General features: G+C 33.3%; 7 protein-coding genes across 8 annotated transcripts; 3 read left to right on the plus strand and 4 right to left on the minus strand.

Annotated features, from left to right (window-relative positions):
• Positions 1 to 39,381: 39,381 nt before the first annotated feature.
• Positions 39,382 to 41,125, minus strand: LOC149374885 (uncharacterized). Its single transcript, XM_089590690.1, has 3 exons — positions 40,968 to 41,125; positions 40,767 to 40,903; positions 39,382 to 40,667 (listed from the first exon to the last, which is right to left on the minus strand). The coding sequence occupies exons 1-3, from the start codon at positions 41,123 to 41,125 to the stop codon at positions 39,382 to 39,384; spliced, it is 1,581 nt and encodes a 526-aa protein (XP_089446816.1).
• Positions 41,126 to 59,269: 18,144 nt separating this feature from the next.
• On the plus strand, positions 59,270 to 91,909 carry LOC106637985 (proton-coupled amino acid transporter-like protein acs). The gene is made up of 8 exons (XM_014350983.2): positions 59,270 to 59,642; positions 77,984 to 78,030; positions 78,271 to 78,396; positions 81,631 to 81,903; positions 84,582 to 84,666; positions 86,317 to 86,595; positions 89,233 to 89,593; positions 89,681 to 91,909. The coding sequence occupies exons 1-8, from the start codon at positions 59,607 to 59,609 to the stop codon at positions 89,926 to 89,928; spliced, it is 1,455 nt and encodes a 484-aa protein (XP_014206469.2). The 5' UTR covers positions 59,270 to 59,606; the 3' UTR covers positions 89,929 to 91,909.
• A 2,888-nt stretch (positions 91,910 to 94,797) lies between these two features.
• LOC106637958 (sensory neuron membrane protein 2) lies at positions 94,798 to 175,975 on the minus strand. Its single transcript, XM_089590951.1, has 9 exons — positions 175,913 to 175,975; positions 99,375 to 99,532; positions 99,122 to 99,263; positions 97,740 to 98,006; positions 95,882 to 96,096; positions 95,617 to 95,810; positions 95,416 to 95,534; positions 95,177 to 95,302; positions 94,798 to 95,056 (listed from the first exon to the last, which is right to left on the minus strand). The coding sequence occupies exons 1-9, from the start codon at positions 175,925 to 175,927 to the stop codon at positions 94,880 to 94,882; spliced, it is 1,413 nt and encodes a 470-aa protein (XP_089447077.1). The 5' UTR covers positions 175,928 to 175,975; the 3' UTR covers positions 94,798 to 94,879.
• Positions 109,169 to 115,684, plus strand: fbp (fructose-1,6-bisphosphatase). Its single transcript, XM_014350971.3, has 5 exons — positions 109,169 to 109,391; positions 109,993 to 110,195; positions 112,902 to 113,366; positions 114,879 to 115,068; positions 115,157 to 115,684. Exons 2-5 carry the CDS (start codon positions 110,020 to 110,022, stop codon positions 115,340 to 115,342), a joined length of 1,017 nt encoding a protein of 338 aa, XP_014206457.2. The 5' UTR covers positions 109,169 to 109,391; positions 109,993 to 110,019; the 3' UTR covers positions 115,343 to 115,684.
• Positions 175,976 to 206,709: 30,734 nt separating the features above from the next.
• Positions 206,710 to 219,069, plus strand: LOC106637981 (cytochrome P450 4C1-like). The gene is made up of 13 exons (XM_089591644.1): positions 206,710 to 206,924; positions 210,881 to 211,093; positions 212,847 to 212,956; positions 213,025 to 213,115; positions 213,731 to 213,913; positions 213,976 to 214,069; positions 215,636 to 215,738; positions 216,361 to 216,469; positions 216,979 to 217,085; positions 217,174 to 217,242; positions 217,981 to 218,149; positions 218,226 to 218,405; positions 218,481 to 219,069. The coding sequence occupies exons 1-13, from the start codon at positions 206,909 to 206,911 to the stop codon at positions 218,639 to 218,641; spliced, it is 1,605 nt and encodes a 534-aa protein (XP_089447770.1). The 5' UTR covers positions 206,710 to 206,908; the 3' UTR covers positions 218,642 to 219,069.
• A 1,070-nt stretch (positions 219,070 to 220,139) lies between these two features.
• On the minus strand, positions 220,140 to 246,099 carry UGP (UDP-glucose pyrophosphorylase). Of its 2 annotated transcripts, none has more exons than XM_023390714.2 (10): positions 245,567 to 246,099; positions 225,751 to 225,978; positions 225,327 to 225,509; positions 223,313 to 223,518; positions 223,099 to 223,174; positions 222,881 to 223,027; positions 222,628 to 222,766; positions 222,353 to 222,490; positions 221,239 to 221,405; positions 220,140 to 221,163 (listed from the first exon to the last, which is right to left on the minus strand). In XM_023390714.2, exons 1-10 carry the CDS (start codon positions 245,588 to 245,590, stop codon positions 220,951 to 220,953), a joined length of 1,521 nt encoding a protein of 506 aa, XP_023246482.1. In that variant the 5' UTR covers positions 245,591 to 246,099; the 3' UTR covers positions 220,140 to 220,950. The 2 variants fall into 2 exon arrangements, with proteins under 2 accessions (XP_023246482.1, XP_089447771.1); XM_089591645.1 differs by lacking the exon at positions 245,567 to 246,099 and adding an exon at positions 236,350 to 236,546.
• Positions 246,100 to 252,491: 6,392 nt separating this feature from the next.
• On the minus strand, positions 252,492 to 266,964 carry LOC106646096 (regulator of chromosome condensation-like). The gene is made up of 7 exons (XM_089591646.1): positions 266,862 to 266,964; positions 266,646 to 266,741; positions 254,217 to 254,336; positions 253,618 to 253,994; positions 253,150 to 253,513; positions 252,798 to 253,070; positions 252,492 to 252,716 (listed from the first exon to the last, which is right to left on the minus strand). Coding segments are annotated over exons 1-7 (1,413 nt in total). The 5' UTR covers positions 266,863 to 266,964; the 3' UTR covers positions 252,492 to 252,534.
• Positions 266,965 to 271,013: the final 4,049 nt, after the last annotated feature.

Genomic DNA, 271,013 nt, shown 5'->3' on the forward strand with positions numbered 1-271,013 from the left:
CAGGATTACCGTTAAAACGTACACAGCTCATCTTTGTATCCCCACCAACACTATCTCATCATTTTTTCGTCGACAAAAAAGTTAATAATAATCTTATTAAATAAATAAATAGACAAAATCTTCAAAAAAATTCAAAATTTTGTGAAATATCGTCTATAACTTTAATTCAAGAAATAGGATTACTGTAAAACGTACACAGCTCATCTCTGTCTATCTACCAACAATATCTCATAATTTTTCCGTTGGCAGAAAAGTTGATGATAATCTTATTAAATAAATAAGTAGACAAAATCTTCGAAAAAATTTAAAATTTTGTAAAATATCGTCTATAACTTTAATTCAAGTAATAGAATTACTGTAAAAACGTACACAGATTATCTCTGTGTTCCTACCGACACTGTATAATTTTTTTCCCGTCGGCAGAAAAGTTAATAATAATCTTATTAAATAAATAAATAGCAGAAATCATCAGAAAAGTTCCAACTTTAGTAAAATTTCGCCTATAACTTTGTTTCAAGAAATAGGAATAATCTAAAAACGTACAAAGTTTACCTCTGTGTACCAACAAACAATATTTTATCAGTTTTACGTTGGCAGAAAAAATACTAATAATCCTAATAAATAAATAAATAGACGAAATCTTCGAAAAAATCTTAATTTTCGTGAAGTTTCGTCTATTACTTTGTTTCAAGAAATAGGATTAATCTAAAAACGTGCTCAGCTCACCTCTGTATACCTACAAACTATATTACATAAGTTTTCTGTTGGCAGGAAAATTAATAATCATATTATTAATTAAATAAATAGCCGAAACCTTCAATGAAATTCAAATATTTGTAAAATTTCGTCCATTATTGTGTTTTAAAAAATAGAATTACGGCTAAAACTTACATAGCTTATTGCTTTGTATGTACCGATACTTGCATAAAAAATATAAATAACATCATTTGATAAATAAACACTCCGTAAACAACAAAAAATACCAAATTTCGACGGTATATCCGCTGTCCTTTTCTCGCAGAAATAGAATTGCTTAAAAGTTTTGTAGAAACTATCTCTCAGTAGCGTACAACAATAGCACAGTAATTTTACGATGGCAGATAATGAGTATTTTACGTCATATTGATAATCAACCCACTCAGAGCAGCGATCAATTGGCAAATTTGATAAGAAATTCACTGTATCTCACTAAGCAGATTCGAATTACATTGAAGTTTAATATTTTTTATCTTTCTTGAGTGTACAAAAACACCTGATAACTTTTACATTGATAAAAAGATTATTAATAACATTTAGTAAATCAACATTCGTCAAAAATAAAAATAACTAAATTTTGATGAATAAAGGCAGACTCCTAGACTCCGTATAAACTCACCCTAAGCTGATTTTAATTATTTTTTTTTAAATTGTTGTTTAGTCAACTACACAAAGTATCTTTTTTTGATCATACAAAATTCAATCGTTCAATAGTGGAAAATCATTAGCACGCAAAGTGCGCTCCTCGAATTCCAGTGATTATAGTCAAACATTGTCACTACTTTTTGTGGGAAATAAATTTCAAATTAATAACGCAGGAAATTTATTTTTTATCTATAAAAGTGTTTTATGCACTTTATTTGAAATTCAATATTAAATGTATACGATAAAAGTAACAGGTGTTATGAAGATCAACACTAAATTTTTAGTAACAATCCTTAGAAGAATGGCTACTGTAAATAGTTTAGCAAAAATTTACTGTATCTAAAGGCCATTTCTGAGCAAATATTTCTTGATTGACCCGATACGCAAAGCACAAAATCTGCAAGCTAAAATACTTAAGTTTGTGAGAAAATGTTTTTGAAACGTATGATGATGTACATCTTTCAAGGTCTTCAACTCTTTAGAATTGCATAAGCTTTCGTTAGTCATATTTTAATTATTTATATTTATATTTTTCATAAACTTTTTTATTAAAATTAAGTCGCACAACTATTCTTCTCCAATTGAGTATTGACAGGCATCCAAACTTTCCATAGTTTCCTACCTGTTCACTTCTACATGGGATATTAAAAGGGCGGGAGATTATTCTCCAATGTATTTCACTGTGGTAAGCAGAATGTTATGGTCTAGGTAAGTATTGTGATCTCGCGATTTCATCATAGTCAACAACGTAACTCTCTTCTCGGTAATAAACCGCAGATAGCAAACGAGAACGTCACAGTGTGCATATCGCGTTAAACCTAAAAAAACATGTATTCTGCTCAATGCTTCTGATTTACGTGATATCCAATAAAAATCACCTAAATCACCTTAAAAATCTCCCATAGTAATAAAAAAATTATAGGTTTAGATCTTTAAAAATGTGGTAAAAGTTTAGAAACAGCAGATCATATCTTTTTCCAATGTGACTTTTTCTCGCTCTAGTGGGATGACCTCTGGGTGCATGAATGTGGAAGGAAGAGCTGGCACCACTAGTCACTTTAAGTAGGTTTGCCAGTGGGTTTGTTCACAGTAGTAGCAACTCGATACATGTACATACAATCCATACATCGAGGTCTTGCGCTCGCGTTGTGCGCATGCGCAAGAAACGTAAAGTATAAAGTGCTATATAACTATATAATTAAAGGTAAAAAGACCGCAAAATCAACAAATAATCTACTTCTTCGTTAAATTTCTCCGTAAAATCCTCGCGAAGCCCAAACTTTTTAAGTACGTGGAAAAAGCTCGTGATCTTAGCTATAAATCTGTCACTTTTATTGAACTCTCATGAACGTTTTTGTAGTTACATTTATCTGGTTTGATAAAAATCGATTACCATTCGCATGTCAACCCACTAATAAGTATAATTTTCGTAGAGCTTTTACGCCAAATTTTCTATGCTTAGCGGGTTTGAAATTTTGAGTGTAGGTCCATTGGGACTTCTTTAACAACCTCTCCAAATTTCATCCAGTTCGTGAGACATTCAGGTTTGCTGGCAAACCACCTTAACATTGTGTCTTATTGGCTGTGGGTGTAAATTGGCCAATGATGTCCACTTAAACTATTTTCTTCCATTAGATTTAATGTGGGCTTTGGGGACAAAATGAAGGCAGCACCGATCGTGTATCTGACCTATTCAAAGGATTACGTACACTGAAACTGTTTGGTCCTTACATCATCTTCTCAATAACTAATGATTGTTCCCTCTCAGTTATGCATGAGTAGGTCAGCGTGTGCGTATAAGCAAAAATTTTTTGTATAATACGACTAGCAGCCCCCCGTGTCGGCTTCATCTGAGACTTACTAAATGGAACACTGTAGTATGTTGACATGTAATGTGAAACGTTTTGAGTTAAAAATTTTATATTTATTCCTGACACTTCTCAGAACAAAAATTTTTTAACTAAAAACATTCTTTGTTTGAAATCCATACAGTTTATTTGGTCAAAAAATATGCTGTAAAATTAAAAAAAATATTATTATGCTGAAAAGTACCGTGCGTTCCTTATGCCATAAAATAATCGTTGGCCATAAGGAGCGGTTGATTTGCAGTTTCTCCCGTGTAATTTACAAAAAAAGCTATTTTTAAAGATGTTAGGATTTCAAACTCCCAAAAATATATATTAAAAAAATTTTTTTTCTCTTATCTCACAACTTTATTACCAGAGCAACAAAGTTCTGGAGCTTACTCTCTACATTTTTTATTGCCACAAAAATACAAATATATTTTCTTTTTATTTAAAAATCTGAATTTAGATCTTTAAAGATTTAAGAGATTACTGTGAGGGTAAAATGAAAAGCTGATCTCTCACGTAAAGGATTCTTAACTTGTCGGTTTTGAGGCTGCTGTTCCAATCTCAATAAATTTTTTGCATCAGTTTCTTGATGCCTGAAATTGTATTCATTAGACACATTTAAAGTTTTCCTTCCAATTAATCCTCTTGCGACTTTTGTGACCCCTAATGGCTATTTTCTGTCAACTTTGTTATGTTCTAATATATTTGTTGGCAAGGTAGTTTAACGTCCGATTGCCGTAAAAGAGACCGGTGAGCTTCTTAAGTAAACTCTTCCTTGACTAAAGTTTACAGCTATTGTGACTGCTTGGATACCTCGGGGTGATCTTCTCTGGCCTGTTGTTGAAGTCCGAGGTTGATCGGGAGAAAAATTACAAAGTCCGAAGCTTTGAAGCTAATTGTAGTGCTCTTTCCCAACGTCTCCTGGTATAACGTCGAAGACGTTGGTGTCTAAGGGACCTTTTTTTTGCAGACTCAGTTTTTTTGATGATCTAAGGTGGAGTGATTAGTAGAGTAGAGATTGGTTCGTGATGCTTGCCCGTTGGATACTCCCGTTGGCTCAAGTTTTTTTTCCTTCATAGCTGTTAGGTTCACCTAGCGCAGACCTTGAAGAGGATCGATGATTAGGATCGAGAGGGTAGTATAGGGTCCTCGGTGACTGGAGTTTCCAGCGTTACGACGAACAACTCCGCTCGTGACGTCTTCCAGTGAATAACTGATTTGGTTTAATATTGGCCAGCTTTACATAGTCTTTTAGTCCACGAATCGTTTCCGGAAATCGTAGTAAAAATTTATAATTTGGCAAGGTACTTTAAACTTAGGTGGCCCTTAAAAGAACCAATGAAATTGATGGTTAAGTAGAGAACATAAATATTTATAATGGTCCTAAGAAGGGCCAGTGGTAAAACTTACAGCTGTTTTTTATTATTAGTCTCGATGATGAAGAGTTGGCTGCGGGTAGCTTCACTTTCATCCTTTGAGTCTTTGTGTATGGAGACCGTACAAGAGGGAGGTACGCCGCTGACCAAAGAATATCTCGTCTGCAGGTCGTTCCCCAGATAACCAACCGCTCATCATTAGTCGGCAAAGTGAGCCGGAAGAATACCTTCTCTGTAGATATGCCCCTGAAACGACCACTAAGAAGTAGGTAGTTGTGGCTGCCCATACTCTTCAGGGCTGTCTTCTTTGGCTTACATTTGTAGTAAAAAAATTATCTGACGGCACTAGGCCAGATTGTGGTACGGCCACACAACTCTGAAGTGTTGGAGCAGGATGTGCTCTGGCTAGACACGTTTTCTGGTATTCCGCCAGAGACGTCATCGGTTAGAATAAATTTTTTATTGGTGGCCCTCGTCAATCCTGGAGGATCCTTGTTATAGTAGACCTAGATCACTTGCCCATTGGAGAAGAGCGTCATTGGTAACTGGGATACCTAGCTGCACGACTATCATTTACATTCTCGATGCAGCTTGATGAACTGCCAGTAGACGGTTGCAGAAACTTCTGCGACGCTCCGGGCTATCACAACCACACTTATTTTATTCTGTTGCAGGTAGCTTCGATTTCATGTCGACGCCACCTAGCGGATCCTACTGAACTAAAGTGAAAAGTTGGCATATTTTTGCATAACTTTGAGCTTGTTTATTGCTATTGTTATTAAATTTTTTAAGATAAAAACCATACTAAAACCATCTAGGAAGTGTCAAGAATCGGTATTCAAAATTTCACTAAAATCGGTTAAGTAGTTTTCGCAGTTAGCGATTACAACGGTTTTAGCGACTTTGCTATATAAATTAGTAAGATTAGTAAGATAAACGACTATTTTTTATGCAAAAGTAAAAATAAAGAAATAATATTCAAATGTAATATGATAATAATTTAGAAGTAGAAAATATTGTTTACAAAAAATGTATGTGTATGTAAAACACAATTAGTAAGATATTAGGTTACATTATTTACTGTAAAAAAAAACAAAGTTAAATAATTATTATTTATTTTTATTTTTTTTAAATGTGTAAGAATCATTCGCAATATTATGAAACCAACTTATTTTGCACGTGCAAATATTACGCATGCAAATTGTACAATTAAAAGCTTATGTCAGCGCCATATTTTTATTATAGTCTGGTAATAAATTATAAGCAGCTTTAGTATTAAAATTAAAAATAAGGTGACATAAAATAGCTTGAGCACTAGTTAAGTCAGTCAGTTATGGGTAAAATTGTAAAAAGTTTCAGTAGAATAATGAATACAAAAACATTAAATGATTTTTACGAAACTAAATATTTTAAATTTCGTAAGAGTCTCGCAACATTTATCGGTATATCGTTTGATAGACCCAAATTCGAAAGAATAATTTTAATATCCATAGTATTAACAATACTGATATCTGGGCTAGCTTTCACGGTAAGATAATTTTCTCTAATTGAATGTTCTGACTATCTTTCGAAAAAGTTTTTAATTTACAAAAAGTGCCATACGTGTAAAAACATTAGTAATTAATTTTAAAAGTTAGTAACATCATTGTGAAAAGTTAAAATCACTGTAAATTTGTTTAAGAAAATTCTATAAAATTCGTCTTGACCAATGATTCGTATACATACAACGTTAAATAACTGTTCACAATACTTTACGAAAAAAAAAAATTTCAAAAATAGCCAGAGATCTTCAAATCAGTCTCCTGATTCTTTAAGCTTAAAAGAGTTGATAACCGTACAAATTGGTATCTGAATTCGTTGAGATTTAGTGTAACTACTTATCTTGGCATTACCTATGTTTTTAAGGTGACATAGTGGAAAAAAAAATTTTTGTACACCTGTAGCATAGGAACAATCGTAAAAAATCTTGTGTTTCAACTTGTTAGAAGAAATTTTATTTTACAAATGTACAATAAACTGATACTATTTTTTATGCATTAGCTTATAGCATATGAAAAAATGTCATTAGTCTTATATCACACGTAAGGGGGCAGGGGGCTTTATTAAGTACTAGCAGCCCCCCGTCTCGGCTTCACCCAAGACTTACTAAATAAAACCCCGTAGTGTGTTGACATGTAATGTGAAATATTTTCAGTTGAAAATTTTACACATATTCCTGATAAATCTCAGAACAAAAATCTTCTTATTAAAAACATGTTTTTTCAAAATCCATATAGTTTATTTGGTTAAATAATGAGATGTAAAAATTCAAAAAAATTATTATGCTGAAAAGTACCGTGCGTTCTTTATGCCATAAAATAATCGGTGGCCGCAAGAAGCCGTTGATTTACAGTTTCTCCCGTGTAATTCACGAAAACGGCTATTTTTTGAAGCTGTTAAGATTTTAAACCCCAAAAAATTTATATTAAAAAAAAATTTTTTTCCTCATATCTCACAACTTTATTACCAGAGCAACAAAGTCCTGGACCTTAAACCCTACATTTTTATTGCCACAAAAACACAAATACATTTTCTACTCATTAAAAAATCTGAAGTAGGATCTTCAAAGATTTCAGAGATTGCTGTGAGGGTACAATGAAAAGCTGATCTCTCACGTTATGGACTCTTTAGTTGTCAATTTTGACGTCCGATGGCCCTAAAAAAGACCGGTGAGCTTCTCTAGTTAACTCTTTCTTGACTGCAGTTAACAGCGATTGTGACTGCCTGGATACCTCAGGGTGATCTTCTCTGGCTTGCTGTTGAAGATCCAGACTGATTGGGAGAAAAATTACAAAGTCCGAAGCTTTGGGGCTAGTTGTAGTGCTCTTTCCCAACGTCTCCCGGTATAACGTCGAAGACGTTGGTGTCTAAAGCACCTTTTTTAGTTGCAGATTCAGTTGTTTTGGTGATCTTAGATGGGGAGATTGGTTAGTGATACTTGTCCAGTGGAGGCTGTCCCGTTGGCTCAAGTTTTTTTTCCTTCATAGCTGTTATAGGTTTGCCCAACGCAGACATTGGAGAGGATCAGTGATTCCTGGTTGAATGCTTAGAGTCGAGAGGGTAATATAAGGTCGTTGGTCACCGGGTTTTTCAGCCTTGCGAAGAACAACTCCACAGGTGACATCTGCTAGTGAATGGCTGACTTAGTTTAATAGTGCCCGTCTTTAGTTAATGTAGTTTTTAAGTCGACGAATCGCTTCCGGAAATGGTAACAATAATGTATTTGTTGGCAAGGTAGTTTACACTTCGGTGGATCCTAAAAAGAACCGATGAAATTGATGGTTAAATAGGGAACGTAAATACTTATAATGGCCCTAAAAAGCGCCAGTGGTGAAACTTCCAGGCTATTCTTTATTATTATTCCTGATGATGAAGAGCTGGCTACGGTTGCTCGATTCTTACCCTGGAAGTCTCGATGTACGGAGACTGTGATAACAACACTTACACTAATCACAAGTACGCTTCCAAATACACAATACCCAGCGGACTCACACATTTACACACACACACACATACAATAACACAAAATTCAAGCTTCTCTAACTCTATTCCGGCGCAAGCCAAGACTCGAGCTTCGCCCAGATGCGTAAGTGCCCCCTCCTCTCATCTCTTCGAGAGCGAGTCGGCCTCCGAAATTCTCCGTTATTTTCCTTTTTCTTTCTCCTCTTATGCCTTTTTGTCTTCTAGGGGAGTGGTCCTCACGGACCTGTCCCATGCGGGGAGGTTAGTTTTTAGTCGGTAGGCACACCGGGTGAATCCGACACTACCACCGGATTAGCTGGGGTGTCTATGAAGATTTTCCCCTCCCCGCTCCATCAAACAAACAGGAGACTGTGATGGAGGAAGGTACGCTGCTGACCAAAGAATATCTCGTCTCGGGTCGTTCCCTGGATAACCAACCACTTATCGTTAGACAGGAACATGTGGGTAAGCGCATTGGGGACGCGACGACCAAGAAGGTAGCCGTTGTGGCTGCCCATACCCCTCAGAGCTCAGAGCTGTTTTCCCTTGCTTACATTTGTAGCCACAAATTCTCTAACTGCACCAGGTGGGATAGTGGGATTACTCCCTCACAACTCTGATGAGTTGAACCAGATTGTGCTCTGGCTAGATATGTCTCCTGGTATTGTTGCAGAGATGGCATTGGTTTGAATTATTATTTTTTTTTTTTTTATCACACTCGTACAGATTCAGGGTGAATGGACACCTAGGTCCCTTCCCCCTTAGAGAAGAGTGTCGTCCGTAACCGGGATACCCAGCTGCAAGACTATTATCAGCATTCTTTATACAGCTCGTTGAGTTGCCGAAACTCGACTACGACACTATGGAGACGCTCCAGCCTATTATAACCACACTTATTTAATTATGTTGCAGGTAGCTTCGATTTTATGTCGACGCCATCTAGCGGATTTTACTGAACTAAAGTTAAAAGCTGGCATATTTTTGCAAAACTTTGAGCTTATTTATTGCTATTGTTATTAAATTTTTTAAGATAAAAACTATACTAAAACCATCTAGGAAGTATCATGAATCAGTGCAAAATTTCAACAAAATCGGTTCAGTAGTTTTCGCGGTTAGCGATTACAACGGTTTTAGCGCATCTGCTTTATATTTTAGTAAGATTTGCTAAAAATAATGTTGCACTAACTGAGCCCAAAACGTTCATTCTCTACATTACGAAAATACATTGGTATTCAACTCACCAATTTTTAAATGAACACGCATAACATAATTCAAAAGGATTACAGTAAATATATAAAAAAATAGCTGCTTTCCTATGATTATAGTCAAACATTTTCACTACTTGTTTTTTGCGGGAAATAAATTTCAAATTAATAATACAGGCAATTTATTTTTTATTTATAAAAATGTTTTATGCAACTTTATTTGAAATGCAATCTTACTAATATATAAAGCAAAAGCGCTAAAACCGTTGTAATTGCTAACCGCGAAAGCTACTAAACCGATTTTGTTGAAATTTTGCACACTGATTCATGATACTTCCTAGATGGTCTTAGTGTAGTTTTTATCTTAAAAAATTTAATAACAATAGCAATAATGAGCTCAAAGTTTTGCAAGAATACGCCAGCTTTTCACTTTAGTTTAGTAAAATCCGCTAGGTGGCGTCGACACAAAATCGAAGCTACCTGCAACATAATTAAATAAGTGTGGTTATAATAGAATGGAGCGTCTCCATAGTGTTGTATTCGAGCTTCGGCAGTTCAACGAGCTGTATAGAGAATGTTGATGATAGTCTTGCAGCTGGGTATCCCGGTTACAGACGACACTCTTCTCTAAGTGGGAAGGCACCTAGGTGTCCATTCACCCTGAATCCCGACAAGTGCAATGAAAAAAAAAAATAAATAAATTCTAACCGATGCCATCTCTGCCACAATACCAGGATACATATCTAGCCAGAGCACAATCTGTACCAACTCTTCAGAGTTGTGTGGCAGTCCCACCATCTCACCTGGTGCAGTTAAAGAATTTGTGGCTACAAATGTAAGCAAGGGAAAACAGCTCTGAGGGGCACGGACAGCCACAACGGCTACCTTATTCGTCGTCACGTCCCCAACGCGCTTACCGCCAGCTCTTCATCATCAAGAATAATAATAAAGAATAGCCTGTAAGTTTCACCACTGGCGCTTTTTAAGGCTCTTATAAGTATTAACGTTTCCTATTTAACCATGAATTTCATCGGTTCTTTTTAGGATCCACCGAAGTGTAAACTACCTTGCCAACAAATACATTATTGTTACCATTTCCGGAAGCGATTCGTCGACTAAAAAACTACATTAACTAAAGACGGGCACTATTAAACTAAGTCAGCCATTCACTAGCAGACGTCACCTGCGCAGTTGTTCTTCGCAAGGCTGAAAAACTCGATGACCAACGACCCTACACTACCCTCTCGACTTTAAGCATTCAACCAGGAATCACTGATCCTCTTCAAGGTCTGCGTTGGGCAAACCTATAACAGCTTTGAAGGAAAAAAAACTTGAGCCAACGGGACAGCCTCCACTGGACAAGTATCACTAACCAATCTCCCCATCTAAGATCACCAAAACAACTGAATCTGCAAATAAAAAAAGTGTTTTAGACACTAACGTCATCGACGTTATACCAGGAGACGTTGGGAATGAGCATTACAACTAGCCCCAAAGCTTCACTTTGTAATTTTTCTCCCAATCAGTCTGGGTCTTTAACAGCAATCCAGAAAAGATCACCCTGAGGTATCCAGGTCACAATTGCTGTTAACTGCAGTCAAGAAAGAGTTAACTTAAAAAGCTCACCGATCTTTTTTAGGGCCATCGGACGTCGAACTACCTAGCCATTAAATATATTAGAACTTAACAAAGTTGACAGAAAACACACTTTAGGGGTCACACAAATTTTAAGCATGCCAAAAGTCGCAAGAGGGTAAATTGGAAGAAAACCTGTAAGTGTTTCTAATAAATACAATTTTACTTAAACGTCAAGAAACTGACGCAGAAAATTTATCGAGATTGAAACAGCAGCGTCAAAATCGACAACTAAAGAATCCATTACGTGAGAGATCAGCTTTTCATTGTACCCTCACAGTAATCTCTGAAATCTTTAAAGATCCTACTTCAGATTTTTTAATGAGTAGAAAATGTATTTGTGTTTTTGTAGCCATAAAAATGTAGGTTTTAAGGTCCAGAACTTTGTTGCTCTGGTAATAAAGTTGTGAGATATGAGGAAAAAAATTTTTTTTTAATATACAGTTTTTGGGGGTATAAAATTTTAACAGCTTTAAAAAATAGCCGTTTTCATGAATTACACGGGAGAAACTGTAAATCATGGCTTCTCATGGCCACCGATTATTTTATGGCACAAAGAACGCACGGTACTTTTTAGCATAATTATTTTTTTGAATTTTTACACAATATTTTTTCAAATAAACTATATGGATTCCAAAAAAATATGTTTCTAATAAGTAGATTTTTGTTCTAAGATGTGTCAGGAATATGTGCAAAATTTCTAACTTAAAATGTTTCACATTACATGTCAACACATTACGGTGTTTTATTTAGTAAATCTCGGGCGAAGCCGAGACGGGGGGCTGCTAGTATTAAATATATACCATAAAAGTAACGGGTGCTATGAAGATCAACACTAAATTTTTAGTAACAATTCTTAGAAGAATGTATACTGTAAATAGTTTAGTAAAAATCCACTGTGTCTAAAGGACATTTCTGAGCAAATATTGCTCGATTGCCCCGATACACGAAGCACAAAATCTGCAAGCTAACATACTTAAGTTTGTGATAAAATGTTTTCGAAATGTATGATAACGTATATCTTTCAAGGTCATCAACTCTTTACAACTGCAGAAGCTTTCGTTAGTCATATTTAAATGATTTATATGTATATTTTTCATAAACTTTTTCATTAAAATTAAGCCTTACAACTATTATTCTTCATAAGAGACTACAGTAACACTTAAAGCATTGTTGTTCCACATTTTCAAAATTATTGAAAATATTTAAAATCTGCAGTTTTCTAAACTCTACATGGTTACTTTTTACAGTTTTCCTGTTTTCTTAGTATTGAAACACAATTATTGAACCTATTCAAAATTAATGATTGGTTTCCAGTACCATGTAGTAATGAAGTTTTGCTGAAATTTTCAGGTCTGTGTGAAAGTATCAAAATATTTTTTGGAATTTATGTAGAGTAATTTGTAGAAATTAAAGTTGCTTTGATTGAATTGTTACTAATTATAATTATAGAAGTAGTTTTATTCTTACTCTTTTCAATAATCAAAGTAATTCAACATAACCCATGATAGATGGTTCCTCTACTCAAGTTTCTAAACGTGATTTTCTTACTTTTTTAAATTCTTTGGAGACCATTTCTAACTCATAGTATGAGTGCCAGAGTGAGAGGATTAGGCAGCAGGACACAAGGTTTAACAAACATCCCATTTAAGAATTGATTTAGAACTCCTTGAAATTATGACACCCGACTACTACATAGAACTTTCTTTTAACGTTAAACATTTATATATTTATATCTTCCTATATTAATCTGTAACAAATTCTCTGGAATTTTCCATGGTCGAAACCTTACAAGATTATCTAATACCCTCCCTCCTATATCCTCTATGAATTTAAGATGGTCTCCACCCTCACAGTTAATTAATCGGAAAGGAACGATTATACTGTAAAAAACGACGTCTTATTTTCATGATAAAGAGACGTGTTTGTTGAGAACATTAAGTTATTTCAACATTCTTTACATAAGAATACCAGTGTGACATATTAATAAATCCACAATTTTTTTTTTTTTATGATCAATATGTAGGAGATGAAGCCACACTACTGTATGTAAATATATCTTTCTGTGTTATATGGTTGATTTGGCAGTTCACAGTTCCTCCTACTACCCCTTATTTTCCCTCTACAAAGTAAGAAAGAATTCGTGTTATTCACCATGATTTTAACCCATTTACAATCTGGATTAAAATCTCTAAGCTTCCTCACAGCCTTTCTACCAATATTTTAATGCCTCATCCCCCAGACTCCTTGCTAAAAAATGAGATAGAATTAATTAATTGTTTCCGCTGTTTTGTTCAATCCCCCACACCACCTCTGCAATTTCTCAGATGTTGCTTGATTTATAATCGGAACATCAGTAAGAACAATAAATTTTTTATTGTACGCAAATTAACATCTACAGCTAATCGAACCAGTAAATAATATCATTTTCCTGCGTCAGCGTTTTTGAGAGGCTGGTGAGCCCTCGGTAGGAAAAATAGGATTCACCACATAAGCGCCATCGCTCCACGGCTACCTTACGTCCCTCGGGCTCTGCTTCGCAAGTCCCTCGTGCCGCAAAATAGCCTCAAAGATGATGGCACTTATCCAACGAAAATTACTATTTTCATTCGATCTTACTTTTTTAAGATAATCCTACAATATACTAGTTATTAGGAACTGATAAAAAAATTAGACATCACCATTAAGAAGTTATTCGATCATTGTTTCATTTTTCAATTTAATTAAAAAAAAAGATGGACGTGACTAGTTCCGGAAATGAAATTCATTATATTTCAGGATTAGGATTTATTTACAATGTGTTACTTTTGTTAAGATTTAATATAATCGTAGACTTATGGTTGTAACATATAACTTTTTTTACAAAAAAAAAAAAAAAAAAAAACAGCTGTCTTGCGACCAAAAATTAGTACAAAAAGTAAATCATTCCCCCCATTTATTAATTCATTAAATTTATGCTGACAGATTTTTCACTGTTGATACAATTCAGCAGAGTTTGAAACAAATATTGACATGAATCAAATAGTATAATATTTTGCCACAAGAGCCAAAAGTACGGTATTCCTTTAATTATCTCCCAAGCCAAAGACGAGGAAGGCAAGCAGCCGGGAACCGATATCGTACTGTTGTACTGTATTTGCTTCGTGCAAGTAGGTGGTCGGATATCAGAAAGCGATCGAAGAGCCCATGGTGAGAGAAAAGAGCTTAATTTCAGGACTTTAGTTGACACATTGAACGGTTGATAACATAATTTTTAGAGTTTCATCATGTTTGGGTTGTCAAACGTAGATGTAATTTGATGTATCATAAGGGTATTATTCGTAATTACTTTAATCAAAACAAGTCAACGTTTGTAGTACATTAGTTTACTAACAGTGAATAAAGTAATGTGAGCCACATAAATCGACGGAACCGTCAGTAATAGTCACTCACGTCATACTCACGTCACTCTATGAATTAATTTAGTTGTTTCTGCTTTGAAACAAGGTTATGTTACTAGCATTGAAGTTGTATCGATTTAAACTAGTATTATTTGCGCCTGAAGTGCATTGAGTTCTCAAAAGTCCTTAAATTACACACTTTTCTGGCATTAGATAACGCCCATGCTCTTGCACATGTGGGGTAAAATAGTGGACCGCCACTCAGGTCCAACGTGTTTCGTCTCGGAGCTGTTACTGGACTCGTCAGTAAGGCGTATCCAACAGCTCCTGTCTTAGACACCTACTTGGGGTGCTCACAATAAACTAGAACTTCCTTGTATATTAACTGATGGATAACCCTGCCACTTGCGGATAAGCAAAAGGGAGAGGTGACACGCCTAGTGGACAGTTAGCAAAGTATCATCTAGTGATACCAGAGTTTTCGACATACGTAGCGAATAGCGTGTACAATTTTTTACCGTCTTCCATCAAAATATGACATTTTTTCTATGATTTCACGGAGAAGAGCGCAACATACCCTCGGTATAATGCCCTTTTGCCCGCAAAATCAGGAAAGAAACATTGTCTTTTATTGGAGGTATGGTAAAAATAAATAAAATGAATTTTTTTATAGTATAAGGCTTTTCTTAAGTAAAAGATAATCTTAATTATTGTTTCAGCTATTAGGTATGATAACCAACTGGGGAGGCGATTTTTTAACATGGAGTGAACATATCATTGTTTCTTTGTTTTTGTTAGTGGCTCTGTTGGAATACTGTTTTGTACTACTTAATAAAAATAAGGTTATTATGTTAAATTTATATGAAGAATAAAGCCTTACATGTAAATAAAACTATTATAAATATTTATATTTTTTTAAGATGCGCATATTTTTGAAGAAGCTCGCACTTAACTGGAGATTGATGGACAACTATACTGAAAAAGCAATCATGATAAAAAACTCCGATTTTGGATTACATCTAATTCAACTTATGTCATGTAATTATTTGAATGCAAACTATAATGCAAAAAAACAGATCTTCAAAATCTGGTGCAAATATATTGTAAATTGAGTTTATTACAGTATATTATGTGTCGATATAAGAAGATACAGCATTTTCTTCCAGGTGTTAAGTACTTAAGTATCGCCCAAGGTAAAGACAAGGGTAGTAAGCACCTGGCTGGAAATGAAGTACATTCTTCCTAAGTAACGTATGCAACTTTTGCCTTTCTCTGAAAACACTACCTATTTTCTTGATTTGAAAGTAGTAAGTGAGGATAAACTTCCAAATAAAAATTATTATTAATACTTACTACAATATTGCATTTAATATCTTGCACAACTGCCACACCTTTAAGCCTTGGAAACTGCCTTCCAAGCTAAAAGGTAAAGGGCACAACCACGTGGAGAACACCAAATCAATTTTTACTGAGTAATAATTCTGAATTCCTACCCAGAAGGGAATATGAATCTTTTGCCACTGAAATCTGATAAAAAAAATGTAGTTTTAACAAGTATATAGTAGAATGATATAGAACATATATTCCATCGTAAAAAAAATCATCGTTTACGTTGCTCATTTTTTGCCAAGCCAAAGATAGTGCAAAGAAAGATGATTCGGCTGTTGTGTTTTATTTTCTGGCAAAGATGCGTATACTTTCATTTTGGATACTCACGCTAAAAATTTTGTATTTCGCTAAAGTTCACAGTTTTAATGTTGAGTCATGTAAAAATATAAATCACAAACTTTTATCAGGGTCTTAAAACAAAATATTTTTTACAGGCATTTACCTTGCCGCTTTCATTATGGTCGTTCTGGCACCATTGATGCCAATATTTTTAGACTTATACGTACCATTAAATAATCCACGAGAGAAAATTCCCATAACAAAAGTCAATTTTGTTGCTGACTCAAAGAAACATGTTTTCATACACTATTTTGCATCTTTTATATATCTAATGATAACCTCTTACACTATAGCCATAATTTTATTTGAATATCTAACATCAATTTTCCAAATAATCGGGATATTGAACGTTATCAAGTAAGATATATGCATTAGTTACAATATTAATTAAGTAAATAACTATATTTTTTAAAAAATTTTATTCATAAAAATTATAACTTATTTTTTTAGATATCGATTGTTTTTGGCCTCAACGGAACTTGCAAAGAAAGACAACGAATGTTATGACATGATCATCTCTGCTACTAAATTACATAAAAAATGTTTAGAGTTAAGTATGCATTAATTGTTACGATTCTAATTCTTCCGTATTTAAAAACAGTATTGCATAAGTATAAATTATCAGCTACTTTATAATCTGTTCATTAATAAGAAGACGTTAATTGTTTCACTTTCCTTTACGTTTCCGTTGAAAAAAAACTATGCTCTAGCACAGTTACTATTATTTAGCTAAATAAATGAGTATGATAAAAAAAGTGCCACTTTAACTTGTCCTCGATCCTGGATCATATCTTTACGTATATAGAGTGTTACCAACTTTTTTACGTATATCTCGGTACCTCCTTTTTTTAATGTAAAACGTTCAAGCATATTAAGGAGTCTCGAAAATAAAAGTAGTAAGAATAGCATACAAACTATTAGAATAAATCCATTTGTTTCAAGACAAGTCACATTGAGATTTTAGAAAAAGTAACACCACAGTAATACAGTACATCAAAGATTATGTTTTCTTATGCAATGTCAGAAATTATTTTATCAAAATGTGGCACTTTGCTTCAGTCACATTAGGTTTTCATTTATACGTAGTTCTTGTTATTATTTTCACTATTTTATCTAATAAACTAATTTGTTATCTGTATTTGAAAAAACGTATAGCTTAGTAGATACAATGGAAACGACGTTTAACATTTTGTTTGCCATAAGTACTTTTATATTGTTAATGCTTCTTAGCATTACGCCAGTCTGTGTGAGTCTGCATTTTATAAACACTTTTACATATACTTATACTATAAAATAACAGTTAAATGCAATAAAATTATTAATATTGTAGATTCTTGCAAGTGACAACTTTTTAGAGTCCACAAGACAAGTTTCATTAACTGTGGCTGTTGTAGGAAATTTATTTCTATTAAATTGGCCAGGACAGTTACTCATAAATGAGAGTGATGATTTATTTATAACTACGTAAACATAATTAATGCCACATTAAAGAAAGATATGTAAAATTATCTATGATCACTCATCATCGTATTTGCTCTTGCAGTTATATGGGAGAGTGGTATCAACTATCAAATAGATCGAAATGTTTGCTAAAAATTATAAGGTATCGAAGCATGCAGCCTTGTACCTTTACTGCGGGAAAATTTTGTGTTTTAAACTACGAGACTTTTGGACTGGTAAGTGTGATTTTCCATATTCCCAATACCGATATAATCATTTTGTAAAGCAGTCATTGTATGTATGTATAAATTTGTTTTTAGATTATGAGAACAGGGTTTTCCTATATAACTTTTTTACGTTCCGTAAAACAGTAAGTTATTTTGACAGACTCAGTTTCAGGGAATTTTCGTAACTATATTGACTTTATAACAGCTTAGAAAGAGATTTATTGTATTATATTTTGTATTTAATAAAAGCATGTAAGAATTAACAAAAAACATCGTGGTAGTATATGCTACTGATGCTTAAATATGATTTTTGGATTTCATTATGACAGACTATTGACTACAAGCACATCTCAAGTGGCGGCACTAATGCCAGATTTCAGTACTAAATTTTCCAGCATGAAAACATTGGATTTTATGGGAATGGTTTTATCTTAAATAACTACAATTATATTTTCATATGGCAGTTTATAGAGCTGGTACTTAATACAAGACATTGGTATAGTTCATTAGAAAAAAATTATTTAACAGAAAACAAATCAGCAGCAGAACAAGAAAGTAAGGGTCACAGGTCTTTTCAGGTAAACAGCACGTATCGGCTATATCTATATACATGGCACATCTGATTTCCGAGCTGGTATGTAATTAATTTCGACTATGTAACGAAGAGAGTGTAGTAATCACTCAAAAATAATTTGAATTCTATAAAGTATAGCTATATATCGTGTAAGAAGTACGAATTCCAAAAATTACCACGTTGAAAAAAAATTGTAGTTAATCAAAATACAAATGTTCCCATAAGATCCAATACTTTTATGCAACAGCTTCGATAACTTAGTGGTTAGCGTGCTAGCCTCGAAGCCGAAAATGTTCGAGGGTTCGTTCGGGATTCAAATCTCCTCTAAAATTATCAAGATTCTTTTCTCGGGCTTTCTCGTTGGCATAAGTATCCAGGATACCGGAACACCACTGATCCAATTTTTAAAATAAATGGCCGATTTTTTTAGGGTGTCTGGACCTCCAGGGGGCCTCCTTTCTGAAGGAAAGAAGCACTTCGCCAGCTTATCGGGTAAAAAACCACTGTCGGTTATAAAAAGGTCAGTACAGCTACTTAGTTTAGATGCTTTCTTGGAAAGAATATCTTTCCATTAAACTTGATAGTAGCTTGGATGTGCTTGAGATAATTGCTGCACCCTGTAAATAGTATCCAGAAAGATAGATGACCGAGTCTTCTGAGGAGAACTTTGCAAGGGGCCTGCATGAAATACTTGCATACTCGGTGAAAAAATGGTAATTACGCAAAAGGAACAAGGGAGGTAGATTTTAGGGACATAGGACACTTAAAAACCCAGCATGGATGTACGTTATAATCCTAATACAGTACAAATACTTTCATGCTAAAAAATTTAGTATTCGTAATTAACTCTGGTATTGGCGGCGCCACCTGAGATGTGCTCGCAGTCAATAGTACTACTCGAAATTTCATATGTAATTTTCTGTAGATGAAGCTATAAGTATATGTATGCTCATGTTATAAAGAAATAAAATAAAATTACATTTCATTGTTTTCGTAGTCTTCTGCATGAGTATATTATTAAATTTATTTTTAAAAAGTATACGCAACAAAGAAATTATCAATATTACTTCTGAATTGATGAGTCTAATATTTACGTTATGACGCGAAGTTGGACTGCTGAAAAGAGTCTGCTCATGTAATAAATTAAATATTATCCTGATTAAGATGAAAGCACGAGAAAAAAAGGCACTTCCATGAATCACGACCTTGGACCAAAAACTCTTGCACAAGACTAACAAAGCCCTCATCGCAGAGAAAAATTCTTGTCCTCCACGTAAGTACGAGCTGCTAGAACCTCACTATACCCCAATAATGTCGATAACTTTCAACAACTTGTTCACATCCTTGACGAAAAACTTTACAAGGACCGTGAAACGGTAGTCGTCATCCACGGAGTAAATTGGCTACCCGAAAGTGGGAATCTCCGACTTGCTCCAGCAAAAAAAAATTGGTTAATGGCCACTGTGTACCTCAACATGTCTGATCCTAACTTTCACACCTTCTATGACCTCAGGTCACTTGGAAGCACTTTTTTCAGAGTCGAGCAGAAGCGCCACCTTCGTCTGCGGTTTCTGTAGCTTAAATGATGCCGTAGAAATTTGTCCAAAAAAGGATCTGCCAATTATTTCTCGCTGCGAAAACTGATAGCACCGCTCCTTTTTCAGTTTAATTATAATAATGAAAAAAAAAAAAATTAGTTACTATTTAAAATAATTAAAAAAAGCATATTCTTTAGTTAACTAAAAATAAATGGAGCTTATTTTTATTAAAATTAAATAACAAACCAAAAAATAAAGTGAAAAATTAGATCACATCATGATAGTATGGCTTTTTATTTTTTACTTTACACTTTGAATTCTCAATCAGTCTTGCCAAGTTTGAGTTTAATAAAATCCTTTAAGCGTCATGATTATTCATCTACTCTTAATTTTTTCATGAAATTACTAGTGTTTATGTATTAATTGGACATAAACATGTATACACATATACATACTTACAAACATACATTTTTACATATACAAATATGCGCATAAATACATAAACATAATTACTGGTTATTATTAACCTGATTGACAGTTACATCACTCAATTGACGATTTCTTTATCAAAAAAATATCGTGTTACTTTCTTTTCTGTAAAAACCAAGGTTAAATAATAAATGTACGTCATAACTTGACAGAGAGAAAACTGTTGGGTCTACCTAAGATCGAGTTATTTTTACTTTTTCTAAAATGTGTGAAATTTATTTACAATATTTCGAAACCAACTTATACGTGGAAACATTACGTTTGCAAATGGAACGTCAATTAAAAGCTTATGCCAGCACCATATGTTATCAACGTTCTAGTAATAAATAATTAGCAGCTCTAGTACTAAAATAAAGAAAAAGTTGACATAAAAAAGCTTGAGCACTAGGTAAGTCGGTCAGTTATGAGTAAAATTGTACACAATTTTAGTATGACAATAAACACAAAAATATCAAATGATTTGTACAAAACTAAAAATTATAAACTTTTTGAAAATGTCTTAAGAATTATTGATCTATCGTTTGATAGACCTGAGTTCAAAAAAATCATTTTGATATCCGTAATATTAACAATACTGATATCTGGAGAAGCATTTGCGGTAAGTAAATTTATTCCGATTGAATGTACTGACGATCTTCCAGCAAAAATTTTAATTCACAAAATTACTATACATGTGAAAACATTAGAAATTAATTTCCAAAGTTAATTGCATAGATGCTGAAAGATCAAATTACAGTATATTTTTTTAAAACAAACTCTACAAGATTCATTTCGACTATGATTTGTATTCATACGGCGTTAAAGAATTGTTCACTACACTTGACGAAAGAAAAAAATTTTAAACAGTCAAAGATCTCCAAATTAATCTCCTGCTTCTATCACAAGCTTTTTAACGTACACCCACGTTACTTAATTGATTCAAAGAATTTCTTAAGTCCAAATAGAAACTTAAGGAAATTGATGTGTTTTCACATATTTTTGGTACATTTTAACAGTGATGAAAAAACGAGGTAGTACCCTACAATATGCAAAGCTAATGTTCTCTCAAACATTTTTTACGTCTTTTAAAGTAAATGTATTTATGTCTGATTACTTCATCTCATCTCGTAGTAGTTAAGAGGAACGTGCTGAAGTGTCATCAAAAGCTTTACGTTTGAGTATATTGTACAAAATTTTTGATATTCAAAGTTGTACTTATTGACACGCAAAACAGTTTTTCCTCTTTCATTTGAATGTACTTGCATTTTATGCAATAACGAGATTACTCTTACGCTGACTGTTTGAGAAACTCTTTATTTGTTGAGTACAAGGGAAGCGAGCCCGGCGACAATGAATAGCGTACTTTCTGCGTACTATGCTCTGCTGATATTGTTGGTGGACTATCTGTCTCGAGCGGCTTGCTGGCTGCTGCTGGTGTGGCTTGGCTGGTAGAGGCTTGTAGCTGGCCAGCTGATGCGTGAACCTGTGTATCAGGAGACGAACTGAGCTGGTCCCGGCACAGGCCGTCGATGCCAGCGGCAGCGGCGTAATGAAGCGCCGAGACGATCAGGAGGGGGGGCCGACCGACAGTATGTCGTCGAACGAAACACTGACAAAATACTACAGCTGCTTCTTTACGAGCTTAAATAAAACCAGTATTTTTATACACCACAGTAAAATAAAAAGTTATATAAGATGAGCAGAATAACAATAACTTACCCTGGAAAAAAAGTAAACATTTCTTAACTCATGGTGAGCCAAAAATAGAATGTGATCAGCTGCAATCCGCACTTTCCTTGTATGAATACACTTGTATACAATCAATAACTATACAATTCGTTATAAGATCAATTACCGTATGTTTTCTTTAAAATCTTAGGTTCCACGCTTTCTTTCGAATTGTTATGAGATATTTGACAACGATAATATTGATTATTACCATAATTAGGAGATCAGTGTTTGCTTGTTTTCCCAAGAATTTTAAGCTTACAAATTTCTTTTAATTGTCTGTACGAATAAAGATATTTTTACGATTTTGGGAACCAATTCCATAACAGACTGTGGAAGCTTCAAAATATTTTTTGTAAGTAATTTGTGAAATTAAAAACTTTTTTAACGAAATTGTTACTAATTATGATTCAATTCTTCATTGATCATTGCATAGGTTAAGACAGACCAGCAGTCACTGAATTCTCTAATAGGAGCCAATTTATATAATGGGCTTTTTCCATTAAGTAAACCTTCATTATGATTTTATTTGTCATATTAATTTTAGTAATTAAAATGAATCATCGAAAATTTTGCAAAATCCTATACCAGTTCAAGGGTTGTAATTTTTTTATTTAAAAATTTTTTTTCAGAAAAGTAGTAATATCTACAACACTTCTTTAACAAGTTAAAACATGCAGACATTATCGTTAAGAAATTACATGTTTAAACAAATTTGTAGTTTTTATAAGCTTCAGTGGTTTCAAATAAATTTTTCAGATTAGCAAAGGATAATTATTAATTTCACAACTTTCTTAGAAAAGAATAGAAATAAATAATAACTCTACAAGAGTCATTAACACTTTTTTTTACACTTTTGCAAAGATCGATTTATCTGAAATTTCACTTCGTTTAAGAAAAGTATTTATAACAATCATATTGGCATTATATTATAAAACTTTTTTTAAAGATTGACTTAAACAATATTTCACTATTAATATCATTAAGTTACGACTTACTAACCATTTAGTTATGTGTTTTTATTTGATGTCTTTAATAATGAAGTACGTTACAATTCAACATAACTCGTTAAAAGTTAAATAATTTCTCTACGTAATTTCTAAAGCGTGATATCTTTACTTTGTACTATTTTAATCAGCTTTTTTCTGACTTATCGTATTAGTGCCAGTGAAAGGGCCAAACAGCAGGACAAGGTTTAATAAACATTCCATGTGATGATTGTTTTCAAACTCTTTAAAACTATCACACCGTAATTCTACATAAAACTTTCATTTAATGTCAAACTTTTATACATTTATATCTTCCTGCATCAATCTACGGTTTAGGTGGGGCAATCCACACTCCAAGCCTCATGGTTCCCAGAGTACCGACGACAGACCCTTAGACTGTAAGAAAAAATTCTCTTAAATTTTACGTTATTTGAACCCAACAAGATTTTTCAAGAAGCCCTCCCCCACCTCATAGCCCCCGTACATTTAAAGACAGCCCCCACCCCCAGAATTATTTTGTAGTAAAGGAACGATTATAATCTAATAAGAATAGTTTAGAATTATGATATAACTCACTAGTGTACGTAAATATATCTTCATATCGTATATGGTGGATCTAGCTGTTCACATCAACTTCTATTATCTGCTGCTTATATTCCCTTCATAAAGTAAGGAAATATACGTGTTATTTACCACGATTTTGACCAATATAAACCAGATGCCAGGGACGAAATAATATAAAAATGTGCATTTTTCAGACAGGAGCAATGTTTTGACTGATTCTTAAGCATTTTTTGCCGTGAATTACGATTATCGCTACCCGCACCCTTTAAAAGTTGTACTCTATTTTTAAATTTAACAATTTATTGAAAAAAGTGACGTTTTTCGAGTTCTGCTTTATATCACCTTTCCTGTGCATTTTTTGTCATACATACCTCGGAAGTCTTTTGTTACTTACTTAACTATCTAAAATGTCAGCCCAGGTAGAGGTCGCTAAGTATTTTTGTTTAACGGTAAATAGCGTTAGTAAGAAAATATTTTAGCTTACTGTTTCATCGACTCGTATTTTTGCATAATTTCACACACTATCAATAAGAGAAAAAAAAGTTCCAGAAAAAAAAATCTATATTTCATGTAATTATTCAGTTTTAATTTACATTTTGTTACTTATGTTAAGACCTCATACAATCACACACTAACTGTTCTAATATTTTATCATTTTTATTGGAAAAAATCAGCTGCTTTGTGACCCAAAAATAGCACAAAAAGTTTAACTCTCCTATCCCTATTCGTACATTCATTAAATTTAACGCTAACATATTTGTCACTGTTATTACAATTTAGTAGAATTTCAAAGTAAATTTCTATTATGAATTTAAATAAATAAAAAGAATTCTTAAACATTTATACTGTTCCTAAGTATAAAAGATTCTACATTATTGTTTCAACTATTAGGTTTGATAACCAACTGGGGTGGTGATTTCTTAACGTGGAGTGAACATGTCATTGTTTCTTTAACATTTTTAGTGGCTTTATTAATATACCGTTTTTCCCTATTTAACAAAAATAAGGTAGATATGTTGACTTAATACGGAGTATCGAGTTTTACATGTATGTTAAAATGTAATCAATTCTTACATTTTTTAAGTTGCACGAATGTTTGGAGATATTAGCACTTTACTGGAGATTGTTGGATAATCATACTGAAAAATCAATCATGCCCATCAAACATGCTGATTTTGGATTACATCTACTCCATCTCATGTCACGTAATTATTCTAAATACCAACTATTGTGTAAAAAAACAGAACTGCAAACTTGTTTATCAATAGTATTTATTATAGCATATACTGTGTTAAAATAATAAGGTACAGCATTTCCTTTAGATGTTATTTGTTACCTGAGCTAAAGACTCGGTAAGCACTAAGCTGGAAATGAAGTACATTCTTCCTAAGTCATGTAAGTAATTTTTGCTTTTCTCTGGAATCACGACCTTTTTTCTTGACTTAAGCTGGTTCTTCCATGACTCCCGAGTACAAGGTGTTACTGTCAAGTTGATATTTATTAATGCTGCTTAAATTATAAACGATTATTTGTTCATATTGTTTATTGAGGCAAATTAAGTACTAATTCAAAATTTTAGATCATAATATACGATATAAATGTTTATAGGAATGATTATCTCAAATTCCTGCTTAACCTCACAATACCAGCTGTGGATACTTACCTATGATTTTAACATAGAAAACGAAAATGTATGCCTGTGTTTCTTTTAATGTCTTTTGATTAAGTCCGTGAACACATATATTTCGATACATGTGTTCACGTATGTTTAGAATTGCATACGCTTTATGTTCAGTAAATAAATAACTAGGCTACAACTTTTAGTAAAAAAATGATTAGTCACCATAAGAGCAGATGTTTATAGTTTGATTTTCATTTATTAAAGTTTTGAAGGTTAGTGTATTGTAACTCAATAAATGTCTTTAAAAAATTTATGCCATTCTGTTCATAATCATTTCATGAAAAAACCACTTTAAGAGTAGCGAGTGAGGATAACGTTCAACATAAAATTATTATTCATACTTACTACAACGCCCGATGAAATGTCTTGGAAAACTGCCTCACCTATCAGCTTTGGAAACTGCCTTCCAAGCTGGAAGGCGAGGGTACCAGGAGAATGCCGAAGTAATTTCTTGTAAAAGGAGATTCTGATTTTCTACCCAGGAGGGAATGTAAATCTTTTTCCACTAAAATCAGATGAAAAAAATAGTAGTTTTAGCAAGAATGTAGCAGGATAGTATGAAACGTTTTGTAACGTGAAAGTAAAAAAAACATCATTTGTGTTGCTAATTACTTACCAAGCTAAAGAAAGTGCGAACAAAGCTACTTGTGTATCAGTTTCTGACAAAGATGCATACTTGCTTATTTCAGATTCTCACGCTAATAACTTTATATTTAACGGAAGTTCATAGTTTTAATGTTAGGACATTTAAGTATATAAATCATAAATTTTTGTCAGGGTCTTAAAACAAAATATTTTTTACAGGTATTTACCTTGCTGGTTTCTCTATGGTCGTTCTGGCACCATTAATACCAATGTTTTTAGATTTATACGTACCACTGGATAATCCACGAGCTGAAATTCCCATTACAAAAATTAATTTTGTTGCTGATCCAAAAAAACATGTTTTTATGCACTATTTCGCATCTTTTGTACATCTTATGACAACCTGTTACACCATAGTTACGATTTTAGTTCAATTTTTAACAACTGTATTCCAAATAATTGGGTATTAAACGTTATCAAGTAAGAAGTATAGTCCCGTTGGTGCCTTTCTGTCTCCTGTCCGAGTGCGACATAGCTGCGAGGTGTTTGTGGGGACTCCTGGACAACATCTGTATAAAGTTGGTACTTTATTTTTTTTTGTTCGATGTTATTTTGCATTTTTCTCTTCTTTTGAGTTTAAAGAATTAAAACTCGAATAAAAAACTCTTCGGAGGCAGAAAGTTTGCTGTCTCGCATCAGTGTCACAAGGCCACGTACGAGTTCAATTCATATTTGTATTTCTGATATACATCCATAACATACAACAGACTATTGTGCGGAATTCTATGTTATTATCTTTGGTTTGAGTATGATATTCATAAATAGAGTTCTTGCTTCGTCGTATTAACTTGGGGTTTTAATTAAAGAATAATTTTAGGAACATCGGCCCAAGTTATAAAGGCTTCTTCTGATTCCCTTAAGGGACCTCAAGTAACGTAATTTAGCATCGACTTATTGATATTTATCTTTCTCAATTTGGGGTTTGCGTTTGTTCATTGTATTTGACTATGATGTACGTCTCTTTTGATTAATATACTTATAAAAATTGATTTAATCACCATTGTATTTATTATCCTCCCATATCCCACTGTCTGAACCACCTTATCAAACACCACGCCAGTGTGGTATGTTTCAAGCTGCGTACCTTCTAGGAAAGCTATTGCAGTGAAATTTTGTGGATAAGGATATCAGAAAAATCTTTAGTGAATCTCAAATTTGGTGTGCTGACAAGTGTCTGATTCTAAAGCTGTACCTTACGTATAAAAGGATGTTGTTTTCCTTGACGTGCTTGTTTAGGCGGGTGAAAGATAATGCTTTCAGTGACTTTGCTGGGCAGAAAGGGTAAACTAATAAGTGTATGGCTTAAGAAATCGCTGAGAAACTTTCTTGGCTTCAGGAAGTAGATGACCTTAGCCTCCTTCTACGAACTTGGGAAATAACAAAGACGTATCATGGCGTTTGTGATGCCACGAATCGCGATGATGGATTTTTGAGGCAGGATTTCAAGGATGCTATTAAAGATGCTGTCTCTATCAGGGGCTTTCTGAGTTTTTAAAAAGTGAATGATGTATTTGATTTTGAAAGGTGTGCAGTCTAACTTCATTGAGAAAATTAGATGCGGTGCGTTACTTATGCAATCTTACATAGTACACACACTAACGAACACTTTTGCCACAGCAATATACATTTGTTCTAAGGTTCAAAAAATATATGTCGTTTGTCAACTTGGTAAAAAAGTTTTAAACAAATCGCCCATTTTTCCCTGAAAGACTACTGGACGATGTTTTACGCATGTGACGCAATGCCGCACAATTTTCCTTACGTATAATAATACCCGTCACATGGTGATAAGAGGGCAACAATATTGGATATTTTTGTTCATCAGAAATCTGTGCGTTGCGAAGCCGGCCACCTTCATGAAATAAACCGTTGGGATCAATAAAAGGGTTGAGCGCTGCTAGTTTCGTATTTTTTGTAGAACCGATTTTCTCGATCTGCCTAATTTCCTTTTTAAACTGCTCATATTGAATTAATTTCAATAATCTCCATTCTGCTCTGGATCTTCCAGCCACCCCGAGTGATTCATGGTTTTGAATAGCCAAAAAGCGCCAACACAAACAATACGCAAGTGAATTGAGTAGCAACTAATAGGATGAAAAGCGCCTATAACTTAATGGGTCCTGACTTTATGGATCCTGTGACTAGGGATTGGGCCTCGGGACCTTTGAAGGCAGAACTTCATTAGCAGTGAGTAAAAGATAGGTTGGAGTCCTTAGTCCTGAAAGTTCGACGTTGGGATTTCTCGCAGATTTAGGCCAATTTTTCTCTGATTGGTACAGTCATTTCATCCCTGAACTCCATGTATCATTCTGAATGAACTTGGCTGGAACTTGACCCCTAGAAAGAAAGTCAGCGAAATTTTTTCTGCTGGAGACATGACGCCATTCGATGATAATCGAGAACTCTTGGATTTCTGTGACACGGTTTCTTTCAAATACCTCAAGAGCTTGTGTAGGCTTTTTAATCCACTGCAAAACGATCTCTGAATCGGACCAAAATACGACGTTGTGGAATGAAACTTCAAATGATTCTAAAAACTCTCTAAACAATCTCACTAGCGTTAGAGCGCCACACAATTCAAGCCGGGGAATGGTGGTTTGCTTGACTGGAGCTACCCGAGACTTGGAGCATGCTAAGCGAACGAGGACTTGGTTGGTTTTATTAATTGATCTTAAGTATATGCAAGCACCATATCCTCGCTTGCTAGCGTCGCAAAATCCGTGCATCTCAATCGCTACTGCACCGGGTAAAATAAGATGTCTAGGGAACGATACTTCCTCCAATCGATCTAGTTGCTCTGCGAATAAAAGCCACCTGGTGTGTAGTTCTTGCGGCACTGATTCATCCCACCCTACCTTTGCCTTCCAACAATCCTACATGATGACCTTAGCTGCGAATACGACTGGCCCTAAAAGCCCTAGGGGATCGAAAATCTTTGCGATTTTGGAAAGAATGACTCGTTAAGTGACAGTTTGGGGCATTTTTATTCGTTTTACTACATATGAAAAACAATCTAATTGAAAGTCCCAAGATATACTTAAAGTTTTAACTATCGGATCCCTCTCTGTTAAGCTATCCATTTTAAAGACTCTCCCTTCCGAATCGTCAAGTGTATGAGCGTGATTTGAAGCCCATTTTCTTATAGGAAACCTCCCGCTAGCTAACAATTGAATTAACTCATTACGAATCTGCAAAATCTCCTGTAAAGAATTCGCCCCAGTAAGTAGATCATCTACATAAAAATTCCGGTTCAAGATAACACTAGCCCTAGGGAAATTTGCCCTTTCATCCTCTGGTAACTGATGAATCGTCCTAATAGCTAGAAAGGGAGTCGACGACACTCCAAAAGTAACCGTGTTCAGCTCATAAGTCCTGATTCTACCCTGATATACCCATAGAATTCGTTGGTAGGACCGGTACCGGGGATCTACCAAAATCTGTCTATACATTTTTTCTATGTCTGCTATAACGACGTAAGTATGAGTGCGAAACCTGAGGAGGTGGTTGAAGAGTTTGGGTTGAATTGTAGACCCCGCCATGAGCATGTCATTCAGCGAAAAATTTTTATCGGTCTTAAAAGGAGCATTGAAGACTACGCGGGTCTTCGTTGTGGTACTAGATGGTTTAACAACGGCGTGATGGGGCATACAATGTCCCCCAGCACCCTTATCTTCTATCAGTGTCATGTGACCGGAGTCTACATATTCCTGCATAACCTTCGTATATTCTACTCCGAGGTTAGGATTACCCTTAAATCGATGTCTCATAGCTTACAATAGCTGGAAGGCCTTAGAAAGAGAATGCCCTAATTCTGGATTTGGTGATTTAAATGGCAACCTGACGATGTACCTACCACTATCATCACGTCTAGTATTCCGTACATAATGATTTTTGCATGCACTTTCTTCCGTGGTATAAACTGACTGAGTGCTAAATTTCTCTTATTCCTGAAATTTCGAGAGCTGTTCGTTCAATTCTACCAAATTACATGTAGTAACGCCCTCTTGATTTGGATTAATGCCTCCTACTATTATCCACCCTAGCTCAGTTTTTTGTAAATTAAATCGTAATTATTTCTTGACAGATGAAGTTGCCCAATAGATAGGAACGAGAGAGTTTCACCTAAGCCTATGAAGATGTCAACGGAACGTGGAACATGGAACTGTGGGTCAGCTAATCGAATCCCATTAGGTATGTCGATTGCTTCTCGAGGAAAGGGCTTATTAGGAATGGCACTAGTTATTTTCGGGACGATCAGGCAGTTTAACTTTTTTTGGAAGACAAGTAAATTTACCTGGAGAGAGGTATGAGGATCAGCGGGGATTCCAGGATAATCAAGGATTCCAAGGAAATGATCCAGGGAATCAGAGTGCACGAAGTAGCCCAACCGAAGGGTATGGATTACACGGTGTAACAAAGCAAATTGAGCCTCCCGGCTCATGTCGCTCTCGCAAACGCAACGCGTATGACGTCACCGGCAAAGGCTTACCTTCCCGGAATTATTTTTTTGTTTTGGCTCCCGGAAAAAGGGAGAAGAGGACGACGTGACGTGGGACACAGCGGCAACAGCGGCGAAAATATACGCATGAGCGTGCGTAGCACTGTTCGGGTCACGGCGGCGGCCCTCGGGTATGAGAGAGAGAGAGAAGAAGTGAAAGTCGAGAGGTACGCGCTATGGTTGCAGCGGGATGGGCTGAGTTAGTCTCGAGTCGAGAGCCTTCGCGCGCGTAGTAGCCAGAGGTTTGTGAGTGAGAGAGAGAGAGAGAGAGAGAGAAAGTGCGAGAGAAAGTTGTTGGCTGAATAAGAGAGAGAGAGAGAGAAGAGAAAGCTGCTGTGTCTCCGTCGTCGGAGACCATCACTACGAGGAGGAGACCCAGAACGAGAAGGAGAGCGACCGCAGGACGAGAAAGAGAGAGAGAGAGAGAGAGTAGGACCGCCGCCGTCAGCTCCACGGACTCACCAGCAGCTCGAGGCCCAGCAGGACGCCATACGCCGTTGCCGCGAGTCAGAGAGCCGAGAGGTAGCGTGTTTTCCCTCCGTTTTTTTTGTGCGTCGTGCTAAGGCTCGCGAGCGCCAGTAGGCTTTCAGGTTGAAGTCCCGGAATATACAGAGGACTGAGAGAGAGAGAGAGAGAGAGAGCGAGAGAGAGAGAGAAACAACCAGGTTACGGGAAGTCGCGGATGCATGCTCGGGAGTGCCGAATCTTATGGATGTTCGCGCGTTTCCACTCTAGGTGTGTAGGAAGAGAGAGAGAGAGAGAGATAGCACCAGGTTACGGGAAGTCGCGGATGCATGCTCGGGAGTGCCGAATCTTGGGGGTGTTCGCGCGTTTCCGCTCGAGATGTGTAGGAAGAGAGAGAGAGATATTTTAATTGGATTTGAAAGCTATTTATTTATGCCAAGGGCATTACACCCAAACGGCAATTATTGATGTACAAAGATTTTCCAATATTGATAGTTTCTATAGTATTAAGCAATGGTTACGGAATTTTCACAGATTTTAATTTAATTTAAACGGCGACAGTTTAACATAACTATCTATACATATACATGTATATTCGTTAATTTACATTTGATTGCACTTAATTTTAGTTTCATTTACAGTATGCCCTAGATTTGAGAAAGACAAGTAATAATTAATAACAAAAAAATATTTTTACTCTTGCCATAATGGCTTACTTGAGCTTACAATCATAAACATAAGCGTGCTTAGTAGTCAGTCCCCCTGTTTTTCTAAATAAAAACGGTAAAGAGTCGTCTTAAAAACGTTCAGCGAATCAACCTTATACTTAGTGGGATAGTATCCCACAACCGCATAAGTCTCTGCAAAAAGGCTGATGCGTATGACGATAGCGATACAGTGGGAATCATAAATGTCGGCCGATCACGACGCGCAGAACGGCGGAGCCCATCCGCAAATCGGGGGAGTAAGTCGAACAAATACGAAGGCTTACCCGAGGCCAAGAGTTAATAGGCAAACACAGCAAGAAAGTACTCCCTTCGAAAGCTTGGCCGTCACCAACCCAACCTTTTATAGTACTTAGAGAGTGATACATCCCTCCTCAACCGAAAGATGTATCTAGCAACAGTATTAGACAGACGATCGAGCTTGGTGGCCAGGTACCCTGAAAGACCCATGTAGACTAAGCAGGCGTAATCGAAGTGGGGAATAACAAGACTCATAGCAAGAGCAGCTCTAAGTCGAGGTGACAGGGTGCCACCCCGATACCGGAGACGATACAACACACCATGTACCCTTGAGCATATTGTTGCAACGTGGGCGTTCCATGAAAGGTCACTCGACAACGTCACCCCCAACTCCTTAACCGAACTAACAAGTGGGATAACCTTTCCATCAGCCAGCAAGGGAGGTATGGCGTCAACATTAATTCGCATTAAATTATAACAAGTGGTCAGAAGCATAGCATGCAACTTTCCAAAATGGAGCTGAAGACCAAACTCAGACGCCCAGGCTGTTCCGTCGGTTCGGTATGGAATATACCTCTATAATAGCCACGTCGGTCCATAATTCAAGGAAGAAAGACTTTGCTTCCGTGCAATCGTGCACACACATCCGCACTTGTACATGTACAGCAAGAAAAGAGGAGGGAAAGAGAAAGAGACAGTTTTCACACCAATTAGTCGAGACAGGATCGAGTCTCCCCCTGCCTGAGTGGAGAGAGGGAGGGGGGAGAGTCTTGACCAGCGCCGACGCATCAGAACTAATAACCTTTTGTTTTAAGTAATGAGGTCACTCTACGTCTGGCTCTCTTGAGATACTTACGTCAGCTCTCTTGGGACTCACCGTAGTAATTCTTGCTTATAGTTTTTCTGTGACCTCGTGTTTTTCTCACGTAGATTACGTTTAACGAACGCCGTGCTTTCTTGTGTGCTCTTTCTCAATCCCGCCTTCTGATCGATACGCCGCGGTATATTCACGTGTTCGCGATCGCGACGCACCAGCGTCCTCGTGGACACACCGAAGTGATCCGTGCCGCACGCGATCAGTGGCCCAGCCACCCACGACACCGTCGCTCTCGCATCAGCGCGAACGACCAGGCGCCGACCACCAGGTTAGCGACGCGCCGTCAACAAGCAGCTCTGAGTTGCATTCACACACACATACACACACGTTGGCTCACATCTTTGTATTGTATTTTATTCTTAGTTTATTCAGTGTATCATTTAACGTTCGTAATATTCAGTTTAATTCAGTTGCATTTAATCCGGATTGTATTTGTTTTTATTTCATTAATAAATTGGGTTTTTTTACGCCTCCCGGCTTTTTTCCCTAAGTGCAGTATTTTTTCTTTCTTTATCCTCTCTCTATAAACATAACTACGAAGCCTAGTCAAACCGACAAGGTTTCGAGCGTACACAGGCTACAACTCTCCCGATATCCTCATTGAACCTGCCCACAGCTCCAGCAATCTCCGAAGGCCTGCACTGCATGTACACCTGCAAATCATCCGTAAAAAGTATTCCCGTACTATAAGACAGTACCGCCAAAATAGAATCCATCACAATTAAGAACAAAATTGGTCCCAGAGAAGAGCCTTGAGGCACACCCGACGTACATGGCAGAAAATCAGTCTGTACCCCATCCAGCCCAACACCAGCCTGCGATCGGTCAGACAAGTAAAAGTGGAACCACCTAATAGCGTCTGGAGAGAAGTTCATCCTGCTCATAGCCTTTAGCAAGACCACATGCCTGATGGAATTAAATGCACGCCTGAAATTAAACAGCACCAAAATCGTGACCTTTCCAGCCTCCATCCCAACGCAAACATCATCCGTCAACTTAAGTAGAGCAGACTGCGTGTTATGGCCCCTCCGAAAATCCAATTGCACAGGCGAAAAAAGTCTCCGACCCTCCAAGTAAGCCACCAGCTGTCGCGATACAAGAACGTCCAGAACCTTCACACAATGCGCCATATTCGCGACAGGATGCACATCAGAAGGGCCAATGGGTTGCGCAATCTTAGAGAGCGGCACGATCACAGACCGACGCCAAGGTGCAGGATACCTGCAAGACGCAAACGAGCGATTGATAAGGCTGGTGAGGAACGATACAATTGCGGCAAGGAAGCCACGAAAATATGAGAGAGACAGCCCATCCAAGCTTCTACCCCGTGAACGAACCATGCAATGTGCAATCGCCTGAGACACGCCCACAAACGACACCGGAGCCAATGAGAAGCCATCAGGCCGGGCACCAGCATCACCCAAGATACCCTCCAGCTCCCACACAGTGCACGGCAAGTGAGCCCAAGACATCGCCGAGAAGTGCCGGGACAGCGCCACGGGTGAAATAAAATGTAATGGTGATCGCTGTGAGCCTCCAACTACTCCAAATCTACGGAGAATACTCCATCGCTGGGACGGCTCACGTGCACCCTCCAAAGCACGACGCAGATACTCCTCTCGCGCCTCTCTTATGTCTCGCTTCAGGGCCGACCTCAGACTCCGATACCGCAGCAGACAGCCAGCATCACCAGTGCGGCGAGCAATCCTATACGCACGATCACGCGTCTTACAACGCTCACGCAGTTCCGCATTAAACCAAGGCGCCGGCCTACGATGCTGCCTCCTCTCCACGAGCGGCGCATGCATATCCAGAGACGACCTCAATACCTCCTGGAAGTGCCCAAATAATGTATCCACGTCCACACCACCATCCACATCGACCCTTGCCAACCTCGACGATACCGCAGCCGAGAAATCCTCAGCCGAAAAGTGTCGAAACTCACGAATCCGTGGCAAACCCTCACCGATGGTTCACTCAAAGCGTAATCTATATACAAATAATCGTGACCGTTGATGTATGAAGCATCAGACGACACTACAGACCGCACCACTTTGCTTGAATTTGTTACTATCACATCGATCCAAGTATCAGCTGACGGACAATGGTACGTTGCACCTGTAGGCGCAAGGTACATCGAATTCTCAAGAATCAACCGCTGCAGGTGGCGCGCGTAGTGATCATCTCCCAGTATATCGGAGTTCAAGTCACCCGCTGTTACAATATCTGAGAAGCGTCCCGAGCTAGCCTGAATTGTGCCAAAAAAATCAGTGAGAACATCACCCTTCGGACGCCTGTACACGGACGCAAAGAGCATACGTCGCCCTCTTCCAGGCCGTAAATCCACTAACATGTACTCAGTTTCATTCAGACGCGTTATCTGTGGTGTCGCTATAATCCGAAAGCACAAATTATGCCGTATATAACAAGCAACACCTCCACCTTGCATAAACTCACGCCTCCCATTGTTCGTTCTGAGGCTCCTGTCCGCACAAGAGTGTAACCAGGCAACTCGAAAAGCGATGAACAGTGGTGCGGTGTTAGCCAAGACTCTGAGATCGACAGCACGTCTGTATTATTTTGCTCTAGAAGAAGTCGCACTTCGGGAAGATGCTCACGCAAAGAACTGGCATTCAATTGAGCGATACGAATAAAACCTCGGACCCCCACACCATCCCGACAAACATTAGATCTTGAACGTCATTTAAGAGATCTTAAATCATCCTCCAAGGCAATACAGTGGCGCTCCGACCGATCATCTCGCATAACATAAACATATCTTCCTTTATCCCAAACGTACTTGTAATTAAGGTTCTTTGCTGTGACTTTAGTTTTTAACAATAACGAATAAGTAGCGGAATACAACATTGAATAAAGCTTTATTACATTGTTGCCAGTGAATTCCGGATAGAGGTCTGTAAACTTCAAGTCACCAAACGCTTTTTTCTTTCGCAGAATGAAGTCACGTGCCGAAGTTGACTTAAGCCAAATAGCAAATGAGCCAAACCCACCCTCGCCGCCAAGCCCCAACCCCTCCGCACGCTTACTAACCAATGGCCGAACCTCAATAATATCGGACATAAAGGCCTGCAAACTCAAAACCATCATTATTCTGTTTGCAACCTCAGATAGGTCATACCCCCTATTAAAAGGCAAACCCGTTACTCTCAACTCATCGGCGGAATTGTCAGGGTATTCCCTCACACTATCAAGGCAATCAAGTCTAGTTCTCAATGCAGCATTTGACGCTTCCAACTCATCAATGCGGCGTTCATGGTCGTCTAAACGACGCTCAACACACTTGATGGATTCTTGAACCGATCGACTGGAGCTTCTGATTTCCTTAAAAAGGACAGCAAACTGTTCCGAGGGTGAGAAAGATTCCCAACCAACGGGCAGGTCATCACCGGATGCACTCGTGGCAACACCTTCGTTCGACCCCTCAAGAATATTATCCACATTCAAGTCCATATCGGAGTCAAAGTTTGACATATCTGAATGATGAACGGACGGTACAACCACTCCCCTGGCAACGTCAAATTGGCGAGAGCGTCGGTCAACCTGAGGCTGAGACAAGGCACGAGAGGACGCAGGTCTGGCACGACGCACCGACTCTGATAGCGCACGGGCACAACAATTGTCGGTTCCCGCGTTTAGGGGTATTCTAACAAAACACGATTTATGATAAGATCGATTACACGAATCACAAGTCCTACCGCTACTCGAAACCTTGCGCGAACATCCGGAACACAAGACAACCCCACCAGGCATCTATCCCACAGAGTTGTCAAACTTAACAAAAACCATCTACTTGCATTAAAGCGTTACGCTAGTAGGGCGCTTAAAATGTATACAAATTAAACAGATGGATAAATACACAAACAATAATGTAAAATATACTGCATAAAAATACCCACTTACGCTAGCACACTAAGTTTACTAATAGTTCTAAGGATCGTGTTAAAATAATTTTAAATTTCAGAGGGCAGACTAACAGTACAGAACCGGCATACCAAGCACGCAATCACTATATAACAGTAAAACAATAGAAAAAATTAACAATAAGACAGTCGGATACCGTACAAAATATAAAGTAGTCAGCACAACTTAATAAACTAGCTTTAGAAATCTCATTGGATGTGCTCGTTCATTACAAATGCTCTTTCAGCTAATCTCTATATCGTTCGAGGCTGCTAATAGAGTCTAACTGTTCGAATTTGAGCAGTTATCAGCAATAGCGACCCAGAATTAGCCAACAGATATTACCACTGAGCGAGCCGAGACAACCTCCCAACCCCAACACTTCCAGGCCTCGGAAATGATGCACTAACAGCTAGACACGGCAGCAACACAAGTGGCACCGACAGGCAGTCCCAGGCCTCAACCGCAATACCCTGGACGTTACTCAGCCTCCGCAACAACACTACAATATAGGGATGCAAGCGACGCCTCACCCAGCGGAGCTGCAGGAGTCGGTCAGGAAAGTCTCCTAACCTCCAAAGGCCTCTGTTGTAGATTCAAGCTTGCCGTGGCTCAGATTACTTGAAGGAGCCCGTAGCTAGTTGCTCAAAAGTTGCGCAAGCCTACCAGCGAGCGAATCTACAACAAATTGAATAAAATGCATGGCAGTAAAACACGAAAAAGTACAAACCTGGAGGAGCACGCAAGAGGCACGTCTAGTCACACTCACCGCAGAGAGAGAGAGAGAGAGAGACCAAGAGAGGGAGAAAGAGATTTGATTTTGATTTTTAACTAAATTTATTGATGCCAAGGGTGGTTTACACCCGTATGGCATGAGCATAATTACAAGCAATATTTTTATAATTTTATAAAGAACATTCTATAAGTAAATAAATACATTGCAATTTCTTAGATACGCTTCATTCGCGGATTTCATAGCTATGTCGCAATAAAAGATAATACAATTCCAAGTGACCACAATAGTCAATTTAGTCGCAATACAATTTAATTCGAGCAGATACATTATAAATAAAATACAAGGTACATGCGTAGCATTTTTGTACTATAAGTGTGCTTTATTAGTGCTAGAATTTATTAACTACTCCTCTCTCGTTCGTGCCAATAAGTACTTAAAGTAGTCCGTCTTGAACGAGCCAAGCGAGTCCCTCGATCTGATAGATGCCGGAATTGAATCCCAGAGACGCATTGCGCGCTGGGAGAAGGAGGATGCGTACACATTTAAAGTAGCTCGCGGCATATGAAAGTCAGACCGAGGGAGACGCTCAGATCGCCGCAAGTCCTGATTTGCCGGAGGAAGAAGGTCGTACATGTACTTTGGCTCTTTGGTGCTAAGAATTTTGTATGTGGTTACAGCTAAAAAATATTCGCGCCTAATACTCGGTCGCAACCATCCAAGCCTTTCATAATATATCTTCAACGACGCGTCACGCCTAAGATTATAAATAAATCTCACGACTGTATTGCAAAGTCTGTCTATTTTAACAGAAAGGTACCCTGACAAAGTCCCATACACTAGGCACGCATAATCGAAGTGAGGGACTATGAGGCTAGACGCTAGCATTGCCTTGAGAGAGGGTGATAAAAGGCTCGCCCGGTATCGCAACCGATATAGCACTCCGTGCACCCGCGAGCAGACGGCCGCTACATGGGCATTCCACGTTAAATCTTCCACGAGTATGACACCAAGTGTCTTTGCTTTTTTGACAATCGGTGTAGCCTCACCACCTGCTCTGAGTGGGGGGAGATCTGCCACATCTATACGCATTAAGTTTTGGCAGGTACCGAGCAAGACCGCGAGCAGCTTCCCAAAGTTAAACTCAAGTCCATGAGTCTCAGCCCAACGTTCGACTCTTTTAATATCGCTATTTAGGTACTGTATAATCTGCACAAGCTCCGATGGTTTGCCTGATAGGTAAAGCTGGAGATCATCGGCGAATAAAACCCCAGACGCATAGCGCAATACCGAAAGTATAGAGTTTATAAAAATCAGGAAGAGCAGTGGTCCAGTAGACGAGCCTTGTGGGATACCTGATGTTGTAGGGAGAAACCTAGAGTTTTTGCCATTTGCACCGACCACTGCCTGGGTACGGCCCGACAGGTAGCTAAAAAACCATCGTAGAGTACTTTTGGCGAAACCCATGCGGCTCATCTCCTCTAAGAGCACGGAGTGATCCATCGAGTCGAAAGCCCGGCGAAAGTCGAAAAGCACAAGTTTGGTTACTTTCCCCGCCTCCATCCCTATACGAACATCATCCGTTAGCTTTAGCAAGGCAGTTTGTGTTCCTCTATTTCTCCTAAAGCCGGACTGCATTGGAGTGAGTAAATTATTACTTTCCAGGAACTCGGTAATTCTATTCGCAATTAGCCTGTCGAATACTTTAGCTAGGTGGATCATATTCGTAACCGGCCTGAAGTTGCTTGGCGACTGCGGATTTGCTGCCTTTGGCAAAGGAACAATAACCGAGCTTTTCCACTCATTCGGATAGGTGCAACTAGCAAGCGACATGTTGAATAAATTAGTCAAGAACGGTGCAATAGTTGATAGTGTTGATTTAAAATAGACGAGTGAGAGCCCATCTAAACTGCAACCACGGGTGCTATCTAAACAAGCGATATAAGCCTGCCTAACTTCAATTTCTGTTACTGGACTCAAAATAAAGCTCTAGTTGCAGGTGGGCATTTCAGTGATAAGTCTTTCGAGATGTGTATGTGATGCAGCCGAATGAACACTGGCCATACGCGAGAAGTAGTTCACCATTTCACCAAGTTCATCACTAGATATTGGTACAGATTTGCTACGGCCTACTACCCCGTAACGGCGCAGAATGCCCCAACACGCAGCCGGTCCCCGGGCGTCCCGTATTGCATCGCGTAAATAGATATCTCTGGACAATCGCAGTTCTCTCTTCACAACGCGCCTAAGCTCACGATATCGTTCTAATAGAGACGCGCATCCCGTTCTACGTGCCAGCCTATACACCCGATCGCGCTCACGACACTTTGCTCGTAAATCCAGATTGAACCAAGGTGCTGGCCGCCGCCGCAGGGGACTAACTCTCACTGGTGCATGACGATCCAGCGCCGCCCTGAGGGCCTGGGTGGATGCCCTAAGAATCTCATTAATATCGCCTGTGATCAATTTATCCGGGCTAAGGTGAGGTGCCACACTCTTATTAAACGCTGCAGGGTCAAATCTACTGAAGTCGCGGGCCCTACGCTGAGGGAGCACCCGTGGAACCTTGATCAAATAATCAATAAAAAGATAATCGTGGCCATTAATAAAGGGTGATGGAGACGAAACCATGCGGGTCACTCTACTCTCAGAATTTACAAGAATAACATCCAGCCATGTATTGGCAGAGCCACGATGGTGCGTTGCACCAACTGATACTAGATATAGGGAATTTTCAAAAATCAAGCCTTTCAAATGCGTCGCATAGTAATCATTGGAAAGTAGATCCGAGTTTAAGTCGCCCGCCAGTATAATATGTGAGAAAACACGCGACTCATCCTGTACGGCCCTAAATAGATCTGTAAGGACCTCCCCCTTCGGCCGACGGTATACAGATGCCAAAAGTAATCGCTCACCACCCCCCACGCGTACATCAAGAAGTAAGTATTCCGTTGAGTTTATATTCTGTATTTGGGGCGCGGAGAGAACGCGATAATCAAGAGTAGAGCGAAGATACACGGCAACCCCCCCTCCCTGCATGAACATGCGCCCGCCCGAACCCGCTGACAATCCGCGGTCATTCCTAACGAGTACGTACCCTGGAATTCCAAAAAGCGAAGAGCACTGATGAGGTGTTAGCCATGTCTCGGATATGCATAAAAGATCTATCGAGTGCTCTTCGATAAACAATTGGACATCGTTGAAATGTTCGCGCAATGAACTAGCATTCAATTGAGCTACACGGATTGAGCTGCGAGCAGATAGGGCAGGCGCAGCTGCTCGTTTGCAAGATAGTCACTGCAACGAGTTCAAATCCTCCTCTGTATAGATACACACGCGTGGTGAATTTTTGCCCCTCTGTATGAACACCGAACCGTTTCTAGACCATGCATAGCTATAGTTTAGGCTTTTAGCTTTTGTCTTGGCCTTCATCAATAAAGCAAAGGTCGCGGGGGTGAGCATCTCATACATTCTAAGCAAATTGTCACATTTCGAATCGGGGTAAATCGCACTAAATTTCAAATCACCGAATGATTTTTTTTGCTCAAAGTACATGATCACGCACCACACTGGACTTGAAAGTTACAATAAGCGTATGTGGAATTTGTCCAGCAGCCGCAGCCGCACCGTCCGCTCGCTTGCCAATTAATTGCCGACAGTCTATAACATCCTTTAAAAGTGATTGCAGGTTGAACAGAGTTAAAACGCTATTTTTAAATTCCCGGGCGTTCATGTTAGGAGAAGCGGGCAGGCCAGTAATCTTAAGTTCGCATGAACACTCTGTATTACGTTGTAAGTCTTTGACCCGTTCAAGTTCCGCGCGCAAATCAGCGTTTTGCTTCTCAAGAACGCTTATTCGGGTAGAATTTGTGCTTACTTGGGTGTCAAGTTGCTTAATTTTTAAATCAGTAGTAAGACCTACTCCTTTAATTGCCCTATATAAATGGAGAAATTGCTGTGCCGAGGAAAACGACTCCCACCCATCTGGTAGTTCATTATCTTCCGCGTTTTCTTGCTCGGAAGGAGCGCTTGTAGTAGAGGATTGCTCAATATCAAGGTCTGCAGAGGCTTGCTGCCATAAGCTGCAATCTGGGTTCAAAGAACCCCCAGGTGCTGCATCTCTGAATTCAAGTCCTTCTCAGATGAAGACGCACGAGTTGTTTCGAATTTTTCAACAAGAGAGCTTTGCGAGTTCTGTAACCTGATACGCAGAGGCAATTTACGCGGGCGTTGATTCTTCTCCGTTGATTCTCGAGCACAGCAGCTCCGCTCTTTTTTACTCAAATAAGTAAGCGTACAGGCCTTATGATAATTGTTGCCGCAAGTAGTGCACGATTTTGCACTTTGGAGTATCTGACGTGAGCAACCCGCACACACCGTGGGACCCTCGTTCATTTGATCGCGTCCTGATATCCTACAATACTATATCTAAATTTATCTCTCATTATCTAACAATACTGTACAGCTTAGGTTTAAACAATAAATCACGGTCAATTTTCCTAGCTTAAGCAGGCAGGCTCAACGACTTCTATACAGTCTGGCCATGTACGCCACTATAAGACTAGATCGTTTGTTTACGCACGAATCGACGCGACAGCAATTATACAGCGCAACTGAACCTATGTTTTGAGACACACACACAATCGCACCAGTCCAGCAGCAAACTGTACTGCTGTAGCCTGTAGTTCACAACGTAGTCCGATGATTTATAGCCGGGCCCGGTTGATAAGGTAGTAAATCATGTAGTTCAAGTGACTGGCGGGCACCCTCCAGATGGCGCTCACCTTCGGAGTCCTGTAAGGTTCCAGAAGATAACGGTCCACCAGGAGTCAGAACGCGGAACCACAAACCAGGCTCGACCTCCGTTTACCCTTCTAGACGCAGCTACACCAGTGGCTACCACCATAAGCAAGATGAAGAGGCCAGCAACGCCAACCACAGCCAAGGAGCAGGTGACAGGTGCTTTGAGGTTATGGACGGTTGAAAAACACTTGAACACTTTGTCCTCGAGCTCCAGGAGGCCTGAGCACCGAAACACTAGGTGAAAGCCTATCCTGGCCCCAGAGGATGATATGCCTGGTAAAATGACTCCAACGGAGGTATTAGTTATGGAATTATCACCAAGAAATGATAAAGCTTAAGAAAAGCGTGTTAGCTGCTACGCACCTGCACAAAGAGAGAGAGAGAGAGAGAGAGAGGACCAGGACTAGGGACTGAAGGGGATAAGGAGCAGGTTACCGAGAGACAGTGATGGTGTGAGAGAGATAGAGAGGCAGGGTGAGAAAGGTTAACACGGGACGAGAAGAAAAGGGCGTGACAGCAGAGAGCAGGTGTGTAGCTGGCCGGGAAAAGGACAGGGACGAGATGTTGCGTATGAGGGTGCGCGTGTGTGTGCGTGCGTGACGTGGCTGGGAGCGTTAGGGCAGCGGCCCCTCCTGATCTCAGGACCCCGAACGTGCGCTCGCGGTTCGCGCGGTGAGGCGGAACCGCTGTAGTGCCGTTAAGGAGTTGTGTAGAGCAGTGTGGAGAGTGCAATAAACGATTTCCTTACTTGACGTGGTAGCATTTCCCAAAATTATTTCTCTCGGTAGAACGAGAGGAGAAATCCCGTACAACTCCCCTTTTCAGGAGCAGAATCCAAGAGGACGAGGGACCCGGAGGACGTACGAGACGAGGCATCCACTTCCTGTGTACCCCCCTCACCCTTTTTATTTCCAGGTACAAAGGTAGCGTGACAACGGGCCTAGGTCTCAGGCCATCAAACTCCTGAAGGGCTAGGAAGTGAAGTTTTTGGGAGAGGATAGGGGGGAGGACGCGGAAGAGTTCTTAGAACAACTGGAAGATTGTCAAGGGAGCGCGGAATTCAACGTCCAAGAACTTCTGAGCGCAGTGCCTTGCGTATTATCAAAGGGAGCGAGCCGCTGGTTTCGTACAATCAAAGGAGAGTTAAGAGATTGGGAGGAGTTTAAGGTGTCTTTCTGGAGACAGTATCTAGGAAAATACGATGAGGAGGATCTTTGGGATGACTTGCGTCGGCGCACCCAAGGCAAGACAGAGAAAATCGCGGTGTATCTGTGCTAATTCAAATACATCGTCTCACGATTTACGGTGCCACCCTCTACGAGATCGGTAGTGGAACTGGCGCGACGGAACTTGTTGCCGAAGTATCGCCGGGCGATGTCTGACAGACTGGTCATGAGTCTAGATGATATCGAGACTCATGGTTTGTGGTGGGAGAGACAGAAGGAGCTGGACAGCCGCTACATCCCGCCCCCACCAGCGGACAAAATGCACGTACCTAGTGCAGGGTTCTCCGGAGCTCCAGTGGTCAAAACCAAGATCGCGTGCGTGGCTGACGTCAGTGAGGGGGAAGAGTCTAAGGAAGAGAATGCGTCAACCAAGAAGACGGAAAACCAGGGGAGAAAGAACGGCAAGGGAGGAAATAAACAAGTGAGCGGAGATAGTGAGGTTAGGAAGGAGACAACGAGCCCAGAGGGAAACGTATCTCCGTTTTTTGATCTACCTCCAGAGTTAATCGCGAGTTTCACGCAGGCGCTGAACCATCCACCGTGGAGCCAATACTGGAGGCCGATGCCGTGGAATAGTTAGGCGCCCATGAAGTCCCCGTTAAACATCAAGAAGGGGGGTCAGCCTATGGCCCCAGGATCTAATGGGGCTCAACAGGAAATAATCCCTAAGTGGGCAGTTAACCAAGGGGAAGCTGAAGGGGGTAATGGCTTCTACACCACGTGCTATACCTGCCAGGCAGTCGGCCATCGATCAGCACAATGTCCAGAGGTGCTCTGCTACGCGTGTGGAGCCAAAGGACACCTGGCATGAAATTGCCTTTCGAGAAAACCCCCAGAGAATCCCAATACTAAGCTGACAGTCGAGTGTCAGGTTTGTGGTACCCAGGGAGCAGTTTTCTCGTCCTGCCCCATGTGTGAGTTCTGGCGTAACATGATGGAAAACGGGGCGTGCGGAAAGACCCAGATCTAAAGTAGTGCCACCAACTAAAGTAGTGCCAGACAGCTATAGATTAGGAGCGTCTAGTTTGTTTGAGTTGGAAGGCGTACAAAATACAAGAAATAAGGTTAAAAATAGAGAAGGACATTTAGCCGAAGGAGGATCGTATGAGAACATTCCGAGTACGAAGAGCGAAAACCGACCGTATCTTTCTGTAAGGTGGGGAGGGAAAGAGTACGGCGCTCTTGTAGATACTGGAGCTCAGTCTTCGATTATTGGACCCAAATTAGCGGAACAATTCAAAGAACAATTGGAGCCAACTAATGCGGTAATTGTTGGGGTTAATAATACTTTCTCTAAAGCATTGGGCACTTTGAAAATTAGTTGCGAAATCGATGGTCATAATGAAGAGATACCGGTTAAAGCGGTTAACGAAATTAATCAATATATAGTGTTCGGGCGCGATTTCCAGGAGGCGTTTGATCTAGATCTACGGTTGAGTCAGGGGTTATTTCGAGTCTTTGAGGGAGAGTGGCATCCATTAAAGGGGTTAGGGAATTCGTCAGATGATACGGTATGTGTTGATTGTACTAGTATTAAGGATATCTCGGTTAATCAGGGTACGGGGGTGTAGGCTAGCGTAACAACACCAAGTCGCCGACGGTCTAGATTAGAAATGAGACGAGAGGAAGAGCAGTCGTAAGGAGGGTGCATGTGTCATAACAAAGGGGATGATTAGCTTAGGATAACCAAATCCTGGGAGGTAGGAGGGAATTTTGGATATTCTAGCAAGATTCTGCCAGTTTTGTTCGTTTTTTTTTGCAGATAAGGTGAAGTCAACCCAAGTCCAAGGAGGAGTAAAGATTGAAGAGAGAAGGAAAGAAAAAATCAGGAAAGACAAAGTTGACTAGAACAGAGAAGAGGACGAGAAGGAATATACCCAAACGGTAAGGAGGTGGAAGTAAATATAGACAAAGAGATGAGGGCAAAACAAATTCATTTGTTGGACGGTTTGATAAACCGAGAGAGAGAGAGAGAGAGAGAGAGAGAGAAGGAGAACAGAAGGAGGGAGAGAGAGTTGAGAGAAATGGAATACTAAGAGATTGTGAACCTGTGAAAGGGGGGGGGGAGTTAAGGAGCAGAGAGAGGGCGGAGACACCAAAGAAAGAGAGAGAGAGAGAAAGAGAAGATCAAGAGAGAAAGAGAAGATCAAGAGAAAAAGAGAAGATCAAGAGAAAAAGAGAAGATCAAAAGAAAAAGGGAAGATCAAGAGAGGAAAAGAAAATCAAGAGGGAAAGAGAAGATCAATAGACCAAGAGGAGATCAAGGGAGGAAGAACTAGATGAGCAGGAAGTGGGAGAGAGAGAGAGAGATAGAGACGAATAAGGGAAACGCTGGGCCAGACTAATAATTATTTATTTCAGGAAACCCAGAGACCCATATGAGGAGAGACCAGGAACACTCGCTAGAGTTCCGAGGTAAGCGTCGTTTTGTTCTAAAATAAGGTGGTCGTCGATGATTTACGGCTTCGACATTCGGGGGAACGTCTAGCCTAGGAGAGGGGCTTGTGACGTGATAGCTAAAGCTATCATGTCACTGTGTACCTATATTTCGGGGCAAGTCATCGGCGGCTACCGAGTCCTAGAATAACATATATATTTTCCATACGTACATCTATAACACATTACTTAATGTGTGTTCTCGGTGCTGCGGACTACGAGCCAGAGGAGAGAGAAGGATCGAAGACCATAAAAGGGATTGAAAGTGTGTGAGGTATGATTGGGTGAGTATGTGTGTAAGATAGAGAAGGAGAGAGGCGAGGGCTCGCGACACGCCGGAGAGGTGTGAGCACCAAGCGGCCGCGTCAATTCCCTAGTTTTTGAAACCTCCAATAATTTACCGGTTTTTAGGTGTGTTGGAGATTTTTGGGATACACGGGAGGGGCACGCGCATCTGTTGAAGTGTACTGCCATAACGCAGTCAGTATCGTGTGGAGCGGCATAGAGAGCAGATAGGAAAGAAAGAGCGATTGGATTTAGGAAAAAGTGACAGGTAGAGCAGAGAGTGAGGAAAGGGATCCAAAAAGAGAGCATAAGTAGGAGAACACCGAACAATACTGCCCGAGAGTTAACCGTGCCGCCGAGTCTACGCAACGATTGAAACGAACTCCAGGTAGCACTGGGTGACGGTGAGGACAGAGAGAAGGTCACTTCACGGAGGACGGTGCACTAGGTGTTATTTCGAGGTAAAGGTTTGGGGACGATGCGAGTGAGTCAGAATAAAGGGGTGTAGGATTTATATAGGGATAGGAAAGATTGAATTGAGCGGAAGGTATGCTTGAGGTTGCGTCCGTGTGTGTGTGTTTAGCCTAGGTGCCGGCCACCAACAGTCGAGTCAGGGAGGAGTTCGGCGAAGAGGACGACCGGAGGTGACAGCCCGAAGATATCTACCTCGAGAATAGTGTGCCAATATCAATATATATGTAAAGGGAGAGAGAGAGAGAGACGCGACGTTGTGGAGAGTGTTCATTGAGGCGAATAATTAGCGCGAGAGCGCTTTAAAAATTTATATCCGCGAGTGTTTATTGAGAAGTGGTGCCCCCATTTGCCCCCTTCTATTTTCCTTTTAAGAGTGTCTGGTGTTCCCGAGCCAGACACCTGTGGCAGACCTCCCGGAGGAGAAATATCCAGAGTGTAGAGACATGGTAAGAAATTGAGTGAGAGCTTTGTTAGGGGATCCAGGACGGCTGTTTATCGGCTAGAAAAATCCTCGTCACAATTCTTAATTATTTATTCATTCCTGGAGTGTTTTGTTAATGCTAATCACGTAGTTTGCTTGGCATAATCTTCAAAAGCCATATGCATACAATATCACGTTTAAATAACATAAAGTCATGGTATTTGATTTTGTTCGTTTACGCTTCAAAAAAACATGGCAGAAATATTTTTACTTAATTAGTGTAACATTAAATTATATGCTATACAAATTTGTACCTACACGTCTCAAATTAGGAAAAGTTAAAAAAAATTTTTTTTTTCTTTAATTAGTTTATTAAGAAAAACAATTACTTTAATAAAGTATGTATATAATAAATAGCATTATAAAAATTTTTAATAATATCATGTAGTACGGTCGTTTGCAAAGTGAAAATAATACGTTACAAAGTTACATCGATTTATTGTACTCTACCCTTAGTGTAGAGTTAAATAAACTTTATTAAGTGAGTGAACAAAAAGATATGCAAAAGTGTTAATAAAAATAAAGTTGGAACGTACATCATGCAAAGAGAATTTTAAATAACTATTAAACTATATGTTTCTTGTAATAACAGTTGGAATGGTTTTCCCAAGTTCCCTTTCTATTCTCCTTTTATGTCTATTAAAATTTTACATAGCTTGCACACGGTCTGTCAAAAGTTTGGTTTCAGGCTGAATATGGGAGGTTAAAAAGATGATTTTAATTTTTTGTAACAACTTTTCGTTAGTAACTAACGCCAACTTTTTCAATCTTATTATATTGAGGTAAAAAAAAGTATATGAAAGGATTAAAAAGGAGTAAACAAAAGGTGGCTAAAAATATAAATTAATTAAAATCAAAGATAAATTTACACATTTATGTGTTTCGCGTCACAGAGACCACTCGACAATAAGAAATAAAAACAAACCACACAGGATATGTATATCATATAACATTGATAATAGTGACGAAATTACAGCACACTTTATGTGCAAATAAAAGTCTTGTTAAGGCTGTCAAATTTCCAATACTTGTCAGAATATATTATACGTAATTTCTAATACTTGCCAAATTTTTTATAAATTCATTTTATTTTTTTTTTTGTTAGTAATTAGACATAAATGTGTTTTTATGCATACACTGACACAAATTGAATAGCTTATATAAAATTTATAAAAGTAAAAAATTTAGTTCTCGTTGTCATATTTTACTTTAATTGCTGGTCTGATTAGCATATTCTGAAAAAAAAAAAATGTAAGATGAATAGTGACCTTCTCGAGGCAAACAATAAACAATATTTTGGTTTTTTAGTAAGTTAACAGAAGTAATTATATATCTATTAAGAATATTATAATGTATTGGCCATAAAAATGTTTATTGGTCAAACAGTAACTTATTGTAATTTTTTTTTTATTTTTATGCAAAATAGACTGCTTTTTTCTAATATAATTGAAACATCTGATATGTCCCTATTATGAAAAAACACCAAAAGGCAGGTCCCAGTGTTTCACGATTCATGTCCAGATTATGGAACTTCCTTCATAAAGTCATTTGTGGGTACTAGTTTTAAGTTACTTGGAGTACGTTGCTCAAACGACACGATTTTCTTTTGACACAATTGCATTTCATGCCGATTAGTTAGTTGTAATGGAATTAAATTTCATTTTAAAAGTTCGTTTCATAATACGGACAACTAAACAAGTTAGGTTATGTTTGATTATGTCCCTATTATAAAACCATTGTACAGAGAAACTTATTTTACTTTGAATTGAATGTAACAATCGAGCCTCTTCAGTTTGAAAATATTAAAATTAACTATTAATTGCTTAAAAATAATTTTTTGGTGATATTAGTTGTAAAATAGCATGTACAATTTCATGTTTCGTGAATTGGGTCATGTTCCGTCAGTCGGTACATTTACCTTATCTGGGGAACGATCTGAAGACGAGATATTCTTTGGTCAGCGGCGTACTTACCTCCCTCATGTACGGTCTTCGTGCACAGAGACTCCAAGGGTAAGAGTCAAGCTACCCGCAGCTGGGTCTCTATATTCAAGAATAATGATAAGAAATAACTGGAAATTTCACCACTGGTTCTTTTCAGGGCCAATATAAGTATTTACGTTTCCTTCTTAACCATCAATCTCATTGGTTCTTTTAAGGGCCACCTAAATTTAAACTACCTTGTTGACAAATACGTTTTTACTACCACATCCGGAAATATTATTCGTTGACTAAAAGACTATGTAAATCTAGCCACTATTAAACCAAGTCAGTCTTTCAGTGACAGATGTCGCGAGCAGAGTTGTTCGTCGCAAGGATGGGAACCTCGGTGACAACCCTATATTACCCTTTCGACTGGGAGCATTCAACCAGGGATCTTCGATCCTCTCCAAGGTCTGCGCTGGACGAACCTAACAACTATGAAGGAAAAAAAACTTGAGTCAACAGAAGTTTCTAACGGGCAAGTATCACGAACCAATCTCTACTAATCTCTCCACCTTAGATCATCAAAACAACTAAGTCTGCAAAAAAAAGGTGCTTTAGACACCAACGTCTTCAACGTTATACCAGGAGACGTTGGGAAAGAGTACTGCAACTAGTTCTAAAGCTGCGGACTTTGTAATTTTTCTTCCGTTCAGTCTAGGGCTTCAACAGCAGGCCAGAGAAGATCACCTTGAGGTATCCAGGCAGTCACAATTGCTGTTAACTTCAGTCAAGAAAGAGTTTACTTAAGAAGCTCACCAGTCTTTTTTAGGCCCATCGGACGTTGAACTACCTTGCCAACAAATATATTAAAACTTAACAAAATTGACAGAAAATAGCCTTTAGGGGTCACAAAAGTCGTAAGAGGATGAATTGGAAGGAAAACTTCAAATGTATCTAACGAATACAATTTTACCAGCAGCGTCAAAATCGACAAATAACGAATCCATTAAGTGAGAGATCAGCTTTTCATTGGACCCTCACAGTAATCTCTTGAATAATTCAGATTTTAAAATAAGTAGAAAATGTATTTGTATTTTTATGGCGATAAAAAATGTAGAGATTAAGCTCCAGGACTTTGTTGCTCTAGTAATAAAGTTATGAGATAAGAGAAAAAGAATTTTTTAGTACATATTTTTTGGGGTTTTAAATCTACCAGCTTTAAAAAAATAGCTGTTTTCGTAAATTATACGGGAGAAACTGCAAATCAACGGCTCCTTATGAACAACGATTATTTTATGGCATAAGGAACGCACGGTACTTTTCAGCATAATTATATTTTTTTTTTATTTTTACAGCTTATTATTTGACCAAATAAACTGTATGGATTCCGAACAAATATGTTTTTAATAAGAAGATTTATGTTCTGAGAAGTGTCAGGAATAGATTTAAAATTTTTAACTGAAAACGTTTCACATTACATGTCAACATACTACGGTGTTCCATTTAGTAAGTCTCGGGCGAAGCCGAGACAGGGGGCTACTAGTATTTTTTAAGAAGGATTTGAATTTCATACATTATTGTTGCTTAACATGAACTCCAGTTTTTTTACTTGTTTACAGAACGTTTTATACATACTTACGCTAAAATTACCTTCATTAGATTAAATAAACGTGGCATTTTTCTTGCCTTCAAACAAATCTCTCATAGCTCTAAAGTTGTCAGGGTACCATTTTCTAACGGTGAATGTCTTTATGTTTACTATTGTAATCAGTATTTTCAGCAGTATTACTAATAATTAGTTAGTATTTTGCATAAAAAATTCCATTTAGTCCGTCTTGTATAGTTTTGAAAAAAAATCAACGCGTATTTTTTTTGTAGTTAAAAACTTTACAACAAATAGCCCCTTCAAGAATTTTTATTCATCATAACAATAATTAGATATACTCCTTGTGTATGTGACGTCATAAAGACATATGTGAAAAACAGTCATTTTGTTTTTTTACTGTAACTCGAGTAAAAATACATATTATTTCTTGAAACTTTCAGAAATACTTAGTTTAAGTATGATGTAAACAAGTTTTTAAGGAAATTTTATATAACCGTTTCTACGTTATTTAAGGTTACATGTATTCGATACTTTTTTCGAAACGCTGTATCTTTAAAAGTCTTGAATCTTTTTTTATGTTTCTGGGCTCATTTTTTTCGTACGTAATTGTAGAACATTCTAATCTGTATATTTTGTTGCTAAAATTTAAACTATTGAAAAAACCACTGACTATTGTCTGGCACAATTCTTCCTGTTTCACATACTCGATTTTCTAGTTAATTTATACCATATTTCATTCAACTAAACTAAAAAAACATCAAACTTTTAAAGTGACGATAGCGTATGTTATCACATACAATAAAATACTTTAGAAATTCCCACTTTTATACATCACGTATATTGTAAATCTTTTTCTTTGTTAATCATAACAACGTGCTTTTTGTAGTATTTTACAATTTTTTATTTTTCCATTTTAAGTCATGATTATTATAAGAGTCCAGAATAGAGCTATGGGCAGATTTTCCATAATTGTAATCGAATATCGTTCAATGCTCTTGATTTTTTCTTAAATGCACTCAATAATCGACGTAAGAAACATAACACGAAGCTCATGATGAGCGCCAGCATTGAAAAAGTGAAAGTATCGGGAACTCAGCTGCAACTGTACTGTATTGCGTATTAAAGCTCAAGGTTAATGTTGAGCAATGCAGGTTACTACTGCTATGATCTCTAAGTACGGTAATACTTGCACGTGTATTTTTCCTCGAGCTATAATGAAAAGCTGCTGCTGTCTATACATCAAATTAAAAAAAATTTCGTCGAAGGAAAAAATTCTCGCAGCTCCAAGATTGTATAACTTCATGAAATCAGTATCTCAGCAATGCAGAGCCGTTAGAAGCACGACTTGTCAGAATGGCTACTGTTACTTTATCAGTAGATATGTTAGGTCCATACACAGCCGGAAAAAATATAGATCTTAAATAAATGAAACTTTCGACCTTTTTCAAAATATTATTATTCATTTTTTAGAACCATCTTCATACTATAAAAAAGAAAAAAAGCATTGTGAAACATACAAAAAAGCAGTTCTTTTGATGAATCGTTCATAGTTTTTATAAAAGGTGTTTGTGTAGTGTAAAAAAGTAATAGATCTTATTGAAATGCAAATTTTTCATTCCGTACACTTTCATCCAAATTGTCATCACGATGATGTAGATGGCAATGAACATTTGAAAATGATAAAAAAAAGAGGTTTTCATCTATTATAGTGTAAAGTTGATATTAAAACACTAAGTTGCGATTACAAAAGTTGTAGATTATGAGTACAATTTTATGATATTTTTATTTTAATTAATTAAAAACAAAGTCATCAGTGATCTTTAAGGGACAGTTTGAATAATTCATCAAATGATTGTTTTTAATACTATTTCACAATATTACTTTATTTTTGTTTAATTAAAATAAAAAGATCCTAAATTTTTAATTATAATCTACAACTTTGGTTTCCACCACTTTGTGATGTAATGTTGATTTTATACTGTTATGGATAAAAACCTGGGTTTTTTCGTTTTCAAAAGCTCATTGCTTTTTAGACTAGCAAAATTGAAATTCGAATAAAAATATAGACTGATTAATAAATAGTTCGAATTTTTCCCCAGATATTGCTAGTATCTCTATTTTCGTTTAAAAGTTGTAGATTTTGGAAAAGTACACATTTTTTTATTTCGATGTATGTTTTTTAAGACGTGATGTATATGCACTAGAAATTGAAAAAAACCTTTCAACTCATAAAAAAAAAAAAAAACAGTTCTTTAACTGCATGGTATTTATTATCGTGTGGTCAAGGAAAGTTATAAATCTTGTTGTTCTAGGTTTCTGTAATATACATTCATATCTAAAATGTCATTGTTATAGTCTAAATAGAAATAATTTACCAAATTATCTAGAATACTCTTGTAATAAGGTCAATATTGATAAATTAAAATAATTTAAGAAATTCATACGATTATGGACACCCTTCATGCTCTAACAAATAATTTAGCTGTCTCTCCTTAGATGCAAAAATTTTAATTTTTTGCATAGATTTATTTCCTTGTTAATTTTTTTTTTTTTTTTTCATTGCTTCTTTCATTTCGTCACTTTTTGTACTTGATTACGATTTGATTTTTTATGTACCAGAAATTTAATAATCGAGTAGCATTATTTCACGAGCTGAAAACTATTTAGCAACTATTTTATGCAAAAAAAAAAAAAAAAAAATTATAGTACCCATTCTCACAAGCTTTTTCAGTCATTTCAAACAAAAAATCTTTCGAAGTCCATAGTTATCAGTTAAACAACTTTAGAAAAAAACTCTAATAGGCCAACTCTTTTGTAATCTTTAATTTAAATCAATCATATAAGTACAATGAGGCTATTTAAGTAAGTGTAAAAATACATTTTTTACTTGAAGTACAGAACTAAGAAAAAAAAATTCTCTGATACTAGCAACAGTATTCTAGGGGGGTGTAACTCTTAAATATTTTCGATTTTTAAGCTTCAGTCACTATTTCGTTGCCCTTTTCACCCAGTAGTACTAGTTAAATTTGACGTTCCACGAGGACTAGATATAGGATTTCAATATTAACCAAGTACAGTAGGTCACCTCAAAATTATTGCTACTTTATAAATTGTAGCTCTTAAACGTATTATTTAGTATAATGTGTATGCACTCTTTATGCATTTAAAACTAAAATATGAGTAGACTGAAGTTGGCATGAATACATTTAGTGTAGTCTCACTGATGTTATCGAAGCGAATAAAAATGTGTAATAAAAAAGGCTCAAATACTAAAATACGCACATAAACGCGGTAGTGTAAGTGGCAAATTGTAATTTAATGAAATCTGCACATAACTTTTTTTAGTGACTTCTTTCTTATTAAAGAAAGAAGTTTAGTGTTAATAAATACCAAAAAATGTTTTTTTCTTGTGTTTATGCTGTTTAGACACGGTCGGTTCTCTTGATTGAAAGACTGCAAACTTATAAAACCTAACTGTTCTCGATTGGAATCCCAAATCTAACGAAAGTGAAAGGGCTCATTGTTAAAAAAAAATAAACAAAAAAATGAAACAAGAAATTAAAAAAAAAAAAAAAAAAATGAAAAAATTATAAAGGAAATTAAAACAACAAACTAGGGCGTATTAATGGGTCATGGGACCCACGGTAAGAACTAAGTTCTTTAAACATGTGATGAGTATAGACACAATTTTTCAGGTAACAAGGGGGTCGCCAGACCCTCAGGAAGAACGAAGCTCTGTAAACGTTAGTACTGAATTCATGTTGTTTACTAAAACAAAAACTTGAAAAACGAATAAAAAAAAAAAAAAACAATAGTTTAGTACTCACGATGGTTGAACTTCGTGAGTACTGTATTTATGCATGACGTTCTATATTTTTTCATTCCCATGTATTTATTCGTGTCTTTTGTAATTTAATTTCATTTGATTTTCATATTTTATTTCATTAATTTAAAAAAAAATTTATTTTTTACTTATTTTTTGGCGATTTTATAGCCCATTAATACAATTTTTGTTTTATTTTTATATAATTACTCAATGACATTGTGCCATTATTTGGTTATCAAATTCAAAATAAGTGCCCTTAAAAACCATTAAAATGATATGAAACTCGAAATATATTTGTATAATGATCTTACATAATTCATTTATGATTGATTAAACGAATTACTTTATTTACGTAATTATGTGACATTGTAACATAATTTGTTTGTTGAATTCGAAATAAACGCCTTTAAAAACCATTGATATGTTTTCAACTCTATTCTGCATGTTTATTATTTTTTTTTTTTTTAGATGTATTATTTAGAAAACAAATACATAATTTATCATGAATTGAATGTATTATCAGTGAATGCATATAAAAATGGAATATTATAGTTACGAACCATATGATAAGTACAAGAAACTGAGTTTATACAGTCGGCAGCGCTCGTAGCAGAGTGGGTAAGGTACCTCGACTCATATCATGCATATCAAAAAAAATCCGTTTCAAAAAAAAAAAAATCAGTCGGTTTTAAAATTCCAGCCCCCCGAGTACGCGACATAAAGAACTTCGTTCTAAAAAATTAAAATAAAGTAAGCTTTGATACGTTTATAAACATTATAAATATTATTATTATTTCTACTTTTCAAGTCTACAGGTTATACCTAAAAAATGAAAGGTTAGCTCACAATATTTTATTTCTAAAGAAAACTCTTTTTAACTATAATGCATTTATTATATTATCATAGTATAATAGTATGAAAGGATGAGTATTGAGTTATAGGTAATCTGTAACGTTCGTGAGATTTATAAAAAAGTGGTTAGCTACTGAAAGTCGAAGCATATCAAGTGGAGGGGTAAAAAAATTTAACTGCAATATTTTTTTATATTTTTTTACGAAAGAACTGTTATTTACTAAGTTTTAAGAGAACAATTTAGCTCTTTTACTAAGAATACACTTTTCTACGTAGCAGCTGTTAGATAGATTAAGTTATTTTTGCATCGATTTATGTAATATGGTTAATACAAAGTTTGCATGGATCAAAAAACCTTGAGATGTTACTGCTATTATTGGAGAACTAAAAATGTTTTGAGAATACAGATTCCTCAGAGTTTTCTTACGCTCTTGAGTATTGATAAAAAATTCTTCATGTTACCTACTTCTTTCATAGAAACTAATGCAGATGAATTTTTCTCAAACCCCTTCTTTTGCTTTTTTTTTACTAGAAACTGTCAAATAATATACAGTGGCACATTCAACTAGTCTCCTGAATTTAATTTAGTTACATTAATTATAACAATGGGCTATATGGCGAGTATATTGTTTTAAATATCAAAATAAGATAATATAGGAGTACATATTGTAGAAAAGCAGTAAAGAGTATTTTTTGAATTAAATTTTAATAAACTAGAATTTAGAAAATGGTTATTTTTGCAAGCAACTTTCACCTCATCAAATGTAAAATTTTGAAGAACTCGGGTTTTAAATGCTTATATAGAAACGAATTTATTTGTTAAAGTAGTTGTGCATAATTTTCTCTTTATGGCTTTGTTTTTTATTACCTAAGTGCTTCAAGCGATAATTACATTTAAATAGATAGGACAAGAACATTTTTTTCCACCTTGTAGTAAAGTGAGCGACAGGTTGTCTGAATAAGTCACATTTTTATTTTAATCTATTTTTTATCTCTTAGTATATGATAAGCCTTATTAAAAATCAAGATTTTTTTCAGTCTTCTGAGTTTGATGAGATCAATCTCAGAATTATTTAAAGAATATTTTTTCATACTTATACTCGCACGTATTTTTTCTTGTACCCATTTTTTAATTATTGTTTTTTTGGTTCTTGAAACTTCTTACTTGATAAAGTCCAAGACGTTAAAAAAAATTATACAGTATGGTAGATATTCCACGTCTTATGATGTTTATTATATTGGATTTTGTATACTATGATTCAACTTATAAATAACATCTAATGATTAAATCATTCCATTGATTATTTATTGATAAGAAGCTGTCAGTATTTAGTCCATCGGCAAGGGGTATTTTCGGTTGATGGGGATTGAATGACCCTACTTAAACATTTTTTTTTATGCTTTGAAATTACTTTGTAGACCAAAAAATGAACGGAAATCAAGGTTCTAGATCTTTGAAAAAATTTTCGTAGCTAGGAACCCGGAAAACCCTATTTTTTACAGTTTAATGTCTTTTTCACATTGTAACAGTTCAAAAAATCTGAAAAAATTTTCGAATAATCTACATACTACCTTTTATAATTAAAAATTTTTTGGAACTTATGGGTGCTTAATATAACCCTAAAAGCCATCATTTAACATAAAAGTAAAATTTTTACCGTGTTTTTTAACGGCTACAAAAATTTTATTTTCCCATCTTGTAGAACGGAAAAGAATACTAATATATAAATATATAAAAAAATAATAGTATGCTAGATAAAAAAATACAATTTTTATTTGTCAGCCGTTATTCAGGCTGTTTTTGATTATTTTAATCGTCTTTTTTTTTATAATTTTTAAATATACAATTCTTATTTTTTTTTATTTTTTTTTTTTTTTCACTTTCAAGACTAAAAATAGTTTTTATAAAAGTTTTTAGATTTTTCTTGAAAGTATAACACCTCAAAATACTCTATTTAAGTGTTATTTTTTTCATTATTCGGTGTTTAATTTTGAAGCTTCTGATTTCTTGATTATAATAATTTGAAATAAACCATAAATTGAAAATCAATTTGCCAATTTAATTTTTTATTTTTTTTTGTTTTTGTATGAATTGGTTTTTAATATTTATTTTATTTCAAAAACTTTATAATTAATAAATCTAAAGCTAAAAAAATTAAATTATCGAATAATGACAAAAACAACGCTAAAATCGGGTATGTTTACATACTTTACTTCCAAAAAAAATCCAAAAATTTACAATAATTATTTGTCTTAAAAATGAAATAAAACAAAAAATAATAATAAGAATTACGTATGAGTACTGCCATTTTCTTTATGTTTTAAACAGTATGAAAATTATAGTAAAACAATTAAAAATAGCTGAAAAATGAAAAAATCTTTTTTTTTAATTGGTACACTCCTAGAAAAAATCTTCAAAAATACATATAATGGAAAAACAAATTTTTTTTTTAGCTGTTTACCGTGATTTAAATTGCAATTTTATGCTTGAATAATGGTTCTGAAGATTATGGTAGCCACTTCCAAAAAATTTTCGTTAAAAAAAGTTGTGTGCTAATTATTTATAAATTTTTTCAAATTTTTTTAACTGTTGCAAGGTGAAAAAGAAATTAAAGCGTAAAAACTATTTTTTTTAGGGTTCCCCGCAACGGGAAATTTATTTTAAGGATTTATAGGACTTGATTTCTTTTCATTTTGTGACCTAGAAAGTAATAAAAAAAAAATTTTAATAAGGGTATTTTACCCGTCCTTTACCAAGAATACCCTCTGTAGTGTATATCATGCTGGATCATGAAACTTAGCTGCTACATTGTTGTATCTATTATGTTGAATTCAGAAAAACTTTACACAACCTAGCGAATCCTACTTTAGATACATTTTTTTTTCCTGTAATGATGTAAAGAAAAAGGTATGCGTAGCTGTTCAAGGATTGCCACTGTACTTGATTTATTTGCAAATTAAGTATGTTACATCTTTTTACTTTTACGACAAAATGTGTATCAAAAATTAATTGATAGATATGACTTTGACAAAAAAAAAAAAAAAAAAAAAAAAAAAACCAGAAAGAATCAAATAATTCGTATATCAGCATACAGTAAACTATTTTTCAGTCGTCAAAAGATGTTGACATTTGCAAGAAAATAATGTGTCGAAAATATGTACCCATGGTAAAGTCGTTTGATTTTTTGTACCTATTCATCTACAAGAGTAACGAAAACACAAGCGCAAAGATCAAGAAATTTAATATCACTGCGATGCCCATTTCATACCTCAAAAGGATGCTGACAAAGTCCCAGTAACAATCAGAATACAAAAACCTCGCCCTAATCATCATGAAAAATCATTAGGCACGAAAAAACATTTTAAACCAAAAGTACACCAAAAAAACAACGCTTCAAAGTCTTCAGCACTTAAACTGTCGAGGAAACTTTTCACGGGCAACTTACGCATTTGTGGCCAGTACAATAGCAACAATGCGTACATAGAATAAGTACACGCTGTGAGCGCATTTGTGCGAGCGACGAAGGGTAATAAAACAGAGTAACAAGTCGTTGTGGTCGTCCGTGACCGCAAGACACCAAACGGCTCGACAGAAAATCACAACAAAATACACTACTCCCGTGTATATATATACGTACAGACGTACCTCCACAGCTGCCGCGAGAGTACTCTCTTTTTCTGTACGTATATGTACATCGGAGCTATAGGTGCCGATTCGCCTAATCAAGATAATATACGCCAGGAGGAGCAAGTATAAGTTTAAGTAGCAGTGGCCAAGGCAGAGCTTTAATACGCGTACACAAACGTTGTATATATAATTTCGTACAAGTGGAGTAGGATACGTACGTACGTAGACGCAATTCAGCAAGCAAGTACGTAGGTACGTGCACAAGCGGTGGCGGCAAAATTTCTGTCGTGCGTAATGCCGTATAAATAATACTCGTGGCCCGGTGCTGCGATCAGTCTAAGAACGGCCGGCCTACCTGTCGCAACACGAGCGCGCACGTACCTACTCGTGATAAGAAAAAAAAAAGAAAATTGAGTCCAAGTTGTTGCTGATAGCTGGTAATATCAGCAACAGATCGTTTCGGTGGACCACGACGGGGTGGGGGACTTTCTCGAGAGACCAGGAAGATAAAGAGAGAGAGAGAGAGAGAGAGAGTGAGACAAAACCTTTGCCCGCCGGCTGTTACCATTGTCGTCGTTTTTACTCCCGCGCTGTCACTTTCGATTGTACCTCTCTCTTTTTTCACCAACTCTTGAGCCAGCATTGGAAAGCCACGTTGTAAAACGCCGAAACATGTCGCACGACAATTACGCCTTCACCGGTAGCACGGTAAGTTCCTCCGTTCTCTTTATTCGCGGCTTTCTTTATATTCCAGATATTGGTCCTTTTCACTCTCGTTTCTGGCCATTTTTAAGTTTCGCTACCGATTTCGATCGTTTTCACGGAAGCTTTTGATCCCGCGTTTCATCGGGCGAACACGGGGGTGGTTGTTGGTAAACGCGGCTTGCGTTGGAGTACACCAATCGCGATCGGTCACTTTTTCTTCTTGCGTATCGCCGTTACCAGCAAAAATTTTGGCAAGGATAGCAGATAATTGTTGCATTAGATGAAAATGGTGTGCATAAAAAAAATTGTTTCTTGGCTTGGGATTTCTTCGTAGTTGTCAAGTGGGGTTTCGAAAGCATTAGTGATACTTTTCGAGAATGCGGTTTCGTAGAGTGATAACTGTCCATAAATAATACATTCGACCATCACAAAGATTATATCACGGATTTCTAGGTGCTATCGTTACGCGAAGTTTGCTACTGCAAGGAGTGTAGCACGTTTTATCTCACTTGGGCCAAGTGCGTTAATTTATAGTTATTACTCATCTTGAATTAACAAATTGATGTAATTACGACATAAAACTGCAGGAAAATTTGACTATGGTGTCACAATTGATTTCGAAATGATGCTAGAACTATGAAGAGGAAGATTAATTAATGAGATTCTGGGTGCTTGAAGAAACTAAAAGACCATCGTGTTTACATTTTTTATCAATTTTTACTACAGCTCCCCGCTGAAATGACGCGAAATCAACAACAAAGAGTTGAAAAGAGTACATTATCATGATCTCATTGCCGTACATTTCTTCCGATGGTTTTCACAATTGGTTCAAATATTGACAAAGTAATCGTCTTACAGTACTTAACCAACTTTCCTGTTTTGAGCCATATTTCTCTCGTACAATTACAAAACGATGAAACTACAGTAACGAGCCGAAGTTTTCTATCATACGAATCATCAATAATAATCAGTAAAAGGTTCCTCATGGACGTTCGTTTGAAACTGAAAATTATGATAACGACTTTTTCTCCATAACAACGATCGCATCCTAACGTGTACAGCATAGATCTTGTAAGCCATGTCACTATAGTCATCAATATTGCGATTCACAGTCATCGACAACACCTGTTCACTCGATGGTTGAAATTCTCCGGCGTTAATTAAAGAAACTCGTTACAACCACACTCGTTCGGTAGTCGGAATATTCCACCGAGTGTGACAATTGAAATTATCACACTACACGTCACGCACGACATTCCGTGCAAACTGGTTTTGCCATTTTTATTGCAACTTGGAGGAGTTTCATGCATCGCACGACTTGACAGACACGAGGATAATAACCGTTGCAACGAATTTTCCATTAACTCACAGGTGGGGGACACGCGTTGGGCTGCCAGGGCGGACGATACTTTTCCATCCATGGTCTGGTTGGATTTCCACCTGGTGGTGGCATCTGAATCTAAGCAACGCACAGGACTAATAGAGTCATCGTGAATCCACGCGCCGCGTATTCTCGCACGAGCAGTTGCCTCGAAGGAAGTTAGCGCCTCGCGGCTTTTGAGGCCAGTCCAATTAATACCGAAGGCTTGCACGCGTTGCAGGCATTTCCAGCTCGCCGAGCGTTTTTCCGTTCGAAGGAATCTTTGTCTGCACCGTATCGAGAAAAAAAAAAAAAAAAAAAAAAAAACCTCATGCCTCCGTTTTCGCGACCACTGCTCCCCAATGGCTCGCGGTGTCGTCTTTCCTGCCTGATATTGTGTTATTTTCTTTCGCCAGTTACAGAGTCGCCCGGTACATCGGGTCTTTTCTCTTCCGAGAAAAATTGCGAGGAGACGTCGCGACTGTGGGTAACCCAATATTTCGCTCGAGCAAACTGTTGACGAGGCTCTGCGGCGAGTCTTATCGTTTTTCGCAACGTACTCCGTGTATAGGTACCGGCTCGCAATCATTGCACCGAGTGGAAAATTTGCCCCGGCGGTAGCCGATCGGATCGGGTGCGAGCCTATCTGCGTACAATACAGCCAGCGGGAAATATTATCGGCAACAACAGGTGTGTGTGCGCCGATGATGCTCGAGCACCGATTAACTTTTCGGTATCTTTTTCAGCTTTACGAGGGATAAACACGCAATCGTATCTGTTTTCATTGCCGAGGAGATAATTGCCGAGTGTTTGTACAGCCGCGACTTTCTTGGGAGAGCAGTCGTTGCAAGAGCCTTCGCGACACATTTTTCACCATTTTTTTCTTTTCTTTTTTCTTTTTTTCTCTTTTTTTTCTTTTTATGAATGAATTGGCAGAGATGGACGATGTTCATTCAATCGGATACATTCATTAATCGATGATTGCTTGTTGATTTTTTGTTTTTCGATGTCAAACGGGCAGGCCATGAACTCTGTATACTGTATTTCCTGATGACACACCTTTTCTTCCCACTCGCCTGGGAAAAACATAATTATGACTCTTACACAATTATCTTTTAGCTGTAGCAGGAATTACCGAAATATTTGTGATTCATCATGATGGTGAGGTCTATTTGGACATTGACCTTACACAGAACACTTTTTTGCTAAAAGTATTGGCAAACACACAAGTCTCAAGTCATACGAAAAATTTTAGTTACAATGACACTGCTAATGGTAAAAATTATAGTACCGCAGTAGATTGTACTTTAGTTGGCGTTATACAAGATATAAAAATATGATCTCAAATAACTATTATAGCAAGGAATATCCATCATTAGGCAAAATAAATTTTTTTTGAAAAAATTGAACATAAACGTAACGAAAAACATAAAATACGGCACCTTTTATTGCCTTACAATCAAGAAGAACCAATGAAATTTAAAGTGGTGTGTTTTTATGTGTTGCAATCGGTCAAAATATTTCATCAAACATTTATATTTATACGCTGCAATGATTGATTCATAAAAAGGCTTACGGTTGTATGATAGTTTTGTAGATTATATGCATACCATTCAGTGTATTCCTTATCATACATGTAAATAATGATGACTTAGTGTTTTACGAATAGTTATAAGCAACGACCAATTCACCAAAGTTCAAAATTTCGTAAACGTTTACATAGATATACCTTATATATTATTGATAAACGTTATTTCGGAATTTTCACCTCGCTTCAGTTAATCATTGATAAAGCTTTGTACTTGGAATGAGATTTTTCTATTTTCGTCAAGTTAATATTAACTAAAGAATTCTAAATTCTATTTAATTTAAAAATTCAACCTTTCTTTCAAATAAACATCCATCTATTTTTACTGTGTTAAACGTAAAACATATTGCGCACTATTTTGTAATTCAAATTTGTTTGCATATTCTCTGATGGTATAAAGTTTAGCTTGATACATGCGTTTGAGTTTTTCTTTTCATATTTTAACATTGCAAGCCACATGACTATCATTGTTTTTTTTTTTTTTAAATTGGTAATGATTTACATCAAGTCTTGCTCATAAAGCTTATAACTTTGTTCTATTAAATATTTATCTATACTTTTCTTGATATCAGCGTCATTAACACAAGAATATTAAATGAAAAATAGAATCACAACAATGATTGTACGAAAAAAAGCTATTTTCTGTGTGCGATTCGTCACTAGTCACTTTTCTATATGTATTCTCATCAGAAAGTTCGACCTATTTGCATGAGACAGTTGATTCAACTTATTAATACTGCGTAAAATAGCCGTAAATTCGTCAACGAGGTATTGAAAAATCACTAAAAAGTCACCATTTGCTAAGTCTGAAAACTGAATCGCCAACGAAAGTAAAAAATCCCCACTTTTGCAATAAATCGCTATATTTGGTCACCCTGCTATACGCGTACTCCGTTACAATCGTACCTAGGACATTTGTCACAAAACTGTACTCACAACGCATACTGTCGCAAAAAAATCGATACAAAAGTACAACCTGACTACACTTACAGATACTCATCGATGTTTAACTGCTAACGTTGAAATCATTACAAAAATCCTCATTTCTCTACCTAAGCATCGTTAAAAAAAATCTCATAGCAATGTATACTTTTCACTATTTGTGAGTGATGTCGGATCTCGCTGTCGTTGATACCGCGCGTTATTCGCGGAACATAGAACTTATTCAGTTATTCAAATTTGTGAATATTCAACAAAAGAACGTATTCAACCACGAAAATCTATGCCATACCTGTTTGCTAATTAGGTGTTATCGCATAGTAGATTTTTATTACTCAAACATAATATAGTAGTAAGTAGTACAGTTCTATCGTCACAACGACACAAGTAACGCGATTCGTTTTTTCTCGTTTAAAATGACATTGAAAAAATATTGAATCTGATTACTTTTAGTCGGGAGCCTAGCTTGGGCTGCAATTGCAGGTGTTTCAACTAATTCGGAGTGCCAATCGCCAAAGTAAGTTCACGTTAGGTGATGAATATTTTGGCCCCTGCGAGAGAGGTAGGTTTTTTTTGCAATAAATGTTCACTACACACTGAGCCACGAAACGTATATATAGGTATACACTCACGCGGGAGCGCGCGCTGAAACGCTCTGAACGTTTATTGCAAAAAACAATCTTGCCATTCAACTTTTCGACATTTTCTTTTTTGGAGATTGTAGAGGAAGGTTTACAGTTTATAATTTAGTGTTGTAATATATGAAAATGAGTTTATTTAACACTGTCGTGGAGCTCTGAAAATTGGAGAAAATGCATTTTTTGAAACTTTGGGAATTTTTTACTCGAAAACAGTGGGGTTTAGGTGTATACATTTCAATTGGTTTTTTGTTCCAAATGTGCCAAAGAATCTGAGAATATTTTTTTCAGGTCGAAAAAACAACTTTGACGAAATTGTTTATAAGAAAAATTGTTTAAACAATATCTCATTCTTGGGTGGCAAAATCAACTTTTAAGTACATTACTATATTTTGAAAAAAAAGCACAAAAAAATTGGGTGCGAATAATTTTTCCCGGTTCATCACTGTTTGAGCCCGGTCTCTGTATTGCAATGAAAACTTGACATTTCACTACTAGTTTCTCTCTCTCTTATAACAGCCCAAGTGCAACGTAAGTCGCACGTACCGCACCATATTCATTTTTCACGAGAACTTTAATTAATTATTTGTAAAAGTCACATTCTTACATCAGTTTTATTCCAAAAAGATGAAAATTACTAAATAAAATATTCTTTTATGACTTCGGCACCTTAAAATTATCAATTTTTGCTGCAGTAACGACTTTCTTACATCATTTTATCGGTTGGGCCGGGAAAATGGCAGTTTATCGGTTAGGTCTTGTACCGATTACGGATAATGAGTAACTCGAATCATTTCAAAAGTTTGTTTGGACGAAAGTACACTTGAAAAGGATATGCTTTCAGATCCTAACTCAATTTTGAAAAAAAATTGAGATCAATCGGTTTGTCTGGGAAGCCACGGATGTAGCACATAACGCTTGAGGTACAAAATCTAACAACACCCAAAAAGAGAGCCAAACAGGATTTTCACGCGGGCAAGCTACGGAGTATGTGTCAAAACTCACGTGCACGACAGCTGCGCACGTGACGTGCACAGCCGTTGCTCTCTCTGTTCGGTGCATAGCGGTGCACAGACTCTCTCTCTATCTTGGCGGTAAACGTTTACGCGGAGCCGCGGAAGCAAACGAATCTACTATAGGAGCACCCCAAGCCACATATAAAGAAATTTGGTTATATTCGCGTCCTCGGGGAGTATCGCTGAATCACGTGGTAGCAAATTTAGATGGTAAAGTCTAAAGATCTTTCACGGCCTAAGTATATCGTTATTGCGTCAGTCCAGTAGATAACAACACCACCCGACCCACTTCCGTATGGTGGTGTGATTACGCAACTGCGGAATGAGCGAAGTGAGTCTTGGAAAAAGCCTCAAGAGAGAGAGAGCTTCTGCGGACCTGCTTCTCACTCTTTACAGCTTCTCATGGGCTTCCCACATGACACAGTGGCGCAGTGACGCACTATCTAACGCAACAAGCAGCTATTGCTCACTGTTGTACAATTTATTTGGCACTGAATCCCCCCCCCCTTTCTTATCGATTCCGGGACGATATACTTTTCCGCTTACGGTATATATAATATGAATAAATTGGTGTTTCATCGAGAGAAATCTTTCAAGTTCATTGGACGCGTACTCGTATCTTTTCCTCGTTTTCTCGGAACAAGATGATTTTCGAACGGATGCCGAGCTCTGGGTGGATTCCTCTCTGATAAATTGCTGTGTTTGTTGACAGGAGCGCGTACCTACCACTGCTGATTCGGACCTGAAAACCAACATGTTGTTGTTGTTTTTTTTTTTTTTTTTTTTTTTTTACGCAACTGCATGTGACCGCGCACTCGCAGTGAAGTAAGTACACGAGTAGGATTTTCATTCGTATCGTGTGATAATTGTTTATACTCACATGTACACCCCGTACTAAAATAGCAGAGCTCGAGGGTGTGGTGTGCGTCGAATGAGTCAATATAAAGTACCACTTTACATGGTTTATCACTGGCTGCGACAAGAGTAATTCGTGGCCGTACTTCGGAAATTCCCAAATTTCTTTTAAAAATCATCGTTCCTCGGGTTTTATGTGTACAATCGCTGTAGAGTTAATGACTGTTTGTTTGCAGTGACGCACCGAGAAAGTGGGATTAAAACAATGAATCGACAACAAAAATAATTACTATTTTGTCCCACCGGCTTTTCATTGTTGATAGCTGGTATGGTTTTTGTATCGAGCGAAAAATTTTGGCATCGTTCATCTCAGCACATAGTTGCACGTTGAAAAAGAAAAAAATATCGCACTTACAAGATGTTCTTTTGGTTGCGTAAGACTAACTTTTGTACAAAATTTACTCTCAGCCAACTAGAGTTGATCCAATACCCAAATCTTCAATGTATCTACAAATGCTCAGAGAGCTCGTAACAGCCCATTTTTTCGTATATTTAATATATCTCTCTAAAGTTATTGAATCGGTCAAATTTTACTGCGAATTAGTAAAATGTCGTTTACTCATCACAATGAGTCAACGACTTTTCACTTATAATTAGTCAATATTGAATAATTTGACTGATCTAACTTTAGAGGGTGATTAATCTAGTAGCCGCTTATGTCAAAATAACTTTTTTTACCCATACAAAACACATCCGTTACTGGGATTATGATTAGTTTCATGAGATTATGATTTAGCTGTGTATCATCAATTAAAAAAAAAAAAAAATGATTCGGAAGGAATACTTGACCTGAAGTTCCAAGCTTTTTGTGTACTGACGTGCTCGCAACTGCTGAGTCGTACGTTTGAAATATAAACTGAGTAGCTAACAATCGAATTAAAGAAATATCTGATGGTGACAACGATATCTTATAATATTCTAAGAAATCCTTCCAATCTCTGTTTTCAGCACCAAAATTAATCTTTCAGTACAAATTAAAATATTTTTTTTAATATATATATTTCACTTATTTTGTTGTGCACAATTAAATTTTCTTATCTGTAGTCGCGCAAAAAAGTCTTTTCAAATGTGTTTTAATGCCTATAATTTTTTTGAGGAGACTGTACGCCCTAAAACGGAAACTTGGATATAATTGCATTCAGTATACTACACATATGTAAAAAAAATCAGTTACAATTTTTTTTATAATACACAATAGAAATTTGGTGTCCCACCACTTGGTCCGATTTTAGTGTTAATCCGCTGTAAGTTTATGACTTTACGAAAACTGAAATTTTATTTGTGACTACGGTAGTTCCGTTTATTCAAAGAGTGAGCAAAATTTCAAATCTTGATAATCCTTGTCCGTTTGCATATATCTTTGTTCATCAGCAAAGAATTTGGATTATTTTTCTTTTTATTGCTTTCGCCGACTTACCCCTAGTATGAGAATGAAGTTCCATAAAAATAGCCTTGTTACTTAAACATTATATGGTTAATATGACAATGAGCATTTATCCAGTCACCAACTTTTATTACGTTTTTATGGAAAAACTAAGTGTACAAGATATCTTAAAAAATTTAAATTTGTTCCTACTTTCACAAAGAATAAAATTTGTCAGTGGCACGATATTTACAAATTAAGTCACACTTTGAAGGAGCATCCTTAAGACAAGTAGCTGCTAACCGTTAAATTCCCAAGATTGTAAGAAGGCATTCTTTTTTTAACGTTTAGCAAGTGCAAAATTTCGGCTGCACTGTAATCATGGCTGTATAGAATATGATGTGTAATGTTACTGGGTTGATTAGCGTATACTGGATAACAACCTTGGAAGGAATTTCGATTTTTCCAGACTCGTGTGTTTTTCAATGGAAGCGACCGAGTTGTAATCGGAGGAAAAAAAAAAAGGGCAAAGCCTAAGAACAGTGGCTCACGTGCTGATAAGAAAAATATCGTCCGTAATCTCAACAGTTTGCTTATACGATCGAGCTTTCTTGAAGCGAGTCTGCACTTGGTCAAACGTAACGCGTTACAACGAATGATAACAATGACACTATCATAATTGCGTGATTTGATGTGACGTCACGTCACGTTACTGTTCGAGTGGATAGGAAAATTTTGTGCTCAGCAGCAAGATTACGCCGATGTAGGACCACAACGCGTTCCTTTGAGATAAAAAATGGTGATGGTCAGTCTCACTGCACATTGCATCCATGCAAGAGTTTGTATACGGAAACAAACATATAGGTACAGCTTATTCAACCAAAAAATGCGATCATGAATATCAAAAGAGTCACATCGTCACGCAAACAATTGGTTTGGTAAACATAATTGAATTTATCGTTTAGTTATTTTAGTTAGACCTCCCAGTTGATTTTACGGCGTGTTGGGCTACATTTTTTTTTTCTATTCATCGAGCATATGTCACAAGTCCGTCTTATTACGGTGATTGAATAGAACAATTAGTATGATGTTCATTGATTATTTTTTCTTAAAAAACAGCAATCCTGTACACAATTAGTTGATGATGATAACTAAAGTACGAGACACACTGATATCGTCCAAATTTTTCACGAACGTATACACCTCACAGCTTACCCTTTTGAACAATGTAACTATACTAGTAAACTTCGCTCCAGCAAGCGATATATGTGCAGTGGACAATAGTTTATTTACTCATCAAAAGTAACGTGCATAAAAAAGAGATGTATTCCATGTGTCATTGAAAAATGACCCTACTTGTGAGACTCTTTCAATTGGAATCAGTGTAATAAAATGAAGAAGATTGTTACTCTTTCCGGAACAATATATTTCCACCAAAGAGAAATAAAACCGCGTCTTTGCCGAGGTCGCGAATAATATTTTGACAAATTTCATAAAGAAGAACAAAGTTTTACTGATCAGCGATAAGCCGGACGGAATAAGTAATAAACAAAACGAGATTCCGTGTCGACAACGAGGCGGTCGTTTTGTATTATCGAATAATCGTTAACAAATACCTTGAGCCGAAGCTGTAAATAAAAAAAAAAAAATTCCTAATAACAATGCCTCCCTGGCCCGAATCGGTTTTACCTCGTGCCCAAACACGAAAGGCACGTGGGGAAAAAAAAATTCCGATGTTTGTCCAGCGTCTCGCGATAAATCGCATTCCACCGAGTACAGGCGCTGTCGATCGATCGATCAATTTTTCACCTCCATCTTCAAGAACTCGTTGAAAGGTAACAAATAAAAAGAAAAAAAAAAAAAGAAAAAACAACGCTTCTCAATGCCCATCGGCATCATATCATCGGACGATAATGTGCGTTATCGCAGAGTTCGGTCTATTGGATCTGTTCACCTGAGCCGATCGAAGCTAAGCCCATCTCGATGTCCAAACGGTAGATCAACACCTGATATCGTAACGTAACACATGCTCAAAACACTCGAGATAAGAGATTAACGCACAAACGTACGTATGTAAAGTACGAATGGACAGCGAGTAGACAAAGGGTGTAAAACATTTTCCATCACCCCGAAAAATCGGACACTCGGTCTTTGAGGCCTTAGCCGACGTACGTGGGATTCGATAGAAAATCGTGAGTCACGCGCAACGCGGAAACAATAGACGCAGCGATTCGCATTCAGTGTACTGCACCCGTGCCAGCAGTGTGTGCTGCAGTCAAAGGTTGAGGAAGTCCGGTCGGGTATTGAGAGGGACACAGAGGGAGAGAGGCGTATTCGAATCACGTAAGTTCCGCGCTCCGTATAGACTCTCCCGTTTGAAATGGCTCGGCGGGTGGGCCCCTTTGAAACGAGCCAGGCACTGCACGCGAGAAGCGGGCGTCCTTGCTGCTTATCAGGGTACTGCGTACGCGTCTTTTGATCGCCAAGGACGCACGAGGTGCTTACGTTGTGCTGCTGATTTTCATATTGTAAGCCACGCACTGGTGATTCAAGTGCATTAATTCACGAGACTTGGGACGACCAAGATATAGCTAAGGTGCTCCTGTGGTCTGTTACCAGTCAATTTGTTTTTTTCATCTTTTTGTTGTTCGACAGGTTCTGGACGTTTTGATCCAACTTGTCGCTTTTCCACTACCTCATTCGTTGATTTTCGTTAGAGGTACTTTGATTCTAATTTTTCTGTCATATCGATCATGGATCAGTGAACAACTGTTCTTGATCTTCCATAACTTTGTCACTTTTATTACTTTTTTTTTAATCTTAGTAGACCAGTTGAAGCGTCGTACAGAACATGTGCTGCTTGAAAGATCGGAATCGTCTTTTTTATCTTGTACATAACAAAACAAGATTTGATTTAGATTTCTTGCAAATCTATTACGTAGACGTGTATACGTCGTTACTGCGCTGAGAAAATAATTGAATAAATCCAAGCTGAAATTTCGTGGATCGTTGACTGTCAAGTTATTAATTGACTGAATGTTTGTTTAGTTTAAACAAATAGATTACAAACATTCTTTATTTAAATGTTTGCTCATTTGTTCGTATCGTATCGATAAGGCTTACATGCTCAATAAAATCTCATAAATCTAATCTACGGCTTATTGATTTGAATAGATAACATGAGTTTATTTTATTTAAGTAACGAAATAAATCTTAACTGATACTTATTGATGCAAAGTTCATAAATAGTTTGAATAAAAATTTCTTTGTTCTTGTGAAATCTAAAATTGTTGTTTTTTCTGATGAATAGGAACAAAAAAAATGTATATTGAGATTCCAATAACAGCAAACATCTGATGAAAAGCAAATGATAATTGTTTGAACTTATCGTATTATACATTTGTGAAAAATTTGTTTCGATAGTACATAGACCCTTGTTTTTTATTAATCCTAAAATATACCTGATTTCAAGTATACCTGAAACATCTATCGATTATATTTGATTAGAGAATAAAAAGGGCAAACTAAGTAAAAGAAGCTTGGATTGTAACTTGTTGTAACAATTACAATTCCTCTCGGTGCTTTATTGTCAAAAAGAATGACTGTTGATGGATGACTAAATGATTCACTTGGTGATCACTAATAAAAACTTTTGGTCAATAGTAACGTTTTAGCTGCTGATTTTTTTTTTAATTTGTAATAATACTACTTGCTGTAAGCAAATTTAGTTGTGAAAATTAATACATCTTTACCAAATTCTCTATGAAATCTGAGAAAGGGTTTTCAGAAAATGCTGCATTTTTTATGAATTGCAAGAAACGTTTGTTTTATTTATGAAAGCTGGTAAGAGTTTTAATGTAACGTTTCCTTATTATCGGTAACGGTGTATTTTAGATTAAACAATGACAATTGTGGAGTTTATAACATCAAATTACTCCACCAACGAGAGTAAAAAGTATCAAAAAAAACATTTAGGTAAATATTGCATTTTCTTCCTTAATGTTACCCAATTTTTTTTTATTTCTCGGCTGATAATTATTCAGTGGGCAAACATTTGTCGACCACGGATACCTATCGTAAAAGATATGCTCTTTGGTTTGTGCAACGCGCTAAAATATAAATCGAAACGTCTCAGTTGTGTATACGTTACAATAAACAAGCTCTGACAGCACAACTCATGAGCCGCTTCAAATAAGAGGCAATGAATAATGACGGCAGCACGTATCTCACACTCTCTCGGTACGCCCACGTTCGTATTTGGTTAATATGTGCGATTGATGCAAGCATGCGTGTGTCCTAGGAAGCATGATCTACTTACTGGGTGGACTTAAAATCCAGGTGATAATTACGAAGCAATCGCCTCACCAGATATTTTCCTAGGACTTTTCTCACTCTTCCAAGCGTACAAAAATGGTTGAGGGGCTGCGCACTCTAAGGTATTTTGGAGATTTCTGAAGTCTTTGAAAGACTTAGGATGACTTATGAAATCTTTTTTAATAACTTGAAGTCTTTTAAATGACTTTAAGCTATATGCACTCATAAAGTCCTAGTAAAAAATATGAAGTTTAGGGACTTCTGAAGTCTTTGAAAGGCTTAGAATGACTTGAAGTCTTTTTTAATGATTTGAAGTCTTTTTTAATGACTTTAAGTCCATTTTAGTGACTTTAAGTCATATGCACTCTTGAAGTCCTGGTAAAAAGTCTGAAGTCTTTTGTAGACTTCTGAAGTCTTTTTGAATAACTTGTAATCTTTTTTAATGACTTCATGTACTCGTGAAGTCCTGGTAAAAAGTCCGAAGTCTTTGAAAGACTTAGAATGACTTATGAAGTCTTTTTTAATGACTTCAAGAGTGCGTAGCCCTCTAAAATAAATCATCAAGTGGCAGCTCTCACCAAGGAGCTCTTGTTTTTTTATCTCGACATCCACCAACTGTAGTGATCAATTTGCACGCTAAACAGGAGAGGACACGGTTGGTCGTATCTTAAACGCTTGACTTCCGTCCAAATTCGGTCCTGTACATTAAACAATAAAAATAGATCTAATCGCGCTTAGCTTCCTTGATATTACACGTGATCCAGCACATGGGCTGGATGAAGATTTATGGTTGCCGAAGAGGACGGCAGCGGTGGTTGTCACTGTAAACACGTGACGCGCTTATATCCGAGCGTTTTATTTCAATCGTCAAACATCAGAATTGGATAATTTTCCGGCCGGCATGCGGAAATAAGGCGCTCTCGCTTTTTTTTTTCCTCCAAGGCCAACTGCTCTCGGTACACTGGGGCTCGCTCGAAAACAAATTGAGGGCAGTGTTTGGGTTGATGGGGATTGGAGCGAGAGCCGACGTCATCGCATTTTTGGGGACCAATTACAGGAATGTGAAAACAACGAGGTGTCGTCCCCTAGTCACGGGAGTCGTGTTTGTGCGTTTCTTGCGTCACAATAAAAATCACAAACGACGAGTATCATGAACGAATTGTTGGGAAAACACAAAAATACCACGTACGGCTTAAAACTAATCCGTATTTAGAGATAATCGCTTTGTTGTTCCACATTCCACGTCCAAATGATTTCATGGATGGATGCGGAGCTGTAAACTCATTGCCACGTCGGTCATAAAGTGCAAGAGATCCTAAGCGCGGATAAGGAATCGATCGTTTTAGCCAACGTGCCGGCTTTTTACCGCGTGCATTGATAAAGGGATATTCAACCCGGAAATTAAGTCGAGTAATTCAGGGATATATTGCCCCTCTCATCTGGCACAAATGTTATCGCTTGGGTGTTACGGTCGTGCTTACATTTATGCGCCAATGTGCGAATGCTTTTTCTCAAACAAAGGAAAACGATGATACTCACTCGCATTTTTGGTTAATCTTCACTTGTTTATTGTTAAAGTGCCTTACAATAAATATCAAAGAACAACAATGCTCTTTACAATTTCTAACAAAATCGTTAGATACAACGTTTTTGGAAAAATATTTTTAAATTGACTAATTTAATTCTCTCTGTGTGCACGCTTACAAAAATAATCGTAGGATGTATATTCGTAGAAGTCATAAAATATGACCCTAACACAAACAATTGAGATGCGTTGATAAATAAAATCATCTGATAACTCAGCTATTCATATCATGATTCATCTTGTCTACTATATTGGAAACGGGATTATAGGATTTATCAAAGTGACAAAGTAGCAAAGTATCAAAGTTACACATGTGCCTAGGCGTAAAAAATTAATTTGAAGATGATTTTGATGATTTTTAGATTTGAAAGTGTAGAAAAGATACACATGGTAACGTAAATGTAATCAAGTATATAGTATACATTTACGCACAACCATTATCTATCAAAATTATATACTTGATGTGTCCGAAATGTTTTACATCATTGTTATCAGTTGATGTGTATTATCCCTTAGATTTTGTATCTTACATATCATACATACACATGCATTGAAATGTATGAAAACAATTTCACGAGTAAACTGCGTGCCCAGACAATTTTATCGATTAAATCATCAATGTAATTCCAGATTTGTTTGCCTTATAATTTTGATATTCGCGTTATCAGCCTAATTTATCAGCTTTTGTAAAGATTACTAACATGTTTCATAAACGTTATTCTCTGATAAACTCTTTTGGACACTACTGGCCAAAATATACTTAAAAATTGAGTTGTATTGTGTTCTTTCGGTAGATTCTACCCTCGTCTGTCATACCAACCAAAAAAATTATCCAACGAATCGGCCTATTTCCTTGCAAAACGTCTTAAAAAAATTTTTTCAGTATTCTAAAGATTACAATCAAACCTTTCTCCGAATCGTCAACCTTTGGTTCACTTGGTTCAAAGGGAAGTTTAAATGCCTTATTGCTTTGGATTTCTCATGAAAATTGAAAATTAATTACCAATATTACATAAATCAATACTGAATAAGCTTTTACTGTGACGAGTTACAAGTAATAGAACCAAATCCAAATAGTCTGGATACCAATTTTATTTTTCTAATATAATATTAGTGCTGTTTTTGTTCTAATTCCATAAGATGCTAAAGATAAAATTAATACTGTATTGTCAAAAAGCATTCAGTTAATTTGTTCAAAGTCACTTACTATTAAATCTTATTCAATGTAGAGGTTTAGAATCTAAAACACATAAAAATCGTTATTAAATTCCAGTGCGTATCAAGAAACTTTATGTACATAATAGTCAGGAAAAAGAGTGTACAACCTTTTTTATTGCTTACGACAATTAAAAAGGTACGATATGAAAAATTTCATACAACATATATCACTCGAAACAAAGAGGAGCAAAGAATGGAAGCAAAGAGACAAAATTCAAAAGCAGATCATCCACGTGAATGTCATCACGTACTAGAATCAGCGCATGACGTACGTATCATCTTCAATGAAGCCAGTCATCAGGGGCACGCGTGTTTCCGGTGGCTGATTAAGTCCTGAGAACACCTTGCAGATTTCGATCCACTCTCGGACTCTCCAGCTAATCATGTTCCTTCCAATCACCTTCCACCCGTAACTTTTATAATTCTGATTTTTTTTACATTTGATCAGCACTGCTCGGCTCTCCGAATAGAGACTAAATTATGAAGTTGCCAACAACCGAATGATTAATCCTACCTACGAATGGATTTCAAATATATTTTTGCAGATCTTCTATCGTTTTACGTAACAGAACTCTGTTGGGAGAAATCACCAATGCTACTTTCTATACCTCATCCGTAGAAAATGCAAGTATTGATCAACTATGTGCAGATAATTAATTATCTTAATGGAAGACGGATGTTTGCCAAAAGTATCCATGATAAAATGATCTTTACAACTGTATGTTGGTTTTTTCATTGATTACGTATTTGTGAAAAAAACGAGCAAAAAAAAGAAATAACTACGATAGTAAAGGAGCTCAAAATAATCATGGAATCGACGGAGTTAGGAACAATTTTTTTGAATATTATTTCACCATTGCAGCAAAGACTGTTGATACAATAATTAAACCTACTTTTGAACCTCCTATTAATAGAAGAAGATTATTATACAAACAGGTTCAGTGATTATTTCAAAATACGAAGAAAGCAAAAAAATTTTTTAATAATAACTACTTACAGTGTCAGAAAACTATGTGAATTTTTTAAATATTTTTCTCCTCAAGGTTTTTTTATTGATAAAATTTTATCTCTTAATACGAGCTCTGGAGAGCATCAAATGAATTTAAGTTTGTTTATCATCATTAATAAAAAAATTTTTGTTTAAAAATATTGAAAAAAATTCACACAATTTCCTGACAATTCAAATAGTTATTGTTGAAAGCTTTTCTGCTGCCTCTACATTTTTAAGACAATAATGGAACCTCCTGAAGAACTTGAGCGAATTTTCAGGTACACTCGTTGTTTATATTATGAAAAATAGAATAATTGTAACTAGCTACTGCTCCGATTATTTAAAAAAAAACGAAATTGTGTCTACATATTAAAATGAAAACGTGCATGATCTTGAGGAATATTGGCCAATACATTTACTCTCAAATCCAAAAAAAATTTTATTTGAAAGAAAAAGGACCCACAAGTATTATGCAGATCTATAAGCTTCAAGCATTAACATAGTCTTACAAACTTAAGCGATAGCTGTATAAAGAGCAAAAGTACGACTAGAAATCAATTTATCTTTCTTCCATTGTCAAAGTTGAATAGTGACTTGAGAAAAAATGCAAACATTACTATTAAAATTTTCCGTACACTACTCGGTATATTAAAAACATTTAGTAATGACCGACAATTCTATTTTCTTGCATATTTTTTAACAAAATCCAACATCTATAATGTAACCAAATAATCAGGTTCCTATTACCTTGTTCTCTTATTGTATTTGTACGAGTTGTAATGGTGGTAGAGCAACTAAACAAGTATATCATCAAATCGAGTTTATTTTTCAAAAATTGTGTTAATAGCGAATAATAGACGGTAAAAAAAAATGAGCGATAATTTTTTTTCTACACCAAGTCCACATGGATCGAGATCAGTAACAATAAATCCGTGACGGCTGGCGAGCAAAGTATTTTCCTTGGTATTTAAACACCCAGCCGTAACGCTATTACACACTCGCTGAATGCGAGATACATTATAGAATGGAGTTAATTCGCTGGTGATAATCTCACCGCACGGCTTGGTACACGTCACTCGCAAGGAATGTTCACGTAACGCGCTCATACACCGATGTGTACCTTGAAAAATCGCAATTTGGATTATTCTCTTCGTTACGCGTCGTGTTTTTCCTCATCTGCTGTCGACAACAACCAAACAAGGAAAGCTGCTGGTTTCTTGCGCTCGTGCTGGACAAATTTCCAGCTGATTGAAATATTCGGAAGTGAACGTGACAATATGTAGCGGTAAGATCACGGGGTTCCAAAAACCATCAGTCGTCGAATGATTAAATTATCCGGCTATTGAACAAACCACGGAGGACTTTGTGTGGATAAGCACAATCACAAAACGTCTTTAATTCTCACCATTTGGTTCGTCAATGCCGTGGGTTTACGGAGCGTGTCTGGGCGTACAACTGCGCCAATCTCATTTGGTTAAAAGAGTATCCCCCTTATGCGTAATAACGTCAAGATTTTGATGATATTTGAAATGTGTAGGTAAATAACGGCATAAAGCTCCAAATAAAATTTAAAGACTGTTCACAGCTTTGGACGTGAGTTGCTAGTGAAAATGTATCTTTCAATTTAATATGCCATCTAATGGGTGTATGTTTGTTTTATAAGGAGAATATGTATGAGGATCACAGAAGTGTTCTTTAAATAACCATTCAGTGGATGTAAAATTACTAATAAATGAAAAAACTAGGTTAAAACTCGTGTATGCATGTGTACAACGCATTGACAACCATGCCACCCGGTAACATAGTTTTCTACAGCGAATCTAGTCGATAAAAGGGATACTCCCTTAACTAAAGGTAACCGATCCTTGGAGCATCTGGACTCGCGGTCAACCGATTCGGACCCACCGAAACCGGTCTCGCGTGTACGTAGAGTGCCTAATCAGTGCACTTGGAATGAATACGGCGAGACGCACAGTCAGGCGAGCGTACAGACTAATTGAAGGCGCTGGGGATTTTTCCGCTCGATCCTGGTGCCAAAACACATTAGTTGGATCGAGGTGTCAAACGAGAGATAATGACCAGCGCAAAATCGCCGCATGGCGAGTTTGCTTTGGCATCCTTGGCGCTTGGTGTCGGGGCCACGGGTGAAGGCTGTGTCCGGGCGATCGTTGCTACCGAGTGGGCCATTTTTTGCCTTCGCACGAGGCGCGCGTGATACGCGTGGGAGCTTCGTACGACAATGGGAGCGGATTTGTTTCCGCAATCAGCCTTTGAACAGGAAATACCGGGATCGTTTTCTTTTTTTTTTTTTTTTTTTGTTTCTAAATTACTTTAAAGACCCGCATTGACATTTTCCACAATTTTCGACTGTTTTGGAGAGATTATAAAAAATCACGTTGTTTTTGTTTTTGTTTCAGGACTTCGTTGACCCGAGCAAAAAGTCACAGCTCAGCAATGTCAGCCGGTAAGTTTTTTCAAAACGTTACTATATGTTTGGAAACGTTACGTAAATTAATCGCGAAGTAATAAACAAAAACGGCACCTTGATCTAACAAACATAGTACAAACAAGGGACAAACGTTGTCTACTCGTGTGCAAAGAATACGAACCGGTACTGGAAGCCGGAAATCGGGATAAAAATAATGAATAAAAAAAAAAAAAAAAAACACAATCATTTACGTGCATGTCCTTGATGTCCTTGTAGGTACGGAACGAAAGACCTTACGAACGGCTTCCACGCCGTTGAGCTCGAGGACAAGAGAAAAATCGCCAAGGAGCTGGAAGGGGACTACGACCCATACCTGCACCGACAGGTTCAACACCCGACCACGTGAGTGCATTATCAAACTTTTGTTTTACACGAAAAATCTATCACCGCCTTAACGAACGATTATAATGAGCCTTGGACGCGATTGCGCTTCTTCGTGATGGTTTTTTTAGGTGTACCTACACGTGTCACGTGCAAGAGCTCGGGCAAATTTTTGGATCACGTACGTGAACTCGCGCGTAATACCGTGACAATGAAACAAGGGCACGAGGCGCGTCATGAAATATTTATAGGGTACAGAAAGACGTGCGTACACTTACGAGAATAATAACGTTTAGCGCCCGTTGGCAGATCAAAGCGGATAACTCGCTCACGATTGTCGTAAAGCGGAGGTGCCTATTAATCGCTTTGTGCATACGGCGCTCGTCGAGTGCTCGTAAAAAAAAAAAAAAAAAAAAAACTTTTTTTTACGACTCCACAGCTATAAGTTTGTTCGCGTTGGATTGTCATTCTTAGCGAGATTATCGCTAGCTGTCGGTGAACGGTAGGTTTTATGCAGTACTTGTCGATCGGTGAGTTTTTGTTCGTCAATGTTGGATGGTCGGTCAATTAAAAATGCATTTTTGAATAACCATCGGCCTGAGCACAATATTGATTGATGCAGCTTTAAAAAATCGGTTGAATATTCGAGGAAAGGTCGAGGGATGACCTTGGAGTGAAACAGAGTATTGCACATGCTTTTTTTGATTACACTTGTCCAAGTCAATACTTCGACGTCCTTGTACAGTCATCATCAGGGCTGAGCGATGGAAATGCGAAAGTACATTGTAGCGATATACCCTTCGCCGAATGCATTCCTGTTTACAGTCGTATGGTTTTAATACGCTTTCATTCAACTAACTTTTGTGTGTGGAATGTACACAGATCAGCAATTGATTTCGATCCCATACTTGTAGATGAGCTTAAAATTTTTTTTTCGTATGGAAATGTTTGTTATCGGTGACAATGAAAGTTAGTGTAAACCGAGGTGTAAACGGATGGGATTGAATATTACTTTTATTAGTGATCGATAACTGAGGATTACAGACTTTAAATACGGATAATACTATAGGTCCCCTTCATTTCCGAGTTCATTTCTCTGCCCGTCATTTAGTGTTTCACTCGTTTTTTTTTTTTTTTTTTTTTTTTTTTTTTTTTTTTTTTTTTTTTTTTTTTTTTTTTTGACCACACAAACGATAAAACGTTGAAGTTCGAAGTCAAATATGTGCCATGGACTGATTTGCCCAATAAAGTAAAAAATTAAGATTCGTATGAAAAGTGTATTAAAAAATGGTGAAAACACGCTACTATTATTGCAAAAAATCAGACAAGAACGGTTTTCTTAAGTACAAGCAGTTTCATTGCTACTACTTTTATTAATTACGCGTACTATAAAGAAAGTGTCTTCTACTTTGTAATTAAATTTTTTATACATATTTTGAATTATTTATGTTAAACTGAAAAGTAATAAATAGAAGGTCTTAAGAGCACTTACAGGTATATGATGTAATTAACGGAAGGTCTTACAATTATAAAAATAATTTTTTTTTTGTCTTAGGTATCGTAGCTAACAAAGTCCTGTCAAATTATTCTTGATTTGTTGATTTGTAGTTTTTTGTATATAAAAATCATGTTCTTAACAGTAGAATAATCCTATTACTTGTTTCTGATTTTGACGGAAAACTAAGAAATACATTCATCCTATACCATGGACATACGTTGTTTCTCGACTTTTCCTGCAGTAGTTAACAAACTAAAGTTTGCAGTTCTTTTTATTTAAATACCAACATAAAATAGAATTTTTCATTTCAATTTTTATTTCAAAAATGTTGCTATACAAAAATGTTATCAGTATAAACACGTCTTTTATTTTAAAATTACTATAATTCATCCGTTGAGATGATCTAAAACGTTTTAATGAATAAATTAATCCCCTTTAAATTTGGAGTACAATAAGAAAAAAAACAAACAAATAACATTCATATCTAAAAAGAGTACTTAAAACTATTTTTAATTTGTCAAACGTGGCTAACCTTTGTATGCGGGCAGTTAAAAAAAAGCACTCGGTGAAAATGGTTTTGTCGTGAAATCAGGTTGTGCCAACGCACTCTCGTCATTGTAAGTTTTATCCCACCAGAATGACTCGATCATTTCAGCGGCTAAATGAATATTTCATAAAAATGCGCGCACGGCTAATGGTACCGATTGCATCAGCACTACAATTATGGAACGCGTGTGTTTCAAAACCAGAACTAGGTTGAGCGAAAGCGTTATTGTTGAATTAATTGCTTTACAAGGATTTTTTCACTAATGCATGGTCACAAACTACGAATCTATTTTTTTTTTTTTTTTTTCATCTTTTAATTCTGGTTTTGTGCATTTCTGATGAGGGAGAATTACTACTTCCATACCACGATGAATGAATATTAATAGTCACGTGCAAAGTTCGCTGATTAAAAAAAATGCCACCTCTCGTAATCTTGTCTTTGGAAAAAAATGAAATCATGGCACGTGTAACCCCGCAGCAACGTTTGTGAAAAATTGCGTAGTGACAGAGCATTGACAGCTGAAGGCTGATTGAGCTGATCTTTTAAGGCGCAATCTTGAGTTCACGGGCATTCGTTATATACACACAAGTAAAACGTCCAAGCGTAATTACAGGAGCAGTAAGTAGCTAACAGTCCAGAGATTTTATGAGCAAGAGCTCGCGGTTTCCGCGTACACGTCCGTGCTTGCTTACATAAGCTTATTCACCTTGTGTGTGTATACTAACTTACTTCACCTTACTTTGAGTGGAGAGAGCACAGATTCCTGTATTTCACGCAAATAGACACATTTTTTTTTTTTTTTCGTTGTTCCTTTGGAAGAAGGAAGGTGTAAGGGCAATTCCGTGGAAATTTTAACACTATTTCCCCGTTAAGTTTGATCCTGGTTCTGCACTATATATGTATATACTTTTTCCCACGTAATCTACCTACATAAAAGAGAGTCTAACATAACCTGGTTTTTTCAGTTCTTACATAATATATAGGTATGTTTTGTGGGAAAAAGTACATCTACGTAGTGCAGAACCGAATCTTTGAAATGTTGACAAGCGTAGAAATTTATTTTGTGGGCAAATATGTCCGTGTAAGACTAATTTATTATTGTAAATCGGGTAACTTGTGCGTTGATCGGTAAGGTAGAAAACTCTAGTCATACCCGAACTGACCTTTAGAGAAGTGAAGTACGAGCCAATCATTAATTTTGTGTGCACAGGTTTCTGGAAACGCTGTTCCACTTCATGAAGGGTAGCTTGGGAACGGGCATCCTGGCGATGCCGAAAGCCTTCAACAACGCGGGTTACCTGCTCGGTACTGTGGGCACGCTTATCGTCGGTCTAATCTGCACCTACTGCATACGCATCCTGATCAAGTCAGAGTACGAACTGTGCAGGAGAAAAAAAACACCATCCATGACTTTTCCGATGACGATGGAGACGGCGCTTGAGGAGGGCCCGCAATGGATCAGGCGATACTCAAAGTGGTGCCCGTAAGTGTACTCTACGTTCGATGAGAATTTTTACATCATAAAATCTCGTGGCAGTGTCACGTTGAAAAGTAGAAAATCTTCAAGATATAGCTGCAACATTTACATACTTCTACTTGACAAATTGAAATTTCAAGATCATCTGTACAAATAATCACTTGTTATGAACCTCACGTGTTCCCTGACACCTAAATTGTTATATGGCGAAAAAGTCTAAAAGAGGGTTGAGTTTTTGTATAATCATTTTCACAAAAGCAACTGGATTTTTCAACTGCTAATACTAATTTGTAAAAAAAAACGTATCAAGGGTTTCAATTTTAAAAAACTAGTAGGAATATTTAGAGGAAGAGACAAAGATATGCACACAAGTAATGATCATATCTCGGAGCATACTTACCCTACTTTTCAAGGGATGTGCAAGTGATTCGTATAACATAAAAACTATAAGATAAATTTTAAAATAAAAAGTCCGTATCATTATACATATTTGATAAAAAGTTAGTTTTTAATTTTTATGAAAGTTTGAGGTGAGTATTCGTATTGTCTACTTAAAAAATATCGACGTGGCCATTCAATTGTAATTTGATCTTTATTTCTTTTATTCACCCATTCTTCGTTTGGTACTATCAGTTGTTTACGGCCTTCATAACAAATATTTATCTTACGATCCGCTACTGAAACGTGATTTAGTTTCACCGTGTTAATGATTGTTGATTATAACTGTTATTATGTAACACTTGACGATAAGATTAGGTCATATCTGACGACATATAATAAGATTATCATCTTGTTGCTCGAAGGTAACAATTTTTCAGTAGCTCCAATTTCAACAAGTACCATCAAAGAATCACAGTTCAATATTTTATTTGACAAATAATGATGAAAACTTTTATCCTATGACTTTTCATACAACAATCGTTATTGGATTAAGGCAGTATTTTAAAATGGTACGTGATAAAAAAAAACGGTGATCACATATTCAGATATTGAGGTATAGAGTTTCTTTTTTATGATTATAATTCTTGTGTACCTAATGAGGAGAGCAAAAAAATATTCCTCTAATGAGAATTCAAAACTTGTCATCTTGGAAAAAAAAAACGTTGGAAAATCTTATAAATGCATTCCACGTACTTTTCCTGCGCATAATATTACACTGCATGAAGTATTCGAAGAGAGAGGAAAAAAACCTAAGGAGGTACGTGACTGAACTAGAGTAAATAGGACATTCTTTTTCGAACGAAATAGATTTGGACGAAAATTGGCATATTTTTCATTTGGCTGAAATTTTTTTACGGGTTCTGAATGAGAAAAGAGAGAGACACGTACTTGGTGATTGTAAAAGTGGAAATTTTAGTTGAATACTCATTTTCAACAATTAGTGACGCTCTTCTATTTGAGCTAAGAATTAGGTTTATTTTATTTTAAAGTTTAAAGTTACATGAACTTTTATTAAATGATTTTTTAATAACAAACTGACAATGAAAACAGATTGGAATGTATTAAATTTAACAATTAAAATGTTGAAATCGATTTTTATCAATAGTAACTTGGTACTGTTTTAGCCATCCAACTCAATAATTCCTTTAGTGTATGGAAAGTCTTTTTTATTATGCCAGGTTGGAAAAAAGTGTCACTCAACCGATGTTTTAAAACTTTATTTTTTATGATGACCAAGATGTAAGAATTTCTGTCCACTGCATTCTTATTAAATGCCAATTAATATTATACTTTTCAATAAAAACCATTGAAAAAAAATGTATACAACAAATAAAAACGATGTAGGACAAAAAAAAGAGGTGCTATAGAATACGTAAGCTAATAAGGTGTGAGTGCTAAATTGATTAATTTAAATCTAGTTATAAAAATCATTACAAGATAATTAGAACTTTTCTTTTTATTGAAAAAACTTTTACCATTATAGATTCGAAGTAGAACACAAAGATTATTCCTACCACTCGCTACGAGGTGACGGCAATTTATTAAAAATTGATTGCAACATTTCAAGCGTTTATAACATTATTTGTTGAATAATTTTGTACAGTATTATTTTATCTTATTTATCATTGCTTATTTAAAATGAATTAATATAAATATTAAATAATATATTACGAAGAAAAACGATTTGGAGCAAGAAAATAAGGTCTGCTATTAAATCTTCGTACCGATAAGATGTGTTTCACGATTGGAAAAAATCCATTTCTAATAGTAATGATAATTTTTTTTTATTTTAAAAAAACTCGCCATATTGTGAGGGCAGTTGTTCACTTTTAGTTTAAATATTTTGTTTGTTGGTAAAAACATGAATTTATTAAATATTGTAACAAAACAATTGTCACAATAAAGTTAATCTGGTTAGTTAACAAAAATTAAGTTTTTTACTCAAATAAAATAAATTTCATCTAGAATACGTGAAAAAAAATCATAATATCTTTTATTTGTGACATAAAACCCATGAAATATTCCAAACTAATTAAAAATCCAATCCCGATGGTGTCAAATTAGTAATAAAAATTTCTTAATTCCAATTTATTAGACATGACAACCTGTAGAGTAATCACATACAGTCTATAATCGTTCGGCTAAACTTATTATCAGTAAAGAAATAACTAAAATGCAGACTATAAATTTGATGTAATCTACTTATTGACAAGGATATGTTTTTCATGTAATTGTTTTTTTAGGCACATAGTCAACCTGTTCCTGATGATCTATCAGCTGGGCACTTGTTGCGTCTACACGGTCTTCATTGCCACGAATCTTCAAAAAGTAAGAACTTTGGAACATAGTGTTTTTCTGTATTCTGATGAAAAACGTTGCTGTTAGGTTTCCTCGAACAAAAATATTTTTTTTTTTAATCATTTGTCTTAAGAAAAACATGTTGTATATGTGTTTGCATACCTAAAAAAATGACAAAGCGATGTTCCTTACCGAAGAAAACTGCAAAATAATGTTTTTTTTCTAAAAATGTAAAATTAGTCGTCATCATTCGATACAATAAGAAAGTGATAACTTTTGCTGGATATAATAGTACATAACAACAAGTAACGTTTTTTGTTTATCAATTATTAAAAAACGACGTATTTTTTGCCAAAGATCGGCTTGACGTTTACTTAATAACTTTACCCCATTAACTTACAAAAATACACTACAACTTCAAAAATATTATTCACCACTTAATATGGTATGTCGTAATGAAATTCCTGGGATTTTTCTGTTATAGTGATAATGATGACGATGACGTACAAATATACGTAAATAAGTTATGAATTACCTTCCCTAAAAAAACAAATGGTATTATTTTGGTACCATTAGTACAGTAGTATTAAATTCTGTTTTTAATTGTCCTGAAACAAATATGTGAAGGTTTTTTCTGGTCTAGTTATCAAAGGTAGAACCAAAAACATTTTTTTATCAATGTTAATCAGACATAATTTAATTTATTTCTACTTTTCTTATTTATGTTTTTTTTATTATTAATTCCTTACGATAAATTTTCATCTCTAATAAATAATTGCACAAACTAAATAACCAAACTTTTTTAACTTTTTCTGTTAAATTACAAATCGAATTCTGCCTAGGGGTTACTTCTTTCTTATATTTTTTCTATGTGGAAAATATGATTATATTATAATCATAATAAATACGATTTTTTACTATTTATTATGATTACTTGAAATATACTTTTTACTATTTCATATGAAAATATATAATTTTTTACAATGACTTTTTACTATAAAATCAAATGCTACAAAATTATTTAAAATTAGTACAACCCAAAATTAAGTATCTTTGTCAAAGTTTAACACCTTCTTGATTTGAAGTAATGCTTCTAACATTAGCTTACTTTAAATAAAAAAACTAGAACCTCGTTCAAAAATTCTGACTTCTTTTTTCATTAATACAACCCTTTAAGTAATTCTCTTTTAATTTTAGAGATAATTCAACTAAGTGTAACCAGCTAGTTAAACTTTTTTATGTACAAGGAAAAAAATTATCAATAATTTGAAATTCTAAAATAATATACGACTGTCAAACTTGCATTGTACATCTTTTCTATTGACACATTCTTATAGATATAATTCAAACGAGCCTACTGTAATGTACTATAAAATTTCATGCAACTTATGTGTCAAATAAAAACATTCTTTGAAATTAAATAAAGCCAATGATAATAACAGCTAGATTTCTTTTGCAATACATGGTAAAAACATAAAACAGTAAATGTCATCGATGGTCGAAATCCAAAAAATTCATTGAAATGATTTTAAGTATTCATAAGCAACTTTAATTTTTATGTATATTTTACGATGATAATGGATAATTTTTTTTTTTTAATTTCTAAAGAAAATGGGACAGGGGACAAACACTTGAAAATATTTAAAAAAAATCAAACTATACAATGTTCTTTTGTTCTAGGCTTTGGAATCGCACATTGGGAGTTACGATCTGCGAATGTATATGCTAGTCCTTCTTCTTCCCTTGATTTTGATCAATTGGATACGAAATTTGAAGTTACTTGCTCCTTTGTCCACTGTTGCCAATGGAATTACACTAATTAGTTTTGGCATTATTTTGTACTTTATAGTTGAAGATCCTTCTAAAATAACCTTAGAAGGAAAGCATGCTATTGGAAAATATGGTGATTTCCCCCTATTTCTTGGAACAGTCCTCTTTGCTCTAGAGGCCATTGGTGTGGTAAGATTTTTTTTGAATTTTTACAAATTAAATTAATTACTTATAAGTTACGATATCGGTTATTTAAACAATGACTTACAAGCATTATTAAACAATCCATCATAGCAGATAGAGTCTAATCTTCAATAAAAAAAAACTAGTTTTAATTTAAATTAAAGAGGTTCTTCTTCCTAAATATCTAATTAACTGTAATTTCCATTAACTAACGATACTTAGCATTTAACAAGATTTTAAGAATATGTGTTAAGAAGGCTTATCACTTAAGTCCTTTGTAAAAGAATTAATGATAGTGGTCATATTCGTCTGAAGCAAAAAAGCGGGTGCATCGACCAGTCTCCTTTTGAGAATTCCATTTATCTTACTTTTTCAAGCTATATGGTTATGGAAAAACGTAACCTATCAACATACTTTAATATTTATAATACCTTTTGAAATCCATTACACAAAGTATACGTTTTCAATGCTTATGGCAAAGATCATGGTTTCAACTATTAACCGTTAGTTTTTTATAACTGAAAGTCATTTTTTCACTAAAAAAACACATAAAAAATTGAGGCCTTTCTTACATAGCTTAAACTGAATTTTCAATTTTTGACTTTGATTTATTTACTTGTTTTCTCAACAATTTATGTTAAAACTGGAGATGTAGATTCATTAGAACCTTTTTTTACGAATTTGCTTGGTGATGTGCCTCCTTAAAGCCTTTTTTCGGATCTTGTAATAGTGAAAAAAAATTTTTTTCCCAATGCCGTTTCAGAATTACTATAGATGTACATGAGAAAAAGATTTAGATAATACATCTAACAATTGCTCGACATCATAAATATCATATCTAATAATCTGCTGTCTCTGAAAATCAGCGATTTTAAAATCAAATCGTATTTTTACAACTAACAAGAAACAATAAATTGAAATATTTTGCAACAACATAAAAGATTTAATTGAAATTTCCGAGTCTCCTAAGCTGACCAAGGTAAAACTATTGAAATCATAAAAGCACGAATCATTTTTTAAAACTTTGATAAGAGAGAACGTTTGATGTCTTGAATTTCAAGATCCATTAATTGGAAACCGTTTTTTCTGTAAAATTTTCTATACGGTTAAAATATAAAAACTTTTTTTACCATACCCCCCGCCGAAAGACGACATTTCTTCCCTGACAAGAGCGCAGCATTCTTTCCAGGTGAAAACTAACATTATCTGATTAGAGAAAAGTATTTTGTCACAACTTGCGTGTTTGCTATCTTTGCCTACGGTTTGGGAATCAATTTCTACGCAGGTAACGCCAAAATACTTTCCTAGTAGGCAGAGCATGCGATTTTTACATGAGAGGTTATGTTGCGCTCTCCCCCTTGAAATCGAGAAGAAACGTTATACTTCGACGGAGGAAGGTGAAAAATCGTATAAGGTAAAAGTACTAGTACTCGAACACTTTTTTCGGAAAGTCTTTGTTTTCTCAATTTTTAATGAGTTTCTGAATCGCACAATAATAAAACCGTCATTCCACCAGTAAGTTAATTTATACTTATCCCTATCAATAGAAAACATAAAACCTTTTCTAGGTCATGTGTACAATTAATCAATTAATTTTAAAGTTTTTTTACCTATGATCCAGTAGATGAACAGCGTGTTTAGGTATTGGTATTAATCCGCATTTTTGACCTAGTACTCCAACATCCCATGTTAATTAAATGGGAAAGAGGTTATGTTAGCTAATTTTTCTGATTTCCATTTTTATCACACATTTCAGATAACCAAATCGAAAAATTTGTTTCCAATTTCATTTTTCACGTGTTATTAAAACTGTAACGACTAGCTTGGCATAATATTATTATTAATTAACAGTAATTTTAATCGTTTTTATGTGTTAGAGTACTGAGCATAGGCAAAACCTAATGGTATCAGTACCTAAACGGTATCCCAAGCCACCTCGTGCAAGTCGCTCGAGTAAATAATTTTTTTCTCATTGGTTACAAAGACTTATTAAATGTAAATTTTGTTTCATCCAAAGAAAGATTAAAGGATATGAGAAACAATTTTTTAAATTCACTTTAAATTAAAAAAAGTTTTTTCAAGCTGTTCAAGTTACTGGTACAATTTTATGAAGTGTTAACGTTCTGGTACTTTTACCTTACGCTTCACAGGACAAAAGTACGGCATCAACTTCTGGGTTCTTGCCAATCACACACCCGGGAGGAAATGCCGTACTTTCGTCCTTTGTGGTGTAATATACTAATTTCTAGAAAAGTTTACCTTTTAAAAAATAGTATAATATGAACTTAGTGAGTGAGGTTAAGGATGTCGCAGATTTCACGTGAATAAACGGATAACGTAAAATCTAAGACATTTCTTAACCTCTGAACGTGGTGTGTATACTATTTTTCTGCATATCCTCGTCGAAAGAGCTGATTATCTGTTTTGTAGCAGGGCAGATATGAAGCACTTTTGGTGGGGGTATGCAGAAAAAATATGATATGCGTATTAAGTCTAGCATTAAATATAAGTTGCATAAAAATCTTTAGTAAATCCTTGACTTGAATGCTAATCAGTACTTTAAAAAAAGGGATTGCTTAAACATTATGCTTAGTAATTTCTTTAACCACATCTATTAAATTATGATCAACAAATCTGGAATAGATTATGCCTTTGGAGAATGAGATGAAAAAGCCTAAAAAGTTTCTAACTACTTGCGGAGTTCTCAACATTGGAATGGCGGTGAACATCATCTTATACGTGGGATTAGGATTTTTTGGTTACATTTGGGCAGGAGATGAAGTTCACGGTACTATAACCACAAACTTACCACAAAAGCATTTTTTGTCGAAAGTTGTCCAAATTTTATTGGCACTGAGTATTTACATCACTCACTCGCTTCAATGTTACGTCGCTATTGATATTTCATGGAATGAGTACATTCAACCAAAGATCAAAGATGTCTCTGCTAAAGCTCTCGTGTTCTGGGAATATGTTGTGAGAACCCTTATTGTCGTTTTTACCTGTAAGTTTTTATCTATTCAACACATTTTTTATGTCATATTGCACGTACATGGCGTGAAGGTACTAATCGATAAATAAATGTTTCTAGTTATCCTGGCAATCGCTGTTCCGGAGCTGGAGCTCTTCATTTCCCTTTTCGGTGCACTCTGTTTGTCAGCTCTGGGCATATCATTCCCAGCTCTCATTCAAATCTGTGCTTTCTGGAAAGTGAAGTCGACTCGCGAGCGAGTTTTCCTTTCAGCAAAAAATAGTGCCCTGATTTTGTTTGGATTTCTCGGTCTGATCATCGGAAGCTACGTAAGTCTTAAAAAGATCGTCGAGAACTTTTCGAAATAAAAAGAAATTGTACGTCGAGAAAAAGTGAAACTCGACAAACGGACAATAGATGACGTTTTATAACGTCAACAACTGAGCTGTTGGCACTCAAAGGATTTTCACAGACCTTCAAGCTATGAGCACGAGGCCACGCAGTGCATACTCAAAAAATTACTCTCTTGCATCTGTCCGATCTAATATTGATGCATTATATAGAAAATATGCAAAATATAAGACCAACAGATTTGGTTGTTAATAGCTTCGACTATACTCTTTGTTTACTAAGAGTTGAAAAAACTTTTTACTAGTCGAAAAATCGATAACATAAAATATGAATTTTACATTCAGTTTACTTTTATAATATTGCTGCATAGAACTAACTATAAAACTTGTGAGGAGAGTATTTTTTAATATTCAAAGGCGTTTTAGATAACTATTCAAGGTTCCTACCTAATAGAGCTATTAGTAAGTGATTTTAGTACCTAATTTTGTAAAAATTGAGATATTTTTAGTATTTATGCGAAAGAATGTTGGTTAACGCCATTTTGCGATGTAAAGGATATTGTAATTTAAATACTGTAAATAAGTTTTAATGAAGGAAGGAAAGCATAAAGTTGTATGGCATGAAAAAAAGAGATGATTAAACGTCATTTTCCAAATTCTATTATAGAAAACTGTCAAAGATACAACTAAATTACACTTTAAAACGTCTAGACTGTACAATTTTTTTAAACGTTACCGCTTAGGAATATAATGTTACTGGCAAATAGTTTGATATCTGTTGTTTCGCCAAAACATTGTTAATGTTACATATTTTTAGTCCTGCTTACTCAATTTGAACGTAATCGTAGTAAAATCAATGGGTGGCGAAATACGTAATTATAAATTTGTGCCTCGACGTATTTTACAAGCATTTGATACATTCATTATAATGAATGAAATACTCTAGCCGTCAATCTTTTTCGTATGAATATTATATGTTGCCTGTACTGCCCATAAGATTATAAACGATTGTTTATGTTTCATAAATAATGTACATAATCTCAAGGAATGGTACATCAGTCGTAAAATGGCTCACACCTGTAGTATATCATAATAATAATACATATTATTATACATAATTTGCGATGTAAATGTCCTTGAAAAATATTAAAAAGATCAATTAATCATCAAAAATTTATGTGTAATAACTTTGGGATCATTCATCTGCCATCATCAATAATAGTCAATTATTGAGGCTTCTGAATTATTAATCTCGAAAATCAGAGATCGGACCAAACTGGCGAGCACCCAAAGTTCATGACTTAACATTGTGCTGTATAGAAAGTGATAGATAAATCAAAGATAGCAATAAAGTATCAAGCATTTAATGTACAGATTCTTTAACATAGTATATAATATACAAATTTATACTGCATTAAAAAACTAAACAATTTTAACGAAAATATTCAGTGTGGTGGAGTTGTATTTTGGACATTGTCTGGAGAATATATGTATAACTATAATTATCCGTGTTAGTCGTATTTACATTCGCAGCTGTTACTCACGCTGGTGTCGTTTCATACATCCCTTCCCGTAGCAAAAAGAGATATTTTTTTATGATAAAAGAATAAATGTTTCATAGAGCTATGTACATTAGTATTTTATCAAAATAAAACTAAGTATTTAAATTTGATATTGTAAGTTAATATAACTTGACATTATAATCAGTAGGGATGATAATAATTGCGGTCATAATTTCAAAATAACAACAAGCAAATGATAAAATGGAAGGTTTATTTTTTTATTCTTATTTTCATTCACAACAATAATAAGTGTGATCAATTATTTTTTCCAAATTAATGTATTGAAAGATAAAAATAAAACATTTTTTTAATTATTTTCGAATCACCTCATTCTAAAATCAGAAATATTAACTCTTTCATGCATCGACACTCAATACGCAAATGCCGGCTATAATGTAATTTAACAAATCAAAGCAAGTATTTCATAAGCTTTTCTTCGTCCAGGCCGTCTTATTTATTATATACACATAGAATTTTAAAACTTTAGTATTTGTAATTCTAAAAAATTTTGCTTTACCTGTTCAAGTACTTTGCCAAATAAATAAAGTACTATGTAAACTATATGTGAGGCGAGTATAAATTTGTAAATGTATAAGCAAACATTTTAATAATAACCTTAGTTAATGAAAAAGAAAAGCCATCATTATAGTTTTATGTAATTTATTAAATTGAGTATTTTTTACTACAGAATCAGCAATGAAATAATGCCACATAGTTCTCGCTAAATGGCACTTAGTTGTAAAAAGCTATGTAAGATGCATTACAATGATAGAGAAATACATTTATACTAATTTTTTTTTTTTTTTTTTATCATCATTGTGCAGGTAGAATAAATTTTATTGAGATTAAGCAAATCGTAAATGACAAATGTTTTCATATTTTCGTCTTGATCCCATATACAGCAGGATGACATTGCTTCGTTACGCGGAAAATTCACATTTTTAATTTCTATTGGCTAGTAAAATAAAGTAAACTCTTTCATTGATGGATTTTGCATTTTATACTGAACTTGTGTGAAATTTAAAACAGAAATTTAAATTTAAATTATAGTTACATTTCCATTTACTGCATTTAGTAGATTTATGTTCTAGTATATATACTTTTTTTTCCTATCAATAGCCAGTTACGAAGTTCATGTTCATATGTTAATTACTGTTGTATTATTAGATTGTAAGAACATATTGTTGATTTCAAGTGAGCTTTTTGACACTTTTCTAAGGTATCAAACTTAAAAAATACTAGAGCAACTATTGCTTTTTCTTATTATTGAGAGTCCCAAATTTATTTTTTGGACTTAATTGTATACAATGGTACACATTAGGTAGACTTTAGTAAGTGTCCAATAAAATATATAGGATTGAATGAGTTTGTTAACTGTAAATGTGTTAAAAGTTTTTCAATCCTCTAGTAGAAAGACAATAAAAAAATAAGAAGGACAATAAAAGAGAAGTAATAGTCACCAGATGAAAAGTAAAAAATATGATAAAAAATTATAATCATTGCTTATCATAAGGTAATGATATTAAAACTCTATAAGAAAAAAGTTAATAATTTTGAATTATATATGATGCAAATAAATATGTGTGATGCATTGCTTTTATAGATTGTTGTTAATTATTATTTTTAAATTTTGTAAAGCATAATGTAGTAAATAGATATGACGTTTTGTGTATTGCAGGCAAACACATTATAGCTATTTGTATATTTGTAAATAATTTATTGTATTATTAATAAGTAAAACGATAACTGGGAGTTTAACAATTTATTTAACATTTTGTAGTTTTAATGTTATTTTGTAGGCTTATTTGAAAATTTCACTAAACTAGTGAAACATTCATCATCAAAAAGCTTTTTGTAATCTTTATCCAAAATAAAACTGAACGTTGAAGACAACATACGGAGAATTTATTTAGTTCCAACCTTATTACTATTTTTTATTGCTATAATATTTTTCATAGTTTTTATTGATTACGCTCCAGTCAGGGTATGAATATCAATGAGTATGACCTTAGATAAATTTATCATGTGTTTTGCAGGATCTTGAAAAACTTTCTACAACATAAATTATGGGTACTTCCAGAATAGCCAGGGTGTCTATAAAGATTTTCTCCTCCTCGCTCCTTCAAACAAAAAAAAAAAAAAAGAGAGAGAGAAGATACCACTTTTTGGAGAATCAATAGTATTTATTCAAGAAAATTTCATGTGTAAAACGTATTCAACACTTTTTTTTAAAAGTAATAGTTGGACAAAATGAAATCTTTTCACAGTTATCCTATCTTAAAAAATTGATTGTCACGTGACTGAAACGTTTTTATTTGTTGTGTGATTGGTTGAAACAGGTCGAGTGCATTGTTTGGTGGGCTTTTCAAAGACCAATTGCATTAAATTGTGGAAAAAATTAAAATAAAATAAATTGATAAAGTAGGTATAATTAACAGTAACTCTTCCTAATTTTTTTAGAGTCTGAAAAAAATATTTTGATAAAAAACTTTTGTGATTAAGATTAGGACAAAATAAAATCACAGGTAATTTTTGAAATGTCCCTTACATTAATGACACTAAAAAATGTTTAAAAAATCACTAAAATCATTTTTTGTAATAACTCATTGTTGTAACTTCCATGTTATAGCACATACGTTCTATGTAAAGTAGATGTTTTAAAGAAAACAACGATTAACTACTTGTTTAAGTTTTTGTTAGCTTTATTTGACAGTTGAAAAATACATACAGTCGAAGATATAAATTTTGAATTTCATGAGAAAAATGCGACTGACTGCTGCCGTTTTTTTAGCTGCCCAAGCCTTTTTAAAAAAATAAAAGGAACATGGCTTTTTACTTTTACAATAAAGCCTAGCAACAAGAAAACTAAATCCTGGACTCGCTCTCGTGGCATAACACCCAAACACTTTCGTCGCAAAATTACCTGTTTTACGACTTATGAGAACGGGTTCAAAAAGGTGAGAGATCAGTCGACGTAATAATGATTCGCTTGGCAGTTAGAAATTACAAAAATTTTTGTCAGTAACAGTATGTACTCTAAGTACGGAATTCGTAATAAAAAACCTTTTTCATTTAGCATTTTTATTTCAATTAAAAGAGTGAAAAAAATATTTAATACTTTTTATATCGATGATGAAAAAAAAACAGTATGAAACTTCTTTGTGCAGATAAGTTACACTTATTTTTATTTAAAACTAAATAAAATGTATCAATATTATTTCATTTATTTTATTAAACATTCATTATTTTACATCGTAAGAAAGAAAATGTCGACAATGCGGAATAAATGTACTAAGAAAAATAAGTATTTATCAATTTACACAACTGTATCGTCGTTATCAACACGTTTGGTTCATAATATAAAGTGAAATTCAGGTTTTGATTATAATACATCCATTCAAAGATCTCTATCCTCCACTCTTACGAAGGTTAATTTTGACAACAATAAAAAATGTCATGAAACCTATAATGCTGACAAGCAAACCAACTCCAATCAAAGCCCATTCTATCTTGTCAAGCATCATCAATATTGAAAAAAGTTGTTCATTTAATCGATCTACGTATTTATCTTCCAATTCAATTCCCTGAAATACATTCATTATGCAAAAACAATGGTTGGTATCAGCTTCGCTCGTAATGATATACCTTTTTATCATGTTTTTTATTAGTTAATTCAAGTTAATTATATAAAATTGGATGCTCACCTCGTCGATCCAAAGTACTGGCATCAGTGTTTCATTTAGTTTGTCCGTTAATTTTGCGTGCTTAATTTTTCGGTAAAATATATTGAACTGTACCCGCTTAGCTCCTCGCAAGACAACACCAGTTTTCTGTAATCATTTATTTCTCTTGAAAAATTGTATAAGTAGTCCTCATTCAAACAACCTGCCAAGTATCAATGGTTGATATTGAACTAAACATTTTTGGAACAGTTGTGTCTTACCGGTTCCAGTTCCACAAAAGTTTCATGAAGAGTTTTATTAGGATTTACTCCAAGTACACCATTTTGATATTTCGTATGAGCTTTAAAAAAGTGAGGAAACGTCAAAACCACCGGCGTATCTGCAAAAGTGGATAGTTTATTACTTGTGTGCGTTGATAAATAGAAATCGTTACTTCCACAGAGAATTTGTCATTGTCTTACTTAGACATGTTTGCAATTCCATGGCGCCGTCTAATAAGCAACCATCTTCTCCCAATATTCCTTTAGTTTCGTTGATGCAAAAACATTTATTATTTGAGAACGTTGCTCCTGACGTCAGCATATTACTTTCAACAAATTTAATACTTGAAAGTCCTTTATATTTTGATCTATTTTCAAAATCCAGATATACTGTTCTGCAACATAATTAAAGTTTCACCACAGGTAAAATTTTTTACTAAAATTTTATAGATATAAATTTTTCTACCGGCAAATGTCAGATTGAAATACAGTAATATTCGTATTCTCAGTAACAAAAGGAGGGAAAAGCATCGAATCAGATCCATAAACGTTATTACACGTCCCATTATCGTTCCATGCGCTAATCTTTGTCGAATTATTCCACTCAATAATCTCACCTAACAGTTTAATATTTTTTACTCCACTGTTAATTTTATAGGATTTTTCTTCGGTCTTGTTTTTCTGAAAAACAACAAAAAATGTCGAAGTACTAGCCTCCAAAACACAAATATCTCCAAGCTACATACTACAGCTATAATGGATTAATTATTTCTCTATTTTTAACAGCAGCTATCCCTGTTTATTAATTGACATTAAAATCATAACTCTCCTTCCTTTACTTACTTTTAACACTTAAAAAAAATCCTCCAAAGAAAAATACTTATGTATCTGTTACGTGGGATTCCATGGCTTCGGAATACTCACGAAATAGCTACAAGAAGTTTAGATCAAGTACTTTATTAATTTCAAAAACAAGAGAAAAGGCCCGTTGTGCTTAACCATTCGAAGCCAATAACCTACTCCTGCCTACTCTTACTTTAGGCCCCAAACTAGGAGGGGCGGACGGACGCATAGCCATATATTATCATACGTAACATCACATTATAATTTATTTACGTACTTTGTTTGCTGACAAAACTTTCCAAAAATAATTCATTTGGAATTTTTTTTTCTTTTACTACTGTGGAAAGAAACTAAAGTTCTTATCATTTTTTTTCTGGATTTGGTCATAAAAACTGAAAACGTACAGACTATTTTAAAAAATTTATAAAAATTAGAACATTTTTGGATAGTTTAATAGTTTAAACTAGTGGATTCGAAAATAACACTGAACATTGAAGCAAAAAGTCGGTACTGTATTTCTATTGGTAAAAAACTTACGTAGTTCTGACAATCAGAGTACTTAATGCGTTTTCTCAATTTATAAGCTACAATGAAATGCTTGCAGCTTCTAAAAGTATACTATAAAGCCAAATAATTAAATAGCTATGATAAAACAAACAATAAGCTACAAAAGCAGACGTTTTAGCCGAGAATTTAAGTACAGTGGAAAATTATATTTAATATTTTACGGGCTTGTATTAGATTGGCTAATGGGAAGAAGTTGACTAGTTGTCTATGGTAGAATTGGCTTCCAAGTCATTAGGGCTGATTGGCGTCGATGAAAATTGACTGCACGTAGGAGTGAAGTTCTGCTTGATGTAAATATTTTTTCTTGAATGTATCAACAATAAATTTTTTTTTTAGTAGACGATTGGCCTTTAAACCAGTAAACATAGGAGGTAAAACTAAGTTCAGATGATGTTTCGTAGCTACTTTTACAATGTCCATATGAATGGTTAGCCTCACAGAAAGATACAACCTATCTGAGGCTGATTCCAATAATTTGCCATTTTTTAGATTTAGAAGTACAGGTTTGAGAAATATATACCGAATTTTTTATGAAGATAATTACACAAAACGTTGAAGGGGAGGAATTATTAAACATCTTACTTAACTTTGTATTTGAGAGAACTATTAGAATAAAAATAAAATTTTTTTTAATTAATCAAACACAACCTCACGTTTTTGCAATGTTGCTGTATGATTTTTGGAAATGATCAGTGGTAGATTTTTTAAATTATTGTGGTTCTAGTTTTATTTGTCGTGACACTTTTTTTATCATATTAAAAAAAAAAAATTATCCGTCATCCTTCAGTGTATTATTGTCAAGGATAAAACTGATTTTTTTTTAAGCTAAGAAAATATCATATTTTTTTAGTAGCGTCGTTAATTAACCTCTTTTTTCATGAGGTAGAGAAAAAGAAACATTTACTGATACTTACGAAACTTAAAAAAGAGAACTTGAGTCGTCCATCCTTAAGTTCTTCCAGCTGTTTAAATGCAGACATTTTAATATCTTTGCAAATTCTATTAAATGTATTTTGGGACCCTACACGTTTATTGCAGTAAATGTAAATGCCATCAAAAAGAAAATCCTTTGGCGTAGTTTTTATAAAAATATCACTGGCATCCCCAAAAAGACTTTTTAGATGTTGATTGATAATTATAGTAACAAAACTACTTTTTTTTTCAGCTATAGCCATCATACTCTGAAAATGAAAATTTTTTGAATTAGTACAATTATAAATTTTTTACTTCAAAATATAATTCTACTCTTATATATTATCATATCAATCGTCAATTCAATAAGTAATTCCTTTTCCCTTCTTTAAAGTAAGTTCTGATACAGTTGATATATTGAAAGTGATTCATGTTTTACTCATTAAGAAATGTAATTTTTTAACATTAAAAAATTTTATTGTTAAAGTATCACGTAATCCGTAAAATTTTATGTTAGAGCGTTATTTTGATGGTACAATAAATCCATGGACTTGTTGTACAAAACTTTATGAAAACCGTGAAAACTACACCAGACCTTATTCAACCTTCTTTATTAATCAATATAATGCACATACAGCACGAGTTCTAATTTAAGAAGACTGGGTATTACATCAGATAGAGATTGATGAATCTTGAAATTAGGTGAATCTGGATGTACTTAAACACGAATGTTAATATCCGAGAAAGCTCCTAACCATATGTCTGGTATTATCTAACTCACTGTGTCTTATAACTGTGTCCAGTGATGAGGGCAATCCGTGTTATTACCAAGTTTGTTTATGGTTTCCTGCTGAGTGGATAACTTAAGTCACTTGAGCAGTAATTATTAACATACTAGACAATCGCTTGAATTTAGAGCATGTTCGTTTTGTGTTTCCAGTAACTACCCAGTAAGTCGAAGATCACTTGATTTTACTGGAGAAATTAGCTGTTTTTCATCCAAACGATATCCCATTAAATCAGGTCGCGTAATCTCTGACTTACTGGGCAGAGTTACTGGAGGCACCTAACGAACGTATACCCTTAGTTAAAAAGTGAAAATGACATAGTGTGCGTCCATAATTTATGCCCTTACAATTCAGGATAAAAAACACGTAATTAAGTGGAAGCGGAACTTAAGGACGGAACTAACAATACGTAAATATCTCAACAAGCTCTTATTTTGAAATAAATATTGTTAAACACTAATAACTCAATTGAGGAAGACTACATTTACAAGAAAACTGTAGAAGCATGCACTTTTGTTAATGCAGGTTATACCAAAAAAATTGCATTATTCTCTAAGAATTCATTTGAACAGATTTTAATAACATAAACAGATTACCATAAGTGGCAAGTTAGCTACTACGATAACGTCATCCTCCCTATGACATCCCGAAGAATTCTGGTTAAAATGAAATAACTGTCGTTGATAATAAGTAAGATTATCATTTTCTTCAGCAATGTCCACTTTGCTTTTTATCTGGCTGAAAATAAATTTTAATTACTAAAAAATGATCTTAAACGTTGTCTACCTGTTTACAAACGTTTGTGAGATAACGAATAACAGAATCCTGTAGTCTGCAGTTATATCTTACTTGTAGACATAAGGTCCTATTTCTTTGACTATTGGTGCACCTCCATTTTTTACATCTTGAGGATTAGAAATATTAAAGAAATATATTTTCATAAACACTGGAGTAGGAGTATTCATCCATCTTTCGAAGGCATCTGATCCATTGGTTAATTGAAAGCTCTAAAAAACAAAACAATGAGTTTGTTTTAAATTCGAAATTAATTATCAAAACTATTGAAAGTACGATAATTAGACTCTATTATGATAGTTTTATGATTGTTTTATTAAGTCTCGCGATTTCAATGAGATACTTTATGAGTCTTTTATTTTACTAACAATAGCCAGAATAGTAGTTTACGTCAGTTTAAATATTATATGTATACACTAGTGGAGCTTCGCCTATTGCGCGCTTCGAGCGCTAACCCCCCAATATTCTATCTCAAAATAAGTTTTGTTAAAACTTATATTTTTGTAATAATTAAATATAAAAAATACAATTTCACTCACAGCATTAGGAATAACTGAAGTAGATTATTTTAGAGAGCGGCGTTGGCTGAGTGGTAAACGTGCTTGTTACTGATACAACGCTGTTCTAGGGGTCGTGGGTTCGATTCCAAGTGAATGCAGATTTTTTCAAAAACTGTTTTCATCGGGAAAAGTTCCTATGTAACCCTGGCTGTTTTGGGGTGGATTTTTCCGTGGAATTTTCCTTCAAAGTAATTCCAGGATTTTTTCCTTGCCCCACAGGTCTTCGGGCCTGGGTAAATGCGAAACAGTGTTAGGGCTATAGGTAGGGGTTAGCTGATCCGATTCGCCAGGCAGGGATCGCCAGCCTTGCCAGCAAGGAGTGGTCCCTGAAACATGGGGCTTCTCCGAGGATGCTAATTAGCCTGGATCCGATGCTTCGGCAGAGAGCACCAGCTTAACCGGTGAGGAGCGGATGTTCTAAAATCTGGAGTTCTCTCCGGGGAAAGGCAGCATAGTGGCGAATGGACCCGATGCACCGTTGGTGTAGAGAGTGTCAGCTTAACTGACACAGTGTTTCACCAAAGATACTCGCACTGTACCCATGGATTAGGTATAACATAAGTTAAAGGGTTGGAAAATGGGTGCGGCAATACACCCTCACACATAGGTGGTAAGTGGGTGGCCCCGGCGACTTGACCTTAGAGCTGTCGTGGAAAGCCGGTAAAAATGAAAATAAAAAAATTAAAAAAAATTGAAGTAATTTAAAAACACTTTTTTCTGGTAATAATGATAGCTGGCATGATTACTTTGTCCAATATAATAATATCAGGATTAAGGAAAACCTAAAGGAAATTATGAACTAAAGTTATTATAGTTTGAAATTAAGAAGATTGCAGGATAACATAAGCATTACAATTTCTAATAAAAAACAAAAAATTCATAGTGTCACAAATAGTAAAACAAGATCAACAATTAAACCCCCCCCCACAACCCCCCTCAGCCACTCCCTCTAAATAAGGTGAAATTCTATTGGTTTTTTATTTATTTTAATTAGGTTAAATTTTTTTTATGCAATCCCTCCACCCCCTTAGCCCCCACTTGATTTTGAAGAACCCCCCGCCGCCATCTCCCTCAGCCCCTCTCTCAATAAGGTATAATTCTGTTGAGTTTTACCTTATTTTTGTTGAGTTAAATTTTTGAACGGGGGGCTTTGACAGTTGTGAGAGGGTGCTGTGGAAGGACCAAGGGGGCTTAGTGAGCTTTGAATATTATATTATTGGGTTGAAATATCGTTAATAGAAATCGAATTTTCCCTTATATTGGGGGGGGGAGCTCGGAAAGCCCCACCCTCATAGATATATGATTTAAGAAGAGATATATATATATATATATGAGTTATGTGATACACAAATAATAGTAGGAATTGTGTTTCTCACAATATGGCTCATTTGAATTGTAAATATTATTTGTTATGTATTATAAAATAAATAAAAACTGAAACCATCAAGATTACATTGTAGCAAGCATAGAAAATCATACCTTAGCATTAAAAAATTTCTCGTTTAATTATGCATATCTTACATCTAATTTTTAAATGCTAAGAAAATGTTTTGTAGAAGATTTTATGTGGTATTAGCAGGTCTAGATCACAGCATTGTTGTTTTTTCATCATTTGTCAGTAAAAAAAATAATTATTCCATGATGTATGCATACGTAGTGTAAAGAAGATACAAAAATTAAGAAGAACTACCAAAATACGCTACGCATGTTGATTTCCTAAGTACATGCAACTATTTTTTCCATACTTTCCTTACCCTACCTCGTTTCTCCACTGATAAAAAACTTATTAATTATATGTAATTGTACTCATTATTTGTAAGTAAGACAAAAAATTTTGTATTGTTGTGCCTTTAAACTGGTAACTCTGCTTAGTCAGATTGCTGGCTCCAACATAGGTAAGAAAATGGTCAGAGGTTGAATCGAAATGCTACGTAGAAATGAGCAAATGAGGTAAGAAGACAAAATGATATTTTATTAGTAATATATTGTTTTTTCTTAAAAAATTTTACGTAGAGAAACAATATAATTAGTTGATTAAGTAAATCTCCGGATTATTTTTTCATTTTGATTATTTAATGTCAAATACCTTCCAAATTAAAAAATTTCGTAAAAAATTTTTGCATAAAATTTTTAAATGAAGAATCAAGCTATGAAAATGATAACTACTCAAGATTGTTGGTTTATTATTTCTAATGTATGGTTTCTCTGCTTGACTTACGACATACTTGGCTAGCGTTACAATTTTTGTCAATTACAAGAGCTTACTGATGACAATGGACTGTACGTACACTGGGTCGCAAAAATTACTATGAAGTAACATCAATATTTAATAGCATATTACGCACCTAGCCTTTCTTAGCCCGTGAACGCGTAGTGCGTATACTATTTTTCTGTATACCCTCGTACGATAGCTAATATTTTGTTTTAGAAATTTATGAGATAGTTTAAATTATACGATTTTGTACAATTATTATATTGCTTTGAATAACTAAAACTATAACATTTCACTTGTGTGTTAGCAAATCCGCTTATGTAACTGTCTGATTACATAACATTAAAAAATGAACTGATTTAAATCTACCACAGTTTAGAAAGTAAAAAGACCGACCCCATGAGTTATTTTTATTAGATTCCACATTTTTGTATTACTCCACAATTTTTGAGTTCAGAAAAACACAAAATCTTAAGCATGTGTATAAAAAAAACGTATGCACATGAGCCATAAAGTAAACTATCTTCGCTTGTGTGTCTTTGCAATTAGCCACACAAACGATGACTAGCTTACTTTCTAGCCTAGGTACGTAATTATTATGCTTAACACACCATTGATGAGTATCGTTGTAACTGTTAAATGAAAAAACGTTTTCTTACCACACTTAAAAGTACTACGTAAATATCTACAAAAATATTAAAACAATAGCTAATAAGAGACGATGAACCGTGTCATCGAAACATTAAATCACTGTGCATGAATGTTGTAAGGTCGTCAGAGTTGACTAAACAAGAAACTTACAGTTATTAGACTACTTGCTAATCTGTTGCTGTTAAGGATGAATTTTTTTAACAATGAAAACGAGAGAACTCTGGTGTGTCTGGATAGTTACGTTTTTACTTTCCATGAAATATTGCACAACGATATTCTAGAAGTGTATACTTAGAAGTTGTAAAAGTCACATCAAGTTGAATTCGTGTAACAAAATAGTGGAAAAATTTGTAGACCATGTACATAGGGAAGGAATTCTATTCGTTCCATTTAGTTTTTTTATTATTATTATACCTTTTACATGGATATTCTGAATCGGAAAAAATAATCTAACAACAAAAGCTGAAATGAAAGGACACCGAAAAATGACTTGCCTAATAAAAATACTGCTTAATAAAATAAAGAAGGCAAATGATAATTACACTTTATTAATTTTGGGTGTAGATTGTGTGAGGCAGAATATTTCCACTTGAATGCGTGATTTCCTACAAACATCACCAACAACTGACAACTTCTGACTATTATGATGCTATCGAAGAACTCAAACTTTACACCAACGTCGACGAAAAGTTCATATTAATAAAGGACAAAAATACTTCTATTATTTTATTTCTAACGCCAACCAACAGGAAATTTTTGTGTTCTTCTACAACGATTTCTGCTTATAAAATATTTTGTATAACTTTGAAAATATCGCGTGTATAGCGAGTAAAACTGTGATTCACAATAATAGACGAAAATAAGTTTATACTATCGGTCAAAGCTCGGTGGCTGAAACTGATCACCCAAAGATTGTTTAACTAACAAGAATTACATACACAGAAAGTCTATTATCTAACTATAAACTGATAGTATAGGTGATTGAGTCACAATAAATTCAGTGATAAGTTAAGAGACACAGATAAAAACAGTACTGTTACGTAATATAATTAAGAGGATAAGATAGCATAACTGCGATTAATACTAATACATAATTATCTTTTCCTTCCCAAATAAGGTCGTATAAAATCGTGTGCTATAATTTTTTAATATCTGGTGTATTTAATATAAATGAATTATTGTATGGTTTGCTGCATTTTTTTTTTTTTTTTTTTTTTTTTTTAACATTAACGTTTTTGAGCAATTTTTGACAAATGAATAAGGTACATAGCTACATACGTAAATCTAAAAAAATGTCCCAAGTTGTTTACCCCCCGTTTTAAATAAAACTATTTGATGCACACTTTTTTCGATTTCTAATAAAATTTGTATCCACATGTTTTCCCATATTATACAGGAGTTTGTGTGCATTTAACACAATCTCCAGAATAGACTAAACATAACTTGTTCGAGAATTAAAAGTTTTTTAAGGTATCACACTATGATTGTAAAAAAAGTTACATTCTATGTCAAAATAAAATAAAACTAGAAATATTTTCATCCTAATTAAAAATATTGCAAAGTTGATGAAACATTTCAAAAAATGTAAGTGGATGACTCAATATGATGGCGTTACAAATCTATAAAAAGTTACAGTTTCTATGAATCAAACTTTTTTTTGTTATAAGGTAATTTTTACCAAAATGAAGTATATGCTTAAACATGAGTAAATATTTTTAATAAATTATAACTTAAGTTGCTATTTGAATAATTTTTTAGTTACATTGGATTTTGTAATTTATTCAATTGCAGTATCGATAAATGCATCATAAAAAATCATAATTTAAAGACAACTAATTTCTTGGACCACAATCTACAAATCAAATACCACTGTGCAATTTTCTTAACAGTCAATAAAAATACATGCAATCTTAAGCGACCAAAGTATACATATTGTTTTAATATTGAAATGATTTTACGCTTTGATTTAGATATAGAGATAATAAAAGATTTATAAATCAATACAAAAACTTGTAGAACTTTTCTTTTGTAGAATTCTTAATGGCACTTATTTTAAAGATTTGATTTTTAATCATAACCTTTTATAGTCGTTAGAAAGTACAGAAAAAAATTTCAAAACAAAAAGTTTGATATGATTCTATCGAGCCAAGACATGGTTAATTAATTTTTTTCATGATTACAGAAAAAGTATTTAAAAGTTTTCATTTGAAAAGTAACTGACTAATTGTTAGTGAATTTGTAAGAATATGCTAACAGTATGTCCCCACGTAAAAATGAACCAAGTAAACGAGTTGTGAAGATCGCACTTTGAACACTCGCATCAGCAACGTTAAAATAAATGCTGAGAATTTTTTTCATTAGAGTATAATTTCTCGTACCTAATGGTTTTACGCTAGTGATATAAGATGATTCTTATGAAGTAGGATTAATACGGAATATCGAAGTTCATAATTTGTAACTATTGTTATGGAGCAATTTTTTGGAGTACATTATATATTTAAATATACAACTATACTTTTCTTAAAGTCCATTTTTTTTTAAATGTAAGATTACAGGACACACTATTTTTAAATTTGGCTGATACTTTGATAATCTTAAGAACATAAAAAAGTTGACTTCGAAGAAAATCCAATTAATGTATGAAAAATATATATCCTCTAAAGATATGAAAAAATATGCATTCAAATAACGTTTTTCTGACAAAAAAGAATGTTACAACATTTTTGACATTTTTTTTCTGTATTCCTAGCAATGTAAGAAAAAAAAAATCATAGCCATGATTTTAGTGCTTGATTTATGCTATTTCATTTTTCAGTTTTATCAACTTTGTTTATACACAAGTTATTAATTTTTTCAAACCTATCGGTAGACCTGTAAACTACATTCAATCTCTGTTTGTTGGCAATGTTTTTAATTTCTGAGTTTTTTTCTTTTGTGTCAAGCTGTTGAGCTGATGTATTTATTAATAAATTGTAAAGGAAAATTATTTGCCAGAAATGCATAACGGACATAGCAAAGGTAGTATTTCTGACTTATTTTACCAGACAACTTAACCTTATTGACTAGACCATTAACAATATTAATTTTTTGTGATAATGGAGAGTGACAGTAAAAATTTAAATATAGGCCTGCATGTGTTGGCTTTTTATACCAATATATATATATATAAACGACCATTTTCTGGCGTTTTCATTTAAATGTCCATACAACGTATACCGTCATTAACTGGAATTTTTACTGCGAATTGAATGTTTGATTTAAAATTATTTAAAGGGATTAAGAATAAATCCACTCTTCCTTTCGGAATGCACGTTAAAATGGCATAAGTATATCTGTAACTTGTTGACTAATCAAAATCTTATTTTTCAGAGTGTTAAATTAAAGACATCCGTTTATAATTTGTTTACCATTGTGAAACAATTATTAAAATTTGCCTAGTGTAATTATACTCGTCTGAAATAATTTTATAAGATTTCACATCTGTAAAAATTTTTTTTTCTAAGGGATGATACGAATAATAACTTTGCAATAACGTAATACATTATTTATAATATATGATTTAAAAATTTAGTGCATTAGCAACATTTACTTACATCTGCAATTTTCTTAGTGACAATGTTAGGAAAGACATAAAATCCTAAAATTGCCCCAGTAGCTGCCAAAATTAATCCAAAAGTGGTTATCAATGATTGCCAGATAAGACAAGCCATTTTGCAAACTACTTTTTTAATTAATGCATGCACTAACGTAGATGAAACTTAACTTAAGTAAATAACTCAAAGTTGAAAGTAACTAACTCAGAATCTATAGAATATTACACAAGTTAAATTTAACACAAGCCGGTTGAGTGTATAATGCCAGTACAATGTCAATGAATAATGTCGATTTATACAAAAAATGCTTGATTTAATTTTTTTTCTTATCTTTCATGTTCATTGACCTAATTTGTCCTATCTACATTTTTCACCTATATGTGGTTTATCAATAAAAATCGAGTCTTTCAAGGGTGGTATACAACTATTGTTATTATAATTTTATTAGAAAAAAACATTATGTTTTGTTGTTAAAAAATTGCACTTCAAGAAGTGCATCCATTCATTATTTGGCTTGGATAATTACTTAGTTGCTTAAATTCAATAAGATGTTGACAAAATTCGAAAACGTATTCTGCAAAACAATTTATCAGCATCTATAATACATGTGTAACTATACTAGTTCAACCGATATTACTTATGTTGTTTTGAGTTAAAGATACAACACACAAGACTATGCTACAAAATATTATGAAAACCAAAGATATTTCTTGCCCAGAGAATCAAGTAATTGTGTTGGGATTTACTCATATATAAATAATTGTACTTAATACTTGTAGTTTGAATATGTCTTATTAATGCTTCAAAAATAATTGATTCAAAGAGTTTTTAATTTTAACGATAAAGTTTGCAGAGTAAATGTGTTTGTATCTTTTACAATTAACATAATTATTGTATCTTTAAAAGGTAACCTTTGAAATGTGGCATAATCTTTGGTACTATTTTTAACAGTTTCTTTACTTTATTTAATCTTGAGCTGATGTATTTATTAATAAATTGTAAAGAAAAAATTGTTTGCCAGCATTGCATAACGATAATAGCAAAGGTTGTTTTTCTGAAATTGTTCATTGAACTTATAAGCCTTATCGACTAGACCATAAATAATATCAATATTTTGTGTCAATGGAGAGTGACTGTTGGAAATTAAATGTAGCCCTACATATGTTGGCTTTGTACACCAACTAGTTATGTTAAAAACGCGTTTCGCACGTTCTTCCTTATTGGCACTTCTTTTATAATGACGTATTTATAATCCATATTTTATAGTACGATTAGTAACTAGTATGTACTACACTTCCGAAAAAACGTACAAAAATTCACTTACATAGTTTCTCTTGTTTTTTTTCAACTTAGCAAAAGGCCGTACTACATCTTACCAATACAGTTTTTGTTTTGCCACGAGTCATAACTTTTTTATTCTATTTTAAAAGGTTTCATGTAAATGAACAATGGTAATTCAAAAAATTGTTTGCATGTAACTGTATACATTCCATATCAAAGACGTTAAACAATTTAACTTTTTTTGGCAGATGATTTAATTTCATATTTTTTGCTGTTTAGTTATTTCTTTTAAAACAAAAAGAATTGAATACTGTCACTCAATATTATTTTAATATTATATTGCAACAGTTTTTATGTCTAACTATATTTTACTCGTTTTAAAACCTTGGCCAGAGTTTTCTTTTAATTAAACATATTGGGTCTCTCTTTCTATATATTATAAATAATTTCTCTTCCACTACATGATTCAATTTTATAGAATATCGTGAGTTATGTAGAGTTTATGAGGCGTGTTTTTTCTTATTTTTGTTTTTTGTTGATTGTACTTTTTCAAATAATTTTTGTATTGCATGAATGGACTTATTAAGATCAGTTTCAGGATCTTGGATACATACAATTACTTTTTCCAACGTTTTTTTTATGCTAGTTTGTTTATTATTATGATTTTTTTTTTAATTAAGAAATTCAAGCTGTAAAAGCAATTGAAAAAGAAATCTTTTGAACATTTTTTTAAAAAATTCATACAAATGTACAAACTAGTATTCCTCTTACGATGAATGGCATAAATAAAAGATTGGTCTCGAAAGTTTCTTTAAAAAAAATTTTTTCACAAAAATAAGGGACTTAGGAGAATTTTTTGTGGATTTGATCACATTTCTGTACAGTTTTTAACTAAGTAAAAATGTTCTTGAATTACTTTCTAGCTTCATAAAAATATAGAACCACAAGTTTTTCAGTGTTGAGATATTCAATTTTTTTCAAACAGGTAATATCTTAAATTATTTTGTGTATGACAAACTTAAAGTAATTAATTAATTTTTGATGATTAAAGAAAATTATAGGACAGTACAGTCATTTTGTCTATGAGTAAAGTAAATATCAGTACCTTCATTGGATGGTTGTCGATACTGGGTAAATTGTTTGGTTAAAAATTATACGTATTACAAATGTTCTGTCACTTACTGACAGTACCCACGCCGAGGCGTCTGCTCTGGGCTTTCTTTCAGTTTTACGTAATTTTGTATTTTAATTTGATTTTTTAGCTATTACGCAACAATGATAGTGTCATACATTTTAGTTTCTTCAAAAGAAAAATTTTTTTTACAATATCTGGAAAAACCATCATAATTATCTATGCTATCAATTATTGAATATTCAGAGGCTAGTTCCTGTACTAATTTTATTATAAACGGTGATGGCACGAAAAAGACAATATAGTGTGAGGTCACGGCTAGCGCTCAAACTACTCTCCACGTGCTGCTATCGGGGATAAGAAACTGTAAACAGAATTTCAGACAAGCAGCAGTTGCGTGGAGGGGGGGGGAGAAGAAGATCAAAAAAGACGGATACGGTCTGGTGCAACGTTTAGTTGAGTTCTTAGTTCGTTTCCACTCGTGAAAACAGTTTCCACTCGTGAAAACAGCTACAATAAGGTGGCTATTTGTTTGTGATCAGATTCATGTAAGTCAGTTGTGCATATCTTATTGAGGCGTCTACAAGTATACAAAGTACTGCGAGCCATCATAATAATTTTCTCCAATAGTAGAGATTTCAGGTAAGCACTTACTTTAAATTCTTATTTCAATTTTTTAAGCATAAAATAATCGGACTACAAATGAACATGACCAATAGTGGAATCAAGAAATTCCATCTACAAACGTGGCGTATTACGCACGTGGTGACATTTAAAACACGGATGGATATGTATTATGCAGATAAAGAGCTAGCTTCTTTTACTTCAACACAGTTTAGCAATAATTAATTGCTTTCTTATAATAAATAGTAAAAAATTATAATGATATCGATAAAAAAAAATTGCGAAAACGACACTATATTGATTTACACATGTCTTGATTTACGATGATACTAGTACCTAACATGTACACATTACATTGACGTGAAATCAACATGAAAAATAGAGCTGTAATATTAATGACACTTTAAATTATCACTAATACTTTATAAAAATTTTTGAATTTAAAAGCGTGTTATCACTTCAATTTTTATAAATAATTTCTCAAACCTCAGCCCTAACGGGGCTTCAATGATTTTATTGTGAACGTGGACAAACTAAAATTTGAGAAAGAGGTACTATGGAGAAGTTGCGACGATGAAGTGATCGGAAAAACAGAGCTATAATGAGATACTAATTTCAGACGCACATTTTCATCGACTCTGCAAGTATGACATCACAGGGTCCAGCGTTTGACTCCAACTGCATGACGTTGACACGTTTTGTACTGGCCGAGCAGCGAAAGGTACCGTCGGCCACTGGTGACCTGACGCAGCTGCTTAACAGCATACAAACGGCCGTGAAAGCGGTCAGCTCGGCCGTGCGAAAGGCCGGCATTGCCAACATGTGAGTACATATACCTATATATGAACACAACGTATCACATGTAGGTACGGACGAGCTCTTTCCTTTTATAAAACTAAAGCTAGTGCTTACTGCTTACTCCGTCGTGTTTAGAAAGACGCGAGGCCATTGAACTTATGACGTTATCACATCATGAGCACGTAGATTAGAAAAGAGCTGATACTGGCAGTCCAAGATGAACGAACTATGTGTTCACAGTTTTTTTTTTTTTAATATGAGACTTTGATGATTAGTAATAGAGAGAGTTAATTTTTAAATTGTGTCGCTATGACACGTGATAATATTTAAACTCTAAAAATAGTAATTAAAACGTGATGTAACCATTTTTGCTGCAATCACTTGTAATTTAAACAGTATTTAGTATTTTATTTAAGAAGTTTTATACTGAGAGGTATAATTTTTTTAAATTTTTTCAAGTGTAAATTAATGAAACTGTATGGTCATTTTATAGAGATTATTTAAATATCTTTGAATTATGTTGGAGTCTGAGGAATACTAACTGTTATCTTATCTCAAAAAAACGTGTTATTTCAATAACAAATCTGTGTTGCTGAATCAAAACATTCTTACGAAATAAACATCATAGTATTGTATTTACCAGCTAGTTGACCATACAATTACTTCTATAATTATTAACACTGCTGGACTTTTTTGAATTACTCCAAATTTTTTGAAATTACATTTATTGTTGACTACAAAGTGTACCATTAAATATTTCAAATTGTTTACTTGCAGAGAACTGCCACATCACCATGATAACCTTTGATAAAACTAGCTTACATAATTTACAGTGGCAACGTCAATATGAGTTATAAGCAGACCGTGAAATACATTCAGAATAAAATAGCTTTATAACATATTATGTTAGGCACGATCAATGCACTAAATAATGTAAAGAAAAAAAGTCACGCACGCAGTTATGTAATATTCATAAAGTTATTTTTCAAACGATTTGTACCACTTTTTGTAGGAACAGAAATATATATTAAACTAAGAACTAAATATGTTACAAATACGTTTATTTTAATCAATTTACGAAATTAAGCTTTACAATGCTTGTTCACTGCTCGCTTTCGGTACTGACTAAATTTGTTTGATGAAATCAAAAATTTTTTGAACTATTCTCATATAATAATGCAAATATTATTGATAACAATAACGACAATAAAAACGCAAATTCAAACTATCAATAAAATAATACACTGAATACTTTTCTTTATTTAAAAACATTTATTACATTTGGTAGCTCTACTGTACTTTTAAAACAATAAAGTTGAAAGTATAAATGTTTAATTCATTAATATTTTCAACCTTCATACTCGACACTTTTCTCCTCAATGTTGAATACATGAGGAAGTTGCCATAAGACCGTCATTTCAACAATTTTAATAAATTCTTGTTTGTTACAGCAGCATGATAGAGTTCAGAAAAGTGACAATTTAAAGAATTGTTCGTTGTATTACATGTTCGTATAAATTATTGTTACTAAAATAAAAAATGTACGAGATGATATGAAGTAACTTGTCGATATTTGTAATTATCCATTATTCAAAGCGTCAAAATAGTATTTCACAGAAACGTGTATGAGAACCAAATTTTTCTTCCTGTCTTAAAAGTTTGATGGTCTTAAAGTCAAGCCTGAATATTATTGGCTAGTGAGTAATAGCTAAAATTTTGTTGGTCTTTGCCTTAAAAGAGCACTTATTTTGAACGTATTTGTCTATCATAAAATATCCTATTTGATGGCTTTGCAGTAAAAGCTTCATTTTTTTCATATTTTAAAATCGTTAAAAGGTAGAATGTGGACATATTTAAATGATCCAAGTCTTGAATTTTTTGTTTTCAGAGGCTGACAATAGCGTTAAATAATTCAAATATTATACCTTATTTACGTTATGACAATTTTTTGATTCTTAAGAAGTTTTTTAACAATTTTAAGTAGTTGTGTTTATCCACAGATAATATTATTACTACAATTCTTTTTTTACAAAAATTAAATCCGTAAATGCTTTGTAAATCGAGTTTCATCAATGTCGATACCATGACCATATAGTCACATAACGATGTGCAAATATAATTGTTGATAACTTTTTTCTCATGCTATGCAGGTTAAAAAAAATTTGAATAAATCTACTTTACATCAATATCAGTATTCTATAAGTGAGCCAAATTTTATAAAAATTACTACTATTTGACATACAAAATTAAAATATTCCATGTCATCAATTGGCAAAAGTACTAGTGAAAATTTTAGTTAAATTATATAACACCAAAAAACTAACTTGAATACTTTTATTCTTTAGAAAAGAGAGTTACTTATTTGAATCGTAGAATGAAGTGAAAGTTTGGAACTATTTCATATGGACTGTAGTAAAAATCTATTTCAAAACAGTCAATCGAAAGATTTTGACATATAATAGCACCTCATGTTACGAGGTGAAACTCACTAAGTTTATTTTATCTCATATATCAATTTCAATGTTGTGGCTTATTTTTGTATAAAAAGGGTAAAGCTGTCTCAAATATGTGTAGACCAATGGATGAACAGTAAAGTACTCTGGAAACCTTCAGAGAAAAAAAATTTAAGTAACAGAGTTATAACGCATAGGAATGTTACACAACGTAGGAAATAAACAGATTTAAGTGAAAAAATTTATTCTTAAAAATACATGATTATAAATCCAACAGGTATGGCATTGCTGGCACGACTAATATCCAAGGCGAAGAAGTAAAAAAGCTGGATGTGCTTAGTAACGAGCTGTTCATTAATATGTTGACTTCTTCGTTCACAACATGTCTGCTCATTTCCGAAGAAAATCCCACTGCCATAGAAGTAAATCTGGAAAATCGTGGAAAATACATCGTGTGTTTTGATCCCCTCGACGGTTCGTCCAACATTGACTGTCTCGTGTCCGTTGGTTCCATCTTCGGCATTTACAGAAAAGTCAACGAATGTAAGCCTCCAAGTGTGGAAGATGCCCTGCAATCAGGAAAAAATTTGGTTGCTGCAGGATACGCACTCTATGGTTCGGCAACCATGATGGTACTGTCTATCGGTCGTGGGGTGAATGGTTTTACCTATGACCCAGCTATTGGAGAGTTCATACTTACTGAGAAAAATATGAAAATACCACCAAAAGGCAAAATATACAGGTAAAAACAATCTTAGTTTTCGAAGTACTAGTTTTTGGACAGTATACTCATGTATTTCTTATACTTTATATGGATTGTTTGTTTTATAACAGTATATAAAGAAATCTGAGGATGGGTCCGTTTTAGGTTCTGCGATTGAGTGAACTATTAAATTTCAGTGGTTGACTTGTTTCAAGGGGAACCTGCATGAACCACGTAGACGATTTTTCGGTATTATTGATCCTCATTTCCCTTTGTTGACAATCGTAAAAAATCTATAAACCCACCTCCCCAGTAAACTTATGTTGCCTCAGAATTATTTTCTTAATAATTGAAGGAACTACACAGTAATAGTTCATTTTTATTTTTCAATATTTGCTCTTACAATTACAATCCATACATGCCCTTTTCTGCACACAAATAAAATCAATATCAAACTAATCTTAAGTTAATGAATAGTGATAAAATATTGCTTTTTTAGAAATAAGTTATGTATGAATAAATATTCTTAATTTTTCTCCATAACTTGACATCGAATAAGACTTTCGAATTGTCAAAAATGAAAAAATTTAGTCATTGATTTTTCAAACGTATCTCTGGAATGTAAAATAGATTTGATAAAAAATAGACAGATGGATTTGATATCTAACCATTTAACCGTATTCACTGATGTAGAGCACAGCAGTTCTTCAGATTATTTTTTCAAAACCTGAAGTTGTTGAATCCAAACTTTTTTCTAAAGTTAAAATAAATTTTTTTTGTTTCTTTACGCCTAATAAATATAAACAGTGACAATAAAAAAAATAATCAAGATATTTAGAATTTTTCATTAATTCTATAATGCAAAATAGAGACCATAGACAACACAATAGTAGTTTTCATCACAAATGTGCATATCTCCAGAGTGGACTTTTGCGATCTGGTAGGATGCACATAAATGATGAACACTATTTTTTCTACTGAAAACACAGCATTCACTCAAAAATGCGCAAAGAGGGAAATATTAGTTTTCCTACCATAGGTGCAAAGTAAAAAAATCTCGCCCAAAGGGTAGAATTTGAGTATGTTTTGTGTGTCCAAGGGGCAAACCTTGTTTTTTCTTCTCATTTATTTTATAACGAAACCTTTGAAAAAACAACAGCAAAATGCAAATAACTCCTTATCATACTTCCGAAACGTCATAACATCTTGATTTTTTAATTTTAAAGTTTTAGTCATGAACTGCTCTATGCAGTAGAAATATTAAAAAAATTTTTAATAATATTGTTAATTTTTTTATTTTTCTATTATGTTTATCACGTTCATTTATTTAATTTAGGAATTTCCACACATTATTTTATAAATACTTATTACTTAGTTTAAGACTTCGAAGTTCCAACTTTCTATTTTTCTACACAGTTTGATTTTACAATAAACATTAGTTGTTATTAATGAACGAAAAAGATAATAGCATTTTGAGCAATAACAAAAGTATGTAAGAAAGTCAAACAATCAATATTGCAATAGACTAGTTAAAAATATTTTTATTTTTAGCATAAATGAAGGTAACGAAACGACATGGAATAAGGGTATTAAAGAGTACATTGATTCAAAAAAAAAACCACCCAGTGGAAAACCTTACAGTGCCCGTTATGTGGGGTCCATGGTGGCTGATGTTCATCGCACTATTAAATATGGCGGAATTTTCATGTATCCAGCCACAAGTGACAACCCAAACGGCAAAGTATTATTAAATATATGTTCATGCTAATGAAACAAAAATGTTTAAATTTAATTACAACTACTTTTTTAACATTACGTATGATTTACAGCTTCGTTTGCTTTATGAATGCAATCCAATGGCATACATCGTGAAAGAAGCTGGTGGATTGGCCTCAAATGGAGAGATGAGTATTTTAGATATCGTACCATCAAACATTCACCAAAGATCACCCATTTTTTTGGGCTCAACTAATGACGTTGAAGATGTATTGAACTGCATCAAAAGACATAAATAAAATCATTTGTTAACTAAAATCACTTGTTTTTTCACTTTTTACAAAGTTAATAATAATTGTTAAAAATTCTGCCATGCTTATTCTTTAAGTTTACTGAATTTTGTTGTACATGAATGTCAAATGCTATGATTTAATTAGTATTTATAATATTATTTTTTATATTACATGGCTAGCACAAAAATTAGTTTTATTGGTAATTTTTATAATATGTTATTTACCTGTAAGATTTTAATATCTTCAATATTCAAAATAATAAGTTGAAAATAAATTTTTTTCTTACCATGGGCCCAAAGTGCAACTGGCGCTTTGCGCCCTCGGGTCACACTTTGCGCCATTGGAATCACTTTCGGCCCACGGGCAAAAAAGTTTTTTGCGCCTTCCAGGCCCAAAGTACTTTTCTCAAAGTGACTATACTATATAATATGACATAGCTCATGTTTGTACTTTGTGCCCTTGTGACGTAATGTACCATTCTTATCAATTAATGTAAAATCATTACATCAGTTATCAGGAATATCATATAGTTTCATAAATTCCTACGTAGCATTCTTAAACTTAAATAGTATAAGTATATAGCTTTCTGGTAAAAAATGAAATTTTATTAAGAACTCGGTCCATACATTTATGTGTAATTAGGCTATCAAAAAAATTAACATGTTAAAAATCTCTGGTTATCGGTCTGATTGATTATGATTTTTAGTACAACATTTATTTTAATTTGTTTTATTTGATCTTTAACTAATACTTTTTTTGATAGAATTGCCAAACAATTTTGTAACTACTTTCATTTGTTTAATGTTTTATCTGTCGATCTTTGCACGGATACACTTACCTAATTAATGACTTTTCTAATATGAATTTTGAAATACCATCATACAGAAAGTAAAATTGTTTGTCCTTTCTCTAGTAGTTTGAACCATAAAATGAATTATGAATTAATATTCACCTTTTTTATTTGTGGATTCATGTTAGGCTCTATTGAATTAAAACATAATTTTTTGTTAAACTATAACGATACTGAATATTAATAACATAGCCATAATATCCAGTCACATACACAATTTATTCTAATTTTATTTAAAAATACATTATTTTGTAAAAACCTTTAAGATCTGTAAGAGTGTATACAAGTATGCATAAAATAAAAAAATAAAAATTTTCAAAAAGAATTAAATGAAAATAAATATAAAGTGGTCGATTGACTTCACTCTTTACTCTTAAGCAGTGATAAAATTTTGAAAAGAGTAAAATATTGGTATTTTTTTTCAAACCTATGAATGTGATCCTAAAAAATGACTTAATTTTATACATGCGTTTTCTTATTGCTTCCCTAGATACTCAGCTGTGCGTTTTCATAATCCTCTGGATTTCATATCATTTAATATCATAAAACAACGATGAAAAGCTTTAAAAATTGACTTTTTGAAAATTAATTTTTAAAAATTAATAAAATTAAAATAAAAATTAAAAACTTAATTTTTGGAAGTGTCGATATTCATAAATTGACAAAATCGAAATACAAAATCAAATAATCATCGGTAATGGGCAAAAAGACAAAAAAAATTGGCTGAAATGTTGTTAAAAGACACCCCTTGAAAAAGGCGGCTTTGAACATTAAGTGGAAAGAGGCTTGAGTCACCTTTGAGGATTAAATAAAGAGTCCGTTAATAAGACTGAAGAAACCTGGGGGCATTGTGCCACAGTTTGGTAGACACTTTTGTTGAAATTCGGGCCGTCACACAGTATATATTAATGGGTAGCATATAATATCATCTGTTATCTACTCCAACAGCCAGAAGTCCATTGCGACTCTCGAGCGTTTTTTCACATGTAGTCTGGCATGACAAGGCACGCTCAGCACGTTCGAGTAGTATGGAAATCTAGAGAGTTTGAATGCACTATCTTCTAATAATTTTTTTATTTCCGTACGTAATTTCTCTTTTAGCTTCATCGGGTATCCAGCTCTTTTAGTGATGACTGATCACGTACGAAGGGGTTGAGCTCTATGAGCTCTCTGATATATCTTGTTTCTCCTTTGTTGCATCTTAAAGTATCGACAAAGTTAATCTCAAGACTTACCTCTGAAGTAATAAATAATAAAGCAGTGATGGACTCTTTAGAAAAAATTAATCCTATTTTCAAAATCCAATAATGTGGTCCCAAAACATTAATGAATTTTATATTTGAACTTTCGTATACCATGCTATTCTAGATACTTGGTTGTACGTTTTCCTGATTCATCAGATGTTCTACTTTATAAAATGCTTAAATAATGATTAAAAACTTCAAAAATCGGTTTTTTGAATGATTGATTTTTAAAATTAATAAATTTGATGAAGTAAAACTGAAGAAAGTGTTGAGTTAATTTCGAACAGAAAAGGTTTGGAATTTTAATTTCAATTTATATTTTTGTTTATATATAACCAAAATTAGTTTAATATATTGTAGTACACTAATTTCTTTATTAAATAAAAGATAAATAATCATCGTAACTTCAATATTCCTTGAATTATTTTATTTCTCGCTTCGGTGTTCGTAATTACCCTTACGCTGCCCTACGTTTTGATCCGTACATGTTTTCCTTGGTTGCTGATTCTGTAATTCTGTATCTTATTTTAAAACTGATTCTGTGCAGATCTACGGATATGGTGATGGGGGCCATTGATGACAAACTCAATTCTTATATGATTTAGAAAAACTAATATTCCGAAAAATAGTAATTTTCTTTTTTTCTTAAATTCACTTAAAGTAGGAGCAATAATGAAAATTAACTCCACTGTAATTCTATTTGTGAATCGACACTTATAGTTTAACAGTATTAGAAAACTTATTTTCTATTGAAACTAATGTAACTTTTGAATTAACATGTTGTGGAATTTTAGAACACCATTAATGATCATGATAGGATACACTCGAAATAATAATTGCAATTATAGTATACAGAAAAGATAGTTAGTAGTATAGGTCTGTTCTATAATATATCAGGCATTTCAGAGGTCATGTTAAGTATTGCTAACAGAGAACCGTGTAAGCAGATCAGAGCATTTGATGAAATTATGGGTAAGTCTATAAATAAATAATGAATATAAATAATCGATCCATAAGTTACATGTAGAAGTATTAAAAACTTAAACAAGTATATAATGAGCTTGGCTAGTAAGAAATTGGGCGTAGTTCATTGTATAAAGTTCAGCAGCATAAAGCATTTAGGAATTACTTTGCTGATATGGTATTTGAAGGACCACAAAGAGTCAAGAGTAACACCCAAATCAGTTAGAGAGTCAACTCGTTTTACTTCACAGTCGTTAATTGAGTAATTATAGTTGACATGATTTGGCTTTTGTTAACCGATAGAACCTTGCACTTATTCTCATGGACCGTGAATTCGCTTTTGGAGCACTACAAGGCCATATTTAAAGATCGGACTGTAGAAGTAAGGAATCTTTATGTGTTTGAAATGCGTTTATGGATTTTTATGTCGTCTGCATGGATTAAACCAGATGATTCAAATGAGAGTGCTAAAGGAAGGCTGTTCATGACCCGTGTAAATAATAGTAAACCAATGTGCTAGCCCTGTGGTACTACAAAAGTGGCTAAAAATTTATCCGATAAGGTGCCAAGGAGGCCGACTCTCAACGTTCTGCCTCTAAGAAACGAGACGAGCCATCTACATAATGTACCACCAATACCAAAAGAACTAGCTCAAGTAAGGATTGTGTTGTGAAGATCGCTATCAAAGGCTTTGGCCATATCCAGGAAAATGTCAATCTATGCACCTGACTCGAATGCAGATAAGACAAAGTGGATAAGCATCAAAAACTTTGAAATCGTCAGGCGCCCCTCAGTAAATCCATGCTGATGTTGTCAGATAGATGGGGAGAGAGGTGTAGAAAGTATTTTGTAAACTAGGTGATCGAACAGCTTTTGTATGGTACTCGATAAAACGATAGGTTTGTAGTAAATAGCCAGTTATGGGTTTCCAGATTTGTAAAACGGGAAATACGTAAGCCAGTTTCCAAGCATTTGGGAAGACGCCCTCAGCCAGAGTTTAGAGAAAAGAAGTGCAAGAGGATGAAAGATTCCTGAAGAACAATTAATAATGAAGGAGGATTGAATTAAGTCTGGGCCAGAGTGATTAAAGTTTTTCAATTGTAAAATATCAGCCAGTATAGTTGAAAGGGAGAAAGTGAGGTCAATGTCTATGGAACACTAGATGGTGGGAGCTGAGATGGAAAAGGGGTGTTTATATACGGAGGAAAAGTGTTTAGTGAACCAGTTGCACTTATCAATAGGAGTAAAAATTGGGTCTGTGTTGCGACTTAGTATATCTAAAAACTGATTGCGTTTTGTGCAAACCTTGTTGAAGTTCCGAGATTGCCGAATATCAGTCCATAGTCCTGAAATTCCGACTTCATAATGGATCCTTTGTACAGTGTTTACGAAAATCTTAGGCATTCAGCTCTAAGTCTCTTAAATGTGATAAAGTCTGTCAGTAATCCAGTATGCTTCCAGACCTGATGAGAGCGTTTCTTCTTGTGGATCAGGCCAAGCAGCTCTTGTGTGAACAAAACAGACGACCTAAAATTTGTGGTAATCGAAGTTCTTGAAGTCTCTGTAGCTTGAATGTGGGTTAATTACGAGCAAAGTCGATGTAGTCGATCAATAAAGACATTGTGAAGCAAAGCAAAAAAATTTAAAGTGTTTTACTCATTATTATACTTTTTGAAATAGTTAGTTCAATAACTTCAGTAGCAGTAACGTGACTATCAGATATAAACAGGAAATTCAATGTATAGTCATGACTAGAAATGGGTTTGAAAATTCATTGAAGGTCCAGAATATTTCAAATGTTGAGAAATGAGTAGCAGCTTGATGTCGGTCCGATGGTGTACAGCCTGCCAAATGCCAATGAAGTGGATAATTAGTCCAGGAACACTTAGCCAAATAGAAACCACCAAAAATATTCGATTTGATGGTATGCTTCTGTCTACTGCAACCAAGACACCACCCCCACGTCTATAAATATCTTTAACCGCTTTTCTGTCCTGTCTGTAAATGTTGTGTTTGGGTATAGACAGCTCAAAGTCCAAAGTATGCAATTTCAACCAAGTTTCGTTGAAAATTATTATGCTTCGTTACTACTACTACTAAGGGTTTGTGTTAGAATGAAAAGACTGTTGTTCATCAATAATAGTTAGAGAGCCTCTGACGTATTTTATTATCTTCTTAATAGCTGGATTGATTGAGTTATACCACTTCACCTCATCTAGCAGCCAAGAAAGATGCGCTAGCTGGGAGTCATTACACAGTCTCTTTGACTGCTGTTTGACTGAAGGTGATCCGTCAGGGGACAAGCAGATATCCCTACAGCAACGGTACACTCCTTTTTAATTTTTTAAATATTCAGTTGTTATTATTTTATAATAAACGTTAACTTACATTGTAAGCGTTGTTGATATTTATTTTTACTAAGATGATTATTTTTTTACTGTCACCCATAATCTTAGAATCATCGGTAACCTAATGGGATGAAATAACAGAAAAATACATGGAATTTTCCCTTATTTTATGAGGGCTATGGGGGTTTGTAGAATATGGCAGCAGGATTTTGCGGAATGACCTACACAAACAACTATATAATATAGAGAGATATATACTCGTGGAGCTCCCCCCTTGCGTACTTCGAGCGTTAACCTCCAGGTACTAATCATAATATATCAATATCAGCTTTTATCTAGACAAAAAATATCATGAGTAAACACAACGAAGGAAAAGACTGAATTTTCCCTTTTTTCGTTGGGTGGTGGTAGGGGATTAGTGGATGTCTTTAGAGGGGGTTGTGAGGAATTTCCCACATAAATAACCGTATAATACAGGAAGACATAGAAGGAAACCTACAAAAAATATCACATTTTTGTCCACCATTTTAATAAAAAAATCTTTTTTGAGGCACATCTTTGATATTGGGCTCGTTTTACTCGTAATCACATGTACTATAAGAAAAAAATTTTGAACACGTGTTTTGGTGAGGCTGATAACCTTTTTCCGTGATTTACATGTTAAAATTATATCAAAAACGGGATATTTTCTGTGGATTTCCTCATATACATCTACTCTCTCCCCGGATGTATAGTAGTTCTTTGTCCTCTGTGCAATCTCTTGGCCCCTTCTCATAATTGGTCCTGTCCTTTTTAGATTAATATAGCGGCAGCTAACTGATAGAAAAACTGGATACTTATTTCTATCACTTCTATAAAATCACTGTTAGAAAAAATAATAAATTTCTAACAACGCCCACTACATAAGAAACATTCAGTCTTATGGAGTTTTTAAAAGATAAGTCAAAGAAAACTGACAAATAAAAGTGTTTAACTGCTGGCAACTGATAAGTTAAAACTCATGAGAAGTTAAATCTTACACCTCCTTTGAATAATGAGCAGCTAATGAATTAATTCTATAGCAGCAAAGCTACTCTGAGTGTACAGTCACAACATGTTGGTCGAAATGAACTTCTAGGTTATTGGCCCAAAAGCCTCATGGCATGGTAAACCTCCCTATTTTATGTACTGTGTGAATGTCATACAAAAAATATGCTGTGTCAAAACAAAAGAATTTTTTAGATTTCTATTTCATAAATTACCAATGCAAACAACTTATTTGAAATAAGATATTTCATTGACACTTTATAAAGGCATCATACAATCTTTTAATTTTTTTATTCTACACATCAAATTAACGTTTTTTGTTACTTTTGTTAAAAGGTCACTTCTTTATAACCTTGAGTAATGGACACAAATAAATAAAACAATTGTACATATAGGAATATTACGCATGCAAATGACAGTACAATTGCAGTTTTTATGATTAAATAAAAAATGAACTTACGCACAACAGCTCAAGTGCTTGGTGAGAGGGTTAGTTCTTTCACGTCGCATTGATAGAAAATTCAATAAGAAATGGATTTGAAAAATATCAATGATTTTTCTGCAAGCAAATGTTCCAAAATGATAAGGGATATGCTTACTGTAATCGGCTTGTGGCACGATGGACCGCAATTCCAAAAAATAGTTTCAACATTTATTGTTTCATCAATTTTAATATCTGGAAAAGTATTTGCGGTTAGTAAATTATTTTATTTGTTAATATTAGTACGTGTAACGTAGAGAGCGATAATAAAACATGTGTACGATTATATCAGTGACGAAGGAATCACTGAATGAAAAATTTTGCTTTGAGAGAGTTAAAAAAATTTAGTAAATATAATGAGTCTAATGACAGCGATGCAATGTCATAGATAACCAATAAATAAATAATAATAGCTTTTCAGTCAATCCTGTCACTGCTTTTTAGTATTGAGTCGTACGTTACCGAGTAAATAATATTCTACGCTCTTGAGGCATCGACAAATATTTCTCAAACCTCTACTCGATTTATGTTTACGTGCGCATGTAATATTTTGAATGGTATGATTCTCAAGAATCGATTTAATGAAGAAATAAGAACAATTTTAGCGAATAAGTATGTGCACTGTATACATTTACGAAAAATCTTGTATAAAATTATTGTTCATTAAATAATAAATATATTATTTAAGAAAAATTCTGTGATGTCATAGGCTACTCATGGAGAACCGTGATATTGTCTGAATTTCTAAGAACTGACATCCTTAGAAGGATTTTCTCCTTAAATTAGTGAATAATAAAAATATTTGACAGCATGTCATCTTATTTAGGAGTAAATATGTTTATAAAACCTTAAAAAATATGACACACAAAGAACAGTAGTTTTAACTCTCGTTCGGATAAAACAAAATTTTTATTTGCCGGGTTACTAACATTCTTGTTTATTTCTCTTGACAAGCAATTTTTTGCTACAGTAATTTTATTTCCAGCCAAAGGTCTTAACATTTACTATCCATGGTATTTTTTTAAACTGGTACTTTGAATGAAAAACTGTTTGATTTCTAACATATTAACTACAACGATTTAGTAAGCTTGTTCGAACTTCGCCCAGATTCGTGAGTGCCCTCCTCTCATTCCTTCGAGAGTGAGCTAAGCTGTGAATTTCTCTGTCATTTTCCATTACATCTTTTTTTTCTCAGGTCCCTTTTGTCCTGTAAGGGAGATTAGTTTTTAATCGGTAGGCATGCCAGGTAAATCCCACACTACCACTAGAATAGACGGGGTGTCTTTTAAAGATCTCTTCTCCTCGCAAAAAATCAGTAAGTTCATACCTCTGTCCAAGTGTCGAATTTTTGAGAAATGAATAACGAGACTATAAGCAGTAAGAAATATCAAATTTTCTAATCACTTAAACAATAAAACAATGAAATCGTCAAAAATAATCTTACAATTTGGACAAAGTACTTGCATAGCATATATCTTTCTTCGTAACTTCGATTTCGGTAATCAATTAAAAATGGAATGTATTTGAAAAGTATAAAGAACGATTGTTTTCAATTTTTTTTTTTTTTTTTGTTAATCGTCCTGTTAGTCCATGGAAGAAACTGCAGTAATTTTTTGCATTTGTTAAAATATTTCATTTTTCGACATGCTTTTTTTTAAGTCCGTTCAATGTCAGTACTCATAAAGAATGGTAATATTAAAAATAAATTGACTAAAACTTTTTTTTAATCATAGTATTTACTGCACTTACGTTATGAGTCTACCAATCCACTTTAATCTTTAAAATTAACTAAATTCCATAAAATAGTAACACTTACTATTTTTTGATTTGAAAGCTGTGTGTTCTGTAGTGCAAACATTTTTTAAAACAATCTTATGAATCTGACTCTAGAATAATATCTTCATTTTTTATTTTACCAGGTACCTTGGATTGAAGTACTTTGTTTCTTAACGATTTACTTGAAGAAAATTAAAAACAATTATTGGCAACTTTCCTGGCAAGTCGTTATGCCAAGCCCGTAGAGTAAATACAATAAGCTAATGTTTTTTTCTTAGGAGTTTTTGGATTTTGAAACTTTAATAAAAACATTATTCACCAATAAACACGTGAGCAAAAAAAAAATAAATGCACTCATTTCGATTTGTTGAAGTTCAAACTTTCCATTTTTAGAAAAGTTACAAAAGGTGACCGCTTGCTAGTGTAAGCATCTGAGTAGCCCTACCATCGGCTAAAAAATTTATAAACTTTAATCTCAATTACTTGCACTAAGTTGTTTACGACTCAGTTCAAAGTTAGAGAAAATGCGATCATTGATTCATGGTTTTTCGTCATAATAACTTTTTTATTTATTTTATCAAAAAATCCAGTGGTCAGTCGACGCTGAAGTATCCAAGGATAAAGTCTTACTTCTTTGGCAGTCAATATCAGAGTTCAAGTATACTTTTTGTAAAATGATATTTTAAATAATACACTCTATCTGTGTATCGAAGTACCACCTTTCATTGAAATGAGAGTTTTCAGTAATTCTGATTATTTAAAAACAACTTACTATACGTTCTTAATATTTCTAATGTCGCGCTTGCACCAGTCGTATATACGCTTACACACTTATCCTAAGTCGCGTATGTAACACTCGTAGTATGTATTTTAAAAGAGGCTTAGAAATACATCCACTACTCCCGTTTATCGTTAACGGGGTGGTATTACATGACAGTGAATGAAGCGTAACTGTTCTGTATAAATTCCCAGTGAACCAAGCCGGTTTATCTGTGAATAGTTCGTGTGAAATAAATACTTACTTTATGTGATTTTGCCATCTAATCTATTATTTTGTTAATAACACAGCTCCACAAAAAAAAATTTTAAAAATTACCCATGAAACCTGACCTATGTAACTATATGTAATCGACCACGCTGAAATCAAATCTGACATCCAAATTGACCCATCACGTCCAGTTTGTTTTCTAACCTTCAATAACGAGCCAAAAATGACAAAACTTAAAAATTAAAAGATAAAAAAATTACCCATAAGACCTGACCGATGTAACGATATAAAATTGACCACGCTGAAACCGAATCTGATATCCAAATTGACTCGTCACGTCCAGTTTGTTTTCTAACCTCAAAAAATAAGCCAGAAATGACAAAACTAAAAAAAAAAAGATAAGAAAATTACCCATGAGTCCTGACCTATGTAACTGTACGTAATCGACCACGTTAAAACTGAATCTGACATCCAAATTGACTCGTCACGTCCAGTTTGTTTTCTAACCTCAAAAAATGATAATGATGTAACCAATTTCCAAATTTAAATCAACTTTTAATGTCAATTTCGCATCAAACCTTTAAAAATGTGCCTAATTTAATGTCACTCTGCAAAAAAAAGTGAATAAACGACCCATTTACCCTCACTACCATTGCTGTATATTTTTGACAACGCTAAATTTAAATCGAAGGGTTGTTTAGCCTCACCACCTTTAGATTTCTTTTTAAACTTCTTAAACAGGTTTAAGATGTTGAATCATTTTTGTAAGTACTCTAATAGTTATGTTTACTCTTGAATTTTGTTTGCACTAAAGCTTTTTATCTTTCCTGTCATTAAGTAGAAGATTCATTACATAAAAATAAATTGAATTTAGTTTTACTAAAAATAAAAAAATTTAATAAACAACTTTAATAAAATTTTTGACGTATCGAAAATATTGTTATTTCCAATTCCAAAAACTAAGGTGTTGATCCGATGCCCGTGATACATTTAATACACAATTAAAATTTCGAGTTCACAACTTTACAACAGGCTGCCATTTTGAAATTTCGTGATGAGACTACAATAAAAAACCTAAAGTTTATAGTATATTTATATATTTGATTTTATTCAATGTTGAATATGAAAACGTGCATTTTTACGCATTCTAATTCTTTTTGTTTCGTTTTTTGGTATTTTTCAGCGTATTTCGCAGAATTTTTGCGGTTAGGAATATAAGGAACAAATAAAAGAGCTTTCATGCTGACTACAAGAACACGAAAACGCTTATAAAAAAAAGATCAGATACTTTCATTATGTCAACCATTTATTTAAATGTGAGCATATTTATAATGAAAATTGTAAAATTCTGCACACGTGTAATAAAAGTAAAAAATATAATTTATAGGAAGCATTACAAATTAATCAATCGAAAAATTAAGACATTTTATTGAATGATATTTTAAATCTTAATTGTTTACTTTTACATAACATGTATTGTATTTAATCGACTCATGTGGACTATGTACGTTTTCATGTATAATTTTTCCGTTGTTGTTCAACTATACGTATAAGTGGATGTATTTAGAATATAAGCGCTGTGTATTACTTAGTCTTCGTATACACACGTCTGGAGAAGGTACTGTGATACCAAAAACGGCCGTAACGTTTTCCAAAAAGGAATAAAATGAAGATTGACTATTTTATCGTAAAGTCTATTTATTTAATTAATCTGATATGGATCTTCATCAAAAGACAAGTAATACTATCATCTATACATTGATTTCGTCGAGCCACGTGGCACTCTTGTTGAAAAGTAATATACGCTACACGCGCGCGGGGAAATACAATTGACGCACTTGTATTAATTCAGCACTTTCGCTCTGCGGTCCGCTTGGGCATGAACTAACAAACGTCCATCAACCGCCTTCCCCAAGCACTAGTATCGTAATGTACTAATTTAGCACGTCTATAAGAAGCTGACCAAACTTGCCTAGCTATAGTATTGAATTAATTTAGACTTTATAACAAAAAAGATGTATTAATCACAACAAAATAGTTTGTATTTAATTAAGTACAGCAATGTCCTGTAAAAAGTGCCAACTCCATAAATTACCACTCGCAAACAGAAATGTAACCAATTAAAAAATAACCGTTTTCGTAAGACCTAATGCTTTCATGCTCGCAGTATTTATACTTGCCATATTTTACAGTGTGTTTTTTTATTAAAAATCCTAATTAATATATTTCTATAATAATAATAATGTTAATAATAATAATAATAATAATAATAACAATAATTATTCTAATCACGATAATAATAATAACAATAATAACATTTTTCAGATGTTAGGTGTCATAAACAACTGGAGTGGTGATTTTATATTATGGACTGAAAATTTAATCATTTTCCTGTATTTGTTGACAACATTACTAGTATATTACTTTATCAGATTTAATAACAAGCAGGTACTTCTATCAAATCTTTATTATTTATATAGTATGCAATGACTAACAAATGTTCTGGTTCACTGTAAAGAAATTGTTCATTAAATTTAATAAATACGTACTGGAAGGAAATTTCATAAGCAATTTTTAAAATAAATTTTAAACAATAGTTAAACTGTAATTTCAAAAATTCTGAATTTAATGGTTATTTAACGTAACAAGTGCGAAACAGAAGATTTCGCGCATGAGTGGTGATTGACTCCCACGAGTAGTCAGAATGGATGGGAGCGAGTGCTAGTTGAGCACACGAGTATCATCGCAAGGCACGAGTGCGAGTCCATCACACAAGTTGCGTAAAAAATTTTTTGCAACAAGTATAAAGAAAATAAATATAAAATAGTATAAATGTTAAAAACAGTGGATAGAAAAGTATTTTCTGGTGTACGGTAACACTTTTGCCGCACACTTTTGCTGCACACTATGCGAGAAAATTAAATTTCGACACGAAAAACAGTACGAAAAACACCTATTTTCCGCAAACTATTGTGAAAAATTATTATATGTTTCACATGTCTGTTAAATTTTTATTTCAAAAAGTATGTAAATAAAACTGATAAGCAAGCGTATCAATTACTTAGACATCGATATATAAAGAATTCTCCTTTAATTTTTCACTTTTCAGGGTACCTAAAAGTGCCAAATTTAAATTTTATGCTACACCCCTTTACATATATATATATATATATATATATATATATATATATATATATATATATATATATATATTTTACTAATGGTAACTAGTACCTAAATAGTGGAAAACATTCAAAGGACACGCAATTCAGGTCTTTGCACATTTTTTTCAGCGTTAAATGTCAAATAATATCAATTTTCGTTAAAACAATGGACGTATTTTTATCTTTCGAACTAATAAACGTGAAAATGTCCTTACAAAAAATAGGCAAAACATCTTTCCCACTATTTTCGAGGTCACTTTTTTCAATGGTGCAGTTTACATTTTGCTAATTTCCCGTTTATTACCATATTTTTGCAAAATAAAATTAAGAAACACTAATTTTCCAATTTTTTCCAGATTTTCAGCATTTCTCGAATACTTCATAATATTTCCCTATGGTAAAGTGCGTGAATAGGGTCTGGGGTAAAAAAATTTACTTCTTAGACCCTATTCACGCACTTTACCATAGGGAAATATTATGAAGTATTCGAGAAATGCTGAAAATCTGGAAAAAATCGGAAAATTAGTGTTTCTTAATTTTATTTTGCAAAAATATGGTAACAAACGGGAAATTAGCAAAATGTAAACTGCACCATTGAAAAAAGTGACCTCGAAAATAGTGGGAAAGATGTTTTGCCTATTTTTTGTAAGGACATTTTCACGTTTATTAGTTCGAAAGATAAAAATACGTCCATTGTTTTAACGAAAATTGATATTATTTGACATTTAACGCTGAAAAAAATGTGCAAAGACCTGAATTGCATGTTCTTGGAATGTTTCCACTGATTAGGTTACCACAAATAAAAAAAAAAAATTAATAAAGAGGTGTAGCTTAAAATTTAAATTTGGCACTTTTGGGTATCCTGAAAAGTGAAAAATGAAAGGAGGATTCCACATATATCTATATAAAAGTAACTGTCATTCGTACAAGAGATGATAAATAAATTTTTTTTTTTATTCAAAAGTATGTAGATAAATACATAAGTAGTAATAGAAAACACTTTCTTTTAATATACTCAAAAATAGCTCTATTAATTTAAAAATCACTAACAGTATTAAAATCTAAAGGCTTAATATTTATACGAGTAAATTAGTGTTGACAATAGTTTTTACATTTGCGTATTGAAAAAATCACTATTTAATAAAAAGGTAAACAAAAATTTAATGTACAGATCTATCAAAATTTACATATTTTCGTAAAGTTTAATTAATTTTTCGGTTAAAATTTATTTAGTCTTTTGTGTCTTATGATCGTTAAAGTTATTAATTTATTTAACTTTTCCGAAAGTCAGGTGAAAAATCCTACACAAATGTAATACTTCTTTGACAGTGTGATATTAATTTGATATTTTCATGATAAATACGTGTTTTTTCAGTTAGGCTATATGAACATTTACAAAAGTGTAAATTTTTTAAAAAACCATCCAAAGTGTAAGGCTTAAGGTTTTCGACACACAACAAAATATTTGTGTAAAAATGTAACGTTATTTCACAACAATTTAAATTGATTGAGTAAAATTTCATATGTTAAATACAAAATTCCTCTTAGTTATCCTCTATTTGAATGTAAACTCATAATTAAAAAATTTTTATATTATATTAAATTTATACTTATGTTCTGATATTTGTAATTCTTACAAATGACTTTCTTACGATTAACCTAATTTTAATTAATAACTATAAAATCTTCTAAAAGAATGTTTACTGATTATCTCAGCAACTAAAAAATTTAATACATTAACATACTGAACTCCATAAGTATATGTTTTAAAATAAATAAAAAGTGTATGAAACCAAGAAAAACTGTTTCTGAATTGTAATATTTCCGTTTAAATTATATCTTTATACATCACTTATTAAGCTTCATAAATTAATGCATCAAAATCTGTAAAATTCTCTTAAAACGTGACAAACTGAATATGAACTTTTCATTTTAAGTGTTTGTCATGATTAAAATTACGAAAAATTGAATATAAATTATTCTTAGCAATGTCATTAAATTTTAGAATTATTTTAACTGCTGTAGCTATATTAAGATTAATTAATTGTTCTTGCAATCACTTGATGAAATTAGTTTTTAAAAGCTATTAATCTTCTCAATAAAAGTTTGGCAGATTTCATGAAAAAATGTCACTTTCTTGGATATCACTCGAAAATAAAGACGAAACAGTTATTATTACAAAGTATGCAGATTTTGCATTATATCTGATAAAACTAATGTTAGGTAACTATCTACAATTGAGCTAATATGCCCTAATACAAAACTATCGATAGTATATACATTATATGATTGTACAGGTCTTTTAGCTACATTTATAGTAATGGCTGGTCTGATATCGTTAATCCCAGGATTTTTGGACCAACTTATACCGTTAAATAAGCCACGGGCAAAAATTACCTTCATAAAAGTTAATTATATCATCGATCCAAACAAAAATTATTTCGTGCATTATTTTGCATGCTTGACACTCATGACTGTAGCTGATTATACGATATTAACCATTGTTCTTTCTTTTTTAACTTTTGTTTATCAAATTGTTGGAGTATTTAACATTATAAAGTAAGGCATCAGTGAGTTTTAGCATTAAGTGAATTGTTTGATTTGTAACAGCTCTTAACTCTAAGCAATTTTTTTTCAGGTATCGCATACAAAAGGCCTCGACAAAACTTGCCGACAAAAAGAACGAAGCCTATAACATGCTTATTTCGTCTATCAAATTGCACATCGACTGTTTAGAGTTGAGTATGCATGGGCTGGAAAATTTTATGCACTTATAATTTATATCATAAGAGTTTTTATAGTAGTTTTCGTACCTGGTGGTACATGTCTTTAAGGCAAGCATCAACCAGGTGCGAACTTTTTTTCCTACTAAAGGTGCAGTAAACAACCAACAATAAAAAAAATGCTCACAGTAGGGGAGGTGTACTTCAGTACACTCCTAAGATTGACAGCTACTGGTAATTTGTTAAAGGCTTGTAAAGACAACTTTAATGCATGTTCCATTTGTGTTATAACAACTGTCAAAGTATTAGTAAATAATAAGAAATTTTTGAATCATTCTTACAATTAATATCTGAGTTTTTACAAAGTAGTAAATAATAAATTCATATTTAGATATAGACGAGGGTTTAACTAATCATTTTTACCAAAAAACTTGGCATTCAATGTAACATTCAATACAAACATGATTATAAGGTAGTATGACGATTGGGGGACTTTTTTCCAATCTAGATTCTTCAAAGGCGTTTTCTTCCCAATGGACTTGTTTTCAATACCCGATTCTTCCAGACTTCCTTAATTCTCAAAAATAGGTTTTCTCAAAGTTATTTTGACAAAAACATTATGTTGTACTTATAATTTTACATGATGTCGAATCGTCTCTTAGTAGATCAGTTCATTATCTCCATGTAAATACTTGTATCATCATACACAATCCAGTTCTTAACTGCTCCTCTGTTTCTCTTCTCCTTTTCTCTGCACCCTTTCTCACATGTTGGTAAAGCTTTCGTTACCACAGCATTATTTCGGTATTGACTATGTTCCAATGAGTTGGGTCCCCTACTATGTAGTACCAAACTGTTTCAAAATTATTCAAATAAGCACGATCAATTTCGACAGTTCTAGAAATAAATGGTTAATATATAATACAACTAGCCATCAAAATTTAAATAAGATCCTTTTTTAACACACATAATTTCAACTAATAAATTAGATATTGTAATATATATTATTCAAATGATCATGATCAATTTTGCCAGTTCTAGAAATAAACGGTAAATTTTACGAATTGTTTTATGAATAAATAAAACAATCTAATGAGCTACGTAAAATTCGTTACAAATTTCATTCTCTTTTTCTACTGTCATTTCGATGACTAAATTTCTAGTTTCTTCATCGTTTGAAAAAAAGGAATAAAAAACAAAAAAGATGGGTAGGAAAAATGTCCCTCTTTGGGAAAAACTATTATTAGGAAAAAAGTACCATGGGAAAAGTGTCCCCCCTCCACCATATAATATATGACGTATACATGAATAGGTCTTTTGATTATGCTTATTCTGTAATTACTAATACAAAACACTAAAAAATAGTATATTGAACTATAAGTGCAAAAAACTGAATTTTCCCTCGGGGATATATTACGCATTGCACGGTTTTCAATATTTTGTTTCAAATATTTAGTAAGAACCGTGATTGGCAGGTAAATATAACGTAGCACATAAATATCGTTGACTTGGGCACAATTCTTTCATGAATTTTGAAACAGTAGAAAACAGTTTTTGTCAGATGCATTCAAGATACTTAATTTTTTGAGCGGTTTTAAATTAAATACTAAATACTCCTTCAAATAGGTGTTTTTTTTCCTCAGTTATTTTTTCTGTCAAATTGTAATGAATTGTGATTGCTATAAAAAATTTGTTGAATGCTCTATAATGACTCATACTTAAAAAATTATTTATGGCATCAATAATGCATTACTTTTATAAGAAAAAACTTACGAAAAAAAAACAAGATTTAACATATGTGTGTGTGTGTACAACTTGACTAAAACTGTGCCACTTTACTGATCTTGTAGGAGCGGCAATATTTTAAATATATGTATGTTAATAACGTTACTTAAGTTATCAGTATAAGTACTCTGTGTATCTTCACAGGTATTAAAAAGCATAACCGGCTAAATATAACTATATACCACGTTCAAGGGAGGTAGGAATATCGACGTGCATGTACATTTTTTACGTTTTGCGTATCACGTAGCTTCGATTTTTAAATGTAACTTGGATTTCAAACCTTTTTGAAAGACTGGTATCGTTTTTAAAACTTATTAGACTCATGCCTCATACTATTCCTATTTTAATGTGTTGTACATCTCTAATCGTTTCTAGTTCATTTTGTGACACGATTTTCTATTTGTCTGATAACTGGTGACATTTTGCTATTAAGTTCTTTCGATTACTACGGTTTGCGTCGGTATTTTCAAAATGATTTTTTCGTGCACTGTTTTACAATTTGTTATTTTATTATTTTTAATTCAACATATTATTTTACTTCAAATGCCTAAAAAACTTCATCCTTACCTGAAGGCCTTTAAATCCACTTGATTTTTTTTTATTATTAGATACTTAGTAGTAATAAGGTGGTTTGAGAATCGTTATATTTTTTAGAAACATTTCTGAATATTCTTGAAAACAGCTGAAGTTTTCTAACAGTGGCTAAAACTTTTTTTCAGCTCATTTGCTTTGTAAAATGTTGTCACAACACTTGAAGTCTTCTAAGATTATCCAAAACTCATCAATAAATAATACGATCATTTAACTAGAAAAATTTGATGAAAAAAAAAGAGTAATAAAAATCGATAAAACTATTAAATATTCAATCTATGATCATCGTCCCGTACGTATAAAAAAAGTCCCTTGTGCCAATAAAAAGAATTAAAGGAATTACTAATGTAAACTTTACGATTACGAATACAAAAAATGTGTGATAAAATTTTGTAAATTCCATTTAACCTTTGAAGTAATGTAATGGCGTATTGGATTATTGTAAGTATTTAATTTAAATGAAAATATGGTAACAGCTTACCATCATTTTTCTCTCTTACACCATGGAACGTACGGTAAAAACGAAGTATAATTTTATGCATCATTTGTAGTAAACTATTTTAGAGACGGAAATATTTTTAAAGACATCTTTTGATTTATGGTCAAGCAAAAAAAACTGTTTGCACTGACTATAGAAAATTTTTCTGAAAAGTAAAATAAAAATGTACAAATAAAACGATAAATTATAAAAATCAAAGGAAAAGAAGTAACAATTTCTCAAAATATTTGTAAAAATAGTTTTTTCCTACTTTAAGCATTTTTAAGTGGCTGGTATGTAATGCACTAGGGTGCAAAGTGATTCACGGGCACGAAGTGAGCCCGCGGGTACAAAGTAGGGCTTTATGATCTCGGAAAAAAATGACGTTCGCACCTTCGGCGCTAAGTACAAAAAACTCGCCCCAAGTACTAAAAGTACTCGTAAAAGTACTATTTCCGACCTCGGGCATTTTTGAGAGGCTGATGTGCCCTTGGTAGGGAAAATAATATTCGCCACATAAGCACCCTCGTACCACGGCTACCTTACGTTCAAAACCTTACGCCGCAAAGTAGCCTCGGAGACGATGATACTTATCCGACGAAAGCTACTATTTTTTTTTTTTTTTTTTTTTTCAATACACTTTAGTTGTGTTTGTGCATATTTTTTTTGTTAATTTTGAAAATTTTGTAAAATTTGTGCCTCTTAATGAAAAAAATTGTTATTGTCACCGACATTTTTCACTATTTTAAGTCGGTTTTAAAATTTTACACAAACAATAAATAAATCAAAAAATTAAACTAATTTCATAATAACATCACTACCACTATTGTCCATATTATATTGTTTGACATAATACAACCATTTTTAAAGATACTCTTGGTTGAAAACATTAAAATCATATACAACATTAAAATTGAATCTTATTTTTCATCCAATTATATAAACAGGTTTATAGAAGTTATTGAAAATACTTTCAACATTTTGTTTGCCATGGCTGTTTTTGTGTTGTTAGTTTTTCTCAGCATTATACCAATTTGTGTAAGTCTGATTCAATACATATTTTCATATCTTTCTATTTAAGGATGTACATTCACTTACAATTTTTATTTCATAGATGCTAGAAACCTACAGCTTTTTTGAATTAGTCAGACAGAGTACGTTTTTAGTTTCCGTATTAGGAATCTTGTATTTGATTAACTGGCCAGGACAAGTACTTGAAGATGAGAGCGATGATCTATTCCTATCAACGTAAACGTATTTTATATGTATTCAAATATTAATAAATCATAACTTTCCCTGATAGGTAATTCAAGATTACGTTTTTATAGTTATATGGGTCAATGGTATCTATTATCAACTGAATCAAAAACTTTGCTAATAATTATGAGGTACAGATGTATGAAGCCTTGTATATTTACTGCAGGAACCTTTTTTGTCTTAAACTATGAGACCTACGGATTGGCAAGTATACCTATAATATTTTTCTACATGCATCGTTTGTCATGCGATAAATTTTTTCAATTACTAACATGAATTATTATCTTACAGATAATGAAAACGGCGTTTTCTTACATGACTTTTTTAAATTCCGTAAGGCAGTAATTCATTTGAATTATTTTAGTGCTAGAAGGCTCCAAATTTCAAAGGAGGTTGTTTTGAAATTGTTAGATAAGCCCACAACAACAACCTAGCATAACATAAGCTAAATTTTTTTTCTCATAGTATTACGGGCACAATTTATCGACTACAAATATCAATCACTGAATTAATTAGCAGTATTTGGTACTTTTTTTTGAGTGTATAATTCAATTGTCAATCAAGACAAATAAAATAAAATCTGAAAGCATGTACTTTTTTTATGATCTTGCACGCATTATAAGAAACATTTTGTCTATGTGAGGGGAAGTTTAATTTTATTTTGAAAAACTGAAAAAATTTAAAGTTTTTTGTTAGATTTTTGATAAGGAACTTCAAAAGTTGTTTAAAAATTTTTAATTTAATATGATTTCTAGCAGCTCCTACATCTGCAAACGTTAAAAGATCACTAAACCATAGTATATTATACGAATTGGGACATAAATACTTATTTTAGTACAAATGCTATAATGGTATTTTGTATGCATACAGTTCCTTTGATTTTAATACAAGACAAAACAAATCATATAAAACTTTAATCCTACAATCTACTCCTAAAAACTCTTCTTGTCCCTTTACATACATAATCACCTGATGACTCTTTTTTTAGTTTTTACTTAATCCACAAACTAAATATATTTAACAATCATTCCCGACTTGTTGTTTTAATTTAATTAGCTTTCTACTACTTTTTCACTATAATGTAACTCTTTAGTTTGGTCAATCCAACACCAAATCCATCAAAAAACTAAATAATTTCAAAACTTTGCTTGGATATCAAATAGTTAATTTTTAGCTGTATCTTTGATCAACAAACATGTTTCTGGTGATAGAAGATAAATTAAATCATATTTATATTGAAGATCGTGTCATTATTGCTTTGTTACATTTTCCACACATGCTGTAATCAAGTACTACAATCATACGTATAACTTCAGTTTTAATTACAGTTACTATCTTATTGCGACAAATAGTTTATACGTATAATGTGTATTCTAAGTACATTCTGTGTTTTCAAATCAATATTTTCTGTGATATGGGTAAAATAAAATATAAATACCGTACAGCAGTTGTTTTGTATTCCAGTTTTCAAAGTTTAATTTAATTCCAGTTGTTTATAATATCAAAGATAGTGAACAAGTCTCTTAGAATAACAACATCCTAAAAACAGATTTGACTATTTTATGAGAAGTGGCACTATCAGCAAATGCGCTTGTACTTGCAGCTTCAGAGCAGCTGTAACTCAAACGGCAACTGATGTTAATAGCTCATATTTTAAGGTTCTATTCTCGATGGTATGCTTTATCAACTGAAGAAAAAACAATTTCCTCAATCATCTACAGTAACAGTGAAGGATGGCATGGTAGCTTGGTTACGCATAGTACTATAGAAATAAAAATTTATGTTATACATTCAATATGAGTAACACTTTTTTTTCTTTTTGATTTTGTAAGTGAATTTTTTTCAAAAAAAAATGCACGAATAGCATACAAGGTCCTTTCCATTCTATGTCTGTTATATAAATTTGTTAAAAGCCACTAATAATTTGATAACTCTAGGCAAAATTTTACTACAACAAATGGGTATAAATCATTTATATCATTTTTTTTCTGACGCATTTAATTTAAGAACAATTTTTTATAAATTTATACTATTTAAACAGTTTAAACGTCCTCAGTGTTCTATACTACAAGATGGATATTACTATGACACTTTTGTACGTTGTACTTAAAAAATAAACTAACCCTAAGGAAACACAGTGTGAATTCCAATTCTACGAAAATGTACAAAAAACTTGGTCAAAATGTGTACAATGTAATTTACGTCACTTGTCTCCATAAGTGAAAGTTATTCTGGAGAGAATTTTCACTTATTGAGCACCAGGAGACATAAAATATATACACACTATGGGTGGAAATAAGGGATGTTTTTTTTTCTCTTTATTGCATCGTAGAGTATAGACTAAGTCAATCATTTTATTTGGTCATGCTATCTCAGTTTTCACTGACCTGTTTTTTAAATTGTACTTTTTATCCGATGTATACTTTTAAACGTTATTGTTTAGTTGTTTTCCTTATACTTTATTGTTCTTGTCACCAAAATCATTTTGTTTTCTTATGTATTTGAAAACTATAGATAAGTTAGTTTATCCTTTAAAAAAAACGTTCCTACCCACTTTTTTATGAAATAATAAGTAGAAAAATAGTACAAATTACTGAGTATTCTTTTGGAAAGCAAAGTTCCAAGACTCTAAGGTCTAAAAATTTCAAAAAGGTCCGTAAAACAAAATTTTCACAATCATTAATGCAAAAAAAAAAATTTTTTTTCTTAAACAAAAAATAGTATGGAATGGTCCTAAAAAAAAAAAAAAGCTTTGTTGAGTCTCAATCGATCTGTAACTTTTTACAAGAAAAAAAATGTGCAAAAAATGTCCATTTTTACAATTGAATTGCAGGGCTTTCAATAATTCTGGAAAAATCGAAAAATTTGTTTGGGGCTTCAATTGTAAGTGTTACAATGAGAGAAAAAAATAATAAAAATTATCAAGAAATTCCAGCAAAAATTACCATTCTGCACAATAAATTGGATGCAAGCTGGAAAAAAAAGTAATATTATTAACAGTAAAAATTATTGTTTTAACAGTAAAAATTACAATTAGAATAGTAAAATTTTTTATGCGGGAAAGTAAAAATTATTGACCGATGCTTTTAAGGCTTACTGTTTCAGAATGGTAATTTTTATTGTTTCACTACAATTTTAACTATAAAACAATATTTTTTACCGTAAGAATGATAACTTTTCCCTCTATTGCCAGCTTATATCCGATTAACTGAGTGGAATGTTAATTTTCTGGAATTTCTTGATAATTTTTATTATTTTTTTCTTTCAGTGATGTAATACTTAACTACAATTAAAATTTGGCGAAAAAATTTTCGTAAGTTTTTCCATTTCTTGCTACAATGTAAAAAAGGTGATTTGAAAAAATGAAGGTGAAATCACCAATAATTGTTAAACTCAATTTTTGAAAGAAGTATGTGTTTTTTAAGATGTTCCTTTATGAGATAATATTTATTTTTAATGTTCATAATGTTGATACGCAGTTGAAAAATGTATTATTAGTTTTGTGGTTTCGAGAGCCGAGGCCAGCCTATGAAGATGAAGGGGTGCATGGTGGGAAGAGTATCTAAGGTATCTTCGTTGCTCTAAATCGACAACTATCAAGAAGTTTTCCACCATACATTCCTTCTTTTTCTCTTGCTGGCCATTTTCTGCAATTTTTTTTTATTTTTTTATTTTTTTATTTTTTGCAAACAATTACAAACTGAGTAGGACTCATCGAAGTTTAAAAAAAATATTTTTTATCACTGTTCCGTACTATTTTTTTTCATTGATAATTGTGGGAAATCTGTTTTATGGGACCTTTCACAGTTTTTTAAGAAAGGATCTGTGAAAATTGGCTTTCTTTAAGTATACTCTGGTATTTGTACCGTTTTTTTCCTAATCTTCCTGTACATAAGTGGCATGATGATTAAATAATTAATTCAACCATCTTAAAATTTGGTCCGTGAGAAATGGTAGTTTTCCTACGAGTTTGAAAAGTCTCTGTTGGCGAACCGAGAGGTTTGCGGCCTGAGCCGAAGGCGAGGTCCGTAACGAGGTTCGTAAAGGAGACTTTTCGAACGAGTTCCGGAAAACTGCTTTTTCGCCCGAGGAAGTACCAGCCTCCCAAAACCACCCGAGCGCGGAAAAATACTTTTTCATCATAGACAATTAAACATTACCGATATCAATAACCTATTCTTTGATGTTTTACATCTGTCGGGGTCCTGAGATCCATACCTGGTTTTTTTTAAATTAATTATGTACAGAACTATGGATAAGATTGTAGCTATTGATCACGGAATCGCTACCTTTATGGTTTAGAAGATTAAAGCTTTTTAGAAAGAAAGTATTTTTCCGCCCTTGGGTGGGTTTGGGAGGCTGGTACTTCCTCGGGCAAAAAATCAGTTTTCCGATACTCGTTCGAAAAGTCTCCTTTACGAACCTCGTTATGGACCTCGCCTTTGGCTCGGGCCGCAAACCTCTCGGTTCGCAAACAAAGACTTTTCAAACTCATAGGAAAACTACTATTATCTCCCCCCCTTGCAAGGCACAAATACATATGTATTTGAAAATTATATTTTGAATTTTAATTCATGCTCCTTAAAAAAAAAAAAAAAAAACCTTTCCGCAACAACCCAATAATGAATTGTATTTATTCTGCCACGAGCTATTGCCATCGAGAAAATCCTCTTTTTGTAATGATGTGGTGCGTAACTGATTTTTAATTTAAGTACTCATTGACTGTTTGTTAATTAATTCGGTTAGATTACAAGTTGTATCCATTAATAACTTATTTATTATAAAATTGTTTAAATATTTTGTTTCAAACGATTATTTACTTGATTAATATACAGTGATAAAATCATATAGTCTTGGACCTCTGAAATCATACTTTCATACGTGTGAAAAGTATTAGTTAACTGAGCCACTCTGTTAATCTGTCGCTAATCAAGAGTAACATTTTTGTGAATTTATTGTGTACTGACTCTCTATTATCTTCAGCACAATAAGAGTAATTCGGTAATAATAAGATAAACTCCATAAGACGTTTACACAAAAATAATATTAGTTTTAAGAGGATTAGGTTTAAGGAAAAAATGAGTTTTCTATGATTGCTCGAATGTAACTGTCAATAAACAAATATAATAACAGTGGGGTTACGTTTCATTATTGCTCCTAATTTTCGTGTATTAAAGAACTAAAGGTGAGTATTATTTGTCAGAATATTACTTTTGCTAGCTTTAATCTTCTAAATCATAAAGGTAGCGATTCCGTGATCAATAGCTACAATCTTATCCATAGTTCTGTACATAATTAATTTTAAAAAAACCAGGTATGGATCTCAAGACCCCGACAGATGTGAAACATCAAAGAATAGGTTATTGATATCAGTAATGTTTAATTGTCTATGATGAAAAAGTATTTTTCCGCCCTCGGGTGGTTTTGGGAGGCTGGTACTTCCTCGGGCAAAAAAGCAGTTTTCCGGAACTCGTTCGAAAAGTCTCCTTTACGAATCTCGTTACGTCCCTCGTCTTCGGCTCGGGCCGCAAACCTCTCGGTTCGCACACAGAGACTTTTCAAACTCGTAGGAAAACTACCATTTCCGACCCCTGGCGTTTTTGAGAAGCTCGTGTGCCCTCGGTAGGAAAAATAGAATTCATCACATAAGCATCGTCGCTCCGTGGCTACATTACGTCCCTCGGGCCCTACTGTGTAGGTCCCTTGGACAACAAAATAGCCCCACAGACGATGGCACTTATCCGACGAAAACTACTATTTCAGCCCTCGGGTGGTTTTGGGAGGCTGGTACTTCCTCGGGTAAAAAAGATGTTTTCCGAAACTCGTTCGAAAAGTCTCCTTTATAAACCTCGTTACGGACCTCGCCTTCGGCTCGGGCCGCAAACCTCTCGGTTCGCAAACAAAGACTATTCAAACTCGTAGGAAAACTACTATTTCTTACCATGGGCCCAAAGTGCAGATGCCACTTTGCGCTCTCGGGTCACACTTTGCGCCCTTGTAATCACTTTTCTGCCCTAGGGCTCGAAGTGATTTACTGGGCGCAAAGTGTGCCCACGGATGCAAATGGTAAATTATGTCACTAGGGCACAAAGTACAAACATGAGCGCCCGAAGGGCTCGCTTTTTGTAAGTTGATGCCCGAATGGCGTATAATTTTTTTCTTACCGAGGGCGCCAAGTTCAATTTTGCGTGCCCAGTAAATCTCTTTGGGCCCTAGGGCAGAAAAGTACTTAGGGTCCAGAGGGCGCAAAAAACTTTTCTGCTCATGAGTCCACAGTGATTATAAGGGCACAAAAAGTAATCCACGGACGCAAAGTGGCAGCTGCACTCTGGGCCCATGGTAAGAAATAGTAGTTTTCCTACGAGTTTGAAACGTCTTTGTTTGCAAACCGAGAGGTTTGCCGCCCGAGCCGAAGGCGAGGTTCGTAACGAGGTTCGTAAAGGAGACTTTTCGAACGAGCATCGGAAAACTGCTTTTTTGCCCGAGGAAGTACCAGCCTCCCAAAACCACCCGAGGGCGGAAAATGCTATTTTGCACCCTTGGTAAGAAAAACATTATACGCGACTCGGGCACCAACGTACAACAACCCCGCCCTTCGGGCGCTCATGTTTGTACTTTGTGCCCTAGTGACATAATGTACCATTTCCGCCCTCGGGTGATTTTGGGAGGCTGGTACTTCCTCGGGCGAAAAAGCAGTTTTCCGGAACTCGTTCGAAAAGTCTCCCTTACGAACCTCGTTACATCCCTCGCCTTCGGCTCGGGCCGCAAACCTCTCGGTTCGCAAACAGAGACTTTTCAAACTCGTAGGAAAACTACCATATTTATTAGCCTAAATAATTTTAATTTCATATGTTTATACTGAAAAGATAGTTTATTTACAAATATGTATTATTATCAGTGAATTTTATAAGTTAGGAAAAAGCAAAGAAAAAATTATGTTTAATTTTTTTTTTCATGAACACATAATCAAAGAGAACGAGAAAGAACAACAAACACGGCAAAAAGTAGGGTAACTGTGGGTATTACTGGAACTTTTTTGACTTGGGCTATTTAATGTATGGTATGAAAAATAAAAATGTATCAATCTAATACATTTTTTTTATTATTAACTTTATTTAATAAGAAACAATAAATGATTTTTTAAATGGACATAAATAAGATCATATTATTGATAATGAATATTTTTGTGAACAGTCAACATGCTTCTATTATTGACACCATGCACGTATTACTGGGCCCCCAATACTGTCTAAATTTGAATTACTGGCCATGTAATACTGGCAAATATAATTTTTAACCCTTATCACGTAAAATGACAATAAAATCTACCTAATTTAATAAAATCTATGATAATTGGAAAAAAATAATAAGATTGGGCTATCAATGTGTTTTAATTTTGTTTGCAATTTGCTTATTTGGTTCCACAAATCTTTTTGTAATTTTATCTTCTCTAAAATTTCTTCTTGGGATTTATTTTTTTGTTCAATTTCATTAGTTTTTTTGGTGTGCAACAGTTTGGCTTTTTCTTTTTTGGCTAATAAATTAATTTTTATTGCATTTATCGAAAAATTGAGGTTTTTTTGAATTCAATAAATTGTTTCTTGTGTGATTTTGCCATATTTATTAATAAAAATACCCATTGAAAGCAAGTCGCTTTTTGCTGTAAAATTTTTTGGGAGAGAATTACACACCTGTCTATGTTATTATTGATAAAATAATTCAAATGTACGTTTCGTACTAATACGCGATTGAATAATATTTGTGCAGTTATCTACTTTACGAAAAAAATTTTTTTGTATATTCATCATTATAAAATAATTTTATATGTATTTATTTCTATTGACTGCCAGTAATTGAAGCAGTGCCAGTAATACCCACAGTTACCCTATCTAAACTACCTACCTACACATAGGTACATACATATGTTTGACAGTACGTTCATGTATATTACTTTCTCTGCCTCTCTGTCTCTTTTCGGATACCTGTGCGTAATTTTGCACGCATGCGAGATTCGTTAGCTCTTTACTGAAAACGGGTTATTATATAACAGGAGTTTGTATAAATAGAATTAGATGATCCTGTAAAAACTTTGAATTATGGTGAAATTTTTATAATTAAAAATAATTCTGTTCACCAAAAAGCAATTTTTTTTTAAATAATGAAAAAATAACACTAATTTTAAAATTAATTCATTGTTTTCTACAAGCGCAAAATATTGACAAAAGCAATGAAAAAAGCCTATAGGTATACCTATATGAGTACAACAGAGAGAGAGAGAGAGAGAGAGAGAGAGAGACAGAGAGCGTGACAGCAGACGATAAATGGCTCTTGCTATCTGACTTACTCTTACAGGTACTTCTAAAATGCATTTTTCATTTTTTTCTTAACATTTTACGCCTACTGAACCAAAAAAAAGTGCTTATAGATAGAAAATTATTCGCCCTACCCACTGGTATTTTTTTTTTTTTTTTTTTTTGCATCTCAAACCGTTATGAGATATAAGCAAAACGAACTTTAAAACACAATTTTAACGTTATTCGACCACTAAAAAATAATTATAACTGTTTTATCCGCAATCAGTGGGCTGTATTTCATATGATACAAAAACGCTAAATTATTGATCAATTTTCTAATTCAGAAAATTTTCGATTGGTATCGCTAAGTAATAAAAACAGAAATTGGGTCTGTGTGATGCGTAGCATAATGAATAAGGTTCCTGGCTACCATTGCAAAGTTTAGGGGGTCGTTACCCGGAGTCAGAATAACTTGAAAGTTTTTTGCAACATACGTTTTTATATAATACATAACTCGTATTTTCTCATACATAAATTTTTTTTTCTCTTTTATTATAGTGCTTTACGTTCGGCTCTCTTGTACTACTAAGTGCACTTAGCACTTGGGGTTGGGAAGGGATTGGGATGGGATTGGAAGGGAAAAGGGCCCTAACAACTGCTCCGCATTCGCCCATGACGTTTGTCATGTGAATCAGGAAAACCGTGGACAATCTCACGTAGGGGAAACCTGATCTGGAACAGCCCGGTGTATCTGCCTTATTTCTGACCTAGTGTCCAAGCTGCAGACTTGGACAACGGAGCAGAAATTTTGCACACCTCCCGCTCACGATGTCGAAGGGACAGAGAAACAGTCAATCAATCCACAAAACAAACAGCAGAGGCGAAACGGCAAGACTTGAACGGTCACCCATCCAAGTACTAACCGCGCCAAATGCTGCTTAACACCGACGATCGACGGGATTGCAACTCTATACCACTAAGCCATCGTGTCCATTTCCTTATACATAAATATATGTATACGCTACGTGCATAAAATGTGTTATGTATAATTGTTTATATATATACTAGCAGCCCCTCCGTCTCGGCTTCGCCCGAGACTTACTAAATAAAACACCGTAGTGTGTTGACATGTAATGTGAAACATTTTTAGTTAGAAAATTTTACACATACTCCCGATACATCTCAGAACAAAAATCTTCTTATTAAAAAATATTTTTTCGGAATCCATATAGTTTATTTGGTCAAATAATAAGGTGTGAAAATTCAAAAAAATAATTATGCTGAAAATTTATGCCATAAAATAATCGATGGCTATAAGAAGTTGTTGATTTAGTTTCTTCTGTGTAATTCACGAAAAGGGCTATTTTTTAAAACTGTTAAGATTTTAAACCCCCAAAAAATTTATATTAAAAAAAAATTGTTTTTTCTCATATCTCACTATTTTATTACCAGAGCAACAAAGTCCTGGACCTTAAACCCAACATTTTTATTGCCATAAAAACACAAATACATTTTCTACTCATTAAAAAATCTGAAGTAGGATCTTTAAAGATTTCAGAGATTGCTGTGAGGGTACAATGAAAAGCTGATCTCTCACGTAATGGACTCTTTAGTTGACGATTTTGACGCTGCTGTTTCAATCTCGATAAATTTTCTGTGTCAGTTTCTTGACGCCTCAAATTGTATTCATTAGATACATTTGAGATTTTCTTTCCAATATACCCTTTTGCGACTATTGGTATGCTTACGACTTTTATGACCCCTAAAGGCTATTTTCAGTCAACTTTGTTAATTTTAATACATTTGTTGGCAAGGTAGTTCGACGTCCGATGGCCCTAAAAAAGACCGGTGAGCTTCTTAAGTTAACTCTTTCTTGACTGCAGTTAACAGAAATTGTGACCTGGATACCTCAGGGTGATCTTCTCTGGCTTACTGTTGAAGACCCAGACTGATTGGGAGAAAAATTACAAAGTCCGAAGCTTTGGGGCTAGTTGTAGTGCTCTTTCCCAACGTCTCCCGGTATAACGTCGAAGACGTTGGTGTCTAAAGCACCTTTTTTATTTGCAGATTCAGTTGTTTTGGTGATCTTAGATGGAGAAATTGGTTAGTGATACTTGTCCAGTGGAGGCTGTCCCGTTGGCTCAAGTTTTTTTTCCTTTATAGCTGTTATAGGTTTGCCCAGCACAGACCTTGGAGAGGATCAGTGATTCCTGGTTGAATGCTTAGAGTCGAGAGGGTAATATAAGGTCGTTGGTCACCGGGTTTTCCAGCCTTGCGAAGAACAACTCCGCAGGTGACGTCTGCCAGTGAATAGCTGACTTGGTTTAATAGTGCCCGTCTTTAGTTAATATAGTCTTTTAGTCGACGAATCGCTTCCGGAAATGGTAATAAAAATGTATTTGTTGGCAAGGTAGTTTACACTTAGGTGGCCCCTAAAAAGAACCGATGAAATTGATGGTTAAGTAGAGAACGTAAATACTTATAATGGCCCTAAAAAGCGCCAGTGGTGAAACTTCCAGGCTATTCTTTATTATTATTCCTGATGATGAAGAGCTGGCTACGGGTTGCTTGATTCTTACCCTGGGAGTCTCGATGTACGGAGACTGTGATGGAGGGAGGTACGCCGCTAACCAAAGAATATCTCGTCTCGGGTCGTCCCCCGGATAACCAACTGCTCATCTTTAGACGGGAACATGTGGGTAAGCGCGTTGGGGACGTGACGACCAAGAAGGTAGCCGTTGTGGCTTCCCGTGCCCCTCAGAGCTGATTTCCCTTGCTTACATTTGTATCCACAAAAATTCTAACTATACCAGGTGGGATGTTGGGACTGCCACACAACTCTGAAGAGTGGGTGCAGATTGTGCTCTGGCTAGATATGTCTCCTGGTATTCTGGCAGACGGCATCGGTTGGAATTAATTTTTTTTTTTTTATGCACTCGTCGAGATTCAGGGTGAAGGGACACTTAGGTCCCTTCCCCTTAGAGAAGAGTGTTGTCCGTAACCGGGAGACCCAGGTGCAGGACTATTACCAGCATTCTCTGTACAGCTTGTTGAGCTGCCGGAGCTCGACGATTTCACTACCGATACGCTCCGGCTTATTATAACCACACTTATTTAATTATGTTGCAGGTAGCTTCGATTTTATGTCGACGCCACCTAGCGGATTTTACTGAACTAAAGTGAAAAGCTGGCATATTTTTGCAAAACTTTGAGCTCATTTATTGCTATTGTTATTAAATTTTTTAAGATAAAAACTATACTAAAACCATCTAGGAAGTATTATGAATCAGTGTGCAAAATTTCAGCAAAATCGGTTCAGTAGTTTTTGCGGTTAGCGATTACAACGGTTTTAGCGCTTCTGTTTTATATATTAGTAAGATACTAGTGGGGCTCCGCCCCCCCTGCGCGCTTCGCGTGCCGAACCCCCAAACTTTTGAATTGGTTCAATACTTTCCTTTTGAATAAGTCATATCGTGGAGCTTAAGAGCAGTGGAAAGTAGCTGAGGGAGGCTAAAACTACTTATCTTGGTAGAAACAATATGAAAATTAGGACAATTTTTTTTATACTTTACAACCATTCTGACGAACGGTGCGTATAACGGCTCTGTATTGCTATGTTACTATGCACGTATATGCTATCGTCAGTGGAATAGTAAAAAACCTCGTCAGATTTAATTGTGACATCAATCACTTACACAACCAGTGAGTGTGTAATCTGTTATTCAGTATGCTATAATTTAATTTCAAGTCGTTTCTTGGCTTTGTATGGAATGTACATATGCCAGCGGTATGATAAAGGTCTTGAAATATGTTTATTGGCTTTTGTAATGTATGCATATAGCTATGGTATGATATAGTACTTCTCAATCACATGCTGCCCTCTGGTGATTAATTTTTTGATTCTCGCTCATTGTGGGTCCCATATAATTCAATCAACTTCCCTTGATTTTTTTTTTTTCAGTTTCAAATTCTAAAAATACACTGTCAATATTATCTAAATCTAAAGGTAAACGAAAATTTCTATAACTAGTCATACTTTTTAGTACTAATACACATGCAATTCCTGTCCAAGCCATTGACAAAATATTTTTACCTCTAGAAAAAAAGTAATGAATGAGTGTCTTATATAAGTAGGTTCTTCCGGATCCTCCAGGACCATCTATGAAATACACTTTTTCTTCTTGTTCACAAATAGTTTTAAAAAATTTTCTTTTATCTTGATTTAAATTTATGTACATTATATCAAATATTTGGGTGCAGCTTGGCCTGAGCGATATTCGTGTCAAAACAGGCCAAGCTGCGCTCAAGCCATCACCGTATTTACTTCTAAAGGCCACTTCAGGTGTCAGGCTGCAGGCATGGTGTGTGATGTGGCAGTCAAGGGTTAAGCTTGGGCCCAATTTTTATCCATTTTTAGTTTATATATATTTCTATGCAGGAATCACAAATTAAGGCTAAAACAAAATTTGACGTAATATGGACATTTCTAAATCCTGGGTAACAGATCATATCGGTACCAAAATATTTGGTAATTACAGCAACTGTTTTGGTAATAATGTAATACTAACTTTACATAATGAATTTACTTTTTTTTAAACAATAAAATTTTAAGTAAACTAAATGGAGAGACTAAAACTTATTACAGCATCGATACTGTAACCTATAAAGGTGTTGATAAATCAGATGATAATATTTATATAAATTTTTCCAGAGAAATGTTAAACAATATTCGTGAAGGCTTGCCACCTCATGAACTTAAATTAAAAATAGGTACAATGGTAATGTTAATTCGAAATTTTAGTATATCAGACGGATTGCATGTGGAATGTGGGATTATACTTGAAAAAAACCTTTATTTTCTCTGGTCGATTGTACGTGGCTTTATCGAGATGCAAACATATAAATGGAATTTTCGTTCAAATCGATAGAGAAAACATTTTACAAATTGAAAATATAGTTTGGAAAGAAATTTTTCATTACAAATAATAATGTATCTAATCATAACAACACGATTTTGATATTCTTATATGTATAGACAACATTTAGTACTTAATAATACATCTCATGAATGTATATTATGTTCATATGTTGTACCACTTTCAACATTAATATAAAACAGAATAGAAATAGACCTAAGTCTTCGTGGTTTGATAGGGCTTTATAAGTTGACTCATAAAATAAGTCATCTTAATGTGAAATTTCCACGGTTTGTATTAATGATAAACTAAATGTAATTTAAATTTTTGTATTCATTGGTATTATTAACTCATTTACAAAATAATATAATAGATACACATAAAAATTTTACACATAGTTTATCATAAATGCTAACAAAAAAAAGCTTAACGCACCAAGAATTTTATACTTACAAATAAATTGAAATACAATTGATATAAATTGGTTTCTGGTCGTACTTAGTTTTATAAATGAAATGGTTATGAATCATTTGCATTTATAAAGTCCATCTATTTGCCTTTTGGGTGGTGCGAAAAAATAGATGAAAAAAAAAAATATTGTAAGAAACAAAACATTTTTTTATTAGTGTAACATCGGTATACTAAAATTACTAATAATTTTTTCCCCGCTTGTTTCTTCGGAATTTTCCTTGTTGACTTAAAAGTACTTTCAAGCAGGGACCAACGTGCATCTGAAAAGAGATGAATCACCTGCAAACTCTATTCGTAGCTGCAGCACATCGACCAACTATGATTCATGCAAATACACGTTGGCCTATGCTGACCGGAAACGAAAAGCAAATAAGATAATAAAATACTTTCTAATACAGAAAAATAAAATAACTGGTCGTGAAGTTAAACCATTTTGCCCTTTGCGTAACCTCTAGAATGTAACTACCTTTACTCGTTACGATATTGGTAACCTCTAAACCGTGGACGGGATACTATTTTGACACGTCGTGCCAGGTATTCTTGACAAATCAGAAGCGCGCCGCGAACGAGTGCCTCATACTACTGCTCGACAACCGCTTTAATTCGATCAGAACAGTCAGGCTCCCCCCCTGCAGAACGCCTGGTCAAGGAATTTAGCTACTTTTTAACCTCACGTCCCACCTACGCGCCCAGTGTGAATCCCGAGTTATTAAGCGCAAGCTTAGACTCAAATAATACGTCGAACCAACGTAACATTAGTTAACATTCTTAACAAATGAACATTTTTATAGTACAAAAATGTATATGACATATTATTTTTATGATGTATTAAATTTTTTTTTTTTTTAAAGACTCTGAGTAAAAAATGTATGAATAAATAATCTTTTAACTACCAATATAAATGCTTTTATATGGTGGAACGTTGCTTGGAATGCCCCACACAATTAACTATATAATATAACAGCTAACTTTATAATTTAATATATAATAATAGTGATGATTATCGCAATGACCCCCTATAAATCAATTATGACTTTAAATTTATCTTGACAATAAGATAAATCATGGCGATAAAACAGTTTTGTCTTCAAGTAATTTAATAATGAAGCAGATTCAAAATAATAGATTAATCCATATACGACACGTACACGTCTGTATACACATCAAGGTCCGAGAAATACGGTATGATCCAGGTTCTCTAAAAGTAGCGTGGGGGTGGTGAGGGGTGATGGAGGTTACGGAAAAATACGTGTGGGGCTGTGGGGGTTTCGGAAAAAACTGCGATGTGTCAAAATAAGAAAGAAAATGGCGGGTTTTTACCTTATTTTGTGGGGGGTGGTGGGTGATGAATGGGGGTCTGTGGGGAGGCTGTGGGGAGCTGTGGGGGGTTGTGTGGAATGCCCCACCGAGATAACTATGTAATGTAGGAAGATATATATATATACATACACTCAAAAAAAGTTGGTTGGACTGTTTGCTCAGCCTTACTGTGTACAGTGCCCCCAGTGGTTGATGCTCTCCCTCACCCAAGTTAAGTGAACTGCTCACCCAAGTTAGGTGAACTGCTCACCCAAAGCGAGGGAACAGAAGCACCAATAGACAAGAGTTTGGTTGAGAAGACTTTTGGTGCTGCTGCTCGACCACTTTGGGTGAGCAGTTCACCCAACTTGGGTGAGCACAAGCACCAACCACTGGAGGCACTGTACACAGTAAAGTTGAGCAAACAGTCCACCCAACTTTTTCCAGTGTATATATATATATGTGTGTGTGTGTATATATATATATTTTATATTATAGTGCTTTATGTCTGGCTCCTATAAAGGGCACTACTTAGGGCACTTAGCACTTGGGATAAGGAAGGGAAGAGGAATGGGAGGCCTCTCATTACTGGGAGGGGGGTAGGGGGAAATTAGGAAACAATTTTGCTGCGAGAAGGTTGCCTAACCCTCCTCGAGGAGCATTGCATGGTGAAAAAGCACATGTGAAAATTCACAGAGGTACTTGCCCGAAAAAGTGGCACCGACCGGGAATTGAACCGTGGTCTCCCGTGTGTTGACCCATGACCCAGCTGACTGAGCCACCACGCGCTTCATCTTATCTTACTAATATATAAAGCAAAGTCGCTAAAACCGTTGTAATCGCTAACCGCGAAAACTACTGAACCGATTTTGCTGAAATTTTGCACACTGATTCATGATACTTCCTAGATGGTTTTAGTATAGTTTTTATCTTAAAAAATTTAATAACAATAGCAATAAATGAGCTCAAAGTTTTGCAAAAATACGTCAGCTTTTCACTTTAGTTCAGTAAAATTCGCTAGGTGGCGTCAACATAAAATCGAAGCTACCTGCAACATAATTAAATAAGTGTGGTTATAATAGGCCAGAGCGTATCGATAGCTGTATAGTCGAGCTTCGGCAGCTCATCAAGCTGTTCAGAGGATGCTGGTGATAGTCCTGCAGCTGGGTATCCCGGTTACGGACGACACTCTTCTCCAAGGGGAAAGGGACCTAAGTGTTCCTTCACCCTGAATCTCGACGAGTGTGATCAAAGAATGATAAATTACTTCCAACCGATGCCGTCTCTGCCAGAATACCAGGAGACATATTTAGCCAGAGCACAATCTGCACCAACTCTTCAGAGTTGTGTGGCAGTCCCACCATCCCACCTGTTGTAGTTAGAGCATTTGTGACTACAAATGTAAGCAAGAAAAAACAGCTCTGAGGGTCACGGGAACCACAACGGCTTTTTTCTTGGTCGTCGCGTCCCCAACGCGCTTACCCTCATGTTCCCGTCTAAAGATGAGCAATTGAGCAGTTGGTTATCCGGGGAACGACCCGAGACGAGATATTCTTTGGTCAGCGGCGTATCTCCTTCCATCACGGTCTCTGTACATCGAGACTCCCAGGGTAAGAATCAAGCAACCCGTAGCCAGCTCTTCATCATCAGGAATAATAATGAAGAATAGCCTGGAAGTTTCACCACTGGCGCTTTTTAGGGCCATTATAAGTATTTGCGTTCCCTACTTAACCATCAATTTCATCGGTTCTTTTTAGGGGCCACCTAAGTGTAAACTACCATGCCAACAAATACATTTTTATTACCATTTCCGGAAGCGATTCGTCGACTAAAAGACTATATTAACTAAAGACGGGCACTATTAAACCAAGTCAGCTATTCACTGGCAGACGTCACCTGCGGAGTTGTTCTTCGCAAGGCTGGAAAACCCGGTGACCGACGACTCTATATTACCCTCTCGACTCTAAGCATTCAACCAGGAATCACTGATCCTCTCCAAAGTCTGCGCTGGGCAAACCTATAACAGCTATAAAGGAAAAAAAACTTGAGCCAACGGGACAGCCTCCACTGGACAAGTATCACTAACCAATCTCCCCATCTAAGATCACCAAAACAACTGAATCTGAAAATAAAAAAGGTGCTTTAGACATCAACGTCTTCGACGTTATACCGGGAGACGTTGGGAAAGAGCACTACAACTAGCCCCAAAGCTTCGGACTTTGTAATTTTTCTCCCAATCAGTCTGGGTCTTCAACAGTAAGCCAGAGAAGATCACCCTGAGGTATCCAGGTCACAATTTCTGTTAGCTGCAGTCAAGAAAGAGTTAACTTAAGAAGCTCACCGGTCTTTTTTAGGGCCATCGGACGTCGAACTACCTTGCCAACAAATGTATTAAAATTAACAAAGTTGACTGAAAATAGCCTTTAGGGGTCATAAAAGTCGTAAGCATACCAATAGTCGCAAAAGGGTATATTGGAAAGAAAACCTCAAATGTATCTAATGAATACAATTTGAGGCGTCAAGAAACTGACGCAGAAAATTTATCGAGATTGAAACAGCAGCGTCAAAATCGTCAACTAAAGAGTCCATTACGTGAGAGATCAGCTTTTCATTGTACCCTCACAGCAATCTCTGAAATCTTTAAAGATCCTACTTCAGATTTTTTAATGAGTAGAAAATGTATTTGTGTTTTTATGGCAATAAAAATGTTGGGTTTAAGGTCCAGGACTTTGTTGCTCTGGTAATAAAATAGTGAGATATGAGAAAAAACAATTTTTTTTTAATATAAATTTTTTGGGGGTTTAAAATCTTAACAGTTTTAAAAAATAGCCCTTTTCGTGAATTACACAGAAGAAACTAAATCAACAACTTCTTATAGCCATCGATTATTTTATGGCATAAATTTTCAGCATAATTATTTTTTTGAATTTTCACACCTTATTATTTGACCAAATAAACTATATGGATTCCGAAAAAATATTTTTTAATAAGAAGATTTTTGTTCTGAGATGTATCGGGAGTATGTGTAAAATTTTCTAACTAAAAATGTTTCACATTACATGTCAACACACTACGGTGTTTTATTTAGTAAGTCTCGGGCGAAGCCGAGACGGAGGGGCTGCTAGTGTATACATACACTTCTATAAAACTATATATATTGAGCGCGCGGTGGCTCAGTCGGCTAGGTCATGGATTGGCATGCGGGAGACCGTGGTTCGATTCCCGGCCAGTGCGACTCTTTCAGGTAAGTACCTCTGTGTATTTTCACATGTGCTTTTTCACCACGCAATGCTCCTCGAGGAGGGTTTAGGCGACCTCCTCGCAGCATAATTGCCTAATTTCCCCTTACCCCCCTCCCAGTAATGGGTGGCCTCCCATCCCTCTTCCCTTCCTTCTCCAAAGTGCTGAGTGCCCTTAGTAGTGCCCTCTATAGGAGCCGGACGTAAAGCACTATAATTAAAAAAAAAAAAAAACTATATACATGTAATTATACAGTTAGTACACAAAAGTATACTTTAACGGCGTTATCGTGATACTTTTTTTTCTATAGAAGTTAAAAAAAAAAATTATGAGTCACTTATTTTATCACTACACATAACATTAAAATTTTAGATAAACTAGCTTTGTAGTTTTTTAGAAAAAAAATCTTAAAGTTTTTCTGTTATACACGGGCTCTATTGGAGAGGTCGTCGCGAGCTCGCTGCTAAAGATACGTATTCTAATAGAGCTCGTTCGATTTTCTATGGATTTTCGTAAAAAACTAATATGTCGAAGCTGACTATATTAAGAAGCATTGTCCTAAATTTTAGAAGATCTAGCCTTATAGTTTATGAGATGTTGTAATGTGAAGTAGCCCATTTTGCCAAAAATTTAATGAAAACGAAGCAAACAGATGACTAGACGCGAACAGCGCATGCGTAAGTACATTCACTCATAAAAATTAATCGTCATGGGAAGAGAAGAGTGTACAATCAGCTTTGATCTTGATACACCAAATTTTTAACGCGTATTTTACCACGATACCCCTCAATATAATAACCTGAGCACAAATTATAAGTAGGTGATCAGTACAGCCTACTTAGGCTGCCTCTCTAGCCTACTGCGGTCCTATGTTGGCAGCGTTAGGGGGCGTTTGGTAGGCCCTAAATAGGCTACCTCCATTGACGTTACACAACCACCTTTCAATCGATAAATATAGATATGTACAAATGAGAATACACATGTATTATAACTAAACAAAAGTCATGCTTCATTTTAAACGAATCATATTTAATTTTTTCATGAAAATTGGCATTGTTAATCACATGTAGTTAGAAAAATATAACCCTAAGATAAATAAAATTTTTATATTAATAAAGATATAAATGTAACCTTAAAAATATCACTTATTCACAATTGATATCAAGTTAACAATATGAGCATATGATTCGTAAGTTGACTCTGAGAAACTATTATTGAATAATAACCAAGAAATGAATACAAATTAAGTGCTCACACTGCAGCTTACTTTTTTTCATACAAAAACATATTGACTCAATTGAATGACAGATGAACTTGACTTGACGGTAGACATCTATAAATGACAGTGTACAAACTGTTGGATGTGAAAATTTTATAAGCTTAGTACGGTTTTTAAATACGTATGCCCCCTGAAGCGTCTTTGTGTGCCCTCAGTAGGCTGCCTAAATACTTAGGGCCTCACGAACTAAAGAGGCAACGGACTTTTATTTCTGTTCAGGAAAAGCCCATATATACACGTCAATAGTTATAGTTTTTTTTTTTTGTATTATAGGTAGTGTACTAACCTTGAGAGGTATGTACACTTTCTTTATTGATAACGTATTTTACATCAGGTACATAAGTACATTATATTGTAGTATAATAAATCAAGTACAGGTACAAAAGTTTGACTCAAACTAGACTTACAATTTTAATTAAAATAGAGACAACACATACGGTATCACAATTTGGCATTAAAGGAGGAATACACGTTTAATGATGTTTTGGGATCATAAGCTCATAACAGATCATTTATCACAAATGATCTATATCTTGTTGATGTGGTATGGAACGCATAAAATGTTTTCATAAATACATATAATTTACACTTATACAAGCACACGTATGTATTTATATAAATATATGTATATATATAGATAAATATATATATTTCATATATTAGTTGTCATTAGATTTGCAAGTTGCATTTTCTAAAAAATTTACAAATGATGGAACACGCAATGATGTTTGGCTCGGCAATAATACATTCAATGTTGTACGGAGGATATAGTTTTATATTCATCAAGTCAACAGAGCATCCCTGTATTGTTGGTAATGAGTACATACCCTGTGAGGGTCTAATTCATATAGTTAGTAGTTATTTGCTTATCACCAATTTGAGTTCAAGATGCTACCCCTAAAACACTTGCTACCCGGTTTGCTAGAATGTAAATACGTGAGATGGATGAAACAAGCGCCTATAACGTGACTATACAAAACACTTATATGTATGCCGAAACAAACAATGATTGTGAATCGCGGCGAAATGAGCAAGTCATTCGAGCCGCCTAATCAAAGCCGCCGACGCCGCTGCGAATCTGGAGGGTATAAAAGGCCCATGCAAGCCCACGTTAATCACTTTTGCCATCAGCAACGAGTCCGGCGCTTTGACTAGGGAGCTCTGATCTTCAAAGCACTGTTGTAATATTATCGCAAAAAATAGTGAATTTATATATATATATTTTATTATCATTTCTTACATTACACTATTCATGTTAAATACTGCACTGGATATAAGGGCGACGAAGAGGCTATTACAGTCTCCTAGTTTTCCCCGTACACCAGTTACTCCTCTTTTGTATTCCTTGGGTAAGGAGTGGATCTCCGGGGCAATACAAACTGGAGCTATCCTCTAGGTAAGGAAGCTAACGAACTGGCGGACCTTCAGGGCAATACGAACTGAAGCAATCCCAGTTTCTAGGCGACTTACCGCACCCAACAGGAACTCAAGAGAGTCCTATAAATTTTTATTTACTAATATATAAGACCATCGGACGTGTGCACCACGGGTCAGGGGCATTGCGAATCTGACTACGTCCCTGCACACATCCACTGAAGTATCTCGTGATACAAGTTGGGGGCAATACGAATCCAACATTGTACCCACAAGTCCCCATGGTCCTCTATCCTTCTTAAAAGTATATCCACTAATACTAACTCACATGAATATATCACGTCACATAAAAGAACCATCAAATAATAGTTATTGAATTTATACTTAAAATATCCTAATATAATTACGACCCTTACAACCCATAGTACATGGTTTAGGTCTTCTTTTTCATACCCACATTTACATTTGGGATCACTGATAATGTTTTTTCGTTGTAGAGATTCACTTAGACTGTAATGATTCGCAAGCATTTTATTTATAGTTACAATGTCATGACGTGACAGGTTTGCACTTTTAAACCAGGGATGGCTTCTGGATATGTAATATGATTCAAAGTACTCTTTACTTTTATACATTCCATCAAGCCTATTTTTTACCTCACAGTTATTAAAAGCATTTGAATAAAATGTTTGATATAAATCAGTGAAATTAACATATTCCACTGAGGTTAACAAGAATCTGGCTGAGTACTTAGCAATTTCATCCACAGCCTCATTGCCAAGCAATCCACAGTGTACCGGTATCCAAACAAGCCTGACAAAGTTTGCTGGATTGTTAGTGATGTATCTTTGGTATTGATGTTTAATTTCGAAGAGAACGTAATTGGTTTTATTGAATGTTTGGAAGACGAAAGACTTTTTAAGACGCTTAGTGAGTCACTGAAAACTATAAAATTTTTGTTAGAATCAGTGAGAATAAAATTAAACGCAGAATTAATTGCAGAACCTTCAGTGGTGGATATGGAAAATTTATTGTTGAGACTTTGGGCATTAATAAATTCAAAATAGAGACATACACAAGCTGAGCCTACACACTGTGTTCCTTTAATTTTGCTAGCGTCAGTGTAGATATCAATAACATCTTGGGAGTTAACGTAGTTGATTAGTTCTTGTTTAGGATTTGGGGCCTTTTTAAGAGATATCCCCAGACACAGATCAACTGGGACTGTGTATATGGTAGTATAAAAATGATAGTTGTATATATTGTAATTCTTGTTTATAGCAATATTGAATTCGTTTTTAATATCAAGAAAATAAAAAATACATTCAGAAGCTAAGTTTTTACAACTATTAGAGTTTTCACTCTTATTGTAGTAGTCTAAGATGGCCAGAGATGGTTCTGATTCGATGTTGCTAAGAACTTTGGATAGGTAGCAGTAGCATAAATACTTAGTTCTTCCTCTGATGGAGATCAGCCCTGATTCAGCAAGTAAGATTTTCGTCGGAGTGCTAATATGGTATCCCAGGGAGTATCAGATAGCGGCATACTAAATTTTTTCCAATTTATTTATTTTGTTGAAATTATTGGGAAAATAAATGAAGCATGCGTAGTCAATAAGAGAACGAATGTAGCTTTTGTACAGAATCAAAAGTGTATCTGGTTGAGCACCCCACCAAGCGCCTCGTAGAAATTTAACAATGTTTAAAGCAGACATGCATCTGCCCTGAACATGTGCAATATGCCCATCAAAGTTCAGCCTATGATCCAGAACAAGTCCAAGGAATTTGACGACTCTGGACGATTTAATTGGAGTATCCTCAACAGTTATACTGGTTAAGCCAGGTTTGATCCCTTTTCTTTTGATGTGTAGCAATTTAGATTTGGGTGGGGAAATGTTTAGGCCTATATCAAGTAGATTTGGGTTTATAATTTTAATAGCCTTCTCAAGGATTGCTTTGCTATCATACGTGTGATTTGTTTTGATATATATGGCTAGATCGTCAGTGAACTAGGATATTTTTATTTCACAAGGCATATTATGGTAAATGGAAGAGACATACAGAGCATATAACAAAGGACTAAGAACTGCTCCTTGTGGAACTCCTTTGTAAGTTGTACAATAGCTGGAATTGTTTGTGTAGATGAATCTTTCGCGAGTAATGAAACTGACAAACTTGATGACCTGTGGAGAGAATTTAAAATCTGCTAATGTATCTAACAGGATATCTATATTTACGTTGTCAAAAGCTGACTGGACGTCAAGAAAGGCTGCGAGCAAATCTTCATTATCATAAAGCGCTTCCTCTGCAGAGAGACATAGGCTCATCAGATTGTCGATACACGAATTCCCCTTCCTAAATCCATGTTGACTTTTAGGAAGTAGATTTTTAGATTCTATCCACCATTGTATTCTGTTTTTAACTAGGGTCTCAAGCAGTTTGCACGGGCATGAGGTTAGTGAGATAGGTCTATGGCCATTGTTATTTGGTTTTCTGATGAATAGGACTTGTACTTCTTTCCAGAAGTTAGGGTATTGATTGAGGGTGTACATTTCGTTGAATATGTCTAAGAGAATGAGTTTATACTTGAATGGTAACTTTATGATAACATCAAAGCCTATACCGTCTAAACCTGGAGCTGATTTAGGATTTTTTACATCTAAAGCGTGATTTAGTTCCACCAGGGAGAAATGAGAATGCATAAATCATTGGGAGAAGCAGATGGAAAAGAGCCAGGATTAGTTTGAACCCATGGGGGGCAAATCTTGTCAAGCACGGATTCAAGCACACCATTATTACACTGCAGATTATCAGCAACGTGGGAGGGATTGCCCTTTATTGAGCTGTTTTTGAATATTTTGCATTTATTCCAAACATATGCGGAATTTGTACGGAAATTCTCAGTAAATTGGTGAAACAAATTTTTTTTTAGTAATGAACAGTCTCTTTGATAAGGCACGCTGTTTTTTATAATTAATTAAGTCCCGCATATTCAGAGTGAACAAATGTTTTTTAAATGCAGCTGTTTTTAGTCTCTTAGCTCGCAATCTGAGTCCCACCATGGAACGGGGTTGATATGCTTCCGTTTTAAGACAGTTTTCTTGTTAGGAGTATTATTTTTTATAGCTTCTGTAACAGTATCAAAAAAATTATTATATTTTGCTACAGGAGCTAAGGATTTATAGTCAGAACTGTAAAAGAAGGGGAAATTCAGTTCAAGAGCTTTTTCAACCCCGTTCCAGTCGGTGCGAGTGGTGTTATCTCTGAAGGACTTTTTGTAATGTACATGCTTACTGATACTTATGTTAAAAAATAATGGGAAATGGTCAGATTCCCAGGAATCATCTCCAATTACGAAGCTAAGCCAGTCCATTAAGTTTTGAGTAGCAAAGATTAGATCTAGATTTCATCTGTAGTCATTTCGTAATCTGATATATGTTTGTGTATTAAAATTGTGCAAAAATAAATTACGGTTCTAATAAGCAAGTTCTAATCTAGGGCCATTGACGTCATTACTGTCACAGTTCCAGTTGACGTTCTTGGCATTAAAGTCACCAACAAATATAGTATGCGAGCTATTATCAATACATTTAAATATTTCGTGCCATTCGAACTGGGTTAGAACAAATTCTGATGCCCTACAGCAAATATAAAGTTTGATATTAGGAAAAACATTATTAAATTGTAAACCACACGTCTCAACTGTCTGGAGGGGAGAATTTGCTTTGATTTCTTTAAAAGCTAAGTTATTTCTTATGAATATAAGTATACCGCCCCCATCAGCATGAGAACGATCCTGTCTATTAATGCAAAATCTGTTAAGATTAAAGGTTTTATTGGAATTTAACCATGATTCAACGATAACAATGACGTCAAAGTTAGTGGAGATATTTTTAATTGAAGTTACCTTGTTGCGATAACTCCTGGCATTCCAAAACATAACTCTTAATGAAGTATTAAAAGTGGGATTGATGATATTGGAGTTATCCATATTTGAACTCCAATGGGTTGCTATAAGTATATGAATATAAGGGATATTGAGGATAGCTATAAATTATTCTTGAGTTAGTAAGTCAGAATCGTTCTCATACTCCTGGGGGTCGTACCTGAGATCATTATGCAAAAGCTGGTCAATTTGATTGAGTCTACTACAATTTAAGTACAGAGAGTTCTCCATACCCTTACCATGTGATTGAGTGTGGTTGGTTCTTTGAAGCTGTTGTACTGCAGTTGGACGTGAGTAATCCTTAAGGCCAGGTTCGATGATGGTCCTCAACCTATTATGCACTGGAAAACTTGTTGGCCTAAAGTCCATATCTGATCTGGATGCAAAGAAGGTTCTCTTCTTGGTACTTGTACCAGTTTGTGCGAATATCGTTTGGTCTTGTAGTAGGTGGTTTGAAACTTTTATTAGTTTTCAGGTGATTAACCTTATATGATTTGGCTTCGGATGACATTTTGCCTTGACTTAAAGCTTGCGAAAAGGTTTTACAGTTACCAGAGTCCAACTGATTTGGTAGATTACCTAGAGCCTGGAATCGGTTGTCGTCTTGCACATATAGTTGTGAGAGAGGAGGAAAGGATTCTTTGGTAGCATCTGGTTTGTGAGAAGTCTGTCCAGTTGTGGCAACTTTTCTCGCTTCGTCGATGGACTTATTTTTCATGGCTACTATGTATTGAATATATTTTTCTTTGATCAAAACTGGGCATCTCTTATCCAAGGCTGCGTGTTCCCCCTTGCAACTGGGATACAATAATTTGTCAGATAAACAGGGTCCATCGTGTCTTTTTTCCCCACATTTTCTGCACAGTGGATTGGACCTGCATTTGGCAGAGTTGTGGCCCGGTTAGTAACAGCTATAACAAATCTTTGGAGAGGCAATATATGCCTGGACTTGCGCAATTCCATATAAATATGCGTAGTTTGGTAGATCTTGTCCAACGAAAGAGATAATTAGGCAGGTAGTTGGAATCCACTTGGGTTTTGAATTGTCATCCTTATATTGTGGATTTCTCCTTGTGATTCTCTTAACATTTGACACTTGAATGTTGCATTGAACATCCTCTAAGACCTCATTTTCTTCCACTTCAGTATCGACTCCTCTGATAATACCTTTTCTGGTTAGACGGTGTTGAGGAATAAACACATCACAACCTTTTTCCAAAACTTCTGGATCATCAATCAATTGATTGGCTTCTTTCAAGTTCTTTAAAAATACTTCAATTTTCCGAGCTGTCTTGGGTACAATGTAGTCCACTTGGTACTTGTTGTAGATTAATTTGCTGATGGCATATCTGTGAAGCTTGGGAGTGGGGCCAGAGCTAGAACTTTCACTGCATATGGTGACTCTGTAAGGGCCTTTGTTTTCAGGGCCAAAGTATTTCTTTTTGGGAGAAAATCGAGGTGGGTCGTTTACCTTGTTTAGCTTATTCGATGGCTCCATAGCTGGCCTATTGTTTACTTGAATGGCTTGAGAAGAAGCTAGGGCTAAAAGTTGTTGAGCAACTTCGTTCTCTGCCTCGGTTTTCTTTGTTTTGTGATTATTGTTGTCTTCAGGGGTGTCAATAAGATCAGCATCTGACCTGCGGGTTTGTGGCTAGTTATTGGCATAGATTTTAGATCGGAGACGAGATCACCATCTCCTAGAGATATATCCATGGGTACATCTTGGTTACCTTTCATGTTCAGCATCTTGTCAAAGGAACGCTCCCCGGTAGTCCAGGGGAGCGAGCCTAGTCTTTTAGTTTTACAATACTTAGGAAAATTTCTGCGTCGCATGTGCTATAGGTAAGGGCACCATGATGCCCCTGTCGTGCTCTCCTTCATGAGACAGCCGTCTTGCCAGCAAAGATTGTACCACCATTTCAATAGTTTTTTTTTTCCTTTTTCCTTTTTGCTCCGAACTCTTGTTAATTCTATTTTTCAGTCACAGCTACAGTACCACGTCTAGGGCACAAAAAACAAAGCTTTCTTGTCGAGCGATATAATACGGGTTCCAATATTTTTAGTTACCGTACATATGTATGTATAGACATACAAGTTCTACCAGGTGTATATATTTAGAGAGAGAGAGAGAGAGAGAGAGAGAGAGAGAGAGGAGTGCCCAGTGGTGGAGTGAGCAGCAACGGAGGAGTGGACCAGACTTTTCGTTGCATATTTCCCCTCACGCGGCTGTTCACTGCCCGCCATAAGATGTTTCACATCAAAAAAACGCATGATACAGAATTAGAAACACAAATAACATGTACGTATGTAATGTAAAAAAATTAAGTATTTTTTTTGCATTGTTTGATCGCAATTATGTGCCCACCATTTTTCACTTATTAAATCTGACTATCTTACTTAATAATATATAAAGCAAATTCGCTAAAACCGTTGTAATCGGTAACCGCGAAGACTACTGAACCGATTTTGCTAAAATTTTGCACACTGATTCATGATACTTCTTAGATGGTTTTAGTATAGTTTTTATCTTAAAAAATTTAATAACAATAGCAATAAATGAGCTAAAAGTTTTGCAAAAATACGCCAGCTTTTCACTTTAGTTCAGTAAAATCCGCTAGGTAGCATCGACATAAAATCGAGGCTACCTGCAACAGAATTAAATAAGTGTGGTTATAATAGGCCAGGGCGTCTCGATAGTGATGTAGTCGAGCTTCGACAGTTCAACGAGCTGTATAGAGAGTGCTGATGATAGTCTTGCAGCTGGGTATCCCGGTTACGAAGGATACTCATCGCTAAGGAGAAAGGGACCTAGGTGTCCATTCGCCCTGAATATCGGCGAGTGCAATCAAAAAAATAAAAAAAATTCTAACCGATGCCATCTCTGCCACAATACCAGGAGACATATCTAGCCAGAGCTCAATCTGCACCAACTCTTCACAGTTGAGTGGCAGTTCCACCATCCCGCCTGGTGCAGTCAAAGAAAATGGACTACAAATGTAAGTCAGGGAAAACAGCTCTGAGGGGCACGGGCAGCCACAACGGCTAACTTCTTGGTCGTCGCGTCCCCAACGCGCATACCCTAATGATCCCGTCTTACGATGAGTGGTTGGTTATCCAGGGAACGACCCGAAGACGAGATATTCTTTGGTCAGCGGCGTACCTCCCTCCATCACAGTCTCCGTACATCGATACTTCCAGGGTAAGAATCAAGCTACCCGTAGCCAGCTCATCATCATTAGGAATAATAATAAAGAATAGCCTGGAAGTTTCACCACTGGCGCTTGTTAGGGCCATTATAAGTATTTGCATTCCCTAACCATCAATTTCATAGGTTCTTTTTAGGAGCCACCTAAGTGTTAACTACCTTGCCAACAAATACATTTTTACTACCATTTCTGGGAGCGATTCGTCGACTAAAAAACTAAAAATTTATCGAGATTGAAACAGCAGCTTCAAAATAGACAAAAAAAAATCCATTACGTGAGAGATCAGCTTTTCATTGTACCCTCACAGCAATCTCTGAAATCTTTAAAGATCCTACTTCAGATTTTTAAATAAGTAGAAAATGTATTCGTGTTTTTGTGGCAATAAAAATGTAGGGTTGAAGGTCCAGGACTGTGTTGCTCTGGTAATAAAGTTGTGAGGTAAGAAAAGAAAAATTTTTTTCAATATGAATGTTTTGGGAGTTTAAAATCTTAACAGCTTTAAAAAACAGCCGTTTTCGTTAATTACATGGAAGAAACCACAAATCAATGGCTCCTTATGGCCACCAATTATTTTATGGCATAGATAACGCACGGTACTTTTCAGCATAATTATATTTTTTTTAATTTTTACAGCTTATTAATTTACCAAATAAACTGTATGGATTGCGAACAAAAATGTTTTTAGTAAGAAGATTTTTGTTCTGAGAAGTATCAGGAATAAATGTAAAATTTCTAACTGAAAACGTTTCACATTACATGTCAACATACTACGGTGTTTTATTTAGTAAGTCTCGGGCGAAGCCGAGACGGGGGGCTGCTAGTTACACATACACAGAGACCATGTGTACTAGTTATCATTAACTTTCTAGAATGTTTCTAGATTTTTTTTTTTTAAGGAGATTGACTACCTTTAGATGGGGGTGCGAGGGAGAGGTCAGACTTTGTGTCTTTTTTAGGTTAGAAATGCGTGCGCCTGTCCCGTAATTCAATGTAGAGTTGTATTTACACTCCAGATTACTTATTAATAACTATTTTTATAAGGACCGAATCAAGGTAACTGTTTTACATATTAAAAAGGCAGATGTTAATTTACTGTTAACTATAGTTTTGTTCAAATCAGACTGTTAATTGTATTAAAATTTTTTATTATAAGCGTCACTTTTGACTATCTCCCATAAGAACGCATGTAAAATTCACTAAATTTGTTTCATTAATTTCTCGTTTCATAGGCACCCACAGTTGTTGAAACTTTGCATAAATTTGTTTTATACATTTTTAAAGCTCTGCACAAATTTTAGTTAATAACTGACTGTCAATTGCTTAAGGTAGTCAACCTCCTTGATGTTGCCATTTTTATCTGCTATTATACATTTTTACAATCTGATAATAAATTTGTGATCTGCAAAATCATAAATTATTGTACACGAGTTTAAAAGAGTAAAAATCATGTGACACAAATTTTTTAATAATAATGATTTTAGGGGTGGATAGATTTGTGCCATTTCAACCACTATTTAACCTCAATAAATGATTCTGTTCTGTTTTTGAAACTATTTTTTATAGCTTATAAACTCTGAAATAATTTTAAACCCTTCATTTTTATTTTCATGAGAAAAATTGTAATTTACATTAATTTTTATATTTTTTTTATTTCAAGGATGGTTTCCTCCCTTAAAAAAATTGTTTTATGTTCGGACCAATTTTTTATGAATCAGTATTCTTTCACATACATTATTCTTTAAAAAACATTGAAACTAGTCCAAAACCAGCTATAATTTATTTTTGCACAAAAAAGTTCATTTCGTTGTACTGTCGTCCGAATCAGAAGGAGATCCGGAAGTATGCGAAGTGGGCTGGACGAGCGAGTACCCAGCATGGGTGATTTTTGATTCACTCAGTCCTTAGACACTCAAAACAGAGGATATAAAAAAGAAGTCTAAGAATGAAGGAAAGAAGACACGGTATTGTGGTTTTAATGTACAGTGGGGTGATCTGGGAAGGATGCTGACAGTACAGTTTTGTAATAGTTGTTTGTATTTATTTTTACTAAGTTAGTAATTATTTTAGTGTCATCAGTAATCTTAAAATCATCAGTAATGGGTTGAAATAACGAAGAAATACATCGAATTTTCCTTTATTTTGTGGTGGGCTATGGGGGGTTGTAGGATAGAGCAGCAGGCTTTTGTGGAATGACCCACACAAATAACTATGTAATATAGGGAGACATATACTCGTAGAGCTCCCCATCCCTGCTTATTTCGTGTATTAACCTCCAGGTGCCAATCATCATATATTAATATCAGCTTTTATCTAGACAAAACTGATAATAAGTCAAAACAACGAAGGAAAAGATTGAATTTCCCCTTTTTTTGTGGGGTGGTGGTAGGAAGTGTGTGGGTGTCTGTGGAGGGAGTTGCGTGGAATGCCTCACATAAACAACATTAATTCCTAACAACGCCCACAGCATAAAAAATATTCAGTCTTATGGACTTTTTAAAAGATAAGTCAAAGAAAACTGGCAAAGAAAAATGTTTAATTGCTGGCAACTGATAAGTTAAAACTTATTAGAAGTTAAATCTTACATCTCCTTTGAATAATAAGCAGTTGCAACATAAAGTTCTGTAATACAAACTTCTTATAATTTTGGTGTACAGTCGCAACATGCTGGTCGAAAAAAACTTCTAGGTTATTGGCCCAGAAACCACATGGCCCAATAACCTTCCTATTTTATTTACTGTCTGAGTAATATAAAAAAATATGCTGCGCCAAAACAAAACACCCATTTCTAGATTTTTGTTGCACAAATTAACAAAACAGACAATTTATTTAAAATAACACATGGACATTTTATATAGGCATCATATAATCTTAATAATTTTTTAATCAATACATCGAATTTACTTTTTTCTTTACTTTTGTTAAAAGGTCACTTCATTATAACCTTGAGTAACGGACACAAGTCAGTAAAGTGATTGTCTTTACATGAATATTACGCATGCAAATAATAGTACAATAGCAGTTTTTATGTTTTAATAAAAAATGAACTTACGCACAACAGCTTAAGCTCTCAGTAGAAGGGTTAGTTTTTCCACGTCACATTAATAGAAAATTCAGTGAGAAATGAACATGGAAAATATCAATGATTTTTCTGCAAGTAAATGTTCAAAGATAATAATGGATATGTTTACTGTGATCGGCTTATGGCACGATGGACCACAATTCCAAAAAATAGTTTCCACATTTATTGTTTCATCAATTTTAACATCTGGACAAGTCTTTGCGGTTAGTATATTATTTTATTTGTCAACGTTTGCATGTATTACATACAGAGCAGTGATATTAGCTGTGTACGATTGTATTTATGACAAACGAAGCAGTACATGAATAGTTTTGCTTTATTAAATATCAAATTTTTTGATTACTTAAAAATTTTAATAAATATTTAATTAACATAATACTTGAAAAGGATGAGGTTTAATGAAAATCAAATTATTCATCTACAGAACCTCGTATGAATGAACCAATAACGAAAAAAAAGATGAAAATAAGGTAAAACTCTGCTTCAGAAAAAATATTCAAGAAAAATGAAAAACTTCAATCAACAATTATTTATCTCTAATTAACGAAGTCATATGAATAACATAGATATTTATTAATGCATATAAAAAAGCTGTTACTAAAAAAAATGTCTCTTATATTTGAAGAAAAATTTAATAAAGTGAATAATTTTCTAATAAATGTAATGAATTTCACATTTAATAACTAATTTAATAATTAAAAATAAGTTACGAACTACAACATAACAACAGTTCAAGATCAGAACTTTTCATCCTTAGTGGTAAATAATCCAGTTACTACGGATTAAAATTTTAAACTGTGCAGAGTTTTTTTATTCCTCTATGGTTTTCGATGTTAATAAAGTAGTTTTGTTTTATCGTCATCTGCAGAATCATATGAGATTAAAACGAAGAATGTTTTTCTGTTATGTTTTTTTTATTTTTTCAAAATAATTGTTTTAGTGCTGATATCATTTGCCTTTATTAGTGTACACGGTTATAAAATCAGCACCAGTGCACCCAATTACCGCGTGGGTATGGGATTATTGGGGTATATTAGATATTATGAAGATACATAAGATGTCTAATGTTTCATTTGCAACCAAGCGTTCTCTGTATAGTTAATTTAACATTGTATCATCTGTAACAAAAAATCAATTTACTTTAAAGCAGGGATCTCAAGTACAACCCATAATTTAAAAAATAAGATTACTCTGGGTATTATCAGAAAACTAGAATTACTAAGTTCGTTAAATAAACAGCAGGTATTAGTTATAATAACCTATATATTATGTAGTATGTCTGATGAGCTGACTAACCTTGGCTGGCTAATATTGAATTAATTTCGACTTTGTAACAAAAATAATGTAGAAATCATTACAAAATAATTTGTATTTATTAAAGTATACCAATATCATTTAAAAAGTACCAACTCGATAAATTACCACATGAAAACAAAAATGTATCTAATTAAAATAAATAAATGCTTTCATGCTTGCAATATTATTTCGTATTCGCAATATTTTACAGTGTTTTTTCTATCACAAGCCTTCATAAATATATTTTTACAATAATATGTTTCAGATGTTAGGTGTCATAAACAACTGGAGTGGTGATTTCTTATTGTGGACTGAAAATTTAATCATTTTCCTGTATCTGTTGGCAACATTACTAGTATATTGCTTTATCAGATTTAATTACAAGCAGGTACTTCCGTAAAATCTGTATTTTATAAAATGTGTATGTGTGTGTGTGTGTGAAGGCTTTCTCCCCCTGCGCGTTTCGCACGCCAACCTTCTGTCAATGAATTGTAATCCTTTACACAACCAAAGGCCTTGAAGTTGGAGGCAAACGGTTTAAAATTTGAAAAAAATTTCATTTTTTTAATCAATTGAAAAGAATAACATTAGTAATAAAAAACATATAACAAATACCTTTCATAATGAATCAATTATAGTTGTTAGAAAAAAATTAATTTTAGTAGGTCTGTGCTAGCCAATACAGTGTAATGTTGGTAAACCCAACGTTGATACATTTACTAACAATTTTTTTTCCCCCTTATTCCTTCGGGATTACTTATGTTCATTCAAAATCATTTCAAGCAAGGACCAGTGTGAATCTGAAAAGAGGTGAATCACCTCCAAGTTTGCAAAGACCATCTATGATTCATGTACATGCACACTGGCCTATGCTAACCGGAAATAGAAAAATAATATTATTCCATACACTAGTAACTAAAAACATTTTCAGAAAAAACCAATTAACGCAAAAGTTTAACTGGGAACAGGCGCACTGAGGTAACATGCTAGAATAACTTAGAGTTAATACATATAGATGAAGATCAAACAAAAATAATATTAAATGCTAGAATTATTACATATTGTTAAGACACAAAACAACCCTTACATGCTACACCTGTAGCAAGCAACACCATAAGATAATATACAGAAGTGTTAACTACGTTAAACCTAGCAGAGCAACATTATTAACTTTTAAGGAATTATCCGATTTTTACCGTTCATTTTCGAAGACGCATGATTTACCGAGTAAACTTTTTTATTGCACTAACGATCTTATAAACTATCTGCAATAGCCTAATTTATAATCTGGTGAAATTTTGTTACTTTTTCAAATATACATATAGGAAAACGGAAAAGTCATAGTCCTTTCCCCTTTTCCTGACTCAGATATGTCGAGAGAGTCTGTTCTCCTGCCTCTAACAAGGGCAACGAAATTTCCGATTCCGCAGGGCACCATGAGCCGACTTCCTCTCCACCGACTAGCAGTGAAAAACTTTTGCAACGTTATAATCAGTCAAAACTAACCGTAAATCTAATTATGTTAACTCGCGACAGGCGTAGTACTATTATTTTTATCACTATCCTTACTATTACAACTATTGTCATTATTATTATTATTATTATTATTATTATTATTATTATTATTATTTTTATTATTGCTATTATTATCATTATTATTAATATAAGAATTTTGGCAACAACGTAACTATAAGTACTATAGCAACGACCACTGTTGTTACTGTTTAACTACTGTTGCGTGTGAACACAGCCGATCCCACATGGATTGCCTGGTTCAAATTCAAAGGAGTGAGATTTAGATATAGGGGGGGGGCTTGTACTGTATAGAGGGTTGGTTTAAGTTAAATTAAAAAAATAATAATACAAAAAAAAACAAATAGTGATTAAAAATTAAATAGAATTAAAGGGAGAGGAAGGTTAGTACAATTAAGATTAACTAATTAATGAGAAAAAGCCTATGGCATAAAAAACCCAGATTTATTAAAAAACGAATCAGAATTAATACAATTGAAGAAAAACAGTTAAACTAATTATACCATTAACAATGGGACCAATAATAAACCTATGTTGTGTTGGTATGGGTATGTGTGAGGATGTGCGGGAGGACCTGGTGGTGACGACTCCCAGTGTGTGTGAGTTCAAGGCGAATGAGGGAGGAGTGATCTCCTCTGCGAACCGGCGGGCCCTGCACGGTCGCACGAGTCAGCGCAAGGCTGGTGAAAGTGGACCGACGCCCGAAAGTCGAAACTAACTACCACCTGCGGCAGCTCAGTAGTGATGTTATGTGAGTGGCGTATTCGAGTGAGGACCCTGATTCCGGAACGAGAGACGAAATGGAGCGGGCGAAATGTGTTGAAGACGACGGGATGACGAGATGCACTGAGTAGGTGTAATAGACGTATGATAAGTATGATATGTAGTGACGTGATTGAATGCGGATGCGTGGATAGAAGTTAACCTAAAATGATGGTGGATATATTTATGTAGACAAAAATACTGAGCGGATGATGATAGAGGTTGTAGGGTGATGTGACGTATGGATAAGCTGTTCGTTGACGTGAGGTGAAATAATTAGCGAGATGTGTATTGAGCAGGGCGCAGATGATGCAGATGGGATAAGTGTAGGCGTGCAGACGGGTGAAAAGGATAAGCCGAGAGCGATTGTGAAGGTGATTTCGGGTAGAGAAGGGTTGGATAGAGAACAGAAGAGTAGCACGAACGAGAGGACCAAGGTTGTGATGACGGTGAGGACGAGCAAGATCGATGGATGAACGATGATCAAATGAGAATGGAGGCTGTAGAGGCACAGACCTAGCACGACGTGTGCTTAATGAGATGTGATGAAGAAGCAAGTCATGAGAGAATGAGATGTAGGTCGAGTTAATGAACGAAAGATGAAGATGAAATACAAACTAAATGAATTATGATGAAAAGACTTAGCGTCTCGATGTCGATGTCCTGAGTCCTGGGGCTCGATGACAGCGGCGAAATCTCCTGCTGACGGTGCAGACTGCAAGCGATAAAAAAAACACTAAGCGTGAAGATGCTTCCAATTCGGCAGGCCAAGCAAGAGAGAGAGTGCAAGCTAAAAAATAACTGCCAAGTCCCGAAGTCCCGCCCCTCCCACCACCGCGCCGACGGGACATGAGCCAATTAGCGACGGAGGCGGGCGCGCGCAAGGCTCCAGGGGAAAATGAGGTGCGTGCGATTCTGGAATTCAGAACGAAAACGGAATTCGCTCAATTCCGTCTCTTGACGGAACAACTACTAATACTAATGCTAATTGATATACGTAATACCCCGACCGTTTACTCACCCAACCATTCAATCGAAATATTTAGCGATTTTATCGCTCTTTTTGGACCAAGTTCGATTAAATAAACGAACAGTGTTTAGCATGAGTAAATATTAACAATATTCTATCTGAATGTTAATATTGAAGTACAAGGAAATTCAGTAGAATTTGAATGTAAAAGAGCAAGAAAAGGTAGGAAGTGAATTACCTTCCATTCCCTTGACGCATGTAGGAGAGTAAGTTTTCCTGCATCGTTTCCGAGCCAGCGCGTTACCGAAGTCCGCTACTCCCTGTAAAAAAAGCCCGGAGACGTCTTCTTTATATTAATTATAAAGAATCTATTACTTTAAAAAAAAGATAGGATCAACACGTTAAATTTTGAGAAAACAGTGAGGAAAATGTCGAACGTGGGAATGGTTTTGTTCAGGTGTTGTAAGTGCACATGCACTGTATATATATACAAACATACAAGCATAAGGATTTAAGTCCAACACAAGTATAGGTATACAACAGCAGAAGAGAGCAAGAGAGTACGGAGTTGTCAGTTTTATCGTAGCAGGGTCGTCATCTTTACACAAGATACCTCGGGAAAACTCATAATTTTTTAAATATCTATTTCCCGATGTCTTTTCTAAGTATTATTGATATTTCACTGACACACTTATATAATAAATATCATTGTGAAAAAAAATACAAAAAATTATTTGCATGATAAGTACCCCACAATAGATACGACACCAAACGCCCAAGCCTCCTCCACCCTGGCATTGCGCACTCCGCGCTGGTTGACCGCGTGTATCTTAGTTTGATCTCGGAAAAATAAAAGTAAGTTGTTAAAATTTATTTAGTTTTTTTAACCTTTCTTTCTTTCGTTCCAACGTGAACATAATTTCTAGTGTTTGTATCATTACTCGTTGCGGTATTGATACCCTCTGAACCACAGTAATAAATAATCGATTGTTCTATACGTAAAATCTAGAACAAACACCATTACTTGCGACGGTATTGGTGGCTTCTAGACTGGTCGCGAATTAGCTCACAAATTTGCCCCTTACGTAGGCTCTAGAACAATACCTTCACTCGTGACGGTGTTGGTAGCTTCTAGATCGCGAACACGACGCCTTCGATAAACTGCTCCGGGTAACATTGACAACCCCTACGCGCGTCGCGAGTGAGTACATCGAGATACAACACAACAACCGCTCCAAAGCATAGCAACTTGATTTCCTTCACTCCAAAACATTTGTACCCTCTTTTTCAAATACTCTACAGCGTATTTCAACTATTTTTTAGCTACGCGTCTCACCTACGCGCCCAGTGTGAGTCCCGAGTTATTAAGCGCAAGCTTAGACTCGAATAATTCGTCGCACTGACGTATCAACAGCAAGGTTAATAATAAATATAAATGAAATATGATTATTTAACTAAATAAAAAAAGGAATACAATTTTAGTATGGTAATTAAGATTTATTTTGACAGTAAATATTGTATTATCAGTTTGATTCTTTACTTCTTTTCTATTTAATTTACATAAATATTTAAATGTCTTGATGGTTATTTATTGCCATTCGATTTTCCATTCAAACCAGCTTAATCTATATTCTGAAAGAAGTAAGAATATTATACATGAAACATTATTATAATAGTTAATGATTATTCGTATGCTTAAAAAGTTCTTTATTTACTCTTTTATGAACTCTATTGTAATGCTTCATCATAAATGCATCTTTTCTTGACAATTTTTTCCACAGTATTTAATCGTGCTTCTAATTATGTATTTTTAAATGTCAGTAATATTAATGACAAACTTAAGTACATTAGATGGCTTGTGTAATGGTACATGGTTGCAAATGACTATAAGTAAAATATAGAATGTGAAATAATGACTGGAGAAAAAATAGGAAAGAAAATTTTTATTATGAGAATAACTTTAAATACTGAAAATAGTTCTCCACTGCCCTTTATTTTATACAGAATAAAATTTACTTTAACTTTAGCTTTAGCTACGACTATCAATTAATCTCAAGATCAAAGTTTTGATGTTGGTCTGTACTCAAAAAACTTTATTTAGCATTATCAAAATGCAAAAATAAATATGGGGTATTTATTAAAATAGAAGAAAAAAAACAATTTGATGATAGAAAATACTGTTTGAAAAGGCGTTTTTAATTAATATATACTTTTTTACCAAAATTTACACAAAAAAATTACATTTGAAAACCTGTACTTATTTTTTTGAATTATTTAAATAATTAAATAAAGAATAGTCGAAGAATAAATAATTATTCGTAGCTTATAGGGCTCTGCAATATGAGTCATATTTATTCGCTATGTGCAGTAATCTGAAACAGCGCCACCTGCAGGGGAGATGGAGGCGATACCAGCGTTGGACACGATGGTGAAAAGTTTGAGCCCACAGCCCACTGGGCTGAGCCCAGTCGCTTACTTCAAAGCACATCTCTGCCAGCCTCTGTTTTCAGCGCCACCATCGACCAATCAATAAACTAAGGCCGTTGTATATAGTAACACTGCAGACGACTAATTAGTGATTATATACTCTCTTAACCATAACTGTATAGGTAGTAAACAAAGCAACGTAACTTTGGACACTGCAGATTGCTTACTGTCTGCTTTAATTAATGAAAAAATAAAATAATAACACAAGCGCTAATCTCCACACAACCCGGGGAGCTTACTGGTCGCTTACTTAATTTACTATGAATAAAATAATAATGCAAGCACCAATCCCCACACAACCCGGGGCTTTCACTGGCTGCTTTAATTATTGATAAAATAAAATAATAACGCAAGCGCCAATCACCGCACAACCCAGGGCACTTACTGGTCGTTTTAATTATTTAAGTAGCGAATAAGCTCCCCCGATTGTGTGGGGATTGGCGCTTGTGTTATTATTATTTTATTTTATCAATAATTAAAGCAGCCAGTGAAAGCCCCGGGTTGTGTGGGTATAGCTGCTTGCGTTGTTATTTTATTTTATCAATAATTTAAGCAGCGAATAAGCTCCCCCGGTTGTGTGGGGATTGGTGCTTGTGTTATTATTTTATTTTATTAATAATTAAAGCAGCCAGTAGGCGCCCTGGGTCATGTGGGGATTGGTGGTTGTGTTATTATTTTATTTTATCAATAATTGAAGCAGCCAGTGAAAGCCCTGGGTTGTGTGGGGATTGGTGGTTGTGTTATTATTTTATTTTATCAATAATTAAAGCAGCCAGTAAGCGCCCCGGGTTGTGTGGGGATTGGCGCTTGTGTTATTATTTTATTTTATCAGTAATTAAAGCAGACAGTAAGCAATAGGCAGTGTCCAAAGTTACGTCAAGGGAGTATATAATCACTAATCAGTCGTCTGCAGTGTTACTATATACAACGGCCTTAGTTTATTGATTGGTCGGTGGTGGCGCTGAAATCAGAGGCTGGCATAGATGTGCTTTGAAGTAAGCGACTGGGCTCAAACTTTTCACCATCGCGGCCAACGCTGGGCGATACTGAACAACACGATTACATGGCCTGTTATGGGCTGCAAACTTTTTTAATTGTTTTTTGTAGTTCTAATCCATTTTTGATATTTGAAGTATGGATTTTCAGTGTCAAGAATTTGTTTTAAACAGATAAAAACTATTATTTAATAGTTAAAAAAAATAATGTATCAAAAACTGGTTTTCTGTTTGATACAAATTCTGACCACTGAAAATTGATACCAGGAGTATCGAAAATGCATTATAACTAAAAAAAACAATAAACAAAGTTTGCAGCCTATAACAGGCTATGTAATCGTGTTATCCAGCATTGCCTCCTTCTTTCCAAGCAGGTGGCGCTGTTTTAAATTATTGCAAAAGGTGAATAGGGCAAAATATCCACAGTTTCTACTATTTTATAATTATGAGCTATTTATGTACATAGTTATATTATGTTATTAACAAAAAAATTTGACGCCCCAAGAACTTTATGCTTACGAATAAAAATTTTTAATTTTTTTTCGTAAGTCTTTTTATGTATTAATAGATATTAGATATTAATGATCATAAACGTATATGTATTATTAGTATGTATAAAGTCTATCTAGTTGTCTCCTAGACGGTGTAGGAGAATAGATGAACAAATTTTTAATTCTAAAAGAACTTTTTTTAATATAGTAAGAAAGCTTATTTGGAGTCGGAAATTTATAGCCAATTTAAAAAAAGATTATGCGCAGACAGTGGAAGTGAAATAAAAAATAACATAAATCGTATGGCAGGCAGCGGGGGGAGGACGGTGGGTGGTCAAGAAAAATTGTGTGGGTGGGCAGTGGGAAAGGGCTCGTACCAATATTTACTGGGTTACAATAAGAGAGAAATAAGATGAATTTTCCCTTGAAGTTTTGTAGAATGCTCATATAATATATATATATACTAGCAGCTCCCCGGTTTCGGCTTCGCCCTAGATTCACTGAATAGAACACCGAAATGTGTTGACACGTAATGTAAAACGTTTTCAGTTAATAAAAATTTTACATCTATTCCTGAAATTTCTCAAAACAAAAATCTTCTTATTAAAGTCATACTTATTCGGAATTCATGCAGTTTATAAGTGATGTACGCAGTATGTAAGAAGTGAATAAAATACAATTGTGACGTTGTATTTCTCACCCTATGACAAGTAAAGCGTCCCGGCCAGGGCGGTCCCGAACAACGTCCAAAGACACGAAAATTTATCCCCGATTCAGCACTTGAACTTACGCAACTGGCACGGCATCTGAAACGCGAAAATACTGCCGCTCTACGACGCTCGCGGCTCGGCCACCTCAGCTCGGCTTCCGGAGACTCTCACCTAGAGGAAGTCCCGCCGGGGGTAGCCCGTCGGAAAGCGAGCTACTCTCCTAGGGAGAAGCGAGCCCCATGCCCTAAAAGAAAACGCTTTCCAGCACTGGCTTACAAAATAAAGACACGAAATGCGGTTTTCTCGAGTTATCTACTTCACTTTATTTTGTTATTCACACTGACGCAGGCGTCTAGGCCTAGAAAATCTCGTCGAGATCAGTCGCTATGTCGCGGCACGAATTACGCAATCACGCTCTCTCTCACCCACGCTGCTCGACGATCCCTGTCCCAGGGGCCGGCTCTCGCGGCTCGCCCTGGCTACACGCGGCTGATACACGCACACACACACTCGATTTCACGCACTACTTTTCGCAACGGCACTACGCTACTTTACCTCGGGGTTCACCATCGCACTCTTCTTCCGCGGCTACTCGGCTGGTAACCTTGACTTCGCTGGCACGGATGACGGGGGGGGGGGGGGTGATCGTTTCTGGGTCGTCGGCGTAAGGTGGCTGCTCGTGGTCGCTGGCTCTCTGTCTCTTTCTTGATTCTCTCTCGATTCTCTCTTTATTCCTACCGAAAACACGAAAACTCGAAAAGCTCTGGTTCGCTCGAAGGCTACTGCAAGAGTGTTGCGTTAGGCCCACCAATTAGTGCAGCCTCGCACATTACCGCACTATATCTACATACATACTTCTGAATCTTACCGCCAGGATATCATTCACACACACTTGAGCGCGACGCAATTTATAGTACATACGCTTAATACAGATACATAGGTATACATACACTCTTCGTCGATGAAGCAACACTGGATTAGCACAATGGCGCGGTAATTACAAATATTTCATAATACGCAATCACACAGGTAGACCCTTACATACTAGAACTATACATTCTTGGGCTTTTCTTCGGTGCTATGTCTTCTCTTCTCTCCTTGGCGCTACTCCTTGTATCCGATTACTCTCACGTAGAACATGAAACATACAGACCCGGACCTTTATTAGCTTCTTGTAAATAAAAATAGATTCCACCTTGATGACGCGTTTCGGCGCTTAATGCTACAGGGTCAGAGAAAAATGACTCCGTCATACAATTATGTTGAGAAGTACCGTGCGTTCCTTATGTCATAAAAACAGGGCCGTTGATTTGATTTTTTTCACGTTATAATAAATGAAAGGGGCTATTTGTTAAGACTATAAACATGTAAATCTAACAAAAAATGTATTGTTGAAAAATTGTTTTTTCTAGTCTTACAATCTTTTTACCAGAGCAATAAAGTCCTGGAGCTTAATCCCTCCATTTTTATTGCCACAATGAATACAAATACTCATTATTCTACCTATTTGAAAATCTGAAAGATTTAAATCATTACTGTCAGGGTTATAATGGAAATCTGATTCCTCACGTAATGAATTCCTTATTTATCGAATTTGACACTGCTGTTTCAGTCTCAATGAATCTTCAGCGTCAGTTTCTCGACGCCAAAAACTTTAAACGTCTCCTGGTATTACGCCGAAGACGTTGGTGTCTAAAGCTCTTTCTTCTTTTGCAGAGCTCAGTCGTTTTGGTGATCTAAGGTGAGGAGGTTGATTCGTGATGCTTGCCCGTTGGAGATTGTCCTGTTTGCTAAAGTTTACTTTTCATTCATAGCTGTTAGGTTCGCCCAGCACAGACCTCGAAGAGCATCGGTGATTCCTGGTTGAATGATTATAGAGTTAAGAGAGTTATGTAATGTAGGGTTATCGGTCGCTGGGGTTTCCAGCCTTGCGATGAGCAACTCCGCTCGTGACGTCTGCTAGTAAATGACGGACTTGGTTTAATAGGAGCTGGCTTTACATAGTCTTTTAGTCGACGAATCGTTTCCGGAAATGGTAGTTGAAATATATTTGTTGGCAAGGTAGTTAAAACTTAGATGGCTCTTAAAAGAACCGATGAGATTGATGGTTAAGTAGGGAACGTTAATACTTAAAGTGGCCCTGAAAAGGGCCAGCGGTGAAACTTCCAACTATTCTTTATCATTATACTATAGCTAGACGTCTCCTGGTATTTCGCCAGAGATGTTAGCGTTCATAACATCTTAGTATTGGTGGCTACTCGTCAATCACTATGGTTTAGGATGAAGTTCGACGTAAGTCCACTAGAGAACAGTGTCGTCGGTAGCCGGGTTACCCAACTGCACGACTTCCAGCTTCAGGCTTCATGCACTGTCGGTGAATAATTGTGTATTTGGAATTTGAATTTTTTTTAATTTATTTTAAAAATACTCCTTATTATGTCAATTATGTTTTACAGAGTGTATTTACATATCACCTAATTTACTCTAATGTAATATATGTTTCTTACATTTTAGACGCATATGTATACCTCTAAGTCATGTCAAGTTTATTTGTTTAAATACAGGTTATCGGATTTTTGTTTCTTCGTGAAATGAATCAGCTTGTTGTTCAGCTTTATCATGGAGAAATAATAGTAAAAAACCATATAAAATCTTTATTTGGACCTTAATCTATATTACTAGCCACTTATGTACTCAACTATTTACAACGATTACGTTATTTGGCACTGCTGCCATCCCATGAGCATACTCGCTATATGAGTAAATGGTGGGGGAGTTTGTGCTTCATTTTAAATAAAGCATTCGTTTTATCATAAGTTCCTATGTTTTTTTAGTATTTCTATCGTATTTGTCTGATTTTCAAAAAAAGTTTTCAGTTAATTTAAAAATGAAAACGCATTTTGATAATGTGTTACGTCAGCGCAACGTATTATTTAGTCTAAGCTTTCGCTTAATAACTCGGGACTCGCACTGGACGCGTAGGTGGGACGCGGAGCTAAAGGGTAGTTATTTTTCTTGTCTGAGTATTTGAAAGGGGATGAGGACGACCATTTTGATTAAATCGACGCGATTGTCGAGCAATAATGCTGGTGCACTCGTTCGCGGCGCGCCTCGGGTTTATTGAGAATACCTGGTGCAATGTGTTGGATAGTATCCCGTTCGCGATCTAGAGGTTACCAGTACCGTAACGAGCAAAGGTAGTTACACTCTAGAGGTTACACAAGGGGGTAAAATGGTTTAAGTTCGCGACCGGTCTAGGATCCACCAGTACCATCTGGAGTAAATGTGATTGCCCTAGACTTTACGTGAGGAATAATTCTTTTTATTTAACCTCGTAGCATGGTATTTTATCGATACCGAATGTCGAACTATAACAAAACACGTCTGCGTTGAAACCGAGAGAAAAAACGGAAAAAGACTTTCACTTTAGTATTACAATTTGACTTACTTTTATTTAAAATATACAGTGGAGTGAACCAGCGTGAGGTGTCCGAGATCAAAGATTGAAAACCGCACTCGTGGAGGACCGTGAGACAGCAGAGGCGGACTCTAGCTACCTAGTTAACCGTTCGAGAGTGAAATTAAACTGTAACTGTACCTCGCTTCGCAGTAGACTGGGTTGTAGCAGAGGCGGACTTATACTACTCAGTCTACTTTGAAGGGCTATCGTCGAGCCAAGTCTAGTCGAGTGCTTTTCTCGGGGCCTCTGGGCCTTTTTATAAGGAGTAGCAGACCTCGACCATGCGCTGACTGTAAAACGACGCAGGAAAGCTTGCCGCCGAAAATTTTGGGGGAAAAAACAATAGCCGAAGATCTAATTGGCTGGAGTTGCTCTAGTTTAGCCACTCAAAATTAGCACTTTCTACCTCTGGCTAGCTTTCCTACATGCGTCAAGAGAGGGGAAGGTAATTCACTCACTTGCACCCTTCCTTTCTCTTTTACATCAAGATTTTACAGACTTTCCGTGTTATTTAATATTAACCTTAGGATAACATATTGCTAGAATTTACTTAGACTAGGCATTGTTCGTTTATTCAATCAAATTTATTGCAAAAAGAGTGGTGAAAATCGCCCAATATTTCATGTAGGTGTTGACTGAATAATCGTTCACTGCATTGCCATATTAATCATAGGGTTAGTAATAATAATTTGTACACATTATTAACTATAATAGTTGCTTGAGTTGCCAGATACATTAATCGAACAAGTTGATAGTCGGAAAGAGTAATTGTTAACAGCGGTTCAACCACTTATCTCTGAAGTAGCTGTAGTTGTGGTCCAAATACAAATCAGGTGTTCGTCGTGACCCATTGTTTGTTAACTTAACTAAGCTTGTCGGTCATTTTAATTTATTGTTAGCTACGAATATATTTTGAAATGTTAGTAGTGGGATCAATTCTCATTTTCCCTTTTGCTTACTCTTTGGAGAGGATGTTGGCACGTGGTGCCCTGAGGATTTGAAAATTCCGTTACTTACATTGGCTCGGTCGTACAAACTCTTTCTCGACATATCTGAGTCAGGAAAAGGGGAAAGAGCTATTGTTGACTATAGGCTCAATTTTCCCGCTTTCCTTTACATATTGAAAAGTAGCAACATTTGTCCGGATTACAAAAATTAGGTTTTTGCGAATGGTATAAAAATTCTATAGTGCAAGAGGGTGGCTTGGCAACTCATGTATCAAAAACGAGCGAAAACTAATCATGTCGCTTTATTAGGTTTACATTAGTTAACATTATTATTTATATTGTGGTTGCTTGTCAACTACACATTAACTCTATCTTAGTCAACTTGTCTAAGTTCTTATCTACTGCCACAACTGTTTCTAGATAGCCTTTTGCATCTGTTAGTTATTTAAAGTTATTTTATTATTTTACACTTTGAAAAGTATTTCATTTGATTTCTTTTCCGGTCAGCATGGGCCAGCGTGCATGTATGTGAGTCATGCATGGGCGTAGTACCTTAGCTACGAGCAATCTTATAGGTGATTTACTTCTTTTCAGATGCACATTGGCTTCTGCTTTTTGTGTTCTAAAATCGGCACGGAAATTTTTGAAGAAAGGGGAAAAAAATTAATGTGGATACACCGATGTTACAAATGTATCAATTTTACGTACTTGTCTAATTTGTGAGTGTCTTGTTCTTGGTTTCGCGTTGGTTATCATTCTTAATATTTTGTTTTGTATCACCTCAATTGATTTGACACTTGTTTTTCTTGTTTTGCTCCATACTAAAGCCGCAGATAATATCATAGGTCTTATTATCATTTTATACAATAATAATTTGTTATGAGTTGACAATTGGCTTTTTCTATTCAAGAGATTATACAGTAGTACTTTGGCTGCTTGGCCTTTTTTAAGTATTTTTTTAATATGTTCAGTAAAAGTTAATTTTGAGTATAAATTAACCCCCAAGTACTTAAAGCAGTCTAGAGGATGTATTAGGACTCTATTCATGTTGATTAGTTTTTTCTTTTCTGGTTCTTTTTGAGAATATATTAAATGCAGTTTTGCCAGGGCTGATTTTTATTTTCCATTTTTTATTATATATGAGCAACACCTCTATGTACCTATGTAGATATAGTGTTACTTGCTTACTCCATGAGTTGGAGATAAACGCTGAGTCATCTACAAACAGTGCTCTTTCTGCGTTTATGTGTATTGGTAGGTCATTAATATAGTACAAAAACAGTACTAGGCCCAGTATGGAGCCTTGTGGTACACCTGCCACTATGTCTCTTTTGCTAGATGACTCATCGTTCATGGTTACTTTAAATTTCCTATCTTTAAGATAACTTTTTCGACACGCCGTGCGCAGGGAACAAGATTATAAGCCATCTGTTGTTTCTCTAAGGACCTCGATTTACACACGCGACTCACAACTCGTGCTGCGCAGTCGTGCGAGTGCGTGTACCTAAACGTCGAGATTTTTAGAGCCACATTAGATGGCTCATAATCTCGTTTCCCGCGCACGATGTGTCGAAAAGTTGTATTAGCCATCAGGTGCATGTCATGCAGCGCCACCCTTAGTGTCAAAATCATGCAACTGCGGGTACCCATATTACACGTCAACAGCATACACCGATGCACACTTTTAGTAATAATTAATTAACTAGCAAATAACTAGTGTATTTATTTATCTGATAATAGATGCTATCATAAAAACAGGCTTTGGGAATATCACACACTCGATTTGTTTTAACTCTGAAGCCTTAAAAAAAGGTAAACAGTTGGTTAAAAGTAGTCATGTGTGCGATGTTACAGAATTTCATAGTGATGAAGTTAGCAATTTGACAAGTGCCGTCGTAATAAGGCAAACCTCGATCGGTAACTTCAGCTCCCTACAAAGTTAACCTGCATGTACGTTTTATGTAGATTATTTTGAAAATTGTCTAAGTTGCAATGCACATGAAAATTACTTTTTCTCCCTATCGGGCGCAAAGTGAGGGCCCAAAGTACTTTTCGTGCATGCGTCATGGGCCCAAAGTGGAACTTTTCTGCCCTAGGGCGCAAAGTACTTTTCTGCCCGCCGGGCGCAAAGTAATCACAATTCTTTGTACACCATAATTCATACTTTTTATGTACTAGTGTGCATAAAATGGGCTTTTTTCACATTATTTGAAGTGCCAAAAATCAAATTTTCCACACTGTACATGAAAATAGTGTGCAAAACATATAAGTATCAGTTTTTCAAAGTTATATAATAATGTGAAATAGTATAATTTTAAATTATTTTAATTCTATAATGAGTTTTTAAAATAAAATTATCAAATTTAAATGAAATCATATTTATATACAATTTTTGACGATTAAAAATGGATTTATTTTTTTAAGAATGAACAGTTTATGTTTTGTAGTCGCGGGGCGAAATTCTATAAGTTTTCGACATTAAATTGTAAAATTTGGATAAAATCATATTTATATACAATTTTTGAAGAATAAAAATGGATTTTTTTTTTTTTAGAACGAACAATTTATGTTTTGTAGTCGCGGGGCGAAATTCTATAAGTTTTCGACATTAAATTGTAAAATTTGGATGAAATCATATTTATATACAATTTTTGAAGAATAAAAATGGATTTTTTTTTTTTTAGAACGAACAATTTATGTTGTGTTGTCGTGGGGCAAAATTCTATAAGTTTTCGACATTAAATTGTAAAATTTGGATGAAATCATATTTATATAAAATTTTTGAAGAGTGAAAATGGATTTTTTTTTTTTTTTTAAGAACGAACAATTTATGTTTTGTAGTCGGAGGGGCTTCGCCCCCCCCCCCGTACCCCCCCCCCCCAACCAGGGGCTTCGCCCCCTGGACCACTACCAGGGGCTGCCGCCCCTGGACCCCGCACAACCTGTCTCACGAAACATACCTTTATTTCCCTTAGTTAAAAGCAATTTAATGCTACCATTTTTGAAGTCAGCAAACTTATATTTGAAAAAAAAATGTATGCCCATATATCAACTCAATATCGAATATTATAGTAACTCTGTTACCGTCGAGACTGAAGACCATTTAATACTACTAGTGCGAGTCTACACATACATGCCGCTACATTGGCAGGCAGATCGTAAATGTTATACTATAAGTAGACTCTAAAAAAAGCATGGTTTTTGGCAATGGACATAACGCAAAGTAGCAATATTGGCAGCCTAGGGCCTAGGCTGCGTTCAGACACAACGGCAATATCAATCTGCACGCAATCTATTTGAATGCACGGGTGTGAGAGAGAGGGCGAACGATCCGTCATCTCTTCGCCCTCTCTCTCTCTCGCACTCGCGCATTCAAATGGATTGTAAAAGTATTGGCGTTGCGTCTGTACGCAGCCTTACAACATATATCTACTGGAGTTAGCATATATATGGCAATGCTTGCATACTAATTTGAGGTTTATAAACTTTAATTAATTTTTTTTATCATACGTGTAGAGTTAATAACCTCACTTTGCACCCTTAAGGAGAAAAATAATATACGCTACTCGAGCGCAAGCCTTTGCACCCTGGGGCGAACTTTGCGCCCTTCGACTACTTTGGGCCCTAGGGCGCAAAGTACTTTTCTGCCCACGGGCCCAAAGTAGTCGGCGGGCGCAAAGTTCGCCCGCAGGCGCAAAGTGACACTTTGCGCTCTAGTGGCGTAATGTACTATTATTTACAGTTAGATAATCATTGAAATTTATGTGATTTTACTCCATTTGTCTTTGCGCTACTGTTACACTGAACAACACAGCACTTTCTTACACCCACATTTCATAAACGTTTAAATAATAGAAATCACAATGATCATGTCTTATTTCGCGTATTTATCTTTCTTTTTGCCGTCTGCTTCTGAGAGTGTGCTCTGGATCGAAAACTAACGAGGCTTTATTAATAAGTATGTTGTTACATTCAAACATTTTACAACCGTTCTTGGCACCACATAGTTTATTTTTTTACATTTGTGTAACGGCAATTTCATAATATTGATACTATTTATGCATATGTGATGATAACATCTGTAAATTTGACGAAATACTGTTATTCTTTCCTTAATTAAGCAAAAATGACAGTAATTTGGTACCCCAGGTTTCCTGTTTTAGCCACTACGCACACTGGCGTCGACTCATCTATCCCCTCCCATCACTTGCACCTGGCCAATACATGCGAGAGGTTAGGTGATTGACACACGCGTGTTGTCGCAGTGAATTAAAAAAATTTGTCAAACTTTAATTTTAAAAATTCCAAATTAAAAAAATTTTTGTGAGTCTCACATTTCCGAAATAGTACTGTTTCAAGAAGTATGTAAATAAAATTGATGAGCCAGTGTATTCATTATTTAAACATCGATACGTAAAAAAAAACTGTCATGTGTACAAAAGATGATACAAAAGTTTTTTTTTTAATTAAAAGTATGTGGATAAATATACTTATTAAAACTTGATGACTAGTGATAAAAAACGTTTGTTGTACTGTATTTGAAAATAGTTCAATTACTTTTTAAGTTAATAACAGTATTGAAATGTGAAGGTTTAATATTCATACGAATTAAGGAGTGTTGATAATAGTTTTTACAATTATGTATTTAAAAAATTATCATTAATAGAAGGTTGTAAAAAAAATCAATGTACACGTCTGTCAAAATTTATATATTTTTATAAAGTTGAATTAATTTTTCTGTAACAATGTATTTATTTTTTTGTGCCTTATTATTTTTTAAGTTACTAATTTATTAAACTTATCCTAAACTCAGGAGTACGATGCTAAAAAAAATTAATATTTTTTTGACAGTATTATAAGTATTTTTTCAGTTGGGCTATTATCCTATAAAATATTTTTATATTATCATTTACAAAACTGTACGTTTGAATAAATATATAGGTTAAACATTTTTTTTAAAAAGACCTTCAAATTTGTATGCTTGAGATTTTTAAAGTGCAAAAAAATGTTTATGTAAATAATAAATTTCATTTTACAACAGTTTAAGTTAAGTAAATAAAATTTCATATCTTAAATACAACTTTCCAATTGGTTATCCTCTATTAGAATATAAGCTTATAATTTATGAATTTTACATTAGTTGTTTTTTCACATAACTTTTCAAAGGTTATAACCTAATTTTTGTTAATAACTGTATTATTATTTTTTGAAATAATGTTTGTTAATTATTGTTATAAAAATTAAGATATTTCTTCTGTTAAGCAACTAAAAAATTTATTACATTAAGGTACTGAAACCCATAAGAATTTATTTAGAATAAATAAAAATTGTATGAATGTCAAAAAAAAAAATTATCTGAATTTCAATATTTTTGTTTAAATTGTATCTTTATATATTACTTATTCAGCTTCATGAACTAATGTTTAAGAATCTGTAAAAATCTTCCAAAATGAGATAAATTGAATATGAACTTTTCATTTTAGTGTTTTGTCGTAATGAAAGTTACAAAATTATGAAATTAAATATGAATTATTCTTAACAATGTTATTAAATTTAAGTATTATTTATATTGCTGTAGCTATATTGTACTTAATAAATTGTTTTTAAAATCAAATAATATAAGTTGTTTTTAAAAGCTATTAATCTTCTTTACTAAAAGTTTGGCAGATTTTATGAAAAAATAATACTTTTCTGGATAACAATTGATGATGAAGACGAAAAAGCTATTATGAAAAAGTATTCAGATTTTGCACTATATTTGACAAAACTTATGTTAGGTAAATATCTGAAGTGAAGCTATTATAAACTAATACAAAATTATACGTAATATACCTATACTTCAAATGATTGTACAGGTCTAGTTGCTACAGGTATAGTAATGGCTGGTCTGACATCGTTAATTCCAGGATTCTTAGACCAACTTATACCGTTAAATAAGCCACGGGCAAAAATTACCATCATAAAAGTTAATTATATCATCGATCCAAACAAGAATTATTTCGTGCATTATTTTGCATGCTTGACACTCATGACTGTAGCTGATTATACGATAGTAACCATTGTTGTTTCTTTATTAACTTTTGTTTATCAAATTATTGGAGTATTTAACATTATAAAGTAAGGCATCAGTGAATTTTGGCATTAAGTGAATAGTTAGATTTGTAACAGCTCTTAACTCACGAAAAAACAAAACAATTTTTTTTCAGGTATCGCATACAAAAGGCCTCGACGAAACTTGCTGACAAAAAGAACGATGCCTATAACATGCTTATTTCGTCTATCAAATTGCACATCGACTGTTTAGAGTTGAGTATGCATGGGCTGGAAAATTTTATGCACTTATAATTTATATCATAGGAGTTTTTACATAGTAGTTTTCGTACCTGGTGGCACATGTCTCCAGGACAAGCATCAAGGACTCCTTATGCTTGTAAACACTCCTACTATTGACAGCCAAAAGTAATTTGTTGAAAGGGTATCAAAACTATTTCAATGCATTTTCTTATGTTAAAAAAAGGATAGTTTCACAAAATCTTATTTGTGTTTTGATTTATTAAAGTTAATGACTACAGTTGTAACAAATTTCAGAGAGTTAGTAAGTAATAAAAAGTTTGTGAAACGTTCCTATAATTGATATTTGAATCTTCACAAAATAGTAAAAAATAAACTAATATTTAGATAAAAATAAGGGTTTAACTTATCCTTATTTTTACCAAAAAATTGGACATTAAATATAACATTATTATAAGGTAAATATGATGATTGGGGGACACTTTTTTCCTTTTCGATTTTTCTAAGGTACATTTTTACAAATGGACTTAGTTTTAAACACTTAAACCCAACTGTTTTTCACTAGATTTATTAATAAAATAATCTTTTGAACGAGTAAGCATCGGCGATTAGAAGCCCAACTATTTATTTGACAATTAATTGAAAAAAAAATCTTTGAGGCGCGTAAGCATTGGCGATTAGAAACCCAACTGTTTTTCACTGGATTAATTAATAAAATAATCTTTTAAACGAGTAAGCATAGGCGATTAGAAACCCAATTGTTTTTCACTGGATTTATTTATAAAATAATCTTTTAAAAGAGTAAGCATCAGCGATAAGAAACCCAACTGTTTTTCGCTAGATTTATTAATAAAATAATCTTTTAAACGAGTAAGCATAGGCGATTAGAAACCCAATTGTTTTTAACTGGATTTATTTATAAAATAATCTTTTAAACGAGTAAGCATCGGCGATTAGAAACCCAACTAATTATTTGACAATTAATTAAAAAATTAATTTTTGAGGCGAGTGAGTATCGGCGATAAGAAACCCAACTGTTTTTTACTGGATTAATTAATAAAATAATCTTTTATTAATTTAATTATTTAATTTAATTTTATTGATTTAATTATTTAATTGATTTAATTATTCGTGCACTCCAATAGGGTATCTCTTTTGATGAACGTCAAACTAAAATTATTTTTCCAACAAATAATCAGATATTTTGTTTAATAAATTCAAACTGCAGTTACAATTGACAAATACTGACGGGCAATTTGTGTTTTTCTAAAAATTGTCCAGTACTGCTCGTAAAAAGATATTCCGTACGGTTATCCTGCCAGTGGCATCGGTATCTATTTCAAGAATGTGTGGAATCTGCAACAAAGTCAAACAGATAGTTTGTATACTTGCTAAGGACTCTATCGCTCGGACAACGAAAAATTTATCCGTGACAAGAAAAAACAATTAGGATTCTTTCATGACAAGCTTATCTCCAGGTATTCACTAATAACACGCATAAATGGGAGAACAAGATAAACAGTATGTCTAGATCTCTATATTACTGTTGTATAACTCTTTCATATTTTAATTATTTATTTGCGTTGAAGTACAGTATTAATTGTATAAATTATACCAATTTAATCAACCTTGCATATAAAATATAACTCCTATTTTGTTGGAAATTGTCCAAATTAAATTATTCTAATATTTCAACTACTCGCTGTTACATTTAATCATATTTAAAGGTGTAAAAAATAAAATGCATAATTCCACAAGGTCAAACACACATTTATTGATATCGACAATAACTTGTATACTAAAGAATCTCTCGTCAAACAATACATTTCATTATTTTCTACCTCTTTATGATGGTAAAATACCTTGAAGCAACCAACTCGGATTTTTTGTCCTTGAAGATCATTTCTGCGCTGATCAAAAGCCAGATTAGTTGCCCTTAATCCTTTCTTTTCATCCCAAGTTCCAAAATGACTTTTAATCAATTCTCGATCCCTTGCAATTTGGTAAACTTCGCTAAGCTCTCGAGCATTTATACCCGTAATTTTCTGCACTACGAGAAATAGGCAGTTGAAAGGAATGTAGTTGTTGGAGAAAAATTCATCAGCTTTTGTTTTTTCACTCAAAAAAATCATCCATTGAATGTTGTCCGTTACAAACCACAAGGATATTTCCTAAAAGCGTATCGCACACTCAATTACTGTGATTACAAAAGTAGTATAAAAACGTATACAAATAAATAAAAACTGCTTAGCAAAAACTATCTTCAGATCGTGAAATCTGAAAAATGCTTCTTGTTTCTTTAATCAAGTTCACGACTACAAACATTTTTTATCAAAACAAAACAACCAAAATTAACATAATGCTAACTTTAAGAAACTGTTTCATCTCTTCGGAGTCATTCATCAGCACGATCAAGGTATCTGCAATTCAGGAGTATCAATTTTCATCTAGAAAAAGAAGTATCAGAGAACGTTAGTGGCATATAAATATTTTAATTAATGATCAGTGATTATTACGAGAATAATTAAATAATTCTAGTATGATTGTCTGTCAAATCATGCATGTATTAGATGAACTGAATGCATAAAAATGATGGTTCTTCCTCGAGTATAAGTTTTTATGTTTTACCGAAATGTTAAAGTCATATATAATAAATTATAAGGCCATCATCACACGTAACAGCGCAATGTATAAAATATTTTTATGCTTGCAGAGCCCAAAGATTTTAATTCAAGGACTATCTTGTGTACAAATATACAAATAAAGCTGTTTTTCTTCTTATGGACCAAATGATCAAGTAAATAATCACTTTCATACGCAGCACAAGACAAACTTGACTTTTTATGCTAATAATTATTTTCACTTCGTCAAATAGTAATGTAATGCGTCTAACTACTTTTATTTTTAAATAAAATCCACTGTGAACTGATAATGCCTGAAAACGATCTCGGTGATCCTTTTTAAAATGTACAATTAAATAATATTAAATGTTTTGTTCAGAGATTTTTTTAAAGTCAAAAAAATGCATCCAGTTGCTAACTAAAAGTTTTGTTTCATTACCCTTGATTTAAAGACTTCTATCTGATTAAAACATATTTTTACCATCGCCAAATAGATTTTCATGGTATCAATAAGTTTATTAAGCACGTGGTATGGATTGAAAAAAAAAATTGAAAAAATTTGGGTGCGCACAACAGCGCTTGAGCCAGGTATTAGCTGACCTGTCATCCCTAGTAGTTGTTATTACAATCTTCTAACACCCTAGTAAGGCTCCTGGCTCAGTTTCCCTATCCTACTTTCTATCTGACCCTACAACCCCTCAATGTGCTACTTATGATTCTACCTTAGATCTAGGATAACCTCTACCTTATTTCTATTTTTCTTATTCTATCTTACACCTATTTTTTTATTCTACGTTATTTCTAATTATTATTCTAATTATTCTACCTTAAGATCTACTCTTATTGTTCTACCTTACATCTAGTCTTACTACTCTACCTTAAATCTACGATTTTTAATTCTACATTAAAATCTATTTGCTTACTGACTAAGGCTTATAGGTTAATTAATTTCTACCCAACACCGCTTAAAACTACGTCGAAGGTTGGGTCTCGAACCCGGACCTCCTGGCAACTCAATATCTGATAGCTAAAGCTTTCATACGCATTTAACCACGCAGCTACTCAGCTCTTAATGCCCGGCTTGTTAAATAGTAAATTTCGATCATTAGTTTGGTATAGATTAAAAAAATGCCTGTAAGTGAGATACTTGTGTATGTGTTGATTGCTTGGCGTATCGGAAGTATATCTATATGCCCGACCAACTTGACTGTAATCGGTTATACAGATATACTGATATCATGCTAGGCCCACATAGTTATCAAATTTCTCGTTGGAGGGCGCCGTTTTTGCAACGCGATTGAGGCCCAGCTGACACTTAATGATGTGCAAACGTAGCCGTGGGTGTTTGCTTAAAATAATTACAACGTATCATCTTATAATATTGCGAGTTATACATCTATGAAATCATGTAGCAGACAAACATAATTATACTAATAAATTTATCTTCTGTAAAATAAAAATAAGTAAAGGTATTAAATTTTTTAATTGATCTACAAGTTGTTTTTTTTTTAATAACACATCAATGAAGGGGTCAAGTATGCGTAATAGTACATTACGAACCGATAGTGAGGTTAAGAATGTCACAGATTCCACATGATTAAACGCCCAAGCCGAAGCCTCGGGCAGTTAATTCGAAATCTAGGGCATTTCTTAACCTCAGAACATAGTGCGTATACGATTTTATTTATGGAGCATCAGTGACGTAAAAGTGTGTATGTCAGTACATTTATGTGAGAAAAATAATTTCCAACATTGCTGCATATATTGGCGCTCCTTTCACCTCTCTGAATTTTTCTCTCTCTAACTGCGATGAACGTCCTTAAGCCAAAAAATCACCTTAGTCACGAATGAAATAATTGTGAAAGAATAAAATGCAATCAAAATCAATTAATGTATTCATAGAATGCAAACAAAATGTTTGAAATATTCTTTAAAATTTTGAAAAAAAATGAAAAAAATGCTTAGGCAATTATCTATTTATTTTTAAAGTAAAAAATTAATGATGAATAAATGAATATTCATTAAGACATAGGAAAGCTGCTCTGCTGAAATATACTAATTTCTAAGTTTAAAAAAATCATTTAAGTAAAAAAATTAGTTAATTAAATAAATAGCTTATTTCATTATTAAATTTATTAACGTGATTTATAATGAGTTAAATTAAAAATGTATGCTGTGGTGTAGTGGCGTGGCATAGTGTGGTGTAGAGAGACCGGCGCGGGGCGGTATGGCAAATGGAGAGTAACATGCAAAATCCACTTCCATCACATATTTTGTCAAGATCAGAATTCTGAAATCGTTAATTTACTTTCTCAACACTCGTTCCCCCCTCAACAAATATGACGTAAATGTTAGGGTGTCGTTTTATTATACTAATTCTGTTAGTACTACTGCAAAACACTAAAAAAGTATTATGTTGCCACTGTAAGGACAAAAAAATGAATTCCCCCTCGGGTATATGTTACGCAGTGCACAGTTTTTAATATTTTGTTTCAAACATTTTTTTAGAACCGTGACTCGCAGGTACATATTACGTAGCACGTAAATATCGCTAATACTTGTGAATGTATTTACATCAAAACTGATTAACACACAAACTTCGGCACAATCCTTATATGAGTTTTAAGACAGCTGAAGCAAAAAATTTTTTTGATTTAAGTGCATTCTTTTCATTGAAAATACTTTTTCATGAATCAAAATATAACATCAAGATAATTATTTTGTCAGATAAATTCGAGATACTTAAGTTTTTTTTACAGTATTAAAATCAGTTACTAAATACTTTTTCATATAGTTAAAATGGTTTTTTTTCTTAAGTTATTTTTTCTGTCAAATTATAATGATTTGTGATTGCTTAAAAAAATTTTGTTGAATGCTCTGTAATGACTCATACTTTAAAAAAAATTTATTTATATAACAATCACTTTAAATCTTATTAAAAGACTAATATCGTTTTAGTGCTTATACGACTCATACTTCATTAATATTTTATTTTTATTTGAATGTATTGTACATTTCTAATATTTTCTAGTTCATTCTGTGTCATGATTTTCTAGATTTGTGTAATAACTGGTGACATTTTGCTATTAACTTTTTTTAATTAACACGGTTTGCATTGGTATGTACAAAGTTATTTTTTGGCATTGTTTTACAATTAGTTATTTCGTCGTTTTTAATGTTATATCTTATTTTACATCAAGTGTCTAAAGAACTTCATCCTAACCTCAGGCTCTTCTAATCCACTTAGTTTATTTTAAATTATTAGTAATCATAGGATAATTGGCAAATCTTTATACTTATTAGAAAGATTCCTAAAGCAAAAAAAATATTTGCACCAGCTGCGGAAAATTTTCTAAAAAGTACGATAAAAATGTACAAATAAAATGATTTATAAGAATCAAATAAAAATAAATAATAAATTTTCAAATGTGTTGCAAAAATAGCTTTTTCCTACTTTAGTAATTTTCGAGTGGCTGGTGTGTGATGCCCTTGGGTACCAAGTGAGCCCACGTAAATTGTCACCTACAATTTTCACCATCAGTTTAAGTCAGTTTTATAATTTTACAAAAAAAATAATTAATTAAATTATTTCTTGATAACATCATCAATAAACTTATTGTTTGACCTAATAATATCATTTCTTGAGATACTCTTGATTGAAAACAATAATCAGGTATAATCAATAATATAAACAGGTTTATAGAAGTTATTGAAAGGAAGTTCAGCATTTTATTTGCCATGGCTCTTTTTGTGTTGTTAGTTTTTCTCAGCATTATACCAATTTGTGTAAGTCTCATTCAATACATATTTTCATATCTTTCTATTTAAGGATGTACATTCACTTACAATTTTTATTTCATAGATGCTAGAAACCTACAGCTTTTTTGAATTAGTCAGACAGAGTACGTTTTTAGTTTCCGTATTAGGAATCTTGTATTTGATTAACTGGCCAGGACAAGTACTTGAAGATGAGAGCGATGATCTATTCCTATCAACGTAAACGTATTTTATATGTATTCAAATATTAATAAATCATAACTTTTCCTGATAGGTAATTCAAGATTATGTTTTTATAGTTATATGGGTCAATGGTATCTATTATCAACTGAATCAAAAACTTTGCTAATAATTATGAGGTACAGATGTATGAAGCCTTGTATATTTACTGCAGGAACCTTTTTTGTCTTAAACTATGAGACCTACGGCTTGGCAAGTATACCTAAAATATTTTTCTACATATCACATCATTTATTTTGAGATTAATTTTTTTAATTACCACCATGAAATTTTATCTTTCAGATAATGAAAACAGCGTTTTCTTACATGACTTTTTTACATTCCGTAAGGCAGTAATTCATTTGAATTATTTTAGTGCTACCACTGAGAGGGAATTAGTGGGAATGCTCCTTTGGATACAGAAGTGACGCCCCACCATAGCTCTAGTGGCGCCTCTCTCCTACCTAGTAGAGCTGCTTTTCCAATCTAGGCGAGCAGCTGCTCGAAAGTGTCAAGGGACAGCTCTCCTAACCTATTAAAAGGAAGTAGCCTCCTCTGTGGTGGCTCTGTTGCTTGGGTCAATGGCTCAGGGCTCCCGACTGGGGGAAAATAGCCTCCAGTCCAGCAGGAAGGCAGTCCTGTTGCAATGAGAGCAGAGCTGCCGCTTATGAGGGCCCTACGATCCAACAGGTGGCTAAGAGAAAATCTCCAACAAGTCTATCTATACATATTAGTCGTATACATATATACTTGTAGGTGATTTTCTCTTAGCTACAGTATGCCATCTGTCGGATTGTAGGGCCCCCATAGTGACGAGTCATCTCCAGGGGCTCTATCACGGCTTTCGATATCTCGCAAAAGTCAGTATTTTTTTCGATAATTTAAATAAAATTATGGTTGAGCGCATGCGCAGTCTAAGAATTATCGAAAAAAAAACTTACTTTTGCGAGATATCGAAAGCCGTGATAGAGCCCCAGTCAGTAGAGAGGCTTCCCCAGTTCCCTCTCAGTCCAAAGGATATTGTCCGATAACTTAACAACGGGCTGAAGTTATTTTTCATAATATCAACGATACATATTATCAACTACAAGAATTATTTACTGAATTAATGAGCACTATTTGCTACTTGTTTTTTTGAATGTAGGACTCGTTTATGCACAATTTTCATTTTTTTAATGGATTAATAAGACTTTTTTGGTAATTTTATGATGCTATAAACATACATGAATTTCAACGTTTTCTTCGGATCAGGCTTTGATTAGTGGCATTATGCATTTTATTTGGAAATAAAAATTCCTAGAAATCAGAGAAGAATCTTTTGCAAGAAATAATTTAATTAATTGGTGAAGAAGGTTGTAAGAATTAAATTATTTTAATGAAATTCACAAATATTTTGAACGTGGTACTCTCTCACGCTATAGAGTGTTTTCTTAAGTTGTATAAAGAAATGATTAAGGAGGCTCCATCACGGAATGTACAAGAACTTTGACTGATATATTACTAAAGTTGATATTGCGCTGAATCCAATGGTATCTTTATTTTTATGGGTTGGCGATCAAAATCCGGAGATAATTCAATTTAAAGTCAGCACTTTTCGAGCTCGCTTAACACAGTCTCTTATGGCCGAAGGCCTGAAGCAAACTTTTGACTATCAATTAAACTACTAAAATGGAATGTACAAGCAAAAAAAAATATACTACCGCGACCCTGACACTCTCATCTTTAAGAAACCGGGTGACTTTATAGGCGTTGGCGTTACTATTTTGGTCTGCAGTTACGTTCGATGAGTGCAGTGACAAGCACTGCCGGCTATATTGATCTAGGAAGCGCGCACAATAAAAAAAATTTGAATTTGTAAAATAACACTTTTATAATGATTTTTCAATTTTTATTTGTTGGGTAAAAACGCAATAAATTATGGTAATCATTAATATTAAATTATTCGACAGCTGACTATATAAATATGTAGTAAACTATATATGATAGCAGGTAGATTCAGTTGAAAATAACACAAACTTCATTACCAACATACTACTAGTATAAAAGTAAGCTTTCGTCTAGTGACATCGCATCGATCGTCACTGAATTGACTACCGCAGTAGGCGATGGAGCCTCCTTAAGAATTGTCGATCAAGACAAATAAAGAAAAGAGCTTCACTGTTATAATTATAAATCAAATTTACAATATCTTACAACAAAAATTTTTTAATGCATGTACTTTTTTTATGATCCTGCACGCATTACGAGAAACATTTTGTCCATGCAAAAGTGAAGTGGATTTTTATTCCAAAAACATACGCTAAATAACTTTACTTAAATATTTTATTTCTTCAAAAGGTCATAAATAAAAAAAAAAAAAAATTAAAAAAAAAACTCAAAGTTTTTCGTTGTATTCATTTTTTAATAATTCGTATTTGAGTACAATTTCCGACAGTTTCTACATCTGGAAACGTTGAAAAATTTCTTAACCAATAGCGTTTTAATTTAATTAGCTTTCTATTACTTTTTTACTATGAGATAACTCTTCAGTTTGATCAATCCAAAACTAAATCTATTACTAAAACAAATAATTATACGTCAAAACTTTGCTTGAATATCAAATAGTTAATTTTTAGCTGTATCCTTTTCTGTCATGCCTTCACACTTTTAATTCTACTAAAAATCTTACTTTTTTGTATTTGATTTCCGCCTATTCATCTTTGATCAACATTTCTGGTGACAAAAGACAACTTAACTTCTACTAATGTGTATGTTTGTGTCATTAATAGCATGTTGAATTTATACGCCTGCTGTAATTTATATATTCACAATTGTATCTACAATTATATTTACAGCTGCTGTCTCATTACAACAAGAAATTCATGTTTATAATTTATATTCTAGCATTTTAAATCATATTATTGTTTTCCAGAGTAGGAATAAAATAAAATTTTAAAAACCATACAATAATTTTAAGTTTATTTGTTCTAGACCATTATATGTACACAATTTGAATTAAGTGCATTTCTTTATAATATTAAAGCCAGAAAACGAGTCTCAAAAATAATATTATCCTAAGGATGGAACCAATTTTTCTGATGAGCCGTAAGAAAGCGGTATTTTAGATAATTTGAAGAAAATGCCGTCAATAAATGGAAGAGAATATAATTATCCTCGTTCAATTTGAATAAAAATAATATCCATGATCAGGTCACATTAACAGTATAAATGGAGGTGTGATAGCCTGAACCCAATCAAATGTAACATACATGTTTTTGCAAGATTCTACATTTTGAACTTTTCTCCCAAACCTCCTTAACTAGTCTCTTATGATATCGTACTTGTCATAAGTACCACGGACACGATGGAAATATCTCCGGTGAAACACCTTGCCAGTTCAGCTGGCACCCTCTGCCAACAATGGTGCATCGGGTCCACTTTCCAATGTGCAGCCTTTCCAGAGAGAAAACTCCGTATGTAAGGACGTTCACTCCTCGCTGGTAAAGCCGGCGATCCCTGCTAAGCATCGGATCGGCTAACTCCTACCTACCTGTAGCTCTAACACTATTTTGCATTCACCCAGGCCCGAAGATCTGTGGGACACGGAAAAAATCCTGAAATTACTTTAAAGGAAAATTCGACGGAAAAATCCACCCCAAAACAGCCGGGGCTACATAGAAACTTTTCCCGATAAAAATGGTTTTTGAAAAAATCTGCACTCACTGGTAATCGAACCCACGGCCCCTAGAACGGTGTTATATCAGTATCAAGCATCATGCTTACCGTGGTGATATTACGGATAACCACTAATTAAGGTGATGCTCTTCGATATGTTCATACATGTACTGAACAGGCTACATCATTTGTCACCAGTATCACTTTACCTGTCTTGACTTTGACCGAAGTCATTTTCTAAAATAAAATCTGTATATTTTTGGAGACTTGATTCCAAATCGTGAACTTTAATATCAATACTTCACCAAGTTTAACTAGAACTCTGAAGCTTTTAAGTTACTAAAAAGTCTATCAAAGTACCTTAACAAATTAATTTCTAAAAATTATTCAAATATAATTTCCCATTGTATTCTAGCTTTCTTTACAACAATGTAATATCACATTCGAAAAAAAATTCGCACAGAAAACTTTTCAATTCATCTTTTACTAGTCATTATCTCCATTGCACTGATTATTGTCTTACATGGTATAAAAAATAGTAAGGTGAGTCACTGTGCATGAATATCAGGTTTCTCATCTGAAATGAGGCCATGTAGTCTAATTCATCAATTATAACAAAGGAGAGAACATTAACATATTCAAATAAATGTTAGTCAAAAAATCAAATAATACACATTTTTATCAGTAACTGATAAAAAAAAAAAAACAAATTACAAACAAAATAAAATAAATATTTTAATTTTTTTTACTTAACATTTAAAAATCATGTAAGCAATCTTAGATTTTTTGGTGATCTATCATCAATTCTTTTTGAATAAGACTCCATGAGGCTTCTATTTATTTTGCATTTAGAATTATGAATGTTCTTGTTTTTTAAGAACAAAAAAAGCATATAAAGGTATTTTTTGATGTTCCAATGGTAAACATATTTATGTATAATATACACAATCTTGTATATCAATATCAATCACAGTATAGGATGTGTGCAGAACAGCAGGAAAATTGAACGTTATACTGACACACCTTATGTTTTTACACCATGCTTACACGTATCTTATTTTATATCAGATTGTGAATAATCAGTTACGTTATTCAGGTAGCACCATCAGTAACCTATAATTACAGTTCTGATAGTGGGGGAACTATACAATACACTAAATTTTGATGTAACTAATGTACTAAGAAAAAATTTATAGACATGTATATTTGTGTAGGTTAAACATAATGCTGATGAAAAGTCATGTATTTTTCCAAATTAAAAGTAGATTGAACTAAAATTACGGTTTAGATCTGGAAAAAATGACAAGAAAGAAAAGTACAGAATGTTTTAAGCACTCTAATGTACCGATTGGGTGCTTATGATAGAAGAAAAGGGGAAAAACAGACTAAAATAGTGTTGCACTACGACGCTTTTTCACCACATTGTTTCTCAAATATTTTCTACTGAATATTAGTACTTGAACCTGTTTCCACGTATTTTCTAGATATAAATAAATAATGAAATGTACAGAAATCTTCGATTTTAGAAACTTTGTCAAGTCGTTTTTTCAATGGAAATCTTACAATTATGGAAACAAAACAATTTTTTACCTTTAGTACACATTTTAATCATTTAAGTATAATGAGGATTAGATATAAACTTTTACATAATCTTCCATGGAAAAATATTCTGGTATTCGTAGTTTTAGTATAACTTAATACTTATTTTTAGGGCAAAGTTATACATTTGACAAGTAAGGTACCGACAGTACTACCTAAACTAAGCTGTCTTGAAATCCGACGCAAATATTATCTGAGTGATTGTACATACGTTTACTATTGAAACATTTTGTATGTATTTAAAAAAGAAAGTCCATCAATTTAAAACATTTTCTAAATAAGTTCGCGTTTCAATATTAACTTATTTTTCATTCATGAATCAGAAAAAATTAGGATCGAGTAAGTTGACTTAGTGTTAAATTAAGATCTATCTGGTGACCTTATTAACAAAGCTGTCATGAAATCAAACACAAATATTATCTTATGGCGAATGTACATATTTTTACCATTAAAATATTTTGCATGTATTTAAAAAAGATTATAAATTTACTCAAAAAATTGCCTAAGCCTGAATTTCAATGATAATTCTATTTATTTATGAATCAGAAAAAAACAGGAATGAGCAACTTAGAATCAAATTAAGAATAAGCTGGTGACTCTCAGTTTGACAACTGCTGTACAATCAAAGGCATGTACGCCTCTATACTTTGTTCTACGATTAGTTACTGTAGTGCGAACTCAGCGTTATCATGTTCCTATAACACGCCCAAGACCTAGAAGTGTAATATCGTCACGAATACCATTACATTATACATAAATACTTTCATTTTGTCGCAGACCAGCTGGTGCTGATATTATTACTTACTTAAATGTATACGGTAAATTCAACTTGATGTCTTTTTTTTACTTTGTTACATTTGTTTTTTAGGTTAAAATTATTCTTTTTTGTGCCACGAGGAACATTTTCATGAATCGACAAATACATATTTTTTTCAGGAATTAGTACTGAAACCACCTTAAAAAACAGTAAATGGTAACAGTTGATTTGTCGGTTATCAAACTAATTTTTGTCCTTGCTTTTGCCACCCTGCTTGAAAATGTAACTGTAGAATAAAGAACAAGGTAACAGCCATTGTAAGTTCGTTACTATCCAATCATAATAACTAATGGAAAATATACTCGTTAATAATGACTATTTAAAAAATCAAAAGTATGCAGGAGTAATTGCAATTTGAAATTCATTGAAACTTCGGGTTTTTTTGCATAAAAACCTAACTTTTTAGTTCTTAAATAATGACAGTCAAAAAAGCTGTGGAACCTTCTTTAAAAAAATGTAATTCCCTATCAAATAAAAAACAAGAATTGCTTGAATATTGACCCATAGAAAAACGTTCACACCGAGAGTAAAAACAATAAAAATTATAGAAAAATTTCAGCAAAAATTACCATTTCGCACAGTAAATCTAACGCAAGCTGGTAAAAAAGGAGAAAGTTGTGATTTTTAACAGTAAAAATTATTGTTTTGACAGTTAAAATTATAACGGTGTTTGTTGAACGTGCCGTTCTGCTCCCAATTGTTTCCATGATTTCTTGAGGTTTTGTGCATAAGCACACGATCAGTAAGAGCTAATTTAGGAGTGAGAATAAAAACTCCAAAGTCAGGTGTTAGTTTGAGCAACGTTTCGTTGGTCTTAACGCCAACCTCATCAGGCTCACTTTATTAACATAAAAAACACAACAAATTTCATTAATTACATTGCAGGGCCAATGTTTACAAATATCTACATTAATGCAATATTAATTATAAGTAAGTAGTCACAAATAAAATAGTAATGTAAATAATTTTAAAAAATTAAACAATTACTCACGTCTATATCGTTCAGACGATCGTTACAGACTGTTGGGCGCCTCGAACGAATAACGTAAATGTCAAACATGTATTTATTTACGCATATACATATAAACAGTAAATGTACGTTTCTTACGAATGTAGATAACAGCAGTACATCACTACATTGTATTATTTAGAAAGATTACTTATAAAATCTTTATATATGTTATTGAGAAATAAGGTATCTTCTTTCTTATTAATAGTGTGCTTAGTAAAGTGTATGTATAGCATTTCAGATATTAATCTTTTTTGTTTATTAGGTTCACGGTCTAGAATCTTTGTTTGAGAAAAATTAAAATTATGGTTGAATTTTTTCATGTGTGAAGCGACAACAAGTTCATCTTTCTTGGTACTTTTATGTTCATACAGGCGTTTTTTCAATGCTCTCTTTGTTTCACCTACATATAATGCAGAGCAAGAATCACATGCAAAATGATACACAACATTGGTTTGATCGAGCCTATCAATCTTGTCTTTTCCAAGAATGATAACACTGTCCAATTTATTTTGAATAATAGGGTAAATTTGTATATTTAATTTTTTCAAAATTTTTGAACAAAATTTAAAGAATAATGGGTTATATGGAATAGAAATTTTTATTTTATCACGTAGATTGTCATTTAGTAAGTTGTTATTATCATTATTAGTATTTTTTATTTGGTGAAGTCTTTTCTTGATATATTTTTGTATGAAAAGTTCAGTATAATCATTATCACGTAAAATTCTTTTTGCCATGAGAATATTCTTCCTGTGGTATAATTTATCAGACAAAAGAATAGCTCGATCAACCAAACTGTACACTGCATTGACTTTTAAAGATCGGGGGTGGTTAGAATTGAAATTAATTAATCTATTCGATGAAATTGGCTTGACGTACCAATTCGTGATTATTTTTAAGTTTTTATGTGTAATTGTTATGTCTAAGAAATTTATACAATTGTTTTTCTCTACTTCGCAGGTGAATTTTAAGTGATTGTCCTGTTTGTTAAAAATCTGTAAAAATAATTGTGCCTGATCTTTATGTACACATATGAGAGTGTCGTCGACGTATCTTTTATATATGAAGGGAACGCAATTATGTTTTTCTTTTAACACGCGTAGGGCTTCCGTCTCAAGATCTTCTAAAACTAAGTCAGCGAATAGTGGAGAGACAGGAGAGCCCATAGGGCTACCAAAAATCTGTTTATAAAATTTTTTATGAAAGGTGAAGTAAACATTATTGAACAAAAATTTTGTGCATTCTACAATTTCATGAAAAGGAATTTTTGATAATCTGTGGATTTGCATGTATCTTTTTTCCAAACTATTTATGACTGATTCTAACGAAATATTGGTCAATAGAGAAATCACATCCAAAGAAATAAAAATATGATTTTCCGGTATTTTAAGATTTTTAATTTGTTTTATAAGTTCAACGCTATTATTCAAATGTGACGAAGGTTTTTCAAATACTTTAGAAAGAGAATTATAGAGAATTGAGGCGAGTGTGTGTGTAGGAGAATTAATGGATGAAATAATTGGTCTAAATGAAAGGGAAGGTTTATGTATTTTTGGCAACCCATAACATCTAGGTAAATTTGTATTAGTTTGCGTTAATTGATTGTTATGATATTTAAAATTTAAAAATTCGTTGTCATTCAGTTTCATTAAAATTTTGTGGACATCTGATTGTAAATAGTGTAATGGATTCTTATTTATCATTATGTAAGTAGTGTTGTCACTCAACATCAACTCCATGTTCTGCACATATACGTTTCTGTCAAGGCAAACAGTCACATTTCCCTTATCAGAACGAGTAAACATAATATTTTTGTTCTCTCTAAGGAACGCTTTTGTACATTTTAAATTAAAAGTATTTGAATGTTCAACGTTGTCAAGTTTTAATTTTTTGTTATTATAAATTTTCATGGCTTGTGTGATTTTTGTTCTTATTTTACTTTTTAATTCACTATTAAGATCGTTGATTTTCCGCAAGCTATATTCTACATTCTTAATTGTTTGAATAATTTCACTATTTGACAAAGATTGTGGTTTTAACGCAAATTGTGGTCCTAAAACTACGCAATTTTTTACGTTTTTCGGTACATCAAGATCTGTTAGATTTCGGAACATTTTTTCTTTTTTGTTGTTATTATTGTAGGGGTTCTGGTTACATGACTTTTGTATTGATAAAAATTTTTTATTATATGTACGATTGAGTTTCTGCCTTTTTTGTCTATTGTTAAAATATATACTACTTATGAAACTTTAAACTAATGAATTGTTAGGATGTAGATTATTTATTATTTGTCTAACAGTAAAAATATTTCTCTTAAGAACGGACACATGTGCATAACAATCGTCAATCTCAATATTGAGCAAACTGCAGGTAAAAGAGTAAATTCGTTTTTAAAAGAAAGTCTTCGACGATTTGTTGTGAAAGAAGAAATTATTAAAGTACCTTTTCAGATTTTCTATGTGTTGAGGCAAATAGTTGTGTGTCCTACATTTTCTTAGAAAGGACAATTGGCCCATACAATGAGTCAAGTTGCTGTGTAGTTTTTGCAAGGTCTTCAGCTTTTTAGCTAACGATGATCCATGAAGGTGTTCCACTCGTGTGAAGAATCCTTCCTGGAGTTGACCCCTTTCCGATCTGGGGGCGGATTTCATTACGGTGTTTGTTGAACGTGCCGTTCTGCTCCCAATTGTTTCCATGATTTCTTGAGGTTTTGTGCATAAGCACACGATCAGTAAGAGCTAATTTAGGAGTGAGAATAAAAACTCCAAAGTCAGGTGTTAGTTTGAGCAACGTTTCGTTGGTCTTAACGCCAACCTCATCAGGCTCACTTTATTAACATAAAAAACACAACAAATTTCATTAATTACATTGCAGGGCCAATGTTTACAAATATCTACATTAATGCAATATTAATTATAAGTAAGTAGTCACAAATAAAATAGTAATGTAAATAATTTTAAAAAATTAAACAATTACTCACGTCTATATCGTTCAGACGATCGTTACAGACTGTTAGTGAATTAAAAAGTAAAATAAGAACAAAAATCACACAAGCCATGAAAATTTATAATAACAAAAAATTAAAACTTGACAACGTTGAACATTCAAATACTTTTAATTTAAAATGTACAAAAGCGTTCCTTAGAGAGAACAAAAATATTATGTTTACTCGTTCTGATAAGGGAAATGTGACTGTTTGCCTTGACAGAAACGTATATGTGCAGAACATGGAGTTGATGTTGAGTGACAACACTACTTACATAATGATAAATAAGAATCCATTACACTATTTACAATCAGATGTCCACAAAATTTTAATGAAACTGAATGACAACGAATTTTTAAATTTTAAATATCATAACAATCAATTAACGCAAACTAATACAAATTTACCTAGATGTTATGGGTTGCCAAAAATACATAAACCTTCCCTTTCATTTAGACCAATTATTTCATCCATTAATTCTCCTACACACACACTCGCCTCAATTCTCTATAATTCTCTTTCTAAAGTATTTGAAAAACCTTCGTCACATTTGAATAATAGCGTTGAACTTATAAAACAAATTAAAAATCTTAAAATACCGGAAAATCATATTTTTATTTCTTTGGATGTGATTTCTCTATTTACCAATATTTCGTTAGAATCAGTCATAAATAGTTTGGAAAAAAGATACATGCAAATCCACAGATTATCAAAAATTCCTTTTCATGAAATTGTAGAATGCACAAAATTTTTGTTCAATAATGTTTACTTCACCTTTCATAAAAAATTTTATAAACAGATTTTTGGTAGCCCTATGGGCTCTCCTGTCTCTCCACTATTCGCTGACTTAGTTTTAGAAGATCTTGAGACGGAAGCCCTACGCATGTTAAAAGAAAAACATAATTGCGTTCCCTTCATATATAAAAGATACGTCGACGACACTCTCATATGTGTACATAAAGATCAGGCACAATTATTTTTACAGATTTTTAACAAACAGGACAATCACTTAAAATTCACCTGCGAAGTAGAGAAAAACAATTGTATAAATTTCTTAGACATAACAATTACACATAAAAACTTAAAAATAATCACGAATTGGTACGTCAAGCCAATTTCATCGAATAGATTAATTAATTTCAATTCTAACCACCCCCGATCTTTAAAAGTCAATGCAGTGTACAGTTTGGTTGATCGAGCTATTCTTTTGTCTGATAAATTATACCACAGGAAGAATATTCTCATGGCAAAAAGAATTTTACGTGATAATGATTATACTGAACTTTTCATACAAAAATATATCAAGAAAAGACTTCACCAAATAAAAAATACTAATAATGATAATAACAACTTACTAAATGACAATCTACGTGATAAAATAAAAATTTCTATTCCATATAACCCATTATTCTTTAAATTTTGTTCAAAAATTTTGAAAAAATTAAATATACAAATTTACCCTATTATTCAAAATAAATTGGACAGTGTTATCATTCTTGGAAAAGACAAGATTGATAGGCTCGATCAAACCAATGTTGTGTATCATTTTGCATGTGATTCTTGCTCTGCATTATATGTAGGTGAAACAAAGAGAGCATTGAAAAAACGCCTGTATGAACATAAAAGTACCAAGAAAGATGAACTTGTTGTCGCTTCACACATGAAAAAATTCAACCATAATTTTAATTTTTCTCAAACAAAGATTCTAGACCGTGAACCTAATAAACAAAAAAGATTAATATCTGAAATGCTATACATACACTTTACTAAGCACACTATTAATAAGAAAGAAGATACCTTATTTCTCAATAACATATATAAAGATTTTATAAGTAATCTTTCTAAATAATACAATGTAGTGATGTACTGCTGTTATCTACATTCGTAAGAAACGTACATTTACTGTTTATATGTATATGCGTAAATAAATACATGTTTGACATTTACGTTATTCGTTCGAGGCGCCCAACAGTCTGTAACGATCGTCTGAACGATATAGACGTGAGTAATTGTTTAATTTTTTAAAATTATTTACATTACTATTTTATTTGTGACTACTTACTTATAATTAATATTGCATTAATGTAGATATTTGTAAACATTGGCCCTGCAATGTAATTAATGAAATTTGTTGTGTTTTTTATGTTAATAAAGTGAGCCTGATGAGGTTGGCGTTAAGACCAACGAAACGTTGCTCAAACTAACACCTGACTTTGGAGTTTTTATTCTCACTCCTAAATTAGCTCTTACTGATCGTGTGCTTATGCACAAAACCTCAAGAAATCAGTTAAAATTATAGTTTGAAATGTAAAAATTATGGTATAGAACAGTAAAAATTTCTATCCAGGAGAGTAAAATTTATCAACTGATCCTTTTGAATTTTACTGTTCCAGCATGGTAATTTTGACTGCTCTAACCATAATTTTCACTATTCAAACCAATATTTTAACTGTTAAAACAATAATTTTTACTACTAAAAATGATAATTTTCTCCTTTTTTGTCAACTAGCATCCGATTCACTGTGCAGAATGGTAATTTTTGCTGAAAGTTCTCTATAATTTACATTATTTTTTCTCTCAGTAAATGCTCAGAATACTGTGTGTATCCTTTGCCTTTGCCTACGGAAAGGAAAAAAGCCCCGAGATGGACCGATTTTCAGCTGAACTTTTAGGGTTTTGTGCTCAATAAGAGATTGCAACGTAATTGTACCAAGTAATTAAAAAAAAAGTATTCGTTTGAGCAAGAAAATACAAGAAAATGGATAAGGCGACTAATATTAAAGAAAGTATCAAATATTAGTAAGAGTAGTCACCAAGTTAATTTTGAAAAAGTTGTCTTGGCTATTTTTCGTCTGATTGAATATTGTCTTATTAATTTGTGTTATTTGATTCTATTAAATAAGATTTACTTACAATTTATAAATAAAAAAATTAAAAAATCGTAGGTATTAGTTAAAAATATTTTTAAGCTAAGTTAATATTTAACTCTCCCTATCTCAGCTATAATTGTCCACCAAATGATTGTAAATTTAATTTGAATGAATTTCTTCGTGAGTTGCTCTTTTTCTGTAAAAAGTAAAAAAAAAATTGTGATTAAGATTAAAAAATAACATAAAAATAGTAAAAAATCGATTTTTGGTCTATAAAAAGAAGACTTTGTAGTTGAACACCTGAAAGCTTCGTATTATTTATAAGTTTCATAAGTAAAACCAATACGCTACAACAAATCTCTATAACGTCCTAAATCTCAAAACCAATGCAGTAGCTTTTCTAAACTATTTGATTTTTAGATACGTCTTAAAATTTCAACATCTTCCAAGGAAGGCGTAAGTTTGAATTACGTTATACCTTGTAAATACATCTAGTAATACTTGTGGGGCTTGCAAAAGAGTTTTAATATACAACGATAAAACGTTGTATTAAATATTTTTCAACGCGTTACAAAAATATCAAAACAAAAATTTTTATTTTGATGTATCATCTCAACTGAGCGAAGCCATCAATCAATCAAACATCAGCCACTATCCATTAGTTGCAATGAGGTGACGAAAGATTTTCCTCCTATGTTTTTATACTAGATTTACTAAGAAGTGCGTAGATAAGCTCTACGAAAATTGCTGACACCTCTGAAAACGACGTATCACTAATGTTAAGTATCACACATACTCATATGTCTTTTTCATTAAAGTATGAAATTATTCAATTCTTAACAAAAAAATCTACAAGTGATTGCTTTGATTATGTGATAAATTATATGGCATTACTTGTGTTTATAACACAAATTTAATACTTGGCTATTGCAAAACTTGCAAAATAATTTGAATTAACAAGTAAACGTTTGTTTCATGCAAAAAATATGTCTCTATAAAAAAACCTTTGATGTGGTAATGATAAATATACTTCAACTTTATAATCAGCATGAGGATACTACCACTTATTATCATCCGTCAGAGAGCCTGGGAGCTTTTGTCAACGTTCGACATGAAAATCATTCGCGTCAAGTTTACAAATTCTTACTCAGTCAAACGTTACGCTCTTTACTGCCAGTTGCTCGTCTTGTCTTGTACTAACGTTTGTTTTGGTAAATACTTTTAGTACCAACGTTTAAGGTTCACAAAATACTTGTTTTATTAAAGGACTCTATTTTGAAGTTAAAGAGAAAAACAACATGCTGCAAGCTATTTGTACGTATAAAACTATTTTATGATATTGCCATAAATTAATTACTTGTAAGCTTTTTGATAAAATGATATTTTTACGTGATACTCGTAGTTTTTCGACATTAATATGCAGTGTCAAGGGCAAGTTTTACATCCGTTTGTAGCTGAACAGTAAGATTCTTTTGCACAAAAAAAAAAATATGTGTGGAATATATATTCTCCGTATTCAATCAAAATATTTGAGACATACTAGCAATTTATAGCTAATACGTGGGAAGTTTTTAGTGAATGATTTGATTTTGAGGAGACTCCTAATTCAAAGCAACGTAACGCCAACAGATCGAAATCTCGTTTCTGCCTAATGCGGACTCAATAAATAACAATTTTCGGAGCATCGTGATTCGGGTTTAAATGAAAAAAGTATGTAGTGACAGAAATTATTTTTTTGACCCTACCAATTTCTAGAAACCAACGTTAGCAGATCACACGTGCTTATAAGCCGGTTCTAAGCTCGTTACGATATTTGTGGCCAATTTGTAGTGAAAGAATCGATTTGTATTAAGCCTATATATTTCGAAAAAACCAAATATGTTGATGTATCGGCTTAATGTTAACATATCACTATGATATTGTTGTGATTACGAGCTCGAAAAAAATCAATTCAATAATATATTTTGTAGTAAGCTTACAGTGCATGAATTTATTTTGTAAAGTATACAGAATTTAAAATAACCGCCATATCAGTTTACTCAAGTACAATTGATAAGTTGACCTCATGACTCTGCTGACCTTGTGATTTCGTTGATTTATAGCTCAAGTGTAGTGTGGATAAAAATATTGGATGACGTTGACAAAGTTTCAATCAATAAATTTATTTCGTTGAGTCCACTGATCTCGAAAAAACCGAATCTATTGGCTTGAGTCTTAACAGAGCATTTAAATTAGAAAAAATTTTATTTCCAGTACAATCCCATAAATTTTTATTATTCAATATGTTGTTTATTCCATATTATTTTTAAAACCATTCATAACATATGGTTTGATGTAACATTCACACAGAATCTGTCTATAAAACAAGTTCAAAAATTCATAGAGAATCAAGAAAATCTTATGTTGCTCAAGTCTGAACGCCAATTATAATTCAATTTTATCATTTGAATTTCACACCCTATAGAGAAATCAATAACCTTGTTACAAGTCGTATTAACACTATGGAACAAATAAAAACACTGAAATTTATTGTATTAATAAGCAATGTACCCAACTTAAAATCTGAATAAGGATCAATAATCTCGAGGAGTATTACAAGATAAAAAAACAAGGTAGTGTATAATATCTTCACAAATTCGATAACTAAAGTTGCAGATAAAACATAATTCATGGAAGTCACGCAAATTTATTCCCATTGTGGAGAAAAGAACGAGGTAAAGGTAAGTGACAAGGATACAGAACGTCAGTAGATTATCATCCTACTTGCGGGCTGCGTTTATGTATATAGTATAGTGGAGCCCTCGTTGCATCGCAAAAACATAAATGAACCGCGCGGAATCGGTCATAAATTAGTCCAATTAATTTAGACGGATTATTCCAGCCATCGTGTTAAAAGTATGCTCTTTTTAAGTAGGAAAGCTTAGTTTGCCAGTCAAAAGTATTGTTAGCAATTATTTAAACTGATTCCGTCAAACAAATTACCGAAATAAACTTACTTGTTTTGAAGTAGTGAAAAAGTTGTTCTTAAATTTCTTTAAATTTTTTACCTCAAAAAACGCTAATTATGGAATTCTCAAAGAAACAAAACAGTTTGAATGTTATTTAAAAATTCAGAACAGGATTCATAAAATTCTTTTGAAATACACCTATGAATCGATAAGACAGATTTGTGTTTAAAAATTTGAGACCTCCATCTATCTGTATGATTTCAGGCTGCGCTTACATGCAATCTTATTTATTTAAGATTGGAAGACCCTGGAAAAATTTGAATTATGTTTGGATTTTAGTTTCTCAAAATAACCGTTTAATCCATCAAAAAAATCAATTTATACTTATAGTACCTATTATTGCATTAGCTATTATTTAAAAAAAATTGGCAAAATGCAGTAAATTTTTATTTAACATTATTATGAACATAATAAATTGTGACAATACTTTCTCACTCAAATGTCGGTAAATAATTTTTTCTTCTGGTTGAACCTATTACTTAGAGATATCTAAAACCAAAAGAAATTGAAACTTTTCCGGGATCTTCCAATCTTACATGAACAAGATTGCATGTAATCGTAGCCTGAAATTCGGAGTTACACTGTTTCATTTCAGAAGCCATTGAATAAAAGATTGCATTTTTTTATCAAAGTATATGTTAAATAAAATTAGCGATAATCTTTTTTTATATTTTGCGATTCTACAACATACTTAATAACAAATAGATATGTTTGAGTTTCAAAAAGCTTTTGAACAATTGTTTGTTTATTGATCTTAAGTTTGATTTGTAAATTATTTTTAGATGCGTGTGAACAGTTGGAGTCAATTTTTAAATTGTATACTTAGGTAAGGTATACGTTCGTAAAGCAAGAAACTTAATAAAAACGAAGTACAATGGCGCAGCAGATGACTATTTACTATCTACATGATATTGCACATACACTAGAGGCTACTACAGCACGCTTTAATTTTCGGTATCTTAGCCGATCAAAGCAGGAACAAACAACTGATGTTCAAAATTATTTTTTTCTCTTTTAAAATTAGACTTTTTAAATTCTCACTTGATGATAAACTACAAATTAGATACACTTTTTACTCAACTTTTTTTCTCAGCCGACGATTGGCTAATACATATTTATATTATACCTTGCTCGGTATATTATACCTTCCTGAGGCGTAAGAAAATTTTTGTATAATGTTTTATGTTTTTACATGCTGAATAAAAGTTTGTTATTGTTAAGTAATAAAGTTACATTTGTACTTTTTATTGTTTTTCTGTTTCATAAAATAAATATTCATCAAGTGGAAATTACTTCATCAAATATTGTGATCTGCGAGAGCGATAACTATACGCTAACAGATTCAGTTTTTTCGAGATCCATAGGCTCTGTAAAGTAAATTCTTTCACTACAAAGTAACTACAAAATAATATGCCAATTTATATGCCTCATAAGCACATATGATCTGGTAACATTAGCTTTTTGAGATCAGTATAATGTATAGAATAAATTCTTTTACTGCATAAAATTTTTTCTCTACTACATAGTATATAATGCCACAGAGATTTTTTTTGAGCCTGCATAATTTTTCTTTGATTTTGTGAGGCTAATACGTACATTTTTTTTATCTACGTAATATTTTTTTATCTACTAATCATTTCACGCAAGCAGTTCACCTGTTTTCTCAAGTTTGATAGGCTCTACAAAATCAATTGATTTTTGCTACAAATTTACTACAAATTAGCTACAAGTAACTAGTATGTTTTACTGATAACGTCATTGATGGGATCTACTAGCGTGATATACTTAAATTTTCTTATTTTTTCCACCATAGCGCATTATCCATTATTGCAACCACATCGTGTGTAATATCAAGTTACCTGAAAACTGCGGTGTTAGTACTGTGGCTTTCTTTTGTTCTCACACTTTATGCTAAGATAAATAAACTACTCTATTGCTTGAAATGAAGAATAGAGAAAGTCGATTGTTACAAGTTTCTAGTACATATAATAATTTGTTTGAAAACAAAGCTTTTAAAATAATGTGTTCTAATAGGTATTTAAAAACTCAATTGAACTAAATTTTAAAAAAATTTGTAATTGAGTTTATAAGTCAATAAAAACAGTTGATCTGCTTTATTTAAAGCATGCCTGAAACACATTACTTTATTGGATTGTAAAATGCCTTTGTTATTAGTTCATGTACCAATTAATAAATTTTTAGCTAAGAAAAATAATATTATAGCGCCAACTTACAGTTTTTAACTCTTAACTGTATTTTTAGATGATAATGTTTATAAAACAGTTATGAACTATGGATGTACATCAGATGTATTGATTAAATTGTTCCTTCTAATGACATTATTGTTTCTACTCATTTTGTTTATCATCTACATTTATTTGGATCATGGACGAACTAGAAAATATATCATGAAATTGCAAGGACCACCAGCATATCCAATTATTGGAAATCTTTTAATGTTTCTCGTTTCTTCTGGTAAGTTTCAAGTCAAGAATGTTTGTGTTAATTAATGTAGTTCATTATTCTTACAACAGCAGTAATATTATTAAATTAAAAAAATAATTAGAAAAACTACTTCATTGTAATATAAATACATTTACAAGTTAAAGTTGTTACTTTTATGAAATAATAATATTTTCTACTTTGTCGTTCAAAACAATAAATTTGATTCCGATTTAAAAAACGTTCGAAAAAAAGCACAACAGAGAGTAAACATAAGTAAATGTAAGATTTTGAAAGTTACCATACAAGAGTGATGACAACGTTTTTCTTTTCTAATTAAAGATTAGAAAAAAATATGGTATACGATTTTAGCTCATAGTTCGTGCTCTGAATATAGTTGCATTGCAAGTTGAAGTAATAACAAAGTTTTTATAAAATTTTGCCTCTAAATCAACATCTAATAAGAACTTCATTTAATATTTATAAGAGTAGGGTTCTTAGGTAGGTTAGGCAAAGTATTTTTAAATCTGTAAGGCTAATTTGATTCATTAATATAGATGCTTATGGAGAAATATCTTTTAATGTGATTTAGTCACTTATATCACATAAAATAACAAAGAACTTTTGATTGGGTTTTTTTTGTACCGCAAAAATGTTTGGTGATTTTATTTGATTCTATAAAATACTTTGAGGATGTCTGTGACAGAAGAAATTTGTTTATAGTCATAGAAGAAACTACTACAAATCACGTTTTTGCACGAGTGTAAAAGGGATAGATAACATACCAAAGTAGAATACACAGTATTGCTCTAAAGTGGGGGATACAAATCATTCACGGATCTTTATTATATATTTATTTAGTAAATAGTATAGGAACCAGGTGGGTTATATTCTTACCTGCTAAAATATTAATAATTATTAACAATTCTCATACACTCATTAAAAAACTATACAACGTTTATGAAAAAAAGTTTTTTGAATTTTTAAAAACTTTGTTTCTAACAATTGCCCTGTAAGTAGTGCAGCAATCCACCATCAATAAGTTCGTAAAACTAATAAAAATACTTAAGAAAAACTTGGTTAATATTCAAATCAAAGGTGTACATCGTATTTTCACACTCACGCAGGCTATAGGTATAGCATAGCAAGGAGCGAAAAATATTCGAAGCTCATAATTAAAAAACAAAATTTTTGTTTCATTTTGAAAGTGATAAATTCTTATAGTGTGATCATTAATAAAAAAAAACTCAAGCCATGCAGAGTAGCAAATAAATGTTCAACAATCAAAATATATTAACCGTTAAAAATCGCAATATTCCAATTTTTCAAAATTTTGTGTGTTTTTGACTGAAAAAGTATGGCATTTAGACAAAAGCTGCAAGGAATAAAATTAAAGTGTGAATAAATTTTTTTTACCACTGTTGTATACTTTTTTTAATTTGCTTATAAAAATAGTTTCTTTTTTTTTATATTTTACAGCCATTCCTCAGAACTGTACCCAATAGGCTTTGCAATGCTAAATTAATATACATATTAATTAATAATTGTTAATATCTATTATTGTACAAATTTCACGGCAATCTACCATAGAAAATTGTGTTTAAAAGGTAAAAATACATTTAAAAAACTTGAAAATAAATATTTTTAATTGAAAAAGCTACGGGAACCTACCTGGCTCCTACATTGAACTGACTGAGGAAAAATAGTCTTTTAAGCCCTTGTAACTTGTGACATAACAATTGTGCTCTAATCGTATAACTTGTTTTAAAAAGTCAATAATTTGTAGAACAGTTATGGCTTCTAATACGAAAACTAAACAAGGATTATTATCCGATATTTCGATTAACAAGTATGCACCTATCAGTGGTTAACATTCAACATCCTGACGATGCTGAGGTAAAAAATTTTACTTCTATTTCGGTTTTCATTAAAATTTTTAGGACTTAATTACCCTATGATTATAGGTGTTACTAAGTAGTACAACTCATATAGAGAAAAGTGCGTTGTACGATTTACTCCATCCTTGGTTTGGAACTGGCTTGTTAACAAGTGCAGGTACGTGTACTATGAACCTTTTTGAAACTTTATAATGTTTATTGCTACATTTTTGAAAAATTTTTTTTCAAATTTATTTCATTAAAATTAGTATCCAAGCTTGGCTCCCACATGTTAACGAGATTTTTTAGGAAATTTTTTCAGATTCTTGTAGTGCGATTTCATAAAAAATCATTGATATTGAGAGCTAGAGGTTTGTAACTTGCGAGACGACTATTAGTTTTTTTTTTTTTTTTTTTCTTTTAATGAGCCTCATGGACATTTGAAACCAAAATATTTTTTACGTTAAAAAAGATACAAAGTAGTTTTAGAAATTACTTTTGTGTAAGTTTTAAAATTTTTGCTCAAAAACGTTATTTTACAGAGAAAAAAAAACTAATACACTTTCCACCATTGGTGCAAAGTACAACTTCTGCACTGGAAGGGAGATATTTCACTACATTAAATTTGTGCTCGAATTTCAAATAACTTTTTTCTTTTCAAAGCTGAAAATTGTTGTTTTGCGTGTATGGGCATACTTTTAGTTGTCTATCGCACACATTGCTTGCGACTACAGATGAAATTTCAAATACGGGCTATTCTGTACGATTTGAAAACTTTGTTTTTACTTTGCAGGTTCAAAGTGGCGGCACAGGAGGAAAATTTTGACGCCTGCTTTCCATTTTAATGTTCTAAAAAAATACGCAGAAATTATTTCCGAAAATAGTGAGAAACTCATCAAGTCATTGCATAACAAGGAAGAATCGGTTCAAAGTTTAACTCCGTTGATTACTAAATATTCTCTTAATGTCATTTGTGGTAAAGACTTTTTAAAAAATAAATTTCCAAGTCTTTACAGTAAAAAGTAAATTATTTCACAGAAGCGGCAATGGGCATAAAAACAACAGGAAAAGAAGACTCGCAAAATAAATATAGAGAGGCCTTGCACAACTTGAGTGACATTTTAGTGTACAGGTAAAATTTATGTTATAAATCACTTTACCTTTAAGCTTTCAATAAAAACGTAAGAGACGTGCCTGTTACATTTAGCATCAGAGCTAAAAAGATTGCTACTCCTAAAATTGGTGAACTACATAGAGAGAGAAATCATGGAGCTATCGCATAATCAAGCCTAATGCGAATGTGACTAACCTACGTCCTTGAGTTAGATCTACTTTCATGATCTAACAGCAGGCTGTGACACGTAACCAAAACGCTTGTACAAATGCACACTGTGCTGACATCGAAACTCAAACGTTTAATCCTTATTGACTAATAAAATCAAATCATCTTACTCATTGGTTGGTTTTATACGCACTTATCAGTACAGTGCACAGACGTAGTAAAAGCATTATGCTTGTGGGCTAAATGCAAAGTGGTGATGGAGCTGAAATATAGATTTTGCGCTGTAGAAAGTACAAATTGTGAGCTATTGTTGATTTGTTTAGTTTCGCTCTGAATGGGTTTTCCATTGCACACAGCTATTACGCGGCTTTATTACGTAATATGGGACTTTATAGACAACTATAGTGAGTCAAGAAATGTGACAGGCAGTGACAGCTGGTAAAGTACTGTCATGATTGGCTGCACCGTTTTTAAGACATATTACTTAATATAAATATAATTAGCATAATCCTAAGTATATATGATATACATTCATCATGGATAATAGATTCCAAAAATCACTGTAGTTACGTGTTATAAAATGTTTCAAATGTGGAGATCTTCCGCCACACTGTTCTTCAACTCACTTTACATTCAACGTAAAACTAGAAAAAAAAAATTTTAGCAATTTTTTCAAGTATTATGCTATTGGTCATTCTCATGGTCAAAACAATGTTAAGTAAAGTAATTTTATTATGTTGCTGTAACGGTAAGATGTAATACTAAAACTAATCACCATCTAATTTGAGCTGTTGTATCGGGCTATATGCGATTATTTTTCTTAACTTTATTTTAATTGTATGAAATATGCAAGTGCGAGAATAACTGCATATATTTTTCACCACAATGCGAAATTCGCAGAAAAACGTTTGATTCACATTCAAAAGATTTAAAAAATGCAAAAATTATGAACATTATATTGCAGAAAGCCGGCAGAATAGCATCAGATCATGCTGGTTATCAATAATAACTGTCAACAATTTATGTAATAGGTACTTATACTGTTGCTTATCATACACAAGGAGACAAATGCATGAAATAAAAAAAGGTGAATTGTGGACACCTATAGACAAAAACTCCATCACCTCTTTTCGTTTAGCCCAAGGACAGTCACTAATTATGCTATAAAACAAACACAACTTTCTCTTAAAGTATCAAAACTTCTATAAAAGTGCATAGCCAATCGTATTGAATGGTCGCAAAAAGTCTCATGCTGCGATTAACCTGTAATTTACTTATTTCTCTATGTAGACATTTGGGTAGAAGTGTACTTTCAACATAGTTAGCTTTTTGCTCTGATTAATAAGTAATAGCCATAAGGAAGCAATCGTATAAAACGTACATAGTAAAAAAAAACATTTACTTGCGATATTACAGATTTACAAGACCCTACTTATACCCACATTGGATATTTAATAACACTCAGAAAGGCCGCCAGCAAAAAAAACTGCTGAAAGTATTACACGAGTTCACAACGCAAGTATGTCAACTTTGATAAATTATTTCCTCTTATTACGTTTCATAAACTTACACACAAATTAATGAATGAATGAAAAGACAACCATGTAAATAACTTTTGTCCATATGTATTAAAAAACTAGAATTCAAAAATATTTTCACCATTTACAGTAAGATTTTTCAACTAAAAAATAATAAATTAGTTTATTAAAAAACTGAAAAGATAAATCATAGTAACTGATAATAAAAATTAAGGAAGTTTAGATTTTAGACTGAACGACATGTCAGAAAGTAAAAAAATAACAAACATCTGACAATAAATGGTGTAAATAAAAACTAGTTGAAACTTATAGCTTATGCCAGTTATTGTTTATTATTAATCAATATAAACTTTTTAAGCAACCAATAGAAATGTTTAGGAAACACAAATAATTATTCGTAAAAATTATTTATAGTAGTTATTTAATAAATTATGTTCTTCAATTTAGATTTTACAAAGCAATAATTTATAATTCATGATAACTATTGGAAATATTAGCGAATAGCATATAAGATTAGTTTTGCTTGAGCAGTATATTATTTTTTTATTTAAATAACTAAGAAGCTTATACATCATTAAGGACTTACTAAATATAAATTTATAGATCATAAATGAAAGAAAAGACTACCATGATAAGACTAACGGGGAATTCTTAAAAGAACTAATTTCAGATGACTCAAATCAACAGTTAGTAAATGAGGAAGTTCATGGAAGTAAGTATTTATATAAATTAAACCAAAATTAGTAATTTTATTTTAAAAACTAAAAACTGTGGTGTACATGACAAATATATGAGGGAAAAAAAGTATTTCCATTTTTTTAGGCGTATGGAATTAATCATGTTGTCTTAATTAACAATATAACTGGTAATCCGTAAATCTGAGGCTTTTTGGACTCCTTTCTGTGTGTATGTGAGAAATATCCCGTTTTTCTCGTCATTTTTTAATAAAATTTTTTTTTGGGACACACCCTCAAGATGGGGCTTATTTTGCTAATAATGTCGTGTTTATGATTTTTCCCCTAATTTGCAAACAAAATAAGCCCAGTTTCAATCGTATGCCTCAAAAAAAATTTTTTATTACAAAAAGGGGAACAAAAACGGGACATATTATGTATTATAGCCAATAGTTTACATTTATAAAACTAGAGAATCCAAATATCATTAATAACAAAATATTTATAAACATTTGGTTTGGTTATTTGCAACTGTAACTTTTTCTAGTTCGCAAAAGACGCTTAGCAATGCTTGACCTTATGATTGCTGCCTACAAACATGGACAGATTGATGATCCAGGAATACGTGAAGAAGTAGATACATTTACATTTGAGGTGGGTAAAACTTTGAAACCGTCACGTAACTATTATTATTTTGTTTATAATAAGCTACTTATTATTTTATATCTATTTTTTATAAAAGGGACATGACACATCTGCAATGGCTTCGTGCTTTATTATATTATTACTTGCTGAACACCAAGACGTACAGGTGAATTTTATGCAGTATACAATCATCTCTAATTCGAAAACCTATTTATTTCAAAACAAATAACATTTCGAAGATTTTAACAGGTTATTTAGTTTAAAGTTATTTAGTCTATCCTTAGTTAGGCCTATACATTATTCGCTTTCTGTATTCATCTTACAACTTTACTCATATTAACAAAAATTAATCAATACGAAAGTTTTTATTGAAAAATAAAATGCATTGTAATTATAAAATATTTTGGTCCAAACGCAAAAACTATAAAATCGTGATATTACAATTCAGTTAAAGTAATCGATTACCATGTAAATGCATCAGATTTTTTTTACGTTTCGTACGCTCTAGTATAATCCTTGCGTTATGATAAAATGTGGTACAATCACATCCATTCATTTTTTGTTTAGTTTAGATTAAAATTAAAATAACAAAATAAATCATCTCAAAATAAATTTGGGTGATCAAACCAGAAGAGAATAATTGATTTTTTTTATTACATTGCCAAAAAAAAAAACTGATTTATAAAAACGTTTTTTGACGGTCACGGACTCAGGATTAGTTGCTCTACACGCTAGACACCGCAGCTATTTAAGAACTTTCAAATGTTCTTGTAAATGTGTAGTCAATTTCTTCCATTATCATACATAAACATTAAATTCGCCACTGCATTAATCGTATCTTTTCGGAAAAAACATCAAATTTGATGTATTTATGTATAACTTGATTTTATATTATTTTCATCAGACAAAAGCACGAGCAGAAATTAATGAAGTATTTAACAAATCGAGTGGAAAAGTTAAAATGGAAGATCTGCAACAACTTCAATACCTTGAACGATGCATAAAAGAGTCACTTCGGCTGTACCCCAGTGTGCCTTTTATATCTCGAAGTGTTACTGAAGATTTACATTTAAGTAAGAAATTTGTGACCACTTAACACTCCACTCTTTCAGTTATTATAGTATTAATCATTAACATATTTTCTTTTAGAAAATTATCTTATACCAAAAGGAGCCATAGCACATGTTCATATTTATGATCTTCATAGGAATCCTTACATCTGGCCAGAACCAAATAAATATGATCCTGACAGATTTTTACCAGAAAATTCATGCAATCGCCATCCATTTGCTTTCTTACCATTTAGTGCTGGACCTCGTAATTGTATAGGTGAGTAGAGATACTCACTTATCTATTCTATTGAAGAGTGTATGTCTTACATGAGATCCCATTCGTACTTTGCAGGTCAAAAATTTGCAATGATGGAACTTAAGTCTCTGATTTCTCATCTACTTTATCATTTTTACTTGGAACCCATAGATCTTGCACACGAAGTTCCCATTACACCAGATTTGGTACTCCGACCTGCACGACCAATTCATGTTAAATTTGTTCCTATTCGATGATAAATATTGTATTTTTTTACTCTTTATTCTAGTTGTATCTAGTTTTTCTAGAATATAAAGAAATGTTAGATCTATGTTGTAAAATATAATAACAATGTTCTATGATAAACGATCGAAATCGTATGATTTACACGTAGATCACTATTGTAGAGCTTAGGGAGTTTTACAAAAATACGTAATTGATACTGAAGTATATTTTTAAAGTGCTGCGAACTATTGTCATAACATGTTTTTAATCACATCACCCATGTAAGAAAATTATATAGTTTGATGATAAAAAAATATAATGGAAAATATAATATAATATAATAGAAAAATGATCTTTAAAGCGATATTATCGATATTATGGGCATTATTATAAGTACGGACATTTTAATGGAGCTGCAACTTATCTTATTAATTAATACTTTTGATATACATAATTTTTCACTGAGACAAAATTTGTTGAGCTTAACTTAACTGCAATAGTATCATTCAATAGTAGTTATATGTCTAGTGCTGCATATCGCTCAAAACATGCACTGACCCCAAGGGACTCCGTGTGCTTGGCCTGGTTTGATGTAGAACAGGTCCAACTCTATTTTCCCCTACTAAAGGTGCAGTAAACATCCAAAGACAAAAAAAACGTCCTAAGTTTAAAAAAAAAATGTACTTGTTCGTGTCACTTACAAATGATATTACTTATCGATGAAGAGATTTATGAAAAATTCTTAGTAGGAAATTTTTACTATCGTATACAATACAAACTTTTGGTAGGATTACATTTGAAAAAAAAAAAAAAAAAAAAAAAAAAGTTACGTAAAATTGGAACTATCCTTTATGCGTGTTCATCAAAAGGCGCTGTGAGCATTCGTTATCTACATTTATTTTTTAGGTTGATAAGGATTATCCTACTTTTATAACTGGATAAACTCACCAAAATTTTCCTTGGAAATTGTTATCTGGTGTTATCTGCTGATTTGAATATTAGATAGTAAGTGCTGATCCAATAATGTTACGTGGCGTAAACGTTTTTATTTTTAAAAATAATTCGTAAAATGTATGAAAATTTGTTTACCATTTATAACAGTATATTAATGTTTCAGATATTTTTTCCAACTTTAAAAGCTTTGCAATTTTTTTTTACGTTGCATTCAAAAACTGTCAAATTCGAGTATTCCCCTTTTAATTTTTTTACTAAAATAAAATAGTAATTTGCAAATAACAGTGACACAAAAATTGATTAACATTATATCGATTTATTAGGTAACTATATTGGAAGAACTAGTGGTAATTCATCAGCTTAATAACACAATTTTCATCCATGACACTGAGTTATTAAGGTAAATAGTTTTTGAACCAGTTTTCCCAAAAATTCGTTTCTAGTTGCACTAAAAAACTTTGGATACACATATTATAGACTTACTATATTTATTATGATTTTTTATCATCATTTACCATTTAGATGACAATTTTAAAACTAAAGAAAATTACAAAAAAAATATTTTGTAACACTTAGTTTTATTTTTTATACATAATTTTTATTGATATTTGGACCTCACTTATGGCATATTAATAGACTCCCTTCAATATTTACATGTATCACCTTTCTTGCACTTTTATAATTGAATAGTATTTAGATTTCTGTATAGTGTAAATCTCTGATATAAAAAAACTGAGGTTTTCTTCCTCCATTGATTTGAAACTGCATATATATTACAATCATTACAGCATTTGTCATAAACACTTTGGTCGCAAAATCGATGTTTTTATATTTTCTCATACACGTGGTGATAAATATTATAGAAAATTGAATTAAAATTAACAGAAAAGTAAGCGAAATAACTAGTTCATTAGAAAAAAATATAATAACATAAATAATAATGACTGTCGCTTACTCACGGAAGTTTAAAGTAGGTTCGAAGAATTATTCACATTTTTGTTTACAAATCAACAAATTTTTAACACATATGTAATGTAGAAATAAAAATCAGCTGTTCAGTGTGATTTAAAGTAAAATATCAGAAAACAGCATGGAAGAGATATTCGGAGCATAAGCAATGCGCAAAAAAATCATTAATTGAGATCCAAATTTTATCGGATTACGAATCTCAATATATTCACGACATGCCAAAATATCTATGAATTAAATAAGCTAATAAAACCTTAAAAACTATAAACATTGCTTATTTTTTAAAAACTAAATTCACAAATAATATCATCGCAGAAATAAGTCTCCTGGTCTATATGTAACAATGTGATTTTTATTCGTTTTACCTCACTTATTAATGTCTAATGCTGTAAAACGAAAATTCTTGAATACAATAAAATTAATGACTTAAAATCCGCAAGTTTCCAGAAACTATTTTGTTTTCTAAAATTGTGCCCGAAGGGAGATCTATCCTTTCTCCTTGATTGGCAATAATAATCACAGTTCCTTTTAAAGTCACGTTTTTTCCAAATGTCACGTCACCAGAAACTGTTAAATGGTCCAGTTCCAAAATGTCGGGAATCGTTGGAAATCTTTCTAAGAACTCCTTTACCTGCAAAAATTACAGTACATGGTTTAGCTCTAGATTTTTCATTTAAGTGTAAAATGCTGTCAACCGCGTACGCACTTTTGAAAAGTGATGATCTCCAAGCTTGACTAATGGCGTGGTTGGAAACATACGACGTGGAGACATGACTAAGGAACCATTACGTAATGTGTACAAATTACTCATAACGAGCATCAAGTCGGATGTCTTCTTTACGGGTAAAAAGCGACTGCGTGGTACGTGAATGCCTGCATACAAAAAAATAATATTTACAAAATAACTGTCCATCCTAAATTGATCAAGCAGAGCTTAGTTTTTTTTGTTACACTTAGCCGTCTATTTTATTTATGAAAAACATGAAGTGTTAATAAATACATAACGGATAGTAATAACTATATAAAAGTCCAGATTTGAGACAAGTCATACAGTTTAATAAGCAATTTTATTTTTATTATTAGTAAGTTTTTTTTTCATGATTGTGATTTTAGAAACATAGAGAAAAATAGTAAATGGAAAGAACTTTTGTTGTTATCTGATACTTGATTTCAGAGCCAGTGAAATGAATAACATTGTGACATGCTTAAAATATCAATTGACAGGTTCTAGAAAAAGTTAGTACTAAAAGATAAAGACATTAATATTCTGCTAGTATTTTGAAAAAAAAACATGATTTGACGAAATTTTTTCTAAAATAAAATCAAATACTAGTGAGTTAAAACTATTGTTAGTAGTACTTCCGTTCATTTAACACATTTTTAAGTAATTTTTTAGGTTTTAGAAGTTCAAATAGAAATCTATATTTGTCTGCTGATTTTCACTTCTTAAGATCGAAACTTGATAACTACTCTTCTCTATATTTTATTATAACTGTCATGAAATAACATTTTTATTGCCTTTAAAGTAAAAAAAAATTGTAAAAATCATTTCATTAAAAACAGGAAAATTTCCTTTTTCTTCGTATTAGAAATTTTTAATTCTATTAGATAAGCTTGTTGAATGATAAATTATAAGTCACTAAAAAATTATTCCCACAAAATACATACATTTTTTAGAAACCTTTTTCCTAAGAATAAACCCAGGAAGCAGTTTTGTTATACGTGTAAGAACTTGCAAATTTATCATTTACATGCGATTTTAACCCCATTTCTAAAATCCAAAGTCCAAATTAGATAGAAGTTAATGACAAAATACTAACCACAGCTGCCATTAAAACACTTCATAGCTGCACCTACAGCAGTTTCAAGCTGAATAATGTTTAAGCCATTTTCGAATGTTTTGTTGTTAATGATGATTTCCAGATCAAGTTTGGATTGACTTAAAACTCTATTGATGGCTGAAACGAAATATTTATTTACTCTAACGAAAAAATTATTTTTTTTTAATTTCAATCCAGATTTTTACATAAGTTTTTATTATAATCAAAATTTTTTTATAAGTGTGAAGTTTATTGTAAAGCATGAAAACTCTTACCTTCAAGTTTAATCCATAAATTATTAGTATTAAAGTATTTAAATGTTTTGACAGATTTGAAATCTTCAGCATGTTCTTTGGGAACTTGTGCGATTTCCAGCAATCGCAGCTTATTTTCATACTGAATAAGGGTACCACCCTAAAAACGATATCAGTGTCAATATACCACAAAATTAAAGATCTTTCATAACAAAATTTTTAACATCTTTTTAGGTGTATCTAGTACAATAAAAATTTGATAAAAAGGGCTCACTTTAACGTCTGCTCTTGTTTTATCAGTGACTTCCATCAAAAATTCTATTTCCCCACATTTCTCTGGACCTAATAAAAATCTCAAAATTTGGAAATCTACTGTGGCGCCAAGGTTATCAATATTAGAAATAAAACAATATTGACGTCCCTAAAAAAAAAAATTTTTACTCTCAGTAAAAGTGCATGAAAAATCATAATTTTGATTGAATCGATAATTACCTGACTTATTAAAAGTTTCAACAGGCCAGAGTTTTTAAAACTTTCATAAAAGTCACCGTGTCCTGGAGGATACCACCTACATGAATGTTTATTAATATAAAACTTTAATTTTGATTCCAACGAATTATATTCTACTAATTTTGTTGCTTATTAATTGATTTTAGTTTTCGTTTTAGCTAATGAGTTCAATAATTTTTGTAATCAGATTACTCACGATTCAATGTCTTCATGCACGTTACCATGTTTGGCAATCGGCAACAGAGATTCCTTGTTAATGCGAGGATAACAGCTTTGGTTGAAAGTGTGGATCTCAATGTCGATTCCTTTGTACTTTCTGATAACTCTTTGCGTATCGTCATCAGTATTGAATGAATTCATTAAAACTAAAGGCACATTCGAACCGTAAGTTTTATTTAAATTCTAAAAAGCATAGTATATTTATGTTAAAACTGTAACTACAAATAATAATAATAATAATAATAATAATAATAATAATCTAATTTAAACATAAAGCATATTTATGGACGTTAATATGCTAACAAATGATGTGTAGTCTTTTAAGTTTTTGTATCCCTCATAGCTCTCAACAATTAAACAGTTTTTTTTCTTGTAAGTTCGCAACGTTGGGATTTTAAGTTTTGAAAGTGATGAAAAAACGTGAAAGATATCTAAGGATAAATTTTGTAAGTCATGAAAATAATATAGACGCACTTGTTTCTGAATTACTTTCCAAAGTTAAAAGAAGAATTAATATAAAAAATATATCTTACGTTAATGTAAAGCTGTTTGAAACCATTAATGACATTAGTTGAAGGTTGTGATATATTTTTCGTGCAATTGAAAACGATTCAATAAATCAATTACGGTCTGGATACGACTCAGAGTCTCAATTTGTTTCTAAATCGTTTAAAGCTTATTCTAAAATAAGTTTTCTTGTAGTTTCTATATGGATTAAACTTTTTAAAAATATTAATCAATAAAGGTCCAAAATAAAAAAAAAATAAAAAAATAAAAAACCTTAAGTCAGATACACGCTTTTCATGAATTTAATGCTTGTATTAAATACATTGAATCGGATTAACAATGAATCTGAATCAAGCCTAAATTGGGAGTATATTCGTTGTGGATCCAATTAATTTTCTAACAAATTAAGTAAAAAATTTAATTAATCCTCATGTAAAAGTAAGGCACTTTATCTTTATGTCACAACTTAAAAGACAAATTTTGATTCATACAGTTTTTAGTATCACTTTTTATCGTAAATTTTTATTCTTACATCACTTTTGAATTACCAATTTTCAGTGATGATTAAGCCTTGAGTAGTAACTTCAAAATTTGACCTTATTTTTTATCTATTTTTTATTAGCGATTTTTAACTAGATTTTTTTTTTCATACATTATAAATCGAGAAAAATAGATCACACTGATTTCTATTTAGTAAATCGGTAAACTTTGTTAAAGTTTATCATCACTGATTCATAAATTGGGAGGAAATGCTCCTAACAAAAACTATAAATATATTCATAAACTCATAATTGATTTAAAATACAAGTAAAATATTTGGCTGGAAGGAATATATTCAATTTTAATTTGAAATTGAAAAAATTTTATGTTCGTAGGCAGCTGTGTCTCGATAAACAGTTGCATTTATTAAAAATTTTAACGATGTATCAACTTTTCCTGTTGTATCTTTCATATTCTCTTATCATCTTTCCAACTACTACTAAAACATTACTAATTGTAAGTAACAAAAAATAACAGTGGAACATCTCAAAGGTTGCGAGCAAACAACTTGCAATAGTAACTTAAATATTGTATTTTTTTTTAAATAAATGTACTAATTTTATAACCCACTGTTTATTATCACTTATTATGCACATTTAAAAAACCGGTTACGAAAATTTTTGACTTTTTTCATTATAGTTTAACCAGCATCCATGGTATAATTAACACATTGTGTGGATAACATTATAAATATTTTAACTTAATGGGTAAATATTTCTATCACATTTCACGATACTTCAAAAAGTAAAGATTTTTGAGATTTATTAAGTAAAACAAAATTGAAACTATTTTTAAAATTCTGTGTACTGAAAAAAACGTGAAAATAAAATGCAAACTAAAAGTCTCTAAAAATATAATTGCCTTGCCTCACTCTAACATTCATACAAGCCAATATTACTACTTCTTATTTTACCGACGATAAAGTAATAGTATATTTTTATCACCTCTATTTGCTGTACAGTCAAGTCCAAAAATGTTAGCCCATTACGAACGGTAATGACGGACTTCGGGCCGTGGCAACCCATACTAGTTCCAAGACCACCATTTAACTTAATCACAACTAATTTACTCAACAGCTGTTTGATTTCTTCCGAACTGGGATCTGAGAGTTCCTCATAGTCTTTGATCTAAAAATACAAAATCACAGTGATGATTTTGCAGTATGCGTTGGCAACAAAAATAACAAGCCAACCAGACTGTAATTTGTTTTTAATTTCGTTGCTTACATTTTCTCACTGTACCAGATTAAAATAAGGTATCATTGACTGCACCAAGATATACTACAAAGCTGTATTGACTATGTAGTATTTCATAGTTAAGTCGTTGATACTGTCATTATACACAGACGACAAAATTTTCGAAACTTACTGCGCCATCAGGAAGCTTTTGAATTTGATCCCAATCGAGGGGAGCGCCACCCTCCTCGAGGAACCTTTCAAACAATCGTTTGAAACCATTAAGAGTTGCTTCCAGTTCAGACGTAGGATCCGTACCCCCGATCTTGCTTAGCTCAGTGTCAAGATGTATGAGCGCATCACGTTTTGTTTTCTCTTTGAAAGCTTGTGTATCTGATGGACTACGCTGATGGCCTCGAGCCTACAATAAATACGTAATGATTAAAGCCCACGATGATAACCAAGTTAAGCCAAAATTGTTATTAGTAATGTGAAAATTTTTAGTATTAACTTATTTAAAAAAAAAATTATAATAATAGTTAGGTTTCTTATACCAGTGTTTTTTTAAAAATAATATTTTATCACGTAAACAATTAACAATGTTACAGATTATTTCAACAAGTAAGTACCAAAAGTATTTTAACCAAAATAACTTTAATGCGTTCTGCAGAGTTACAAAAAAAATTACTCTACTGAAAACCCAATATTTTGAATTAAAAAATTTAATTACAAAACATTTGCACTAACAACCGTATTTCATTGTATACCGATTACGATGACTTTTATTTTTTATTAAAGTGATTAAAAGTACATTAGGCCACAAGAGATAAAAGTACTTTATTCGCTCCCAGGTGCGTGATTTTGGAAAGTACCCGGGAGTCCATGCCGTACTTTTGTTACGAGTAGCGTATACGATTTTTCACCTTCCTCCGTCGTAATATGACGTTTTTTCCTCGATTTCAAGGGGGAGGGTGCAACATAAGCTCTCAGGTAAGAATCGCATGCTCTGCCTACTAGAAAAGTATTTTGGCGTTATCTGCGTGGAAATTGACTCCCAAACTGTAGGCAAGGGCGTCAAACAAGCAAATTGTAGAAAAATACTTTTCTATGAGCAAATAATGCATATTTTACCTTGGAGCTTATATTGCGCTTTCGTCCCTGGTATTAGGGAAGAATCATCATCTTTTAGCAAGGAGAATGGTGAAAAAAAGTTTTTTTTTCATGACTGTAGTATTTGATGAAGATATTCAAATAATTCATCAGCAATAAAGATAATTAATGTTTTATTTCAACTACTGCTTCGACATTATTGTAAAGTAAGTGATAATTCTATTTTTAATTCGATGACAATGTCATTAGTAGAATAATGAAATTACTTTGATCAATTGAAAATGTTATTAAAGACATGTCTTTAAATAGACTAATGGAAAAACTTTTTTAATATTCCAGGCCCCAATTCTAAGTAAAAAAAATTTTTGATCGGTTAGGGATTATCCCTTAAAAAAGGAACATAAAGTGTACGGCTTACACTGATAGAATGGACGTAAAGTATTTTTAAAAAACTACTATTTCAATTCCTAGCTTCTTTTTCTTCATGTACTATTCTCAAACACCTTTGCTATAATCGCTTTTTCAACAAATGTTGTTCATCAAAATAATGAAGATAAATCATATTTTATTTTGAATCACAATAGTTAGAGAATTTTTTTGAGAACTATATTCAATAGAAGTAATTAATTGACCTAATTAATTAAATTAAAAATTATTCAAAAAACTTAAGAGAATTTCAAATTCCTTAAATATTGTCCACCCCCTAGTTAAAAAGCAAAATGTTGTTTATTAATTTACTTATTTCCTTTTGTGCCTGTAACTTGGCTTAATATTTTTCATCTGAAGTTACATTGCTTTAAAACAAATAAACATTTAATAAATAAAGTATTAGCTAGTTCCAATAATTGTATTTCTTTTAGGCCTTTAATAATGATTTTTTTTACAATTATTAAAAAGATACACTTTAAACTTGTTATAACTGCATTTGGTTTTTTGTTCAATTTTTTGAACAAATAAAATATCAGAAATGTTCTTTAAATATTCGCCATTTCATAGAATTGACATTAAGTAAATAGGTGATTTTTAGAAAGTAAGAACTGTTTAAACATGGCTATAACAATTTTTTTCAACCAATTTTTCAAATCTGAATGGATTTCTTGTTATATGCAGTGGTAATGTTTTGTTCACCACAAAAAAGCTTTTTTCATATTTTGAAAGAAGTTTAATTAATTCATCGTTCTTCATTTATTTCAAAAAATGCTTCATTCAAGCATTTAAAAACTAAAAACTAATAAACTAAGGATGAGTAAAATAATAACAACCAAAAAAATTCACAAATATTTGCTTCAACAAGTTTTCAGTGTTGGTTAAATTTTTTAACAATTAGTTTAATAAATTTCTTAGAAAACGACTATGCCACAGTCGATCCCTTTTCATTTATTGGTGACCTTTGATACTGAAATTGGAGAGAAATTTAAAAATCGGGAATCTCGGTTTAACTGAGGCTCTTTGGGACGAGCCTGGGCTCCTGCTCCCCTCTCCTTATTCAAGTCTAATTTGAGCTTATCGGTTATTAGTTATCAGTCTTAGCCTTAAAAAAGCTTGAAGAGTTCTCTCTGCTCTCTACGACAATCGCACTACAAACTTAATTCTCTCTCTCTCTCTTTATGTTATCGTCACTTATCTGTTATGACTTGGGGGGGGGGGGGCATGTATCTTATATACAGCCGCCTAGCAGATAGTCAGCTGAAGATGAAGTAGTGTGTATACGTATGATATAACTGCTTGTTTTAACTTTCCAGCAAGTGTCTGGCCAGAAAATTTAAGATTTATCAAGTACCCCAAACAGGTGCTTAACGTAAGGAGCTGTTATATAAGCCTTACTAATGAGTCTATCAACAAGTCCAGGATAAAATACCATAGACCGAGTGGTAGGTTACCTCCGATTGATTGGACTTGAAAATAATGATTCTAAAGATATGAGTAAAATCTGTTCTTATTATTATCGAAATGTTAAATTTTCATTAATATATTCGTTTCATTTTTAAGCATGACTGCTCCACAAAAGCGTTTAATACTTTCACTACAGTAACAAGTGTAACCATCCACATATCTTTTACTTTTAATTTTTTAATGTAAAACGAATTTGGTAAGTAGCTAATGAAAGTGATCCAAGATCTGATAAGTTCCAAAGTGTATGTATATTGTATGTTGGAAGAAATGTCAATCGACTATCTTTAAAAATATAATAAATATATGACGTAAATATTTTAGGCCTATACACAGTTGAAAAAAAATGTGGATCTCAAAAAAATTAAACTTTTGAGCACTTATAATATGTAGATGCAAAAAAGGTATTTTCATGCCCGTACACTAAAAAAGGTAACATTATACAGTTTGAAAAATCTTTTTTTTGGGTACATATTACAAACTCAAAAACTTATACATCTGACGTCAAAGAATAAATTGTAGCTCTCAAAAACAAAAAAAAATCATTTTTCAAACATTTTTATTTATTTTTCCAGAACGATGCCAATAAATTAAAAAAAAAAAAATTTTTAAATATGAAAAACATCTTTTTTGCTATACCTCTCATAGTTTTTATTAAAGGTGTGTGTATTGTCGAAAAAATATAGATCTTGATGAAATGCACCGTTTTTTCATTGTTTATTTTATTCAAACTACAATTACAATGTATTACAATAGATATTTGTGGTCTAAATAACAATATTTAGAAAAAATAGCTTAAAACTGATATAATACTGCTAATGTTGATGAATTAAAATAATTTTAAAATTCACATGTATGTGGTTATACTTTTTGCTCTGATAAAAAATTTAGCAGTTGGGCCTTAGATGCAAAAATTAAACTTCTTGTTGTAGAAGCTACTTGTTGAAAATATATTTTTTCAAGAAAATAAAATTTTTTGTTAACAACTAGAATGATTGTTTGATAAAAACATAAAAAATTTGCATACATACGATACAATTTTACTGATGAACTAAAAAATACAATTTGTTAAGTAAGTATTAAAAAAATTATACTATTACGTTACCTCATGTGTACTATATTTTTACTATATTGACTCATTTATTTTTTAACGTCTAACAACAGAAAATGGATGAAAAATTATTTTTAGACAATTTTTACAGTTGATAGCATGAATGCTGACATTAATACGTACGTGCATTACACAGCGTATAAACAAGGGTTATTATCAATAGTACGACTCACAATTGGGTAAGCAGGAAAAAAAATAGGTAAAATCGATAAAACTTGTGGAAATTTTTTATTTTTTACTAGCGATGAAACCAGCCAGCAAAAACAAACAATTTTTCTGTCGATTGAACTTCCTGATCATTATTGCAGAGAATTTTAGATATGTATGATTAAAAACATAACACACACTTATTAGTACGTTTATCTTTATTTCAGCAAAAGTCGAGGCAAAAGTGCAATGCTTATTTCAATATTTAATTTTTAAATAGCTTTCCATCAAAATTTGGAAATTTCAACGAAACTCTAGATGTTAAAATCTAATAAGTAACTAATAATAAAGACGTACTTCAGAGTTCAACATGTACTCCTATACATACGGATGACTTTAAAAAGTTAAAGGTGATAAGTTATTTATACTTTTTTCATCAACACTTGTCTCGCTCATCATAATACATGATTATCTTATCCATCACATTTTTAAAGAGCTAAAAAATCCAAAAAAAATTCTTGATACCAACCACAGTAATTTTTGTCACAACTAGGAAGAAACATAATAATAAATTATCATACTTTTAAGATTACCCAATGGGCTATTAAATGAAAAAATCTTAACTACTTGGCTGCTACCCTCATGTCATAAGTTATCAATATCGTTGGGCAATAAATTTTCTTCTTTTTCGTTCTTTAAACGCTCTTTTCTTTCGGGTAATATCAATTTTCTTCCACTCTCATACATTTAACTAGGGGGAAAAAGTGAGGGAGTGCTTCCGTTCTAAAGCCTATGTTATCAACAAAGTATCAAAGATTAAGATTTTCCAAGAGCATGCTCCTAATGCATCATGTACGGTGATAATATCATACACTATATAACAATATAATGCTTTTTCTCGAAATCAGACATCAGTGCTCGTATGCGTACACGTAGGTGCTGTGTATGTGTGTGTAACTTGTGTATGGAATATTGGAAGTATGCATGGATTTGTGTGTGTAATGTTACCATATATTTTTTATGACATATTTCAAAAGATTCAATGTAATTTACTTCAACGCTTGAGATCCAATGATTGTTGCATATCAAAAATTGATCTCAAATTTAACCTAACCCTGAGATGAAAAGCAAGATTACTTATAACTTTGCACTTTGCACCAAAAGATTTGGCAGGTGTCCAAATTCATTTTTTTTTATTTGGACCTGCTGGATGGAATATTCTGAACGTTATGGTCATCTTGCTTTTTTTTCTAAATCCTAAGCTACATCTGAGGCCCAATTTTCAATTCCAAGTGTACTAGATCCACACCAATGAAGTAAATTTTCGATGTTTTGGATTGTAGCTTAATTTTATGCCTGAAGATTAAATTACTAATATTAGCATGTTTCATTTGATTTTTCAGTTGAAAATCAAGTATACAGAGTCAAACGTCAAGAAATTAATTCATCACTGGGTATCCAATGATTGCTGAAAATCAAAAACGCATCTTAAATTTTATCTTAATTTAAAAGTAAAAAGGCAAGATAACCTACGAAATCACTGAATTTGAATACACCTGGTAAATCCATATTAACACCTCCAAAAGCTCTTAGTCTAGAGTGCCTCCAAATGCACAAGTGTCAATTTTTTCAGGTTCACAATATTTAATTGTTACAAAGTCATCTTTTACTTTACTCTGTACATTTTGGAAAAAAAAATTGATCCTACAGCTCGGTAAGAGGTGGAAGATGACCAAGTTGTAACTCCAAAAAAGCGGCCCACACGCAACTAATGCAATTTAGAAAACTTCAAAACTTAACACTTGGAGCTTTAACAGATATAAACATAGATTTACCAGGTAAATTCAAATTTTCTGCGTTTATACGTAATCTTGCTTTTTTTTTTATTTTGAAATCTTGGTCAAATGTAAGATCATATAATTTTTAACCTGCAGCAATCATTAGATCTCTAGTGATGAAGTGATTTCTTAATGTTTGGTATCGTAGCTTGATTTTACACTTAAAGAATGAATACAACTTGTTAAAATCAGCCATTTAGAATTATTGAACAAATACTACTTTTTAAGTACAAAATGTCTAGTATGAATACTAGTTGTATGAATACAATTTTTTTGTTTTTACTACAGCCCCCCATGAGGAATATAAATATGATTCAAAAAAAGTCACGATATCCATAAAAAACTACCTTTCAATAAAAGTATAACTTATGCAAGTTAGGGTTATTGTTAGCATGGATATTATATGTACAGTCTAATTACGTCAAATATTTGTTTTTTAAAAAAGACATAACTTCTTATGAGTTAAAATTTTACTATGAGTATTAAAATTTTATTATGAGTAACTAACAATCAACTTTTTTTATTATGTTAACACCAAGTTTTGGCATCACAAAGAAGTAAGATCAATAGCTACTATTCAAGTTAGAAATTTAAACAAAATTTAATGTATTAATATAAAAATATCGTTAAAAACATTATAAAACATTTTTAATAAAAGGATCATAAAAGACTAGAAGTAGATTAATAACGACCCGTAAAGTTTTTTTACTTTTAAATACAAATTTGTATATATATATATATATATACTAGTGGGCTACGCCCCCTGCAGCGCGCACCGTGCGCCAATCTTTCATTAACAGATTATTCTATAAGAAGGGAGCTGAGGACAATAACGGAAATTCTTTCATAAAGATTAGACTGTACATTCGAAATAAAGGCTGTAAAGCACACGACGAAAGAGCGATCTGCCCTCAATTTTTTTTTAGGTGAGCTTCAATATCAGGGCTCTCTGCTTGCAATTAGAAGTCTTCTCTTTATAATTATGTCTATAGAAAATCCTACAACTTTTTTGTTAAGTGAGCTCACCTTGAACCGGGACTCAGTGGAAAGGTGGCAGGAGCCATTGGGACAAACTAGTGGGGGTAGCTCTATTCTATCAAACATTTAATATAAGATTATATATATATGGACTTACAATAAAATCATGATTCTACAACAAATATTATTGGTACACAAATTACTCAAGCAATTTTTATTCATCTTGAATCATGAGATCAATAAACAGTATTCAAGTTTTTTAACTTATTCACTGAGAATCTGTACTGAATATAGAAAATGTAAACTTTAAGAATACGGAGTTTGACAAAGGTATAAGGTTCATTATCAGTCCATATATCACATGAATGCTTTTGTTTAATAATGTTAATATTAATAACATTAATATCAATTATGTATTTGGTTTAATTGCACTTTAATGCTATATTTAATATGAACATTAGTAAATTAAAAAAAAATATTTGTGTGATATGTTAAGTGATAATGAATTTAATACCTCTGACAAACTCCGTATTTTCTTTAAAATTATTATCATGTTTTTAAATTATTATGAATTCTCAATGAATAAATTTAAAAAAACTTGAATACTTTTTATTAATCTCATGTCTTTGGAATAATCAAAATTGGTTTAGTAATTTGTGTACAAATAATATTTGTTACATAATCATGATTTCATATATATATATATATATATATATATATATATAATACAGTTACCCCATACAAATACGCCATAGGCCCCTACTGACCCCTCACAACATAAGGTAAAATTCTGGCTTTTTCTCCGTTATTTTGACATAGCTTGTCTAAGCTCCCCACCACCTCCCAGAGCTCTCTCCCTACAGACCCCACTGCCCCCTTACAGATTTTTTCTTGACCCCCATTTAGCATATTAAGCAGGGGCCCAATTTGGGATTTTTTTTAAATTAAATTTAAAATTTATGACATGTAATAGAATGAGTACATGATGAGTGCACACAATAAGGAACATAAGAAAAATAAGGAAAAATTCACTCTTTTTTCCGTTATTTTGACTTATATCATTTTTTATCAAAATACTCCACCGTCTCTCACTGACCTTGAATATACTTAAATATTTACTTTTAAATACTTATTTTTATTTATTTTCCGACACTGCCTAGGAAGTAAATAGGTGGACTGTATACATACAAACAGTTAATAGTTATTGAATTTATATTACTAAAAGTAACAAATAATTTTAGAAGTTGGCGCGCTAAGCGCGCAGGGGGGTGGAGCCCCACTAGTATACATAATATAAAATATAAACGTGTACTTAAAAAGCTACAAAACTATACGTGTCATTATTAAGCTACTTCCAGTCTTTTATGATCCTTTTATTAAAAACATTTTGTAATGATACCAATGGTATTTTTATATTTATACATTAAGTTTCATTTGAATTTCTAACGTGAATAGTAGCTATTGATCTCACTTTTTTCGGATGTCAAAATTTGTTCATGTAACGATGAAAGTTGATTATTAATTGCTCATAATAAAATTTGTTGAGAAATTATACAGAAGTTATTTCTTTTTGGAATATATGTTACATAACTAGGATGTACACATAATATCCGTGCTAAAAATAATCTCAAACTTGCATAAGTTATACTTTTATTGAATGGTAGTTTTTTATAGAAATGCTTTGCACTTCCATTGAATAAGTCTAGGTCTGTTAAAGTTAATTTTTGAAAATAAAAATGAAATTTTTTAAATCAAACTGGATGAAAACCATCTCAACTTGTTTTATTTTAGAGCAATTTAGAAGTAGTTAAAACATAACGTTTCAGCCGTAAACTTTGAAAATTTAGAAGTAATTATATGAAAACAACGTTTTAAACTTGTTTTCTGCAATACAAGCCCCTTATGATGTAAAATATTTCAAATAGTTAAGTTTTATGAGTAAAGAAAAAGAACATTTTTATATCCAGCTTAATAAAACAGTTATCGCGGTGCACTAATTACTACAAAATTAAAGATGGCAAAAAGGGTTAATTTTTTCGAAACAGACTTTTTTCGTGGATGAGCATTTTTGATGTTTTTTATACTTTTTACTCCGATTAATACGTTGAGGACGAGAGGTATAACCGAATTTTATAATGATTTTTACTTTGAATGCACAAAAAAAATCAAACTCGTGAAATTGAGTTAAATGCCAATAAACAATTAGCTTCAAATTAGTTGTATTAACAAATGTATCTGATGATGTACTCAATATGAATAGTTATAAGAACCTGTTTTGTTTTAAATAGATAGAACCCATAACTTTATAAACATAAATGATGATGTACATTAGTAATCGAAACTGCATACTAACGTTTTAACATATACAGCCTGTCAAAGAAATTTGTACAACTCGTACAATGTCCGATAAGGATAAAGTTTCACTAAATATAAACATATAAACGGTGTACTTAAAAAAAATGACCTTATAATAAGATACATGTTTGTTTACTTGCCACACTGACATAAACTATCGTATCAAGTAAATTTGGTCATAAAATTTTAGTCTAAGAATAGAGTACGACCAAAATATTTGCTGAGGTAAGAAATTAATCCAACTGTAATGTGTGGGATAAAAACACAATTACCAATAGATACACAAGTAGGTACGTTTATCAGTCTGATAATACTTCCCGTAAGGTTATCTGCTGCTCTATTTAGACTGTAAATGAAGGACTTACGAGCAAACGCTTTCAAGTACTGATTAGCAGCAATAAAGTGTCAAGTGTGAAAATTGAGCAAAAAAATCATCGATCTGGTAGGTACACTTTTTGTATACGATAACATGACTCATTTCTCATTGACAACATCGAACGTTATTTCAAAATCTCGAAAGGGGTATCCCCACTCAATCAGCTCCATACGTCATGTACATAGTATAAGCAATTTTTTTGGAACTAATTGTGAACAGCGATGTTTCTGGACATTCTTATCAGACGATTTCTAACCAACCAAAAAAATGATTATTAAAAATTAATGACAAAAACATACACTACCTACAAACGGTGAACACTTTTTTGTGTGTGACATTTGTAGGCGAATAAAAAAGGAAGCCAATAAGCCTTGTTGGATTAAAATTAATCATGTAATCATCATTTCCTAACCATGTTTGAATGTACGCGAAACATCATACGTAGTATGCCTGTATGTACAAATCCGTGGACTCTGTGGATAAAAATGTATGAATCATACAAATGTCAATTGAAAATAAGTTTCAGCATCTATTTCAGTGCAACAAGGTGGATCATTTTTCTTTTTCATTCGCTTACAAGTTTCGACAAAGCAATTATTCATTGGAATCATTGTTGAAATGTTACACATGTTTTGGCCTTTTATTACCTTTTTTAATGTTTTTCCAGCTTTTCTTACTACAAAAATGAACAACAGCATTGCTGTCCGTAATTAGTTTTCATTTTACTGACGTCTTGTATTAAAAAGCTAATCATTGGAATCAACGCAGTAACAGCTGTAATTCAATCAGCAAATTAATTCGCGTGCATCTAGCAAACGTTATGTCACATCTCCACGAGTTACAGGATGAAGACCGATGAAAAGAAATTGAACGATCTTATCTGTGGGAATTTGCGCGCAACGGCGCTTGCTTCCACCAGAAAGAGGAAAAATTAAAAAAATGAGATACGCGCGTAAAAATGCAGTTCAAGAACAGCGAGAAACTCACGTAAATCTGATCCATCAAAGACTGCATCGCGTTAGCAGCCGAACTCCTTCCCGCCTTAAGGATGGTTTCTTAATGTGTCCGAAGAGCCGCGTGAAACGAGGAAGTGCGACCCTGCAGTGCGTGGTGTAGTAGCGCGAGCCAGAGGTCGAGTCGAGATCGGCCGACGAGCTACTGATCCGGCGCGCAACAAGTGCTCGTAAGTAACACGCACCAGCCAAGGCTTCCCGGGCAGTATCAGCTGTCGAGCCGAGGAGAGGGAACGACGACGACAACGTGTCGCGGGGAGAGAAGGGCGAGGGAAGGAGAGCAGGGGAGGAGCGTTATCGGGCCTCGTCGGCGGACACCCGATTCTAGAGCCGATCGTCGCTCGACGCTTGATCGGGTGTCGTCCGATCTTCGAGTCTTGGCATTGCTGGGTTACCCACTGGATCGTATACGCGAGGAAGCTGTGAAAATCTTGGTTTTTGGATGAAGCATTGAATAAGCCACCGAATTGTTGGTCACGGCAGAGCTCGGGATTTTCCCTCGGATTTTGTTGACCGCGCTCGTAAAAAGTTATTATCGCGGAAAACCTTGATAACCGCGTAATGAGAACTATACTCAATCATTGGTTTCGTAACAGACGCTCTTGTGCTTTTTGTTACTTGATCGGTGCATAACATCTTATCTCGGGCTTAAGTCGAATGACATTTATTGTACCTCGACTTCGTGAATGTGCAATTTTTTAAAATTAAAAAATTCTGATGCACGGTAAATTTAACGCAGATTTTTTCGAGGTACTTGAAAATGTTTTTGTTCATGCAGTATTTTGAAATTTCAATATCCTAAAATTATCCGAGTAATTACTAGTTTCATAACCAGATAATTTTTTCCTTTCAAAATGTAAGATACACGAGTCGATTGTAGACATTACTTTTATGTGATTCAGTACAGCCTGCAAAGCACGATAACAAAATGTCATAAATATTTTAGTGTTTTGACCAATCGTACAAGTATTTTTGAAAACGTAATTTACACATTACATAGTAGTGGTAACTAATTTTGAGGAAAATTTAAATATAACAACTGTTATCCATCCAAGTAATTCTTACAACGCAACTAAAAGTTACGTCAAGTTTTGACAACGAGATGCTTCTTTCTTGAAGCTTGTGGTGTCTTATTTTCTTGCACGAAAATGCTAAAAGCTTGGTTTCAAATTCCGTTCCCATATGCATGTGCTTTCGAGTCTAAGTGTGATAATACGTTAAACATTGACTGGAACTATCGTGACACGAAAAACAATGAAAAATGCAATCGAGCTTAATTATATCTACTCGTGACTTCTTAATTTATTGTCTGAGCTGTATACAGTGAAAACCACTTCTAATTTCAGACTTAAATAGTCTATGGTTTCACATTTTTGATGCTAGTTAGCGACTTACCTAATCATTTCATACAATCCTCGTATCTTTTGATCTTGAAAACCACGATGACTTTGATAATTATTTAATGACAAATTTGTCCCAAAAGAATAAATGTTTGTGAATCGTTTTACGCGTATTACAGAAATAACTCTGTCAAGCGAGTGTCATTCTTTTGAATAAATATCGTTTAATATCATTAAGTAACGTGTAAAAGGTTTCGTAAGAATTTTAATGCTTGAAAACAATCTGATACATTAATTCAAAAGGTGTTTTTTAACACTAACATATATACAACTTGTATATGTTATTATTTTCTTGGAAGTAAGGCGCACGAATATTTAGAAAATACATCTATAAAGGTTACTCCACGACCATTTACTTATGCACAGTAATTAATAAAAATTTTACAATACAATTGTTTTTTATGCATCAAATTTAATAGAAGTTTTTTAATGTCTTTCAAACCTCGGGCTCTCTTTTTGATTTTTGGACATTAGTTGCACCTTGGTAGGACAAGATGCATCCAGCCAAGGCGATTACAAAGGTACCTCTGGCATTACTTTGCAGCGAATCGATCTACAGAAGATGCGCACTAGTAATGAAATTTACAGATTAACCTATGAATTCAGCAAAAAATTATTTTAAAACTTGCTTCAAGCAATGCGGTCTGTCACGAGGAGTTTAAGCATCAGGTGGGTACGATTGATCGTCGTTTAAATTTTTTAACATCATAAAAAACGTAATCCATTACTTTTTTATGATGATATAAGTTTAATATGTTATGATCAATAAAAGTTGCCTAATACTTTTACGCTTCATAATTTGTTTTATTTTTGCTATAAAACCTAATAAAGAATTAAAGGAAAATTAAAGTTTTAAGTGCTACAATGTATAGTTTACGAAAGTAATACTTATTTTTTTCCAATATAGATCACCATAAACAACGTACAAGAATATCTCTGTTTTAGTTTATTAGATTATTTTACGAACAGACTAGACTTTTTAACATTTCCAAGTATATAAAGATTTAAAGTATTTTTAAACGATCCGTTAGTGTTAAAATATACGTAGTGTTGTGATAGAAATGATAAAGGAACGCTTAAGCCTCGAACAAAGGAGGGCTGGCGATGCAGCAAGAAGTATAAAGATAGTTCACTAAAAGTTATGAGGATCACTTCTAGAGGAGTATCTAAAATTCATAATCAAAAAATTAGGAAAAGCAGAACAGATGTAGGTTACCTAATCTGTATTACGTCATTTCGTAAACAAGCAGTATCTATTCGTAGCGTCCCGCGTCCGTATCTTCTCTACGTTCATTGAGAATAGGGAGCATAAGAAAATTTTGTTACACGTTGTGGACTTATAATTGGTGGTTGCTCTTTTGAGACCAACAACCCTATTTTTATCTTTATTACAATTTTCAAAGAACTTTTGTTACGTGTAAGTGTTTTTTTAATGCTTAAATATAAAAATGCTTTACATGTAAATATCATGATGCCTTTAAATTGGATATATGGCTGTTTGAAACCACAAATACTAATACGATACAATACGAAATCGTACTACTTGGTCAGTTTTTCGGCATGACTCCTTCACAGAAGTGCCTTATATTGTTGCCAGAGTAAAAAAAGTACAACCTGATAGTTCAAATCCAGAAAATTTCGTCAAAGGGAAAATTGTTACCAGCCCCAAGATTGCATAACTCTGAGAAGTTAAAATCAGTGTTTTTCATGTAATTTCTTAAACAGATATTTTAGGCCCATACATTGTCGAAAAAAAATGTAGATCTCAAAAAATCATACTTTTTACAACTTACGCAGACCCCAAAAAAAATGTTATGCCCTTATGGTCAGAAACATGATATTTTGGAGGGTCCAAAAAATCAGTTGTCTCAATATATCTTAAAAATTCAAATACTTACACATTTGACATCAACAAAAAAACTGTAGATCTCTAAGAAACACATTTTTAAAGTATTTTTGGTTATTTTTTCAGAACCATCTTAATATTTAAAAAATTGAAGAAAACATTGAAAAATATGAAAATAAAGCATTTTTTTGTATCCTTAAGTTTTTATTAAAGGTGTAGAGTAAAATTGACAACATAACGCAAAGTTATAAGTAATAAAGTTGTGGATTTTAAGATAGTTCATGCCAAAACCACCTTTCTTACGAAAATGTTGAAAATTGGGGCATATGTTATTGACACTCCTGTCGATTTATGTTTAAATTTTTGTGTCAATTTGGCGTACCATTTTTGAGAGACTAAACTTTCAATTTACATATTTTAACACTACATGTTGTAAATAACTATGGATCAAAAACACCTGCTTTTCTTACTAACTTATACATTTTCTTATACTATCCTTTCAAAAACTACTATAGTATGAGAAGCATAACTACGTTTCACATAGTAAAAGACAATCAACATGTCGCTTGCAGTTTTAAAGGCGTCATCATTTTTAAATGTTTTTTTTTGCTTTTAGCATATCTACATACAGCGGTAAAATTGTTCTCAACATTTTACACTTTATTAAAATTGCCAATTCTTTTTTGTCAGTTTTGTGATGTAAAAGTTTATTAGATTACTTAGGTATCAATTAGTTGAAATTGTCGATTTTTTTTTGTCAGTTTTGTTATATAAAAGTTTATTATATTACTGAGATGTCAACTGACGATAAACAACAATAATTATTTGAAAAATTAATGACACTATCAGGTTGAGAAACAATCAGTGGTATAAACCACCTTAAAAACTATAAACTAATCATCTTTTAACATAATTTTTTAAGACTTTTGTTAAACAAAATCACATTGTACAAAACTGAATACTTAATTGTTGTTTATTATAGTCTATAGATAGGTAAAAATGGTGCAATAGCCGTAGACATCACGAAAAAAAATTATTTTTTACTTTTGTAATAATTATACTCAAAAAAATTGTTGTGTACTAAGATCACTTTAAAGTTCTCCAATTTTAATGGTAAAAATCGTAATATAAGTGTTTCTGAGAGCATACTCTTAATTCAATTTCATCAAATTTTCTCATGTCTTTACATCTGCAATTTTTTGTTACATTCTCAATGTTGTAATGTAACAGTTTAACCATAGTATGTTATAAAGCTCTCACTAGAGACAAAAAGACAAGACAATAACTTTAATTGTTAATGATGTACGATTAGTTCTCATCAGGGGTACTATCCGTTTTTAAAGTCACACATTTCGACAGATCATAAAACAGTATTCAGTTCACATACATTTAGACATTCAAACTTTAGTCTGATGAATGAAATGTGTTGATTCAAATCCTTATCACTATAATGAATAAGAACCTAAAATTGATAATTAAACGTCTTAAGCCAGAAATATAGAACAACTGCATATATTTTTAATATATTTACATGATTTCGGAAATTACTCTACTTTTCATATCAATATTAATTTAAAAATATATAAATATATTATAACCATATTAATTTAAAAACTATTCATTGCGTATGTACATACATTTACAAAGCCATATGCATAAATATACTTGCATGCTCACGCACATGCACACACATTGTATATGCATAAGTTAAATAATGAGGTAATATACTTATCCAACAATCAATGTCTGTTGAATCACCTCTTGACCTCTTTTTCATAATATGAATTTTTCTTTGTAGATGATATAAAAATCAATCAATCAAATAAATAAATGTCATAGATAGTTGAGTATTGATGCTGTTGCATACGTAAATGAGAAATAAATTAATCAGACGCGAGTACCACACGCATGTACGTCACATTAAAAATAAAGGTTGTGCTTCTCGAATGTCAAAGTTCAATATTGAATCTTGATATGAATTGTTTCCGCAAATGATTCTATAAGAAGTCCTCATTTCCCATTACATACTGAAATAACACGTTTATTGATAACAAAAGTTTTTAAATTCTGACGTATTAATGTGAAGTATACAATTTTGTACGTAATAACGAGAAAAATAAAAAATTTTTTTTAATAACCATCTTAAGTGACAAAAAATTTGTAAAAAAAAAAAAAAAAGAATTAATCTCAGGAACCAGAAATGGATTAAAAATCCTTATGAAACATACCGGTATATTCATTTTGTTTCTGTCATAAGATTTGAAAATCATTCGTAAATTTTCAGCATAATATTTAAAACTTGTGATTTGTTTTCCAAGCCTTTGTTGCATAGGATTAAAGACAACCAATTTAAGATATCACTTTTTACGTGCCTGAGTACTTACTACAATATATTGCATGTATTTATCATGTGTGCAAGTAAATTTTCATGATTTTTATGATAAATGTCTGCTTGTTCATTTCCTTCACTTGACTTTTTATGAAAAGGGTCCATTAAGAGTTTCACTTTATTCCACAGCTATTATGAAAAGCGAAACATTTATTCTATTAGTTTTTTCGCTAGTGACTAACAAAAGCTTTTTCAATAATTTGGATAAAGTTGAAGATTATTCTAAAAATTTGTAGTTTTTCCAAAGTTAAAAGTTAAACAAATCATAGTTAATTTTAGAAAATCAAACTTTAAAGTCATGAAAAAATAATGTATTATTTTATAAGTTATATTTTTTGATAAAACATAAGTTTTAAATACTTCTAACGGACAACTACTCGAAGAATACTAATTTATCGAAAAAAACTACAATAACTTGTAAACAGTATGTATTTTCGATTCTTTGAGCCATTTCATACGAAATATTTATCATTTTTCATGATCAGTTATATCCAAAAAAATTAATAGTACAACATTGTCAAATACTGGGCTGAAAAAAGAGTACATACCAAGTAACGGTTTTATTTATTTTTATTGATTTTTCATGTAATGGCTAACGATTCTTAATTATAGTAAATTGAATAATACTTTTATAGTAAGGAGAAAAAAACTCAAGCCACTGTCAACACTCCATAGAAATGTTTCCATAGAAAACGTAAGTATATATTGCTCAAAAAATTTATTAAGAGTTGAACATGCGATACTTTACGAAAATACTTTACGAAACATCAATACTCAATACATATAAGCAAACTATAAAATAAAAATATACATTTACAAGTAAAAAATAAATAAAAGTTGAGAACCGCAACGGTAACAAAAATAAATACTATTTTTATTGCTAATTAATTCAGATTTTTTTTTATTTGAAAAATTCAAGTATAATTTATGAAACACAAAATGATTTAAATATTTATGTCACTTCAATAATAAAATAATATTTTTTGAAATAATCCATGTCATGTATTAAATATTTAAAATTAGTTTTAATATCTTGTGGAACTTAGCTGGGTTACAACTTAAAATTAAACGATCTTACTAACATAAATGCAATCGTCACAGTACATATTGGAGGTCTGCTTTAAAAAAAAAAAAAAAAAAAAAAATGATCGCGTTCAATAAATTTAAAAATCATTAAAATATAATTACATCAAATTAAAATCATCACATACAAGTAATTAAAATTTTTTATTTGTACAAAAGCTAGTATAAATAATAAAAAGAATGTGAAAAAACATGAACCAACGAAATTCATTTCGATAAAGTATAAAGTATGGGATTACGAATCACTATTAATTTTAGATTACAAAGATTAAATAATCAAATCTCCGCATAAATTACTTCGTTCATCCATATCTGCGATTTTTTGTATTGTAGTACAGAGTGAGTTCAATTAACTAATCATAATATTTATACCATAAAAAAACATAAGTGTGTATTGGTAAGAGAAATCGTATGTCGTCTTACTGCAAACAATACTAATGCAGGCGAGTTTGTTAATTTCTTAAAACAAATCCTCCATCCACTTTTTTGACGGGAGAATTATAAGAAAAATAGCAGAAATGACTGAGAATATTTTTGAAAAGCAAAGTTTCACGGGACCTATGTGAAAAAACGTTAAAAAACTTAAACTCCCCAAAAAAGCAGTATTATAATGCTTGAAAAAAATGATTCCTTACTGCTCATCTACAACTATTTAAACCATTATTCAAAATGACAGATGTTAAAAATGTAAGAAATCTATGAAAGTATAAAATGTGTAAAACGTGTTGAAAAATAGTATTTTTGAGCCACTTTATTACAATAATAGAAAATCAATTCTTTATTTGTTTATTTCCTTTAAATTAAATAGTATTTATTGAATGTAAAAATACTTGTCATCCCAGAAAGTAAGTGTTACCCACTTATTAATAAGTTTTCCATAAAGTCTGAATGTCACAGATTTAAAAAAATTAATATTAAAAAAAAAATTTTTTACTACCGTAATTTTAGGATCAAAAGTCAATGATTCGAAGCTTAGTCTAATTCAATTAACTTTAATAAGTTATTTTTAACATGTTGTTACAGACTGGTTTAAAATCATCCGTTATTTAATACCCACGTAAGTTATCCCGGTATCGACAAATTTCATTTGAAACGTCTGTGAACATAATTTATTTTATACGTTTTTTATATATAATGAGTTTATGGTCAGAAAATATGCTCAATAATGTTTCAAAAAATTTTGAAGGATTTTTTTTTGCAGTAAAATCAAAACTATCATAAACTATCGTAAACTACTAATCAATCTTTTGTTTTAAAATTTGACAGATATATTTCGTAACACTTTTTTCGGGCCATGAAAATTCTTTTATTTTTTATTGAGCCGTTGAAATTTTAATATTTATACATCACTTTCTCTACATAGCATGTACACAAGTAAAGGTAGGGTGGGGCAATCGGAGCGCTTTTTCACAGCCTCATTTTTTAAACACTATTACTGGAAAGATATTCTATTTATGATACTAAAAAAAAAATATAAATGATATCTAAATAACTTAAAAGCCAATGAACAAATATTTTATTCTTCCACCTGCACTTAAATTTATTAAAAAATTATACATATTTTAAAAAATTAAAAACTGAAGTGACTGCCAGGTTAGAAAAAGTGGAAAAATCGCAGCAGTTTGCGTGGGGCATTCGGAGCGGTTTTATAGTTAATTTTTCTTTTTTTTTTTTCAACAACTTTTTTGTTCATCATAGCTACATTTTTTTTTTTTGAGGTTAGAGCAGATAAAACAAACATCACGAAACCGCTCCAATTGTACCACGAAGACAACTCCGATAGCCCCTTTTTTTAAATTATCATTTTTGAAAAAAATTTGTTAAAATTTTTATAAAAATTTTTTATAAACATTAAGCTAATATATTACATTTTATATTTTACGTATCAAAATTAAAGTTTGTAGATTTTTTCAAGCATTTATTATACGATAAAACTGATATGAAAACCATTTTTTTCGACTACAAGGTTTTGTTCGTTATTTTCATTCGGAAAATATGATTTTTTGTTGCTATATTCAAATTTAAAAAAAAAACGTGTTAGGGCCAGGACCTTTGAAAAATATTTTTTTTTTACAATTGGATAAATTTACAAAAAGATTTCCAGAACATCCCCGATTACCCCGCCGCTCCGATTTCCCCACCCTACCCTACCATTGACACTTTCCTCTTTTCTCTAATACTAACGCACAACTCATACACTGATGCACTCCCAATATTACACAGAACACATGGAGAAATATATAATTATAGTAGACAGGGTCAAAAAATGGTCGTTGCGCTTTAACCTTAAAACCCAGTGATGTCAGTCGTTTGCGCTTCATTAACTAATAGGCCAACAGTACTTGTTTCCCGTCATTGATTATCAGAAGAAAAAATAGATAAGCAAGAGCAAAGAGTTTTAGAGCGAGTGTTGGTTGATTGCAGCAGCATGTGAACGTATGTATTCAGAAAAGCTGAGTAAGTACAAGCTTACCTTTCTGTCATCGACCTCGAGCATCTTCTCTGTCACTCCAAATGACTGCAAGAGTATTAATGTGGACGTAAAGTGAACTTCCAAGTAAAAAAAAGTCAGCAGTGCCTTTTCTCTTCAGCAGATTACAGAAATACAGTGGCAAACAGCAGGAAGAAATGCTTGCTCTGATAGTGGACGACCTGTCTGTCCTCTGTGCTTCGTTCAAACGCAAAGAGAAATATTACGAGAGACCAACATCTCCAACAATGAGGGAAGAGTAAAGCAGGCATGCGGCGGTAGCCAAGGTTGGCGAGGGTTTTGTTATTGCTCAGCCAAAAAACCGCTACCTATACAATGCCTTTAAACGTCCCCGGTCACATGACATTCTCAATTATCACACTCACAATAACTATATATGGTTCGAGTACAGCTCAGCTTCCCTTGCTATATCTCTCTGTTGACTAGTAAGCCTCTCTCTTTCTTGCTTTATACCTCCTGTTTCTCTTCTTACTATATACTGAGTTTTTTTTGTTTACTCAAGTGAGATAGCCGAATTCGCGTTTTGACGGTCCGTCCTTCCTTCCCCAAGTCCCAAAGTATCTCGTTGGTCTTATTCTCGTAGTGCGTGTTATTATTGCTTGTTTGGCACTTTGGCAGATTTTGGAGTTCGGAGCGCTGATCAAACACATTGCCCTCATAGCGTTAATGTAGTGCACTAAAAATACATTCATTTATCGACTGCTGGTCTTTATCTGAAATAGCCATGCAATCACAGTTTCTACTTGACCATCTGCTGGCAACTTGCAAACACTGATGAAATATATAAGGGTGTTTTCCGCAATCGTCACCAGCAAGTAATTTAGGGTTGCGCTCTACGCTACCATCAGGTCGATAAGTTAACTACCTTGAATTAACTGGCGCTCTGTTCCGTAATCTGGCCAGTTAAAATAGCAGACGACAGTCAACTGCGATGAAATCTTCACTTTTTTCTCGACTTTCACGTAGTCTGCTGTTTTAACTTGCAGATTACGGAATATATTTGTTGACTTACTGACCTGACGGTAACGTATAGAGCGCAAATTTAAATTACTTGCTGGGGCCGTACCATATAACTATTTTTCTGTACATCGGCCTATGTTATAACATAGGCCCACAAAGCTAAAAAAAGTTATATGGTACGGATCCTGTTGACGACGATTGCGGAAAACACCCCAAGCGGCGTTACCACCACGACCTATACGTATAACTTTACAGCCTCTGATTTTATCATTCTGGTAAAGAGAGCACGGTGTAAGATGTACTTGAAGTTATGTGTAGTAATTAAAGAAATTACTACTAAGTAATGCCATATGGTCGATATTATTGAACCATATGAATATCTCTATTTTTAGAGGTCGACTTTTAAGTAAAAAATAGATTGTAAACTTGCCGCAAACAGCATAAACCACGTCAACTTTTTATTATCTATCTATAAGATTAGATGCGGCTGGTTTGTAATTATCAAAGTGACTTTGCTGTAAACAGCAATAGTTATTTGGATCAGCGCCATCTAGCGGTCCTAATTTTTTGGCCAAAAGTGGCTCCTAAAATTCTTAATCAGAGCATTCTGGATTAGAGCCATTTAGTCTATTACAAACCAGCCGCAACTCATGATGAAGCTATAAAATAAAAAAATAACAATACATGTGTTTTAGGCAGCAAGTTAACAATCTATTTTCTACCAAAAAATCGACCTGCTATGTGTTTGTACTTTTAAAGATAGATTTTCAAGCATAAGATAGATTGTTAACTTGCCGCCAAAAACACATGTTTTGTTATTTTTTTTATTTTATAGCTTTACTATAAGTTGCGGCTGGTTTATAATTGATTTAATGGCTCTAATCCTGAATGCTCTGATTGAGAATTTTAGGAGCCACTTTTGACTAAAAAATGAAGACCGCCAGATGGCGCTGATCCAAGATAATTATTGCTACTTACAGTAAAGTCACTTTATTAGTTATAAACCAGCCGCAAATAATCGTATAAATAGACGATAAATAGTTGACATTTTTTGTGCTACTTGCGGCAAGTTTCTACATCAATATACTACATATCTTATATGGCTCATAAAATCGACAATATTTACAAAATTACAACACTCTTGACCTTTTACCATTAACTCATGTAAGCACAAATTAATCAGTCCATTAAAGAGACAACCGAAGAAAAATGGCCTGAAAAAGAAGCACAGTCACACGAAAAGTGTTCAGAGAAGGTTGGGTTCTTTGTTCACTTATAACACTTAAAATTTACATCTCTGTAATAAATGTATTTTTCAATTAGTGAGATCCGATGCTCCATTCCAGGAGACTCTTCGTGTGGCTGCTTCTTTTTAAGACCTTTTTTCTTCAGTTGTCTCTTTTCGACTGATTAATTTACGTGTATATTTGATCGTGATTTACGATTTCTGTAACACAAATTTTGTTATGTACATATTATATAAGTTAACTGTTTATTGGAAATCTAAAGATGAAGGGCTGTTCTTTCATTAGTTAATGGTAAAAGGTCAAGAGTATTGTAATTTTATAAATATTGTCGATTTTATGAGATGTACAACATAAGTAGAATATTGATAGTTTTGGAGGTCGATTTTCAGGTAAAAGATAAATTGTAAAGCAATCTAAATTAAGTGAGATCCAATGCTCCATTTTTAGGAGACTTCCTGTGTAACTGAACTTCTTTTTTAAACTTTTTTTCTTTAGTTGTCTCTTTTGGACTTATTACTTTACGTATCTATTTAATCATTGTTCAAGATTTCTGTAACACAAATCTTGGTATGTACATATTATATAAGTTAGCTGTTTATTTAAACTAGAAAGTTAAAGGGCTGTGCTTCTGCGAGTTAATGATAAAAGGTCTAAAGTATTTTAATTTTGTAAATATGGTAGATTTTATAAGCTGTATAAGTGAAATATTTATACTTTTTAGGGTCCATTTACAGGTAAAAAAAATATAGTAAACTTGCCGCAAGTAGCACAAAAAATGTCAACTATTTATCGTCTATTTATAAGATTATTTGCGGCTGGTTTATAACTAATAAAGTGACTTTACTGTAAGTAGCAATAATTATCTTGGATCAGCGCCATCTAGCGGTCTTTATTTTTTAGTCAAAAGTGGCTCCTAAAATTCTCAATCAGAGCATTCAGGATTAGAGCCATTAAGTCAATTATAAACCAGCCGCAACTCATAGTAAAGCTATAAAATAAAAAAATAACGAAACGTGTGTTTTTGGCGGCAAGTTAACAATTTATCTTATGCTTGAAAATTTATCTTAAAAAGTACAAACACATAGCAGGTCGATTTTTTTGTAGAAAATAAATTGTTAACTTGCTGCCTAAAACACATGTATTGTTATTTTTTTATTTTATAGCTTCATCATGAGTTGCGGCTGGTTTGTAATAGACTAAATGGCTCTAATCCAGAATGCTCTGATTAAGAATTTTAGGAGCCACTTTTTGCCAAAAAATTAAGACCGCTAGATGGCGCTGATCCAAATAACTATTGCTATTTACAGCAAAGTCACTTTGATAATTACAAGCCAGCCGCATCTAATCTTATAGATAGATAATAAAAAGTTGACGTGGTTTATGCTGTTTGCGGCAAGTTTACAATCTATTTTTCACTTAAAAGTCGACCTCTAAAAATAGAGATATTCATATGGTTTAATAAAATCGACCATATGGCATTACTTAGTAGTAATTTCTTTAATTACTACACATAACTTCAAGTACATCTTACACCGTGCTCTCTTTACCAGAATGATAAAATCAGAGGCTGTAAAGTTACGTATAGGTCGTGGTGGTAACGCCGCTTGGGGTGTTTTCCGCAATCGTCGTCAACAGCAAGTAATTTAAATTTGCGCTCTATACGTTACCGTCAGGTCAGTAAGTCAACAAGACAACAAATATATTCCGTAATCTGCAAGTTAAAACAGCAGACGACGTGAAAGTCGAGAAAAAAGTGAAGATTTCATCGCTGTTGACTGTCATCTGCTATTTCAACTGGCCAGATTACGGAACAGAGCGCCAGTTAATTCAAGGTAGTTAACATATCGACCTGATGGTAGCGTAGAGCGCAACCTTAAATTACTTGCTGGTGACGATTGCGGAAAACACCCATCAAGTGAATGTTGAAGTAAACGGAAACGTTTTAAAATACAAATTATTTTTCATACAAAAACCCATAAGTTTAACTGCAGACGCTAATTTAATGCCAAGTGTAGTTGCAATATTTTGATAAATGTTTCAGATTACAGTTTTGATTTTACTGTATACCCCTAATGAAAATAACTCGTAGCATGGAAGCAGCTATGAAAATGAGCGTTTCTTTAAACTGTGGTATTTGAAATTTACTTATCACAAGTTAGAAAATAAAGAAAAGAAGAAAATGAATACAACAATGAGTACTTCATTGCCTACGTTTGGCAACAGTATGCTGCAATTAACATTTGGGTGTACAGACTATATACTATTCAGCGGCTTACTTGGCATCAGCCTTTTAGTAGGATTTTACTTTGGTTTTTTTAGCAAACAAGATAGTGCATCTAAATATTTGTTTGGTGGAAAACACATGTCGTACATTCCTGTCTTTACAAGTATTTTAGCAAAGTATTTTTTAGATCTTACATTATTTGATTTTATGTTCTGTATTGACAACTGGTGGATATATATTTTTTTAGCATCATTTTAGATTTTTGCCAAAAAAAGAATATGTGACTGTACCGTTACAAGATATTGTACCAAAAAAAGTCAAATTGTAAACATTAAAAAAACATCGCACTAAAAAATCATGAAACGAGCTCCCTTTAAAATACTATTGGCAAGTGTTTTTTCAGGTCCCATTTCTCTAACAATTTCTGAATTAATTACTGTTACTGTAAATCCTTCGTCTCAAATAGCTCATAAAAAAATTGCCCAGGCTGACAATACGGCCGAATTACTGTGAAGCACCGACAAACTGATAATTGTATGCAAGGCGTTGGTCAATACTCCCTCCAATGTCGAAATGATCATATTGGACCGAATTCTCAAAAACTGTATTGGTCCTGGACTGTTAGCCGGTTCTGTCAAATAATAGTAGCTGCCATGTACTAGCCATATACGTTGTCGATACTTAGTCAATACTTAGAGAAAAAAAAATAATTTTAACCTCAAGAGATCCTACATGTCATTTGTTTTTAATTATTTGTAGCCTAAAGTCATGCTTTGTGCGGGACATACAAATTCATATATAGCATATATTTTCAAAGATATTCCAGTAATTTAAACAAATAATTCTATTGAATTCTTTGCAGTAATTGTGCCATATGATAGTGCATTACAATTTTCGTCTTACAACGGGAAGAAAGAGAAGTGAAAAAAATAACCCAAGTTTGTTTACGTAAAACTGGAAAAATGCTTTCGTATTCTACACTTATTTACAAAAACGTCTGCACAAAAGCGGGGAAGAAAATAGACAAAAATTAGAGAAAATACTGTTTTCTAAAATTAATCTAGTTATAAATTGTACTGCATGGTAAATTTTGGACCAATATTATCATTTTAACAACCATACAACTACGGATCAGTATTGGCGAGCAGTATTGTCAATAATGGGTACCTACCGATGTTGGGTCACTGTTGGGCCGTGTTGGCTTTCTTTCATGAAAGTGTGAATCAATTTTAAATTTTTCAAATCAATCACGAATTAAGGTACTATTCTTACTAACATTATTGATTTTAATCATAATTCTGAACTTCTGATCTGGCGCTCACATGTTTCCTAGCTTTGCTAACTCTGACTTTCCGGGAAGATGATTGAGAAATATTTTGCAACCGACTCAAATTTTTGTTGGAATGTGAAAGTATATGATGATGGCTGGAGCATAGCTGTCACGGATTATTTTTAAAAATCGTGACGAGAATACCTTTGTCTCAAACAATTACAACACAGTTTTGTATCCTTACACCTCTCCATTTTTTAAAACGCAGTGCTTTAAAAAAATCTCGACTGTATGAAATATCGTGTAGTATCATAAAGTACTCCTTTTTGAAATAATATTTTAATTTAGGTTTTAAAAATCTAAAAATTTAATTAGTTTAGCAGTTTTTTAATGGTGAAGAACTTTGATTTCTTACTTCTTGGACAAACATTCAGTTGGGGTCCAACAAATTTTTTTTTACCACTGATAAATAAAAATCAAGAATTCATTATTTATTCATTAATTTTTAAATGATAAAAAAGATGAGATAGCAAAGATAAACTGGTCGGAAGTTACAGGTTCCCACTAAATCTAGAGATTAAAGTTTGAATACATTGAAAAAGGATTTATACTGCTAATTAATATGACATCATGTTCTACGTCTAAAAAGAAATTGGTATGGTAAAAATGGACGTTGATTCTTTAATGGAATCTCTTTACAACCCGTTAAATATTTGGATAAAAAATGTGTAACTTGTGAAACCTGGCTTTCTATGAATAATAAAAGAATGTTTTCCTCAATAATTAGACAAGTTTGTAAGCAAATTAAATACCTCAAGGACTCAAGGATATGATAGACTACAGAGTAGAAAAACAAATAAAACTAGAAAACTATAAGTACAGTACAAAGTTATCTATTTAAAAACCAAAAGATAAAATCTACAAACATTTTAAAACATAAGCTTAGTAAACATATGTTAAGAAAAAATTAATATTAGAAAGGATAACCTCAGACAAATAATATGAAAATACAAAAACTACGCATGAAAAACCCTACACGACAAAATAGTTGTGAGAGATTGAGCTTAAAATAGTTGAGCTTACACAGATATATTTAAAACAATAAAACATAATAAAATCATAACTTAACACCTCGATGTGACTAATCACTGAAATCTTACACTATTACAAACAGAAAACTTAAATTCATTGTTATACATATTCTAGTGTAACAAGTTTCTTCAGGTATCAGATGAAGGGCAGCATACCATTATATTAACGAAGAATGTGGTTTTTTTACTAAAACAATCGTGTGCTGCCCTCCTCCAGATACCTGGAGGACGAATGCATCTTTGACGTGTTTTGAATTAATTAATTCAGGCTCGTATATATCTTCCTCTTTACCAGTTCCTAACTGACCTTCCGAGCCCATGCCCCAGGCATAGAGTGTTCCTGAAAAAAATTGTCGAGATTAATTCGTTATCGTATATTGTAGACATTAATTTTTATTTCGCATACTATAATTAGACTTACCAGTATTTGTGACGGCAAACGACTGTGCAGTACCAGCTGCCACGTCAATACACTTCAAGTTTTCCAGCTTGGGCACTGGCATCAGCTCCTGAGCATCCTCGCATAGGCTCCCAAGGCCTAATCTTCCGTATTCCTTACGCCCGATTGTATAAACTCGTCCTTTATCGTTCCCAGCAACAGTGTGATGCTGACCTGAGCTGATTTGCATCCATCTGTGTTTGCTGAATGTGTTCGAAACCTTAGGGTGTAAGGTTCTATCACATCCTTTGAGACCTAAAATTAAATGAAAAATAAGTTATTCGAATCAGGTCAAACATTTATTTTAAAAAATTTCTTATAAAAACTAACATACCGATCTGGTTATAATTGTTAAGTCCGCAAACGTACAGGTCGCCATTCCCTGCTTCAGCGAACGTGGAAAAGCTTCCAGCCCAGATATTTTTAATACTGATATTCTTTTTTATGTTAAAGTGGACTTTCTCTGGGGTGAGGAGTTGGTCCTTTCCTCGTCTTGTGTGTCGGTCCACTTTTCTTATGGAAACTCTGCCGAGCTGGCCCTGCTCAGCACATCCCAGTGTGAACACTGTCCCAGTGTTATCGAGTAGCACAAGATGGTCCGAACCAGATGATATTTTCAGAAATTTTTTATTTGGAAGTATGTTAGTCGGAGTCTCTTCTTTTTTTCTCGTCACCAGCCCTAATGTTCCATGCGAATCCTACAAAGTGAAATCATGTGACAATTTATTAAAATGCTTATTACTGCTACCTGAATTATTAGTTCTTAGTTTTTTTCATTATAAATTAACAAGCTTTCTCTTACCCGAAATGCTCCCCAACAATAAACCCTCCCATCTTCAAGGAGAGCGGCACTATGGGAATCACCCGCGGTTACTTGTAAAGCCCGCGCAGGTAACTCTACAAATCCCGGGGTAGATTCTCCACACTCTGTAGTGTCTCTCCCCAATGCCCCTTCGTCGTTGCAACCAAAAGTTGCAACGCGACCATCTTTGGTGAGGATTATGTTATGCATGCCTCCTCCAGCAATGGAAATTACATCTGTTAATTGCGAGACTTCCGTGAATCTTGTTTTTTCTAGGACTTCCTCTCCTAGTCCCAGCTGGCCAGTGTCCCCTTGGCCACATGTAAGTGTCGCACCACAAGTGCTCCCTTGTCGGCGGATCTCTTTAGCTACTGGATCTAAAAAATGTGAATTATCATTATCTGGGGAGTACTAGATTTTTGTTCGTCATTAATTTCACGGGACAGATTTATGGGCTTATAATGTTTGATTAACTTGTAACTTTTTACATTAGTTCGATCTAGAAAATTGTGTGAAAAACTGCATCTACGATATTATGGCAACCACAAAAAAATCCTGCGATATGGTTCAAAATGTGCAAAAAACTAGAATTCACGTACCCTCAATCTCCAATATTTCTTGCTTTTTTTTACAAGTCCTAGCCCGTTTTACGGGTATGGCTGACTTGTCTTGCGGTACTGAAGACTTTCGTTTAAGTGTGACTTTTTTTTTCGGTGGCACTGTTGAGAAATAGATAAACAAAGGGTTATTTATTTATACTTGAATGAATAATAAAGCAATAAAAGTAGCATATGTGTATGGTAATAGGTTTAAAAAATAAATTATCTAGTGAATACAGAAGTTTACACAATTGCGAAAGACCTTTCGAAGCTATGTCATTGAGCCAGTTGAACGATGACAATAAACTTATAACATAGTTTTTTAAAGAACAACTGTAATCTACTCGTAATTTTTTATACTGATTGTAAGCTCTTTTAAGGCACAATACTGTCTTATATCAATGTAAGTGTGAAAAATACAAAAAACAATTACAATTTTGAAGAACGTGGGAGATTATCGTTGTTGAGTTGCAAATATAGGGTGAGTATAATTCCTTACCACATAATTTGTAAATATGTTTAAGTATTTGTTTGTCTAGACTTTTCGTTTCTTCTCATGTGTACAATAAAATTCGTTGTATGAATCGTAAAATAAAATTCCTTGTTAGAAAATCTGAATGAAAATTTAATATTCATGGCTCACCACATGCATTTTTTTTTTCCCTCAAATAGATTGTATTCTCAACAATTTTAAAAAATTCTTGTTTTAAGTTATGTTAAATATTTTCAATCCGAGTGAAAATTACGGGATTAAATCAAGTAGAATTACACCTATGTGCTTGAATTTCTTGATAATTTCTTAGGCAAACGGTATTGCAAATATCCGAGTTTTTCGTATATCGTTTTTTTTTATTGTTCTGTAGAGTTATGCTTAAAGTTTATTTTATCTAAGAAAACCTTAAAAAGTAGAATAAATAGTTCCAACAGAACGTCATATAATTTAACAATTTTAAGGCACACAGGAATTATTTGAAAATTTGAAGCAAGTTGAGTACAAAGATTTGTAAAATTCCGTGTTATTTAATCAGTCACTAACAATTTATCTTGTGGTTGGTACTATTTTTATTTTTATTCAACTAGCCAAAGTGATCACAGCATATGTAGGATAAAGAACTTAAGTGTAATATGTTGTAACAGGCACACTGATATGTAAGTATTGTATTACAATTGAAATCAGGTATTTACACCTAATAAGGTATTTTCACTACGTCATTTAAGATATCATGTATTATGTATATTATAAGTCATAGTGCACAGAAACTTTTGATTAGATATTGATAAAACCAATAAAACGTAAACTAGTCTTGGGTCTGGGTAGAATCCCGTGTGCGACAGGGTAATAGAGCACACAATAAGGTGAGTTTTTTTGTAATTTTTGGCTAGTACATTTGATATGTGTATGTTTAAATAGAAAAATCTAGGTTATTTCTTAACCTCCGAACGTGGTGCGTATACTATTTTTCTGTCTACCCTCACCAAAAGAGCTGATTACCTGTTTTGAAGCAGGTCAGGCATGAAGCACTTTCGGCGGGGGTGTGCAGAAAATATTTTTAAATTTCTTTGTGTTTTGATCGAAAGTATAACAGAAATTTTTATCAATAAAATTATATACCGGGTGTAGAATACGATAGTGCTGATTATTAATAAAATCTATGATTTGTAATTGATCTTTAAAAATATGGAGTCCTTTCACAATCCATACAGTTTTATAAGAAGCCGTATATAGGATGGCCCTACCGTCTGGAAACGTTAGAAAAAGTACGCTGTGGACATTTCTCTTTTACTTTTTTAGGATGTGGTTGTTCAGTGCCAATCCCTACATTTGTGCAGCGTGAGGTAGAGCCTGAGCACAGAATCAACAGAGCATATCAAATTTATTTAAGTTTTTGTTTTTATTTTAAACGTCAACATTGGTTGAACTTTTCTATCTTAATTTTATGCTACAGCAGATATGTCATTTCTACGTAGTATCGATAACAGCTACGAGCAACCATCACCGTGTTGTGTATGTACCTACTACTACATCTAATAAATTTTCGATTGTCTGCAAATGGCTAGACAATGTACACAAAATCTTGACAATTAATGATCTAAATTATACCACTTTTCACTTTTTGACTAATTTTCTTTAGGATTTTTTGGTATCCAGACATTTGTTACAATATGCAAGGTATTCTTCATGTACAACTTGATGAATAATGTATTATTTACTTTGAGACTATAGCTTATTTTCAGTAGATATTGTCACTTTTACGCTTTGAAATAATTAGTTCAAGAACAATAAAAATTGTAAGCCATAATGTTAAATAGAAATATCTTCTGAAGTACCTTGACTTTTCCTTAAGATAAAATAAGTAAATCTTCCATAAGAGACGGTTAGGGATTAAAATAAATTTGATATGTGTTCTCACATAAAAGCAGGAGACAGTAAAATGACGAAAACCATTGTTACATAACGAAGAAAGAAATGCTAAACTGAATATTGTTTTTTAGAGTTCGCTTTTTTGCTTACAAGTTATATAACTGTACCCTACATTTACACTAATCGGAGTGCTCAATCGGGCAAAACGATGGCAGCTGCTTACGAAAAAGGATGTTTCAGTAGATTTCAGTGAATTAAAGAAAAATGAGTTTAAATTAGAAGACAAAGACCCGATAGTACACCACTATTTCAAAAATATTGGTATAGTAAGGAAGTCATTTCTGGACGTTACATTAAAAGACGTAGAAAAAAAAAAAAATAATAACTGTTATCAACAAACAAACAAACAAAAAGTACTTCATATGGGTCAAGCTCTTACTTATTTACTCAAATTGTTCCTAAAGTAATTGAAATTTGAAAAATCAATCACATTCAATAGAAAGAAAAAGTTTTATTAGTAAATGATTGATTAAAACATGTGACATTGAAAAATATTTATAAAATAGAAAAAACCAAAAACTCTGTTATCAGATGTCTGGTCAATTAACGACTGCTATTACAGTGTCTTCTTCATTTTTTCAATAGACTTAACGTTTTTTGTAAACATTTTTACAGATGTAAATAACTCATACAAAGTATCTATTTTTTACGAGTAAGATTTCACATTTTCAATAGAATCCTAATACTAATGATTAATATGTTTAACGTACATATTCAAATGACTGAAAACTATTTATTAATAATGCATAATACTTATTCCAAGTCTTATACATTTAAAAATTATTACTTTAAATTTAGTAAAAGGGAATAATTTTAATCTGTGAAACTTAATTATCAAGTAAGACGTAGAAACATTTAGAAACTTTTTTTTTAAATCTTACATTAACATCGTAAAATTGACGTATTGCAGATTCCAAATAGTTTATGTATGTATGAAACTTGCAGTAATCACACTTAAATTCTAGATAAATCACCTCACAAAATTTCAAAACATTTTGCCAGACAATTTTTTCGAATCCAATCACAAAAAATTTTATCGTGGTCTCTATACGAGACTATTCATTCTTGATTACGTTTAATGGAATATCTTCCAAGTAATAATTTAATTAACATTACAAAACTAGGTACTAAAAAACTATTCTACTATGATCATAAGAGTAGGGAGAGAAAATGTAAAAGAAATATGATCAATGTTGTATGTGAACGTACGTATACGTAAATATCCTTTCAAAAATATAAAGTTGTGGTGTATAATATACCTTATTACTTTTGTACAAGAATATTTCCGTTTTTATAGATGTTATAAAATAGTACGCCGTGTTTACATAGAATTAATGTGTTTACTGATTAGGAAAAAATTAAAAACTATAACAACTTTTTATACTCAAGTTCATAAAAAAGTATCGCTTGTAGTTGGAATCAATTGTTCATTTAAAATGACGTTTAAAAATAAAATAAAAATTAGTTTAGAATTTTTTTCAACAACATTTAAAACAAATTATATCTACAGTCTAATCATAGAATTCCGTCTTATCACACCAGGCTTGTAAAGCACATAATTTAATAAGTATAGTACGCTCTATTATAGTAACATACTATATTATGTTTCTGAAACATTGGATTTTTGAAAAATCTTTGTTTTAACCCGAACCTGAATTGACTACTTTTCGAAGCCAAATCTGAGTTAACTGCTTTTTCAACTCGGATTTTAAGTTGGCTTCTTCTTCATCAACTAGGAATTGTTTATAAAAAATACAGGTTACTTGAACTGTAGCAACTTCATCACCCAATATTTTTAAGTGAGATAGTTGTATGTCACGTAACCAGGTAATGCCGGTGTGATAAGCGATCTTTAAAATAATATTGGTATTTTTTGTATAAAGAGCTGGTCTTAAGTTTATTTTATTAATGCCATGATGTTTAAAAAATTTGAAAAATCGGCAGAGTTAAGTTTTTAAAAACAAGAAAGAAAATCGATGGGCGAAGTCTTCTTAGTATACGGTTACATGTATTGTGACCATCGGTCATATAACTACATAAAAATAGACTTATTTTTGTTTGTTTGTTACAATGTAAGTTTAAAATTAGGTGCTCATAAATATCAAGCGCACTCGCGCATTAAGTAGGTAATTTTCTGGGAGCTTGCTACGCAGCACATCCCGTACCGTCGCCCGCGCCGCAGTCACCAAGCCTAACGCTAGCACTACATGGGAGAATCACAATATGTGACTTGAAGCGACTACCTGTCTCTTTCTCTGGGACATCGGTATCATAAACAAGGACAGCGAAGATTCATATGCCGCCCTAACACCGAGGTTTTATGTTGCAGCTAGAAGAGAGACCTGGCACTCTAACTTTGACTCCCTTGCTTAGAAGGCTACGAGGCCTCTCTTTCCAATTAAAGAACCAAATGATAATGCTGTCAAAAATTGAGAATAATTCTAATGAAGGACTAAATAATCATAATCAAGTAAACCTTTCACAAAATTCGGATTGTAAGATTGCAAAAGTTCTAAGGAATTTAGCATTGAAATACAATTCTCCACCCACTCAGATAGACTTTTATTAAGCGAATTAAATAGCTTTTACCTTTACTACCTCTTTCGCATAAGACCTTGCTTAAGAAAAAAGAAGCAAAGCAAAATAGAAATTTTCAAATTTGATATGTCAAACAAAAATGATATGTCACAAATGGCATACTATGGAATGACAAATCAACTATAAAAAATCATCAAACCTCAGTTACATCTGAACAAAGTGGTAAAAATACAATTTAATATGGATGGATTGCCGTTATTCAAATCCAGTTCAAAAGAATTCTGACCTATTGTATGCAGAGTATCCATTTCCTATAGCTGTACAATAAAATTTCGGAAAACCTAAGTCAATTGGATCACATTTTTTAAAATTCACGGAAATATTATGCGATGAACTTACTAACTGAAATGAGATAAATAAAGCATTTTTAAGTTGTCATCATGTGTTTTGTCTGTTACCGTCCGGCTAGATCTTTAATTAAATGTATTAAAATCCATTGTGATTGTTCGAGTTGCGAGCACTGCATTGAAAGAGGTATTTACTAAAAAAAAAGTTATAATTCCTTATTTAGAAATACCCCTTAGGACAGATAAATAATTTTATGACAATCAGGACCGTTAAAATTATATAGGTATTTCTCCATTGAAAACAATTTCTCAAGTCGACATGATTTACCATTTTGTCTTGGACTTCATGTATCTCTGTCGTATTGGAGTCACGAAAAAATTATTAGAAACTTGGGACTCGAGAAAAAAACAAACTAGATCGTGAAATAATATTAAGATTATCTGGCCACTTTTGTAATATTGGTAGCCCCAGGTACCTCGCGAATTCCAGAGAGCTACGTGTTCTTTAGGTGAACGAGGAACGTGGAATGCGTGTGAATTCAGATTTTCTTTTTATGTATTGTGGATCGGTTGTGTTAAAAGATCTCTTACCAATCGAGCTTTATAAAACTTTTTTATTATTACTTGTTTCAACTAGAATCTTCAACTGTCACGAATTGTATGACAAATACTTAAATCACTTAAGAATATATTCAAAAATTTTTGTTAAACCCATCGCTAAAATTTTTGGGCAAGAAGTTATAACTTCTAACATGTGCAGTTTGATGCTACTATAGCTGACGATGTCGAATACATAAATTGCCCGTTATCGGACATTTTAGCGTTTTGCTTCGAAAATAAATTAGAAAAATTTAAAAATGACATAAATAGTGCAAATAGACCATGGGCACAAGTAAGTATTAGTTTATAGCAGCATTTACAAAATATTTTTATAGACTCAAAAGCTTTTTAAATATTGCAGCACAAAAAATTCACCGATAACATAACAATCGAGCAGCTTAACTGTTTAATTTTTTTTTATCACAAACAAGCCACTAGATAACGTTGGATTTACAAAAAAAAACAAATTATTTAAATCGAAAAAATTTACTCTACAAATAAACTAAAGAGTAATGATATATACCTGTCTGGCAAAACGTTTATGATAAAAGGCAGTGCTTTTTATTGTCCAGATTGTCCAACAAAATCTTCTATACTGAACATTTTTGAAGTGAAAGAGTCTGATGTGAATATTAATGATTTAAGTAATGATGAAGAGAACATAAATGTGAAAAAAAATTCCAAAAATATTATTTGTAAATTAAGATGTTTGATCAAAAAAATTCGTCGGAATAAAACCTTGAATATGCAATTAAAAAATTCATGCAGAGATTTAAACATAAAATACGTTAAACCGACTTGAGATGTTAGAGCTATACATGGAATAGCACAAGCGATCTCATCGACACTGCGCTACACCTAAAATTAGCTATAAATATGATTCTTATGAATGTTTTAGAATTTCAAGAGTATCACTTAAGCAATTCTGATTGGGATTTCTTACAGGACTTAGTATCTTATTTATAATACTTTCAGCAGGCAACTGCGATAATTTCCAATCTGGTTTGGATAAGTTAGCTAAGCATTATCGCAAATGTAACTGGATGTATATTGTTTGTTTAATTTTGGAAACGTGTCATAAGTATAAGGGTTTCGATGAAACTGCGTGGAGTAAAAAGTTAAAAAAAGTAGCTTTACAAAAATCTGAAACCATTTACAAAAAAGACTATTATAATGTGTATACGAAAAATTTTATTCAAAATTATACTGCAACAAACGAACCGAAAAATAACTACTTAGATTTAAGGTCAGTGTACTCTGTTAAAATAGATAACAGTGAAATTAGAAAATCAAAATTAATAACTACTGTGACAGGCTCAGGGTTCCCGCGAAAAATCCTATGTTACAATAGTTAAAAGAAGTGAAACAAGAGTGAATTCCTATTTTATCAAAGATGGCCAGAGATTTTCTTGCCATCATGCCAAGTTCAGTTCCAGTTGAGCGGCTGTTTTATGCAGCCTCTGATCTTGTCACAGTAAAACGATGTTCTTTAAGCTATGTTTCTATTCGAGTCATACGGTGTATCTCCTGGATAAAAAGCGAATTTAAACAAAAAATTAGCAAAGTACCGTTGTAGAAAACTAACAACAAAACTAAAATTTCTCCAATATAAAAATATATTTTGTCGTTACTTTAAAAATTTCAATAAATTATTAGGTGTAATAATATTTAATTTGATATCACAATTAATCCAGTCATCTAAATATAAGATGTTACTACATTCATAAGAATCGATGTTTCAATATATATGTCAGATCTAAAATATTTATGAAAATAAATATATCTTTAAATTTATGTTAGAACTACATTCTTTATTTATTTGTTTACCGATACCTTTTATTTATCTTACTGTAGCGTACTTTTTTCATCTATTATAATTTTAATTTATAAAATATTAAAACTATGGATATTTTAAGACAAGATCAAGATTTTTTGAACAAGAACTTTTACAAGAAAAGACAATATCAAGATCACATGCACAAGAAAAACTCGAGAACAAGGCAAGACTTGATTTGTGAGTATTTGTCGATAACGATAATGAAATGCTAAAAATATCGTATTGTCTTGTCTTATGGCAGCCCTAAAAATTAAAAATGATAGATTAATTAGTTTACGAGCTGCCAAATGATCAAAAAGATTTTGTCATACCGTTTCTCCATTCAAATTTAGTAGAAATTTAGTGCATTTTTCATCATTGTAAGAAATGTGTATAAAACAAAGTTACTTTGTAAGTCATGTATATATATTTACCGAAAATTTGACCACCCACACGTTTTTTATGCAAGAAAAGTAAATACAAAAATTTTTTTTATAATTGAGTTATATTTTCCAATATAATTATTTAGAATTCATCTTTATATTGCATATTGTACGTCAAATAGTATAATTCATACTTGTTCAGTCATTTCTAATGATTGCATCTGATGAAAAAAGCTATGTTCTACTGTCAGTCAAGAAATTATGCCCAAGTATTGTAAACAGTCAGATGTCATGTAATTTTGAACATTAGAAACATTACACGAGAAACATATTTATTGTGCAGTAATTTAGACGATCATTTATTTATTGAATAACTTAAAGACGTGTGTAACATTTGCAAAGACACATTTGTCATGACAACATGATACAAAACTTAACCACTGTCATACCAAGAAAAAGTTACGATTTTTTGGTTATTTTTTTTCTTTGATGAACCTAACTAAATTAAGGTGGCTTGGGCGATTTATCAGGTTGATCAAAACCTCCGAAATTCTGAAATTATATCAATAAAGTATACCAAATTCATTTGCGATAAGAAAATACTGGGGTTAACAACTTAATTTTTTCGCAAATCACTTCTAAAAATTCACCAATTTAACATCTACTTTTATGGACAGTGGTCACAAAATCAACTATATCTGCGAAAATCTTTGATTAATCTCAAAAATTAAAAATGGTTCTTGTGTATTTTTTTACAAAGAATCTATTGAATTCTTTAAAATATAGGGTCATGGACTTAACTTAAAAAAAAAATCAGAAGAAAAGTATTAAATATTAATCTAGCTTGATTTGCAACTTCTCCAAATTTACACAATTATGATTTCACGGTACTGTTACGTAGAATAAAGGAGCTGGTAAGGAGGTGCGTCACGAAAAGAACTCAACTCGTTGGTCAATTATTTATTAGCTTCTTGAAGGCAGAGGCGTGTGTGTTTCGCGCGGTGTTTTCTACTTATCGTTCGGTCTCTTGCCTAAAAGACGCTCGAGTGCCCCGATTCGTGTCTCGCAGGGCCTTATATAAGCTCGTTCCCCGTATTGGTATCCTTTACTAGCGTTGGCTTGTTGTTACTAGGGTGAATCAGTCTGATATGCCCAGCATATGGTACGTGACAGTACTTTTCTGGGAATTTCTTGATCTTGTACTTTGGTTTTAAAATTTTTTAAATTTTATCTTCTAAAGTAAAAGGACTTTAAAGAAAGTATTAAGATAAAACTGTAGGATTAAAGTTTGTGAGCAAATCAAAAACTTTGTTGCGACTACTACAGCAAAATAAACTCCACTATATGCGATAAATGATTAGTCACAGTTGTTCTGATACTAATAAAACTAAAAAGTTGATTTGAAATGTGGAAGTACTAAATACTCGTTCTGAAAAATTGTTGTCCTCGTTTCTTTGTAAAACCTCATAGAATAGAATCAAACGATCATAATGTACTGTACGGGTAAGTCCAGAATCATGCGATACAATCTTACAAACGTTAGTTACGTACATATCGTCGGTTGTGTACATAAGCCACATAAACGGGCTTTTTGTAGGACATTTTACATTTTTCTAACGTAATGCCATTTAACATTTCATAATTTAATGTAAACGATATTTATTCACACGTTAATGAAATATAGTTAAGCCTTTATATGATAAAAATTAATATGAAAAGTATTTTTTATGCTGTGTGCAACACAAATATCGTGAATAAGATTTTTTCTTACATGGGTGGTGTGAATATTGAGTATATATAGTTTTTTTTTTTTTTATATTATAGTGCTCTACGTCCGGCTCCTTCAATAAGGGCACTACTATGGGCACTTAGCACTTTGGAGAAGGAAGGGAAGAGGGATGGGAGGCCTGCCATTACTGGGAGGGGGGTAGGGGGAAATTAGGCAATTATGCTGCGAGGAGGTCGCCTAAACCCTCCTCAAGGAGCATTGCGTGGTGAAAAAGCACATATGAAAAATCACAGAGGTACTTGCCCGATAAGTCGCACTGGCCGGGAATCGAACCATGGTCTCCCGCGTGTCAATCCACGACCTAGCCGACTGAGCCACCGCGCGCTCAGTATACATAGTTAATTCTACCCTTGGGTAAAACGTACTGCTCAACCGTATAAAACTAAGAAGTAAACATGTAGAATAGATTTGCCCTGCGTATTGTATAAATTGTCTTCTGAGTATTAGATCCCCTTATAAATTCTTTTAACTTTCATATTTAACTCTAAACTTGTGTGAAATATTAAATAATAAATAATAAAATAATAAATGTTTTGTTTACCACCACTGATACCATTATTATTTAATTCACTTTCAAAATTTCCACGTTTCTTTTAATTTTTTTTTTTTAATTTGGAAAAAACTTTTTATTTCTTTTTCTGTTGGAAGAACTCATTTATTCTCATTTTCTCTCGTTCTGAACTTAATTTAGGAAAAGTCCTATAAATTATTAAAGTATTTTGTTTTTTTAATTTCTTTAATATTTTGATTAAGTGCTTATAAAATTTGTTTTATAAATTATTATAGTTGAAAATTCAAATTTATAGGTACAGATTTAATACTTAATTATCGTTAAAACGCATACAGATATTAGATATTTATCAACAGCAAAAGGGCTATAAACATTAAACAATCGTCTTAGGCCCTTAGGATTAGGTGCGTAATTGCGCAAGTCAAACGCGCAGTTTTACCGAGACGTAAGCCAAAAACACCTCCGGAGCCACATTTATTCTAAGTCATCCTAGCGCTGCACACAAAAACTGTTCTAGTAGGTTAAGGAAGCTCAGGAGTATCATTCAAAGGGGTGAGGAAGAAGAGCACCCTGCCAGCGCAGCTTGGCCCCCTTTACCAAGTACTCCCTTTTGCATCCAACATACTCAATGTTTTACGTATGTTTGATGTTTGCACTACCAATCTATGGGAGTGCCTTGTAATTTTTTTAAAGCAAATAGTGTAACCACTCATGAATTGTCTATTTTTAGTATAAAAAAAATTTTTAACTTAGTATTAGGGTGACCTGATTTGGTCAAATAGTGTTTGTGTGGTAGGATGTGTGAGCGTCATCGAGTTTTTTGATTAACTCAAGTAATTGTGATCTAAATTAGTTGCAATCTTATTCGTTACTTCGATTTGAATGCCTAAGCTAATGGTTTAGGTTTAGGTTTAGATCAGTTTCATTAAAAGAAAACTTTTAAATAATTATTAGTGCAGAGCTCCGAGACAAAAAAACAGTCTTTTGGCGATAACTTTTTTCACATTCATTTTACACGTTTGCGTTCAAACATGAAGATGTAGATTTCGTTGTAATACAACTTTTTTGTATCATGCACTTTGCTGCAAATTGCAGTGTGGATACTTTATACAATAAAATATACATCAAAACAACGAAAATAACGTTTTCGCCCTTTTACAGAATAAATTCAAATTCTACAACAAAATGTCAAGTACAAAAGTTGTAGGACTCATGAAAATAAATCTTTTTTCTGCAGTAAGTGTTTTCTTAAGTGCCGTATTAACGAGTAAATCTATGGACATCGTTTTAAAATAGTCAAAAAACCATTTTACACCATGTAACTTTCCAACAGCACATTTTTAGATCAAGTATCTAACATGAAAATTATATTTTGTTATTAAAAATTGGATTTTGTTATTAAAATGAATTTTTTTGCTTTGGTATATATTTGAATCCCATATTTAATAGAAATAATACTAAAGCTAAAGGCACTTTTTAATGCAACTTACTCTAGAAAATTATGATCCATAAGACACAGACACATACTGACTCATAGTTTCGCTGGTATTACGTGATTTTTGTGTATAACAAAGCTTTTTCTATGAAAAAGCAAAATGAAATGGTAGTTTTTGTACCTGGTGGCACATATCGCCAGCCCTGAGGGACTCCTTGTGATTGCTTTTATTGGATGCTCACCAGGTGCAAAAGCCTATTTTTTCTATTGAGGGCGCACTTAACGTCCGAATGTTAAAGAAAAAAAAACCCCTAAGGTACTAAAAGGTATTTATTTGTACAGTGACTTGATAACAGTAACTTGATAATTTATTCAAGTGTGAATCTTCTAACACTGATATAAATTTTGTTTTTAAATTATTCAATTTTAGACACTAACAAATTATTAAATATTAAGAAGCATATTCTTCAGATACCAACCAATGATAAAACATTTAGAAATTTGGGACTATTGAAAATACGCAAAAGACTTTTGTTCAATAAAGTTAGAACATCAACTTAATTAAATATTATAATAACCTGTACTTACCATCAGTCTGCATAAAAACTCGTTTTACGGCTCTGGTTTTATCCTGCAATTCGACATTAGCGGGCCGTTTTCTTCCAACTTTTTTTTCCGGCTGCACTGTAAATCAAAACAAAAAATACAGGATCATTTAATAATAATTAAGTTTATAAAGGAAAGAAAAAAGGCATATATGCATTACTAATAGTTAATAAAATAAAAAAACTGGTTTACACTTACTCTTCAAAGATGCCTTTTGAAGTTTCAAAGTTGAGCTGCGAATACACTTCTAAGTAGTTCAAATAAATTTTAGTTGCTCTGAGCGAGGCAGTACTAACACTGAAGTCCAAAGCTGGTCTCTTGCCACAGTAACGCCACGTGGGGTGGAGTCAAGTTAAAATTTGTCGTGAGTGTGAGAAAAATAACACGACATCACTGTCTCAATTCACCACGTCATTGTTCGTTGTTAATAGGTGATTGGTCGCCTAGGAGCAGCCAAATGAAATTTCATCACCTGACTACAGCAAACAAATTGGTGGCTTTGTCAGGTGAGTGATGTAGTTACTAAAAAATTTCTGTTTGGGGAAAAGCGATATCATGTTATTTGTTTCAACTGATGATTATTTAACACTTAACTAGACAAAGCATTGCTGAATGCAGCCTCGAAAACACGATACGACTATAGCTTTAGTATATATGGCTGTAGACTTTCACAAGCTTCTAAATGAATTTGTTATCATCAACCGTTACACTGATAATATGGTTTTCTTGGTAATCCTCTTGGGAAATTTTTTTGTCAGTGTGCGAACGCCTGTATAAACTCAAAGTAAAGACATTAAGGGCTTTTTATGATTGTAGCCAGACTTTGCATTTTTTCCTTCATTAGTTATACAAATATTAAAATTTTGATTCTTAATATGGAGGTAAAATTCTCTATAATTAAACAGTGGGTTTTGCAAAACTACTTCTAGTAACCCAAGCTGTCTTTTATGTTCTTGATCTTGTATAACACATATGGTAATAATCATAAGCATTTGTCCAGTTGTTTTTCCTACATACTGTTTTTTAACTCTATAATACAAAAACATGAATAATTTATTAGAAAAATACTACATTCTTGTACGCTACTGGATAGTACTTATATTTTTATTCCCTATAATTTGTTATTATATGGACGATCATTTTTATGAAAAACCAAAATAAAAGGTATTTTTATACATATACTTTTCAATCACTATCGGCGATCTTATGGCATCAATATGTTCATTATGATTTGCAATATAAAAAATATGTGATAGAAATGTGCAAAAAATTTATATTTATCTAAGTATTAATCTTCTGACAGTGATACAAATTTTGTATTTAAACTGACCCTACCTGGCTATGAGACTACCTATTTTTCCTTCACTTTGCTGTATATTCTGGACCAACGCAAAAAAGTTGGACGTATACAAAAAGGAAATTCATTTTAAGCAATATTTTATACTGTCATATTTCATGATAAATAATTGTAATAAGTTTTTAAAAAATAACAAAAACATAATGATCACGAAAAGTGACAAGGGTGGAGCTTTTGTCATTATAGATAAGCAAGACTATATCAATAAAGTTGAAGAAAGTCTGAATGACAAAAAATTGTATGAGGTGGTAGAGCACAATCCCCTACCTTCTTTAATCAATAAAACAAGTAACCTGTTGAATGAATTGAATGGGTCAGACCTTTTTGGTGATAGTGGTAATAAAAAAGTTTTTAACACAATAAGGGACAAATGTATTTTGGCTAAGTGTTATGGCTTAGTTAAGGTACATAAACCAAATCAGCCCATGAGGCTTATAATCTCAAATGTAGGATCTCCCACATATTTTTTATCAAAGTGAGTTTCAGAATTTTTGAAAAATAATTTACCTCCTTCACCTCATAACGTAAAAAATAGTTTTGAACTTAAGAATGATATTAAGAATTTCCTTATACCTGACGGTTTTTGTATCGTAAGTTTTGATGTCGTTGCTTTATTTAATAACATTCATTTTGAATCAGTAAAAGTAGCTTTAGAATCAGTTTGGCACATTTTAAATTTAAAAATTAACTTAGAATTCTTTTCATTTCTAAATATCATTAGGTTCATTATGGAGAATAATTATTTTAGCTTCAATAACAAAAATTACAGACAAAAGTTTGGATCTGCCATGGGAAGTCCATGCAGCCCATCACTTGCAGATATAGTTATGCGTCACATTATAAAAATGCTATTATTTCTCGGTCCCTTTGAAATTAAATTAATAAAAGTTTACGTAGATGATTTGTTGGCTTGCATTAAGATTTCGGAATCCGACAAGGTTTTAAATTATTTGAATTCAATTGATAAGCATATACAGTTTACTATGGAGACACCTAATAACAATAGCATAAATTATTTAGATATGACTTTAACATGGGATAATAATGGACGCATAAAAACCAATTGGTTTCAGAAACCAACACATGCAAACCTATATTTGAATTATTGGTCACACTCTCCATTGTCACAAAAAATTGGAGTGATTTATTCTTTGGTCGATCGTGTAATTAAATTGTCAGACACTTGTTATCACAATAACAACCTAAAAAAGGTATATGAAATTTTGAAAGAAAACAATTACCCACCCGATTTCATAAAAAAACACGCAGAGAGAAGAGAAAAAAAATTATATATTATAATAATAAAAATGATAATAATAATAATTCAAATAAAAAATTAAATGATGATAACAAAAACTATATTGTTTTACCGTATATAAAAAATTGTGATAGTAACTTCAAAAGTTTATTAAATAAAGTAAGTTATAAAACCATTTTTAAATCTGTAAATTAACAAAAATTCTTAAACCAATTGGGAAAAGACTCAACTAATATAAGGATAAAGTTTGTTCAGTCTATTGTATTAAATGTAAAAATTGTGATAAATGTTATGTTGGTCAATCTAGTCGAGTCGTATCAAAAAGAATAAATGAACATAAGAGAGATGTGAAAAGTAAAAAGAACGAATCAACTATTTTTAATCATGTACAGGACAGTGGCCACTCATTTGATTTTGATGATTTTAAAGTTATAGATAATGAACCAAATTTTTATAAGCGTTTAATATCAGAAATGGTTTTTATAAAAAAATATAATACAGTTAACAAAGTTACAGATACACAAAGTTTAAGCTCAGTTTTTGAATTTTATATAAACAAATACTTATAACAATTCTCATAATTTGATGATTCATAACAATTTATATCTATCAATCTCTATTTATCGGTTAGTGGCCACTTTCCTTGATATTGAGTTTGATTCTTTAAAGTAAAAATAAACTCAGTTTCATAAATTACCGCTGATTTTGTACTACACCAGGTTCACCACTGTTGTAGTACTACACGCACATGTTCTCACTTAGCTTTAAAAAGAATTCCCATATATAGTACTATATCGCAGTTGAGTAGAATAAACATTTTACATTGACGACACTCTGCGATTATTGTTTAATATTGTAAGTAAAGATAATACTTATATACATTGTTAGTGCGTTTTCTGTTGTGTACATCTTTATATACATATTTATATTACCATTGCTGTATATTAATTTTTAGTGACTTGATAAGGACTGCCTTGGAGTAGTCGAAACGTCGTTTTTCAAATAAAGTCAATTTGAACAGCATATCCCTTAGTACTTGTCATTATTTATTGTATTATTAGCTGTTCTTGGAATCAAACAATATCGAGAATTTTAGGAGCCACTTTTTGCCAAAAAATTAAGACCGCTAGATGGCGCTGATCCAAATAACTATTGCTATTTACAGCAAAGTCACTTTGATAATTACAAGCCAGCCGCATCTAATCTTATAGATAGATAATAAAAAGTTGACGTGGTTTATGCTGTTTGCGGCAAGTTTACAATCTATTTTTCACTTAAAAATCGACCTCTAAAAATAGAGATATTCATATGGCTTAATAAAATCGACCATATGGCATTACTTAGTAGTAATTTCTTTAATTACTACACATAACTTCAAGTACATCTTACACCGTGCTCTCTTTACCAGAATGATAAAATCAGAGGCTGTAAAGTTATACGTATAGGTCGTGGTGGTAACGCCGCTTGGGGTGTTTTCCGCAATCGTCGTCAACAGCAAGTAATTTAAATTTGCGCTCTATACGTTACCGTCAGGTCAGTAAGTCAACAAGACAACAAATATATTCCGTAATCTGCAAGTTAAAACAGCAGACGACGTGAAAGTCGAGAAAAAAGTGAAGATTTCATCGCTGTTGACTGTCGTCTGCTATTTTAACTGGCCAGATTACGGAACAGAGCGCCAGTTAATTCAAGGTAGTTAACTTATCGACCTGATGGTAGCGTAGAGCGCAACCTT

The sequence above is a fragment of the Copidosoma floridanum genome, unplaced genomic scaffold (assembly GCF_036245765.1).
Source record: "Copidosoma floridanum isolate Cflo_tuat_1 unplaced genomic scaffold, Cflo_Japanese_pri ptg000013l, whole genome shotgun sequence".
Classification (NCBI taxonomy): Eukaryota; Metazoa; Arthropoda; class Insecta; order Hymenoptera; family Encyrtidae; genus Copidosoma; species Copidosoma floridanum.

Bases quoted from the DNA above. Each gene is read 5' to 3' on its own strand.
- fbp (XM_014350971.3), top strand. From the start codon at position 110,020: ATGACATCACAGGGTCCAGCGTTTGACTCCAACTGCATGACGTTGACA. The intron at 110,196-112,901 runs GTGAGTACATAT...TAAATCCAACAG, and splicing joins AAGGCCGGCATTGCCAACAT to GTATGGCATTGCTGGCACGA. The intron at 115,069-115,156 runs GTATTATTAAAT...TATGATTTACAG, and splicing joins GTGACAACCCAAACGGCAAA to CTTCGTTTGCTTTATGAATG.
- LOC106637985 (XM_014350983.2), top strand. From the start codon at position 59,607: ATGTCGCACGACAATTACGCCTTCACCGGTAGCACG. The intron at 59,643-77,983 runs GTAAGTTCCTCC...TTTTTGTTTCAG, and splicing joins ACGCCTTCACCGGTAGCACG to GACTTCGTTGACCCGAGCAA. The intron at 81,904-84,581 runs GTAAGTGTACTC...TTGTTTTTTTAG, and splicing joins CGATACTCAAAGTGGTGCCC to GCACATAGTCAACCTGTTCC.
- LOC106646096 (XM_089591646.1), bottom strand. The intron at 253,514-253,617 runs GTAAGAGAAAGC...TTCACTTTGTAG, and splicing joins ATTGTTGGGGAGCATTTCGG to GATTCGCATGGAACATTAGG. The intron at 253,071-253,149 runs GTATGTTAGTTT...ATTTAATTTTAG, and splicing joins TAACAATTATAACCAGATCG to GTCTCAAAGGATGTGATAGA.
- UGP (XM_089591645.1), bottom strand. From the start codon at position 236,376: ATGCAGTCTTTGATGGATCAGATTTAC. The intron at 225,979-236,349 runs GTGAGTTTCTCG...TATTTATTGTAG, and splicing joins CTTTGATGGATCAGATTTAC to GCTCGAGGCCATCAGCGTAG. The intron at 223,519-225,326 runs GTGATAAAAATA...TATGCTTTTTAG, and splicing joins TGACTGTACAGCAAATAGAG to AATTTAAATAAAACTTACGG.
- LOC106637981 (XM_089591644.1), top strand. The intron at 211,094-212,846 runs GTAAGTTTCAAG...AATAATTTGTAG, and splicing joins AATGTTTCTCGTTTCTTCTG to AACAGTTATGGCTTCTAATA. The intron at 212,957-213,024 runs GTAAAAAATTTT...CTATGATTATAG, and splicing joins AACATCCTGACGATGCTGAG to GTGTTACTAAGTAGTACAAC.
- LOC106637958 (XM_089590951.1), bottom strand. The intron at 98,007-99,121 runs GTAATCTGTTTA...TTTCATTTTCAG, and splicing joins TAGCTAACTTGCCACTTATG to AGTATGATGGCTATAGCTGA. The intron at 95,535-95,616 runs GTAAGACAATGA...CCACTTTTGCAG, and splicing joins GGAATTGCAAACATGTCTAA to ATACGCCGGTGGTTTTGACG.
- LOC149374885 (XM_089590690.1), bottom strand. From the start codon at position 41,125: ATGAACGCCCGGGAATTTAAAAATAGCGTTTTAACTCTGTTCAACCTG. The intron at 40,904-40,967 runs GTCCAGTGTGGT...TTTGAAATTTAG, and splicing joins ACGCTTATTGTAACTTTCAA to TGCGATTTACCCCGATTCGA. The intron at 40,668-40,766 runs GTTCGGTGTTCA...GCAAACGAGCAG, and splicing joins CTATGCATGGTCTAGAAACG to CTGCGCCTGCCCTATCTGCT.